Raw genomic sequence first — 288358 nt, forward strand, 5'->3', positions numbered from 1 at the left:
TCCAAACCTGTAAAAAAGTGTTAAATTTAAACAAATTCCTCCAAAATAAAATGCCAATTTTTGCACAAGAAAATAATCTCCTCGTTTTTCGTGGAAGTAATTTCCTCAAACAACGTTTAATACTTTCCATTTTAAGTGGAAAACCTGTAAAAATAATCGACATTCGTAGCAATGACAATGTCCCAGGATTACGTGAATTCGAAGTTGGCTTAATTCGTCTCCTGGACAAAATAACAAATGGTACAAAAATCGAATTGAATCCCTCCGGAACCTCGGTAGTATTTAGTCCAGGTTTATTACACGGAGGAACAATTCATCATGATTGTTGTCTCCAACGAGGAATTGGTTATTATTTGGATGTGCTAATTGCACTTGGTCCATTTTGTAAAAATCCACTTCATGCTACTTTACGGGGAGTAACAAATAGCAAAGAATCACCTTCAGTCGATAATGTTAAGACTTCAGCTTTGTCATTGTTGAAACGTTTCTTAATTGTCGATGAAGGTTTGGAATTGAAAGTTACCAAAAGGGGAGTCATGCCTGAGGGAGGTGGGGAAGTTATTTTCCGTTGTCCCGTGAGGAAGAATTTCCGTGCGATACAATGTGTAAAACAGGGAATGGTTAAACGCATTCGAGGAACTGTTTATGCTTGTAAAGTGTCTCCAGCTATGGCAAATCGGACAGTCGAATCGGCTAAAGGAGTCATGTTGAACTTCTTGACGGACGTTTATATTTACACTGATCAGAATAAGGGTAAACTATCAGGAAACAGTCCTGGTTTTGGTATCAATTTGGTAGCTGAGACAACTGAGGGCGTTATATTCTCTGCGGAGTGTGTGTCAAATGTTAAGGAGCAGGTAAGTTTTTTCCAAATTCTAGTAGAGTAACTAAAGCAAATCATTAGCTTTGATTTTGATGATTTTTTTTTCAAATTTTGTCACACAGGTAAATTTTCACAAAAACATGGCCTCCATTTTTTTTGTGTATTTTAATTAAAAATATTAAAAACCACAGTACACATAAAAAGGTAATATATTCCGAACTGACATTGGTCGCCAGATTGTCAAAACATGACACTTTGGCGACCAATGTCAGCTACCTAATTCTTAATTGCTTAAAATACCGACGAAAAACGCACAAAAACCGATAAACCACGCACACCACTAATTTTTAAACAATTATTTACCATTTCCCGCTATGAAACACGAAGAAAGTTTGTTATTTTTCAATTTATAATATTTTTAAATGACATTTTATAAATTAAAACAAAAACAAATTTCCTGTTTACTGCGATTGAAATATAAAAATTAAAGGCCGACCTGACAGATTGGTGCCCATTTTTGACAAACAAATTTTGACAACGTTCGGAATATATTACCTTATTATGTGTACTGTGATTAAAAACAGTTAGTTTTAAGGTAAATAATGTTTTTTTTTGGCTAAATATTGAACAAATTTTTGCTAAAGCCTATAATAGAGTAACTAAAGCAAATTATTAGGGAACCCGGCCAAACAGCTCTGATTTTGACGATTTTTTTTTTTTCAAACGTAGGTAATTAAAAATACTTTAAAGTCTATAGATTAAAAATTGCCGGTGTTGCCGTATTGTTTTTTTTAAATTAAAATTAAATTTTTTTTAACAAAACCATTTTTTTGCTTAAATTTCATAAAACAAATGATAGCAAAAGATTCTCTAGGTAATTTAAGGAAAATATATAGAAGGCTGTAAGGGACAGTCTTCCATCGTTTAAGCGATAAATGCAATTTTCTAACATTCTGACCTCAAACACAAAAAAAATATTTAGAAAACAACGGCAACACCTACAATATTTTAAAATACATTTTTAAAAAGCCAGAAGCTCATTCTTATCTCTTAAATTTAAATCCACTAAATTTAATAAAGACTTTTTGAAAAAATGGTCCTCAAACTCAGAATTAAAAAAAAAAATATTATTAGAAAAATTTAAAATGACTTTTTTCCAAACTTTTTCTAATAAAATATGAATTTATTTAAAAAAAATGTTTGGCCATAAATATTATTAGTTGAATTTCGAAGCAAAAAAGGTAAAATATATCACACTTTTGAAAAAAAAAAATGAAAAATTACTTCAATTTCAATGTTTTTTTTTTATTAAAACTTAATTTTTGCATTGAAATAATTAATTTTCTCAAAGACTGTGGTAAATAGGAACTTTAAATTTTTGCTATTAACTTTCAACAGTAAGGGTTATTAAATGAATTAAAAATAATTTTATGTTTAGATGTTGAACTTTAAAAAAAAAAAAAGTTACATTTTTTTTCAAAACTTTTATTAAAAAAAGTTCTTCGAAAATGAAATACTTTTTAATTTTTTTCATAAACCGTAATACATATTGACATTTCCTTTTATAATTTGAAATCAAAATAAATGCGGCCAAAAAAATTTGAAAATAAATGCATTTTATATTACGACCAAGTTTAAAAACGACATGTTAAAATTTTTTCAATAATTTTTTTTTTTCAAAAATCTGAGCTCAATTACCATTCTTTCAAAAGCCGTTCATTTAATTAACTTAATTTTAATTTTACATATATGACTAAGCTTCTAGCTTTTAAAAAATGTATATTTGAATATTGTAGGTGTTGCCGTTGTGTTCAAATATTTGTTTTTGTGTTTGAAGTCAATTAATAAGAAAATTGCATCTATCGCTTGAACTATGAAAGATTGTCCCTCACTCCCATATATTTTTTTTTCCGGCAATACCGGCAATTTTTAATCTATAGACTTTAAAGTATTTTTAATTACCGACGTTTGAAAAAAAAGATCATCAAAATCTAAGCTGTTCGGCCGGGTTCCCTAATATTGCCAATTTTTGAGCTTTAGTTACTCCACTACTAGTACGCAGCTGAAGCGAAAACAAAGGAGAATGGGCAAATCTGTATGGAACGTAGACGTTACGCGGACATAAATGAATTTGTTATTTTATGATGTAACTAAGTCCTACATATTTTGTGCAGAAGTTTTATCCTTCTGGCGTTATTCAGAAACGAATAAAATGCATTATTGCATCTAACATTTTATGCAGATTGTCGCGATGTTGTAACTTGAATATGTGTTTTAAGTGCAAAATATGATGCTCTGTCATTTTCCCTGAGCCTGAAGACCTTTATCTTCGAGTCAATTTTGAGAGTTTTGTTGTTCAATTTTTTGTTAGTTTGAATCGTTTGAAAACTCTTGAACTAAATCTCGAAGTTGTTTTATTAAAATCTTATATTATGAGTTCTATTGGTCATATATACAAGATTAATGTCTTAAGACTCAGGAAAAATAATAGAGCAACATATTTTATATTTAAAATAAAAATATAATTCAATTTGGCCTTCACACACTGAACGATGCATTAACAATACTAATATTGCAATATCTCACATTCTTAATGCATAGAGCCAAATCTACATAGCAAAGGTTTTTCCTAAGTTATCGTTCTTTCATTTGATACCAATTTCATTAATGGCCGCCGAACGTCCAAAATGCCTTTTCTCCTTTTCCATACAAAATTTCGTTAACGAAATCTTGAACGAAAATAAATGTGTTTTGTTCTGGCTTTTAAACTTATTTTCTGATGATTGAATTCTTTTATTTGTTTTTTTTTTTTTTTAATTATTTTTACTTATCTATAATACCCGATAGTATTTTTCGTTAACATGTTCGCTGTGGACTTTGGAGACTTTAAAATTTTTCGTTTCGCTTCAGCTGCGTACTAGGCTTAAAACATTCAAAAAGGATAAAAACGATAGTTTTGAAATGAAAAAAAAAAAAAATACATTGTAAATGCCAAAATTTTAAAGCAATTCGAGATTTGCTTATTACACTGGTCTACAAAATTTAATTTTTTTTTTGGTGCCGAGACTATGATATACTTTTCTATAAGTTTTTGATGTGCTGATTTCGAATCTGAAGTCAAAAATATCCTATCAGCTCCCGTTTTGGAAATATTACCGTTAGAACCCATAGAAAAGTATATCATAGTCTCGGCACCAAAAGCCTTGTAGACCTGTGTTATTTAACAACAACAAATAACCACACACTAAGAAATAACCTCAAAAACTGTTCAAAGTGGCATTTTCGATTTTCTAACCGGAATATCTCAAAAACCTAAATTAATATAATTTTTTGACATCAGATTTAGGGCCAGGCCAAAATCCTCCAGAAAAGTATTATTTCGTTTCTGTAACAAAAATAAAGTTTAATTTTGTTGAAAAGTATAATTTTAGCTGGTTGCGCTGAAATCTATTAGAACGCAAATCTACTGTTTTATGATCAGGTCCGAAATCTTCTGTTTTTCGCTTAAGTCCGAAAAATCCGCAATATTTTAGGACTGTTTCTGTTTCCTATAAAGGAAATATTTACCTAACTATTAACAATCGTTTTCAATACAAAACAAAAAAATTTTTGGCCATAAATTTGGGAAAATTTACCTGTGTAAAATTAAAAAACAATTTTTTGCTTAAATTTCATAAATTAAATGATAAGAAAGATTCTCTTAGTAGTTTTAGAAATAAAAAACACATAAGGAACAATCTTCCGTCGTTTAAATGATAAATACAATTTTCTCACAAACTGACATCAAACACAAAAAAAAAATTGTAAAAAAGTAAATTTGTGATATTTTTTTTAAATCCTGAAGATGGCACTTCTTGCCGAAATATATTGATCGCAATAAAAAACAATTGAGGTTTATTTCGGAGAATATTGGAGGCAATACAAAATTGCAACAATAACATTAACTCTTTTTCCGGCAAAACAAAAATCCCAAACAAAAACAAATTTTTTTGAACACAACGGCAACATCTTCAATATTTAAAAAACTCTTTTAAAAAGCCAGAAGCTCAATCCTATCTGTTAAATTCAAATCCACTATATTTAATGAAGAGTTTTTTAATTATGAAAAAAAAAAATGTTACTACAAAAATTTGGATTGTATTTTTTCAAACTCTTTCGTAATCAAATATAAATTTACTTTTATAAATTTTTGTGGCCATAAATATTACCAGTTGAATTTCAAAGAGGAAAATGTAATATAAATTTATAGTTTTGAAAAAAAAAAAAAATAATAATTCAAAATTACTTCAATTTCATTGGTTTTTTTTGATAAAAACTGAATTTTTGCATTGAAATAATTGATTTTCACTAAGACTTTGAAAATAAGACTTTCAACTTTCTTTTAACAATTAGGACTGTTGAATAAAAAAAAAAACTTTATATTTAAATGTTGAACCAAAAAAAAAAAAAATAAGTTAAATTTGTTTCCAAAAAAAAAGTTCTTCGAAAATGAAATACTTATTAATTTTTTTAAGAAACTGTAATACATATTAAAATTTCCTTTTATGATTTCAAATAATAAATAATATGGCCAAAACATTTTTAAAAATAATTCAATATTTTATTACAAAAAATTTTCAAAATCGACATGTTTTTTCAATAACTTTTTTTTTTCAAAATTCTTAGTTTAAGGACCAGTTTTTCAAAAACTCTTCATTCAATATACTTAATTCAAATTTAACAAATGGGAATAAGCTTCTAGCTTAAAAAATGTATATTTAAATATTGTAGGAGTTCCCGTTTTATAAAAATATTTTTTTTTGTGTTCGAAGTCAATTTTTGAGAAAATTGCATCTATAGCATTAAATATGAAAGATTGTCCTCACTCCAATATATTTTTTTTTGCATCAATTAAAAAAAATTCAACGGCAACAGCAGCAATTTTTAACCTTTAGAGGTTAAAGTATTTTTAATTACTGACGTATGAAAAAAAAGATCATCAAAATCGGAGCAGTTCGGCCGGGTTTCCTAATATTGTCATTTTTTGATCCTTACCTACTTACTCCACTTTTCCCTCAATTTTCCTTATTAACACTGGTTTTACTATTTTCAGGGAAATGAACCATCAGTTCCAGAAGATTTGGGTAAAGAAGCTGCACATAAACTTCTCGATGAGATTTATAGAGGCGGTTGTGTGGATTCATCATTCCAATGGATGGCTGCACTTTTTATGGCATTGGGACAGAAGAATGTTTCTAAATTTTTAACTGGTATATTATTTAGTTTATTAATAATAATTGAATGAGTATTAAGATTTTATATATTTTTAGGACCACTTTCACAATATACAGTGCACTTTTTACAACATCTGCGAGATTTCTTTGCAATCACATTTAAGTTGGAAAATCCTGAGGAAGAAGATGAAGATGAAAAACCAGCGGGAGCTCAACAAGTTTTGATGACGTGTGTAGGCATTGGTTATACAAATATTAGCAAACGTGTTATATAGACAAATAAATTTATATAATTTTTTAAGAACCTATATTCATGTGTTTTCGGGACTTCTTACATTTTTTTAGCAAACAGCTGTTGTATTGAAAACATTTTAATCGCACTTTTTGCCAAAAAGTAAATGACTCTGAATTCTGGTCTGATCCAGTTGCATTGTAATCAAATGGATTTTGATCTTGTCATACTTATATTGAGGTCGTATTTCACCGTCAATTTTATATCGAAGACTTATGTAAATGAAACAACTACAACTTATGTTACCCCAAAGTTGGAAAACCATTCGAGTACTAAATTGATTATAAGACTCAATTACAATAAGTGATGCTTAAGATGCATGAATGTTCCTACTTTATATTGGCAAACAAAATTCGTAAATTAAATTAACTTAAGATAATCAGAAACCACATAACGACGATAAAAGCAAATTATTGTTGTCCATTAAAATTTTAAGTTTGTCAATTTGCATTATTTGCAACGCAAAATGAATCCGTACGGATTGAAAACGGTTGTTCTGATTTCCATTCGACTTTTTTGTTGGAGAATATTGTTTTCCGGTAGTAAAAGCAAATTGCTACCCGGGTTGAAATTGGCAAAAATTTGTCGGATTGTAGATCTTTTTTTTTCGAACACCAAATATTCTCGAATACGGAAATCGGAGCAGATAAAATTCAAAAACGGGAGAAATTAGAATTTGAATAGAAGTCAGAACAGCCGTGTATGTGTCTACTCACAGTTTTAGAAGAATGTTATACCAAATTTAAAAAAAAGGTAGTAGTTTACTCGTGAGTAGAAATCTAGCACAACAACTACACATTCCCATTTCCAGCTTAAATGGAACAGGGTTCTCAAAATAACGTTCCCGAATTAAAAAGTATTGATACTTCTCACATTTTTCCGATCTTCTCATGATGCGAAAAAAATAATACAAATACCTACTTTTCTCGGTATCCGAAAATTTCAGTTCTCTCTCAAAACGAATTAAATTTTTTGAATGAATTTAATTTGATTAATTAATTAATTTAATTAATTTTTTATTTAATAGTTTTGAGTAGTTGAAATTTTAGAAAAAATTTTCAAAATTGTCGTTTTTTTAAACTAATTTTTTGAAACAAATAGTTATGAAATTTTCTAAAAAATTTATTAATCTACACTTACAGCCAAAATATCAAAAAAAATTAAATGTCCCGTTTTTGAAAAGTCGATTTTTCAAAAACAGTGCATTTCTGAAATTAGTTATTTTTTGTTATTTTTGCCGGAGAAAAAAATTACTGTACAACTTTACACATTTAAGGGCCATTTTTTTACTTGCGATATAGGTACTATATATCAAGTTATGCATTCGTACAAAAAAAAAAAGTTGAGATAACATTTTTCCATGACATTACGATGGTAGACAATGCCAAAAAAGTGGGTCCCGGAAGTCCGTCTGTCTGTCTGTCTGTCTGTCTGTCAGTCTGTCAGTCTGTCTGTCAGTCTGTCTGTCTGTCTGTATAAGGAGCTACAGCCTAAACGGATGGACCGATTAATATCAAACTTGGTATGTAGCGTTATTTGGCGACTCTCCAGAGGGGTTTTTGGAATTAATTTTTTTGGACCAAAAATAACGGTACTTGTCATATACCGATTTTAGTAAAATTGAAATTACTCAAAAACGGCTGTAACGATTTTGTTTAAAAAATTCAAATGTTAGTTTTAAGCTAAGGTCTATATTTCAATGAAAAAAATTTTTTTTGAGAATCATTATTAACGGTACCTGTCATAGAACCGTTTTTTTCAAATCCGATTATCTCCGAAACGGCTTATTCGATTTCAACGAAACTTTTTGTGAAGAAGCATTTATATAATTTAAATATAAATCAAAAATAAGATTTTGAAAAAAATAGTTTTTGGATTTTTAAAAAAATTTTGAAATTTTTTTTTTGAAAAATCAAATTTTCGAAAACGGGACATTGAATTTTTTTGAAATTTTGTTTTTAGATGTTGATTAGTGATTTCTAAAGAATGGCATACCAATTTTATTTTAAAACTTTTTTTCCAAAAAATTATTTATAAAAAATTAGTTTTTTAAAAAACGGCTCTAACGATTTTGAAAATTTTTTTTCTAAAAATGCATGTTAATATACCAATCAAAACTGCATATACTTGTTTTGGAGGGCAATTTAATTTCAGATTTTATTTTATTTTTTTTTAAACGAATTTTATTTTTTTTTTCCAAATTTCTATATAAAAAGTCTCAAAAGTTTAAGCAACTTTAACTCTAAGAGCAAGTTCGTGCGACCCAGTCGTGCATTTTATTTCACTGGAAGTTGAACTTCACATAAGGATTCTTAACTTCAACTTCCGAATTCCGTTTTATTCACTAAAAGTTGACGTTTTCAACTCTAGAGTTGATCAACTTGATTATTTTTAGATTGTGTTTTTGTGTTAATTTAGCCTACTCACAATAATTGGAAAACTCGCTATATTTAACCTCCTAAAAACCATATAAGGCCTCGATTTAAAGCTGCCAGACTTTTTAATTCGTTTTTAGAATGCATAAAACTGCATACTCACATTTTGGTAATACCTTTACTCCCAAAATTTGCTGTGGGTTCTTAGACTATCAGTATATTAAGGATTTTGTAAATGCTATAGAAGGTAAAAGTGTGAGCATCGACTTAAATCTTTAAAATCATAAATTAATTTTTCTGACTCTTGAATCATATTTTTAAGCTGTAAAAGTATGTACCTAGTTAGGATTAACTGATTTGTTTTCGAAAGTTACCTACATCTTTACTAGTGTAAAAGTTTCATTTTCGTCTAACTGCAGGTTAAACAAAAAACAAACAAAAAAAAGCAGCTAAAAAAACGCGTAACATATTCCTTCTTTCCAAGAAAACTTGAGTTAACTTTCTGTATTAAAATTGCACGAGGTTGAAAAAAATACAGAACATTAAAAGCCAAAAAAAAAACTACACAGGATTATGTTAACATTGCGTATCCGCTGTTCGACACCAACACCACCTAATAATTGGAGTCATCATTTTCCCATAAAATAAAATACCTTATCAGCGCCGTGCCAGCCGACAATGAACTTGAAATATTATCCACTGCAGACAAATGCATTTGTTTTGATTTGATGAATGAATTTTCAGCTGAAGAAGCTTTAATGCATTTTGTTTTCAATTCCTTTTTTTTAATTTTTTTTTCTCTACAAAAAACTGCAAATTTAGGTATAGGGATTGAGACGTTGTTGTTAAGGGAAAAACTCTATCTTTGAATTAAATTTTCCTCAGTATAAATTGATCATCCAGAAGTTCAAGATTATCAGTTCACTTTTTCACCTTCTTGGATAAGCTACCGGACTTTACGATGTTTCTAATTAAGATTGCTTTGCCAATCTTTCTTTTGGCCACTATTGGTAGTTTAAGTTTCGCTTTGGACAATAATATTCCAATGGAATCCAACCAACCCATGCCTGAGATGAATCAACCTGAAAACTCCGAAAACCAATCCACTTGGACTCAAGAAGCTGACCAAAGTTCTCCAAGTGTGGAAAGTGTATCGTTTGAAAGTTTGGAAAGCATGCCTGTGGAACAAGGATCATTTTTATTGAAAACTGTTGGTAAGTTTAAAAAAAAACATCAAATCTTGTTAAGAAACCGAAATAAAAAACAAGATGACTCTTTTTTCCAGCTCAACAAAGCTATATGCGTCAAAATACTGAAACTCTATTCACACCAAATATGGAACAAGTTAAAATGTACCTGATCACACCCAATGGCAACGTTTCTATCCCCCAAACAAACATTGGAGATTTCTTGAGCAACTATCCTCAATTAATCACTGGAGAGGTGACAATTTTCGTAACTGGTATCCCATCGACCCCAGAAGATCCAACTGATGCCATCTACGAAATAGTTGAAGCTTACAGAGCTCGTTACCAAGGAAACGAGAATCAAATCCAATATTCGGATTCATGGGATGCTCCAACCACTGGCAGTCTTATTGTAAGTTCAAAAACAGTCTCTTTTTTTTTAAGCCTTGACTTAAAAGGTCTTTATCTTTTTTTTTTTTTTTGTAGATTATTGATTTGGGAAATTCATTGACAAACTTCCTAAACTGGGCCACATTGGACATTGAAGAAGCTGGAAAAATGGTTGGCCAAGCTATTGTCAACATGACCGAAATTGTGCCCTACTACAACATTCACTTGATTGGTCATAGTGTTGGTGCTCATGTTGCTGGAGCTGCTGCTAGATATTTTGCCCAAGAGAAAAACATTCAACTTCGTCGTGTGACTGGATTGGATCCTTCGCAGATCTTCACCGGAGAACAACACATGGAATCGAAGCTGAATCGTGGAGTTGCTGATTTTGTTGATGTCATTCATACGACTTCTTATGGTGCCGGATCGGATAGCAATGGTGATGTGGATTTCTATCCCAGTGGACCAGGATCAATTCCACCAGGTTCAACTAATATTGTCGATGCTATGTTGAAAGCTATTAGATACTATGCTGAAACTGTGATGCCAGGTGGTGAGAGGAGTTTTATGGCTGTGGGATGTAATTCATTGAAGAACTACAATAAACATCGTTGTCATGGTATTCGAGTTCCAATGGGTTATACAACGCCATATGATGTTAAAGGTGATTTCGTTATGAAAGTTAAGTCCAAGTCTCCGTATGGGAAAAATGCTAAAACTTCAATGAAGAATTATAGAATGCGTGGTACAGCTATAGCTTTTTAATTGGAAGCAGCTGTGGTCTTCTTTACGCCCAGTGAATTTTTTTTTTAAGTTGATTTTTTAGTGTATTGATTTTGAATTTAAATAAATCAATTTTTTTATATTTGTTTGCAAATATTATGAGTTTTTCTTTTTCACTTGGTTTTCTTAAACTTCACACATTTTTTCAGAAAACCAATATTATCTCGATCAAAATTTTTCGAAGTGGAATATCGGAGTTAGAAGTGACGTTATATGAAGCTATCTGCGCTGAAATGAAGATTTCACTTGCCTTCTTCTCCACAAAACTGAAGTACGTAGCGTAGACGAAGACAATCTTAAAAAATCGATAAATCTTTTAAAAATTTTCGGCAAATGCGGTAGTTCAAAACAGTAGTTGGAATGGTTTCAAGCCACAAAAATATAAGATTGATAGAGCAGCTTGCACATTATAATCCTCTCTGAAGAACCATTTAAAGATCACTTAATGAACGTTCATTCCCAAAATTGAAAAATTCAGCAACATTTGGGGACTCAATGACTAATATTGAGGAGTACTCTTTTCCAAGGTACATAAATCCAAAAAAATGCCATATTATCATCGAAAAATACTTTAGTTAAATTCCATCTGTATCCGAGTTTTTTGTCAGTTAAGAAATTACGTTGAATTGAAATCTTTAGAGGCATTTTCTAGAAGATATTAAAAAACAAAAAAAAAAAAAAAAAAAAAAAGAGCAAATTTTTTTGTTGTCAACTTATTAAAGTGCACGTTTTTCAGGGCTCAGGTTAATTCAGTTATTTAATTTAAAAACTGACTCTAAGGTCTAAATTGTCTTCAAACTCATAATTTTGAAAAAAGAAAGTCTTAAAAAAAATATAACTTTAATTTTTTCTTGTGATATACAGACAAGAATGGTAATTTTGGGACACTTTTATATTTAAATAATTTTGATAATTTTTTTCTAAAGAATAGATCCATTTTTGTGTGTTAAATTTCATTTATGTATTATATATATTTTTTACCATTCATCAAATGGTTCTAAGTACCTCAGCTTTAGACATAAACGATATTTTTGTCATCTACTCTTGCTCATCCGATATCATTATTTAAAGCGTTTGAGAAACAATATTATGTAAGTTGGTAAAATTTCAAGATTAAAAAAATGTAAGCCATTATAATTTATAAATAAAACGGGTGGATAATTTTTTTTGAAAGTTTTATGCATACATACATACATAACATATGTTTTTTTTTTTTTAAACGGTTCATTCAAACGGTTTTTATATTATACAGTACAATACTCCGTTTAGAGGTCAATTTCGTATAAAATTAAATTTAAAATATGGTCCTACGATTTTTTACATAAAACGAAGTCTAAAAAAATTTTACTATAAGAACAAGTAAGTTCGACCCAATCGTGAATTTTATTTTGTTTTACTTTTATTCTTTCAAGAACAAGTTTAAAGAAATGCCGTATTTAATTTTCATGACTGTTTTGAATTCAAATGAATCGAAGTGATTTTTTTCCCGAAATAATTATAATGTTACGTATACACCCCAGTGACACTATTTAATAGTAGTTTGTATAAAGTAGTGCAATTTTTTTGATGGAATAGATTATAATTTGAATTTTTTAAGAAAGAAGAAAGAACTATTTAAAATTAAAATATTCGATTAATGGAGTAACTAAAACCTTAAAAAAGTTCCCTTTCAAAAATATATATGTAAGTTCTTATGGATTACAAATTTCTGGTTCTAAAAATTATTTTAAAAACTAACCAAACATATTTTATTTAGTATGTTATCACAAAATTTGAAAAAAAAACGTTATCTAGAAAAACTTTTATGGAATATGTAAATAAAAATCAAAATACATTTTTTGAGAAGATATGTTAAAAGTCGATTGTACCAGTATTTATTATTTAAGGAAGTTTTATTGTTTTCAATGTTTTCCTGAAAAAATTAAAACCAAGCTATAGCTTTTAGAGTTCAAGTTGCATCATTTTTTTAAAACTTTTAAATTGAAAAATTTGGTAAATGTAAATTAAAAAATGTAAAAATAAATAAATAAAAACAATCACAAAATATATGGAATGTCATTTTTAAGCTATTATAAATATATAAATCGAAAATTCAAAAAAAATTCAATGTCCTGTTAACGCAAAATTAATTTTTGAGAAAAAAAAATCAAATTGTTTTTAAATCGAAATTCTATGAAATTTTTTTTATTGATATTAACAGCCCCATTCTACTATTCGATTTACGTGAAAGTCTCAAATAAGAAGAATAGTTTTTCTTGAAAACTTCTCATAAAAACAAAAGCAACGTTTGGAAAACCAAATATAGAAATTTTTCAAAGCCATAATTTACGTAATTAATAAAGTGAACTTTTCAATGCACGTGAATCAAATAGCAGAATAAGGCTGTATGTTAAAGCTTAACAAAAGTTCTAGTACAATAGTACAAAAATGATTTTCGAAAAAAAATATTTTCTTGAAAAGATAGACCTTCTGTGTTAGAAACAACACTATGAAAATTTAGTTTTTCCAAAATAGCCTGGTAACGCTATTTATTCTTGGCCCCAAAAACTTAATTCCGTAACCCTCACTGTAGAGTTAGTTTTTGAACAAGTTTAATTTTTTTTCTAGAAAATTAAATTGGTTCAAAAAATCTCAAAAGTATTCATGACTTTTTTTTTCGGAAAAATAAAAATACACTATAATTTATTATTATTATTATTTGTATTTTCTTTTATAATTTATTTAAAATTCCTAAACAAATTTTATATGATTTAAATATTACATTGTCTTCATTTTTGTTTGTCTTAAATAATACACATTTTTTTTTTAAAAAGACACTACAATACATTTTAACTTAAATAATAAAATTAAATAATAACGGCAACGAAAAAGATATAATTATTTTTTGTTTTTCTTTTTTTTTTTAAATTAAACAATTGAAATTTTTATACAAAATCGGAAAGAAAACATTCCCAAGCTTAAAATCGAATACAAATACATTTATATTTTTTTTTTGTTTTTAAATCAGTCAACTAATTACACAACAATAATTTCGATTGATGGTCTTTTTAATTTTGGTAATTTTATGATGTCATCTCTCATCACAATTTCCAAAAAAATTTACAATCTCAAATTCTATATAAAATTGATCAATTTCAATTAAAAATTTTAATCTACTCGTTGCAACCAAGACCTGCAGACCAATTACACATTCCACCAACTGGGTCATAACTTAAACCTTTAGGACAGGTATATTCCCAGCCGACAACACCTCCGGTCTCGAATTTTGCACAGGAAATGAATTTCCTACATGATAACGGATGAGGGAAGTTACCTTGGTCCAAGCATTCGATAATTCCTTTGCCATGGAGGACAACTTTAACCTATACCAAATAGATAGATGTTAAATAACTTTTCAACCCTGCAAATGCAAACAGAGGCTATGTAGTAGCTTACCTGTGAGGCAGTAGGCTTATCTACAACTCTTTCATCATCATCATCGTAATAGTCATAATCACTGGAAGGCTTATAGGTTTGTCCTGAGGGAGTCTCAATGATTTTATTGAAGGGTGCAGGTGTCTTGTGTGGCCGTCTCCGGCTGATGAAAACTTCCACATTTTCCGGAATGGGAGTTGTTTTTTGTGGCCTACGTAATGATGGTCTTCCTGATATTGAAAATTATTTTTTTTTTTAAATCAGAAATTAAGAAAAAATTTAATAAAGCTTACTCGTTGATGCTGAATAGCCTATTCGTCTTGTAATTGGTTCTTCGTAGCTTGTGTAAATTGGAGTCGTACTTCTAAAAATACTTGTCGATATAGAGACCTTTCCAGAGGAATGTTCGTCATCAAGACTGTCACCAATTTGGTTGTGGAAAAACTTGGACTCTTGTATACTTGATTTGGCAATTTGGTCTAGATCTTCAGGAATTGAGGTGTCCAAATAAAGTGGAGATGTATTGAATTCTATTGGTGCTGGTGGAATGGTTGTTAAAGACCCCGAAGTTGTCGATGGAGGGAATCGCCTTTTAAAAAGTTGATTTTGACTTTTGGACACATCTGTGGATGATAAAATAAAAATCGAAATTAAAATTTAATCTTGCATTCATAAAAATAAAAAAAAGTAAAAGGTAATGCCTGTATTGACCATTGCTTGTTAAACACTTTTATAATTGTTTTATTTCTCGTGAGTCTCAGTTACTTGAAAAAAAACAACACGGTGATGTTTTAGGTTTTTTTTGTTGTTAGATTTAAGTTTGTAAAACATCTATTAACACTTCATGCATTTAAATTTTGTTGAGTAAGTGTTTTCTCCAAGTCTTGTTGGTTTTTTTTAAATATACAAATGCATTCAAGCTTCAAGGTAATCAAGTCTATGTACCATCTGCCGCGCGAGATCAACAGCGTAATTATAACTTCTTGTTTGCATCTATGACGCTAGTTGTATAGACTTTTTTACATACCCAAGCATAACAACTTTAGCTTTAGCTACTTGACTTGAAGTCGATTATGAAATCTTGATATACCCGAACGAGTTGTCGTTTTGGTCGTCGGCATCGGTCGTTCGTCAGTTATATACTTAATATCTAATGACAGCAAGAGTGCTTTTAGGATTGGACGCATGTTAATAAATTGAAAAATAAAATAAATTTGTATCTTGTTATAAGTTTTCTGGATAGATTTTTTTACAGATTCACAAAGGAGTGTTCATAAGCGTAGTTAAATTACTTTTTTTTGCAATAAATGGAGAAACTTTTTAAAAAGATAACGTATATGTAGGCATTCATGCAAAAATTTTAATAATGAAATACATAACTATGCAAGATGCGTTTAGGAAACTTGTTTGTGGTATAGTGTTGTTGTGGTTTTCATTCACACATATTACAAAATTTAAACATCATAGGTTATAGATGCCTGCACATTATGTTAATATACATTATATTGGAGAAAAAGCTTAGAAAACACTTGAGGCTTATGCAAATTTAAATTCACACCTTGAAGCAATATACAATGCTCTACTGCTTCGCATGGTTGTAGAACCAACTAGCAAAAAGTCTATATATCTTCATATCATTACATTTAGAAAAGTTTAAGGAAGATCTGTTTTTAAGGTGGTACAAGCTTGAAAGTTAAGGGTTTTGAGGTATTTCTTAGAGGGAAGATTCAGACTTTTGTACGACCAAAACTAACGGTGCCGGCCATTTCCTAACCAAAATAAAAAAAAAAATCTTTTCTAAAAAACAGGTTTTTGTTTTTTTGAAAAATCAATTTTTTTTTTTCAAAATGGATCGATGAATTTTCTTTAAATTTAATGATTGGATTAAAAATTAATTCATAGCAAATTTTTTTGAACATTTTTATACATATATCAAATAATTTTTTCACGTTTTTGAGCTGAAAACGCATTTTGAAGCTATTTTTTCTCCAAAACGTGGTCTCATATGCAACTAATTTACTTTTTTGATTATATATTTTTATTTAGTTTTGCTGAGCTGCAATATTTATATTTCTTATTGCAAATTTCTTTAAAGTTCAATTAAAAAACGCCATTTATTTAACAATTAAATGTTTGTTCCGTACCGCTTATGGAAAAACTTAATTTTTGTTTTTTATAAAAAAAAATAATCGCAACTGATGCTATTTTTCTTGACCTTGCAATGTTTGAACAGGTGTACCTTCTGCATATATCAATATAATTCATAAAAAATAAAAAGTTATAAGAAGCTCAACTCAAATATTACCACCTTAATTTTTCAAGAAAAAATATTAATTTTTAAGGTATCAAACAAAGAAAAATGTTGAAAAAGGATTTTTTATTTTTACTTTTTCAGAAATAATAATTTAATAATTTTTTTTTTTAAGTAAAATTTTGTTCTTCATTTTACTTTTTTTTTCCTAAAGTTCTCAAAAAGTAAGATTTTTTCTTGAAAAAAGTCAAGGTATTAATATTTGAATTGAGCTTCTTACTTCTCTTTATTTTGGTTAATGATATTGATAACTGCAAAAGTTACACCTGCTCAAACTCTGCAAGGCCAAGAAAAATAGCATCAGTTCTGATTATTATTTTTTTTTTCAAAGTTTTAGTTTTTCAAAATAGATAAGAAGTAACTTAGTTAGATTAAATCTCAATCCAAAATAGAATTGAAAAAAATAAAATTTTTAGTCTGACTAAGAAAAAACACAAAAGTTTATTAACGAAATAATAAAATTTATTTCATTCAATTTATCTTTACAAATGTGAAATTTATCCACCATCCACCAACGTTGAGCCGTTTATGATGTGGTGGTCCACTCAGCCTTAAGTCTCGCATCTACTGAAATTGTTGAGAATTTACAAATAAAAGAACAAAACGTCTTTTAAACTGTTAATTTAATGCACTTACAGATAGACAGAAAGAGACCCAATTTTTTTTCTATTACGATATTTCAAGTCTGATTGTTATATCAAGTTCGATTATTTTACAAACTTTTAAACTTGCCATATAGTACCTATCCCAAGTAAAAATATGAGTGAACACTGAACACATCAATCAAAAGTAATTAAAAAAGTCAATTGTTTTAATTGTTTGGACTGCAGTTGAACACAACGGACAATTATTGAAGTTTACACTTAATCGGTCGGTCACTGCGGTGTATGCGTATGCGTAAAATTTTATTTCCTTTAATGAAATTTAGTGATATGATAACTGATTATAATTAATTACAACATTTGAAGTTTTGTTGGGCATTTTCTGACCTTAAGTTACTATCTTGTTCTTTCAAACCAACATACGAATTTCCCGTTTTCATGAGATGATATTTGAAGTTCAGTTACTTTGTGAACTTTGGAAGAATTGTAAACTAGTAAAGTAAAATATATTTTTTTAAATACAAAAATTGTTATTATTGATAGCAGTTTTTAAATGCTATTGAATAGTGAATGCTTTTGCTTAAAAGATTTTTTATTATTCTTTATTTTACTATTTCTATATATTTTTTGTCATTTTATATAAACGACTAACGACTAAAAAATGTTAGATGTAAAATGGTATGACCGTTGAAGTGTCCTCACCGCAGCATAATTTTTGGCTAAACTGCTGCAAGACTCTTCATCTTTATGAAGGTGGGATTTATTATTGACAAAGGTATCATATTTTATACCTTTTATAACTGAACAAGGTACAATCTACAATAAGTTTTAAAATTAATGAGCTATACCAATGAATTACCACAATGATTAACAGTTAAATGATGTATCACATTAGTATTCTTACGCCACAAGATCCATTTAAATAGCCATAAACATCCAAGTTTAATGAAATGGCTATGTATGTATGAATCATTTACTAAAATAAAAACACCATTTTAATAGATTTGTATCATGAAATAGAGATGATACTTTGTTTCATGATAACTTATAATATTATTACCAATTTATGGACTATCACTTGATGAACATTTATAACATGCATCTTAGCTTACTAATCTTCGGATTTATTGTCATTAAAAACTCTTTATTAAATAACCCTAAATATATCCCATTCGTTAAAAAAAAATTAAGTGTCCACACTTACTTATTTAAAAACTGAAAAGAAAAGTTCGAACCTCAGCTCTTTTGTTTCGATAATTTGTATACACGAAAATCTCTTTTACCTACAATCTCTTTCAGATTTCATATAGTTTATTGGTAAACCATTTACGCCACATAAACGTGAAGTAATAATTTATTCAAAATCACTTATTGACAATCTTATGTTGATGCTCTCTACAGTCTACACCCATGTTTATTAAAATCGATGTTTATTTTGACTTCTTTTGAATATCAATATCAAACGATATCACACACATCAAAGCCTATCCCATAATTCATGTATAATACAACCTTTTTTTGTTTATCTCCCAAGCACACCTTATAAGTCTGTCAAAGATTTCAACTCAAAACTGTCAGTTATAAATTCCAAAGAAGACATAAAAAGAGATAATGAAAAAAAAGGACTTAAAAAAATACCTCATCATTACGTATTCAAATAGTGAAAAACTCACATCCAAATGTTTTTCTTTCTTTTAACATTATATCTACTATGTAATCTATAAGTTCATATTTTGGGAATACCCGGAAACCGTTATTTATTTCGAAACAAAAAAAAAAAAACAGATTCACCAAAAATTAATTTAATTTAGTTCTTGGTTAAATGAATTCACCACCGATTCATCTCATTAACTATCACCTCTATGGCTGAGCACTTGTATGATGTAATACAAGATCAACATAAAAGGGAAAGTGTTTACACACGCATCCGACAGCCAACTTCCAGTTGCCAATTTAAACTTGAAAAATAAATAAAAAAACAACTATACTCTTAACCCACATGCAATATATCATTAGGGGTACCTATATTCCGACTATATTTATACTTACTAAAAAGCCCTGACTAACTGACTTTCTGACTCATAAGGTAATGCAAATAATAAGAGATAACATGGAATGCAGTTTGTAGCCTTCTCTGCCGCCGACAAAGTCAACAAAACAACAACATAATATCGACCGTACATGGTCAAGCTACTATTTAACTTTGAATAGGGTGTTTCTTTTTAAGGTTTGCAACCGGAAGACTTTTGATATTTTTTAAACTAGTTTTGGAATTTTTACTACTCTGTTGCTTGTAACTTGTTGTGGAGGTCAACAACAGGTCACAAATCTTAAAAAAACATGTAATAAGGAAATATAAATGAATTTGAGTTCTCAAAAAAACACCCTTTATGATAACTCATGTACTTACCAACTTCATCAGATGTCTCCGCTGCCGTTGGCGTACTCCCACTACCACTTGAAGTCGTCGTCGTTGTTGTTCCTGTTGAATTTGTTAATCTATTGCCATTCAACGGTCTGGTGAATTTACGTCGTATCACACCTGATGATGGAGACTTTTGATTTGACAGTTTATTAACAGTTACGAACGTGATATCATTTGAAGACGTTGCCACCGAACCAGTGGTAGTGGTAGTGGTGCTATTCGATGTGATCTCAACCGGATTCGATGAAGATGACAGGGCTTTAGCTGTTGGCTTGAGCTTTGCCGATATTGTGGTTAGATAATTCGGCCTAGTGCGTCGGTTATTCTTGAACAGACTGGTCGTTGTTGGAGCAGCTGCTGTTGAAGCATCATCAGTAGTGATCGTCGAAGTACCATCATCGCCATTATTTAGTTCATTATTAGAATTGCTGGAAGCAGGTTGTGTTGTGGTGGTGAAAAGACGTCTACGTACAACGGATGGACGACGAGCGGGTACTTTTGTGCGGACCTTAAATTAAATTAAAAAAATATAAAAATAAATAATTTTTATTTGTGTTTCGTTTTATTTTGGAATTTATTTAATTAAATATTTTTTAATATTGCTTTGGTTTTTGTGGTTTTATTTTAATTTTATTTGAATTTTTTTTAACCAAATTAGTGTTTTGCTATTTTATCAAACTACAGAGGAATGCAAATACGAATCTACAATAAAATGCACAAAGCGGATATTGTGTTGAATAAATTTTATTAAAAAAAAAATTGTGAATAATTAAGGGAAAAAAAGGCAATTAATTTTATAATAAAATCTAGGTGGTTATTTTGTTTTTGTCAATTTCATAAATAAAATATATTTTTTTTTTCCTTTTCATATTTTATTCTTCCATGCGCTACATAACGAATATATTAAAGTTTTAATTAAATTAAAGAATATTTTATGAGTGGGATGATATTTTTTGATATAATGAATTCGTTTAACGTTGTGTTTGAATTCTGATGTATTTGTGGTTGGTTTTAAGTGGTATACAAATTCATATGTTAATTTAAACATTTGATTGCGTAATTCATAGCAGTTGTTGTTGAGGATATATAGATTAGTCATTTTTGAAATATTGTATTTATTTAGATTAATTTATTGCGGGTATCGACAAGATTATGCTAATTTAAATTAAAATTTATTGATTTAGAGATTTTTTTTTTCAACAATAATCTTGGATTGGATACATTTTAAATTCAATTTCCTGTCATATATAATGCAGTTGATTTTAATTTTGTGATTAATTTATTTGCTGTTATTTTGAATACATTTTGAAGATGCGTATAAATTTTAACTATCTTCTTGTTGTTTTTAAACAATTAACAAAACAAATTGCTGTTTATGAAGATTATTATTTAGAGACTTGCCCTTACATTAGAGCTTCGAAAATGATTTTTAAACGTATTTTGCCTGCACAAGCTTAGTGAAAAAATCTTTCTCAGCTAAGTGTTCTGTTGTACTTTATTTTGTTAGTAATGTTAATATGTATCTTCACTGATAAAATTTAACATTTTCAAACAAAAAGAGAATATTGAAAGTTATAGCGAAATGGTAACAGAGGAAAAATGTACAAAAGAAAATCTAACTGCAAAAAATATTGCAAAAGAAGCCATTATTCATTAAATACAATACGAACACTTAAGTCCACAAAGGATTCAAGGTCAAATGTTGAAAACAACGTTTGTTTCCGCACATAATTTTTAATCGACGAAACAAAGATATAACAAAAAAAGCACAAAATTGTTGAATAATTTTAGTGATTTTTTTTTTGCATTATTATTATTTTTTACTTTTTTATCTCTTGAGGCTACATTTCGAGGATGGTTGCCCGTTCATAAGTCAAATGAGAACAATATTTGTTATTTAAAGCCTTCATACAATATGCTTTTTTTGAAAAGGTACATTTTCAAAAATTGCCTTTACTTCGGATTCGCAATCGAAAAACCTTGGAGAGGTACATGCAGCGATGCCAATTGAGGCACAATTATGCGTTTTAGGCATAATTTTATTAGCTAAGGCATTGAGGCTTATTTTTTGACAAAAAGGCATAGTTTTTTTCTTTCCACTCTTGATTTATGTTTTAAAAGTTTCTTATAATTTTTTGAATATTTTAATAAAAAAAAAAAAAAATTAAAACTAATATATTATATATATACAGTCGTATTTATTAGATTTTTGTCTACTTATACACTGCATAACTTTTTTCAAATTGTTGGAAATATGCCTTATTTAATAAAAATAATAATCACATTATTCGCGATTAAGACAATCTAGTCTTGTCTATAAGTTTGACAGTTATAAGACAACAATAAACAAGGTTTTTGATCACATTTTCTAAATTTAAACAGTTGTATAAAGTTATACAACGTTTATAAATACGGGGGATAATCTTTTAAATAAATGTTGTTCGAAATTTTATTTACAGAATTTGTTTTAACCATTTAAATCTTGGTAGTGTTTAGTTTTTCAAAGTATTTTGTCCACACTCATCAATTTTACTAGAAAAGAATCTGCAAAAAGCGATTTTTTTGCTATAGAAAGGCTATTATTTCTTATTCTTGAACAAAAAAACTGTTCGCTAATTTCTTCCAATTATGTAAAACAATGTAATAGTTGCCTTGAAAAATTTCTTTCGAAGAAAATAAGTTGCCGTTTTGTGACAAATAAGTAGCCTAAATGTATAAATTAATTAAGTAAACATTTCGTTTTGTGTATTATCACTTTTATATACATATATAATTTTTCAAACATAAACTAAGAAATCTAAATTGAGGCATAACTTATTTGAAAAGGCAAAATTTTTTTTCAAGTGAGGCATAATTTTGACTGAATGGATTGGCAACGCTGGGTTTGGTCAAAGACGACCATTTTTTGTACCTTTTATGAAAAACACATCAAAACACGTTTTTTAAAAAATCTTTTATTAAAAGGATATTAGTTGTTTTACTGCACACTAAATAATACTAAAGAGATTGTTTAATTTCACATTACGACCAGTTAACGGAATAGATTCTAATATGAAAAATTTAAAAAAGTCTATTATGTCACACTTTCTGTTCTAATTGAACTTATGTTAAATACCTCTTAGAGCTGAACCTAAATCGAACTACGATCGAATTCCATCCATTTTAATTTAAGTAACAGACTACAGCAAATTTTGGAGGTGTGTGATAAGTGGAAGCATTTGTGGGTAGCGTTTGGAATCTATAGCGCAAATAACTCTGCAGTTTATCAATTAATTATGATACTCATAAAGTTTGGATTTATCCACCCGCAACATGGCAATCAAAGAAGAAGTTTTCGATCGTTAAAAGGAAACAAAAAAACAGCCTGAAAGTACACACCCTCAATTCACTTCAATTTTATAATAACATTTTCGAGGTATCTTAAATGCTAATTTCTGACCGACCAAGTGAAAACGAATATTTTTAAATTTAAGTATTGGACCTAACATTGTTAAAGATACGAAAAGAAATTTTCAGTATTGGAAGATATGTAAGGCTAAGCGCACACATGCGATTTTCAGTCGTTGCTACTAAAAAATCGCAGTCGCAACATAAAATTACCGTGCACACACTTGCGACTAAAAAATCGCGCGCCTATTTTTTATTACAAGAAAAAACATTATGTTTGGTCGAAAAAAAGTTGACCGTTTTTCGATAAAAAAAATGCATCATCTCAAGATCAAAAGATCCAAGAGATACTCAATGTTCAAATCTAATATCCAAATGACCGCAAAGAAAACAATCACGAAATCCGTTCGTAATGAAAAATTTCATACAAATGGTATCTACGATCGGATTTTATGATAAGGTGAATTCATGAAACGGTGTAAGCTCTGGTAAAAGTGGTAAAGTGATAAATGTGTCAAAATTTGCTAAGAGTTTGACCGCTTGTTTACCAGATTAGAAATAGAAATAGATTCTCTGCAATGTGTATGTTTGTATCTTATTTTATTCCCCACGAGTACCATTATTTCACCAAAGCATTGAATACTCATTCTATAGTACTGGGTACATTTCTGAGGGTCTTCTCTTAAATTCTTATGAATTTTATGGAATTGTCCTTTTAAATTTTCTATCGTTTATAAAAAATGAGCCACTATACAACACTTTCTAGTAATAATGAAGAAAAAATAACAAAAATAATAAAAAATATCCATTATTGTACTTAAAACAATTGTTCCAAGTGTCGCACGTGCGGGCAGGTGCATTATATTCTGTATAATATATTCTTATGTGCAGCAAAAAAAAAAAATCGCGAAAAATAGAACAGGATATATTTTTTTAAACTTTGCGATTTTAAAATCGCAAGTCTGTGCGCTCTCATTTAAAATAATGTGTTTCATTTCTTGCGTCTTAAAAATCGAGTGGTTCAAAATCGCATGTGTGCGCATGATTTGGCCTCTTTGCGACTGCTACTTTTTAGTCGTTTTCGGTTTAGACGCAAGTGTGTGCATAACTATGCTGGTCCATTTGTTTCATTTTAATTTGCGACAATCGCGTAGCCAAAAAAATGGGACAATTTTCAATTTTTTAATCGCCGCTATTTTTTAGAAGTATGTGTGTTTACCGGCATTGAAATGCGTGTGATCCATTTTTGCGACTGAATAATCGTGCGACTAAAATCGCATGTGTGCGCCTAGCCTAAAAGTATGTAGTATCTGAGTTCAATAAATTTGCTATTTTTTACAAAACCTGTTTATTTTGCCTATACAAAGTACTTCGAGTGAAATGATGAGACAGGAAGGAAATTTGAATGCAGTACAGTAAAAAAAAAAATTTTTTCGTTCCAATTTTAAAAATAGAAAATTCTTCAGTAGGTACCTAAACATAATTTTATTTAAGCACAAATTTTGAAAGAGAAAAAATTAAATTTTCATAACTTTAAGGGTTAATAATACTTTTTTTAGTTCTGAAAAATAATATAAACGAAAAAAAAAATAAACATCTTTGATAGCTTTCGAACTTTTATTTTTGTTATTTAAATAGGATATTAATTATAATGATTTCAGCAGACAACTACGCATGTAAAAGACAGTAAATTGAAAATTTAATTTATATTATGCCTCTTTGTAAATAATACAAATTTTGAACTAAAAAAAACTTCAGTTTTAGTCTGGTATTGCTCTATGCTCTGGTATTTGATCGAATATGGTTCTTTAATCAGGCACGGCTTGGAAAGTGTAAGCTATCAAATGTTTGCAGATAAGTATCAAATAAATATCAAATAAAAACCAATTTATTTAAAATGTGTATTATTCGCGGTAATTTTTGTATGTAAAAAACGATTATGCGTTGAAATTTTACTTTTCTTATTTTGCCAAACGTAATCACCGATTCACCAATTTGCATTTGCGATGTAGGCAAAGAGACATAAGGCAAACAAATCGAGATAACAATCAGACATGGCACTACGATGCTAGAGATTCCCAAACTCTGTCTGAGTCTATCTCGAGTGACAACACAAACCATTGAAGCGATTTGCTTCAAACTTGGAATTTGGTGATTTTCTAGAGGAGAAAAAACTTTCTATTCTTAAAAAATGACTCTAACGGTTTTGATTAAAATATTTGTTTATTCTGTCGCAGAAAAGGATTTTGAAAACTGTTTTAACATTTTTATATTAGACTATCAGATGAATAAAAACTGCCAAATGTCAATATAAAAAAAACTTTTATTCCTAGGAATAAGCTCTATCTGAGGTTTATCTGACTATTGAAAAATTGGCCCTTTATAGACTCCAATGATAAAAAACAATCAGAAAGACTCTTGTTATTAAAAAAAACTTAAACCCTGATTTTTCGAACTTGTAACTTTCATCATTCGGTCACCTTAAAATCAAAAAAGCTAAAGAATATAAAATTTTGAAAATTTAGGACACTTAAATCAACTTTTTTTTGAGCTAGCAAATTTGAAGCTAAGAAAAAAACATAACACCTAGAAAATTCTAACAAATTGTTTAAGGTCGTATTGATAGGAGACCAAGAACTTACATTAAAAGGAAATTTTTTTTTAAATCAACACCATGAAAAAAGGAAAAAATATTTAATGAATATATTATTATATGACAACATACTTCCTCAAATGTATAAATATATTATAAATTTTACATGGAACAATACGTTTTTGAACTGAAAAGATCACTCTTCCTGCTTGAATAAAACCACATCATTTTATGTTCAAATAAACACCCGCGTAGCATGATTCAATAAATACCCAAAAACAGATTCAATGAAAAAAAAACTTTCTTATTAACTCCGCGAATGCTTTGCATTCAATTAAAATAGCAGATAATCAAAACAAAATTGAAGCAAGAAATCAATTGAATGACATTGAATAGTGGAGTAATGTAATATACATATAAAAATAAAATAAGTTTAAAATGTTAGGAATTCAACCTTCAAATGTTAAATATCATTAATCTTCTTTTTTTATAGCTATCGAGTAAATAAATAATAATTTGTCTCTTTTAATTCACGATCAGATTGGCTAATATACTTCAATGCAGTTCAATGAATTTGTCAGTCAGTATTTTGCATGGGTACGTTAGTCAAAAATTTAATCATTTTATTCGATCGACTATTTTACACTCGATGCCAAATGCCAGTATCTTTGTATAGTGAATGCATATCTGAAAGGTAATCATTTGCTAGAGCACGATCAATTTCCAAGAATATGACGGTTGTTTTAAAATTAAATTAAAATTCTTTCGGCATATTTGAAAAACAACTGCAATTTTTTTTTGCAATTTTCTTTTTGCATCAAGCTTGAATATGAATTTGATTTTATTCTGCGCACGTTTATCACTTGATCATAAATGAAGCAGAAAAATGCAGCTTCATGACAAAAATCCCGTTGATATGACAAAATAAGATACATGTGACTTCTCATTCATATGATGCACATTCATATCCTCGCGATACAGATACAAGTAGTAAATATTTTAACAATTTCGCTATTTTATTATCTTGACTTAAAAAGGCAAAGTTCCAGAAGAAATTTTTCATCCAAATACTTTCACTCTCGTTTTATACTCGGTTTAAACAAAAAAAAAAAAACAGAAAGTTTTGTTTCCTTTTTTGATGATCTTCTTCTTCCTCAATCACTTAAAACAATTTATGATGCAAGTTTAACACTCTTTGGATTAACAAATTAAATCGGAAATGATATAATCACTCATGACCATCATGTTTACATTATTATTTTGTCAAACTAAAAATTGGTTGTCACCAAAAATAAGAAAGCTTACATAATTTTTACGAGCATTAACAAATCAAGGTTCAAATTTTTTTTTTGATAATTCGTTATTAAATTTCGTATTGTGTTGCTAATAAAATATGAGAAACTGATGTCTATCATATTTAATTGCTGAGACATCAAACCGGGAATCTCTTTTTTTTTACATAAGCTGTGTTTTGTTTTTTAAATTTTGTAATTTGACTACATTGACCATGAACTTTTATTAAACTGCAAGCCAAGCCTACTTCTCGGCTACCTAGATACTTTGGAACAAGAAATGATGACCATGTCGTTACACACATTTTGTTGTATGAGATAAGAATAAAAATTAATTTGGAGAATTAGTGGCGACACTGAAGGAAATTTGCGGTTGTTGTCTTATGAGTTAATGTTTACTTGCTGTATGAGTAACAATAGGGCAAGGCATGTATTTTTAAGAAACTGAAGCTTAAGATAAGAAACTTGTCATTTTGATTTTAGATAACAAAGAACAATGGCGGCAATTCTACCTTTAAATTAACCAATTTTCTTTAAAATTGTCCATTACGTAATGTTTTTTTTTTGTAATTTCGTTGATAGAATGTCGAATTTACAGACTTTAATAAAAAATTTATTTAAATATTGAACTTAATATATGTAATTATAATCAAAAATCAACTCTTGCATTCAAGTTTCATGGTTAAAAACTGTGGAACTACAGGCAAAAAGTATTATTGAAGTAGTCTTTTAACGAAATTTATTTGAGTAGAATTATCAAGGGGCACGGTAGTGCCCAGCCAAGTTCTCTAGCAACTTTGGCACTACACCCTTATTTACAGGAAACAACTCAGGCCATTTTCGACCCCCCTCTAATTTCCACACCAAAGATGCTAGAAATTTCAAACTCGCTACATTTGTTGAGTTGGTCAAAATCAAACTCCTCACAAAATTTCTGGTTCTTACGATGAGTAGTTTCTGAGATATAGAGCTTCAAAAATCGCAAAAACCGTAACTGACTGACTGACTCACTCACTCACTCACTCATTCACTCACTCACTGACAGATCATCAAAATTATGGAGAACTTCCCGCTATCGTAGAAACTTGAAATTTTACACGGTGATAGGACTTGTGGTGTATACAAAGGAAAAAATCGAAAATTTGAGATTTTCAATTCAGGGGGCGTGGCATCCGCCCATTTCCGCTGAATTTTCATCAAATATTATAGAACACTTCTGATTTTATCGTAGAATCTTGAAATTTGGTAGAATGGTAGAGCTAGTAGTTTACACAAAGAAAAAAATTTTAAATTTGAGAATTTTAGCTAGGGGGCGTGGCATCCGCCCATTTTCGCTGCATTTTCGTCAAATAATATAGAGCACTTCTGATTATCGTAGAATCTTGAAATTTGGTAGAATGGTAGAGCTAGTAGTTTATACAAAGCAACAAATTTAAAATTTTAGAATTTTAGGTAGGGGGCGTGGCAACCGCTCATTTCCGCTGAATTTTCATCAAATGTTATAAAGCACTTCTGATTATCATAGAATCTTGAAATTTGGTAGAATGGTAGTTTATACAAGGGAGAAAATTTAAAATCTGAGAATTTAAATCAGGGGGCGTGGCAAACCGCCCATTTTCACTGAATTCTCATCAAATGCAGAGATTTTCAATTCTACAGCCATGCCTTGCAAAAAGTAGTGAAATCACAACAAAAACATTACTGTTAAAAAGACAGCCAAGTTCTCCGATGTTGAAATTATGCTGGCACAAAAAGTACTGAGATGTAAAAGTGTACCAAGTTCTAAAGTTTGGGTTCAAATTCGTATCAATAAGATGTTGATTGTTTACTTGGCAATTTTTGAAATAACTTTAAAAATCGGTAATTAAAAGAAAATTGTCAAGAGAACAATCAACATCTTATTGATACGAATTTGAACCCAAACTTTAGAACTTGGTACACTTTTACATCTCAGTACTTTTTGTGCCAGCATAATTTCAACATCGGAGAACTTGGCTGTCTTTTTAACAGTAATGTTTTTGTTGTGATCTTGTTTTTACCAAATCCAGACCAAAGACAGATTTTTAACTTTGAGTGTGTCTCTTTATTTTTCTATTTTAGTAAGATATCACTGAAGCTTTTTGAAACGTTCCAAAAATCAGAAAATTGAAAAAAAAATTGTATCGTAGTTTATATTTTATCTTCGATAACATATTAATATTCTCAATTCTAAAAACAATTCCACACACCTTGAGCGCAAAAAATGCTCTTTTGAAAATATTCTTGAAAAAATTTAGTAGGTACAAGATTATAGAGAGGCACTTAAGTCGTTACAATGGCCCGTATGCATAAAAAATAGTAAATACTAGCAATATGAAATTAATAAGTATAAACTAGGTTTGATATGCACAAAATGTGGATAAAAAACGTTCATACTTTACAATATTTCATGTAAAAGCATTTACTATTTTTTATGCATATGATGACCCAATGTATCGATTTTCAACAAAATCTTGCTAATTACGCTATTGTTTTAATTAAAAATACACCGATTTCCAATAAAATCAAATGGAATCAAAAACGTCATTAAAATTGAGCGTACAAAATTTTGGCAAGCTAAAAATAGACCGACTTTAAAAAAGTCGTAAGCTGACTTTCAAAAATATCTTTGTCCACATTTTTTTTATTGACCGTAACAAAAATACTACGCTTTTTTTTTCAAACAAAAAATTACTACTAAAAGAGTCAGAAACGGCTGCAAAATTGATCTAGAAAAATCGTTAAAATAAAAAAAAAAGTTATAAGAATGTGCCGATTTTCAACAAAATTTGTGTACACCATTTTTTGTTTGTTTTTTATTTATGGTAACAACAAAATTGCGCAGTTTTTCAAAACAGCCAAAAGAGTCAAAAACGCCTAGAAAATTAACAGTTTAAGACCGCCCCCAAAATCGTAAGGAAATACGCCGTTTTATTTTCAAAAAAAGTACTGCAATCGCGTTACACAAATCCTAAAAAGGCGCATCACTTATTCCTAAAAATTGTTAATATGTAATTCCAATTTCATACATTTCCTGTAACACATACAGAAAAATATACCTACTTTTGAAAACGCTATGATTTGAATGATTGTTATTTAATTCATTCTATGAGACAAGTTTAAATGTGATATTTTTAATTTTTTGTTTTACTCTCTGTTTGAGACATGATATTTTAATAATTATAAACAAAAAAAAAATTTAAGGATACAGTCCAGTCTTTTTGTCAAACTGCAGCTTAATAAAACTACTGAAGACATTTTCTTCAAGTTTAGTTGTATATACAAAGTTAAAGCATATAACTTTTCTCAAAAACCGCTCTTACGATTTTGATTAAATTTTCTGTGTTATGTCGCAAAAACGGTTGTACTTTCAAAATCAAATTAATATTTATTGCGGACTTCACATAAATATAAAAAAAACGACTGTACCTAAGGATTTTCAATTTTTTTTTCTAAAAATTTCTTTTAACGATATTTTAGTTATTGTAAAAACAAATTTTATATTTTTTACTTTACCTACTTCAGAATTCTTTAAAAATCATTTATTATATTTAACTAACTTTTGCCGTAAGAGGAAGTATACGCGACCCAGTCTTTCATTTTATTTTTCTTTGGAGATGGAATAAAAAAAATTTAGGTAAGTACATTTAACAAAAAATTTAAAAATAAAAAGTTTTTAAATTAAAAGCAACTTTACCCAGTAGTGCATTTTTTTTATTTTCACGAGAAAGACAAAATTTTTTTCAGATAATATCTCTATCGAACTATACATTATGTATATATGCATTTGAATATGGGTAGTCCATTTTAGTTCTACGGAAGTTAATCCTTTAAACGAATTTGTTTATGAATTTGAAATAATTTTTTTTGTTTAAACCTTAACTTCCAAAATTTTAGCTTAGTAACAATACAAATTAAATGCTATTCTTTCTCTTCTTCTATTTATTACCATTTATTAAATCTGGCTATGTACTCCATGCAATATCTTCTTGTTTGGAAGCTTAGAATTAGAATAAATTATCATCATTTGACAGAAAATAATTAATTTATTTTTCTAAAAAAAACTAATTTCTTGAAAAGAAACTATAAAGTGAAGTAATAAAATCTAATCTTACACAAGAAAAAATATTTAAACCTGCATGAATAAATTCAATAAAATTTATACATTTCTTCATCAATTCATTATAATTGGTCATCATTTTATTTAAGTACGTTGCGTTGGTTACTGCAGTGACCATCTTAATGTCTGCCCATTAACAAACACACACTACAAATATACATGTATAAATCGTACATACAAAATATTTGTACAAGAAATTTAACACGTTTGTTGTGGTGTTGTGAATATAAATTTAATTCATACAAATATATCTTTAAGATTGATCGAAAACACTTATATAGAAGTTGTTCCAGAAGAAGTCTAGTCGTCCGGTAAGATTCAACCTACAACTTTTAAGCTGCATCACCATGGGGGCAACAAAAAAGTAATTGCATGCAATCAACGGAAAACAAATAAGTTTCTTAAACAACAAAATAAAAAAAACATGAAGAAGATACTCGTTTACCCTGTCTACATTGTACATATATTTAAATTGCAAACGACTATCATAAAAAAAAACAGTGAACGTGACTCTTGACATATCTTTATCCATTTCTACAAATATTTCTAAGATTATTCTACACTTGGTCATTAAATGTTTCTTATAATAAAGTTAAAAATAAGAAAATTACAAGTTTTCAAATTGAATTGGATACATCATTTTAATGAAACCAATAACTTTTTGGTTCGATAAAAATGAAATAATAAGGTTGGAACAAAAAAAAATAATCTCAAGATTCGTAAGCAAATCCGTTTAACGGATTAATTTTAAGTGAAACTTAAAAAAACATTCAAATTCAAAAAGCATTAAAATTGTATATGCATACATATGTAAAAAGTTTGATAGACGTAATCTTAAAAAAAAATGTCTTTTTGATGAAAGCGAAAAGAATTGTTAATATAAAAATTAATTCAAATTTAACTTAATGATAAACAGTATTGCATGTTAAATACTCTTCTTTTGTCTATATTTATACAGGAAATTAAATGGTTTAATCCATTTGGAGCTCACGTTATTTAAAAAAAAAAAAAAAATTAAACGTATGTTTTACTTTTTGTTAATTAATTTTTATAAAACTTTTTAAAAAATTTAGTGAAACATACTATAGAGTTTTAGATATTTTTTTTAAAACAAACTGTTTTTGTTTTTTTTTTTTTTTAAGGTTGAATAGTACCTAATACATATTTAAATTTTCAAAATAAATAAATTAAATAATGCTTGATTGGGTCGCAAGAACATGTTTACTTTTAAAGTTGAAGATTTTTCAAAATTTTAAAAATAATAATAAAAATTTGATTTGTAAAGAAACTTTATAATCAAAATATAAAAATAATTTACATTTTTTTCTTACAAAACATCTTGATTCAAATGAAGTTGGTATACACCTTATTTCTCGTATAGTAAAGAATTTAAAAAATATTTAAATCCTTAGAGGCGTTTTTTTTATATAAAAAAAATTCGAACATTTGCTATGCCTTTTAAAATGGAAATATAAATCAATACCTTAAAATAAATTTTCAAAAAATAGTAAGTTTTCAAAATTGTTTTTTCTAAAATAGATTTGGATTTTTTCAGATCTAAAAGTTAATGTTTTGAAAATTAAATACTTAATTTTAATACAAAGGTTACTTAAGCGTTTGGGAACCAAATTTTCCTTGAAATCGGTTAAGTAGTCTTCGAAAAAGTGTCAAAAAATAAGTCAATACATTTATTGTGAGTGATATTGTGAGTGTGAGGAAAAATGAACTTAGAACAAATCTGCCCTCCCCCATGCGAAAAAATAATTGTATAGACTCTTTTTATTCTTAGATTACATAACAATTCAAACATTTCCACTTTCGGTAATTTTTTTTATTTTTTTCCTTACGTATCAGCAAACTGAATATTTGAAAAATTAAGTTTATAGTATTTATTCTGTTTATCTACTTTCATCAACATCAAAAAGAAGCTAATAGGTTAGGCTCTTTTGAACATTACATGTCTAAGAATTCATAAGAAAACCTTGTACTTAATAGATCTAGCAAATTAGAATAGAAACAGACATTTATTTCTGCATTTACGAACCAACTTTTTCCATTTTAATTCCTTAAATTTTGTTTTTAGTATGAGTTACACATTTACTGTTTTTCTTGATTATTCTACTTTTTTTTATGACACTTTGATCAAAAATTACGTAAGTCTTTTGTTCAATTTTCATTTTTTATATTGAAATAATGTGTTCCATTGTTTTCAATGTGTAAAAAACGTCAAAGCTTAATAAATTAAAGGGCCTGGATGTTTTTCAGTTTTACTAATTTTTTGAATAAGTTCAAATTTTCAGGATGGTAAATATTTTATATGTGTGTTCACTATTAAGGTTATATTATTTACAATACTAAACACTTTTAACTTACAAATTTTGTGGCATCTTATTTTCTGAAATGGATTTCTGGAAAAAAATATGAAACTGGGTAGGAATGTACTGTGAAGATTCCCGAACCATTCCTTAAACAAAATTTATACAACAATGCTTGAATATCACAAACTAGTCTTTAAAAAATTCTAATAAGGATTCAAGGAAAACAAACTTTAAGCCCACGGTCTGTCAATGTGAAATAATTTTTTGTTAAGAGTAAAAATAAAATAAAAAAATAGTGTTGTGTTATAATAGTGTGTATAATTATTATTCAAATAAAAACTATTTTTTTTGTAGCTACAATAATTTTTGTACTTAAAACTAAGGAAAGAAATAAACAAAATTATAAAAATTAAATACAAATTGTATAAACAATTTTTGTTTCGTTTAAAAAATTTAAGTATTTAAAGAAAAAAACAAAATTTTAAATATACAAAATAATAAAAAAAAAATAATTCAAATTCAAACTGAACCAATAAATATTTTCTTTTTTAAATAATGATGTGATTTTTTTTTTTTTCAAAATGATGTTGTTTTTTGCTAGTATCTTAAGCTATGGCAGCTGATAGATTTTGTTCATAAAATATAAACAAGGAAAATGGGATATTATATGAAATTTATGTATAAAAAAAAATAAAAATCAAAATCAGAGTTTAAATTATATGCAAAGAATAGAAAATTAAAAAAAAAGCTATAGTGTGCGACTGACGGCGATGAATTCAAATTAGATATAATTATAGTGAATAAATGATTCAAAAAGCTCAATTTAGATAGTATAGATTTTTACTTGATACTTTTGTGAAAGTGATCTTTCTATATTGAATTGATTTTTATTAAGCAATTTCAGATACATTCCATTATTTCTGAGTGACCAATATAAAAAAAAAATATATTTTTTAAAAATAAAATTGCACATAAAAAGCAAAACCATATAGCATTTAGTCGCACATATAGAGTAGATAAGCAAAGATTAATATTTAATTTTATAGAGATTTTTGCAAGCTATTAAAGAAATTTGAAAAGAAAGGAAATGTTTAATGGAAAAAAAAGTTATTTCAGGGAAAAAAAACTGCTACAAAAGTTAATTATTTTAAGTTCTTTCTTTTTTTAATATTTTATAGCTGATTTGGAATATACGACTAGAATATAAATTATTATTTTAAAACTATATATTTTATATTTGTTCTCCTTTGAGAATATAAAATTTAAATCTATCTATGGTTTTTAAAACTAAAATTAAAGTTAACTATTTTCTTGGAGATAGTTTAACAAGATTAAATTGGGTAAGAGATTTTAAAAGCTTAAGCAAAATTGGTTCGTGAGCCTGGATCACTCTACGAGTATTATGTGATTTTGTCTGTGTTTGAATTTTAAAATTTAGAAAAAGCTTTAAGCTCTGATCATGAAAAATTATTTAAACTTTCAAAGCTACCAACTTTACACTTTCTTATCTAAAGTTTATTTTAGGCTCTGGAAGACTTATTTGGTGAAATTTTTTTATTTTAGATTTTAAAGTAGCTTTTGTATAAAGCTCAAAGCTTTTGAAGAACAGATAGATATAATAAAGAGAGGATTCAAATGTGAATATCAGATGAATCTTAATTCATAGAACAATAGTTCGAGCTTTTCCCCAACAAAGCTGCCAAAGGAAAGCTTTTTTTACGAAGTTCTTATTATTACATTTTAAGCCTCGAATCTTAAATTTAATTTGGGCTCAGGAAGGTTTCATTAAATGAAGATTTTAAATGTAAAGAGCTTTTATTAAGCTTAATGCTTTTTGAAAGAAAGCTTTTAGAGAAGAGACAAGGAAAAATATAGAAGAATTATTTAAAAGAGAAGATTAATAAGGGGAAATTTATGTCGGGAGCTTTTTTCAAACAAAGCTGCACAAAAAGAGATTTTTTTAACAATATCTCCAAGAAATATGTAAAACTAATAAAAATTTGCTTAAAAAATTTCAACAGACTTTTCTAAAAACTATTTAAAATAAAAAAAAAAAGAAAAAGAAAGTATTCTCAAACTTATTAACCTAAAAAAAAAAAAAGACTATTCCTAAAAGCTTAATGTTGTTGCAACATCATCTTCACCTAAACTACTAACTGTCGTCGTTGTTGTTGAAACAGTCTGATTTCTATGATGTTTTGACTTATTTCTTCGCCTAGAAGACTTTTTTCTCTTGACTACATGTGATTCTGAACTAAAACTTGTTTCGGTTTGAATTTTTGTTTCTATTGAATTATTATTATTATTTAAACTTCTACCAATACTACCACCACTTGCACTTGTCTGTAATAACTCAGTGTTAGCATTGTTTGATGGTGCTTCTACAACTAATTCTTGTCTATATGATGGCGCTGAATTTGAATCAGGCTTTATAACTTTACTCAAAATAACTTTATCTAAATTTGCAATCGATATTACCAGAGGTGATTCATTGGATTCCGGTCTTAAAAGTGGTACAATTGGACGGGAATACTCTCGATTGTTGTTATTCGATTGAATAGTTGTTGTTTCTAGAGGTTCATCGACAGTAGTTGATGATGGAGTCGTTGTTGTTGTTGTTGTGGTGGTTGTCGTTGAAGTTGTGGTCGTTGTTGTTGTTGCTGGGATAGTTGAAGATGAGGTTGGAACCGGTGTTGTCGTGGTCAATGTTGTAGTTGTTAAAGGAGTTGTTGAAACAAATACTGGCTTCTCATTTCTTGGAGTTGTTGGAATCTCTCCAAGAGAATAAGCATACACAAGACCGTTAATTTCATTATTTGGTTCGCTGATTTTCTTTGCTTTTCGAGTACTGTCAAAAAGTCCTTCTAAAGATATTGTTGAAGCTTCAAAAACATCCGAAATAACCTCTGGGACAGTAATAGCTTTGGATCTTCTTATATCAGCCGAAACAGATGAAGCAGTTTCAACAACTATATTCGAATAATCTGTATCAGGAATAGTATTTCTAACCGGTGCCGATGTAGAACCCGGTTCATAGTCAATACGTGTATTCTCAAGACTATCTGGCTCAACTTCTGGAATAGTATTTCTCACAAAAACTGAAGATTCAGTAGCTGTATACTCAGTTACAGTACTTTTACCATCAACTACAACATGACTTCCATCAACTAAATGAACATGTTTAACACGACTAATCTCACCAAGTGATTCCAATTTCGGCAACCCCTCTGATCTCAATTCCGTCGATTCTACAGCCTTGCCATCTTGATCTTTAGACTTCTTTCGTATTTTATCTTCTTTCGAATTAATTTCAACAACACGACTTATCAATACAAGTTTCTTCTTCGGACTATACGAAATAAGTTGACCCTCACTTACTGGCTTCTCAGTTGTACTATTTGTTGTAACCTGTGAATCATCCTGTGAATTTATTAAATTATTATCTTCATCTTCAATTAATGTAGTTGTGTCTAAGTAAGGTGTAATATCTGTGGTATCTAATATCGATTGTGATTTATTTTGAGCAAGTTTTGGTTTAATTAATGTGTGTTTCTTGCTATTAACTTCAAATATCTTTTTATTACGTGCATTTAGAGCATCGATATTTAAATCATCTAAAAGTGGATTACTTTGATTTTGTGGTGTTTGTTCTGTGGAACTAGCCAAGTATTTACGCTCGTAACTGCGTGTATTTGTTGAGACAAACACTGAAGGTGGGGTTATTGCTTGGTCTAGTGTGGGTAAATCAGAACCGATTAGATTTGGTGGAAGGGTTATTAGTGTTGGACGGTTAATAACACGTGTTTTATTAGTTGCTGGTTTGGCGAAACGACTTCCAGGACCTGGCCCGGCTGGTCTTCGTGGAGCATTGGGACTATTTACTGGTCGGTTGAAAGAAGGACGATTTGATGGACGATTCGATGGACGGTTTGATGGTCGATTTGATGGACGATTAATAACTGGTGGTGGTATTGGATTACCATCTTCATCTTCTTCATGTTCTGTTTCTGTATGTTCAGGTTTCTCTTCGAGGTCTTCTTCAATATTTTCATCTTCATCATATTCATCAGTTTCTTCTTCAGCAACAATGTCTTCATTTGCAATAGGAATTCCACTTAAAACACTATTTTGTTGAACAACTGGAATTGGTTCTTCTTCAACATCATTGTACTCAGGTTCTTCTTCGTCTTCATTGTATTCTTCATTATCTTCTTCTATAGGACTTGCTGTACTAGTTCGTGTGGGGAAATTAAACCTATTGCGATTTCCGAAGCTTGGTTTTGGTCGAGATGAAGTTCGTTGATTGAAACCTAAACCGTTATTTGAGTCGGATGATGGACGAATAGCCTTGAAGTTCCTATTAAACTTCCTAACATACGATTTCGGTGTCGAAACAATATTCGATTCAGTAGAAGTTATCGAATTTAGGGAAGGTTTGGTTGGTTTGTAAGGCCTTCGACTTATTAGGGGTCTTCTTGGGCTTTGTGTTGTGGTAGTGGTTGAAGTTGTTGTATCTTCAGGTGTTGTTTCATCGTCTGAAATAGTTGTATCTTCAAACACAGTCGTTTCAGTGTCAACTAATGTTGTATCTTCATTTGATTCTTCTTCTTCCACCGTAGTTGTAGAAGTTGTTGGTGAAGATGTTGTTAAAGTTGTTGGTGAAGATGTTGTTGAAGTAGTTGTGGTTGTCGTTGTTGTTTCTTTGTTTAGTCTTTGTATCAGCTCAGCGATATTAAGAGCTTTTTCGGTTCTAGTTTGTACAGTCGGGGTTTCATCTTCAGTTTTAGTTTGTTCGGTCGGGGTTTCATCTTCAGTTTTGTTAGCAACAGGTCTTAATTTTCGAATGACCTTTCTAAAACGTCTTGTTGCTGGTGTTGTTGGAATTTCTGTTGTTGATGTTGTTGTTGTTGGTGTACTAATTGTGGTTTCTAAATCAACACCTACACTAAGGTTATCTACAGACTCTGTGGTGGTGGTGGTATTAGTAGAGTTATCAACACTAAGACTATTATTATTAATATTATTAACATTTAATGGACGTTTATATTTCAATACTCTAAGACGACGTCTTTGAACGGCTTCAGTAGATGTTTCTACTGTTGATCCAGATTCGTTATCCAAGTTTAATGAAGATGAAGAAATATTGTCTTCATCATCACTTGTTGTTGTTGATGGTGTTGTAGTACTAGTTGTTGTTGTTGGTCGTCTTCTACGTCCATCTGTACGGTTGTACTGTACTTTCTGAAAACGTCGATTATTAAAATTAGGTGTATTCGAGCTAAGATTTGAATTAGTTTCTAAAATTGAGTCATCATCACTGTTTGAGTCTTGTTCCTGACCTAACTCTGTATCATCATTAACATTATCATCATCATTATCATCATAATTACTATCAACATTAACAGGGGTTAGTGACAGATTGTTATTAGTATTATGAGTGCTTTCTAAAATGGAATCTACATCTTCAGTGGGGTTAGTTATTGGTTGTTTAGTTACTTTAGTGGTAGGTTTAAATGATCTTCGATTGGCAAGAGTTTGTTTAAGACGATTGTTGATGACACCATTATCAGTGTCGGGCTTGGCTTGAGCGGTTTTGACTTTGTTACGAAGTTCAAGGAGGGAAGGTTTTTTCTGGGGGCCTTGAGTGGGTCTAAATCTTGTGCGAGATAGAAGTCCAACAATATTTTTAGGTGTTGGACTTTGTTCTTCTTCTTTGTCTTCATCGATTTCTTCTGGTTTATTAGTATCTTCATTTGATTGGTCTTCAGAATTTGTGTTATTTAAAGTTAACGAAGAAGAATCAATTATTTTTGTATCATTTTCTTCAGATGCATTGTCTTCAGTAGTTTCTTCAATCGATTTTTCTGAAGATTGATTATTATCTTCATTATCAGCAGAAGAAGGTGCAAATGATGTGATTTCATTAGACTCTAGGTCATTTTCTTCTTCGGTAGAGGTTTGATCTTCAGCTTGTTTGTTAACTAAGTTTTTGTTTTTCGAAGACAAAGGCTTAAGTCGACTGTTTAAAACTCCTCTATCAGTATCTGGTTGTAACTGTTGAGCTCTAATTTTTTTACGAAGTTCAGAGAGAGAAAGTTTTGAATCCTGTGTGGGTGTTGTTTCTTCAGATAATTCAAGAGATTTTGAATTTCTGGAAGGTTTTGTTTCATCTTCTTCAGTTGTACTAAGTGAAATAGTAGAATCTTCATCACTTTCAGGATCTTTGATATGTGGTTGCTTTAGACGTGAACTTAAAACTCCGTTGTCAGTATCTGGTTTTGACTGTTCAGTTTTGATTTTTTTCCGAAGATCAAGGAGAGAAGGTTTCTTATCTTGTGTTGTTTCTTCAAGAGGATTAGAATCTTCAACAAAGGTCCCATTAGGGTGCTTCAAACGTGAGCTTAGAACTCCGTTATCTATATCTGGCTTTGACTGTTGAGTTTTAATTTTATTACGGAGTTCGAAGAGCTTATTTTTTCTTTCAGCTGTTTCTTCAATTGAATCACCACTTCCAGAATCTTCATCAATCTCTTTATGCTTAAGCCGCATATTTAAAACTCCATCAGCTTCTGGTTTAAATTGATCAGTTTTGACCTTTTTCCGAAGATCGGACAAAGAAAACTTTGGCTTTGGAGCTTGTGTGGATGCAGATTGAGTTGTAGTTTCTTCGAAGGAATCAGATGTTTTTGTAACGTCTTCAGTAGTACTAGGTGAAATTGTTGAATCTTCACTCGAATTCTCATCTGTATCTTCAACAGTTGATGAAGAAGTTGGCTTTAGACGTGTACTTAAAACACCATCAGATTCTGGTGTAACTTGATCGGTTTTGACTTTTTTACGAAGATCAGAAAGCGATAGTTTTGGTTTTGGAGCTTGTGTAGATGTATCAAGAGAGCTAGAATTTTTGGTTTCAGTTGGTGTTGAAGAACTTGCATCTTCTTCAGTAGTACTTGGAGAAATCGTAGAATCTTCACCTAAATTCTCATCTTCCTCTGTGTCTTCAATGGTCGAAGAAGAAATATCTGTTGATTCCGTATCCGTATCCTCAGATATGACCTGTGGTTTATTTAGACGAGTGCTTAGAATTCCGTTGGATTCTGGCTTTAATTGATCAGTTTTAACTTTTTTACGAAGATCTGATAAAGAAGGTTTTGGCTTAGGAGCTTTTGTTGGTGCAGGCTGAGTTATACTTTTTTTTGCTTCTTCAAGATTAGTTTCAGTAGTTTGTTGGTTGTAAGAAGCAAGGATTTCATCTAAGATACTTGGAGGCTCAGTCTCTCCTTCAATTTCAGGAACAGGTTTAGGAGCTTGTGTAGGTGCAGACTGAGTAATGTTTTCTTTTGCATCGTCTTCATTAGAGTCAGTAGATTTTTTGTTGTAAGAAGCGAGGATTTCATCTATAAGACTTGGAGGCTCAGTTTCTCCTTCAATTTCAGGAAGAGATCTAGGAGCTTGTGTAGGCGCAGACTGAGTTTTACTTTCTTTTGCTTCTTCTTCATTAGAGTCAGTAGAATCAGTAGATTTTTTGTTGTAAGAAGCAAGGATTTCATCTATTAGGCTTATAGGTTCTTCAATTTCAGGAATAGGTAATGTTGTAGTAATTTCACTATCGACTATATCTTTTTGTTGTGGAGCATTGGTAAAATTGTGATTCGAAATAGGTAGGACTGTAGAATCTTCATCTGTGTCTTCATCATTTTCAATGTTTTCTTCGGTTGAAGAATTAATAGCATTTGATTGTGTAACATCTTCTTCCGTTGTTGATAAAACCAGCTCATCAATTTTATTGGTTGAAGTTTCTATCAAATCTTCGAATTCCGTTGAAAGAACTTGATCTTCAATATCAGCTGTCGAGTTATTTTGTATGGTACCGTTTAATAATGCTCGTGCTTGTTTTTGCTGTTGAGCATTAGTAAAACGAACAGCTGGGGGAGTAACCTCTTCTTCTACTACCTTATCTTCAATTGAATCTTCTTCCAGTTCTATATCAGTAGCAACAGTTGTAGTTCTTGAACGATTGAAACTTGTATAGCTTTTGCGTGTTGTTGAAGGGACTTGAGTTTCTTCATTGTCTTCAGCAATTGGTTTTCTATTTCTATTATTTCCAAAAGTTCGTCTTGTTGTTGATACTGTTTCTTCAGTTGTTGTTGACCTATTAATTTTTAAGTATGTATGACGAGTAGAGGGAGTTTCTTCATTTGAGTTAGAATCTTCATCATCGGTTGTGGAAGAGACTTTAGTTTCTTCATTGTCTTCAGCAATTGGCTTTCTATTTCTATTATTTCCAAAAGTTCGCCTTGTTGTTGGCACTGTTTCTTCAGTTGTTGTTGACCTATTAATTTTTAAGTATGTACGACGAGTAGAGGGAGTTTCTTCACTTGTGTCAGAATCTTCATCATCGGATTCAGCAGATTTTGTAGTTCCAAACCTATTAATATTAAGGTAAGACCGACGAGTTGTAGAACTTGGAAGATTCGAGATTTCAACCTCTTCTGATTCAGATATAATATCAGAAGCTTTAGTTGTAGAAGTTATTGTAGGTTTCGAACGATTGAGACCAGAGTACTTTCGTCTTACGGTACCAGTTGTGCTTACTTCCTCTGTATCTTCAGATTCTTCAGTTGTAGATTCCGAAGGGTTAGCTGTTGAAGATGTCAATCGGTTGATACTTGAGTACGGTTTTCTCGAAGTAGAAACATTTTCTTCTTTATCTTCATCTTCTAATTCAGCATCAATATCAGACTCTTCTGTTGTTGTCTTAGAACGATTTAAAGAAGAATATGGTCGTTTGGTTGTAGCAGTGTTTCTATCTGTGTTATCAAGTGATTCTTCTTCAGTTGATTCAGTAGGTTCAACTGTTGAAGTTCCAGCTCTTTTTATACTTAAATATGGTTTTCGAGAAGTAGATACGCTACTATCATTCTTTTCCGGATTATTTTCAGTTTCTTCGTCTTCTAAGTTCGGAATCGATTCTTCTGTGAGTGAAGCTTCTGTTGTTTTTTGACGATTTAGAAGAGAATATGTTCGAAGTGGTGTTGTAGCTTCTTCGATTGACTTCAAAGTTGAAGATCCTTCGATACCTGATTCTGGTCGAAGTGTTGTTACAAATTCTTCATCTTCATTTGAAGACTCATTAGATAAATCTTCACTTGCTTCAGTTGTCTGAGCGAATTTTGTGTCAGCACTTCCAAGTGAATCTTCACTATTTGACTCAATTTCCTGAGACAAAACTGTACTTTCTTCAGTAACTTCTGTAATGTCTTCAATTTCCTTCTTTTCTGATTTTTCTGTTGTAGCTAAAGGTGTTGCTGTTCTAAGACGACTTAAGTTATTATATGCTCGTCTAGTAGTTGGTGGTTTATTTGAAGATTGAAGATCTTCTTCCAGTTTACTGATTGCTTCTGTAGTTGTTGCAACTGTTGGTGTTCTATTTTTATACAAATTAAATCTTTTGTTAAAACCTATAGTCGATGTTTCAATTTCAGGCTTTGGTTTTGGTTCTTTTTTGGCCTGAACAATAGCATCTTTAAATGATTTAGGTGGAGTATTCCTGCTGAAACTACGACGTGTTGTACTGATTATGTTCTTTTCTTCTTCATCTTTTTCTTCATTCTTCGGTGTTTTTGTGGTAAAACGATTTGGTCTTGTTGGTCTTCCAAAACTTCTTCGTGTTGTAGTATCAGCTTTTTCATTAATATTGTCAGTATTTGCTTCCGTAGTTGAAGAAGTTCGTGATCTTGGTCGAAATGAAAATGATCGTTGTACAGGAAAATCATTTCGGGATGATTCAGGTGTAAGTGTTGAAGTATCTTCAGAATCATCATTTTCTTCAGTTACTTTTTCAGAACTTTCAGAAGTGTTTTCGTTATCTTCATCTTCTGTTGAAACTTCTAATTTGATTTCAGTTGAAGGCAACATTTCTGTGATTGCTTCTTCTTCTTCACCTTCTTCAACAGGTTCCTTGTTTGATTCGAAGTCCTTAAAAGTCTTAGCAGTTCGATGAGATTCATGGGCTTCTTCTAAAAGCTTTGGTATAACTGAAGCTGTATCTGTTTCTTCAGGTAAAATTGTACTAGAAATTTTTTCACTCTCATCATTTTTTGCTTCTTCCACAGCGTCACTTGTGTGATCTTCAGAAATCTTCAAAAGATTTGCTGATGTTGATGTAGAGTCTTCTTCTCTAGTTGAATCTTCCAATTCTAAATTCGCAGTTGAATCTTCTTCAGTAATCGAATCACTGTTATTATCTTCGTCAGGTATAGAACGTTTTGTAGTAGTTTTTCTATTTTTATTATCTTCAATAATTTCGAATTCTACATTGTCTTCAATAGTTTTTAAACGACCTATTAATTTTCTTTGTTTATCATTATATGAGATTGTAGAAGTAGATAAGACAGTTGATATATCTTCCAAATGTGAATCTTCCAATTTAATTTCTTCCAGTGATGTTTCTGTACTCATTGAATTAACTTCCATGGCCAATTTCAAATTCTCATCTTTTATTTCATCTTGTGTAATTTGTGAAATATCTCCAATAGATGAAGATCTGATAGCCCCCAGATCCTCCTTTGTCCTGGGGGCTAAATCAAAAAACTGATTGTTGATTTCTTGTGCCAACTTATTTTCGTTATCTTCAATTGCTTTTATTTCCTCTGGCGGACCTTCATTGATTTTTCCTAAATAAATTATTGGAGAATCTGCTAAGAATTTCAAGTGCTTCATACGATCATAAATTGGCATTGGTGAATTTTCAGCACTTGAACTATCTTCAGCGCTTGTATTTTCGGTTTTCTTCGGTTCAGATACTTCTGACTGAGCTTCAGTGGTCTTATCTTCAATTTCTGTGCTTTCAGTGATTGATAGTTCTTCTGTTGTCAATTCTAATACAGAACTTGTAGATGCTTCAATTTTTTCTGGGGTCTTTTCTGTTAATCCTGCATATGGAGTTACTCTTCCACCTTTGGCAGTTTTTCTCAAATCAAATGTTCTTCCACCTTCTGTTGTAACTTCTAAAGTCGGTGGAGTAATTGTTATATCAGCTGCTATTGGAAGCTTACGTCTTCTTACTGGAACAGTTGAATTATATTTCTTTCTCAATTCAGTACGTGGTCTTCCTCTCAAACTTTTCGAAGTTACTGATTCTTCATTTTCAGTTGTGATTGCTTCAGTTGTTGTCGTGGTTGGAAGTCTACTCCGTCCACGGAATGATGTTGCAGGAATACGGTTTCGAAGTGTCTGCTTCAGTGGATTATTAATTGAATTTGTAGTTGCTTCTTCATTAGAAGTGCTTGGGGTAGTACTTCTGACCCTCAGTTTTGGTTGGAATTTGGAACTAACTGACTTATTGTTAATAAATTCTTCTTCAAGTTCAACTGGAGTATCGTCAACTTTAACTTCCGGAATGGTTTTCACTTCTTCAATAGTACTTTCGTCAGAATCTTGAATCTTTTTTCGAATAATTCGCTTCTTCAATACAAAATTTCCTTTCAAATTTGGAATTTTTAAAGTATTATTTTTAATTACATCTTGAGATAAACCATCACCATCATGTTTGATAATTATCATTGCTTTAGGCTCAGCAGTCGCATCTTCAGTTGTTGTTCTAAAACTTGGCCGAGTTGATTTTTCGATAATATCTTCATTTTCTACAGAGCCTTGAGTAGTTGAACGTTGTACTGGACGACGACGTCTTACAACAATACGACGACCCTCCGTTGGTATTTTTGTTTCACCCTTATGCCTATTGAAGTCTATAGCTAAAAGTGAAGACAGATCACTTAACATTGCTCGAACACTACCACGATTGGTTATTTGAGTGCGACGAGTTGTTGTTGGAGGTTCTTCATAAGTGACTTCATCGTAGTATTCAAATTCTTCTTCAGGTTTTTGAACTTGGGTATTAGTTGTTTTGGTTTTTGAATCAAGACCTTCGAATTTAGTTTGAGATCCTAATCGTTGTCTTGGCTGGGATAACACTTGAGCAACTGGTTTATCATAGATTCTTCTAGCTGACTCGGACTGTCTTCCTCGGGCAATGAATAATTTTGAAGCTTGAGACGTATTTTCTAAAACTGCTTCGTTTGCTTCCAAAGTTTCTTCCGTATTGTCAATAGATACTTCGGTTTCTCGTGGATTTGAACCTAACCTAGGCTTATTTCTGTATCTTGAAGCTGAAGTCTCTAAAGGCTTCAAAGTAGTTGAAGCAATTTTATTCTTAAAGCCTTCAAATCTTGTTCTTGTGCGGTTTCTTGTAATTTCTGGTTTCTCTTCCTCAGATTTTTCTTTTGAAGATCCACGAGCTGAATAACGATTTCTGAATGCAAAAGAAGTTTTTGTTGTTGAAGCTTCAGTAGGTGATTCAGTAACTTCAGAATTCACTTTGTTGCTTCCAAATCGAGTTCTAGAACGGTTTTTAAAGCTTCTCTCAGTGGTTTCCGTAGCAGTTTCATCTTTATTTGATGAAATTGGCTGAGATTCAGTTGTTGTTGTTTGTGTTGCACTAACAGGTTCTTCTATTTTGGTTAAACTTAGATCTTCAATTCTTACTTCTTCAATTTGTACAGATTGTTGAGTAACTTCTTCAATATTTGCTTCAAGACCTTGATCAGTAATTGTTACATCTATGGGTTTTGCTGTTGTTGAAGACTCTGTTTCCAAATTACCGTCAATACTTGCTTCAAGATTTTGGTCAGCAACGTCAATATTTTCCGATTTGATATTCTTTCTTCGGAAGTTAGAGCTGTCTACCACTTTGTGACTGCCTTCTAAAGATGTTTTTGACACTTCTGAAGCTTCTGAAGTGCTAGAAATGATTTCTTCAATTATTCTATCGCTATCGATGACAGCTTCAAGAGCTTGATCAACAACTGCAACATCTTCAGGTTTGATTTCTGCAGTTTTGGAAGTAACTTTTTCTTCATTTTCTGGATCGATGTCTGCTTCAAGAGTTTGATCAAGAACTGAAATTTCTTCAGGCTTATTTTTAACAGTTGAAGAATCAATTTTTAATAAAGTTTCTGGATCAATGTCTGCTTCCAAAGTTTGATCCTGAATTGTAATATCTTCAGATTTGATTTCTGAAACTTGAGAATTAGTTTTCAATTCACTTTCTGCATCGATATCAGCTTCAAGAGTTTGATCAAGAACTACAACTTCCTTGGGCTTAATTTCAACAGTTGGGAAACTAGTTTTGTCTTCACTTTCTGGAACGATTTCTGCTTCAAGAGTTTGATCAGAAACCACGACTTCTTCTTGTTTTGGAGTCTCTTCAGTTTTGGAGTTTATTTTAACATCAGTTTCTGGATCGATAATAGCTTCAAGAGTTTGATCAAGAACTTGTACGTCTTCAACTTGGTTGTGCTCAACTGGTTTATCCTTATTTCCTCGGTTTTCTGAAACATTTTCGGAACTAATATCAATCATTCCTTGAAACATAACCTCATCATTTCTAGATTTTGAAGATTCAACCGACTTGGACTTCTCAACTAGATCTTTTGTTAAAGATTCTTTCACAAAATCATATCCCAATCTCGTTCTAGATCTTCCACTATTAGCTTTCACAGCTGCAGAACTTTCAATTTTGTTTGATTCGGATTCCTTGGCAACTCCTCTTGTGTGAACATTCGAATCATGCAACCCCAATGGATCATCATCATTACTTCCAGATTGATCGCTAGTTAAACCAAGTCTTTTTCTACTACGTTCACTCTGTTGTAGTGTCTTATCAACTGTCACTTTGACATAATATGTCATTCGAGAACTAGATTCAGGTGAAGCACTCAAAATTTCATAACTTAAATTTGTATTGGAATTATTCTGAGAATCTATATTTTTACCTCGTGGAATTTTCATAATATGTGTTATGACTTGATCAAGAGCCTTGTTCATTGAAGATTCGGTTTTGCTACCGGAATTTAGTTGCAACTCTTGATTGTTAAGTGGTTTTTTCAATTCTTCAGTATTGACTGTTTCAGAACTGTTTTTCTTGATATCTTCACTATGTAATTGATCTTCTTCTTTAACAGCTTGAACAGTATTATAAAGACTGTAACCTTGATTGGAATTTCCAGAAACTCTGTTGCTGTTAATTCTTGAACGAACTGTTGGAGAGTTTTCAGTATTTGTTCTTGAAGTTACTGATATTGAAGATTTTTCAATACCTTGATCAACTTTAACTGCTTCAATCTTTTCAGCAGCTTCGGAGGATGAAGTTTTATTATTTCTGACTGTCAGAGGTGAAAATTTCGCCCTCGAAGTTGGTTTTACAAATTCACTTGTTTGAGAACCTAATCTGTTGCGAATTCTTGTTTGATTGACTTTCTCTTCAGAACCACTATCACTAGAAATGGATTTCGGTAAGTTCGAAGCTTGGTTATCAGCTACATATTTTCCATCTTGAGTATTACCCTTCTGATTCCATCCTCTGTACTTACCATCATTCACTTGAGATTCACTCTGTTGACTACCTCTGTACTTGCCATCTTCAAGCCCTGATAGTTCACTATGCTGCTTAGTACCTCGATCAACAGACACACTTAAAGGTTTTTCTACATTCGACTCTGAATCATCATCATAAAGATAATATGATAACACATCTTCCCCACCCATGCCATAGCCCCTACGAAATACTCCATTTTCCCCCTGATTTTTCGTCTCTAAACTCTTTGCCCTCCACTTACCTCTTAAATCCGCTTGCCCCTTATCACCATTCCATTTACCTGTAAACGAATTAAGACCATTTAAACCATCACCATTATTATTACCATCACCACCATAACGTGTATCATCATTATATTTTAATGCCGAAATATGATTTTGCCCCCAAAGCTGATGCCAAGTCCCACCCGGCTTGTAGCTTCCGTCGTCGCCACTCGCACCTTGGCTACTAGCAGCACCTACTTGCCAATCATAATAACGTGCATTGGTTTCAATTTGTTCTTTGGGCACAATTTTCTTTGGACGGAATTTCGGATCACGTTGATCTTTCCATGAATAGGTTCGTGTCTGAGATAAAGAGTCTTCTTCATCATCATTACCATCACCCTTATTTGTAACCAAACTACCAACTACATTCGCTACATGATCTACAACAAATTTAGTGCCATCTTTAAGGGTTTGAGCTTGATTGATATTCTGCGATAAACGGCTACGACTACGTAGTAGGTAGGACTCTTGACTTGAACTCACCTTTTTTATGATTGCTGGTGTTGTTGATGTTTCAGATGGTGAAGAAGAAGCGGTTGAAGATGATAATGAAGATGCATTATCATCAAGTCCGCCATTATTTGATTTTGATGATGCAAGAGTTGGACGTGTACGACGACGTGGGAAACCAAAAGGTCTTGGACTAGATACAGTTCCCAGGAATTCGTTAGTAGAAGTATTGGTATCTTGAGTAGTTGTGTCAATAGTTGATGGAGTTGTTGTTGATTTTGTTCTTTGTTGTTGTCTTCGATTACCACCACCATTATACTTATTGTTAAATGTGCCCCTTATACTATTACTACTATTTAGACTAGATTGTGACTTAATACTAGAGGGCGTTGGTGTTGTGATTGTGGTTGTGGTAGGATTTGTTACCTCATTTCGGTCAGTATCGTCTATTGTTGTTGTTGCAGTTGCAGTCGTACTGATGGTTGTTGTCTCGGATTGAATTTGATTTATTTGTGTCGAGTCAAGTTCCTGTTGTGTATCTAGACCAGATTCTGTGACTTGGGAATTGGGAATTTTAGGTGCAATTGTAGCATCTTCTTCTTCATCTTGTGCAGATGCTGAAGAATAAGTTGATAGCGAGAAAGCTGGGAATATGGGACTTGTGGGTAATGATTGTGTGGATTGTTCAATGGATATGGGATTAGTAGTGGTTGTTGGTGTGTTGGTCGAAGTAGAAGTTGTGGAAATGATTATTGGTTCAGGTGTTGTGGTATCACTAAGTAAATTTTCTGATGGTGGTGTTGTTGTAATTGAAGATTGGTCTATTGTTGTTGTTGTACGACGACCTATACTTGTATATGAACGCGTTGTTGTTGTTATCGATTGTTGTTGTTGTGTTGGTGATTGTGTTGAAATTTCATTTGGTTCCAAATATTGTACCGTTACACTTAGTGGATCTTCACTTTCTGCTGAATCTTCATCAGAATGTTCCTTTGATGAGGATGGTGGTAGTGTAGTTAATGTACGTCTAGTTGGTCGAGTACGTTCCAAAAATTTGTACCTTTCAACAAAAATATGAAGATAAACTTTTTTACTCTTCAAATTGAAGATAGTGAAGAATTCTTACCTGCTTCCTGAAATAGTAGAACTCTCAATTTCAATGGGGGTACTCTCTGTTGTTGTACTTCGAACTCGATTACGATTCAATGGAACGTAAGCTTTCTTATCAGGAATAGCTTCTTCAATTACATCAACAGCTTCTTCATCGTTTTGAATTATTTCTGGTTTTAATGTTGTTCCTTTTGTTCGCCTAATACTTGTGTAAGCAGGTGTTGAAGCAGAGGTTGGTCGCCTACTGCTACTTACTGAAAGTGCTTCTACTTTATCGTCTTCATCATCACCACCATCTTCAGAATCTTGTTGAATATTCTTCACTTCATCATCTTCTTCTTCTTCAGCACTTGAAGATGAAGCAGGCCTATTTCTTTTAATAGTCACATATTTTTTCTTCTCCTTGAGGAATCCTTCGAATTCCGGAAGTTTTTCAATTCCAGCATTCTGAGGACCTGGTCGACTATTCCTTACAACTGAAGAGTATTTAGAGCTGTTGTTATCTTCTTCAACTTCAGTTTCTTCGTCTTCTTCAGCAACAGCTTTTGGCTTGGTAGTGCTTCTGAAGAGATTTGTTGATGTGAATTTATTTCTAAAGGCACTCAAATTCGTTGGTCTGCTAAGAACTTTTTCATAAAGTTTCTTGCTAATTGAAGATGGTGTGGTAGTAATTCCAGCTGAAGATGAATCATGTTTTTTCAACATAACAGTTCCATCATCTTGTTGTAATATGTGTTTTTCAAGTTCTTCAATACCACCGACTTTCTTAATGAGATCAATCAGTTCTTTGATGACACGAGGATCTTCTTCAGATTCAACTGCTGAATCTTTGGGCTCATCTTCATAATCTTCTTCTTCTTCGGGAGCCTCGGTAGTGGTTGTTGTTGTCGATGTGAAACGAGCAAATGAATTTCTCGATGTAGCGGCAGTAATTTTGTAGGAAGAAGTCGTTGTTCTAGGAGTTGTTGTTGTCGTGATAGGTCTTCAATACAAAATATATCAGACTGTTAGAAATTGATTGTTTGATGGATTGTTTCTAAAAAAAACTTACTTGGAAGTCGTTGTTGTTAAAGATTCTTTGTGATTCTTGTTGCAAGGAACATTTCTAGCAAAATCACATGAATCTGCTGAAGGATTGAAATAAAGTCCTGATGGGCAAGTAAATTGATGGGCAACAATTCCCAAGTTTGACGGTCCACTGTCTAAGCACCAGAAATACTTTTTACAGTCTCTTGGATGTTGGAAGAATCCTTCATCTTCACATTTGAAATCTTAAAAAAATAAACAGTTCTAAACCGAATTCTTTAATGGAAGATATTTGAAGCTTACCAGATCCTGGATCAGGTGTTGTTGGTGGAGCAGGAGTTGTTGTTCTTCCACCTACATACAACGACGATCCAGTTGTTGTAGTAGTTGTTGATGGCCTTTCAGTTTGAGGACGTGCACGAGTAGCTGGCTTCTTGCGAGATATTGACACAGCTTTTTCGACAACTTCTTCAACTTTGTTTCGATTTGATGAAGATCCATTGCGATTACGATTACGTAGAGGCTTCTTTTTGGTTGGTGTTGGCTTGGCAACTTCATTATCTCCCACACTAATTGAAGATTTAAACTCATAAATCAGAAAGCTCTTAAAAATATCAATGAAAAACTTACCCCAGACGATCCAAATAAGCTTCTTTAGCAGCTTCAATAAGTGGATAAGGTTTTCCAGTACACAATCCTCGGAAATCATCATTGTCAATAGCCCAAAACATAATACCACCCAAACCATTTTCAACAACATATTCAGCCTTCTTGCGAACAATAGCTTCATCATCATAACCAACCCATTGGTTGCCTTTGAAAGCATATGGACCCATAGCTTTGGGATTTGGTTGAACAACTGTCCAATCAGGATCTTCTTTGATATTTTGACAAATCTATGAGGAATAAGATTTTCAGTCAGGAACTTAAGGAAGGTTAAAGTTTCTTACCTCATAATAAGCCAAATAACCCTTTTCCCTTGTTGCATCACCTTGTTCACCAGGTCCATCAGCTGGAGCTCCAAGTTCAGTACTATCTTCATTGAATAAAGTATATGATCTACCATAAGTTGGAATACCTAGAACCAATTTGTCACGATCTGCACCAGCTTCCAAGTAGAATTTGATGGAATAGTCCTTAAATGGAGAAGGTTTTTTCAAGATTTTTCTAAGTTTTTTTTTGAATACTTTTGGACTTACAATGTTCAATTCACTGTCATAATTGTATTCATCTTCTTCTTCCAAGGAATACAAAGGTGCATGGTGATTTGCTGATGGTTCGGTAGAGCTATGGAAATCGTAGGTCAAAAGATTGAACCAATCAAGGTGTTTGTTAAGCTTTGGGATGTCGTAACCCTTTTCGATGTATTGAATACCAGCAGGAACAGCCATTGTTAAAAGAAGTCTGTCAGAAAAAAACGATAAAGTCTCCTCCAATTTAAAAAAAAAAGTACATTTCTTACCTTGGTCTTCCAGTTTTAGCTGATTCTCTATCAAACTCAGCTCTCAATTCTTGAACAAATTGTGCATAATTATCCTTATCCCTTGATTTACCACCTTCTCTATGGGCTGGGTATTCCCAATCCAAGTCCAAACCATCAAAGTGATTTTGTCTCAAGAATTTCAAAATATTCTTAATAAATTGTTGTCTACGTTCGGAACTTGCAACCAAGGGTGAAAAACGTGATGAAGCTTCATTCCAACCACCAATAGCAATCATTGTTTTGAGCTGTTTGTTGTAGGTTTTCAGTCCTGTGAACTTAGCATATCCACCTGAGGAAATAGAAATTAGGATTAGAAGAGTGTTTTTTTAATTTTGGATGTAAAACTATTTACCTTGTTCAATATCTTGATATTTATCAAATGGTTTCATTGTATTATCTTTTGTAAATCCACCAAAAGCATAAATCAAATGCGTACATAAATAAGGATTGATATTTTGTGGATTGAATTTTGCTGTTCCAGGTCGATATACACTCCAATTTGTGTAGTAGCATACTACTCTTTCTTCTGCGCGGATTTCTGTGGTGATACAAATTAGAATTTTAATAATGATGGACACAAATAAAAAACAAAGAAAGCATTGAAATGCACTAATCCAAGAAATGTTTTTGATCTTCTAGTTTGAAGATCATTTAAGAAAATGTTGCATTTTGATATTTCGTTCATCAAAAGTTAAAAACATTTTATTGTCAATTTAAAGGCACACTGAGGTAAAATCCGGCACCACAAGTACACTACATATATATAGTATTATTTCGGTATTGAACTTCTTTCTTTATTCATGGTTAGAGCTAATTTGCAATTGGTTAGCATCATTTATATTTTAAAGAAATAATTTTTTTTAAATGAATTTAAAAATAAATAATCATTTTTATCAAAAGACAAAACCGACTTCCATGGGTCAAAACAGGGTTTTATGATTTTTCTAATAGTTCCTATGGCTAAAACTCAACGAAATTGAAATGGGACCACAGCCACCAGCTTTCCAATACAAAAAGAAATTATAAGAATTGGTTCACTCAGTCCAAAGTTATGAGGTAACAAACACAAAAAAAAAAAACAATTGAGTCGGTAAAAAAAAGTTCGTTGCTCAGCTCTTTCGTTTATAAAATAGACGAATTATGCTATTATATAGGAATTCCATTTCTTTATATGTAGGTAGGTATATTTCTCCGGTGTCAAATGATGGGAAACAATAAAAAAGTTGATTTCTCATTTATATGTCTGAGGTGTGTGTGAGGATCAGCAGTCTTGACAAATGATTCATTTTTATTTAACTTGGCTCCTTACGTGTTTTGATGGTCTGTTGCTGAGTTTTTGCCTACATTCAAAAGCAGATATCTTCGGACCAAAAGTCTCGAAAAAAGTTTTGTTTTATAGATATGAACTCATAGTGAACAGAACAATGCGTATGCATTTAGGTACAAAAATTTCAAATCTATTTTTTTTTTTCAAATTTTCGAAAAAAATCAAGGTTAATCCCCTGCAGAAAAAAATTAATTTAAAAAAAAATTCCTCCAAATCCATCAAATGGCTCATCTAAAAAAAGGTCTCTTTAAGTTGTATTTATAATGAAATTCAAAAGTTCCTTTGAGGCCTGGTTGCTGAGTTATTTGCAATTAAAACTATTTGTTCTTACTTTCGGAAACATAATATCTACAACTGGTGAAAGTCTCGAAACAAGTTTTGGGTTAAAGGTATGAATCACAGTATAGAAGGACTATACTATTTCATAAAGAAATGAAATAGCTATAACAATAACAAATCTATTTTTATTATATTTTCAAAAAAAAAAAAAATCCAAGGATGCTTTGCCGAAAAAAGCATTTAAAAATATCCTCCGAATCCATCAAATGAGATTTCAAAGGAAAGTTTTCATTTAGCTTTCTAAATAAATGAAAACCAAAAGTTACTTTTGAGCACTCGTCGTCGTCAGAAGTATGCCCAGATTTTAGTTTTCTATTCTTTATTCTTTATTATGCCACTAATGCTTCTAAAAAAACTTAGCCAACAGACGTTGTCCCATATTCTTTTCTTTAAATTTAAACAATGTTTTCGACATAAGAAACATTTTTATCGGCGCGATATATTGAATGGAAAACTTTTCAGTTTTAAACCTTTAATTTTTTATTTTTGCGAAAATGCGAACTATTTAGCACAGGTTTCCGATGTTGAAAACTCGGTTTTACACTACTGGTATCTACACTAAAACATTCCAACAAATCAGTGCAGTGCAATTTTTTTTAAACTGATTAAAAGTTTTTTTTCTTTGTGACTGGTCTTAGTCCAAACGTATTTTATCTTAAATAACTTTTTTATTAGGTATCAACCATTACATATTTGGATAAGAAACATAGCGATTGGTTTTTGATAAGTAATGTTTTTTAAAACTGCTATCAATAATAAAATAATTTATTTTTTGAAATAAGATTTCGACAAATATATTGATTTTTCAATATGCATCTAATTTATTTTTTTTATTATATATAGCTTTAATTAAATTATTATTTATAGCTTTAAGTAAAAAAAATATTAATAAATTCATGAAATGAAACTGTTGAAATAAAAGGTGACAACTTTTTAAATCTGAAATGTAAAAAATATTAATTTAAATATATCTTACCATTTGCTAAAAGCACCGCACATAGCAGAAAGAATAGCTGCCAAACCGCTCCGCGCGGAAGCTGAAATTTAAAAAAAAAATCTAGTTAGTTTAGGTTATTTTTTAATATTGCAGTTTTATGTTAAATAAAAAACAATTCATATTCATTTTATTTTAATATTTGTATCGCTATGTATAATCTATGTATGTTCCCCAAATTAATTTATGTCAAATTATTTTTTCGGTTGAAGGACCTGAAAACAATTTAATCCATTACCTTGTGGTGCTCATGAACTTTAAATTGGAAATTATATTTTTTATCAAATAAGTCAAAAATATAAACAATCAATCAGCATTAATAATATTTTTTGCTGTGTCACTTAATTTGATTGGAATCTTCATAATCCAATTAAAGGAAATACTCTTATCAGTTCTAAAATAAATTGACACAATTGATTTAAGTTCATAAAATTACAACATAACACAAAATGAGTTAACTCCAATGAATGGGAAATGTGATTAAAGAATTTACGTTCTAAAAAAAAACAGGGTGTTCCTTCTGTCTATGGTGAGATTAACTCGTATGTCTGTAGGCATAAATTGTCTAACATTTTAGGCGAGTAACTATTGTAAAGTGGATAACATTTTCATTTAGAAATGTGTAAATAAAGTAAATAAACAAAATATAAATTAATCGATTTTAATCGTACGGAAGCCTGCAAAAAATACTTTATAATTTATAATATTTTTATTTCATTTATAAATAATTTCAAACACAAAACCATCAACACCCAGTTAAAATATTGATTTCATAATCAAATAAAATCGATGCATCTGAATGAGCACACACAAAATCAAATATCAAAGCATCACAGTAAGCTTACATAATTTTATTATTTTTATTATGATTGTTTTGTGGGCTTGGCTATTGGTTAGTTTTCACTTTCAGTGACCCGTTGTCGTTTGTATGAAGTAACAAAATGAATCATAAATTATAATTTCAAACAACCTTGTAGAGGTTGTCTTGTGTCTTGTCAATACCAGGAAGACATTGAGCCGGCAAGAATAGATTGAACTGGTTTTCTTTTAGTTTCTCTTTGATAACAAAAAAAAAAGAGGTCAATCTTTGATCGTGGTTTAGGATCACAAAGGTCTTATTAAGAAAAATAGGCTTTGTAAATTTGGATTTCAAAATAAAAAGAGAATTAAGAGATTAGGATCAATAGAAGCTGAAGTTTTGTAACAAACTTTTCTTATTCTCATACGAAATTGTTCACACAAAAAAAAAGTTTTAAGTTACTTGAAGATTATTTCCAAACGGAGAGAATTTTGTTTGCATAAAATACTGATTCAAATTTGGTATCTAGAGCTAGATTTGGGTTAAAAATATACTTTTTACTATCAAAAAGTGTTCTTTAATTTTTTTTAAATGGTGGTCAAACAGTTTGGTTTCTGCTAGGTTTTTGCACAAAGTGCACTGAAGTTAAAAATATAATAAATTAATCCAAAGCTGGATGTAAATTATTTCCCTGAATGCAAGATATAGATACTTGAAAGGCGTACTTTACTTCATAAATTTTAATTTAACCCTTTCGAATCCAAGCTATGAAAATCAATATTAAAAAATGTTTTTTCAGTATTATCGTATCAAAAACATCACAACTAAGAAATATGAATAGCAAAAAGTTATTTTCCAAAATAATAAATAGCAAAACTAATGTGTTACTCTCATGTTGCATGTAAGTAACATGCACTGCCTATGACCACCAAAAAAAGTCGGACAACTGAGAAAATAATTTTTTATGGAACAATAATATATGCTACTTCTTCTAAGCCCAAAAGCAAAACACTTTCTGAATTAACTTTTTTTATATCTTTTTTTCAAAATTATGACCATATATAAAAAAAAATTAATTTTTGCAAAAAAAAAGAAAAAATGTGAAATTCAGTTCCTTTTTCGATAAAAAAAATTAAAGGTATGAAATTTGACTTAATTTTTGTAATAATCCAGTAACTAGGCATCATTATCTTTCAATTGAGCCATCGAAACCTGAAAAAATATTTAATGGAATATTTTTTACGAATTTTTAAAAATATGTTACATGAGAGTAACGCTGGGTCCGAAAGGGTTAACAGTTTGATTTCATTCTGGGATATTGTACAAAGGCTAAGAGTGGGAATAATCATGTGGGAATAATATCAAAAACTATTATTATTAGATAAGTATTAGGGTGGGTCAAAAAAAATGAAATTATTTTTTTTGATTTGGTACTCCGATAAATCGATTGTTAGACACCTCTAGAATATAAACACCAAATATGAGCTCTTAATATTAATGGGAAGGTCCTCCGCTTCGCAATTTTCCATTTTTACTTCAAGCTTCTACTAAAAAAAAATCATTTTTTTTAAATCGAAAGTGAACGCTCTACAAAAAAGGCCTAATTTGAAAATAATAAATTTTTAGTGAACTGGAAAATTTTTAAAAGTAAAAATGTTTTTATAATTTATTTTAACTTTGACCTCGAATATCCTTAGAATGGTTAGATTAATTAAAAAACATAACAAGACCTTTTTTGTGGAGCAATCTGTTTCCTACATGAATATGTCTTGCGCGTTTGACTATTATAATTTTTCAATTTGCTACAAAATTAAGAACAACAAACGAATTCTTAAAGATTTTCTTGATTTTTGGACCTCAAATATCTATTAAACGGTTAGATAAACGAAAAAAGTGTTTTAGGCCTTTTTTGTAGAGCCTTCAATTTCCTACAAGAATATGTGAAGAAATTTGCTAAAAAGTCGATTTAAAAAAAATGATTTTTTTTAGTAGAAGCTTGATGTGAAAATGGCGAAGCGGAGGACCTTCCCATTAAGAGCTCATATTTGGGGTGTATATTCTAGAGGTGTCTAGCAATCGATTTTTCGGAGTACCAAATAAAAAAAAAAGAATTTAAATTTTTTTGACCCACCCTAATAAGTATGTATCACAGGATGTAATAAAACTATCAAGGGTTACCCTAGTAAGTATCACAGGTTGTCTTGGTAAGTATCACAGCTTGCCCTGGAAAGTACCATGGATTCTTAAGTTAAGTATCACAAGATGTCCTGGAAAATATCACAGGCTACTCTGGTAGGTATCACAGGTTTCCGCAGTAAACATCACGTTGCCTCGGTATGTATCACGGGTTGCCTTGATAAGTATCATGGATTGCTATCGTAAATATCACAGGATACCTTGAAAACTATCATTGGTTGCTCTGTTTGGCATCACAGGTTGTGATAAAAAATTGCCCTGGTAAGTATCACAGGTTTCCCTTGTTAAAATCATTTGTAAAAGTCATGGATTGCCAAGGAAGGTATCACAGAATGTCCTAGATACCATCAGGGGTTACTCTGGTATGTATTACAGGTTGCTCTGATATCATGGATTGCCAGGGTAGGTATCACAGAATACTCTGGAAAGTATAACGGGTTTCTCTGATAAATATCACAGTTAGAAAGTATAATTATATTTACTCTCAAATACCACAAGTTGCCCCAGTATCACAGGTTCCCCTGGTAAAGATCACTCGTTACCTCGGTAATTATCTTAATTTTTTAATGGAAATTAAAACGGTTAGTATCCTGAAGAAACTATCCCGGGTTATTCTGCTTGATAACACAGGCTACCCGGTAGGTATCACAATTTTCCTTGGCAACAACGATACTCAATAACACGGGTGGCCCTAGACTCCTTAAATATCATGGAAAATCTCAATAAATATCGATCGGGAGGTTATTTTAAAAAGTTAGTCCCATTAGTCAAATTGGCTTGTTTTTTTTTTCAAAACTGAATACTAGAAACTACTAGTTGCAATTTAATTACTTGCTCTAAATGCAAAAACTAAACCAAATAAAACACGAATAACCATAAAACCTCATAGATAAGCAAAGATTTAAATTGTAACTTGTATACTTCCCTATTAGGAAAACAATTTAGCCACCAACACCAGAGTTATTTCAATCAATCGATCGTAAACCATTTGGGCTATTGCAACAAAATATCAATTAACATTTAAGTATCCATTGCGTCAATGCAAGGAATAGCATCAACATCGCACACAGATACGGAAAACGGACCCAACTAAAAAAAAAAAAACACATGTAATACTGGAACCAAATTGCGGTTGGAATGTCACCAAACCAGTAAGTAACTTTGTAAAAAATACACAAAACCACATGCGTGAACTGCCTCATAAAATCGACCGACCAACCAACTGACTGACAAAAACTCAAGTCGACGATGTAACCAGTCGATGGAACCAAAGTCATTTCCCCGTATTCGGATTAAAAAGTATTATACCTTCAACTACGTCATCAAATTATGTCTCTCATTGATACAAATTTGCTCTGAAGGAAATATCATATTTTTTCCTAACCCAATAAAGGTAGCAGAAATAGGCCGATCTATCTCTCTCAAGTTGGTAGTTGATATCTGTTACACTTATTTTTTTTTTTTTTATGGTTCCACAACTATGGAGTTAAGTATGGCATAGAAGTAGGAGAAGAATCGGTCGTTGATCGTTTGCCAGCAATAGCAGCGTAACCCAGAGTTAGAGTTATCGAGACCTGGTGCATCTGTGCCAGAGTGAGTCTTATGCAATGTGGACACGCTGCATGCGGATGGTTGAAAATATGCGGATAAGATGCACCGTCACACACTTAGCCGCCAGAGTAAGTAAGTAACTTATGCATTTCTCAGATGATTGTAATGTGTGTATGGTGCAAGAAATTTTTTTTTTAAAATTAAATAACAAAACCACAATGAGGCTAAATATTTATTTAAGGCTTGAGTCTGTTTTTGTATACAAAGTCGTCTACCTACCATCTTATTCAATGAGCTAAAAGAGCTTGTTTACATTTTTTATATCTCAAACTACTCAGGTGTTGACATACTGGTAAACATGGTCAAAGTTTCGAGAACTGAAATGATTTACTAATAGCGGATCTGGCCAAATATCTTTATACTCGAACTAAAAATTTACCATTTAGATTTAGAAATAATTGGAACGCTACTCTGCGTCTGCATGCTCGAGTTGTTGGCCAATAACATATAATATAATTTATCAAAACAAAGTACAAGAGTGTATTTTTTATTTGGCATTCATGGCAATTGCATCGTAGTTTATCATTTGTGTGATGCAACTAAACCAACAGAAACAGACGCTGCTACCGGCCAATGCACAATCATGGCCGCATCTTAAGATGCAATAAATTTTAAAAAACTCGACTTGAAATGATCATGGTTGGCTGCGTAAATTTTAGATCCAAAGTTAGAAGAAACAAAAAAATATAAAGATTCAATCAGGAGCAAGAAATCGTTTTTTTTTTTGTTTTCTTAATTTTTTATGTGTGATTTGATGAGAATCTTAAAGCTAATGCTCAGTTTCACCAAAATCTTTTTTGTGTTTAAAAGAATTTTCTGAAAACTATTCAGAAGCTGAATTTCGAATTTGACGCAGTGGAAATACTTTTTGGTGTCAAAGAGCTATGCAATCCAAAAATTAAAAAAACCGAGTCTCCGAAAAGGTCCAGGACAAACGCTCTACCAATAGAAGGAACACTTGGTTATCAGCTAATGCAACCTAGGTGGCACGCCAGTGATGTTTTCTCGAGTGATATGTTTTGTTGTCAAAACCTTTCAGATTTTGGAATAAAAAGTTTAACATAAGCAAACAAACTTACGCTTAAAAGTCTAACCAATCAATCAATTGTGCAAATAAGAGCAGGACAAGGACAGAGAAGTTGGGTAACAGTTTTGTTTCAATACTGGTGTACAAAACTTCGACTCCAGGTCTTATGCCCAGTTTTACCAGTGCCATACTCCAATTTTGATCCCTCGATGAAGACAAGAGGAGTGTAAAATTACAAAAGCTCGGAATAGGGTCGCAGTTGACAATTAGAGTTCTTAACATACATATATGAAGGATGAAATGTTAAAACGTTTCTGTGACTTGATTATTCAGCAGTTGAATCATAAAGAAGGATTTTTCTGACCACCACCGTTTTATACGTCAACTTTCTATTGGAGTTTTCTTTTCTTACCTTAAAGTTTGTATGCAGATGTAGAAGACAATGTAGACATTCCTTACTAAAACTAAACAAAAATATTTTTTTTACTAGAAAACAGTTGTAAATTTGTCAATTAATAAACAGACTTCTTTTTTGGTTTAGTTGGTAGAAAATATCAGTTCTGTTTTATTTTGATTTGATGAATGGAGTACCTACAAAAAACTAAGTACGAGCTCTGAAAATATCGATTTTAGTCAAACAGGGTCTTTTCATTTGATCTAGATTCTAGTTAAACTCTCTTTTCTTTACCCAAAAAGTGCAATATTCATCGATTTACTCTTTATATCTAAAAACCTTTTGAATTCACTGGAATTATTTTTTGGATTTTTGACAAACATTTTTTGTGTCCTTGATTTTAAACTACCTTTACATTGCTCCAAATTTGGGTTAATGGTTTAAATGCAAGAATTCTTCGAAACTATATTTTAGCCAAGGGATTTGCAATATGCACACAAGGCCTCGAGGTTTATATAACGAAAGAGGCTATTGATAGCCCGATTTATTACGGAGCGTACGTGTTCTGGGAGGACTATCCAAATATTAAGAGTTCTAGGCAATAGGTTTTTGTACTCACCGCCCGCCGCGCCGCTGCCGTGTCGCTGAAAAATTATGTTTAATTATTATGTTCAAGAAATCAGCCAGAGGTTTCCTTCAAATGAATTTTTGTTAAATTGTCAGCAAAGAAGGGTTATAATTTATAATGTACCAGAACTGAATTTGGTGGCGAAATTATGAACTAACTAAACTGTAAAATATCGTCAACATTTTCAATTCAATTTTAATTTAATCATAGTTCTATCTTATCAGTCTTACTTAGGTTTTAAAACTGGTCTAGCGACTTTAAATTCTCACTACGGCACATCTTAAGAAAAATCCTGACCCACAAAATATTGATATATGATAATTCTTAATTAATTTCAAGTGTGTATAAAAGGATTAAGAAGACGAACTATAAAAAAAAAATAATTTTTTAAAAAAAAATTTCCTTAACATTAGTGTGAAGGAATAAAACAGATTACTTGCGCCAACTTCAGAGACAAAAGTTTGGTCAAAAAATACAAAAAATATTTCCTAAATAACAAAGCGTAATATATGTATCATCAAAAATATTTTCAAATATTTATCTAAAATTCCTTCGAATTTTAAATACTTTCTATTAATCAGTTCTATCATCTCAAAAAATATCCATGGCAAATATTTTTTCAGCAATAGGAAAATCAATGAAAAAAGCATTCATAGTTCACACGTCAATGTCTTTATATAAGCACGAACGGTCTTCAAAATTTTCACCTTTTATATGCAGTAGCTTTCAACTTTGATTTGAAAGCAGTTAGCACAGGTCTTTCGAAATTGCAAACTTAGTTTCTTGCTTCTGGTAACTATTTTAATAAAATAACAAAAAATAAGTTCGGCACATTTTTTCCGACCTAGGACGTTTTTAAATTACTGGCCTGCAAAGTCACAGAAGGAAAAATTGTAACAAAGCTTTTAACGTTTTTTTTTGAAAAAACTGTCGTCGGACTAGCCTTTTTCCGGACTTAATAAAAAAAAATTTGTTTAATGCCTATATTTAAATACATAAAACAAACTCTTACAAGATTAATATTAGTTAATCTTCTAATTTTATTATCTATTTAGTACAACTATTTCTTGTAAGTACCTACATCTTGATGTAACCAGGCATAAATACTATAGTCTAAATGTTTAGTCTGCGAAAATAGTTAAGTAGCAAGGTTATACCATTGTCAGTCCAGTTTTGCAGAATTATGTTAATGTAAAAAAAAAAACATTGCAAAAGATTATGTACCTGTACAATTGAAAATATATATAAATGATCTAATCATGTATATTGTGCTGGTGGCACAGTTGATGGATTGTGTATTGTTTTATTTTTTCGACAATGGAAAAAACATTATGCAGAAAGAATCAGAATATTCACAGCATCTCACGGTAATTATATAGTAGTTTCATTTGCTTAGAAGATTGGCTGGCAAATTGTTTTTAAAGTGAGAAGTCTTTGTTTTTTTTTTTTTTGTTAATTACTGAAAGAGATGTCTAGCACAAGGTATCATTAACATGACGGCCCAGAAGATATATTCTTCGGTAACGTCATTGGGTTCAATTTTTTTTTTCGGAAAAGTGAAAATTTTAAAATAATGTGCTTGGTAATGTAGTGTGGGAATCTGACCTTAATTTTGTGGAACTAATGCTTGATTCTGTTGTTTGTAGATTTTTTTTTTTTTAATTTTTATCTTGCACCAAAAATCTTAGCGAGGAAATTTTAACATTAGAACGTTTTCCCACGGACATTTGACCAAAAGCCTTTTGGTTGATTGTGTCTGGATATTTTAGATGTTGTGTATTAGTAAGTTATAGTTCGCTCACTTTAATATCCGAAGCAAAACTGAACGAAAATGATTTTTATTGGTAATTGATTGATTCGAATTTTACTTTTAATTGTAAGTAAGGTTTAATAGTTTGACTTTTTGAAATTTATGTTGTTTATTGATACTAATGGAATTTAAAAAGTAAAATGCAGTAAATCATTTAATGCTGAAAAAGAATAAACACTGCATGTTTCAATTTTTTTAATTTATTGTGTTAGTTAAAGTATACAAACGTCATTCATTCAATAGTCTTAGCACTTAAAACAAAAACGTAAATAAAAGGAAGAAAAAAAGTTGGAGGATGTCACCTCTTCCCTCCATATATGTACATAAATGTCTGCCAGTGTGTATTTATTGGTGAAGATGGCAGAAATATGATTAAAATTTGCATAAAAAATGTGCGTGGCGTCACATTGTTTATGGTTTTTTTTACTTGATTTGATGACAGCGCATTTTCAATTCAACCTGAACTTAAATATGTATAATGTGGGCGTCATTATTAGATAATGCTGTGTTTTTTTTTTAAGACCTTATGAATGAATCATTGTTTGGCAAACGTGTAGGTAAAATATAATTTCGCTAATGTTTTTAATATATTTTTCTTATTGAAAATGGGTGTGACATTCATATAATAAGCTTATGTTGGATTGATTTCAGTGCAAAAAAATAAATTTAAGCTGAAAATAAATTGACTTCAAGTGATTTAAATAAATAAAAAACCAATTAGACCACATATTTATATAAATCTCAAAGAACTGGAATAACTTTACACTGTAGAACTGGAAGGTTTAAAATAGTTGAAAAACATCATTTACTATAAAATATTTACAGAATAAGATATTGAAACAAAACAGCTTAACTAGATTGTTTTTGCCGTTAGGAATCTGTATCCTTGAAGACCTCTTACATTATAAATTTTGCATACGTGATCATTTATAAAGAACACTTCACGGTTGACATTTTTTAACTGGCTTCATTATTTAGTTAGAAAGAAAATATTTTGGTTTAAGCTTCTCAAAAAAAAAAAAAAAAGTACGTATACACCACAGTGACCGTTCATGTTGCAAGTTAAAAAATATATAAACAATTTTTTACCCCTGCTCAAATGAATCATTATTTTACATTTTTCAGGAGAAGAAATAAACGTTCTAGCAAAATTTGTAAAAAATATATTTTGTGGAGCATTTGCCTAGCTACAGAATACCTTATTAGACTAAGCACCACACACAAATGGAATTAAGGAGTCTGATGATCGGTTTGGCATCCATAAAACAGTACTGTAACTCTAACACTTGGTGGTAGCACCTTCAAGATGTTGTTGTTGTTCAAAGATTATAGAATACCGTTTTGTTTTTAATTTTTGGACTAATAGTTCAAAAGATAAAAAATAAAAACGCTTTTGGACTTGTCATACTTCAAAATAAACGGATGTGAAATTAGTTTTAAAATGGATATACAATTTTTTTAAGCCTCATTCTATCAAACAATTATATTTAAGATTGCTTATGAAACTGTACAGACGCTTTAAACTTGAGATTTTTGGTCAGTAGTCTATTATAGCATTTACACATAAGAAAACCTGTTATGTATTAAATGATCGTTCAATATTATTTAACTGATCGTTCATAGTTATTTTAACAGAACCCAAAAGAACAGTAGATTTTTATTTGCTATATAGGTACTATTGGACAAGTTTAGGATTCGTTAAAAAAATCGAACTCGTGATAACAATCAGACATGACATAACGATGATGGAAATGCCAAAAAAGTGATGGGTCCCACAATTCTGTCAGTCTCTATCTCGAAGTACAGCCTTAACCACAGAAGTGATTTGCTTCAAACTTCGTAGTTAAGTGTTTTAGCCGATTCCTTAGAAGGAAAATGGATTTTTTTTCGAAAAGGTTGTTTTTATCAAAAATGCCTCTTACGATTTTATTTAAAAAAATACGTGTAATATGGAAATACAGTCGTACTTTTGAAAAAAAAATATTTTATTCTATTTTCGTAATACAAATTAAATGTCATTCTTCAAAGGTCAACAATATTTAAAGGTATTCTTTTGTAACTTAAAACCAAACTACTCGCATAATTTTAACCTCTTGTAGCCCTATGTCACATATCTATTTTTTTTTCTTCTTTTGAACATAATTTTTAAAAATTGCTTTATTTTTGGATTTTAGGAAAGTGCCCTAAAATAAATATAAGATAGTTTGTTTGAATTTTTGCGCATTTATACTACACAAAAATATTAATTACACTGGTCGGCAACGAAAATAGAGCTTAACCCTTTCGGACCCAGCGTTACTCTCATGTAACATTTTTTTAAAAATTCGTAAGAAATATTAAATTAAACAATTTTTTAGGTTACGATGGCTTAATTGAAAGATAATAATGCCTAGTTACTGGATTATTACAAAAAGTTAGTCAAATATCATACCTTTATTTTTTTTTTATCGAGAAAGGGAAATTCACATTTTTTTTTTTTGCAAAAAAATTTTTTTTTTATATATGGTCATAATTTTGAAAAAAAGATATAAAAAATGTTAATGTTTTTTTGCTAAGAAGAAGTAGCATACATTATAGTTTCATAAAAAGTTATTTTCTCAGCTCTCCGACTTTTTTTGGTGGTCATAGGCAGTGCATGTTACTTACATGTAACATGAGAAAAACACATTAGTTTTGCTATTTATTATTTTGGATAATAACTTTTTGCTATTCATATTTCTTAGTTGTGATGTTTTTGACCCGATAATACCGAAAAAACATTTTTTAATATTGATTTTCATAGCTTGGGTTCGAAAGGGTTAAACTAAACCATACTTTTCTAAAGGATTTTTGTGTGCTGATTCCGAATCCGAATCAAAATTTCACTGGCACGTCACGTTTTCGAAATATTTGAATATTAACAGGTCAAAAACGCATTTTGTTGGTACTTTTGTCGTTGAATTTCATCACCGTTAAATTTTTTTTTGCAAAACTACTTATGCAATCTCCAAAAGTTATATTTTATCATCTTAAATATGATTATTTTTTTTTCAAAACTATTTTTTTCTAAAAGATATTTGGTATAGAAACTTATGATATCTCAAAATCTTGTTGGTTAAGTGAACTTCTGGTTTCTTGAAGCAGATTTGAAGTAAATTCCAGTTTTGGATTCCTGATTTGTATAAAAAAGGCAAAATATTACGGAAAATTATATATTTTAGATCAAAAGTAAAAAACATTTCATTCAAGATTAGTTTTTGGAACTTTATAGCGAAAATAGTGATGAGCAGAGCTCAAAAACTAGAAGTGATGGAATAAATTTGTCAACAGTTTTGAATTCAGCACACTCAAAGTTAATTAAAATCACCTTACAGAGTTCTTTGTCCCGACTTTTTTTTTGTTTTTTGCCGACCAGTGTTTTTTAAACTTATTTTTTTGCTCCGTAAGTTTCGAAATGACTAAGTAAATAATGAAGATATTGAATTTTTTTTGGAAGAATCGATTGATTTTTTAAAAGAACGCCTTTGGTTCAACAAAATTATAACATTCAAGTCAATGAAGCGGTTTGATCAAATCAAATCTTCAATAATATAATTGACTTCCTTATCCATAACCTAATAGTTTGTTTGAACACAAGAGCACCATCAACTACATGTGCTATTGAAATAATAAAAAAAATAATGATGAAATTATATACTTTTAAATTACTAAACTATCTACCATTCGAATCTCTATCAAACAGTAAAAATATCTACTTAAACCGCAATCGAAAAAAAAACACACAAAAAACCACTTCCCTTTTGAAAAAAAGCTAACATAACCTAATTATCATATAGTCATGTACAACGGCAAGTTAACGGCTAACTAAAAAAAAAAAATTAATGTGGGTCTTACTGTGCGATAACAAGATTCGAAGTACCTTTTCTATGTATGGCAATCAAAAAAATGTACGTGAAGACGAGTTTTTGAAAAAAAAAAAAAAAATATTTTATTATCTAACCACTGAGTGCGAGTCTTCATTTGGAAGATCCAAAAATAACAAAAAAAAAAAAAAAAAACAAAAACAAAAATACTTCTCATTTAATTATTCAACTTTATAAATTTATATGATAATGGTCTAGTTTAGCCAATTTTGGAAGAACCCAGTTATTGGAATTTTCGATTTACATAATTGAATCGAATTTTATTTAACAGAGGGCCGTTTAATTTTGTATATTCTGACCAAGTGATGACCTTCACACGAGTTTGTTGTAAATTGCCAATTTGTCATGGTCTTCCAGAATAATAATTTAAATAGAATTTATGGATCAAGTTAAAACCTTAAATGCAATTCTCCATTTTTTTGTTTTTTGAAAATATTCATTCCATAAATTTTGAATATTTTGCAACACATGAGTGAATATTTATGCGCAGTGAAAATATTAATTGAAAACATTTTATCCAACTAAAGTCAGGCATTCCAATGAACGAATACCTACCTGATGCCTATAAGCCTATCGGCTAAAGTTGCATAACTCTTTTCGTTTTTATTTTAATATTTTTTTTTGTTGTTGTTGCTGTTATTCATTTATTTTCACTGACCATCGATGCAATACCTGGGTTGGAAATAAGTGCCGATTATAAGGTCAGTTGAATTTCCTCTTTTGAGTCTGTGTGGGGTTTTTTTTTGTGGATTTTCTTTCGGTGTCTGGAAACAAGTTTTGGTTGACTAAATAAAAAAGTTGCATCCAAAATGAATCGATCTTTAAGTTGTAGATTGAAGATGATGAGCAGGTACGGAATGGTACATGGGCTTTTGATAATGTCCAGTTGTGCAGCTATAATTTAAGGTACGACCTTGACGAAGGATGCACAAGGTTTTAAAAACATGTCAAACTGGATAGTGGAATTTTTCCTGATGCACCTTTTGAAATAACCTTGCAAGTAGCGGTTCATTTAAAATAATAACCTTATGTGGAATATATCTGCTTTGTAGGAAATTAATTAAATTGGTGATGCAGCTGGGTTATTCGGCTCATTTAATTATATTGCAATCTGTAAGCTATTATTACTCCAATAAACTGTTTCGCAAAGTGAGTATTTTAACCGGCCGGCAGCGGTCATGCGAAGCATTTATGTTTATTAAATAAAAATTACAACTATTTTGTGCCAACACAAAACATTATTTTTCATGTAAATACCAATTAACACAGAGTAGTACTTGTTGCCTTATTTCTTCCGTTTCTTATATTTTTGCATTTTCAAAAACGTCTGCTGACGAAAGTTAAATATATTTTTCTCAATTTTTCCATAAATTTTAAGCTCTAAGTTAAAGAAAAAGTATATATGGGTATTGTTAGGGTATGTTCAAATTTTTTTTTTTTTTATGTTTAAAGGCTATTTTAGAAAAAAAAATACATATAATCAAATTTCAAAAATTGTTTATTTTAATTAAAAGAAAAACAACTCCAAAACAGTGATGTTCTTTATTCCATCAAAGTAGAAGTTTTTTACTTGCGATGTAGGTACTATAGGGCAAGTTTAGGATTCGCAAAAAAAATCGAACTCGAGAAAACAATTTTACATGACATTGCGATGATGGAGAATGCCAAAAAAGTGGGTCCGGCAATTGTCTGTCTGTCTGTGTGTACCTCGAGCTGCCACCTAAACTAATGGAGCGATTTCCTTCAAACTTGGTAGTTAACAGTTTTGGGTGATTCCCTAGAGGACAAATTGAAATTTTTTTTTTAGGACTAAAACTAACGGTACCTTTCATATAACGGAAATAGAAAAGTTATTTTTTCTCAAAAACGGCTCTAACGATTTTGACTAAAATTTTGTGTGTAGTGTAACACATAAAAGCTTCCTTTGGAAATAAAAAAAATATTTTTTGAACCGTTATTAACGGTACCTGCCATAGAATGGTTTTTTTTGATTTATGAATTTCTCGTAAGCGACAAAACATATTTCGACCAAAATTTTTGTACAGAAACGTTTAAACTATCGTTATTTAAAAAAATTTTAAATTTTTCAAAAAACACATTTTTGAATTTTTAAAAAACATTTCAAATTTTTTTTTTGAAAAATCAAATTTTTTGGAAACGGGTTGGTAAAAAATTTTGAAATTCCGTTTTTATGTGTAATTTATTTATTTCTTCAAAATGGCATACCAACTTTATTTTTGAAAAATGTTCGAAATTTTTTATATATAAAAAATTATTTTTTTAAGAAACGGCTCTAACGATTTTCGAAAAATTTTTTCTAAAAATTCCTTTTTATACAAGAAATAAAATGGCATACTTAGTTTTTTGTAAAAGATCATTTAAAACGGTATTTAATTACACTGTGATAGTTCAAAAAACCGACAGAGGGTCTCATGTCTACTAAAGATAATTCGAGTATGCTGAACACGATGGCGTACTCAGTTTTTCTGGATTAGGTCAAATAAGAAAGATTTTTGCGTTTGAAATTTGGTTTGCACATGCCAAAAATGATGGTATAAAAGACCATATATTTTACAATTCTTGATTTTGTATCGATGTAAAATGATGGAAAATCTATTTTTTGGAAGGATTATACGTAAAAGAAGTTATTTGAAAAAAAAATCTGTGGAATGACATTTTAAATCATTATTTTATGGCAAAAAGCGTCGACTTTTTTTTCCCTTTTATTAAATTTTTTAACTATAAAGGTACAAATTTATACGAAAATTCAAAAAAATTTTTGTACACACCTTTTATGTGTTAGTACTCTGGAATATTATACATATGTAGATGTAGATATTTAATTACAAAATCAGGCATGGTATCAATATTTTTATTTAATTTTTTTTTTTAAGTTCAAAAACTAATTTTTTTCTTAAGGTTCAATCCTTTGGGATTCACTCTTTCACAAAAAAATACTCTTGAATATCCAACTTTCATTATAAAAAAGAATAAGTTAAAAACTTTAACTATCTCACTGTTAAAAGTGCAACTTACTTTTAACATATACTGTAATGATTTGTTGAAAAATCACAAAAGTTGCCGTAACTTCTTCGGAGTTTCAAAAAAACTTGCTCATACTTTCAGACATGGCCGATCGTACCAAAAGCCCCTTTTTTCATATTGGAAGTTTTGCCAGCTTTATTTTTTGTCATACAACATAGTAAGAAAACGATTTTGCCCCCACTTCCCCTACATATGTATTGCATTAAAACATTTTGTAATTTTTTTATTTTATAAACTAAAAATTTGAGAAAAAAATATGGTTTTACTGCTACTTTTTTACTCTTAAGCTTAACCAATATTGTAGGTAGGTAGGTAGGTTCTACCTATTCGTATTTGTAAACAAAGCCATATACTATCTCGAAAGACAAGATCAAATCGTTGCCACCGAGTGCTGCATTTTAATTTAAGTAAAACGAAAAATACAAGAAAAATTGAAGAAAAATCGACGTTTTTTTTACCATAAAATAATGATTTCAAATGTCATTCGACAGATTTTTTTTTCGATAACTTCTTTTACGAATAATACTTCTCAAAAAATAGATTTTCCGTCATTTTACATCGATAAAAAATTAAAAATTGGAAAATATATGGTGTGTTTTATACCCTCATTTTTGGCATGTGAAAACAAAATTTCAAACGCAAAAATCTTTCTTATTTGACCTAATACAGAAAAACTGAGTACGCCATCGTGTTCAGCATACTCGAATTATCTTCAGTAGACATGAGAGCCCTCTGTCGGAAAAAAAAGTTCCATTTTCGAACACAGTGTTATTTATAAAAATAGATTTTATTTTTTTTCCACTTATGAAATTCCGTGATAATATCATATCACTTATTTTGTTCAATGAAAAGCTTTAACATTAGAGTAACTTTTACCATAAGAGCAAGTACGTGCGACCCCAGTCGTGCAATTTATTTTGTTTACAAGTGTATTTTATTCCTTCAAAGATTTTTGATTTTTGCAAAAAATAAAAATCGAAAAAAATTTACCTTATTTTTATTCCATCATCTTTAAATCCATATCTTGGGAGCGGGTCATAATTCTGCTTGTCAAAATTCTGTACGACAAAATTCTGTAGGGTCAAAATACTGTGAGACCATAATTCTGTACGTCATTATACTGTAAATACAAAATTCTGTACGTCAAAATACTGTATGGACAAAATACTGACTTGCAAAATTCTGTTTTGTAAAATTCTGTACGGCAAAATTCTTTATATCAAAATTCTGTAAAAATGCTGTAAAAAAATATCGTTTTGATAATGTACATTATCAAAACGATATTTTTTTACAGCATTTTTACAGAATTTTGATGTACAGAATTTTGATGTACAGAATTTTGATATACAGTATTTTGACCAAACAGAATTTTGCTACACAGAATTTTGACTTTCAGAATTTTGCTCGTACAGCATTTTGCACATACAGAATTTTGACATACAGTATTTTGGCATACAGTATTTTGAATACAGAATTTTGCAACATACAGAATTTCGACCCCAACCCCCATATCTTTTATATGACAACCTAATAACTTAAATAATAATAAATTTTATATCATCTGAAAGCTTATTATTTCACCTTTTATTTGACTTTTCGATCATGTTTCTACCATGCCTACAAAAAAAGTAAGAATTTTTTTAAAGTCAACCATCTCGAAATTTAAAACTGAGATTACGGTACTTCCTATACTGGTGGCTGGTCATCGGCAACAGATCTCAACAGGTGTTTTGAGGTATTTTTCTTAACTTGTAGAGCACGTACCGTTATGTGTGATATATCAAATATAAGGTTATGCTATCAGCATGCGTATTAAAGTTAAATCAAATTTGTATGTGTACTGTGATCTAAAGATATAACGTTTGCAGGAAAAGAGCATCTTTTAACCGTTTTCTCAGAATTTTGAATATGAAATTAATTAAAACTTTGTACAATTATAATTTATTTAATTACCTATCTACAGTACAAATTTCATTCATCTATCTATTAAAACAAAAAAGTTATAACAAGTTGAATGTTCGTGTCGCGTTTTCGTTTCATCTTGTTTCAAATTATCACTACGATACTAAAGAAGTTTTCACTTCAAAAATTAGAAAATCTTTATTTAAATGCAACGAAACTTAGAATAAATATAAGATAAGATAAGGGAAATTTAAAGGGGTTATTTATGGGTAAATTCTAAGAAGTAAGAACATTGTTTTACAGCAATGCTCTATCTGTAAAGTTGATACCACTTAGCGATAATTTAAGAAAACATTAGCTTTGGTGTATCTTTTACTCATGTTAATTATAATTTCTCTGTTAATAATATTGGTAGGAACTTGGTAAAGCTCCTAATTTTTAGAGGAAATATTATTCTTTGTAGTTGCGTTTAGAAAATATTGTTATCTTTTTTCGCCGGTCAGATATTCATTTTAAAAGGCTGTAAATTTTTTTTTTTTTATTTGACAACAATTTTCTTCGAGAAATGTGTGATTACATAGTGTTTTATTAATTTATTCTTATGAGGAAAATAATAATAAACAAAAGAGTGATCAACAAGTTTACCTAAAAACTCATCATTTTAAGATACTTGGGAAAATCTCTACCAGTTGAAATCTTAAAAAGATGTGTTTTTTTGTTTTAGTCTTAAAATGCTTAGAATAAAACATTCATTATTGTTTTCTTTAAGTTAATACAAATTTTAAATACAGTTTCAACAAATATTAAGGGCCCCCTCCTTGATTTTGTATGCAGGTTACAACCGGTTTTTTGGAATTTTCAATTTTAGTTGTGAATATTGATTGATGGAGATGTTTGCAAACCTGGTCTAATCCAGGGCTTGTTTCACCTTTCACTATTTGCAATGTAATCAGTAATCAAATTACCAATTACTGGTTACAAATTGCTGGCTGAGAATTATAAAATGTATTTCATACAAAATACAAAAAATGAGTTTTATACACCAAAATTTTTGTAATTTCAACGGCTTTCAGATATAATTAAAAAAAAATAGAAAAAAATTAATGGCGACGGTACATAGGTAAAAAAGAAATACAACTTTTATGATTTCACATAAATGTATTAATATAATAAGGTTCTATGTCATTCAAATTGTAACATAGAACCCTTTTACTGATTTTTTTCAAAGAAAAAATACATTGATTTAAGTTACATAGAACTTTTTTGCGCAAATTTTTCAAAAAGAAATCTTATGGAAATGATCTATTTTTTAACTAAAGTAAAAATAAAAGATCTTTTGATGTTTTTGCTGGTATTGAACAACAGGGGTGGAATCGGCTAACTTGATAGTCAATAGTTGACAGTCAAAAACGACGATTTTGCTCCATAATTCTTCGTTTTTGACTATCAACTATCGACTATTAAATTAGCGGATTTCATTCCAGGGCTTTTGCTAAACAGCAAAGAATTTTTGTATCTCGTTCTGTACTCTTTTAACCAAAATATGTACTATACATCCTTAACTTTTGCAATAATTCATTCGGGTTACCTAACCTAGATATTCTTACATCATAATTAAATTAGAGTAATTTTTTTTGTGTGCCAAGAATTGGAAGTGATTTTTTGAAACCTTTTTTTTTTCATAATCGAGGTTGGGAATTTCATAGTTCGTATTAATAAACCAAAAGTTAAAGAAACACTTAGATTTCTGAACTTAAAACAAAAGAAGTCAAATCAAAAGTACCAAAAATGTACCTTCGGACAAACCTAAATCCGATGGCAAGATATACTAGATCCAATCCTCTTAAATTGATAAGATTTCTAATAAAAATAAGTAAAATTTGCTTAAACTTTGTTAAAATCAAAGTGAACTTCATTTTAACAAGAATTTTCTTCTTAAGAAAATTTAAGTGCTAAGATTGAAATGATTTTTCATCAATTTTATGTGCATTCTTATTAAAATTAAAAGATTAAACAAAATTTAAAATTTTTTTTTGGCATACATTTTGCACCGTAGAAGATGATTGTTTTAAGACGACTATATTTTTGGAAAAAGCATGCAAAATCCGATTGATTTAATACAAATTCTAATTGTTTTTGGCATGTCTTTTTTCTGTGTACCTAATTCAACAAAAGCAGGAATTCAATTCTATTTTCTATAAATGCAATAACGTGATTTGTGGTATTTTTTTCTGTTATTTAAAATATAATTTGACTGTTTTGTGCAAAACTTGAATAAAATTAAATTAAATCAAAGTCTATTTCACGATGAAGTCACTTTATTTCATGTAAAATCCATTCATTACATGTAAGCTCTTTAAAACTAAAAGGTTCTATGTTGAACATAGAACTTTTTTCAAATTTGTTTACAAACTTTTTCATAAAAAGGTTCTATGTCATTTTTTTAAAATGCTCATAGAATCCTTTTTTGTGGTGAAATTAATGTTTTTTCATGGTTTTATGATTTTTTAGGGTCCTTTATAAGGTTGCATCAATACTTAACTGCTATGTAACTATTTTATTCAAAAACAAGCCTTAAAAAACTTTGAGATCGATTTTCTCAAAACTTAGGTGGGTTGACATACAACCCTATAATTATCAGCCAGCGAAATGTAATCAAAATTACTGATTACAAATGTAATCTGATTACTTGTAGTCGATTTCTAAATCGATTACTGAAAGTAATCGATTACTTCCAACACTGACTGTGGGTTATCATTTCTTGTGGACGATATCACGAGATGACCAGAGATTCAACACGAAACGTAGCTACAGTTAACAAATTGTTTGTATTGAAAATCAAAAACTCAAAGTTCCGTTTTATGAAACGAACTTTAAGATCTCTATTCATATTGATTTACTTATTGATGTCTACGGATTATTTTAACCATTCTGACAGTCAGACGGAATTAGCGCTGACATTGGTTATCAAGTCTCAAAACTTCTAAAATTACTAAATTGCTTATTGTTTAACAAGTACGTATAACAGTGTAGAACATCAATTAAAAAATTAGTTTTTCAATTGTAGTTACATATATGTCACCAATTTACATCATCACAATTACATTGAAACAAAATTAAAATTCCATGCTCTATTTGAATTTCAAATGCATCCACTACAACATGACAACAAAACTCTCAAACGAATAGTTATTTCAATTTGAACTATACACTCGTTTACTATGTATTTGCATATGTATACGAGTATATCAATAACATCGTTTTCAAAAACCCTTTTTGCCATAGTAAATTCCCATTTGTCTAACTATAAAATCCTATTGACATCTCACTTATAAACGTCATGTTCGTTAAATTTGTATTGCTAACACAAAACCCATAGTAAAAATACCACACAAAAACATTTTTCACTTACTGACTGACCTAGATCTCCACTTAAATCTCCACTATCAAACACAGTTTCCATGCAAAATACAATATAAAATGTTTTTTGTTTTTTTTTTTCTATTTCGTACAGACCGAAAATTTATGTGCGAATTTTCGTGTGTTTTTTTGTACCAAAAAAAATGCATTCTATATGATCAAAATAGGATTCCCAGTACTACATGTATGTACATACTTGTATAATCACATTGTTCTCTCTCTATGTGTTCTTGATGTACAAAATTATTTGTCAGTTTTGTTGGAATTATTTATTTGTCCTAAAAGTTTAATTCCCCCTCTCCCGTCCCGTCAATATCACAAAAGACAAAACGCATGAAATTGTTTGCCATGCAAATTTGGGTCAATACTCAATACGTACAATCGTTCCTAGTTCAACTATAACGAACGAAATACTGTTTGGCTTTTAATTTTTTTTTGTATTTTAGTTTTTGGTTAGAACGATGCTTAGTCAATCGTTATTGTATGGTATTTGCCCTAAGGGGAAAGTATTGGTTTTTAAGGGTAAATTGGATAGTTGAATAAAATGTGAGCCCACTCTTGTTCAACAGTGACAAGCTTTGTACAAAAAAGTTAGGAAAGGATCAAATTGACACAAACTCTGTTTTCGAGAGAGAAAAGTTGATAAAAAAGTTTGACAGCTGTCATCTGTCACACCTCTCTTTAAGTTTTGTTCGTATTTCTTATATTTTTCTTTAAGAGTTGAAGACTTTTTGTCCTTCTTGCAAGCTTAAATGTCTTTTCTTTAAAAGCAAGTTCGTGTAACTAAGAGGTATTTGATTTTATGATTTTTATATTTCTCTTTCTTTGAATACTTTCAATCCTCCTTGGTAACTTAAAGGTCTTCAACTTTCAAAGCAAGTTCGTGCGACTTGGGTGCATTCGATTTTTTGATTTGACATTAACTAACTCTGGTTTTGGAGAGAGAAAAGTTGATAAAAAAGTTTGACAGCTGTCATCTGTCAGATCTCTTTTATAAGTTTTGTTCGTATTTTTTCATATTTCTCTTTAAGACCTAAAGACTTTTATCTTTCTTGGTAACTTCAAGGTTTTTGATTTTACACTAACTCTGTTTTTGAAAGAGAAAAGTTGAGAAAAAAGTTTGACATCTGTCATCTGTCACCTGTCACACCTCTCTTTAAATTTAGTTCATATTTTTTTTTTTTTATTTTTCTCTTTAAGACCTGAAGACTCTTTATCCTTCTTGGTAACTTTAAGGTCTTCAACTTTTAAAGCAAGTTCGTGCAACTTAGTGGTATTTGATTTTTTGATTTTACTCTAACTCTGTTTTCGAGAGAGAAAAGTTGATATAAAAACTTGACATCTTTCAATTGTCACACCTCTCTTTAAGCTTTGTTCTTACGCAAGTGCGTAAGACTTGGGGGCATTTGATATTTTGATTTTACTCTAACTCTGGTTTTGAGAGAGAAAATTTGATAAAAAAGTTTGACAGCTGTCATCTGTCAGATCACTTTAATAAGTTTTGTTCGTATTTTTCTTTTTTGGGAATACTCTGAATCCTTCTTGCGATAACTTAAAGGTCTTCAACTTTGAAAACAAGTTTGTGCGACTTACTGGCACTTTTGTGTTTTTTTTTTTTTTTTTTTTTGTGTGTGAGAATTGCAAAACACAACTCACCGTGTAGATTCACACAAATTTATCGCAAATACTTGATCGTTAGTCGGCTTCTCTCTCTAAGTCCGTCCACAATGCTGACAGATAACATTGTTGAATTGTGGGTGCATTTTAGTGGCCAGTGCCAGTGGTGGTTCCCACACTAAAATTTAGCCTCATCTGGCCTGGCTTCCATATCGGCATCGCTCTCTGAAACGCAATCTCTATCTAACCGAATGATGCAGCATTAAGTGGTTTCTGGTCTGAATTTTATTTATTTTTTTTTTTTCCTTACGGGTGGGGGAGAGTGGGAATTTGTGTTTAGAGAAAATTCAAATAATTCGTGCTGTGGGTCAAAATGGTTGGAAAAACTGTCCCATTGTTGTCCCGCAGAGAGGTTCCAGGTGACTTTGTTTGCACTTCTATTTGGAGAGCACTGCTGTACAACATTTATATACCTTTGTCCTTTAAGCTATTTTAACGAAATTGAAAAGTTCGAATACTCTGTTGTAGTAGGTTTTATGACTTTGGTGAAATAGAGAATTAAGTTGAGGGCCTCAATATGGTGCAGTTTTCTGGTGTAGCAGTTGTTGCAATTGAGTAGGGGTGTGGTGTTATGTTTTGTTGCACACAAGAAGAACGTTAGGTTGTATATGGATGCTGAGCTCTGACTGAGTGGTACTTTAAATGAGTTCACATTGAAGTTGGAGCGTTTTCTATGAAACCACATAGCCAGAAGTGATTGTGGTCTGAACTTTGATTTTGATTTGAATCTTTTTGGGTGTCTTGCATGGTATGACAACGTGGTTTTTTCGGTTTTCACACAGAGCAGAGGAGGTGTGGTTATTCGTGAAAATGATGGTGAATAACATTTATGACTATAATGTTCCTTTGGATAGATTCGAGGAAGAATGGTAACTTGAGAGAAGGTTAACATTCGAGGTTCAAGAAATTTTTGGAACGGATACATATGTACATACTATGGGAAAATTTAGATTGAACACTTAAGGTTAATAAACAACTATAGGCCTGTAATTTTTTTTTTCATTTGTTCAACATGTTAATTATGAAATTAAATATATTCCCACACTAAACTTAAGTGATGTCATAAGAAAAAGACAAATAACATCAAAAAGCAAATCTTGAAAAGCTTTCCAACGTGTGGATGAAGATACCACACAGTAATTTTTGAAGGTCATTTAGCCTCCTCATCATATTACAGACAGTAGACAGTTTGTAGAAACCAATTACAAGCGATTACACTTCAATAAAATTTCTTTGTTATTTACTTTTTATCTTGATGATTGTATAGTTCGTAGCCTCAAATTAAGAAACATTATAATTATACTATACACAAGCTATTAAAGAGGTTTTAAGCATCTTCAGATCTTTTTAACGGATTACATGGCCATCACCGAGGCGTTAAAAAAAAAAACACTTTCGCATCGTTGGTGGTGTAGGTAACGGTCAAATAAGCCAGCTTAAGGTTAAAGTTGGCACACGTATCGTAATGGTTTTTGTTTTATTTTTTTTTTCTGTGTAGCTACTAATCTGTTTGTTTTTGTTGTTTTTTTAATCGGATTTATGAAATACGGTACTTACTCACAAATTAAGAGATTTCTAGATTTTGTATGAATCTTTTTTTAAGTGAAAATAACAGTTTGAGAGAAATTAATACATATGTTCAATTAAAATATTCCTGATCATGGTGGAATTTGTCCTAAAATTAATAATGACTAAATAAAGTCCGTTTGGGTAGGACTTGGATTGTTTTTTTGAGACCCCAAATGCGAAAGTTTGTTATTCTTTCTCAAGACATAAACAAAAAAAAATAAAACAAAACCTTTGAATTTTTCATTGAAACAAAAAAAAAATTCATGTAAAGAATTGCTCAGTTCAGGTTAACGGTAATCTGGAAAAATTATCCAGCTTTGACTTTTTTTAAAAGCTTACTTTAAATTGTTTTGCGATGATGGACAAGAATCTGGAGTTTTTCAACGACATTTTTTACGTGTAAGTTAAAACTGATAAGAAAATATTTGCTTTGGCACAAAGTTTGAAAAAAAAAAAAGTTTTAAAGTAGGTACACATTTGCCGAGTATTTCCGGTTAACAGATGAATTTGTTCAATATTTCAAGGAAATTTTTTCTAGCCACATTGGTAGGTTTATAATAAAGAATCTTTTCTTGCAACTTGAATACAAATTTGCCGTTTGTAAATAGTGATTTGCTATTGGCAAAAGTTAAAAACCTGCATAATTTGTTCACATTTTGTGTCCACTTTTTCGTGGAATTACCCTAAAGTGTTACTGAAGATTTTTTATAAAAATAATTGTAAGGGAAAAGTGAGAGGAAGAAATGAGGTGAAATAATGTAGTATCAAAAACAATGCATAGCAGATTTTGGATAAATAAACCAAACTTTTCAAAAGTTTTTTGGTATGCTGAGGTCAAAAATTATTTTCAACTCTCGTATATTTGAAACATTGCCGTTAGAAAATGAATCTGGCAGACGTTGTCCTTCCACCCCTGGTTTATGGAAAAATATTATTAAATTATTGGAGTTTTGGCTAAGAATATTAAAAAGTAAAAAAGAGTAAAGGGTTAAAAAATTCTGGTTTTAAAGATTCTGCTTTTTTTCTATTCTGTTTTTGGCTCATAATGTTTTTTACTTGCGATATAGGTACTATACAAGTATATCAAGCTATGCATTCGTACAAAAAAAAGTTGAGACAACATTTATCCATGACATTACGATGGTAGACAATGCCAACAAAGTGGCTCCCGGAAATCCGTCTGTCTGTCTGTCTGTCAGTCTGTCTGTATAAGGAGCTACAGCCTAAACGGATTTACCGATTAATATTAAACTTGGTATGTAGCGTTATTTGGGGTCCAGAGGGGTTTTTGTAATTAATTTTTTTGGATCAAAAATAATGGTACTTGTCATATACCGATTTTAGTAAAATTGAAATATCTCAAAAACGGCTCTAACGATTTTGTTTAAAAAATTCAAATGTTTGTTTTAAGTTAAGGTCTATCTTTCAATGAAACATTTTTTTTTGAAAATCATTACTAACGGTCCTTTTTGTGAAGATGCATTTATATAATTTAAATATAAACCAAAAATAAAACCTCCAAAAAAATAATTTTTGGATTTTTAAAAAAATTTGGAAAATTTTTTTTTGAAAAATCAAATTTTCGAAAACGGGACATTGAATTTTTTTGAAATTTTGTTTTTAGATGTTGATTAGTGATTTCTACAAAATGGCATATCAATTTTATTTTAAAACTTTTTTTCCAAAAATTATTTATAAAAAATTAGTTTTCTAAAAAACGGCTCTAACGATTTTGAAAATTTTTTTTCTAAAAATGCATGTTAATATATCAATTAAAACTACATACTTGTTTTGGAGGGCAATTCAATTTCAGATTTTATTTTATTTTTTTTTTTAACGAATTTTTTTTTTTCCAAATTTCTATATAAAAAGTCTTAAAAATTTAAGCAACTTTAACTCTAAGAGCAAGTTCGTGCGACCCAGTCGTGCATTTTATTTTTTTTCACAGCACAGGTACCTTTGTAAATAAATGAGAGGATGATTTTAAAAAATTCAGAAAAATTAAAAAAAAGGGTTTTCGAAATATTAAAAATCACGCCTTTTGAATTTTGTGAAACAGAATTTTTATGAAAATCGGAATTTTGAAAGGAAAATGTTAAATGCAGAATTTAATATTATCGACAAAACTACTCCACACTAAATGTATGAGAAAATGTATTCTCTTAAAATTTTCGCTCGTTAATTTTCCTTTGTTTTAATAGTTATTCTGCTATTAAAAAAGAAGAATAATCCTACAAATCAAAGATCTGCATATCGGTCCAGCCGTTTTTTAACACTAAAAATGCTCCTTATCCTCCTAAATATATCCTTCTTAGTAAATATCATTGGGCAGAAATAAATAAGTGACAAAAGTATTTAAAATCTCACTCGCTATAGTTGACAATTTCTATGTTTAAAGGAATTCATTACAGACTTCTTTTGAATGTGCCTGTGCACTATATGTAAAAAATAATTCATTATGTAAGTAGCATTTTTGTTTAAATACTTTTAACGTATGTGAATTATGCATATGCTGCTGTATGCTTCTTATTGTTCAAATCAACTCAAAGGAATTCTCTAGATTTTTTTTTAACAAAAATTCACTTTCACACTCTTTTGAATATATAACTTGAATACAAAATTTATTTTGACACGTGAGATTACCCCCTAGCATTTGAACTTGTCATTCACCTTGCAAACTTATTTTGAATATTTAATCTTTATCTCGTTCAATGAACTTCTTTCTTTTTTCTTTAAACAAAAAAAAAAAATTAACAAATCTTATATTTTACTCTCGCCATTTCGTTTAAAACTAGACATTAAAATTTTACCAATAAAGCCGGACCCAAAATTTCTTTGTCTATCAATGAAAGAAAGTAAAAACTAAAGCTTAACCACGAACGATAAACATCGAATATCCGGTAAATGCTCATGGACGCTGCTGGTAGCATTAAGATGCATTCAACTGTTTTGTTTCTCCCAACTTTATCTACCAACTTTACAACTTAAGCACGCAATACAACGACTATAATAAATTTTAAAAATTCACATCAAGTAATGTATCTTATGTTGTGTTATGCGAATAAAACTAGCCACGAGCCGTGTATGTCTATTGTGACTTCAACTTTGTTGTTTTGTTGTTCATTGATATAACTTTCCCGTTTTCTTTTGCCACAATTTCATTAGTTTTCAATCGGTTTGGCCATCAGTATAAACTGCTGGGATCTTCATGTAGTTTAACGGTAAAAGAAAATCTTTTTCATCTGACACATGTCGGATTTTTTGACTTAAACGGCAACACTTCAGGCTGTGGTGTGTCGGTGTGAGCTACTGGTATGATGACCCATAATTTTTGTATCTCTAACTTTCGCTTGAGGCTTAAAAGGCGCATGCCAAAGTGAGATTCATTCAATTAAAAACTGCATGATGTTGGTGGGTTATTAATTAACCGATCAATTTATAGAGACGCGTTGGTTGGAAGAAAATTCATTTGACAGTTGTATAACTCGTTTTTCCATCATGATAAAAGCGTGCGAAAATTTTAAACATAACACAAATATAATCGAATGATGTCTATAGTCTCTGTACATGCGATTAAAAATATTTGTAACTACTCAAAAATGTTGAAAAAGATATTAAAAGTTTTTCCTTCATAAAAATAATTATAATTTTAATAAAAAAAATTGACTGCGTTTTTGGTTAAATTTTTCAAGTTGTACGAATAGTTTTTTGCTTTACTGTATTTTAACAACACATTGTAAGAATTCTTGAATAAAATGTATCATCAACTATCATCTCTGTTCAATGATACGATGTATAACTTGAAAAAATGATTGCGTTTTTGGGTGGATTAACTAGTTGGTGGTTGAGTTTATAGTTTGAACTTGCTTTCGTGTATTGAATCCGTGTGCAATGATGCACTGGATTAAACATTGTATTGACAGTATAATAACTTTGTTGTATACAAGTTCATGTAGCCAAAAATATATAACTTTTACTTACGACTACAGTTTAATGAGCATCATAACTTGATTGGGTGTTGGTACTTACCTAAAAGAAAAAAAAAAAAAGAAAAAAATGTTGAATAAATAAATAATGCAATAAAAAGGTCTTAAACAATGTACCTATGAAAAAACATTTTTTATAATAAGATATTGATTTATTTTTAAAGACAAAAAAATTATTTTGTCTATTTCATCGATACTCTTATAAAGGAAGCTTTAGAAGAGATACATAAGGAAATAACGAAACAAGATTAAATCAGTCTAGAAAAAGATCAAAATACAAGGTTTGCTTGATTGATTTATCTATTAGTTAGATTGGAACCTTTGGTTTCATAAATCCTTTCAAAAAGCTAATGTTCTTAAAAAAGGCTCCAAAGTAGACAAATTATACTAATAAAGCACATTTTTAGTTGTTTTTACCTATGAAAATCGATAAATGTTAATTTTATTGTTCCTCAGAGTGACAGTAAAAACTTCGTTTTATTTTATTATTTTTATTAACTGCTGATGTAGTGTTTCTTTACTTCGAAACATTCATTAATACCTTTTTATTACTAAAATTCACATTTTTTAGTGAAGTTAAAAAAAAAATTAAAACAAAATGAAGTTCGAAGCTCAGCTCTTTTGTTTGAACCAGTCAAATTATGCTTGCTAAAAATTCTTATCTGTTTTCAAAATAATAGATATAAATATGAAATTATAGTTAAATGCAAATAATATTGTTTCCTTAATTTAAACAGAACATATTAGAAATTTTGTTTAGGTCATGTGATTGATTTTCGTTAGCAAATAACGTATTATTTAATATTCATATTAAGTTATACCGAATTTAATTCGACAGGACATTGAATTCCTCAGAGAAAAATTTCTCAGTTTTTTTCATGTATTGTCACAAACTACAAATAACTGGGACCCCTTATGAATTTTTTTTTTCCTTTCAAATTGTACTCATTACCATACACAGTCATTTATAATACCAACAGAAAAATTTGTCCCTTAACTAAACTGTGTCAATATCTCACAACAGACAATACCTTTGCAAAAAAAAAGTGGTTGTCTGTAAAGCTGGTTTACAGACGATGATTTTACGTGATAACGTCGTCAGAAAACAGGTTGTGTGCTTTTGTTTAAAATGAGTCATTTGAAGCGTTTACTTATTTCAAACAATCATAATTTACAAGAAAAAGCTAAAACAAAATACCATTTTTATTTTCTCATTATATTAATTTTTTTATTTTAAAAGCTTACAAAAAAAAATTATGCAATTTAAAAGCCAAGTATTTCTTCTTAAGAATAAAACCATTTTTAAATTTTAACAATGCGCAAGAAGTATAAAAATAATTTATTGAAAACAATCATTTTCATCAAAAAAAACATGAATTTTTATCTTCTCACGTAATTAATTCCATTTTTTCTCTAACAACATATACAAAATTTTATACCATCTGAAAGCTTAAAAGCTTATACATCTACAAAAAGAGCTAGAATTTTTTGAACTCGATCAAATTTCATTAAAAAAATGCAAAAAAAAAACATTTATTTTTATTTCCTCACGCTATGGAATCAATTTTTTTGTTTGACAACCTATAAAAAATTTTATGCAATGTGAAAACCTATTTATGACTTTCATATGACGTATCAATTAGAGCCTACTATTGCACGTGTATTAAGGTACACGTGCTACACGTGTATTTAAATAATTCGTGCCGAAGCACGTGTATTTGTAAATACACGTGTATTTATATTTACACGTGTATTTATATTTACACGTGTAAATAGCGTTCGAACAGGTAGATTTGGTGGCGATTTCCTAAAATATGTATTATATTGAATGAAAAGGATATTGTTCAGGTTTTTGCGGTTATTGGCTAGATTTACACATTGAAATTACACGGAAAATTTAATTGGAAATTCTTATTCAACCCTAGCCATATAAGTCTTGGAAAAAAATTTTGACCCGATTCCCATTATCGTATCGAACTGAACTTTGTACACATATGAAGTTTGGATTGCAACGCAATATTTTGGGGTCCGAACTCAGGGGAGGGGCATTGGGGGGTTGAAACACCCCAAATCTATTTTATCCCATTCTAAATATCGCAAAAGCTTTTGTAGGTAAATTGCAAGAGAGGGGCTTTGGGAGCTCATACCACCCAAGCAAATTATCATCTTCTTTCAAATATTATACGACTAAAAAGTAAAAAAATAAAGCAGATTAGATTAGATTACCAAGCAACAAAACATATAAAATAATTAAATTGACTCCATGGAGTCCCTTTAAATGCCGTCCAAGGGCTCCGGTTGTTCCACCGGGACAAGAAAAACGGTTGTTTTGTTGTGAACTACATAAGTCACAGTAGGCATTTGTCCCTTCTCGGTGGGCATATTGCCATACCCAACTCCTTGGCTTCATATTTTAGTTTTATTTTAAAATTTATTTTGATTGAATTTGTCGCTTTATTTATAAAACACCTTTTAAACTTTCACTATGAACTTAGTAAACCATATGATCTTCAAATAAACGGTGATTAACAAAAAAAAAAAAAACATGTAACAGTTGGTACACTTTCTTCTGAGAAAGACACAGTAGGCAATATGCAAATATATCTTGGAAAAATGTATTAGCTTTTTTTTAATGAAAAGGCACATCATTATTTTTAATTTTTGAATAAATTATTTATAAGGTCTTCAAAAAGTTCAAATACTATTTTTCCAATTCGAACTATTTATTTGCACAATAATCTTCAGTTGTTTAGTTTTAAAAACTTTTATTTTACCCCCAAAAAGCAAAAAAATCATTTTGTTTCGTATTTACACGTGTAAATATAAATACACGTGTATTTAATAAATACACGTGTAAATAAGATACACGTGTAAACGTTTTTTAGATACACGTGTACACGTGTATCGGGTACACGTGTAATTAAATACACGAACAAAATCGTAGGCTCTAGTATCAATTTCATTTCAAAGATGCCTACAAGAGAAGTTAGAATTTTTTAAAGTCAACCATGTCGAGTTTCCAGACTGAGATTACGGTACTTCCCACACTGGTGGCTTTTCGGGGGCAACAGATCTCCACTGGTGTTTTGAGGTTTTTCTCAAGTTTCTTGATCAACCTCTTGGTCAAAAGTTATAACCTGTTGAATTCTAAAATTTTATTTTACCGTTATCTCAAAATTGTGTTTACGAAAACTTGTGTTTTTAAAACTTCGCACACATATAGTCGTGGTCATAGTCTATCATTACTCCATATACTTTATTCCTGTATCTATTAAAGAAAAAAAGATAAAAAGAAAAAACGATGAAAATTGGTTAAAAACGGTCAAAAAGTGTGTTTTTTAAAAACTTGTTTCTTCCGTTATTCAGTCAAAACTCTTTAAACGATTAAAAGTATTTGCACATGTATGCACAAGGCAAAAACCTACATGTCCTATAAGTTTTTGAACGCTCCAAAAATCAAAAACTATCCAAAAATACCACTAAAAAACAAGGTGTTTTTCAAAAATTCATATTTCGAAACGCAGAGTGTTGGAAAAAAATCAGTATGAAACGCCTAATTTTTGTATTCCTCATCTTTCACCTGGCACCTTTAGAATTGACAAAAAAAAATTTCCCCTACCCCAAATCATCATTTTGTCATAGCCCCAACACGTGTACAACGTTCAAACAAAACGTTGTAGCTTAGTTTAAAATTTTTTTAGAATTTTTACTTAAATGCAGTTATTCTAAAATTAGTTTTATCTATCTATAGCAAAAAAATCAATTCTCTACAACTTCGCGTTTAGATTTTAGCCCAAACTTCATCTTTCCGTTTTACCCCTGTTTACCCTATTAAATGACGGAACTTTTAAAAATTCTTCATTTGGATTAAGCTTTAGGTTATTATCTTTTAAATAAGCTATAGAAGATTTTTATACCTCTAATGGTTTATTTTTAATTTTTAATTGAAATTTTTTGCCGCACTGCGAAAGTGCGAGAGTGGAACGGTAGAAAATGGCGTCACTTTTTTGTGGTGGCTGCCTTCGATTTATAAGACGTTATCACGTCAAAAATGTCTAGGTGGGTGATGTTGAATGTTGTGTTTAAATCCTTGACGGAAGAGTCCATTGAATTAAAACGTTTAAAAGAGTTTAAATTTAGATGTACATTTGTACATTTAAAAATCAATATTCCCAAAATAAGATAAGTTTTTTTGTTAGTCAGCGAAACCTTTTGCATTTTTGCTCAAAATATATTCTTTTTCTGGGAAACTGTTCTAAAATAAATGTAAATTGAGTTTCATTAACACTTTAAACCGGTAATTAATGTGTGGAAAAATAGCGTATGAGATAAAAATGATTTGATACATTAATTTTTTGCAACTATTAACTTATGTTAAAGTGAGAGAAATTACAAAAAAAAAGTTTAATGTTGGAATTTTTAAATATGTATTTTACAAGAACTGCATTTTATCGAAAACTGCAAAATTGTAGGAAGGCCAAGTTACCAAATTCTAAAAGCTCTTTAGCTGGTCTTTTAGCATTATTTCGCTTGGACCATTATCCATTCTATTTAAGACAACTCGTATATAGAAAAATTATCTATTAAAAAAAAAACGACTTTAACGATTTTCAATCTTTTTTTTCAAATATTTTTTGTTGTACAAGAAAAAATTACATACTTCGTTTGGCGATCAAAGCCATATTTTGAAAGGTGTTTTTAAAATTATAAAAAAATTAAAAAAAAAATTAATACTTATTTACGTGTTTTTTTAATAAAATGATATGAAAGTGAAAAAAAAAACAACTTTAGAAACGAACAAAATTACGTTGGATGCTAAATTGCACAGTAACGGTTGTCCGCAGAAGAAGAAGTTTTGTGACAGACTAAAACTGTAATAAATTCTTAATTGGTTTTAAAAAAAAATCTTACGAATCGGACGTACTCGTAGCTTGGCAAAGATAAAGTCAGTTAAAAAAATACCGTCAAACTCGAAAACGGGACGAAAACGACAAAATTACCTCTTACGTTTTTCGACTTAATATGACCTCAGGAATACATAGTATTCATTTGGGGCGGTGACTGTGGGACGTTCTGTATACAAAATATTATTTTTCTTAAACGGCTTCAACGGTTGAATTCTTTTGGTAATATAAATTCCTGTTTTTCTTCTATATTTTCTTTTTCGAAAAATGATATATTTTTCAAACTGCCAGATTAGATTTATTACCCATGAAGAAAGAAATCAACATTCTTTCTTATTTCTTATTCATTGCATGACTCAATGCAAATGTCTCACACATATTCCATCAAGCATCCGGCCCAACCTTGTTCACAGTCTCTTTTGTGTATTCTTGACCTTTCATTAAATAAAAAATTATATCCCACAATAAAACAATAACTTGGTATTCAATAAAAATCCATCCATGTGATAATCTATCTACCTCTAATTGTGCCCATATCTGTGGAATATTTTTTTTTTTTTTGTTCAACTTTCATTTCTTAATCAAACAATGATTGCGACAAAACACATAATTAATCGAGTTTATCTTTTCAATCATCATTGGTACATCATCATCAAAATCATTGAGATAAGTATCGAGCGACGAACTGTTGCAAGGATGCAAGATGCAACATAAACTTGATTTGCAATTTTTTTTTCTCTGTTTTTCATCTCATTGCTTCGATTTTTGTTGTTGTTTTTTTTTTTTTTCAATTTTAATGCAGATTCAGTTCAGAAATCGAAAGGAATATTGTATACGCAATGTTGCCTGACGAGTTTCGTTTTCTATGCCAGTTTTTAGTTACCTATACCACTTCCATTGCTATCATTGGCAATTGGTACCTATTGCAGCACCAGTTTATAGCAGAATCTATCTATAACCAAGAGTAGAAATCATGAACTACATTGCCATTTGCAACATCATTACCATATCCGATCTGATGGATCGAAACTGCATTATATTATTATGTCTGCCTTTAAAATCAGATGAAATCTTGTTCCTAATTGATTTGGCAATAAAAATAAACAAAAAATAAACCATCAACACTTACATGGTCATTAGGATAGATAAAAACTCACACAATTAACACATTGCTCCAAATTTTGTGAATTGGTCAAATAAATTATAATTGTACTTTAATTAATTTAAACGAATTTAAAAAGTAAATACATACATCATATGAAACCGATTTGATTGCATCTCATACCAATTTATTGATGCTGCATCAGTCCAGTTTGCCATCAACCGATTTGGTCGGTAATGAAATGATTTTTGTTGAGTTGAGTTGTGAAAAAACATCACACTCTGTCCAATTTTATGGTTTTCGATAAATAAATCATCTCTGGCTCAGAGGATTTTTTTTATTATTTTTTTTTTATTCTGTCGACCACAGCAAAACCAATTTTAAGCCGCCATTGTTAAATTCATTTAGCCGGTTAATTTGATTCGAACATCATCATCTTTATCATCACTACCATCATCGGCAACAGCACAAACTCATCCTCTATCCCACAGCATTCCGCACTTTCATCCCATCATGATGGCCGCGAGCCAGCCCACTTGGCGTCATCGACGCGCTCTTGCAAATTTAAACGCTTCGTTGGAAATATGGCCATAGTGCTTGAAGCATTACTACGTGCAACCCAGAGTCTCATTGCCGATAGTGGGATACAATTTCCGAGTAGAAAAAAATAATAATAAAGTAAAAACAAAAAAACAAAAAAAATAGGAAACTTGAACCATCAGCGGGATAGACGATATCCGCGAAAATTTCATAATTATCTTTTCTGCAGTAGGTACCTACAACTATTGAACTGAATTTGGTCGATGAAACCTATCAGCTAAAATAGCGTAATTTTTACTTCAAAAGATTAATCGAGGTTGAATCTTTATGTGTGGTGGACTGTGGAAGGATAATCAAGTATGAGGAAGTGATTTCTGAAGAAATTCATTAAACCATCAACATTCGATTGAATTTAATGGAAAAGCAACAAGCGATCCAAAAGGTGCAAAGAAACTATAAAAATTATTGATTTCGTTTTGAAAAAAATTCGAAAACTTGGAGTTGATAATTTAAAGTGAGTTCATAAATACTTTTCTTTAAATTGTATACGTTTTTGTTTCATATTTGTATAAAAACTTGTCCAAAAGGAATTTCGGGATTATTTGTATTATGTCAAATAAATGCAATTTTAGTTTTCTGAAATATGTAGCTATTGATGTTTTAACTTTTAAATGAAATTTTTTAAAAAGATTGAGGTGTGTTTCAATGCCAAAACTAAGTTGAATTTTTGATCCAGGAATAAAGAAACAAAACCAAATTAACTCATTTAGTTAAAAGTTTTGAATGATTCTCAGAAATTAATTTTTGTTTTTTCAGGACCAACGAGGTAACAGTATCTGTCTGTATTTTTGTTAAAATAGAAACTTGAAAATTTTATTTTTTTTTTTTTTTCAAAAACGGCTCTAATGATTTTGATTAAAACTTTTATGAATAATGTAACAAATATTTTTTGAACCGTTATTAATGGTAACCATTTTTACTTGCGATATAGGTACTATATATCAAGTTATGCATTTTTTTGGACCAAAAATAACGGTACTTGTCATATACCGATTTCAGTAAAATTGAAATATCTCAAAAACGGCTACAACGATTTTGTTTAAAAAATTCAAATGTTTTTGGAAAATCATTATTAACGGTACCTGCCATAGAACCGTTTTTTTTTTTCAAATCCGATTATCTCCGAAACTGCTTATTCGATTTCAACGAAACTTTTTTTGTGGAAGCATTTATAGAATTTAAATATAAACCAAAAAAAAATTTCTAAAAAAATAATTTTTGGATTTTAAAAAAAAATTTGAAAATTTTTTTTTGAAAAATCAAATTTTCGAAAACGGGACATTAAATTTTTTTGAAATTTTGTTTTTAGATGTTGATTAGTGATTTCTACAAAATGGCATACCAATTTTATTTTAAAACATTTTGTCCAAAAAATTAGTTTTTTAAAAAACGGCTCTAACGATTTTGAAAATTTTTTTTCTAAAAATGCATCTTAACATATCAATTAAAACTGCATACTTGTTTTGGAGGGCAATTTGATTTGAGATTTTATTTTATTTTTTTAAAAAACGAATTTTATTTTTTTTTCCAAATTTCTATATAAAAAGTCTTAAAAATTAAAGCAACTTTAACTCTAACAGCAAGTTCGTGCGACCCAGTCGTGCATTTTATTTTTTAATTTCTCGTAAACGATTAAGCCGATTTGAATAAAAACTTTTATACAGATGAGTTTGGGTAACCGTTATATTAAAACTTTGCAATAAAAAAAAAACACATTTTTGGTCAACATGTTTCCATTTTTTTAACAAGGGTTGATATTTATTAAAAAATAAAATCGTCTCGAACGAATTCTAAAAATAGAACACTTATTCCATACTTCGCTTTGTAGTCAAAATTATTCAAAATCGTGCGTATTTAAGTAATTATAAAAACAAATTTTATATTGGTTTAAGATTTTTTATGGAATTGATTTTTTAAATTCCTTATTTTTTTTTTTCATTTGATTTTAACATAAGAGCAAATACATTGCGCATTTTAATTAAAATCAATAAAAATTTTTTTATGTTAAAATTCATAAAAGAATATTTTTTATTTAAAATTTAATAAAATTAAAAAAAAAAAAACAATGTACAAAAACGTATATTAAATGATTGATTTAATCTCTAAAACCAAGAAAATGTATGTCATTTAATTTATGGTAGGTACCTATAAAACAAAAACTTAAAAAACAATTAAAACTTGTTGAATCCGTTTGGTATGCCAATAAAAAATATATATTAATCGTCATATAAAATAATTTTTAAGAAAAACTATATTTTTCGTTTTGGTCATATGCCAATAACAGTTAATTTTGGTCCAAAAAATAAAATCTGCTCTAGGGAATTATTCAAGCAAGTTTAATTCAAATCATTACTAAGTTCAATTAAAATAACTTCTTAACTTATAGATAAAGAATTTATCAAATGTTCATCAACCTTTTTTTAATACGCTTTTATTAGCTTCGCTTGTAACTAACTAACTAACAATGTAATAAAATCTTGTAACTAAATGTTGACCCACTTCCACTTATCGTATCGAACTAAAACTTTGTACATATATGTAGTTCGGATGACAACATAATAATTTGGTGGTCCGGAAGCTGAGGATGCGCATTGAGGGGTCTAAACACGCCCAATCAATTTTAGCTTACTTCCAATTATCTTATCGAAATGAAACTTTATACATATATGTAAGTAGCTGAGATGACTTTACAATATTTTGGTGGTCCGGACCCTGGGCAGGGGCATCAAAAAGCGTCGAGCGCTTTGTTCAAACTTTGTAAAAGTACGTACACACAATAAAGATGTGGTCTACGCTTTTTGATCTAACCATTTCCAATAAGTCAATTAAATTATTTTATAGTTTTTAGTGCGTGATAAAAGCGTATTTTTAGTTTTTTAAACTATATATTTTATTCATTACTTGTATTAAAAAAATTGAACGGACATTAACTAAACTTATACAAACATAAAAGGTTTTAAAAATTAAAGTAACTTCAAGAGCAAGTTCGTGCATCTTAGTCATACATTTTTTTTTCATATTCATGAATAATTATACATTTGCAAATTTTAAACAAACCCAATTGTGCAATTTTGTCTACTTTTTTTTCATTGACTGACAACTTCAAATAATCAAGTAAGTTATATTTATTTAAACAGTAAAAGTACCAAAGATTTTTAAGTAAATAACAATGTCAGAAAAATCGTAACACCATTAAATATAAAAGTCCAAATATGGAAGTTGGTTGCACATACAATGAAAAGGAGTGGACAGCCAAAATGTCATTTAAAATGTCAAATGCTGGAAATAAAAAGTGTCGATTACACCTAAATGTCTTTAAAAATGTCACTGTCAATAGTGTCAATAGCTTCACACTTTTCTTAAAAGATTTGATCCCGCAATTCTTATTTAATTGTTAGCACACAAAAATTCGCAGACAGACAACATCGTTTAAATAGAAGGGTGTCATTTGCTGTACCTTCTACACCTCTATAATTTTTTTTTATTACTTTTACTTGACTGTATGTTTATTTCAAATAAAATATCTTTTACTAGCGACTTAGAGCTACAAATTGGTTAACCGATGACTTTCAGTCTTAAGCACCACTGCATTAGTTTCTTTGAAGGACATTTAAACAAAACCGCCTATTCAGGTTTATAAAAGCTATTTTGCTGCAGAACTTAATTTGGAAGAATATAATAAACCTGTGCTGTTTGTACTACCAATTTTGTAAATTAACTATGGAATTTACAAAGGAATTTTAGTGCATTATAGCATATTGTATATTTGGTTTTTTTCTTTATTTCTAAACAAGAACAAATCGATTCCTAGTTAAAAGTTAAATTCATTAGATGTTAATATTAATATTTTAAAACAACAATGCTTATTCAACTATATCTTGTGTACACAATTAAAAAATATTTCCAGGTATGAATTTCCATTCAAGTGATATCCTTTTCACAAATTGCTTTGTATAAGTTTGACAATAAAACAATACAATATAATTGAATTATAGAAAAAACAACTCTTACTTTGATCAAATATAAATCCATTTCAATTGCCATCTCATCACAATCACATTTCACATCAGATAAATCTTTCAAAGTAGCTTATCAATAAATTCTCAAGTGAATCAGATACATATTTTATGAACAAAGCATAAACTCAACTCAATCACAAATAAGAAACTATAAGAGTGAGTACCTCTTTATTGTGATTGATTTTTATTGTGATGTACGCTCCTAAGGGAATGCAAATAATGCACCTTTATATTTCCAAAAACTTCTTAGAAGAGAATATATTAAATTGGAATTCCTTGAAATTCTTTTGTTCAGTGAAATAATTGAATTATTTTAGTTTAAATTGATAGGAATTTTTGTTTACATATTAATCCAGTCAAATAAGGATTTAACCTCGGAATGAATGTTAGTAGAAATTTTTTTTGCTCAATATCTTCCTTTTGCCATTCTATAACATAACTCAAAAGTCTAGAAAAATCTCATGTCCGCTTGTCGCGATTTCAAGGTCAAATCGCGAAATGGAGATTTTCAAAATTAGCAAAAATAGGCTATGGTATTATATACACATATGATACATGATTTCAAGGTATTTTTTAATGCTGATTCCAAAACATCTAAAATCAAGGCAATCTGACGTCTCTGAAAAAAGTTATACCTGTTTTTCATCTTTCAACCCATATTATTATAATAGTTGCTAACTTACTACCGAAAAACCTTTAAAAGTAATTGTAGCGGAATCATATTTTGCATGAGGGTTTTCATATCCATTATCATTAAGAATCAAAACAATGCAATGCAAAAAAACATTTATATCTATGACAAAATGGTATTTTTTGAGAAAAGGGGAAATTTTGGGATGTGCACTAAAAAACATCCTGGTACAATCTTGGAATTAGTGCTAATAGGCTAATTTTTTTGTTTCTATCTTTGTTTGGATATTCTATAACTTATGTCAAAAATCTAAAAAAATCTCATCACCGCAAGTTCTTATTTTCCAGGTTAAACTAAGTTAGGTGCAGATTTAAAAAAAATAATAAGAAAATTTTAGATTCTTATATGTATACCAACATAACCCATATCATTTCAAGGTATTTTTTAACGCTGATTCCAACAAAACCCACAAACAAATCAATATGACCATCCCTGAAAAGTAATGTACCTTATTCATGTTGATCTGACACAAATATCTGAAGAGTAGTTTTTCAATTTTTTAAAATCTGCACCTTATCTTCAAACCAAGAAAATTAGGACTTGCGGACATGAGATTTTTTTAGATTTTTGAGGGTAGTTAAAGAATATCCAAACAAAGATTAAAATGAAAAAATTAGCCTATTAGCACTTATTCCTAAGATGAACAAGAATCTTCTTTAGTGCATATCCTAAAATTTGCCCCTCCATCAAAAAATACCATTATTTCGTAGGTATATATATTTTTTGTAGTGGATTGTTTTGATTTTTAATAATGATGGATTCTAAAATCTTCATGCAAAATTTGGTTCATCTACCATAACTTTTAAGGGTTTTTCGGCAGTAAGTTTGCAACAGTTATAATAATATGAGTTGACAGATGAAAAACAGGTATAACTTTTTCCAGAGACGTCAGATTGTCTTAATTTTAGATTTTTTGGAATCAGCATTAAAAAATACCTTGAAATCATGTATCATATGTGTATATAATACCATAGCCTATTTTTGCTAATTTTGAAAATCTCCATTTCGCGATTTGACCTTGAAATCGCGACAAGCGGACATGAGATTTTTTTAGACTTTTGAGATATGTTATAGAATGGTAAAAGGAAGATATTGAGCAAAAAAAATTTCTACTAACATTCATTCCGAGATTTACCCCTTTTTTATCCTTATTTTACTGTATTATATATATTTTGAATTTATTAAAAGTTTATGATGTCGTTCTAACAGTTTATTATTAACTTATAAAAAGGATTTCTTATAGCGGTATTTTTATTAAAAGCATTTTGTCTGTGTCGTAAAAATAAAACAATAATAACACCCACATTTGTTGCTATGTTAAATATTTCAAATTGCAATTACCTTAATTTTAAGAGTATTAAAAAAATGGAGTGGTCTTCTTTATTTACGGTTAACCATATAATTTAGTTAACTGCATCGGAGAAGGTATTAAATTAACTTTAAAGGTGAACAACTAGGAAAAACTATATATAAATATTTCCATAATCCTTCTAAGATTTCCAGATTTTTTAATACTATCCCAAATCCAATCAATCAAATGCAAAATTTGAAATCGTTTGTCAAAATTTCATTGAAACATATAAATTCTTGAATCTGTAGGTATTATTTAAGAGACATTGGTTGTATTTACTAAATAAGCTAGCAATAAGGACATAGAACTTAAGCTTATAAGTTGAACTTAAGTTTAAGTTGCTTAATAGTGTCTTAGATCAATTTGAGTAGCTTTTATTTTTTTTTGAAAATAAAGTATTTTTCAATAAAATAACCTCCAAGACCAAAAAATAAAAAAAATCGAACTGGAGATAACAATGAGATAACAAGTGGGTCTCTCAATTCTGAATGTCTGTCTGGCAGACAAACATACAGATGTGTTTGCCTGTCTGTCTCTATATCAAGAAACAGAAAAAAATCGCTTCAGTGGCCTTAACTTGACTGTTAAGGGTTTTGGGTGAACCTAAGAGGGAAATTGAAATTTTCTTTGGATCAAAATTAATAGTAGGTATCTTCTTCTTCCTTTTTTCTCGGCGCTGTTATGATCTCGATGTCGAGGGGATCATAACCTTCCCACGTTACTGCTTCACACTAGTGATCCGCCTGTGGGGTTCGCCGGGTTGACCTCAGAAATCGGCGGCAAGCCTCCCGGTTTTGTATTGTTCCGTTTCTGAGGCCAACTGAATGCTGGTGTTTTTGCATTTGCTTGTACCAGGAGTTTTTAGGCCTACCTTTCTTATTATTTCGTGTTGGAACGTTGTATGATATTGCTTTTTTGACGGGGTTCTCAGGATCTCTCCTTTGAACATGGCAATACCAACTGAGTAGGTCGTGTTCAATTTTTTGGGAGATGGTGTTTTTAACATGAAGGCTTCCTCGGATCTTCGTACTTCTAATTCTATCAAGCTTTGTTACTCCTGCTGTCATACGAAGCATCTTCATCTCAGCTGCCGTTAACTTACTCTCATACTTTTTGTACATTGTCCAACATTGTGAACCGTATGTGAGTGCTGGACGCACAACTGCGGTGTAGAGCCTTCCTTTCAGCTTAGGGGGCATTTTTCGATCACAGAAGATAGCAGAATTTTCCCGCCACTTCATCCACCCTACGCTTACGCGATGATTGATATCGTCATCACAAGTACCTTCGTTATTTATCATAGACCCCAGATATTTAAACTTTTCACACTTGGGAAGCACTACACCATTCAAATAAATGTCAGGAATAGGCCTATGTGGATCAGAAAATGGGCAGCATAGGTATTCTGTCTTTTTCGCGCTTATGCGGTACCCACTACCTTCTAGAACATCCACCCATACATCAAGTGCTCGTTGCAGGGATATCGGGTCTTCACTTAAAAATTAATAGTAGGTATATATGCCACATAACTTAAATGAAAAAACTTTTTTTCTCAAAATGGCTCTAACGATTTGGAAAATAATTAAACGATTTCAAGGATTATGAAAGCTTTTTAGTTTAATTATTTTAACCCTTTCGAACCCAAGCTATGAAAATCAATACTAAAAAATGTTTTTTCGGTATTATCGGGTCAAAAACATCACAACTAAGAAATATGAATAGCAAAAAGTTATTTTCCAAAATAATAAATAGCAAAACTAATGTGTTATTCTCATGTTCAATGTAAGTAACATGTACTGCCTATGACCACCAAAAAAAGTCGGAGAACTGAGAAAATAACTTTTTATGAAACTATAATGTATGCTACTTCTTCTAAGCAAAAAAAGAAAACACTTTCTGCATTAATATTTTTTATATCTTTTTTTTTCAAAATTATGACCATATTCAAAAAAAAAATTTTTGCAAAAAAAAAATAAAATGTGAATTTCAGTCCCTTTTTCTATAGAAAAAAAATTAAAGGTATGATATTAAACTAACTTTTTGTAATAATCCAGTAACTAGGCATTATTATCTTTCAATTAAGCCATCAAAACCTAAAAAATTGTTTAATTTAATATTTTTTACGAATTTTTAAAAAAATGTTACATGAGAGTAACGCTGGGTCCGAAAGGGTTAAGAACTAAGAAAAATTTTCAAAAATATGATTTTTTCAATTTTTTTAAATATTTTTTTTTTTTTCAAACAATACCTATTTAAAAACGGATTAATGAAACATTTTTGAAAATTTTTATACCTACAATGTAATAAAAAAAAAACCTCCTCAATATTCTAGTTATATAAAAGAATTAATGGCATACTTCATTTTAATTTTAATTTAAAAAGGTGTTTTTGTACTTTGAAAAACAAAAATGAAAAAAAAAAAACCAAACACAATTAGTCTAAAATTATTATTTTATTATTTTAAAAAGCTTTACAATTTTAAGCAATTTTTTCCATAAAAGCAACCCAGTCGTTTATACTATTCTTATTTCATAAATTTTCTTCAAACTTTATTGTCATGATGAGTTTTGCGAAAATCCCTAGAGGAGTAGTTTTTTTAATCAATTTTTTGTGTCAAATAATTTTTTTCTTTTTATTGGCATATTATTTTTCTTTGAAAAATAATGAAACCACTCTAACGATTTTCAATTTTTTTTCTAAATATTTTTTTGTTGTTCGAGAAAAAATTAAATACCTACTTTATTTAAAAGATATTTTTGTTATTATACCTATTAATATTAATCAATTTATATAAATTTTTTATTTAAAGTTTTATTATTTATTTTTAAGTTAGTTCTCATAAAATTAAATTAAAAGTATTCTTTCCTAAATTTTTGCATTGAAAACTTAAATCATATAAGCAACTTTAACATAACAGCAAGTGACTGCGACCCGGTCTGTATTTTTTTTTTTATTCCGTATGTTTAAAAGTTTTGTACGCCATAAAAAAGCCACTGTGCGACTTTTTAGAGGTCCAAAATATTTATTTTTAAAACTCAATTATCATTCAAAGGTTAAGGTGTTAAGGTGTTAAGATGCTACAAGACAAATCCGTCGTTGTTATCTCTTTTGTCTCAATACTATTTTCCATATAAATGAATCATACGAATTAAACTCCAATTAGCAAATCAAAATAAATTGCACATTTGAACTTCCTAACAACCACGATTCCCTACCTAATCACACACTTTATAGTTTAAAAATAGCATCCACAACAGGTTGTTTTAATACCACTTTAATACTCTACCTCTTCTAGAGTGAATCTAATTTAAAATCGTGACCAGGAAAAGCATAAATAGCATCTTCACTGTTACCCCATGAACTTCATCATTGACATAGCTTTTGAATGTTGCTGTTTTTATTTTCTTCTTCTTTTCAGACAAAATCTTCATTACCAATGCAAGAGTATGTATGACTTCTTTCCAAATGACAGAGATGCACTTTGGTTGGTAAAGAAGAAGGTTAATCGTGACCAATTTTTGAAAAGAAAAAAAATCTTCAAAGGTTTTAGGTCGCACACCAAAATTGAGGTTTTTAAGCTTACAACGATCATAATAATAAATACCATCTTCTTCCATCATCGTTTGCACGTAGATAGATACAAGTACAGGGACTATCTTTGTACAATTATTGAAGACCTGTCTAGTCTGGTGGAAGAAGATTCAAAATATACTTTGGACAAGAAAAGCTAGCTATTTAGGTCTTCTTCATAAGCCTCTGTGTAATTCAAATTTAGTAATATTTTGTTTCTTGTTTTCATTTGTCTTCCTGGTATGGCACGTTTCAACTCTATGAGTCAAGGAGATGAAGAAGAGGTTTGTTATTTAAATTTTACTCAAAAAAATCTACTTGATGAGTAAAGATGTTTCAATCTTGATTTTGTTGAAAACTTAGACATTCATGGCACATATAATTTGATTACAAAACACACACACTCAAACAATGTAATGGGTTTTTGAAGTGAGCCATAAGAGTCTTTATGACTCATAATTGCAAAAGGTTACAAACCTTTTCATAGAAATTTAATAAAGCAACATTGTGCAGTTTTTTTTTTTTTTGATTATAAATACAAATTTATTTCTATTTTAATTGCAATATCATTGAAAGAGCTTTAGAGAAGCTTGTAAATTACTGCAAAAATGTAAAGAATGTTGTTATGACTGATTAATTGAAGTTGTAACATAAATTATTCCTCCCAGCTTCATGTTCATATGTGTGTGGTTTCCCTCAAAAGCCAATATATCTGTTACGAAATCATCCTCATCATCTTCACTCTCCAACAGAGCATGAGTGATGAATAATTAACATTTCCTTTTGACTCTTTGACATTTCAAGCTCTGGCATATTGATTTAAAAATGTATATAATTTTTATTTAAAAAAATTAAAAAAAAAAAAAAAACAATACCAGTTTAAATGTTAATATTAAAATCTTTGTCAGCGATATTGGAATATATGCTAATAATCTTGTTTTATTGTGGATTGATTTTTTTTGTGAAAATAAAAGTGGTACATATACATGGACTCAAGCTAAAGGCTACTTTTTTTTAGCGTTTTGCTTCGATGACTAAACTTAGTCGTGCCATTAAAAGTCTAAAGGAATGTTTGTTATTTTCAAGGTTATCAAGTTTTTTTGTATTTTCTTTGAAATAATGTATTTTTAGTGCTCCAAGTCGCATGTGAAGCACGTTGAATTCTTTTGCTTTAGATAAGTAAAATAATAAATAAATTAAACCATCCCAGAAGTCAATTGCAAACATTTTTATATTAATGTTCATATGTGATTCATTCTAGTCTTTTTAAATATGAGTGGTAACTGAATGGAATAATTTGATTTTTTTACACAAGAATTTATTATTTAGTTTAACCCACATAAAGTTAATACTTTTAACATAAATTAAAGTTAAACACGCATAGTTTTAAAATTGACTTAATAATAATTTAAGATATGGAATTAAATTATATTTTTTATATTAGTTGTTAAAGTTTTTAAAAAATAAGCTGTTTTCATTTAGGTTTGTATTTTTTTTTTTTACTTTTTTTCTTACAGTTGATAATCTTTGACTTTCATGAAGAGTTTATTAATTAGTATTCAAAACTTAAGTGCTAGTTTAATGTCAATTGAATTAAATGCATTTATTCATAGATTAATTTATGAGTATGTTGAGTTGTTCAATTATGTATGAGTAGGAGTATCTATACTTAATGTTTATTTTCTTGATAGTCTTTTGCGTTCTAAGGTTTAATTTCTTATTTAGTTCGAATTTTTATATAAAATCTTAGTGGATAGTTAAGATGTTTAAGAAACATAGTATGCAACAATTTGGATAGATTTTTGTAGTGAAAACTTTTTTAGTATCGTAGTGATTTGAAACGAGATGAAACGAAAAAACGACACGAAAAATCAATTGATCATAACTTTTTTGTTTTAATAGATAGATGAATTAAAGTTATACAGTAGATATGTAATTAAATAAATTATAATTGTGCAAAATTTCAATTAATTTTCAAAATTCTGAGAAAACGGTGAAAAGATGTTCTTTTTCTAAACACTTTATATCTTTTGATATAGAGCACATAACAAATTTATTTAACTTTAATACGCATGCTGATAATATTAGCTTTTATTTGATATATAACACATAACGATACATTTACTACAAGCTAAAGCTACACAATGTTAAATTAAAAAACTTGAGAAATACCTCAAAACACCTGTGGAGATCTGTTGCCGATGGCCAGCCACCACTGTAGGAACTACCGTCATCTCAGTTTGAAATTTCGATATGGTTGACTTTAAAAAATTCTTACTTTTTTTGTAGGCATGGTAGAAATATGATTGAAGCTTCATATAAAAGGTGAAATAATAAGCTTTCACATGATATAAAATTTGTTATAGGTTGTGTTATAAAATATATGGATTTTAAGGTGATTGAATAAAAAAAAGGTAGATTTTTTTTGATTTTTTTTTTTTTGCAAGAAAAATTATTTTTTAAGGTTTCACTTCTACCACGTGTGAATTGCACACATGATTTTTTTTTCAAAATTACAGCAAGGATCTTAAAACTACATAATATAACAATTTGAATGATTCATTGTTATATGTATGAACAAAGTACCTTGTCATATTATTAGGCCGAAGCAAGAAAATACTCCTTTTTTGGTTTATGCTACTTAATTCTTAAAGTTTATTCAAAACAGCATTCATTTTTTGTGCAAAAATAATATTTTTTGTACAAAAACCTTGTTATAGCCCTAATCTAGAAATACATATTAATATTTCGATAACGGCCCAAAGAATTTATTTGAAACTTTATTTTAAATGTCTATTTATATCTTCTTTTTAAATAAAATACCAATTTTATTTTAATTTTTTATTAAAAAAAAAACTCTTTTATAAAAAAAACAGCTCCAACAGTTTTTGAAATATTTTTTTTTTCCCAAAATTCTTTATTATGCAAGAAATTAAATTGCATACTTGTTTTTTTTTTTAATTTTAAAACAATTTTAAAATATTTTTGTTAAATATTTCATTAAATTAAATTAAACATATTCATTAATGAGATTTTACATGAAAAGCTTTAATATTCTAAGCAACTTTTTTTTCAAAAGATCAAGTGCATTTCATTAATTACGACTTTAAACATTAATGGAGACGGATTAGATAAAAGGATTTATTTGGATCTTAAGGTTATGGCTTATGATGTATTGCTCTAAAGCGTACATTTTTTAAGAACTTTAACAAAATTCCTGCGGAAAATTAAAAAAAAAATGTAAATAAAATAAATTTTGGCATAAAAAAAACACTAAAATTTGAATATACATAATCATTTTTATCAAAAAACAAAACCGACTTCCATGTCTAAAACTGGGTTTTTAGGTTTTTTCTAATAGTTCCTATGGCCAGAACTGAACTAAATTGCAGCCACCAGCTATCCAATACAAAAAGAATTATCAAAATTGGTTCACTCAGTCCAAAGTTATGAGGTAACAAAAAACAAACAAAAAAAAAAAAAAAATACAGACGAATTGAATACCTCCTCCTTTTTGGAAGTCGGTAAAAAGCTTTGCAAACTTAAACTTTTTTTCTCTTTTTTGTTAGTTTTTAAAAAATAATTGGGGACAATTTTCACTAATGGAATTGTAAAAATAGTTACTTTTGAAAATTTGGTGTTTTATATATAAATGTTTTTAAGAAAGAAAAATTGTTTGTATAAAAGTGATAGTTAAGCTGTAATATAAAAGAAATCAAGGCTTTTGAATAAAGTTGAGAGCAAAGGTTATGGTTCTTTAAGTACGAGAGAAAAAATATTTTTGTGTCTGTTTACGCACAAAGAATATTTTCTTTCAAATTTGTATTTTAATTGCTTTACTCATTCAATCTTTTAAATTAGGCCTTTGATTGCAAATTTTAAGCAAAACGCAATTTAAATCCATAATTTTTTTTTTTAATACCGAAAATAATAAAAAACAACAAACTTGGACCATGTCCTTAAAACAATAAGAGGTTTCGAAATTGTTTAGTTTTATTAACTCCAATTTGTGGTGTGTATGTTACACAAATCCATCACATTTGAACTTCTTATCCTGAGAACGTCGTTTTTTTAAGGCGTGATACTCTTTTTTGTGGTCAATTATATTTAACTCAATATCTTACTAAGAACGAAAACATTTACGAAAATATGCTGATGGTTATTCATTGTTCAATAATAAATCGACAGAAACCGTTTGGAAGCAAAATTCCTTTGGTAGCCTTCCACTCTCATAAATATATTTCATCTTTCATTTCATTTTCAAATATTAAAATAAAAGAAGATGTCTCCTAAAAAACGTAGGTATTACATCCAAAAAGTGTTTAATTTCCTTTTCGTCACCAGTCGATGATGGCCAAAATGTTCATTTGAAATTCACAACCATGTTAACTGTCCGGAAATTGACATCTTATGAAATTTCCTTGATTATATTCTTTTTTTTTTTTTTTGCTCTCCAAAAATATTCACCACCAAACACCTCCTTCTAAGGGCTTCCAAGTATACGAAATTCCTCCTTTGTGACACTGCATTCCCATTTACAATTCGAAAAATTCCATACAGCATCCCTATCTGAAGAATATCTAAATACTTGATGTTCAAACTCCAATAATTCATCGTTGTGGTACCTGAATACGGAATTCCATCTGCACACACCAGTTTTTCTTTTATTTAGAAATTTGTTCACGTTTTCATTTTGGAATCGGCATATATACTACTCCAATTCTCTTTCTCTGTTTCGTATACGTTCTCCATCTGTTTCGTCTCCCGGACCTTCAAAGGTGAATAGCCTTTTTCTGAAAGCCTTGTAAGTCAAATTGTAGTGCGTTCGTGAGTATTCCCTTTGTTTATATTGAGTTTATATTTTTGAAAAATCTTTTTTGTTTTTTTTTTTTTTTTTCAAATATTAACTTTGAATTCAAAAAGTGTAATGTTTGCAAATTGAATTGTCACACATTGGAGACAACGAATGATTTCGTACGTCTTTTTGTTTACTATATTAGTACGTGATTTAATGACTTTCCATTGCAGATTCATAAGACATTATTTAACCAAACACAAAGAAAGTTTAATGTAAATATTGATTGAAATTCAGGCTTCACAATTATTATTATTATTATATTTTAGTTGCTTTCAATTTATTCAAGTGTAATTTTCTGATGACATGCAAGTATTAAATGCAAGAGATGTGGTATTTCTTCTTTGTGGAGTTAATTAAAAGGCTTTAAAAGGAGATAGATGGAAATGAAAATGAAATTTAAGTGAAAGATACCACGGAACCAGAACCATTGATGTTGAAAGTAAAATCTGGTGTAGTATGTTACTAGAAATTTTTTAACGGAAGTCTGGTGGAACGTTTAGAGAAGCTTTTTGTATTGTTTACGAAGTTATTAGAAAAGAGTATTACCTATATTAGGGTGGGTCAAAAAATATCATTTTTTTTTACTTTTTGAAATTTTCTACTTCACTGAAAAGTCATTATTATCAAATTAGTAACTTGTATTCTTGTAGGAGCTTAAACGTTCTACAAAAAATTCCTGAGCATAAAATTGATTGCTTTAACCTTTTTAAAGATATTCGTATCCAAATCCAATTTTCATAAGAAAACTATTGAAATCATTGGGCATTTAGGATTCGGATACGAAAATCTTCTAAACGGTTAAAGCAATCAATTTGATGCGAAGGACTTTTTTGTAGAACGTTTAAGCTCCTACAAGAATACATGTTGCTAATTTGATAACAATGACTTTTCAGTTAAATAGAAAATTTTGAAAAGTAAAAAAATTATGTTCTATTTTTTTTTTTTTAACTTTGACCTCGAATATCTTTTAAATACTCTTAAATTACTAAAAAAAATGTATAAGACTATTTTTGTGGGGGAGCGGGTCAAAATTCTGACTTCAAAATTCTGATTTATAAAATTCTGCTTTTTTCAAGAAAATTCTGTTTTTTAAAATTCTGCTTTTCAAAATTTTGCCAGCATTTTTTTTAACAAAAAAAATTCTGCTAATTCTGCCTTTTTTTCATAGCATATGCGTTTACTATACCAAAATACACCTCATTAATGTTTTAGGTTAGGTTGTTATTTTCTTAACTGCTTACTGTTTAACCATGACAAATAATTTATAAACTGCTTAGAGAAGGTACTGGCCTTATTATAACTCACATCTATACGAAAACACCGTTGAAAACTAATTATAGAAACGATTTTGTGTGATAAAATATATTCCTTTTCTTATTTAGGTCCAATTTATTCACACTCCATTAAATTTAAAGTCGCCATTAAAAAAGGGAAATTTTAAAATTTGTATGCGATTTGACAGTTTTATAATTTTTAATGGAGCCTTTAAAAATAATGGAGAGTGAATAAATTGAGCCTTAATGTTTTGAATATCAACTTTTATTTGACTAATTAAATAATGTTCAATTATTATTTTTCGAAGTTTATCATAAAAAAAACCTTTTCTTAATATTTTTTAATTAATTGATTAATCAAAAAAATATGAATATTACAAAAAAATGCGAAAACAATGTAAGTAAGTAATCTCAAATAGGCATTCTGCCAAAAATTAAAAAAGGGTTTGGAAATTTTTATTAAAATAAATTTAATAAATTTACAAAAGCGCGCGTTTTGTATTCAATTTCAAAAAGTAGAATTTTGAAAGCAAAATTTTGAAAAGCAGAATTTTGACAAAAGAATTTTGACAAAAGAATTTTGACAAAAGAATTTTGACCCCGGCAGAATTTTGACCCCGGTAGAACTTTGACCCCAACCCTTTTTGTGGAGCAATCCGTTTGATTATTTTAATCAAAAAACGGATTTTTAAAGATTTTCCCAAACCTTGGACCTCAAATATATTTTAAACGGTTATATAAACGAAAAAAGTTTCTAAGGCCTTTTTGGTAGAGAATTTAATTTTCTACAAGAATATTTAAATAAATTTGCTCATCAGAAGTCGATATATGTATAAAAAAAATAATTTTTTTTGTAAAAGATTGATGTGATGTATGAAATATTGTTCGCGAGTTGAAAAATCTAGTTTTTGAGTTTAAATTTCAATTGTTTTCAATACACGTTCCCTTTGAACAAAAGAGCATAAAATAGTTGTTTTATGATTTTATTAATTTAGCATACGTAACTATATATTGTAAGATGAATTCATTGATGTCGATCCTTTAGGTTCCTTCAATGTTCCCAATCCAGTGACAATGTAAACTTGGCCCTACGAAATTTGTATGAAGCTTTTATCGTGCTATCTTTAAACTGTAATAATTTTAATTCAACTTGAACAGTAACTTAATTTTAGTAAACTTTGATCTCATTAATTCTAAAATTGCTTTAAAAATAATGTACCTATTATTTTTTTTTCTATTTATGTTAGTTTCTCTTTAAGAAAGAATTTTGTTGTGAAGTATATCCCATAGTAATATATCCGAATTTAGCGAAACCTCGATTTTAACAAAAAAAATAGCACATATGTACATACATCTCACTTCCAAATTAAAAAAATTCTAGCATTTTATAGGTGAACTGCTTCTAAACCAATTCTAAGTTTAGAAGTTAGATGTATGTTATTTTACCATTGATGTTTTTGTTAAAATCGAGTTTCGCTAAACTCGGGTTATTACTAAAAGAAAAAACATTCTTCTATGTTTTTTCGCATTGAATTTGACATCTTTTTGTCGTATGTCGTAAACAAGTGTCGAATTAAACTTTGCTTATTTTTGTCGTATGTGTCATCAATTTGTCGTATGTGTTTGGCTAACAAATAGTTTCTGTGAAAACGTTACATACGACATCGGCATATTAGAGAAAATTGACTATTATTTGTTTCAGCATTGGAATATTGAAATAATTCTAACAAATTTCAATAGACAAATATTTTTTTTATACGTCATGATATTTTTAAAAAAATTGACCGTACAGTTTTCGAGAAAAAAAGTCTGAACTTTAATTGCGTTTTCCCAAAAGTAGCCGAATGTAACATACGACATTATTTTATTGAGGCGACGATATGTATTTGCATTAACCAGGCCAAAACTAATGGGGCGACACTCCTTTAAGGAAACACCTTTAATCTCATAAGAAAATGTTGTATTTTTTCAGTTTTTAAATTTTAAATTTTTTCATGAATGCCCGAGTGTAAAAAAAAATCAAGGTGCCCGAAGTACGCTCATTGGTGAAGTTTCTTGGCTCTGCAAAGCTGAAAGTCAGAAGTTCAATTCTGTTTAGGAGTTCTTTCGTTTGAGCCCAAAGAGACACAAGAAGAATTGTCATGGTGGTGAGTTAAAGTGTAATAAAGCAACTAAACTAAAAAAACAAGCGGATTCCGTATTAAATTAAGCGGATGTCTGTATGAAAGATATTAAAGATGATTTATTGACCAATTTAGAGTTTATAATCGAAAGAAGTGGAGAAGATTAAAAGGAATACAAGATTTTAATCTTCTCCACTTCTTTCGATTATAGGATGTCTGTATGCTTTTTTGTCAAGATGAATCCCATCTTAATTAAGAGGAAAAATCTTCTTAATTTCTTGTAAGTGCAAATTAAAAAAAAAAACCTAGGTAATTTAGGAGGAAAATCATCTTCTTTTTATGTGGAAACAATGAATTAAAAAAAAAAACTGGCAGCCACTGGGCATCGATCATACAACTGTTTGTCACTAGTCGGTTTTTTAAGATGAAAATTCATATTATAATGATTCCACTTATTTTACGCGGAAATCGTTTTGTTTTAAGAGGGTGGAATTTGAAGTGAACATCACCTTATTTTGAGGTGGCTTTTTCTAAAAAAGTTAGCAATACAAATTTTATCAAACTTGTTGGAGGCGTAAATGATCGTTTACCTTAGTAAAAAAAAAAAAAACTAACAAACAAAATGTTCAATTTTGAACACTAATTGCTAACACACTTTTTTGCATTTACTTATATCGTTTCTTTATTAATATCGTTATTGTAAAATTTATTTCTATTGTGCGTTGGATATGAATACTTTCTTATCGCAAGTCAAAATGCGTATATAAAATAAGCCAATGGAAAAAAATTAATTTCTTAATAGTTTAGTTTTTTAAAAATTTGTAATATTGCTACATAATTGCAGTCGATAATTTCGAATAATTACAATTGTTAACGCTGCAAAATGAAAACTATTCCACACAAATACTTTACTTCCTTTGCTATGCAATTAAAAATAAATAAAAAAAACAAACACTTAATTTAAAGCACGCGACTTGTTAGCAGTATCCTCATATTAACCTAAAAAAAAAGTGGTGTAATGTACATAGTTTATCATATTACTGTCACTTTCAAAAAAGAAATATCAATTAAATTCCATTTAAATTTAATTAAACTGTCATGGTGATCGTTACCATTATTATTTTTTTGCAGTAAATTTTATTTTTTATTTTTTGCAACACTGAAAAAGTTTTACATAAAAGTGTTATATTAAGACCGCATAACTCGGGTGAAGGAAGTTTTTTGTTAAATATAGATAAAAATTTATAAGTTCTTATTCAAATGTATTTTTAATAAACTCTTTTAATCTTAGCAAAACTTTAAAATTTCTAAAAGATAGCACGTTTTTGTGCAGCCCCACATAAAGTAGTGAAAAACACGCCTAACCCAATATTAATTTCCAGTATTGTTGAAATAACAACAAGTTCAACTCCCAGACATACCATTTAAATAAAATGCAAAAATAAATGTCCATGACAATAAAATCAGATTGTAAGTCTTTTAAGGTTTTATCAACCAAAATCTTCAAAAAGACAAGAAAAGTAAAAAAGCCGGTTGTATCTTTCTTGAGGCTATAATATTCCAAACGACCTTGTACTTGATTGGTAATTAACGGCTCAAATAAAAAAAAAAATCCACATTTGATTCAAAATATTTTTATTTTCAGGTTTTTTTTTTTTTTAATTTGAAAATGTTAATTCAATACGTCTGTACTTACTTTTTTTAGAACAAGGTTTTTTCTTGCATTAATCGCAGGATATTTATTAATTTGAAAAATATTTGTGTTTTTATTCTAACCTAATGTGGAATTTTGTTTCAAATATTTTAATTAAAAATAAAGCATTAAAGAGAGTTAATCACACAAACTATTTAATCTGGATCAATGAAAACCAAAAAAAAAAAAAACTATCGTTTATTAAGTCCCTTTTGCTTTGGCATCATATTCACTATTTTTGATGTGGTTTAATTTAGTTTTTTAGTAAAAAATTCATTAAATATGCACAACGTATGGATCTTTTTCAATAAATATGTAAAATTGCTTCCCTAAACGTGACTGTATTCATAGTTCACTGGGGTGTATGAGTGATATTTGAAAGTTATAATTTGAAGCAATAAATTGCAAAAAAAAAAAGCAAATATCCATTAATTGCAATAGAAACATTGAATTTTCAAATATTTTTTTATAACACACATGATTTTGTTCTAGGTAATCCTCTTAAAGCTATAGAGGCACAATTAACATAATTCGCATAAAATAATATGTATTTTGAAGGTACACACATTTATTATTCAAAGAGAAATTTTATTTTCCGATACATTTTTGTGAATAAATTATTCACAATTGAAATTATTATATCAATGTTGCAAAATAAATTTAACATTTTTATTTATTTTTTCGTATTGATTTGTTCCAACGACAAATAAAAACAAAACGATGCATTTCTCACTTTCGTTTAATTTTTCTTACGACTCAGTCGGAGGTATAGTGTCAATAGCAGCTTTCATTTTTCATAGCTAGACATGGTTGTTAATTTTTGCAAAGATGCTATCCGTATATATTTATGCAAGTATTATACATTTAAAGCAAACATGGTGATGTTTTAATAGATCTATGAATGCACGTTTGAATAGATACTGGTTATACAATTTGAAACTTTTTTAAAGATAAGATGTTTATTGGTTGATCTACATAAATGTTGTTTTAATTTTTAAAGGATGCAAATGTGGTTATAATTTGTGGTCAAATACATTCATATTTGTTTCAAGCTATTGAACTTTGGAGAGCGTTTGGTATGTTAATATGTAGTTGATGAATAAAAGAACAGAATTTGACATTTACCCTTTATAATAATTTTTTTTTTTTTTTTTGAAAAGATTGAGAAAACTAATTTCATATGTGTCTTATTCTTAAATGACTTTTGAGATTGACTTCTGAACTGAGCATTGTATTTTTAATACCTACCAATAAAAGCAAAAAAAAGTCTAACGCTTCTTTTTTAAGACAACAGGCCTCGTTTGCAAATTAAAATTTATTCCGAATTCAAGTCATCCATAGATGACATTTATCCAATTTATTAAATTGAATGGAAAGTTATTGAATTGATGGTCTTTAATTTGAAGTATTCAAAGTACATAAGTGCATATTTTGTAAATTTTATATAGATCACTGGGGCGTATGAGTGTTTTTTTTTTTTAAATTTATTTCGGTGATGTTTTTTATTTAGTTAAGCTTCTGTAAAAGTGTAGGGAACAATTTTACCATCCTATAGATTTGAATTATATATAACTTATAAAAATATTTAACGAAACGTTAATAGAAAAGGTCTAAAAGAATACTGTAATGTTTCTTATTGCGATATTTCGACATCAAACACTTAAAACTTTTGTTACAAAGTATTTTTCTTTCAGAGGAAAATAAATACATTCCTGCATAAAATGAGCGGAACACGGACAAAAATTAACATTTTTAGTGTTTATATCAATTTAACTAAAGTTTTTGGATGAGAACTTAAAATTGATTATTTTCTACATTTTTTTAAGAAAAATTTTATTTTGCAAACTGTTTCCCTTCAGGAGAAAGAAACGAAATTTTGCATTGAATTCAGGTTTTTATTTAAATAATATATTTTACGATATGATTATATTTTTCCATTGCTCCACTATCCCATAGTGATTGGAGACAGATTTTTTTTTTATTTAATCTTCACTTGTGATAATACCTTTTGGTTTTCAGAAGAAAAAACATGCTAGTTAGTATAGTCGTGGAAGACAGTGCGGGAACAAGAGCTATTTTGCATGAAAACAAAATGTGAGGAATATTATTATCTAAGGTAAAAGTGTTCTTTTTAAGGGAAAAGCTAAAATATGAGATAAGCACTTTCAAAAGTATATAGCGTATAAGGGACTTATAGTAGTTATTTAAATTTTTCTTAGATTCACCAACAAAAAAAAAATTAATAGGTATTGTATGCCATATACCTGGAATCCTCTTAAATTAAAATTCAGTGCAAGAAAATTGCATTTCCTCTTTACTGAAAAAAACACCCTTTGACCAATGATATTTTACTAAAATCTTTTATTAGTAGAGTAACTAAAGCAAATTATTAGGGAACCCGGCCGAACAGCTCTGATTTTGACGATTTTTTTTTCAAACGTAGGTAATTAAAAATACTTTAAAGTCTATAGATTAAAAATTGCCGGTGTTGCCGTATTATTTTTTTAAATTAAAATTAAATTCTTTTTTAACAAAACCATTTTTTTTGCTTAAATTTCATAAAACAAATGATAGCAAAAAATTCTCTAGATAATTTAAGGAAAATATATAAAAGGCAGTAAGGGACAATCTTCCATCGTTCAAGCGATAAATGCAATTTTCTAACATTCTGACCTCAATCACAAAAAAAATATTTTGAAAACAACGGCAACATCTACAATATTTTAAGATACATTTTTAAAAAGCCAGAAGCTCATTCTTATCTCTTGAATTTAAATCCACTAAATTTGATCAAGACTTTTTGAAAAAATGGTCCTCAAACTCAGAATTAAAAAAAAAATGTTATAGAAAAATTTAAAATGACTTTTTTCCAAACTTTTTCTAATAAAATATGAATTTATTTTAAAAAAATTTTTGGCCATATTATCAGTTGAATTTCGAAGCAAAAAAGGTAAATATATCACACTTTTGAAAAAAAAAAATGAAAAATTACTTCAATTTCAATGGTTTTGTTTTATTAAAACTGAATTTTTGCATTGAAATAATTAATTTTCTCAAAGACTGTGGTAAATAGGAACTTTAAATTTTTGCTATTTAACTTTCAACAGTAAGGGTTATTAAATGAATAAAAAATAATTTTATGCTTAGATGTTGAACTTAAAAAGAAAAAATAAGTTACATTTTTTTTCAAAACTTTTATTAAAAAAAGTTCTTCGAAAAGAAAATACTTTTTAATTTTTTTCATAAATCGTAATACATATTGACATTTCCTTTTATAATTTAAAGTCATAATAAATGCGTCCAAAAAAATTTGAAAATAAATGCATTTTATATTACGACCAAGTTTAAAAAACGACATGTTAAAATTTTTTCAATAATTTTTTTGTTTCAAAAATCTGAGTTCAATTACCATTCTTTCAAAAGCCGTTCATTCAATTAACTTAATTTTAATTTTACATATATTACTAAGCTTCTAGCTTTTAAAAAATGTATATTTGAATATTGTAGGTGTTGCCGTTGTGTTCAAATATTTTTTTTTGTGTTTGAAGTCAATTAATAAGAAAATTGCATCTATTGCTTGAACTATGGAAGATTGTCCCTCACTCCCATATATTTTTTTTCCTTGAATTTCCTAGACAATCTTTTGGCATCAGTTAATTTATGAAATTTAAGAAAAATTTTTGAAAAAAATTTGTTTTTGTTCACAAAAATCTTCAATTAAATTTAAAAAATCAAAACGGCAACACCGGCAATTTTTAATCTATAGACTTTAAAGTATTTCTAATTACCGACGTTTGAAAAAAAAGATCATCAAAATCTAAGCTGTTCGGCCGGGTTCCCTAATATTGCCAATTTTTGAGCTTTAGTTACTCCACTATATAACTTTGCTTTGATATTAAATTGAAGATTTTTATGTGTGCAAGGATTAATCAAAATCGTTAGACTCATGTTTAAAAAATTGCAATTCTTCAAAAAAAAAATTGTGGGATGGGTATTGGGTATACCATCTATTCAAGAGAAAAAAAAAAAACAAACATTTTTTAGAATTCCATAAAAACCATTTATATAAAACATATTTATAAGACGGACGCTATGACAAAAAACACTTTTTTGGATTTGCCCTTAAGTAGCAAGTAAAAAAGAAATGGCTAGAATTGTTTTGCTTCCTTGATTAAGACAAGTACAAATTTTGATTTTGCACTTGAGTATGTTTTAAAATCGTTGACAATCAGCGTGGAGAACATTTTTTCTCTTAACTCAATATTAAGTGATAATTTTTTTTCCATTTGACTGAGCGATTACTGGATATTCACGCAATCAGATAACCCTACCGAGTGATCCCGTGAAGCTTAGTAGAGATCTCAATAAACAACTTTTTTTTAGTCTTTGACAATTTTGTGTCACATTTTTGTTACAATAAAAATTTTTTGTAGAAAAATGTTAAATAGAGAAATTTATTTAAATCACTATACTAGTTTGAAAAAAAGGCCAATAAAAAGTTGTAAGTTTAGCAATATAAGAGTTTTTCACCAATTTTTTTATGGAAAGAAAACTTTAATTTTGACTTATTTTATTGGACTTAATAAATTTACACATAAAAGTAGAGACTTTAACTTTGGGGAAGGGTTTATAGCTGATTTGCTTAAAATGTTGTTATTATCTTAAGATTTACATGGGGCGTGCTTAAATGAATGATTTTTTTAATTACAACTTGGATGAAGAAGCGTAATTACTTCTACCCATATTCATTGGAATCCGATGATGTACTAATAAAAAATATAGCTAAATTTATTGTTTTTAAATTTTGTTGTGCTTTCAAAGAAACTTGTTAAAACTTTTGTCATTTAAACACCCTTCTTCCACCAGAAGTTGTCTGGCAATTAATAAACAGTAAGTCCCATGCGAAGCCGGCAGTTTCACTAGTAATTGCAAAAAAAAATTAATAACAAGAAGGCATACTAGTATGAATTTTGGAATTGTTTTAAACATTCAAATGTAATTCTGTGAGTTTCAAATATTACATGTAAAATTTTTAAAGACCATTTATGACCTAACCTAACCTTCAATTAATTTATCAACGATCAACACTGGTCTTACGGTCAGTTTTTGTATAGACAAAATGTTACGTATACGCCATACGTCAAGTGATGGAAAAGGGTGGATTTTTGTTTGTTTTTAAAGAAAAATGACAGAGAATGCATAACTTACAAATTGAGGTAACATTTTACGCCAAAATACTTTGAAGGCTGTTTTCCTAAAAACTTAATTTTTCCTATTAGTTGATTATCTTATTTGTCTTCTCCAACCAATGATTTTTTTTTCTTCAAAAAGCCGAAAAACTAATAAAAATCAAATTAAAAAAAAAAATAATTGCATTCAAGTATGTTATAAATGTATCTCAGAGAATCCAAAAATTAGTTTATTTTGTGTGAAAAACAAAAACTTGTTTCCCAGTTTGAAAAAAACTGGGCACGATTGAAAAGAAGATTAAATCTTTGTTAAGATGTTATCAAAAATAGCTAAAATGAAAAAAAAAAGAAATATTCATTAGCTTTGATTGTTTAACTTACAAATAAAAATATCATAATAACAAACAAAGTAAACGACCTCTTCTTCTATTGCTATTGTATTATTTTTTATTTACAATTTTTCAATGTTAAATTGAAATAATAGCAAATCTTATGATGAATAAACCTAAGAAATCCTTCGATTTGATTTAAAATACTGGGCCACAAACCTCAATCATTCTGTCACTTTTAGCTTAATGCCCCAATAAGATATTAATAGCAAAAATAAATTCAAAACATTGTAAGATATATTTTCTTTTTTTTGTTAATGCATTTATAATTTTACGCATAAAACTGGTTTAAGAAAAAAAAAAAAAATAAAACCCCCAACACGAAAAATAAAATATATCTCTGTACATTTTTTTATAATAAATACAAGAAGAAAAAAAAAACTAAAACAACTTGTATCGCCCAATGCAAACACACAAAACATAAATGGAAAATGAAAGTAGTTTTGCACTCTCGAACCAAGCAATTTTTTAAACAACCTCTAGTATGGCATTATAAATATTTTATACTTTTGCAGCATCAAACAGCAGCGAGGAGCTCTTCAATTTCAAAGAGGTTAGCAAGAGGTATCCATCAAGAGTATACAAAAGCGCGCAAAAAAAATCTGCCTTCAATAATATATACTCCACTCCATCAGCCACAAAAATAGATGAAACAATAACAGCATCAATCCTCAAGTGCCTTAATGCGCCCCCCTCGTTCAACTAAAAGCTTTGGATACCACCAGAGAGGAGGCAAACGAACTCTCCTCTACCTACAACGACGACGACAACCACAACGAACGACTCTACAACTTCAACGAGATGATGATTGCATTGTATAACCTACCTTCTGGGTTAGTAGCACTTAAAGATACAAAAACGGATTTGTATCTGGATTTATATTTTTTTGCTATTCGCATTTTTTTTTTCTCGGAAGCAATCATACTCTGCATCAGCGAAATGGGTTCACATACGAGCAGAGTCAACTAACTTATACTACCTATATCCAAAACTTACCGGAAGCATTATTGCAGCAATGTCGATAGTCCTTTTTGCAAAGATGATGAATCTTCAGAAACAAACTTTGCAGAGTTTCTCGTTCGATTGTAAAATATCTCAGATATTTTTTTTGTTAATTCCAAAAAAATTGATGAATTGTTGATAAATCTCTTAGATAAGATATTGTATCTTAAAAATTCGATTAAAAGAATTTTTTCAAGCACACGCGAAGTTTTTTTTTTTTTTTTTGAAAAATTTTGTATCTTAATTTTTCACTTTTACTTTTCAAACTCAAAGATATAAAAAATTTAAAAATAAATTAAAAAAAAAAAAACTTTATTACACTATCACGTGAAGTACCATGAAATTCCGTTTCGATGTTAAGTTATTTATGTCGTGCTGGCAAGTCAAGTAAGTAATGTCTTCAGATACTTTTTTTTTTGTATTTAATTTAATCCACGTATCTTTTGTATGAGACAAACTACTTCTATGCCTTTTAAATAATATCTTTTTTTTTGTATATTTTTATTCACCCGAGTGAACCAACAATTCCATTCAAGAGACACCGATGCACTGATTTTGTTTGCCACCTTTAACCATCTACCACAGGTGCTGCCGCTACTGCTGCTAACTACTTTTGCTATAAGAGCCACGGATACGGATGGCTGTTGCCATCTGAATTGAGTGGAAAAAAGATACAAAACCACATGTAAGAATCCATAGTTACCAAACCACATTCGATGAGAGTTGGGAAAAATACAAGAGATATCGAATTCCACTCAAAACAAGAAAAATGTTATTAACAGAGAGTTAACAGAGTGTTAACAGAATGATTTTAAAGAGTGATTTTGAGGATTTTGAGAGAGTTTTGGCGGATTGTTGTGGGTGGTTTTGGGAATTTTGTATTGTTTTTGTTGTTGTTTATCAACCGGTAAACTGTTGAATGCGTTATGCGTCTGAATTTATAGAAAAAGAAGAAAAAAACAACAACAAATTGTTTTTTTTTTTTCTTTTACTTTTTTGTTGTACTTCACTTTTTATATGTCTCTCTCGGTTAGTGGATGAAAATGAGAATCACTTTTCGGTGCATTGAAGCAAAATACTTTAATGAGATGAAACTACACTCATGGCTTTTTGATGACTAGTTGATTCGATTTGGGAATTGGGAGTAAAGCAAGCAATCACCACCGCAGAGAAAAAGGAAGTGATGTTTAAGGCTGAATGGAATGTGTGTGTGTTTAGACTTTAGTGAGGTGAATGAAGATGGTAGGTTGATTTTTAGGTATAAAGGAAACCTTTAAGTTGCATTTTATATATGTTGAAGGAAGATATGGTAGATGAAAAATTTTTTTCGCGCCAAATTTTCTTTTAATAGATATGGAAGTCATGCGCAATTTGAGGGTTGATAGTTTCATATCTTCAAAGAAAAATATTGTTTTTAAGCGTTTTTAGGACGTGTGGTATTTAAATGTGCACTTACATTAGGATGATGTTTAAGTACGATGTAATATTGAATCAAATGAATCGTTATATTTATTGATTGAAAAACTGTAATTAAACGGATTATTTCTTGAAATATTAAAATTAGTGGCAGTTAATAATAAAATACGATTTAACTGCAGTTTATTTGAATATTAACTTAATGTTGTTTTTAGCATGGTGTTATTCCACATCCATAAATAATATTATTTTACAATTTTTGTGCCTTATGTTATTCCAAATTATATATAACATGTTTATAGAATCAACTTTTATATCAATCTAATGCTTATTTTTATTAAAAAAAAAAATAACTTAATTAAAATATAACCTTTGAACTTAACTCTTTTTTACATTTCACGCCTTTTAATTTAAATATTTTTCAAAATTATTCTACTTTACGGTTTTAATCTTTTTACTTTCGTTATAAGAACTATTAAGTTATGCATACAAAGAAAAATAAAAGTTGAGATACAAATCAAACAGTCTTAACAGTCAGTTCAATGTATGAAGAGTTTTTAAATTTGCTTATTTTTTTTGAAATGACAAACAAACAGCGTTTTTGAAGATCGAACAAAATATTTGAAAATTTTAAGGACACAAATTACGAAATAAAGGTACAACCAGCTTTGGAAAGAGTTTATTTTCTCAAAAAAAAACGGCTCCGTTAAAAACTCAAGTGTTATATTTAAAAAACTTGTAACAGTGACATTTATTTTTGTGGAAAAAAAAAATCGAAAATCATTAATTACGGCACCGCGCAAAGAACTGGTTTTTTTTTTTGTTTTTGACTGTCTTTCAAACAAAATTAAATTGAAAAAAAAATGTTTTATTATTATTATTTTATTTAATTCTTGATTTGAGGTGTTGATAAAAAAAATGTTTACAATATACATACTTTAAAAAAAAAAAATAGGAAAAGGCTCGATATGTTTGTAATGTTAAAAATATGAAAAATTAAAAAAGTATAATTTTATAAGAACTTCTTGCATGCATATCATAAAATTTTTTTCAAATTCACGAAGTCGTTTATTAAATAAAACTTGGTATAAAAATGATTAATATTTCCAAACATGTTTCAAAAAAAAATTGTGAGCTATTTGTTTAAGTGCAATATTTTTCATCCGAAAGCTTTCGAAAAGAAACATTTTTCATCCGTAAATATGCGGCTACATTGAATATTCCTTGTCAGAAAATTAAAAAAGGAAATATTCTTCGTTAGAAATAACACTGGTCGGCAAAAAAACTAAAAAAAAGTCGGGAGCAAGAACTTTATAAGGTGATTTTGATTGACTTTAGTGTGCTGAATTCAAAACTGTTAACAGATTTTTTCTATCACGTCTAGTTTTTGAGCTATACTCATCACTATTTTCGCTATAAAGCTTCAAAAACTACTTTTTAATTGAGTTTTTTTTTTATGTTTAGTCAAAAATATATATTTTCCGTGATATGTTGCTCTTTATAAGTCCAAATCAGAAGACGCAAGATGGAATTTGATTCAAAAAACCATTCATTACTTTGAAAAAAATAATCAAGATTTTGAGATATCTATCATAAATTCTTTTTTCAATATCTTTGAGAAAAAAAATATAAATACCTCTGGGACGTGTTAATATGGCGTTTTGAGATTGCATAAGTAGTTTTACAAAAAAAAAATTAACGGTGATGTAATTCGATGTCAAATGTACCCAAAAATACGCGTTTTTGACCTATTAATATTCAATTATTTCAAAAACGTGACGTGCCAGTGAAATTTTGACTTCAGATTCGGACTCAGCACACAAAATTCCTTTTGAAATAGAGGGTTTGGTTCTTGCTCTATATCCGTTGCTGACCAGTGTAATTTTTCGAATCGTTTTCTAAAAGCGTAACTCACCATAATCTTTTTTTTATCTCCCCTTAGATTACACTAATTTTTTTTTCACTTTCTTAATTGGAAAGTGTCAGGAAAATATGTTTAGGTATGTTTTTTAGGCAGATAGCTATGCACTAAAAGTGCTTTTTTATGTTTTTCTTAATTGGAAGGTGTCAGAAAAAAATGTTTAGGTATGTTTTTTAGGCAGATATGTAAGTATTATTTCAAAAAAAATAAATTTACAATCGGCGAGTCTACAGTGAATCTCAGTACGCGCCTTGTGAAAAAAAAGTATCTCAGCGGCCCGCAGCATATCCCAACAAACATTATCCCTTCTATAAAGCTTTACAGGAGCTAAATTACCACCTGTAACGCTTTATAGAAGCAAATTTGTTAGTCGGGATCTTTAGCAGTTTAAAATGTTTTCAGTTAAAATTTAGAACAATTGCTTATTCCGCAGAAATACGTATGAGAGTTTGAAAATATTAAAATTTGGGTATTTGGCATGCATTTGAAGTCAAGGTCGAGTTTTTACTAAAAAAAAAAAAATTGCAACTTTTAATTGCTTAGAAATTATGTTGTAGCTAATTTTTCCTACATTTTAAGTGAAAATAATATATTTCAAACTACATATTGTATTCGAGTAGTGCTGTGTGCAGTTTTTTATAAGTTGCTTACAAAAATTAGCTTATACGCCCAAGTAACAATTTTACTTGCATAAGGTCCATTTTGTTCGATTCGACAAGCTATAGTTTGTATACGTTTAGTTTAAGGCTTACTTATGCAAGTCATCCATTTTGGAAAGAAAGGAGGTCTCCTTAAGGCTATCTAGAAGTGTTAAGAAGAAGCCTTGTAAATATCAGTTAAAGAAGACCTTTATAAGACCTGTTTGAACCGTTTAAAGAAGCCTTGTATTTTCAAGTGACAGAAGGCCTCTATAAGACCTGTTCCAAGAGGTTCTTGTAAGTATGCAATGTTTTCACCTATAAGTATGCATCAGAAAAAAACATTGCATTTCAATGTGAGGTTTCAATTAGCTCCCAATTATCCACTCATCTATAATATTCGAGTATGGTCTACTTACTGGTAAGGTGCTGGCTTGGTATGCAGAGGTAAGTGGGATCGATTCCTGGCCGGGCCATGTGATGAAAAAAAATGTGTTCTTTTTCAATTAAAATAATATTCTCATCACAAATCACAAAACAAAATAGGAAAAAATTTAAATAAATAAAATATTATGTAGAAAATGCAAAACAGAAAAAATCAAAATAAAATAAAAAAAATGAAATACAATTCAATTAATTCTTTTTTTTTATGCATAAATTCAACATTTTCTACAACACCTACAACAACTTCTATAAGGCCTTATTATAACATGCTACGCAAGTAACCCGGTTTGTGCATTAGATAAACCCTCTGCAGGAAGACCTTCGTAAGGCCATTTTAAGCTGTTTGTCACAAGCTATTAGTTTGTGGATTACCTGTGAAGGAAAGTCCTATGCAATTTCGGTAAAATGCGCCAAAATGATTTGCATAAGACCTGTCCTTCTTGTTATGAAAGCCAAAAAATAGCTTGCATTGACCCTTATGAAAGCTAAATTGTTACTTGGGCGGTCACTGTGGCGTATGCGTATTTTGATTTGTTTTTTATTTATTGAAGCTGTCAATAGAAAATGCTTATTTCTTGAACAAATAGTGGTAATCTACCCAAAGTTCCGAATCAGAGCCGTGACCTTTATTTTTAAAACTAAGCCAATTAAAAACCATTAAAATTCCTACAAAAAAGCTTCCGTCTTTGTATTCAGGGAGTAGCACCTTTGGAGAAAAAATATAAAATTTCTGTTAGTATAGTGCAGTTAGTAATGATCCGTATAAAATATTTAACATTTTCGTGCATAGTCTTAATCGAACTCAATTTAACGCCATATTGAACAATTTTCTGCAACCGAAATTTTATATTGCATATGATTCAATAACAAATAAAAGGTGAATAAGTACGGTTGCACCAACAACAAAGGTAGGGAAACTAACACTGAACATACAACATTCCATTTTATTTGCAACTACGTACACACAGGTGGCTCTCTCCAAAGTCCAAACTCTATGACTCAAGAAAGGGCTTCACAACTCAGATCATTGACTCTGCATATAATTTCGGTTGGTCTTGATGGTATCCGCTATAGCGTGCATACAAGTCGCCACCTCGTCACCACTATACCGCCACTGCAATAAAAACTGCATTGAATAATAAAAGTAATTGTTTCCCAAATTTGGCATAACTGACAGTGGCGTAACAATTTATTGGGTATATTGGAGAATTTGATAAATTTTATTTTAAAAATAAGCATTAGCATAAACGATTTTATAAGCTTGCTTAAAGCTAAAAATTTGATAACTTTTTAAACAATCAACAGTTCTGACTTAAAAACAAGAATTTATTACGTAATTACTGATGAGCTTAACAAAAACAAAAAAAACTTGCTAATTATTTAAGTTAAGTCTAATGACATGTTATTCTTTTGTTTCTTATGCTCAATATCAGCTACCCAAATGTAAATGAAGTTATTTTAAATAAATTAACAACACTATAACTCTCTTCAAAAGACCATAAAAAGTTGAATGGCTGTTGTTATATGTTTGACAGGATTATCTTCTGTGATTTTGAAAAATTTTGTATTTACAATTTGTATACAAATGATGAATAGATGCAATGATCATAAAAGTTGATGGGACTTGCGTGACAAAAAGAAAAGCTAAAGTTTCACTTTGCATGATGGCTAAAAATTGTTTTAGCTTCTGCTTTTGTTAGTAGACTGATTTGTGGATTGTAGTTTGACTGACACTTTAATGTATTCGGACCATTTTGAATATAATTTTTTCTTTCTTTCAAAATTAAACATGGATGACAATGACAATCAATCTATGATTGTGTGCCTTTCAACAAGACATAAAGTTGATGCATTTTATGGAAGCAAGATTGTCAAGATTAATGAGTTAACGACAATTTTATCATGATAACACGCGAAGACTCTCAACTGCGCAAATGTAGGAATCACAACTAACAGTTTTAATTCTATAAAACCTTACAGAAGCAGCAGTTGTGTCTGTAAAGCTTTAAAGAAGCAAAATTGTTTTTTCAGGATAGGGAATAGGTTCCTATTTTATCTCTTCATTAGCACTTCCCAACTATTAATTTTGCTTCTATTAAGCCTTATAGAAGCAAAGCTTTAAAGAAGCAAAATTGTTTTTTCAGGAGAGGAAGTAGGTTCCTATTTTATCTCTTCATTAGCACTTCCCAACTATTAATTTTGCTTCTATTAAGCCTTACAGAAGCAACAAAAGTGTCTGTAAAGCTTTAAAGAAGCAAAATTGTTTTTTTCAGGATAGGGAATAGGTTCCTATTTTATCTCTTCATTAGCACTTCCCAACTATTAATTTTGCTTCTATTAAGCCTTACAGAAGCAACAGAAGTGTCTGTAAAGCTTTAAAGAAGCAAAATTGTTTTTTCAGGAGAGGAAGTAGGTTCCTATTTTATCTCTTCATTAGCACTTCCCAACTATTAATTTTGCTTCTATTAAGCCTTACAGAAGCAAACAACTTCAGGCCAGGGCCCCCAAAAGCGTTTACTTCAGGGTGTCAAAACAAAAAATAAATTTAAAAAAAATGTTTTTTGAATTAAATTATATTTGATGATGGACTACTAAATATTACTTAAGAGCCCCAAAAAATATGACTTCGGGGCCCTAAAAATATTATTTGAAGGGTCCCAAAAAATAATTTTTCAGGAACCCCGTTAGTTGAGAGGCAATCAAATATTAATTTGGGGCCCCAAAATCTATTACTAAGGAGCCCAAAAATATTCATCAAAATTTCTGATGGCATGACAAATATTATTTGAGGATCCTCAAAAGCTATTACTTCAGTGGTTCAAAACAATCAGGGCCCAAAACAAAACATTACGTTATTGGTGGCATTCCGAATATTACTTCAGAACAGAGGCCCCAACACCTATTAATTCTTGGCTCCAAAAAAATTATATTACTTAATTTTGAGGCCCAAAAAATAATTTTTCAGGGGCCCCAAAAGAAATAAACTATGTTCGATGATGGAAAATCAAAGGAGTACATTTTACTTCAGAACAGAGGCCCCAAGAACTATCAATTTTAAGCTAAAAAAAATTTATTTTAGGAACCTCTAAATATTTAATTTTTGGGGGCCCCAAAATTAATTTGAAGTAAGTATAGCAAAGTGCATATTAAAACATTAAAATAAACCTTAAAATAAATAATCCATACAAAAAAATTTATGGTGAATACGTACTTTTTTTTGTATCTTAGGGGCACCCGAATATCAAAGGGGCCCCAAAATGTAGTATTGCCCCGGGGCCACGGCGACTCAACGTACGCCACTGCTAATATAGCTTCTTTAAAGCTTTATAGTAGCAAAATTGTTATTAGCTTTGAATACATTGTCTGCTAGGCACTTCTTCTACTAGTTTGCATGAATTAAAAATTACGAACTTGACTACCCAACTAAATTTTTTGGTAAATGAAATGGAAAATTTTAGACAAGTTTTGTTTTAGTTCCTACTTCTCAAAAAATGATTGATAAGACAAACTGCATGCCGCCGCCAGTCGGAAATATGTAGAACCATTTCGTTGTGTCATCAAACAAACAACTTCAACCTGTTGTCGCGAAAGTGAAACCGGAGGAGAGTGTCTTTAATCTTCACTGGCAATAAACAAAACAACAGCGATACCAATTAACTTGTCTCTTCCGAAAATGCCCGGATCAACAAACAAAAATAGTTCAAATAGTGTGATACCACAATTTAATCATAATTAAACCTGTTTATTGGTGACTCGATGATGTTATTTCATCGCTCAACAGATAAAGATACCAACATACAAACATACATATGCAGATATTACTTAACACCAAAAACTGGCCAGCTAGGTCTTTAGGTCCAAACTCACACTTGGATCTACAGGGTGTCCCAAAAGTAATGGATCAAACGAAGTATGCTGATACGGGATCTTAAGGGCTCTCAGAATTTGGTAACTTGTTCATCCCAATTCCTTACGGTTTTCGATTTAATGCAATTCTTTTGAAATTTTGAAAAATCCCTACTTTGCAACAGTATTTTGCTTCTTTGCGCCCATTATTGATTTTTGTTTTTTACAATTCTTTTACTTAAACATTGCCAAATAATTAGGGACAATTAACAAATTAAAATATTTTTTATTTCATATGCCATTTCGCTGCAAATTAACTAACAGTTTCAAGTTTTATGAAAAATCAATTTCTAACTTTTATTTGAGAGCAACACCACAAAAAAAATTTGTATTGTGTGGGAATGGTTTATTATTTTAAAAAGTTGCCCTGTTATTGTAGTTTTCAAAAAAGTATAAAAGTTTCCAAAGTTGCAGTTAGATCGCAAAATATTACAATTTTAATTCAACAAAACAGGGTTTTTCAGAGCAAAAATACAAACAAAAATAGAGGCTTTTGTTCAAAGAAAAATAAACAAATAACAGTTCGAGAAAATGTGTTTATTTTTGGTTGTTTTTTGTTCTGAAAAACCCTGTTTTGTTGAATTAAAATTGTAATATTTTGCGATCTAATTGCAACTTTGGAAACTTTTATACTTTTTTTAAAACTACAATAACAGGGCAACTTTTTAAAATAATAAACCATTATCACACCGTACAAATTTCTTTTGCGGTGTTGCTCTCAAATAAAAGTTAGAAATTTTCTTTTTATAAAACTTGAAACTGTTAGCTAATTTGCAGCGAAATGGCGTATGAAATAAAAAATGTTTTGATTAATTAATTGTTCCTAAATATTTGGCAATGTTTTAGTAAAAGAATTTTAAAAAACAAAAATCAATAATGGGGGCAGGAAGCAAAATACTGTTGCAAAGTAGGGATTTTTCGAAATCTCACAAGAACTGCATTAAATCGAAAACCGTAAGGATTTGGGATGAACAAGTTACCAAATTCTGAGAGCCCTTAACATCCCGTACCAGCATACTTTGTTTGATCCATTACTTTTGGGACACCCTGTATATAAACTACTGGTCGTCACCGCCTGCGTCGCGTCGTCGCAATGTCCGCGAAAGATATCAATTCAATATTATTAATTTCATTGGAGCGTGTTTATATTTGTTTCATCGATTTATGTATGTTTGTTTTTTTTTTTTCTTCTCCTTTCGTCTTCATTTTTTTAGGAAAAGATACGATATGACGACGATCGACGTAGAGACTTTTTTTGAATTTGAGAGTGAAAGTAGTCGGCGTGTGATGTGCGTATTGAATAAGAGAGTGGCGCAACTCTATAAACTACTACTTGATGTGCAGAAGACGCAAATAAGTTTTGGTCTGCATCTTTGCATACATTGTTATCTATGAGGAACTAACTTAACTGTACTGTAACCTAGTGTGTCAGTAGGGAAGTGCATTCATCACTTTGAAAATGGATGACTTTTGAAAAGAAATTTAATCTTGACTTGATGTAAGAAAGTGATCTATAGTTGCATTATTTCTTATGGATGAAAAGGTATGTAGGTAAATTGAGTTATTGAATGTGTTGTAATAGTTAGGTACTGGTAATTTATTGGAATTCCAAATTGACAGTTGGAGTAGTCTGATTTTTTTTGTAATTTCTCTTTAACAAGAGGATGTTATCATCATTCCTATAAATCATTTCTTGAAACGGTTTTTCTTAAGATCCAATGGGTGATAGGAAAATTTGTTTCAAAACCTGGTGACTTAAAAATGAGTGACATTATTGATAGTGTAACAAAAAGAATAAAAGACGTGTTTTGTAATTCAAAACAATTAATTTTCACAAAAATTCTAAACTAAAAAACCGGACACAACTACCATTGAAAATATGGTTGTAAATTCTATGTTTGGAATGAAGATGAGTAAGGGAAATGAAATGTTTTAAATGTGTACCCACTGGGACTTCGAAATCTTGATCTAAACTTGAAAATAGTTAAGCCATTTTAGCGAGCAAATATTGCCTTCATATAAACAAAAGAGCTGAGCAACAAACTTTATCTTATTTTTAAACGCGTTTGGACGCGTTTTTGATGTGTTTTTAACGCATTTTGAACGCGTTTTGGACGCGTATTTGAAGCGTTTTGGACGCCTCTCGGATGCGTTTTAGAAGCGTTTTTTTTTCGCGTTTTGGACGCGTTTTGAATGCGTTTTGGACGCGTATTGGAAGCGTTTTGGAAACGTTTTGGACGCGTCTTGGATGCGTTTTAGACGCGTTTTGAACGCGTTTTGGACGGGTTTTGATCGCGTATTGGACGGGTTTTGGAAACGTTTTGGACGCGTCTCGGATGCGTTTTAGACGCGTTTTGAAGGCGTTTTGGACGGGTTTTAGACGCGTTTTGAACGCGTTTTGGACGCGTCTCGGATGAGTTTAAGACACGTTTTGGTCGCTTCTCGGACGCATTTTGGAAGCGTTTTGGAGGTGTTTTGGATGCGTTTTAGACGCGTTTTGAACGCGTTTTGGACGCGTCTCGGATGCGTTTGAGACGCGTTTTGGTACACAACTTAAAATAATTTAGTAAAGTGCCAAAGTCATCTAAGTAAGTTACTACCTAAGTCAAAAAGCAGACTGATTTTTAACTTTAGTAATTTACTAAAATTTCTTTACCATTTTATCAATCGTTTATAATTTTCCTCCTATTTTTTTTTTATGTTCTTAGTAGTTGTTGCCGAGCTAACAATGTTGGTGGTATAAAGGTTTACAAAAGCACAGAAGAACAGTTACATCTGTAAAGCTTTTTGGAAGCAAAATTGCTAGTCGGGTGTTGATTAATAATTACTTAAAAAATATGGCATACAACATTTTTTAAATTCTTATTATTAACAAAAAAAAAAAAAAAACTCGTAAAAATTTTAATGCATTTTTCTAAAAATTAATCTTAATTTAATAGACAATTAAAAACCTAACTATACCATTAATTTGTTACGGAAACTTCAAGTCGCCTTCAATGATGCTGTTAGATATGTCTATGGGCTTCGAAGACATGACCATGTTTCTGACTTTGCTAAGAAACTCTTAGGTTGCACTTGACAGCAATACCTGATACCTCGATGCATAAAACTGCTTATTTTTACATAAACTTATTCAACTTAGGATGCCATCTTATTTATATAACAGACTTTCATTCAATCATTCGTGCTGTCAGACTCTGGAATTCTCTCCCATCAATAATCAAATTAATTGTAAACGTTAAAAAGTTTAAAACTGCAATTTTTCTTCATTTCTCAGCCCTAATCCCACTATGATCCTATTCCAATTCCCATTCCCAACTCCCACAAAGATTTGCACATCATAATTTACCTTTTTTTTCAATTTTTGTTTTCTTAATCAATGTTAACTTTACACTACTAAGCCTAGATTTTTCAATCGTCAGTTAGACTATATATCAGCAGAATAAATGTCAATACAAAAAAAAACTTTTATTCCTAGGAATAAGCTCTAACTGAGGTTTATCTGACTATTGAAAAATTGGCCCTTAATGTTGTTTTCCAAAATTCAAGGAGTGACACTCCTAGCTATATAATCACTCCAAAAGGAGTGATTTAAAATTCCAAAATTGAAAAAGGAGTGCATTTTTGGAGTGAATTCTTCACTCCCAAAATTTTGAAGGAGTGACGGAGTGTTTACCAATACTTCTGCATTTGACTTCATGGACTGCTTGTCAAATTGTTGGGTTTTTGTTTTAATTTTTTTTGTGAAGGAAATTATATTTATTTACAAAAAAAAATTCAATAAAGTAGGTGTGTTTTTTTGTTTATCTATATAGATTTTGTGCAAGAAAACGACATCGAGATTTTTGAAATCAAAACAATTTACGTGTTAAAAACAACAAAAACTTTATCTGTATAGATTTTTGAAAAATCCAGATAATTATCCAGATTTTACTTTCTCTCGATAAAAACAGTAGTGCCAAGGTAGTTTAATTGTTGTGTTCATAGAGAAATATCTGAAAATATTAACAAAAAAAAAAAAAAGCGGAGAAAGCGAGGTTTGAAAAAAACTCTCATAGAAAAAAATAATCAAAAATTTGTTTGACATGGTTGCATTGAAATGTTAATATCTCGAGACATACGCAATGCACTTTTCAGATAAAAGTCTTAAATGGGTCCTGATAAGATTGTTGAACAGATATGTATATAAAATTACCAAAGTTTTTTCGAAAAATTAGAAATAAAAATAAAAAAGTTTTCCCATTTGATTTTTAAAAATCGAAAAAAAAATTCAATATGGCTACCTTCAAACGCTTATAACACCAGAACGACGCAACTAATGTTAATGGTCATGGTCTTAAAATGTAGCTAAGAATATACAGATAATTTTTGGTTTTTTGTGAAAAAAAAATTTTTTTATGAAAATTTTTGTTTGCATCCAACATGGATGTAATGGCCTTCCCACTTCGGAGTTAAAATAATGTCGTTTTCTATTGACTTTTGAGATTTGTGTGTAAAATTCTCAGATTTTCCACTGCAAATAGAATATGAAATCTAGTTTTGTAATTGTGTGCGAAATCTGTGCGTATAAAAAAAATAAAACAACAACAAATGTTCAGACAAATGCCAAACAGAGGAGTGTGTGTGAAAGTGCGTGTGTTTGTATGCGTGAATCTTGATAAAAATCCAGAATCAGATTCTTGAATCTCAGATTCATTTTTTTGTCATTTTTTTGAATCTCAAGACGCAAATAGATCATGAAATCTGAGATTTGTCCACTATTTCCCCTCTTCACCCCCTCTTTCAGCTGTCAAATTCACAAATCTCATTCGGAGATTCGTCAATAGAAAACGACATAAAAAAAAAAACAAAAGCAACATTTTTGACAGACAGCTGCCAAAGTATATGCACAGTGGTGCCAAATGTTTGCATGAATTTCAAAAATCTCGATGTCGTTTTTTTGCACAAAATCTATATAGATAAACAAAAAAACACAGCTAGTATTGTAAAAAATCACTAAAAGTGAATTTAAAAGATTGTGTTATTATTTTATTCATTATTTCGTATTACAAACACATGCAAAGCAAACGTCAAATCACTCCACTTGTCAAATTCTTCGTGAACAAATTCCAAAATTGCACGAAAAAGGAGTGATTCACTCCCATAATTTTGGAAAACGACATAAGTGTTATAAAAGATGTAATCTTACTGTACAAATCGTTATTGTCAATAATCTTTAACTTTGACAATTAAAAATCTAATCGAAAATTGTCTCAAAACATTTGTCGAAATCCTTGTAAAAATATAAAACAGCCCAACTTTAATCAGAACTTAAAAAAAAAAACCTAAAAGCTGTCCAGTAAATTTTATCGCACCCCCACTGTATTTGCATTGTTTTTCAAATCGAGTCTCGACCAAACCAGACACCAAATGCACTTTTCCGTCGGTAAAGTAACTTTCAAATAACGGTTCAAGTTGTAACCTTGCTCGTCGTCCATCTCCATCGCACTCGCACTCGTGATTTTTAACAAAAAAAAAAAATATTTATTTATAAACAATTCAAGTAAATAAATAATCTCACTTATTTATTATTAATAACTTTATAACCAATTAATGCATTTTGCTTGGTATTACAACACAATTCTTATTGACCCATTTCTTTTTTCTTGGAAATTCACCTCCTCCATAGTTACAAACAAAAAAAAACTACTTGTTACCCAAACAACAACTCCTGCGAGAAAACTTTCGTTTTTTCTTTTGTTTATTTATGTAGAATGCCACGCTTTATTCATTCTTTTTTTTAGTTTTCCATAGAAACTCAATAAAAAAAACATTCATTTTGTTTTTTTTTTTTAATTGAATTACAAAAATACAAATTATTGAGACTTTCATTTTAATAAATTCCAAAAACAAGCAAAAAAATGTATAAAAATTCAACAGAAATTATTCGCAAACCTTTGGGTGCTTCGAATAAAAAACCCATTGTCATAAAAGCTAGCAAATATCGCAAAATGATTGCCACAATAACTGGCCAAGACTTGAATAAAATAGAATCCGAAGAAGAACAACGTTACAAGAATAATCTGAAAAAGGGTTCTGACGAGTTGGTTGCAAAATGGGGAAGAAGTTTCAAGCAAACTCAAGAACAGAAACTCGTTGACAGGGAAAAGAAATTCGCCGAAAAGGCTCAAAAAGGTTAGATTTTGGGACTTGTTTTATTCAATTCTAACCTCACTTTTTTGCTTCAATTTAACCTCACTTTTTTATTCAATTCTCCTAACCTCTCCTTTTTTTAATAAATTCAATAGAAAAAGAAGATTATCAAAAAATCAAAGAAAAAGATGAAAATATTCGTCGTGAAAAGATTGCTCGAGCTGAAGAACTCGTCCAAAAGCTAAAACCTGGACCTAAAGAGTTACAAAGTGCAGCAATGCAAAGTGAAACATTAAAAGCTCGTGCATTTCAAAGAAATATAAATAAAGAGTTTGAAGAAACTCTTAAAAAACAATCGGCTGAAAAAGCACTTCAAATGGAACGCCAAGCTATGCCATGGATTGAAGAAGAACAAAGACGGATATCGAATAGTATCCAACGAAATAATCAAAACAAAGCTGATTTGTTGAAGACGATTAACGAGAAAGCTCGTCAAAAAGCTGAAACTACAGCGCAAGCTATTTCAGCTGAAAAAGTGGCCAATAGTTTATGTGATAAAGAGATTAAGGCTCAAATTGATAGAGAACAGGAATTGTTGAAACGAAAGCGTGAAGCACTGCGGAAGAATGCATTGGAAGCAATGATTATGGTTGAACAGAGGAGAGCTCGTAAGTTTTATTTAAAAAAATTATATTTATATTTTATTTGTATCAAAGTAGAAAATGAATGTCGTCGTCAATTTGGTCTAAGAAGTCGATACAAAATTAAGGGTTGCGAGTGAGGATTTTTGTCATTTTTATGTTAAAAAAGTAAAGTAAAAAACAAAGAATTTGCTTAAATTTAAGCTTAACAATACCATTTTATGCTATCCTTAGAAATCTACTTTCGGAAAATTTCGACTTGAGGCAACTATAAATTCCCCCCCTAAGCTTTCCTTGTGTGCTATTTTTTTTATTATTTCATGATTCCTTCACAGGAGTTGTAGATGCAACCGCTCCTATTATCACCTAATCTAATCTGCGCCACAAAAGCCAAATTCTATTTTGTCTGCTTTTAAGGGTCAAAATCATGGAGGTGGGAAATTTCGATGACCGAATTCTTAAAAAATCAACTTTGTTTTATGATAAAAATTTCATGCTCAAATGTTCGCTTTAGCCATAATTTGTCGGTTCATGAACGGGCAGAGATGATTAAAATATTCATACATTATTTCTTGGGACATTTTTCTTGGGACAACTTTTATTAATGTATAAAAAAAACAAAAAAACTTAATTTTTTTTGTAAGAGATGTACCAATTTATAAAAAGTATTGTTTATATGTAGTATTTAGAAAAGAAATACTTAAAAATAATTGACTTTAATGTGTTTTTAAGTCATTTGAATATCAGTTTTTGAGTTATGGACATGTCCAAGAACGCTGTTTTTGGGTATATAAAATGGAATAACAAAGAAATTTAAAATTTTCTACAGTCTCCGTCTTGCTCTCGATGAGTAAACATCATTTAGCAAATTTGACAGCGACTTAGGATCTCGATAAATAGCGTTATATCCGTCCTTTTCTCTCCCGAGTGGTTCATTACTAACCGGTTGTACTTTCTTTATTTTTCGCTAATAAAGCAAATCTTCATCGTTTGCACGTGGTAAATAAGTTTTTTTTCCCTTTATCTTTCCCCAAAATGGGGTCAAAAGCTAAAGGGAATCGATATGAAGGGCTGTCTCCTGACGCCTTACTATCGAACCCTCCAAAAAAACAAAAAACTATAACACACGAAATATTCCCAACTCTCCCAAATAAAACTTTTTCCAAAAATCCCAAATTCGTGGTTATCTCACAAAAGAGCGATGAGAATCCCATCTCATCTGTCAGTATTTTTGTGTTAAAAAAAGTTATCGATGGTATTAGCACCGAATACGAAAATATTACACAACTACGAGATGGTAGTATTCTTATTTTAGCAAACAGTGATAAGGTTGCCGAAAAGTTCTTCAAACTAAAAAAAAATTGCAGACACGTGTCCAGTGCAGGTTAAATATCACGACCGTCTCAACTCCTCAAAAGGCGTAGTATATGCTCCCTGGATCAAAACCCTTCCAGAATCCGATATAGTTGAGGGAATGAGCGAACAAAACGTTACTGAGGCCTATAAATTTAACAAATTTATTGATGGCAAATTCGTCCCATCTGGTCTTATCTTGCTTACATTCAACCTATATCAAGCTCCTTCTACGGTTGAAATAGGATGGAACAAAGTCAAAGTAAATGAATATATTCCCAATCCTATGAGGTGCCGGAATTGCCAGCTGTTGGGCCATACAAAGAAGCGTTGTGAGAAACCTCAAATGTGCGAAAAGTGTAATTTACCACCACACATACCAGAAATCTGCACACGTACCATGTGCGCTAACTGCCTAGAGCCACACCCTTCTTCCTCATTAGACTGTCCAAAATACAAACAAAACAAAGACATTCTCACAATAAAAACAAGAAACAAGTGCACAATGGCCGAAGCCAAGCGCGCTTACAACCAAATAAACCCAACAAACACACCCCCCAGCTCTAATGCCTACTCCTCCAAAGCTCGTGAAGCTATCTCAAAGACCCCAAATACCCAGACTCAATCAAAAAAACCAATAGTTCCTATCCGCACTCAATTTCAATCATCCGCAGCCCCTTCCGGCACATCTTCAATTCCAAAAAATATCCAAACTCCATCCAACAATGAACAAATTTCTACATCTCAACCATCCAAAACACCTCAATTCAACAATTCTAAACCAAACAACAATATTTCATTAACAACAACAGCAACAGCAACAATATTAAGCTCTCAAACCCCTCCAAAATCTCCTTTCTCCTCGATTACAAATAATTTAATTGAAAACAATTCTTATTATATGCAAACATCTGATGATGAGCAAACATAATTCCAACAATAACAACCCAAAGCTCAGGCCACGATCCTCTTCGATCGCCGGGCGTGCTTGCCTATCTGATAACGGATCAGCAAGCGCGTCTGGCGATCGGGGGGGGTCGTGGCCTCCATCCGATCAACAAAATAAAGCAACAACAAATATACTCTCTCTACAAACAAATGATCCATCAAAAAATACCACCAATGATCCGGGCACAGGAAATCACACTCTTTTTGCTTCGTGCAAAAAGAAGCAGTGGGAGCCCTGCCAAATAAAAAACATGACTCTCAACATTCTGCAATGGAATTTAAAAGGTTTTTTCAATAACCTTGACGAGTTAAATGTTTTATTAAAAGAATACAACCCAGGTCTAGTAGCACTGCAAGAAACACACTTACCCTTCCGGTCATCGGTTAACGTACCAAAGAGCTACAATGGGTATTTTACAAATTCAGAAAGTAACACTACTGGTAAACAGGGAATAGGTATTCTTATAAAAAAAAATATCCCACACAAAATTCTTTCCATTAATTCAAACTTGCAAGTTATCTGTATTGAGTTCCAACTCCATATAAAAATTACCTATATAAACATTTACATTCCTCCCCAGCAAAATATACATGCAACCGATCTTAGCAATATTATTTCACAAATAGACCCTCCAATCATAATCGGTGGCGACGTCAACGCATGGAGTAGGTTATGGGGATCTTCTACCACCAATAAAAGAGGCCGTATTATTGAGGATTTCTTGTTAAACTCCAACCTAATAATTTTAAACGATGGTTCGCCCACCCACCTTTCAACCCATAACACCTTTACGCACATAGATATAACCTGCTGCTCTTCAGAACTATTTCCAGGAATATCCTGGAAAACTACAGCTGATCTAAATAATAGTGACCACTTCCCCATTATAACTACCCTGTCTCTTGGGAAAACATTAGAAAAATACCCTCCAAATCTCAAATTCAAAACCGATTTAGCTGATTGGTCCAAATATCAAAACACAATCCAAAATTATTTAGCAGACAAACCAACTAGCCTCAATATTAACAAAGAAGCAGCTATACTTCAAAAAGCGGTAAGGTCAGCGGCAAATTCATATATTCCTCAATCCAATCCTTCATGTAATCCGAGAGTTAAAAGAGTAGTTCCCTGGTGGAATTCGGAGTTAACAAAACTTCGCAAAATTAAAATGTCTGCACTTAAAACATTCCAGAAAAGACCTACACAAACTCATTTAATTTTGTACAAAAAGTCTAACGCAATATTTAGAAAAGCACTTAAAGACAGCAAAGCTAAAAGCATCGGTGAGTTTACTGCACAGATTTGCCCTAGCTCGACTCCAAAGAAAATGTGGCAAAATATTCGCCGCCTTACAGGTAACTCTTCACCATCTAAAATTACTAGTATAAAATGTCAAGATGTAATAATTACAGACACAGCCAATATGGCAGATTGTTTTGCCCAAACATGGTCTGCATATTCAAATGACACAAACTTTGACTCACAATTCAGGTGCAAAAAAACCGAAACTTCCAGCTACATTCCAGGGGAATTTACCACCAATCATTTCGCCCAAACAATTGAAAAACAAATTAGTCGAGTCAAATTAGGCATAAAATTTGTAAAATCTCGGAATCCAGGGAAAGTCGATGCATCTGAAAAACGAGTATAGGACTGCTTTATAAAAGGGTCAAATAAGAAAGTTAAAAAAAAAAATTTCACCGCTCTCGATTACAACAGTTTTTATGGACCGTTAACTGTCATTCCGTATGCAAGCGTTAATCGGAATTGCTGTCTCATTTTAGATTTTGATCAAACTTTGTAGGGATGTTCTCTAGGACTGTAAGGAAGCAAATCCATGATGATTTAATTTTAAGTTTCGTGGTTTCCCCGCTACCCGCATTCGAACTTTTTCAGAAGGTCATTTTTATGTTATTATAACTTTGCGTCTACTAAAGATATCTTTTTGTTTGAAACGCCATTTTAAAGCTTAAGAATAGTAATTTTTGAATATATATTAAAAAATTACGTAATAATTATCCCTGAATTAAAAATAATTTTTGAAAAACTGGTAATTTTGCTGATTTCTCATGGTTTTTGACTGGCTCCAGAACCTTGGCTATTATATGTAGGAAGCTTATACTTACCAAATATTAAATATAGATATTTTTCAACAAATTACATCTAAAATGAACTCGATGGCTGTACTCCTTATGCAAAAATTTTAAGTTCAAAGTTTTGAGTTTTTTGAAAAAATATTTTTTTTATACTATGATTTTTTACGATTTGACTAAAGATAGAAACATGAAACTAACAGTGTGTTAAGTTGAAACTTTTAACTTTAAGTCCTCTAAATAAAATTGTGTTATTTTCATATCTTCTTAGTGTACCGCTTGTTTGAAAACTCGCAAAAATGCTAAAAAGCCAAAATAACCCTTACTTAAGGCTATGATTGCACTATGTTTGACATAAGATAGAAGCATGAAATTAATAGCATATTTAGTTCGTACTCTTAACTTAACACACTGTAAGTTTCACATTTCTTCGTTTAGTCAAATCGTAGAAAATGACAGTATAAAAATTAGCTTTTTTAAAATACTCAATACTTTGAACTTAAAATTTTTGCATAAGGAGTACAGCCATCGAGTTCATTTTAGATGTAATTTGTTGAAAAATATCTATATTTAATATTTGGTAAGTATAAGATTCCTACATATAATAGCCAAGGTTCTGGAGCCAGTCAAAAACCATGAGAAATCAGCAAAATTACCAGTTTTTCAAAAATTATTTTTAATTCAGGGATAATTATTACGTAATTTTTTAATATATATTCAAAAATTACTATTCTTAAGCTTTAAAATGGCGTTTCAAACAAAAAGATATCTTTAGTAGACGCAAAGTTATAATAACATAAAAATGACCTTCTGAAAAAGTTCGAATGCGGGTAGCGGGGAAACCACGAAACTTAAAATTAAATCATCATGGATTTGCTTCCTTACAGTCCTAGAGAACATCCCTACAAAGTTTGATCAAAATCTAAAATGAGACAGCAATTCCGATTAACGCTTGCATACGGAATGACAGTTAACGGTCCATAAAAACTGTTGTAATCGAGAGCGGTGAAATTTTTTTTTTTAACTTTCTTATTTGACCCTTTTATAATGCAGTCCTATACTCGTTTTTCAGATGCATCGACTTTCCCTGGATTCCGAGGTATAAAGCTAATTTGACTCCACTAAATAACGCTTCTTGAATTCGAAGCTTCTCTCAGTAAAACTAAGGGTAAAACTCCGGGAAGAGATAGGATATCCTATCCAATGATTAAAAATCTCCCCGTTGCAGCCAAGCTAAGGCTCATCCAGCTTTATAACCACATTATCGATACTTCCACGATACCCCAAAACTGGAAAAATGGTATTTTGCTTCCTATTCCAAAACCAAACAAGGACACTTCTCTTATAGAAAGCTATCGCCCAATATCGTTAATATCATGCTTATCTAAAGTCTTAGAAAAAATCATCGCGAAACGTCTTCTTTGGTTTACAGAGGCAAAGAAATGCATATCTTCTAAACAGGTAGCTTTCAAACCCAACAAAGGTTGCATAGATGCCCATCTCCATTTAGACCACTACATTTCCAAAGCTATCTCGTCAAAAAACCACGTATCCGTGATGGCCTTGGATTTCGAAAGAGCCTTTGAGAGAATCGGTAAACATGTTATTCTTACAAAATTAAAAAAATGGGATGTTGGTTTAAAAATTTTCAAGTATGTCGAATCATTTCTCTCAAACCGCAAATTTTCTTCAAGAATTAACAATTGTCTCTCCAAACTATATACACTAGAAAATGGTATACCGCAGGGATCTCCCCTCTCGGTAATGCTTTTCACCATAGCTTTTGACGACATTAGCTCCATACTCAATGGTCATAAACTGCTAGACCACTGTCTCTACGCCGACGATGTGTATATTCTGAGCAAAATTTCCGACTTAACAAAATGCAAAGATCTTTTTCTAAATGCCATGCAAGATATCCTTGCATGGTGTTTAGAATCTGGAGCAAAATTGTCACTTACAAAATGTAAGACATTGCATATTTGCCGCAAACTTAATTGTCCTAATCTAACTTTATATGTAAATAATACACCTATCCCTAATGTAAATAACTTAAGTATTTTAGGATTAATTTTTAGTAATAAGTATTATTGGAAGGAACACTGTCTAGAATTAAGAAAATCCCTAGCTGCGAGATGTAATATAATAAAATACTTAGGTAGTAACAAATGTAATATCCATGTAAATACAATGTCACATATAACAAAAATGTTAATTTTAAGTAAAATTGATTTTGGTATCTATATATACGGCAAGTGTGCGAAATCAACCCTCAACATTATTAAACCTCCTTACCACCAAGCAGCAAGAAAATGCCTCAATGCTTTTCCAACAACACCAATACGGAATCTACTAACTGAAGCTGGACTTCCATCCGTAGAACAACGTATAGAAGAAATGACTCTGAAATTAACACCGAAATTAGTTTTCTCCAGGAATTCAGTGATTGACGACGACATAGTGAACGCACTGAACCAAAAGTCTATGAAGAGAATCCCATCAACTCTAAATCTAGCCTTAGTCAAAGCTAACCAGTTTCAACTTCCGACAAAACTAGGGTACAACTTCAAACCGTCATTTCCTTCTTGGCAAATCAATCCCGAATTACTAATCATGGACCTAGCTCAATATAATAAAAATGACACCAGTCACACCATTTACCGAGCTCTTTTTTCGAGCATCGCATCGGAACTTCGTACCAAAGGATGGAATTTCCTTTTCACCGATGGTTCTAAGACCCCAGACAACACATCATACGCAGTAACACAAGAGAATGGTCAAATAATGAGCATTGGCATTTTGCCGGGTTTCACATCCATTTTCACAGCTGAAGCTTTTGGTATTCTACAAGCAATCAACACAGCAGCTAAACAACGTAGTAGAACTATAATCTGCTCTGACAGTATGTCTGTGTTAAAAGCTACTATAAACCCAAACAACAATGTAGAACTAGTAACCGAAATAAGAAATCAGCTTTTCAAACTGCAAAATAAAATCAAACTGATGTGGGTACCCGGCCATACTGGCATATGCGGTAACGAAGAAGCAGATCGAGCTGCCAGTTCCACAAAAGAGGCACCCGTTTACTCCTTCAACATTTTTACAAAAAAAGACATGAACAAATTCATACAAAATTCTCTAAGAAAGAAGCAGCTAAATGATTGGAGCCAATACCATCACCACTATAAGGAAATTAACCGCTACAAAACATATCCTCAATACCCGGATCTACCAAAATATAAAATCAGAAATTATATTCGACTTAGGCTTGGACACACAGCCGTCACTCACGAATACCTCCTCACCAAACAAAACCCGCCCATATGCACCACTTGCAACGAAACTTTAAATTTAGAACATTTATTAAAAAATTGCATAACATCTAAAAAGTTTTTAAAAAATAATAATGTATATGATCTACTTACAACTCCAAATCATACAAATATTGAAATTATAAACAATCTCATATCAAACCTAAAAATTAAAATTTAAATTTATTGTAAAATACCCAGAGCTAATAGTCCTCGCAGCTAGGCTCTTTAAAAATTTATATTAGCTAGTTACTTTTAAGTGCTCGTTAATAAATAATAAATAAAAAAAAATAAAATTTTCTAACCGAAACAAATATATTCGTATATGCGTGCCTACTATTTTAATTGGTAAATGAGAAAAAAAACTTTAAATAAATGTTATTTTGATTTAAAAAAATGCCTGGACATCAAATTTTCCACCTCCATGATTTTGACCCTTAAACATTTTAGTTTAATTGGGGATTAATGTTCTGTATTTATAAAGCTTTTCCAAAATCGATTTGCTTTTAAAAAAGAGTCGGTACCTACATCAAGGTGGGTCGTTTTTGGTTTTTTTTTCGAATTTCAAATCGTAATAGCGCAAAAAGTTGTGAATGGTGAAGACAAAGAAGGGGTTAAAATATAATCAAAATCAGTTAATATCTTCTACCCGCGCATCGGTTCTAAAGGTTGAAAAAAATGTTAAAAAATGGTATTTTTACAACAAAAAAATTAACCACCCTAACATATTTTTTTTTATAAAATAGCTTAGGACAACTCTTATATGAGCTAAATATTTAGTAGAAAAAAAATTGTCCAAATTGGGTAAAAACTTCCGTTCGCACAGCGTTTTGAAATTTGTCGAAATATGGCAAAATTCCTATTTTTACGATTTTTTTTTTTTGAAATTGTTATAGACTACTTGGTAAATTATTATTTTTTTCCAAATTTGAAGTAAAAATGAAATTGACACAATCAGTGAATGCAATGAACTCGTTAAAGATTTAAAACTGTGTCGGCCAAGGAGAATTTGACTATTTATCATTCTCCTCGCCTAGAAATTTTACTAAATGAATGTCAAATAGACGTTCGCTTTTGGATTTACATATGTAGAACTGTTCATATTCAATGAAAAAAAAAATTAAAAAAAACTAAAACAAATACCACTAAGTCCCATAGTAGTAAAACACAATTTAGACCTTTTTTATGATATTTCTTGTTCAAGTTTGCACTTTTTTTTATTTCTTCTCTATTTATTTTGATAAAAATATAATTGGCAATAATATAACACCAATAAAATCAATTTTTTATTTTGCTCTTGGATTGCTTTGAACTCAATTTTTTTTTTTAAAGGGATTCGACTATGTTCTTGTAATATATGTATATTTCTTTTTGAAACAAAATTATATACATACATATCTATCTACTCAGCATCTTAGATTTCTTCCATGCAGAGAAATTCTGATCCATCCGTAAACGGAAATTGCCTCGAACCAAATCCTTTTATTGGAGTTTAAAGAGTAAAAAAATTTTGGTTATACCTCCACTCCCAAAATTTTGCGGAAATTTGTCCGATTTCATATGAATCGGAGAGTTTTAACCTATCGAAAGTACACCTCGAAGCAAAATTCGTATAAAATTTGAGAATTTTCCGCTCCGAAAAAAAAATCATTTCACCCGAAAAGAAATGATTTTAGCTTTAATAATGCGTTTAAACCTTGTGGTCATAACCCGCATTGTTTTTTCTATATTTTCCCTGTACCTACTTCGATTTGGATTTTTTTTTTTTTTTTTTCAAATGAATTCAGCATGTCTAACGGTTTTTGGCCACAAAAAAATGTGAAAATTTCGACTTCCTGAGGTAGCATCTTCTGCTGATATAAAACCTATGTAGAAACTTGAACCTTATCCTTCCGTTCATTTTTGGCTTTTTGTGATCAAGGATCAATTTTCATATATTGAAAAAGGTCAAACATTTTAAATTGTTGTCCCCATTTTTATACCTTTTTCGCTTAAATCGTGGAATAGGCCATTTTTGTGTTAGATTACACAAAATCATTACTGAAGCAAGACATGGTTCACGAAAACCATTTTAACGATAGTTATGTATTGTATCGCACTTTTTTTTTTGTTCAAAACTAATTCAAGATTTATAATATTCTCATCTGTAAACAAAATGTTTGTATCCTATTTCTCGTGTGCGAGTGCTATTATTTGCTTCTTTCCAGTTTTATTTGTTTGAGGCTAGCAGTGATAAGATAACCTGCTATCAAATCTTGTGAAACAGTCTTAAAATGAGTCTGATGGATGTACCCATATTTTTGGACTTAGTTACTTCATAAAACGTTATTTTTCTTGCTTGTTCAACTTTAACAGTTTAAAATGGTGAGAAGTTTTTGCAACTAGTTTTTTTTTCAATACACAATTTCTGCAGCCTTTCAAAACGAAAGCCATTTTATTTTATGTACTTGCTATCAACTTGACTTAAACTGCCCATAATCTGGGACAAAATTTTCGATTTTGATTTTTTTGAATATTTGGAGTTAGGACATTATGTCTGATTTATTCTCATTTATTTTTTTAGTGTAGGTCTTTAAATATGTAAGTCAGAAAATTCCAAATGTTTTATGTATATGCAAATTGCAGTAGTGGATTTAGTGTTTGCCTCTATAATTCAGAAGTGTGAAAAATGTAGTTAGGTCCTTTACGAGATTATGGGCAGTACAGGTAAAAGATTTGCTCAGCGACACGGGGATGAGAATTTTGTAAATTAAAAGTAAAGGATAAAAAAATCACTTTCCTTTATCTTCTCCATTTTTACTTGCGATATAGGTACTATAGGGCAAGTTTAGAATTCGTAAAAAAAATAGAACTCGAGATAACAATTTTACGTGACATTACGATGATGGAGAATGCCAAAAAAGTGGGTCCGGCAATTCTGTCTGTCTGTCTTTATCTGGAGCTGCAGCCTAAACGAGTGAAGTGATTTTCTTCAAACTTGGTATTTAGCAGTGATTGGGTGATTCCCTAGAGGGGAAACTGGAATTTTATTTTTATGACCAAAACTACGGGATATAACGGCAATAGAAAAGTTAATTTTTTTCAAAAACGGCTCTAACGATATTGATTAAAATACAAATACAAGACTAATCCGCTTTCAACGAAAATTTTTATACAAGAGCGTTTAAGTAAAGGTAATATTAAAATTTAAGAACATTTTCAAAAAACACACTTTTGGATTTTTAAAAAGTTTTTAAAAATTTTTTTTCGAAAAATCAATTTTTTGAAAACGGTTTGAAGAAAAATTTTAAATTTCGTTTTTATGTGTAAATTAGTTATTTCTTCAAAATGGCATACCAACTTTTTTTTTGAAAAATGTTAGAAAATTTTTATTTATAAAAAATTATTTTTTAAAAAACGGCTCCAACGATTTTCTAAAAATACCTTTTTATACAAGAAATAAAATGGCATATTTTGTTTTTTTGTAAAAGATCATTTAAAACGGTGTTTAATAAATTATAAAAACAGATTTAATTTTTTTATACTACTTTTGAAATTTCTTCAAAATATGTATCAAATTTTAAATTTCTTGAATAACAACAAAAAGCTTTAACATTAGAGTTACTTTAAGCATAAGAGCAAGTACGTGCGACCCCAGTCGTGCAATTTATTTATTTAACTATTGATTGTTACCATATTGGGAATTCTTTCAATTTTGCATATAAATTCGCTGTAATATGAATATGAAAATTTTATAAAATTCATTGATCCGATAGTAAAATCTACAAAATTGGGCACCTACTATCACTTTAGAATTCCACTTCCCTAATTTCTTTGTATATGTATAATTTTGATAAATATCAAAGGACGGTTTTAACTGCCATTTCACTTTTTGGAAAAACCGCCAACTTTTCAAGACTATTGGTGAATTTTTACTTTTTTAAAGTTTCGAGTCCAGTATTTTTCATACTTGTTACAATTTAATTTTAATGAGTATTTTACTAAAATTCTTTGATTTGTTATTTAGGTGAACAATATCAAGACAAACTTCAGGGACAGTTTATTTCCATCTATAATGAGGGCAAAAAGAAAATGGAAGAAATCAAAAAAGACCATGAGGTGCATTCTCGCCAAGACCATGGTCAACGTAATACATTAAATGCCCAAAAATTGATTGCCCTCCAACCAGATACTGTCAAAGAAGAAGAAAATCGTCTTCGCAAAGATATTAGCACAATTCAATTGCAATTCACGGCTCAAGAAAAAGAAAAAATCCAACGTAGTCGTCAGCAGAAATATGCTCGCATTCAAGAGTATTTTAAAGAATTGAATGCTCAAAAGGAACGCGACCAGCGTAAAATTGAAGAAAATCGTTTCGCTTTGGCCAATCGTCTGAAGAACGATGAAGTAAATGCCGCTTTTCTAGAAAAACAAAAACAAGATAAAATCCAAAATGCTCAAGCAATGCGTAAAGCTTTAGCTGAACAAGTTGAAGAACGCAAAATTATTGAAGCCGAAGAAAAAGAAAACGACAAACAATTGGCTAGGGTTAGGTTTGAAAAGGAAGATAAATTCTTCTTTGATTATGCTAATAAATTAGTTGCTGATGCTGTGAAGAAAGATAGACCTTTGTATCCGTTTGTCAAGGCCATCAATCAGTATAAGAAGGACAATGAAATCGATGTAGATCGCAAGTTGCCGCGTCATTTGGAATCACATTTACGTATTGGTGTTAAAACTCCTGAAAACGAGATGGCAGGTTCATCAGGTAAAGTTGCACCATCAATTATGCGAAAATATGGAATAGATGAGCTTAAATCACTTAATGGTTATTCAGCTCGCAATGATTGAACTTAGAATATTCTTTAATTTATTTATTTGAACTTTTATATTTTTTGACTTGAAATGAACCACTAATAAAATCAAAATGAATTTGATATTAAATTTTAATTTAACTTTGTATTCTTGTGTTGATTCATATTATTGATAAAACGTTCATAGTGAACTAAAGCAAATCATTGGGTTATTTAAAATACTAAAAATTGCCGCTATTTCCGTATTGTTTTTTTAGACTTCGATTCGTAAAAAAGTGCGCAAAACGGCGCAATTTCTGTGGAAAACAGAATTTATAGTGCCAAACTATTAATTACCAAATAAGAAAACGCAATAAACGTATACTATCTAAAATTTGCTAAAAATGGACAAAAAAGCGAAAAAATGCACTTAAAAAACAGGCACATTTTGAAAAATCCACTTAAAATCCCAGATTGACCCATAAAAGACTGGAGTTGAAATTGCCATTCTTTCACCAAAAACTTTAAGATCTTTACCGGGAGATAACATCGTATTTACCTCATAGAAACAAATTTAAAAAAAAATTAATTCTCAAAGGAAATCTGTTTTGTTTGAGAATTATTATTTTTTTTAAATACGGTGTTATCTCCCGATAAAGATCTTAAAATGTTTCTAGTAAAAGCGGAACAAAATAAATAAAAAAAGGTTGAAGATTTTGGTGTATAATAGACTTTGGACATCCTCAATTGTTTTAGAGCAAAGTCAAATTCTTTTTAAGTGAGAAGTATATTTAATTCTTGAAAGTTGGCCATACGAAAATTGAAATTGTTATCAGTATCAGTAGAGCTACTAAATGTTTCATAAGAAAAAGACACGCGGCTGTTCTGATTTCCGTTCGAATTCTGTTTTCTCCCCTTTCCAAATTTTAGCTGTTACGAATTCCGTATTCGAACACATGTTGCGAATTCTTAGATGTTAACGAACGGACCTACAATCCAAAATTTGTTTGCCGTTTTCAATCCGTTTAGAAATTTGCTACCGGCAAACAATATTCCCCAACAAAAAAAGTGGAATGTCAATCAGTGAACAACCGTTTTCAATCCGTACGGATTCAATTTTCGTTTCCGTTTTCAAATTCAAATTAGGTACGTTCAACTCGCACTCCTCAATCCTACATTCATGGATTGCTTCCAACGTTGCTGCATGCTTTTATCACAAAGTGCATCATTTTGTTTCCTAAGCCACTGCACTGTATAAAACAGAAAATATTGAACAAAACTTAAAGCTACTTGCTAGATAACTGGCTGGTGAGTCGTAGGCAAAAATAGACTTTATTAATAACTGTATACGAGGGCGGTTTTAAAAGTTCTCGGCCTAACATAGATGGCGTTGTTTAAACAAATTAATTTTAATTACCCAAATAGCCTAATATATATTATGATTATATGTTAAGTTTCATTAAAATTGGTCACGAATTTTTATCAGTGCAATTTTTTGTTTGAACTTATCTTTTGCTAATAACGAAAATTGAAAAAAAATTAAATTACAGACGTTATTAAAATTTTGCCAAATCAAATTAAAGAAGACTTCTATTAGACATTGGGGGAATATGCACCTTCATATTCCACGGTCAAAAAGTTGGCAGCCTTATTTAAACATGTCAGACAGAGCGTCGAAGATGATCCCAGAAGCGGAAGCCAACAACATCCACCTCTACAGAAAACGTCGATAAAGTCCATAAAATGGAGATCTCTTCAGAGCGGGTTTACCACATTTTGACCGAACGAATGGGGTCGAAAAAACGTTCCGCAAGGTGGCTGCCGCGTTTGCTTAAAAAAGGACAAGTATTCAATCGAGTTGAAATCTCTAGAAAGAATCTAAACTCCATGAACTTCGATTTGGAGTACTGAACCACCCCCTTATTCAGCTGATTTGGCACCAGCAGACAACTACCTCTTTCCAAACTAAAAAAAAAAATTTCTGGACGCTAATTCTTCACCAAAGAGGAGGTGATTGCTGAGTCGGAGCTGTTTTTTCAAGAGTTGGAGGAATCGGCCTATTAAAAGGGAATAGAAGCACCAGAAAACACATGAAATGAGTGTATTGGCATAAGAAGAGAATTTGCAGAAAGGGATTAAAAAAAAGTTTAAAAATTTATTGCGTTTTATTGGTCAGGCTGTTTTCTATAAATTAGAACAAACAAACCCTATTAATTTTACTCACCTATCTAAACTTCTTGTAAATAAAGAAGAACCATAAAATGTGTCATGTAGATAGAAAAGATCCAATTTGTTCTACATAAATAAATTTTAAATACAAAAATCTTTATGTGTTCCAATAATCTCAAAAATATTTGTATCTCAATTTAAAATTTTCAACTTTGTTCTTATATCTAAAAAAAAAAGGCAAATACTGGTATTGTAATCTTCAATTTCATTTCTACATTCCGTAACGGTTTATCTAACAATTTTTTGAGATCTGGAATTAAAAGAAAACTTAACAAATGCAATTTTCGAAATCATTGAAGTGGGGTACAAACCTGCTTTTTATGTTTAATAACTTTGCTTGGATGAATTTTCGATCCCTAGAAATTATTTCCATGCGATCTTTTGTACTTGTCTCGAAGAACACCGAATGCAATGTTCTACATGCGGAAGTCAACTAAAAAAAAACAAAAATTTGAACCAAACAAAATTATTTAAAAAACAAATTAATACCTGTTTAAGCAACCTAGCTTTCAATTTCAAACTACTCTCCGAATCATCGCAGCCGCTTGTTTCAAGATGCAAATTAATAACAAAAATTAATGTATCCTTGATTGTTTGCACAATTCGCTGTATATAATCTGTCCTAAATAGCCGACGTGTAAGATAACCTCTAGCATGTGCATTGATTACAGTTGCAGCAATATGAATTCGTTTCCTTTGGTTCTCCTCTCTTACAAGCTACATGTTTTATTTTTTTTTTTCAGGAATTCAATATTTATTTAAGAAATTTAGTAAAATTTAAAAAACTACGAGTTAGAAGTTAGTAAGTAAGTCTTTTATTTGTTTTGTTAGTTTAAACCATTATAAATAGGTTAGTTTTTTTGGTTTTTCGATTGAAGATATAGTTTATAAATTATTATGTATTCGATAAATATAGAGATAGAGAGAAAAAACATAGCGCATAGCGAGAATACTTTATTTTTTTTTTTGAGAAATATACTCATTTCTTTTTTAAAGCTACCAATACAAATAATTATTATTTTGGACTAGATAATATAACAAGGCACATGCTTTGATAAATTTTTTTTCTGATATATAAGAGAATAATAATAATTTATAAGTCAGACTAGATTTTTTTTCTATATTAAATACATTTTTTTTTTTGTTTAATACAGTGTGAGGTAAGAACTATAGAAGCTTTATGTAACAGTTATTGTGGCTTGAGTTGAATACATGAAAACCTGATGAAATAAAAAATTTACATTTATCTATTGTTATGAAAATTGAGATGAAACAGCAGAATATGGTTCTCTTTCGACCAAAGAAATCAAATGTCCTAATTCGAGTTAACTCTTCAACAAAATGAAAAACTTATTTATTTTTACTTAAAAAATAAGCTACGGTTTTAGTGGGTTCAATTTAAGGCCCGCGAACAAGGATATTGATGAAATTATAGCCATTTCATAAGCAATTAAATTTTGGATTGTAAGCAGCTCAAGGCATATTTCATTCAATTAAATCCTTTTAAAACAGTTTTGTTTTGTTTGCTTGAAAATTATATTGGTGTCATACACTTAGATGAAAGTGCAAAAATAAATGTACTTGATAAAGAGTTTCTTTTATATTCAATTTGATCTGGTTTTGAATAAGCTTAGGCTATATAAGTTCACTTGTTTCGTTTAGACATTTCGTGAACAACATTCTCTAATTACAGTATTATTAAAGCATTTTTAATAATAATGCAGCAAAGTTCTAATGCATTCCATTTTATGCGGTTGACTGTGAACAGGTTTAAATTTGTCTCCAACCGTTGCAGCAAGTGATTGCATGCATTTTAAGTTTATCATTGTAATTCTACAATAACCCATTCAAAACTAGTATTTTTTTTTTTTTTTTGTAAATTAAAGTAATGTTTTTTGTTCAATTGACTTCTAAGAGCTGTTTTGAAAAATAAATATTCTAAACGAAGAAGATAACACTGCTGTTTATCGTTATTTGTATACGATTTATTACTTCTGGGGATTGCTGGTTTTTTTTAACCATCTCTGTGAAAGTTTATTTTCCCTTGTTTAGATGAGAGAGATATTTGTTCGAATATTGTGAGTAAGTAATTTAAGAGATTGATGCTGCTGATCTCGAACTCAAAATCATGTCGGAATTAAAAAGTGCCATTTTATATTTTATAAAACATTTTTAAATGTAGTGCTTAATTCTTCATTTTTTTATCACCCCCAATTTTGATCTGATTTTTCAAATTTTTTTTTAATAAGCTAACACTAATGACCGGAACAAGACCAAGGCAAATGCAGAGTTATAGAATAACACATTCGTTTTTTTTTTTTGTAAAAACCTCCAAAAATATGTTAGGGTATGTCTGAAAGCCGCATATCAATCTTATTCTGAGTTTCACGTGGACAAACTTCGACCCTCGAAGACTACATTTAAACGAGTTCAGCTAGCTTTATATGAAAAAAGTTTTACCAGAATTTTGAAATGAAAAATGAATTTAATTTACATTGAACAACTTTGCACTCAAAGGAGTGGAATAGCGAAATAATTTTTGTTTTTCTCTTTTGAAATCTTTATCACGTAGAACTCACAAAAAAACTGAGTGGTTATACATTTTTTTTTTTGGTGAAATGCAAAACAGTTAATAGTTCTTTTTTTCACTTAAATTGTTGAAAAACCAGTATCAGTCTCATTGTGAATTTCACGAGTACAATTTTTCACCCGAAATCATTTTATTCGGCAGTTATGTCAAAAGCTACTGCGAATTTCATCCGAATGGAATGGAACTAACTTTGTCATCAAAATTTAAGAAAAATACAGCTGGCGATTATCTCAAATTTTACCCGAAGGATTTTGCCGTATCAGTTGTACTTATCCGCAGTATTCTAAACTTAAATAAATTAATGAGTGCTTTTTCTATTAGACAAGTTTTCTATAAAAAATGATAAATTATTAAAATCTGTAGTTAAAATGCAAAGTACCTAATTTCTTGAAGAACTCAAAACATTTAGTCGAAATCTTTGGATCAATTGGAGTGTAAAGGAAATCAGTTTAGTTTCTAATACGTGGATCATAATATTTTATCTTTAACTCAAATGTTTAGTTTAGCCACATATTTTTTAATAAAATAATTTAAAGTTTTAACAAAAAAGAAAACAAACAAGTTAATTCAAGGAATTCATATAGTTCATACCTACACCCTGTAAAATATTAGCATCAGATTCTGAAGACAAAACAAAATTAATTTTCGTTCACTCAAAACTCACACGACGGCCAGTACTCTGCGGTGATGGTGATGGATCTCTAACTATTGCCGCAGATGCATCTTTAATATTCTCTAAAAATAACCGTCGTCGTGGAGTAACACGTGCCGAACATGAAGAAGACTCTTGTTCAGGTGATACTGATGTTGGTGAACTATGGGCGGAATCAATAACAATTGTTGGTGATGGTGGTGATCCAGTCGTCGTCGTTGTCGTCCCTCCTGCATGTATCTGAACTTTCGCAACTCTTGCTGATAGTTGTTCCAACAATAATTTCTGTTGTGTTTCAAATTCTTTTTGTAGACGTTTCTGTTCGATTTGTTGTTGACGTACCAATTCTATAAATCTTGCTCGATGTTGTTCTTCAATATCTTTCAATAGATCCAAATTCGATGTAGATTGTGGTGGAGTCATTGTTGATATAGTTGATATATCAGAACTATTTGAATTAGGTTTCTTTGGTGTTGTAATTGGTTTAACAATTTTATGTTTCCTTCCCAACTTCGTTTTCGAAGATGGCTTCATTTCATATGGACTACGTTTGGCTCTAAAAATGATGGTATTATTTGTGAAATGATTAAGACTCGGCGAAGAAGGAGATTTAGCTTTCGGTTTGGTGGCTTCAACTTTCTGAACACGTTTGGCTTTCGATTCAACTGTGTCCTGAGTGGCAGTGGATTTTTTTAGTTTTTGATTCTTAATGTGTTCCAAGAGCGCACTACTCGGACCATCTAAAGTGAATGAATTCGAACGAATTAGATTCGATTCAATGTCTGCTTTGAGAGTTGGACTCCCGCAGAGACGTTTGGATGTTGTAGTCGAGCAAATGGGATTATTTTGGACACTTGGTGTTGGTGGATTAACGCAAATCGAAGGAATTGGGATAAAGGCGGCATATGGTTGGGGTTTAATGGGATTCTGGGGAGATGTGGATTCGTCTTTGGTTGGTGACAACGACTTAGGCACGTCAGGGGAGATCTTATTTTCATTTTGGTCAAGTTTTGGGGGTCTTTCGAGAACCATCGACTGAAAGTCGGCATCATCTTCGAATCCTTCGAGTGTCAGTATGATGGAATTTGCACGATTGTCATAAACAAGAGTGTCAGTTTTACGGAGCTTGTCCAAACGTTCTCGTTTGGATGTGGAAGCAGTTGATGTACTAGCTTCATTGGAATTGTTTTGTTTTTGTTGTTTTCTTGGTGTTTGGCTTGGTTGAGGGATATGACTATGACCATGACGAAGAAGATTACATGAAGATGATTGGTCTAAGCCAGTTGTTGTTGTTGTTATAGTTGATTGTTTGTTAACAACAAAATTGTGTTGTTTTTTTCTAGCATTTTCCAATTGAATTGCTAATTCTTTGAAGGCTAACATTTGCCGGCGTTTTTCTGGTGTCATCTAATTATTATTATATTTTTAAATAAAACAAATATATGTTTGTGGAATACTTACTAAAGGCGGTAAAATTGGTATTCCATCAATTTTATAAATTGATATATATTTTGAACGATTTGTAGCCATTTTTAGAGGTATATTTTAATAAAGTGATGGTATTTTTGGTATTTTTACTACTGGCTGTTATGTAGTTTTGTTTTTCGAAAGCAAATTCACACTAATTGGATTAGAAAAAAAATGAAAATAAATTCTTGTAACGATTTTTGTTTTCACTTTTAGCCATTGCTATGGTAACTTCAAAAAATAAAATAAATAATAAGCAAACCAACAACAACAAAAATAATATACAAAGTTGTCAAATTTGATTTAAGCGAGTCTCGTAGGTTCGATTTTGAGGCGAAATGAAGAATAAATGAGCGCGTTCAACCTTCATGGATTAAAAAATTATCGTTTTCTTTTAAGCCCTGTTCCATTGGAGGTGGTAGTTTACTCGTGAGTAATAATCTACTACAACAACTACACTTTCGTATCTCCTTGAGTAGAAGATCGTGTGTTATTTGTAGTACTAGATCTACTCATGAGTAAACTACCACCTCCAATGGAACAGGGCCTTTATGGACCATATTCACTAAACACATGTTTAAGGATCAGAGGACCTGTTTCAAAACTTACATCAGCGATCTCAAAAATCACTAGTTGAGTCCGATTCAACGTCACGAAAAAGCTGAAATCCTTGGGCTCCATTAGGATTAGCCCTGTTCCATTGGAGGTGGTAGTTTACTACTAGTAGATGTTTTGGTTAATCTAGTACTCTATCATCTACTCATGATCTTCTTCCCGAGTAGATACGATTTGTATTGAATTCATTGAGAGTGCCATCCATTGAAAATCGCTAGTAAACTACTAGTAGTACTTTGCCACCTCCCAAAGGAATGGGGCTATTAGCTGAGTTCCTTTGGAAATATTTATCTACTGCTTAGTACTAACAGCTGCTTTGAACTACTTTTTTAATACAGCAAAAGTAGTTCAAAGTAGTTTTAAGTACTAAGCAGTAGAAAAAAGTTGCCAAAGGAACGCAGCTATTATCTACCACAAAGTACTTTTTAGTACTTTAAATGCATTCAAAGACATTTTTTCTATAGAAGAAAAAGAGTTGAATGCAACCAGAAATATTTTGCAGTAGATACTGGAGCCAAAAGGCAAACAGCTGATCGATGAAAACGTTACAAACGAATAGCAGTGTTGACGGTTTTTTCACTTTAAATTCATTTATTTCTTGCTTTAAAAATTAATTTCTGTTGATTTTTCTTAATTTTGAATTTGTTGACTTTGACAGAATAATCGATGATATTTTTTCGTTAGCATTTTCGCTGTCGACTTTGGAGACTTGAAAATTTTTCGTTTCGCATCAGCAGCGTACTAGGCTTTTAATCTGAAATTATATTTAACAGTTCATTAGTTTTTAGAGTATCCATTAATAATAATTTTAAAAGTATATATTTTTGTTTACCTCACCCAGGAATTGAACACTACTCTACCCACTCGGTCATCTTAGAATATTCATTAACAAAATCAAAAACCTTATGCCCACTCTTCAAGAGTCGATTTTAGCCGAACGATATGTCGTTCGACTAGGACTAGTTTTGCAAATGCAAAACTTTGTAATTTCTGTGAAGCTTCTATAAGTTTATTAACCGAAGCTTTTCCGAAAAACAAGCTTTCCTCGGTTAAGGTTCTTTAACAGTGTTTAAACAACTTATTAGACGTTTTTAAAGCAAGTTCGAACTTCTACAAGCAATTAAATTCTGAAGCAAGGTGTATACAAAAGCTCTATGAAATGTAATACCTGGGAGATTTCAGTTTACAGAAGATGGGGTCAATTTCCCGATCTGTGAAACCGTCGCCGTTTTTTATTATCCTCTTGCTTTTCATCAGGATCACGAATTGTGATCCCGTGCATTTTTCTTGATTCCAAGAGCAGTGTTGACGGTTTTTTCATTTTTAATACATTTATTTCTTGTGTTAAAAATTATTATTTTATGTTTTTCTTGATTTTAAAATAATTTAAATTTTTTTATTTTTGTATATATTTTCGTTAGCATTGTTCGTTTCGCTTCAGCTGCGTACTAGGCTTTAGTGCTATTTGTATGTAAAAAAAGTATACAATTTTTTTTTTTGCACCAAAAAATTAGCTTTCTGTATCATTTTTGTAATTTTTTCATTTCGGGAAATCATCAGAAAATAAGTTTGAAAATTTTCACTTTTGTACTTTTTCACATTTTAGGTCGATGTAGTTAGGCTTATCTCTGGATACATCCATTCAACGAAAGAGAGCGAACAAAAATTTCTGAATTCGCTTTCAACTTTGGTTTCTGCCATTCGATTCTCGATATCAAAATGTCATTCAAATTTGACACATTCAAAATTGCGGGTTCTAAACAAATATAAATATTTTCCGTTTCCCGCCTTGTTTATAATCACGTTTATTAATTTATTTATTTAAAAACATATCGAAATAATCAATGGCAAATTACGAAAATAAAAGATTATTATCCTGCCTCGAAAACTCACCCACCAAAATGCAACAATTGTCTAAAAAACAACGAACAGAAACTGATGGTACAAATGACAACAACAATCCCTCCGAAACCATAACCGAAAACTACGATTTCCTTCTCGATGATGATGATGACTTCGACATTCCTGACGATTATAAACAAGAACAACCCAAACTAAATCTAAACAATTGGTGCCGATGTATAGTAAAAGATATTGAAAGAGAGAAAAAGACATATCAATTAATTTTAAGGCTTCACGGAGAAGACAATCCATCGATAGAAACTGAACTTCGTCTCCAAGGACCATGGTGTAGAACTAGAGTCAAAACGAAAGATCTTGTCTCTGTTCAAGCTATTTGGGATGATACCCATCAATGCTTCAAAGTTGACAAAGACAATGGATTCATTATAACCAATCCGGATTTCCTTATTTCTGGAACTTCCGTTGTCGGAGCTTTGTTCTGCCAACGGAAAGGTGTTCTTCAAGATCGCTTTCGTGGTTTAGAAGGAAATAATAAAATTGTAAGTATTGTCATTAAGGGTGTAAGCAAGGGGGCAGGGGTAGTGAAGAGGTCACTATAAAATTCCTATAATAGAACAATTTTCTTGTTTTCTAACTTTCTCCTAAACCATTTACCAAAGTGATTTCAACGAAAATTTTCATTAAAAAAAGTTTTAGTAACCAATTTAAAAACTATGAAAAAGTTTTTAAATTTAAATTTTGAATTTTTTTTAATTATGTACTATCTATGTACATATTTTTCAAAAATCAATTGTATTTTTAGACCAGGGTCGATAATTTTTGAAACCAAAAAAAATCATAGTAGAATGAAACCCATTGGAAAAGGGGGTGAATATGATGAAAATTAAAGGAAAAATAAATTACGGGCAAGCCGAGTTCGGGAAGTGGTTGGGTTGAGTTTTTAATGGTAAAAAATGGTATATCTCGATTTCCGGCAAAACTACAAATTCTATAGAAAAAAGTTGTATGGCAAAGTTGTAAATAATAAAAACATCTACAACTTTTGTATCAACAATTTTTTCACATAACCTCAAAATTTATGTGAAAAATTCAAAAAACCGAGTTTTTGGTTTTTTATTTTTATCTTTTTCAAAAACAAAAATTTTTCTACGAAATTTGGTGAAAACTTACCTAATTATGTCCCAAATACACTGTAATTTATTTGATTTAAAATATTAATTTGTTTACCTTATTTTGACTTAATACCAAAAAAAACACCCTAATTTTCAATCGAAAATTCACGTGTCAAAATATCAGCTTTTTTCAAAAAGTCGGTGGGCGTTTCGTTCGTTAAAATGTCTATTTTCTGATGGTGTAAAAAAACATTTACATTAGTATACTATAGAACATATTCTCGTAAAATTAAAAAAATGAAAAAAGCTTGAATTCGAAAAAAATTTTTTATCATTGTTTACAATTTTGGCCTATTTATTCAAATTTACACTTTAATTATTCAAAAAACGTAAGATTTATCAATGTTACATGAAATCTTACGTTTTTTGATGTATCTGCTACGTAGCAACCTATTTCTACTTCGTTTAACAAATTTTTTCTAACGAACAAAATTTCATTTAAGATGTGTCATCTTGTTTCATTTTTTGTTAAGAATGCATTGTTAGTGCTCTTTAGGCACTGCAAGAATTTCACATCATATACATCCAAATCAAAGACCCATCCAAGATATCAATTTTATTTTATGTCACCGCCCAGATCCACATAATGGCTGTGGGTCCGGTCATGCATTTTGCATAAAATAAATCAGACATCGGCTTTTAAAAAACAATCTTAGGTTATTATATGGCAGATGGCACATCTTTGCTCATGGAACTAAGACCAAGTCAATGAAAATAATTTTGTAATAAAAAACACTTTATAATTTGAAATTAAAAATCATTATAGCAATCACGGGGATGGCTTTTTGAGAAAAAAAATCATATTTGTTATTTACGAGTGATGCGCTTTCAAGCCATGCAGGTCTCATTTAAATCGGTGCTGGTTTTTTTTTTTTTTTAATATATTTATTTTTGGGCATTCTCCTTTGTTTTATATGTATATTTTTTTTTCATTATCTGCTACATATTTTCCAAATCTACTTCGTTTTTTTGGGCAGTATGTTTCACTTTTCGGGCTTAGCATTCTCATCCCTGGTACAAACTAAATTTTTAAACATTTGTATGCGCAAAAAAATATATTTTTTTTTAAACGACTCCAACAATTTTCACGACTGGGTCGCACGTACTAACTCTTGGAATTCAAAATTTAAATTTAAAGTATATGAAAATAAAAAAAAAAATAAAAAAAAGCATAAAACATAAAATTCATTCTTCAAATGAAAAAAAAAAAAAAACTCTGAATAAAATCGAGCTCCAAAAAAAGTATGCAAATGCATTTTTAGAAAAAAAAATTTCAAAATCGTTGGAGTCGTTTAAAAAAAAAAAAACAAAATAATTTTTTATAAAAAATTTGTTTTTGAAAATAAGTTTTAAAATAAAGTTGCCATTTAGTAGAAACTATTAATCAACATCTAAGACCAAAACTTAAAAAAAATTCAATCTCTCGTTTCCGAAAATTCGATTTTTCCAAAAAATTTGTAATGTTTGTTTTTTAAATCCAGAAATTATTTTTTCAAAATTTTATTTTTGAATTATATAAAAATTATAAAAGTGCTTTTGTTTAAAACATTTCGTTGAAATTAGGCAAATCGTTTGGGAGAAAATCTGATTTGAAAAAAAAACCGTTCTATTTGAGGTGCCGTTAATAAGGATTTTTGAAAAAAAAAAAAAACTTTTTTTCATACAACGATAGACCTTGTCTTAGAATTCATACCTAATTTTTTTTTTATCAAAATAGTAGTAGCCATTTAGAAAATTAAACTTTTCCAAAATTGGTATCTGACAGGTACCGTTATTTTTGGCCCAAAAAGTTAATCACAAATTTGAAGTCGATCGGCCCATTGCGTTTAGGCTGTATAGCTCCTTATACAGACCGACAGACTGACGGACTTTCGAGACCTACTTTTTTCGTATTCTCTATCATCGTTTATCACGGAAAATTGATATCTCAACTTTATTTTTTTTACGAATGCATAACTTGATATATAGAACCTATATCGCAAGTAAAAATACTCAGTTTGGAAATTAAAACCGTTTAAAAAGGTGTTATCGTGATCAAGGGGCACGGTAGTGCCCAGCCAAGTTCTCTAGCAACTTTGGTACTACACCCTTATTTACAGGATACAACTCAGGCCATTTTCGACCCCCTTCTAACTTCCATATCAAAGATGATGGTAAAAACCAAACTCCTCACAAAATTTCAGCTACTTACGCTATCGTAGAAACTTTTAATTTGGCATGTTGATGTGCCTTGTGGTGTATACAAAGGAAAAAATCGAAAATTTGAGATTTTCAATTCAGGAGGCGTAGTAACCACCCATTTTTGCTGAATTTACATCAAATATTTTAGAGCACTTCTAATTATCGTATAATCTTAAAACTTGGTAGAATGGTAGAACTGGTAGTTTATACAAAGAAAAAAATTTTAAATTTGAGACTTTGAGGTCGTGGCAACCGCTTATTTCCGCTGAATTTTCATTAAATATTATAGAGCATTTCTAACTATCGTGGAGCCCTAAAAAATGGTAGAATGGTAGACCTGGTAGTTTATACAAAAGACAACATTTAAAATATGAGAATTTTAGACAAGGGGCGTGGTAACCGATCATTTTCTCTCAGTGTTCATCAATTATAGAGATTTTAAATTTTACAGCAATACCTTGCAAAAAGTAGTGAAATCACAACAAAAAAAATTCTGTTAAAAAAGAGCTAAGTTCTCCTATGTTGAATTGATTCTGGCACAAAAAGGACTGAAATGCAAAAGTTTACCAAGTTCTAAAGCTTGGCTGTACATAAATGTTGATTGTTTAGTTGGCAATTTCTCAAATAGCTTTAAAAATCGGTAATTTAAAGAAAAATTGTCAAGAGAACAATCAACATTTTATTGATACAAATTTAAAACCAAGCTTTAAAACTTGGTACACTTTTACATTTAAGTACTTTTTGTGCCAGCATAACTTCAACATAAGAGAACTTGGCTTTTTTTAACAATAATGTTTTTGTTGTGATATTAAAAATACTTAAGACTTTTTTGTTTTTTTTTTTATAAATATAATGGTACAATTAAATTACATTATTATTTTATTAATGCTATATAAAACTTTAATACTCTTAAAAATTTTAACCACAAGAGCAGGTATGTAGGGCAACCCAGTTGTGTATTTTTATCAAAATGCAATGCAATTAGGATACTGATTTGTGGTACTATATTTGAACTCTACTTATCCGATATCCTACCAAAAACAGACGATACTGCCTACTTATTAGATTTACTGCGAAACCCAGAAAAATGTATAGGTACTAAAATTCAGCTAAGTTTGTTCTCAAATGAGTTTGCCCCTCCCTGATTAAAATCTTGCGTACGCCCTTGATTGTCATTCCCAAAATATAATATTAATAGCATGGTTGTTTTATAGATGTTCATTGGCTCCCTGGTCCATGAAATTCTTCAAACCGTCCTGGCAAAATCCTTGCAAACTCGCAAAGACATTGAAAATGTTGCCAAGGAAATTCTGGAATCCAAACAAACCATGTACACTTTGTATGACTGCAAGATGAATCGCCAGGAGGCATTCATAGAAGTCCAGAAATTCACCGAGAACATTTTCAATTTTGTTCAACAATATGTCACCGGAAAACAACCGGAAATGGTAAGTTAGAAACTTGTTGTCAACTGAATTGATTTGTAGTTTGATGTCCATTAGCTTCCAGCAGGTATGTTCAAGGAAAAAATCGACCAAATAAAAGATATCGAAGAGAATCTATGGATTCCCCAGTTGGGATTGAAAGGAAAAGTCGATGTTTCTGTAAAGATTCATCGGAGTTCCTCCAGAAATGTCCTTCCACTTGAATTAAAAACTGGCAGGGCATCATTCTCCCTCGAACATAAGGGTCAATTGATTCTTTATCAAATGATGCTTACTGCTGCTGGACAGGAAACGGACTCCGGGCTCCTTCTTTACCTGCGGGAAGGAATCATGAAAGAAATTCATGGAACTCGTAATGAAAAGAGAGATCTCATAGTTCTACGTAATGAACTTAGTTATTTTCTAACCCGTTACTTTGATGCTTCGAAAGATAAAATCCAAGAGTACCTAGCTCTGCCTGAGAAGAAATTCGAACCATTTGAATTACCAGAGCCGGTATCGCATCCAACTGCTTGTTCCAATTGTGCCTATGCTACTATCTGTAGTTCATTTGGAAAAGTTGATCCTAGTTTTGATCTTTCTGAGACACATCCACTTAGGAATGTATCGGAAGCAACCACATACCATCTCACAGATGATGATTTGAGTTACTTCACAAAGTGGTGTGGTCTTTTGTCTTTGGAAGAACAAGAAGCAAAGAAGTCCAATTATCTGAGAAGCATTTGGAAAGATTCACCAAAAACAAGAGAGAAGAATGGGAGAGCTGTAACTGAATTATCTTTAAAAAGTGTGGAAGCACTGCATGAAGGAAGGTATCAACATTGTTTTCATTTGAAAGACAACCACGATATTGACATCACAACTGTGGAGGTAAGTTTATTCCTTACTTTAATAACGTTTAATTATTCAATAATTATAATATAAAAGTGACACCGATAAAAATTTTATTTTTTGGACACAATGCGACACAACGCGACACAACGCGACACAATGCGACACAACGCGACACAATGCGACACAACGCGACACAATGCGACAAAACGCGACACAATGCGACACAATGCGACACAATGCGACACAATGCGACACAACGCGACACAACGCGACACAATGCGACACAATGCGACACAATGCGACACAATGCGACACAACGCGACACAATGCGACACAATGCGACACAATGCGACACAACGCGACACAATGCGACACAATGCGACACAACGCGACACAATGCGACACAACGCGACACAACGCGACACAATGCGACACAACACGACACAATGCGACACAATGCGACACAACGCGACACAATGCGACACAATGCTACACAACGCGACAAAACGCGACACAATGCGACACAATGCTACACAACGCGACACAACGCGACACAATGCGACACAACACGACACAATGCGACACAATGCGACACAACGCGACACAACGCGACACAATGCGACACAACGCGACACAATGCGACACAACGCGACACAATGCGACACAATGCGACACAACGCGACACAATGCGACACAATGCGACACAACGCGACACAACGCGACACAATGCGACACAATGTGACACAACGCGACACAACGCGACACAATGCCACACAACGCGACACAATGCGACACAATGCGACACAATGCGACACAACGCGACACAACGCGACACAATGCGACACAACGCGACACAATGCGACACAATGCGACACAACGCGACACAATGCGACACAACGCGACACAATGCGACACAATGCGACACAACGTGACACAATGCGACACAATGCGACACAACGCGACACAACGTGACAATATGCGACACAATGCGACACAATGCGACACAACGCGACACAATGCGACACAATGCGACACAACGCGACACAATGCGACACAATGCGACACAATGCGACACAATGCGACACAATGCGACACAATGCGACACAACGCGACACAACGCGACACAATGCGACACAATGCGACACAATGCGACACAATGCGACACAACGCGACACAATGCGACACAACGCGACACAATGCGACACAATGCGACACAATGCGACACAACGTGACACAACGCGACACAACGCGACACAATGCGACACAACGCGACACAATGCGACACAACGTGACACAATGCGACACAATGCGACACAATGCGACACAATGCGACACAATGCGACACAATGCGACACAATGCGACACAATGCGACACAACGCGACACAATGCGACACAATGCGACACAATGCGACACAATGCGACACAACGCGACACAACGCGACACAACACGACACAATGCGACACAATGCGACACAATGCGACACAATGCGACACAACGCGACACAATGCGACACAACGCGACACAATGCGACACAACGCGACACAATGCGACACAACGCGACACAATGCGACACAATGCGACACAACGCGACACAACGCGACACAATGCGACACAACACGACACAATGCGACACAATGCGACACAACGCGACACAACGCGACACAATGCGACACAATGCGACACAACGCGACACAACGCGACACAATGCGACACAACACGACACAATGCGACACAATGCGACACAATGCGACACAACGCGACACAATGCGACACAATGCGACACAATGCGACACAACGCGACACAACGCGACACAATGCGACACAACGCGACACAATGCGACACAATGCGACACAACGCGACACAATGCGACACAACGCGACACAATGCGACACAACGCGACACAATGCGACACAACGCGACACAATGCGACACAACGCGACACAATGCGACACAATGCGACACAACGTGACACAATGCGACACAATGCGACACAATGCGACACAACGCGACACAATGCGACACAATGCGACACAACGCGACACAACGCGACACAATGCGACACAACGCGACACAACGCGACACAATGCGACACAACGCAACACAATGCGACACAATGCGACACAATGCGACACAACGCGACACAACGCGACACAATGCGACACAATGCGACACAACGCGACACAATGCGACACAATGCGACACAATGCGACACAATGCGACACAATGCGACACAACGCGACACAATGCGACACAATGCGACACAATGCGACACAACGCGACACAATGCGACACAACACGACACAATGCGACACAATGCGACACAATGCGACACAACGCGACACAATGCGACACAACGCGACACAATGCGACACAACGCGACACAATGCGACACAATGCGACACAACGCGACACAATGCGACACAATGCGACACAACGCGACACAACGCGACACAATGCGACACAACACGACACAATGCGACACAATGCGACACAACGCGACACAACGCGATACAATGCGACACAATGCGACACAACGCGACACAACGCGACACAACACGACACAATGCGACACAATGCGACACAATGCGACACAATGCGACACAATGCGACACAACGCGACACAATGCGACACAACGCGACACAATGCGACACAATGCGACACAATGCGACACAACGCGACACAACGCGACACAATGCGACACAACGCGACACAATGCGACACAATGCGACACAACGCGACACAACGTGACACAATGCGACACAATGCGAAACAACGCGACACAACGCGACACAATGCGACACAACGCGACACAACGCGACACAACGCGACACAATGCGACACAACACGACACAATGCGACACAATGCGACACAACGCGACACAACGCGACACAATGCGACACAATGCGACACAACGCGACACAACGCGACACAATGCGACACAATGCGACACAACACGACACAATGCGACACAATGCGACACAACGCGACACAATGCGACACAACGCGACACAATGTGACACAATGCGACACAATGCGACACAACGCGACACAACGCGACACAATGCGACACAACGCGACACAATGCGACACAATGCGACACAACGCGACACAACGCGACACAATGCGACACAACGCGACACAATGCGACACAACGCGACATAATGCGACACAACGCGACACAATGCGACACAATGCGACACAACGCGACACAACGCGACACAATGCGACACAACGCGACACAACGCGACACAACGCGACACAATGCGACACAACACGACACAATGCGACACAATGCGACACAACGCAACACAACGCGACACAATGCGACACAATGCGACACAACGCGACACAACGCGACACAACGCGACACAATGCGACACAACGCGACACAATGCGACACAATGCGACACAATGCGACACAACGCGACACAACGCGACACAATGCGACACAACGCGACACAATGCGACACAACGCGACACAATGCGACACAACGCGACACAATGCGACACAACACGACACAATGCGACACAACGCGACACAACGCGACACAATGCGACACAATGCGACACAACGCGACACAACGCGACACAACACGACACAATGCGACACAATGCGACACAATGCGACACAACGCGACACAATGCGACACAACGCGACACAATGCGACACAACGCGACACAATGCGACACAACGTGACACAATGCGACACAATGCGACACAATGCGACACAACGCGACACAATGCGACACAATGCAACACAACGCGACAAAACAAAAAAGTCCTTTTCAGAGATTATTTTCGCTATCGAACTCCTTAAGCAACTATTTTGCTTGTGTCACTTCAATATAATTACTTTTATTCAATACTTTAACCTCTTGCCCTACATTATAAAGAAATTTCCATTTCTAGATATCCCTTGGCGAGTATGTGATTGTTAGCTCAACGAAGCGTGTATCCATAGCTTCAGGATTTGTTTATGATATCTCCCAACGGACAATAACCATCAATTTAGAAAGAAATCTAGAAAACAACTACAAAAACCAGACATTCATTGTAGACAAGCATGAATCCCAGTCAGAACAAATCTTCAATTACACAAATTTAGGAGTTCTCCTGGACAATTCTGACAATAGTAATCAGTTACGTTCCATAATAATTCAACGGGCACAACCAACTTTTACAAAACAAATCTCAGGAAATGTTTTATCCGAAACCGGATTAAAACTTCTAGGATCCTTGAATAGCATTCAAAGGAAAGCTGCAATGGCAGCTCTAACTACAGATAGTTTTATGCTCATTAAAGGTCTACCAGGAACTGGTAAGACACAAACTCTTGTTGGAATTGTTCGTCTTTTAAATCTCATTGGGAAGACTATGATCATTACAAGTCATACCCATTCTGCAGTGGATAATTTACTCCTACGTTTGAAAGAATTCAAGGACTTGAAGATAATCCGACTTGGATCAGATTCAAGAGTACATCCGGATTTGAGAGAATACTCTGAAAGAGTTCACACTGCAGAGTGTCGTAATGAAGATGACCTGGCCAAGGTTTATTCTTCATTTAACATTGCAGCTGTAACGTGTCTTGGAGCTGGACACACAATCTTCACCCATCGCAAATTCGACTATTGTATTGTAGATGAGGCCACTCAGGTACTCCAGGCTACTGTTCTTCGTCCTTTGTTTTTCGCTTCGAAGTTTATTTTGGTGGGAGATCCTGATCAATTGCCACCACTTATTCGATCGAAGGAGGCTCGTGCATTGGGAGCTGATGAAAGTTTATTTAAAAGACTCGATTCCACGGAAGCTACCTCAGTTCTATCGTTGCAGTATCGCATGAATAAAACAATCACTCGATTAGCCAATGAGTTGACTTATAACGGCGAGTTGAAATGTAACGATGCAAAAGTCTCCAATGGAGTTATGAAATTGGAGAAACCTATAACTGGATCAAAATGGAAACAAAGAGCACTTCAGGGACATATTGATCAATCAGTTGTGTTCATTGACACCTTAGATTGCCTCGAGAGGACTAATCGATTTGCTAATTTGCGGAGAAATTCTGATGAGGAAAACCTGACTGATGAAGATCGCACAAACAATGCACAGATATTCAAATACACAAACTATTGCGATGCAGGTGTTATATTTGAACTTGTCAAAGAGGTTCTTCAAACTGGTTTCGATGGAAGTCGGATAGGGATTATAGCTCCCTATCGAGCACAGGTGGATCTTTTGAAAAGAATTGCTGGCAAATATAGTGAGACTTTTAATGACCTTGGTTTTGCTAATGTAGAAGTAAACACTGTTGATCAGTATCAGGGACGAGATAAAGACGTTATATTGTATTCATGTACTCGAACTGGATCGTCGGCATGTAAAACCCTAGAGAAAAGTAAAGGGGTGGAGATTCTTGAAGATAAACGTCGTCTAACTGTGGCTATTACTAGGTCAAAACATAAACTTATTATTGTTGGTGATTCTGCTTGTCTAAAGCAGTACACTCCATTCAATGAGTTGTTGGGGAAGATTCCTAGTTCGTGTAAGTTGGTATTGGAAGATGGAAGAAATGGATTTAGTTGGGAAAGCGTTTTAGCTGGGATTAAACAAGTGATGTGATTACTGCCGAAATAGGGTTTTAAGTTTATTTATATGGAATTTTTTTTGCAAAATTGTTTAGTTTTAAGGACTTTTATGTCTTCAGTTTTTTAAGGAAGAATGTCTATTGTGTTTTGTTTTTTACAACTTGTTCTTTATTAAAAAAGTGTTCAATAACTCGAAATTTAAGAAAAGAAACGTTAAGAATTATTTATTACTTTACAGACATATAAACTTGGTGATCAAAATTGGAATTGTCCATATGATGAATATTTGAAAGTTGAAACCTGATTTTTTTAAGGATGTTGTAGTAAACGTTAAATATTTTTCCCAGGAACTATTTCCAGATGGCGGATTTATCTCCAAGATTTTCAGCCCTGTCGACTTAATTAATTAAAAAAATGGTTTACTCAGTCCTCAGGATTTACTAGTTGTATTTTATCGGAATTTTTGTATACTAGAAAATGTTACACATACGCCATAGTGGTCGATTAAATTTAAACTTTAAAACTTGAAGTAACTCAACAGTCCTACAGTACCTTGCCATATTATTAGGCCCAAGCGAAAAATATACAATTTTTCATGTGGCTGAATTTATAAACTTTTTGTCGAAATATCTTGTTTTTTTTTCTCAGATACTTACACTTATTATGTAGATACGGATTAACTCAAAAAAAGTTGGAAACATACTGTGCTCGTCGAAAGAAAAAACTACCCCAAATCTAAGAACATTACGTAACAACCAGACGATCAGAGCTTCTATATTTATGCAAGATGGGGCTTTTGTCATGAAGTTAAGAATGTCACGTTATTCCTCGATACAAAAATTTAAGTATTTGATCCGTCTGAAAATTTTCCGGTCATGTATTCCATAGAAAACTTCTTTTAGAGCTTATTCCCTTTTGCACGTTATTTTATATCAAAATTTATGAATTCTTTAACTTTTTTTAAGTCAATCCGTATCTACATGATAAGTGTAAGTGAATGAGACAAAAAAAAATTTAAGATATTTCGACAAAAACTTTAAAAATTCAGGAACATTAACACATTTTCTTCGCATGGGCCTAATAATATGGCAAGGAACTGTATTCTGATTATCTGTACAAATTGAAAGTCCAAATTAAGATGCGTTTTAAATGGGTCAAAATTTATTTTGCCCACTCAGTTTTTCTTTAAAATTTCTCTTATCTTCATGCGATATTTTTACCTGAAATATACACTCCTATTATGATTGTCAACTAGGTATCAATTGATAGTTGATAAAAACTGAAATTTGGTGTTTTAAAAATCTAGTTTGGGGGAAAAATGGTCATTTTTGTAATGGAATTTTTCAATTACATTTCAAATAATAACGGTTGGCATCATTCTTTGTTTTCCAATTTTTTGCAAATTAGATAATAAGAGAACGAAATTTTTTTTATCAAGTATCAATTGATAGTTAACAATCGTAATAGGGGTGATAGCCTATAGAAAATCACCAAAAAAAAACAATTTTGTTTTCTTCCTTTAATTTTTTTGATTAGGGTACTTAGGATCGCATCTGTGGTTTACTTACCCCCGACAATGTAGCTTACTAGTATGTAAATTTTTTTCCATTGATTAAAATCGAATACATCCTTTAAGCTTGGAGACAAAAATCATTAGTCATCTGAAAGCAATGTCGGCTCTGAAAACTCTGAACTTATTTTGTCTGGCTCAATAGTTTTTCCCTTTATCCTTTTTTAAACCCCTTATTCATATTCTGTTCTAGCACATGAGTAGCACTAGCATTCAGTATGGAGATTTTTGCCGGTACGGGCCCTTCCTATTCTTTGCCCAAATTTGACCACACTTTTTCTGTTTTGTTTAAGGTTCTGTATTCCACTTCGATGAGTGACTTTTCACTTGTATTATTACAAGGACACTTCGAAAAAGCTGGAAACCCATTTTCTTTCTACTTATTACAGCTTTAGATTCAAATTTATCATTCTGCCTCCTAATTTCTTGCCTTGTTGGTTGCGTCCTTTTGAAACACTCAACAGGACATTTCCTATGCAAGTTCGCTGTAAGAGGTCTCACAACTCACATACTTTGCTGTATTTTTATTATTTTGAACATTTGATGTTTCTATTCAAAAGTCTTTGTATTTTCGGTTTCTCTTCTGTCTATAAAAAATTCTTTCAGCAGCAGTCTGTTGGGTTGGTGGACTATAGCCATTACTAATTTCACTTTGCAATCTTTTACCCAAGACTTCATGAAACGATATGTAACAAATTATAATCAATCTGGGTCTCTTTTCCATTACTGCTCTAAGCGACGAGTTTTTGGATTTGTTTAATGAACATGGTATTTCATACGATGAGACCGGAGGTTTTGCACACAATCACCAGAAACGTTGCCGTATGCGGCATGTCCCTCCAAATCTCCGTCAACTACCAAAAACTCTTTCTTTGGGATAGCCTTAAGTAGGTTGTGAAAATCTAGCCAAAATGATTTTTGAAACTGACAACATTGCAGAACTTTCCTTTAACCATCAATTTAAGGGACATCAAATGGTCACTGGATTTTGAAATGGTCAAAACGCTGTCTAGTAGCTCTTTCGAAAAAAATGATATCAATCCCACTTTTACACTTTTCCGTTCCATAGTACAAGATCTTATAGTCTTGTGTATTAGTTTACCTAAGAAACGCCGATAAATAATTTAATTATTTTCCAGAAGTTAAAAAAAAGAATTCATAGTATTTTTTTTTTTAATAAATCTACCCATTGGAATATACAAGTTCCAATTTTTGTTTTTATTTAAATTTTCATAAGCAAACGTACATAATAATTTTTTCTTTTTTTTTCAAACTAATTTCTAACCTAATTTGTTTCGCTTACTATCAAAGAATTGCTCTTCATTGTCATTTCTCTTTGTAGCCTTTTTAGCCATATTAAGAAACTGATCCAAACCAAAGGGATCATCTTCTTTCTCAAACTGAACTGGAGCACGTCTCACATTCTTTTCTGTTGATCTCTCCACACCTGAGAATTCTTTATCGGGAACAAATTTATTAGTGGCAATTAGTTTATTATATTCCATTCCATATGTATCCGAATCCATGTCTTTCTTGGGTCTATGTAAATGTGATGCCAGCGATGTTGAATCACGCCATGGTTTATCATAAACATTGTAAGCTTCATCATCAGCAAATCCAGAATCCATTCCTTTAGTTTTATTAAACAATCTCTGATCGAATTGTGCTTCGTTATTCGATGCAACTTTGGCTGATTTGCCAAGAGCAATCAATTCGGTTATATCACGCTCTCGTTCACGTTGGAGTCGCAATCGCTTATCTGGACCAGCACGACCCAGATTCTTTTCTCTTGTACGATCTCTATGTCTTTCCCCTCGCAATTCATCACGTTGCTTCATTTCGTAGTTGTCTTCTTCAGGCAAACGGAGACCAGCTCTCTCCTCACGAGCTCTCTGCGCCATTACACGCAACATATCCTCCTTCTTATCCTTCTCCTTCTGAGCCAATCTCTTCTCAAGCTGTGCCCGAGCTTCCACAGCTTCTCGAGCCTTCCTATCGGCTATATACAACGCTTCAGCCATTTTTGCAAACTTCTCATTGATATGAAGCTGCTGTAACCCCCGACCATCGGCTGCTAACCTCTTGTCCAAAGGAATAGTATAACCCTTGGCGTTCTTCCAATTCGAAATGCAAGGTGGAACTTTCCACTCTTTTTGTTCCTTCATACTGACTTTGCGAGATGGTGAATGCAGCACTGGCGCGGGCGGAGATGGCGGTCCGCGAGGTATCTTTTTGCTTACTTTGAATTTGGGAGGTTCCATTGGATCCACTTGGGCCTCTACCATTTTGATAACTCGTTGTTTGGCACCCGAATTGAACTCATGTCCCTGCTGGACCGAGGTAAACCTTAGCCATTGGGCATTGTTGGCTTTGCCCACTTGTCTACATGGCATCGCTGCGTTAATCTTTTGACTAGTTAACTTTTCTAATGCACGTCGAGTGGCTTCTGTTGTTTCTTCCTGGGTTTCGGCATTTGGCTTTTGCAAGTCTTTACCTTCGCTCAAGACATCAGGTAGAAGTTGTGAAATATTTGAATAGACAATTTTATTGGGTGCATGATCATGCTTGGCGATAACATCGTAGTCTGTTTTGCCATTCTCATCTAATTGAAATCCCAAGGTGTTGTCTTTTTTCTGTAATTGATTATTGAGTCCCAAATCTGAAAGAAAAAGTTAACAAATCTTATTAATATTATTATTTTTTTCCATATAATTAAAATTACAGGCAAATATGTGGAAAGATAAGGGCAAAGCAAAAACTAAGGCTTCCAACCCTAACTTCCTTTAGTGCAGACGCTAGAGGTAGTTGAGTATGCAAAATACTCTTATTTGTATAGGGAATTTGCTATATGTCTTAAAACACATAGCAATAAGGAACAAAGACGTTCATGGGTTTTTATTGCAGAAATAGTTCCAATGTGTTATAAAAGAAGATAAAACCGCGGAATGCCATTAAATGAGGGGTTGAAAATTTGTAGAGAATTAATTTTTTTTATCGGAATAATGTTTTTTAAAAATTTAAAACAAAGAAAATTCATACCAAAACAGTCGAAGCAAACATAACATAACAAACAAACATATTCTAATTTTTGAGTTGTTTTGCTTTTTTGCCTATAACTTTATTTTTAGCTTCGATAGACATATTCATTGCTCTAAAAAAAAAGGAAATTTCCTTCAAAATGATGGGCTTAATAAATTTTTCTATTGAAAATTAACCGAATTATGGCCATTTAAACCTAAGAATTGATATCGTTTTTTTGTAGAGGAGTTTAATACAATTATTATTTACTATAAAAAGGAGGTCTATCTCGCTCCGTAAGAGCGGGAGGGGCAATTTGCTAAAAAAAAATGACTTAAAATAAAAAAAAAATTATTTAAACACAACGGCAACACTTACAGTTATAAATTGTACCTACTTTTTTCAAAAGCCAAAATTGTACACTTAATTTTAATTTTTAAGTCAAGTTATTTTCATCAATCGTTTTTGAAATAAACGATTTCAAAGTAAAAATTTGGGGAAAAAGAGTTTAAAAAACACACTGAATACTATTTTATAGAGGTAGCGGCCATCAAACCTAACGGCAAGATGTGTTTTGTCATTAATTGGGGTCTCAGGTATAAGAATCCGGTCATAGTTGCCGGTCCTCATATTGATCAATCTAACTCCAGATCTCTTTGTGCTCGTCACGTAACCCTATTTTCAATTGACTTCGAAAAAGATTTCGTTAGGATCGACATTCACCTGATCCTAAACAAACTGCGGAACTGGAATATTAGTCCAAAGTTTTTCAATTACATACATATATCAAATCCTTTTTGCCCAACAGAAAAATTTCCACCAAGTTCAATAATGTCTATTCCTCTTCCCTCCCACTTAATAACGGTTTACGCCAAGGATCTCTTCTATCTGTGATCTTGTTCATAGTAGATTTCGATGAAATAAGTGAAATTACAGTAGCGAGCAAAAAAAATGCAAACGAAAGAGGTTTAAAGAGTTTTGAACAAGAACTAAGTTACCAAATTTGGCATATTGAAACTGTTTTATTTTCATTAAACAGAGTCAATTGTGGAATATTTTACTCCAAAACTATTATTTGGTCAAAAGTCTACCTAAATATGCGTTTTAGACGAGCAAAAAAATGGAAATGTTTTTATTGTTTGCATTTTTTTTTTGCTCGCTACTATAGATGTATAAACCCTTAAATCACTGCATTTACGCAGATGATATTATTAAGTCAAATTTTCTCAAGCGGGCCACCTAAAACCGACTTCTCGAATTTTATACTTTTTTTGCATATACATATTGGAAGATTTATATGTTAAAAATAATATACCAAAGTATTTTTGAAAAATTTCAATTTTGTTAAAAGTTATAAACGAATGAAATTTTGTATGTCTTTTTGTTAAAATGAAAACATAGAAATTAATGAAATTTGGTACCAATTGTTCATTTTTGAGAAAAAAAAATTTTAAAAATACCACCTCAAAAATTAAAACGTGTTTTTTAGACTTTCATCCATTGATTCGGCAAATTTTCACCAATTTAAGATTTCTTGGCTGTTTTAGAAAGAACACATTTAGACCTTTCCAAAAATGTATAAAACATATAAACATTTTTGTTTGGTTGCACCAAAAAAATAAACTCAAAAATAATACTTATTTCCAAACCAAACGAGGTATTTTTTTTAGTTTTGCTTCGTTTGGTTAAACCAAACCAATGTTTTTTACATTATTTTTACAAATATAATCAACGAAATTTTAAACTGGTGCACAACTTAAGGCGCTAAACTTTTACTCAATAAATGTAAGACACGAGGTGCGTTCTTTTTCTAACAATAGTCAACTATCGTTGTTATGTCAAAAAATATTGTTGATGTGTCATTGTTAGAAATTGTTGGGTTTTTTACAAATCATTTAGGAACGATTTATTGTTAGATATTGTTAAACTGTCAAACACCAAAAAAAATTGTTTTGAAAATATTTTTATTTGCATAATTATAACAAAAATAATGTTTTTTTAGTCAAAATAAACTCTCTTGAATCATAAAATTGCAAAACTCTGTTTTTATTTTCATTTTATTCCGCTTATTTCCAAAAGAAAAAAATCCTTAAGTTGGTTTTGTAAACAAAACATCCACTTTGACACATCAACAATCTCATGAGTGTTCAACTCATATCATGGAGGTGAGTTGGAAATAGTTACGATTTGTAACTATTTGACACTTCAAAACGAGTTTAGGAACGATGTTCATCTGTCAAATAGTTACAAATCGTAACTATTTTGTAGTTTAGGAACGACAAAAGTTAACGATAGTTAACAATAGTTAACAATTGTTAGAAAAAGAACGCACCTACGGCATGTTTGTCGAAAGATCTCTTGTAAATTTGAACTTAATTTAAATAACGTTGACATTGACAATGTAACGAATTTAAAAATTCTAGGATTTATTATTTAACAGTAAATATAACTGGAAACCACAGTTAAAAAAGAGTATATCGAATAGAACAAAAATAATAAACTATATCAGTAAAAAAAAAACTAAATGCACACATTAACACCCTTTGTAACATTACTCGTTCATTAGTGCTAAGTAAAATAGATTACGGCCTATTTTTATATGCTAAATGTCCAAAAACGACCATCAATATCTTGAAACTAGTGTATCATCAAGCAGCCAGAAGAAGCATTAATGCATACCGTACAACTCGCATTCAAAACATCTTGGCTGAAGCTGAACTTGCTTTCCCTTGAACAAAGACAAGAGGAAGTAGTCATTAAACAAAGTTGACATTCTGCAATAATTCAATCATAATACAATGACATCGCCTCTACAATTCGTCGGCGTTAAGCAAAATTGTTCTAAGTACATAGGATTTCTTAAGGACTCAGAACAATTTTGCTTTACGCCGACGAATTGATTACAAGAAAACAAAACGAATACCGTCTACTATCGCCAACGCAGTCAGTATATTTAGAAAAAATTGCATTCCTAGTGTTCTTAAAACAAACTATTGAAGCTTTTCCCCTGGAACATAAATCAAGATTTAGTTATACTAGATTTATCCAGTATAACAGCGCAGTTTTTCGTAAAACCTTTCTTGTAATTACATCAGAACTTAAGTTTTTGGGACGGAGTACGATTTTTAACGATGGTTCAAAGTCAAAATAGGCTACAACCTTTACAGTCACTTTCATCAATACTACTTTGCTAATAAACGGACTTCTGCAAGGTTTAGCTTCAATTTTCATTATCATTAAACAAATAAGAGAGTAGTTCAAGAAAATGATAATTCGATCTTACCAAGTGGATATTGGGCAACATGAATTTCTGGATAAGCACCACCATCATTGTAGTCTGCTTCGGTTCTGGGTATCCAATTTTGTCGTTCAGTGTAGCGTGGTGGTACTGACATTTTGTTCGTCGTCATGTATAATTTTTCACTTTCGTCTCTGGAAGACATTATTTGTTTATTAACAACGTCCCACATCTTTTATTTCTATAAATTTATTTAATTTAATTTATTTAGAATTTATATTTAATGAGTATTTTATACCTAAACTAACATGCAGCTAGTAAATTGTAAATCGAAAATTGGAAAACTTCTTTGCACTGGATTAAAAAAGAAAAGACATCAATTTTTGATAACCCTTCAAGCAAGAAAACGGAGTCCAGAAAAGACAGTCCGACCTCCGACCGAGAAAAGCGGGGTTGCACTCACACACTTGCAACTTTTTGTGTATGAACACAAAGTCGAACGAGAATCGTGGTGGAAAGTGAGAAATGGAAAAAAAAAGTGAAACACCCTTCAAGCAAGAAAACGGAGTCCAGAAAAGACAGTCCGACCTCCGACCGAGAAAAGCGGGGTTGCACTCACACACTTGCAACTTTTTGTGTATGAACACAAAGTCGAACGAGAATCGTGGTGGAAAGTGAGAAATGGAAAAAAAAAGTGAAACAGACATAGCCAACAAGAGCAAAAGCGTCATTTTGTTATGTTTCGTTGAAGTGTATAGTCGCGTCGCGTCGTGTCTCGTTGTTATTATAATATTAGTATAATTATAAACAATATCAAATTATAAACAATATGGAAACAAAAAAAGGTATGTTGTATATATCGCTCAAAGTGTTTGGGTTAAAATGTTGTTTCTTCTTGTTATGTAGATGTAATCTCTAATGATGAAGAAAAAGGCAGAAGGTGAAACATGCGATTGGGCATCTAAAAAAACACCAACAACAGCAGCAACAACAAATAAAATAAAATGAAAAAAATGTATTGTATTTTATATTGTGAAAATTTCGTTTGCCAAAATTAAATAAAAAATAAAACAGTTTCAGTGAAAAAAAAAATAAATCTTGTTCTTTTTTTTGGTCGCGAATGCGATACTTCATCCCTTTTTTATTCCTCTTTCTGGTAGGTTTTCGCTGCTCCGACTCAGGTCCGCCTTCGGCTCCATTTTCTCGGAATGGAGATATTCACCACATCAATACATATGCAATCGACTTCGCGGTGATTATAATTTCCATACTAATTTGAACCGCCTTCGGACCAGTTTCTGATCCGAAGTCGGACTCAGCTCCGCCTCAGGCGGAGCGGATTCGGACCGAGGTCGGACCTGTTTGCTTGAAGGGCAGACATAGCCAACAAGAGCAAAAGCGTCATTTTGTTATGTTTCGTTGAAGTGTATAGTCGCGTCGCGTCGTGTCTCGTGTCGTTGTTATTATAATATTAGTATAATTATAAACAATATCAAATTATAAACAATATGGAAACAAAAAAAGGTATGTTGTATATATCGCTCAAAGTGTTTGGGTTAAAATGTTTTTCTTCTTGTTATGTAGATGTAATCTCTAATGATGAAGAAAAATCTAGAAGGTGAAACATGCGATTGGGTATCTAAAAAAACACCAAACACCAACAACAGCAGCAGCATCAAATGAAAAAAAATGTATTGTATTTTATATTGTATTTATTGTAAAAATTTCGTTTGCCTAAATAAAATAAAAAATAAAACAGTTTCAGTGAAAAAAAAAATAAATCTTGTTCTTTTTTTGGTCGCAAATGCGAAATGTCATCCCTTTCTTATTCCTCTTTCTGGTAGGTTTTCGCTGCTCCGGCACAGGTCCGCCTTCGGCTCCGTTTTCTCGGAATGGAGATTTTCACCACACCAATACATATGCAATCGACTTCGCGGTGATTATAATTTCCATACTAATTTGAGCCGCCTTCGGACCAGTTTCTGATCCGAAGTCGGACTCAGCTCCGCCTCAGGCGGAGCGGATTCGGACCGAGGTCGGACCTGTTTGCTTGAAGGGAAAATGAAAGCTGCTGTCAAATTTATGGGCGCGTTCAATAGACATAAGTTAAAAAATTGAATACTGAAATATCTGGGTTTTTCACTGAACAAAGCATTGTTTGATATAATAGGTGTGTTTTTTATTACCACCGGTCTTAACTGCACAAAAAAAAAACGCAGTCGGGGCTAAGCAATTTACATGTTAAATGCAACAACACTTTAGCCCCTTGGGCTTAGTTATTTAGCCCGGAGAATTTTCTGGGCTTAACTTTTTCAACAGATTTAAGTCTGTGCTACCAAATTAACTTGTTCGTAAATTGTATAGAATTTGTTTAAAAACATCAAAATTGATGTTTGGAATGACAATTATTATTTTAAATATTTATTTAATAGTTAAGGCTTGGCCACACCGGAGGGTATGCGGTAGCGGTACGGGTAGAGGTAACGGTACTTGTATGAAAAAAATTCCAAACTGACACATCAACGGTCAGGTGTGGAATTTTGTTAGTACAAATATCGTTACCGCTATATCGCGGTATGGGTAGAGGTAACGGTACTTGTATGAAAAAAATTCCAAACTGACATATCAACGTTCAGATATCAAATATCGTTACCGCTACCCGTACCGCTACCGCATACCCTCCGGTGTGGACAAGCCTTTAAGGCTTGGCTATCCTAATTTTTGTCAATGCAGCTGTATTTATAATCGTGTAATTTGTTTTGGAAATTGCTGATGCTTTTCGTTTTTCAAGAGTAGTATGCATGTTTTGGTTTTCGATTTTCAATACGCAGCTCTAGAGAAAAATTGGAGAGTTTTCACTTATTTCTCACTTATGGGGACTTTTCACGAATCGATTTTTGCCGTGCGGCGAAACTTTACGACTCGTATGAACGTAAGTCGCAGGCCTAGTATGAAGCTGAAGCGAAACAAAATTTTCCATACAAAATTTCGTTAACGAAATCTTGAACGAAATTAAATTTGTTTTGATTTTTCTTGAATTTTTTTATTTGTATTTTTACTAGAGGTATATTCACGATCCGGTGTAAAATTGCTAAATTTTATTTTTCTACTACTACAACTTCAACAGACAAATTTTGCACCATTGTATTTTATTTTTGCAATAGGGTTAGGGTATAGTAAAAGTGTAACAAAATTGTAGTCTGTATTTGGCTGTTTAAGTTTAAGAAAATGTTACACTTTTGCACTCTTGCAGCGATACAAGAAACGAGAAAAAACCTTACATGTACACGAAACCTCAGAATCATGCATATCACAACGATTTATAAATTACGCTCATATCATGTTCAAAAAACGAGATTCTTCGAGAAGATTACTGTGTGGGAATGGATTTTTCTGCCTCCATTGGATTTTTTCAAGACATGTTCATGAACTGGGCATCGTTCATGCCCATTCATTCATTTAAAAAAAAATGATCTCGTAAATTGGGTGAATTATGATTCATAGCAGAAATATCAGAAACGGCAGAATATCCCGACAGACAATTTTTCTTCTATAAAGCTTTACAGATGCAATTTTTGCTTCTGTAAAGCATTATAGAAGCAAAATTGTGAGTAGGGATGCTATACTGCCCATAATCTCGTAAAGGCCCTAACTACAAAATTTTCGATTTTGATTTTTTTGCATATTTGGAGTTAGGGCATTGTCTCTGATTTATTCTCATTTATTTTTTTAGCCTAGGTCTTCAAATATGTCAGAAAATTCAAAATGTACTTTTGATTTTTTTCATTTTTATATGCAAATTGCGATATTAGATTTAGTGTTTTGCTCTATAACTCAGAAGGAAGAAAAGTGTAGTTAGGGCCTTTACGAGATTATGGGCAGTATAGGCCCCATTGTTTTTTTTTTTCATTAATTGATTTTTTCAAGTGAGCGAGTGTATCTGCTACGTTGTCTTTTTCACACAACTGTCTAAATTTTTTGTATTAAATAACGTGAACAAAGATAAAAATACAATTGAAACTCGATTATCCGGGATTCGATTAACCGGGACGCTCTATTATCCGTGATGAAAATATTTGAAATTTGTTCTCGAAAATAAAGACAACACATTGATTTAAACTCTGTTATCCGTAATAAACTCTACTATCCGTATTCTATGAACACCACCTAACAAATTCCTTAGCTTCAAATCAGTATAATGCAAAAAGAAGTTACTGGATGTGTGGCATTTTGTTTTTTACGAGTATCTTATTTTTTTTTTCTTTTCTTTTTTTTAATACCTAAGTTTTTTAATAAATACTTAAATATATATAATTTTTTGTTTGATACTATGTTTCCATCTACGCTAAATCCGAGATTTAGCTAAGTAGATTTAGAATAAATCTCGAGATTTATTTTAAATCTACATCGCTAAATCTCAGATTTGGGCTCAGTTACCCTAAATCAAAGATTTTCACCTATTTTTAATCCGAGATTTAGAATAAAACTCGAGATTTCTTTTAAATCTACTTAGCTAAATCTCGGGTTTAGGGAAGGTGGAAACGTAGTATGAGAAAAGAAAGTTCTATTATTCGGGATTTTCGATTATCCGTAATGGGATCGGTCCCGACCATCCCGGTTAATCGAGTTTCAATACTAGCCCTTCAAGCAAGAAAACTGAGTTCAACAAAGAAACTCCGACCTCAGACCGCGAAAATCGGGCTTGCACTCACACACTTGCAACTTTTTGTGTATGAACACAAAAGTCAAACAAGAATCGTGGTGAAAAAGTGCGAAAAGGAAAATTGACCAAGGAAAGACAAAAAGGGAACAGAAAAACAAAGCGTCAACTTCATTTTATTTTTTTTCTTGCAGTGTTTGTGGCGTGTCGTGTCTCGCCTTGTTTAATATTAAATTATATATATTAAATATATAATATGGGATCATTTTAAGCCAAAAAAAGAATTCATCCATAAAATATGGGTGAGTGTGCTCGCGCAGTGATTTTTTAAATAATAAACTAATCATTTTATGTTTTTCTTAGGAAAACTTCTTCGGCAACCTGACGCCACACCAGCACCCACATACATTCAACATCCACAATTTGTCGAAATACATCGAGTTCTCCTGCCGCTGGCCTTCACCAGAAAATAATAATAAAAATTGTGTTTGTGAAAATAAAATAAAGAAAAAAAAAATAAAACAGTTTAAGTGAAAAAAAAAATCTAGTTCTTTTTTTGGTCGCAAATGCGAAACGTCATCCCTTTTTTATTCCTCTTTCTGGTAGGTTTTCGCTGCTCCGACTCAGGTCCGCCTTCGGCTCCGTTTTCTCGGAATGGAGATTTTCACCACACCAATACATATGCAATCGACATCGCGGTGATTATAATTTCCATACTAATTTGAGCCGCCTTCGGACCGGATTCGGACCGAGGTCGGACCTGTTTGCTTGAAGGGAGGTGTGTTTTTTATTACCACCGGGCTTAACTGGTAAAAAAACGCAGTCGGGGCTAAGCAATTTACATGTTAAATGCAACAACACTTTAGTTTCTCTGGGCTTAACTTTTTGAACAGTTTTAAATCTGTGCTACCAAATTAACTTGTTCGTAAATTGGTTAGAATTTGTTTAAAAACGCCAAAACTCATGTTTGGAGTGACAATTATTATTTTATATATTTATTTAATAGTTAGTTAACATTTTTTTCTCAAAAACACACAAGAAAACCCAAAAGCGAAAAATATGACAACTTTATATTTTTTTGTGTCAGCTGATTTCGGAACATTTAATATGCAGTGCTGCCAAATTTCTCGGTAAGCCCCGAGGCGTTTGTTTTTATATCCAGTTAAGACCGGTGGTAATAAAAAACACACCTACTGTTATATAAAAAAAAATTAAAATAATAAAAAAAAATCATATTTTGTCTACTGTTTTGTGTAAACCAATCAAGTCACACCACCAAACTTGCCCAAAATCTCGTTTGTTGTTGTTGTATTTTCTCTTGTTTATAAACAAACCAATTCGCTTATGTCAACAATAACAACAACAAAACACACACATTCACAGTTATTTCTCGCCGGTTCGCCGCAATTTGTAAACAAATTTGGCGCCACCATTTGAGAAAATTTGACATTCCATCAGCTGTTAGAGTATTTTTTGACATGCGCTATTATTTGCCCAATTAAAATTATTTTTGATAGAAAAAGTTTTTCCATATTCCTCCTCCTGTGCAAAGAATTGAAACACAAAAATCCAATCAGCCAGACATCAAAGCGCCGCGAATAAACTTGCAACTGTATAAATAGTTGATTGCGTCGTGGACGTGGTTCTTGCTTCAAGGAGAAAACTCTTGTTATATAACACACAATTTTTTGATTGCATTACAAATAAAAGACAAAAATCAAAATCAAATTAAATTCTCTGATTCTTGAGAGCAATTTCGCGAGTGGAAAAATAAAAGTGAAAATTAATTTTTCAATAATATTTTAAATAGTTTTTTTCTTATTGGTAAATTCAATAACAAATTTACCTTTTCACAGAAAAAATACAAATAAAGAAATAAGAACAAAAGCAGTCGACACACCCGACAAAATAAAATTGAATTTGCAAGAAAAGAAAGCAAAAAAGTGCTAAAACGCAATTTATGATTTTTTTTTTGTTGTTATTGTATTCCTTTGGCAAAATCCTTGCTTAATTCAAAAATATAAAAAAATTCACACACGAATTTAAAATCAATGTTCAGGAAAAGATAATAGGAATTAAAGAAAAAAAAAAAAATTGCAAACATGTCCTACACTGAACTAGAAAGTGGCTATCAGGATTTACGGCAGGCAAATCGTCCTGGATTCTTTGTCGGACATGATGGAAATGTAATTTGTAATTTTTCATATTTTATTTAATTTCTTTTTTGGATTTTCATTATAAATTAATAGATTTTTCTTTTTTTTTTTCAATTAGTCTAGGAAACCATCAAAAAGTTTAAAAGAGTATAAACTTTTTTTTTTTTTTTGAAAGAAAATATCTATTTTTGGGATACCTACACAAGAAAATAATATCGATTCATTTTCTAAATTCGTCCTTTGTTTGTGCAGCTTGCGCTTCTCTGTACCTTGTCTCTGTTCCTTCTCTTGTCTACAAGTTGTTAGTTGTTGTTTGTTCAAGATTGTATACATTGTCTGTGTACTGGAACTTTTTAATCGATTTAAGTGATGTTCCTCTCCTTTTGAGTTTGAAGTTCAGAAATTATGAAATTTTGGGAATTTAGCTAGTTTCTGGTGCTAAGAACAAATTTATGTCTTCTTTTTGGTTCTCTTACTCACAGTTTTGTGATAATTTGATTTCATTTAAGCGAAATTGGTTCAGAGGTTAAATGGTGTCTATTGAATTAATTTCTGTTTGGTTTATAAATTGTCTTGCAGTGGTTTTTCTATTCTTTAATTTGATTGATGGGTCAATAAATTAAGTGTTGTGTGGGTTTTATGATACGTTTTATCTTATTTTTTTTTATTTAGTTTTTTTTTTTTTTTTTTTTGAAGAGCTTAATTATTGACGCCAATGATAGATAGTAATTGAATATTTCTATGTTTCTCACTGTATGTGTTACAGACAAAATGATGTCACTTAATTGAATAACTCAACTTACCCTAATCTGTTATCCTAATTAGTTAAAAACCTTGGAAAAACCGGTTTATTTTACTCAATTACATGTTTGTTGACGTATTTATATCTATAGAGTTTACTTGTAGACCAGTGCCAATAATTTTTGAAAATAAAAAAATTATTAGCAGCATATGGGTGGTGGGAAAATTTAGGATAAATGGTATAAGAAAGGGAAAAATAAATTGGGTGAAAGGGGGTGGGTAGGCGAAAAAGTTTTTTACGATTTCTGTCAAAATTAGACGTCCTATCGAAAAAAGTCAAATGCAAAAGTTGTAGGTAGTAAAAATGTCTACAACTTTTACTCAACCAATTTTTTTCTATAACCTCAAAAATATATATTTTCTATAACCTCAAAAATATTTTTTACAAAAATAGTTGGATTTTAACAAAACTTGGTTAAAAATTACTTTGTTATGTTTTCTATCTATTGAAAATGTTTTTTGAGCAAAAAGTTAATTTTTGGATTTGTGACGAATTTAATTTGAAAAAATAGCCTATTTTTCAATCAAAAAAGTTACCGAAAAAATTTTTGATTTTTGAAAAGTTTGGAGTGCAATTATTTAGCTTAAAACCGTTTTTTAAAGATTGTGTGGAAAAACTATACTTTTGTTTTAGAAAATATTGAGAAAAATTGAAAAAAATAAAAAAACGATTTTTAAAATTGATTTTTCCGTAAATGACAGTAATATTGGCGAGAAATAATTTTCAATAGAAACCAAATTATACTTTTCTAATGGTCATTGACCTTTTTAATTTGAATCAAATACTAGAATAGCTCTAACGTGCAAAGTTTTTGAGATATTGAATTTTGAACGTCAACAAAACTATTTTTCTGATTTTTGGCATGGTAATATGTCAAAAACGTGATGTGATAGAATTTTTTTGACTTCAGATTCGAGCTCAACGCACAAAAAACCACTAGAAAAATATACTTTGATTTCTATAAAAAAAAAAAACTTTTTGACTAGTGAAATCAAACAAGGCATTCGATTTTTTCTGCCCTGTTCGATTTCACTAGTCAAAAAGTTTTTTTTTATAGAAATCAAAGTATATTTTTCTAATGGTTTTTTGTGCACTGAGCTCGAATCTGAAGTCAGAAAAATTCTATCACATCACCCCCCTTCCCCCAATTTTTTTGTGGGCAATTTATTTTTCCCCTTTCTTATACCATTTATCCTAAATTTTCCCACCACCCTTATGCTGCTAACAACTTTTGCCTTCTGAAAACCGGATTGGCACTGGTCTATTGATACCTACTAGTAAATTGTGAGAATCGATTTTTCGAAATTGTTTTTTTTTTTTTTTTATAACATTGGGCACGTTCAGGAAATATTAAGGACTAGATATTTAGGCAACGTCATTTTCTGAACGGAAATTTGAGTAAATTGCCTAAATTAGTTTGGATATGAGGCTATTGTCAAATTTCGAAATTAACTCAAGTATTTTACCGATCGCATGGGGAAGACACCAAATTTCACTTAACTTTAATGAATAAATAATATTAATTATAACCGATAATGCACTTTTTACTCGTTTTTCACACAAATAAATTCAAATTTGCTCAATTAATTCTTTAATTAAAAACAATCTGCTGTCATGTTGACAAGAAAAACTTTCCTAAATTTTTAGGGAAAATTTTCTTGCCTAACTTTTTAGTTAGCTTTCCAATAAAATTACCTAAATTGGAAAGATTTTTTTTGACAGCTGACCAATCAGAGACCGAGAAATTACCTAAATATTTAGTGCCTAACGTTTTTGAACCTGCCCATTATTTAAATATCTAGTCCCTAACGTTTCTGAACCTGCCCATTTACATTAAAAATCTCTATCATCCATTAACGTGGATATAATAACGATTAAGTATCTAAAAAACTAATAAAGTTGGGTAATTAAGTAGAACAAAGTGTTTTTAAGTGCAGCTAGAAAAAAATCTCCTGAGATTGATAGATAGTATGTTGTTGAATAAAGATGTAAAAAAATTAAAACAAAAATAATTTTTTTTATAGGTACTCATTTATTCATCTCTTATACATTTGGGTGCAAAAAATTCGGCTAATTCGGAGACACCGATGAACATTAGTTTTTGAATTTTAAAGAAAAAGAAAAGTTAACCCTTTCGAACCCAAGCTATGAAAATCAATATTAAAAAATGTTTTTTCGGTATTATCGGGTCAAAAACATCTTACTTACTTACTTAGGGTGACCAGCGCCGTAAGGCGGCTACAATCCGCTGTGGATTTGAGCCTCAACCAACAAGCTTCGCCAGCCAGCTCTATCCTTAGCTCGCTGCTTCCAGTTGCGCACGCCAAGTTGATTGAGGTCCCCTTCCACTTGGTTGCGCCACCTCAGACGAGGTCTTCCTCTACTGCGCCGTCCCTCTGGGTTGGAGTCGAAAACTTTCCGGGCCGGAGCATTGTTGTCCATGCGCTCCACGTGACCAGCCATCTCAGGCGCTGCACCTTCACTCTCTTGGCTAGGTTAGCGTCCTTATACAACCCGTGAAGCTCGTTGTTGTATCTTCTTCTACAATCACCATCAATACACACGGGACCAAAAATCGCACGAATAACTTTTCTCTCGAAACAATCCAAGATGTTTTCATCCGCCTTCGTTAAAGTCCATGCTTCTGCACAATATAGCAGGACTGGGATAATAAGGGTCTTGTATAGAGACACCTTAGTTGCTCGAGAGAGGGCTTTGCTGGTCAATTGCCTTCTCAAACCAAAGTAGCAGCGGTTGGCAAGAGTAATTCTCCGTTTGATTTCAGCGCTGATGTTGTTGTCCGTGTTTGTCAAAAACATCACAACTAAGAAATATGAATAGCAAAAAGTTATTTTCCAAAATAATAAATAGCAAAACTAATTTGTTTTTCTCATGTTACATGTAAGTAACATGCACTGCCTATGACCACCAAAAAAAGTCGGAGAACTGAGAAAATAACTTTTTATGAAACTATAATGTATGCTACTTCTTCTAAGCAAAAAAACAAAACACTTTCTGCATTAACATTTTTTATATCTTTTTTTCAAAATTATGACCATAAATAAAAAAATTTTTTTTTGCAAAAAAAAAAAATGTGAATTTCAGTCCCTTCTCGTTAAAAAAAAATTAAAGGTATGATATTTGACTAACTTTTTGTAATAATCCAGTAACTAGGCATTATTATCTTTCAATTAAGCCATCGTAACCTAAAAAATTGTTTAATTTAATATTTTTTACGAATTTTAATAAAAATGTTACATAAGAGTAACGCTGGATTCCGAAAGGGTTAAACTGGAAAAACATTCCACATTGTTTGTGAATTTCGGACAAAGTTCTTAACAGTCATTCCGAAATTGAACTCTTGAGTAAACTGACTGGTAGTAGTGGAGGAATGCATGCATGAGGATAGTTCCACCCAACGACATCTAATCAAACACTGTTCTTGAAGATCCAGATCCGAAGAAGTAGTGTGAATATGTAAAGCTGAGGGTGTTCTTTCCAAAACAATTTAATGAGTCAGATGTTGTAGAAAAGAGGTGGTTAACCTATTTTCAAAATGATATAACATTTGCAAAAAAAAAAAATGAGCTTAAGCTCTTCTCTCACTATTTAGTACCTACATTTTCTTGACATCCTGTCTCATTTGTTTGAGATAGATCTGATCTTTTTACAAATGACCTTTTATCTCAAGTTGTAAAATCATCTCGGTCTAATGGTCTAATTTCCATTTTTTTTGCGAAACGACTTTTCTTTCCTCCACAAAAATTTACATTTCGCACTTTGAAGAGACGAGTATGAGTTTCAGTAGCTGTTCTGAAGCAATATCTTAGCACATTGTTTGTGTTAAGCTGTCATCTCCAACGATATCTCTCTTGGCTTGGCCTTCTGTGGTTTACTGCACCACCTTACAATTTTGTGAATTACAAATATTTTTATTACAAATTTGTTAAAAAAATCAAGTTTTGTCTTTTATAAAATTTTGTAGATTACAAAATTGTAGTTGTATTTCACAAATTACAAATTTATTAAAAAATATTATTTTTAGTTGTACGAAAATAAGTTTGTAATTGTAAATTACAATCACAAAATTCGTGAAAAAACTACTTAATTGTAATTTTCTCTTGCACAATATGAAATAGGACCATAAATTAATGTCAGTTTGTGAAAAAAATGGTGTGTAGAAGAAGCCAAACATTTTTTGTTCTTTATTATGCATACATGTTCCGATATGCTGGTACTCAGCAACATTCAACAAAACTGTGATTAACATTTGTGACTAACAAATTCCCAGCATAAATTGTAAGTTTTACTTACAATTATTTGTAGTAGGTACGTGCAAAGAAAATACAAAATTTGAAATAACTGTGAATTACAAGTAGGTACAAATTTGTGGTTGTAATTTGTAAACTGGTGCAATAGGCCACTAGTGTGAGATTGAAAATGGAAAAAATTGTAAATATTATTTTGTGTGGTCTATAAAGGATAAATGAACTAATTAATATTATTTACCTAGTTGTTGGTCTCTACAAAAACTTTGACCAAAGCCATTGAAAGGGGTGGGACAGTTAACATGTTGTCTGTTTCATTGGAGAGAAACATGATTGATAACTCTTAAAATGTATATTTTAAAAATATTTACTAAAACACAGTATATTGTACCTATATATGAATAGTTTTGTATCAATTTACAGTCATAAGAGTTCAATCTTACTAAAAGAACAAATACCATTTTTATACTTGAGCAGATCGTGACTTTTTTTCTTGATATTTTAACGGAAAACCCATACTTGAAAGGCTTGCAGAGCTTCCACCTGAAGATTTTGTATTAGTTGCTGACAAGAAAGAACTACAATTATTTTTACTGACTTCAAAAATTTTAGAAATCTGTAAGTTCACTCGGATTTTTATTTTTTCTTCGAAACTATGACACTAATAACGTTCCACTTTTTCGTAAATTGTTTCATAAATGGCCTTTTCCTCTGGATAGAATAGATATTAAACTCTTCAAGTAGAGGACCCTGTTAGTTCACATAACTTTTATTTTTTTATATCCTTTGATATCTTTAACGAAATTTCCAAGCTGAACAAAAAGAATTGACTTATGCTACTTGTAGCAATTGCAAAAAACAAAAAAAAAAAAAAACAAAAAAAAAATGAATAAGAGTTTGGGCGAGTTCATAAAAGTCTGCAGCAGTTGCAAAAAAAGAATTGATAATGTTATAATAACGAGTGAATTTTGACTAATTTAATACTCGTGCTTAGAAGCAAAAACAAATAGTTCTAAAAAGTTGGATACATTTTTCAACATACAGTCCTTGAATGAAGAAATAAAAGTTCTATTTTGCAGAAATGCTGCGGTCCTGTATTTATGAAGTCGCCCTTTATTTTACTTCAAATTTTCTTTTTGAGAAAAGAGAATTGGTAAAATTGGTCCCTACTAATGCTACTTATAAAGTAATTTTTACTATGGGGCCAAGAAAGAAAAAAATACCATTGGGGTGAAAAGTTATAGCCAAAAAGAATATATGCATATATATTTGACGTCGCTTCTGAATTTTCATGAATCTTTCTGTCCTCACGTGCATTATGAACATACATTATATCCTCTTATGTGCTCATTTTTAAATGCCTCTATTTATCCATTAAAGACCATTACAATTCCGATGATTATAAATAAGCTCCAAAATAAGTTTATTTTCTCAGTACTGGTTTTCTCATATTCTATTTTTAGCTGCAGCTTTTTACTCCCATTGTATTTTTTTTTGGTCCCTTGTAAAAATTTCTCAATATAAAGTAGAATTAGACTCTTCAACATTCGGACCAAGTTTGATACATTTTTGTCCTTTCTTCTTTGATTATACAAACATTTAAAATAAAGCTAAAAATTTTATACAATTTTTTTTTCATGAAAATCCCATCAAATGAATCAAAATTAACAAAGTCCGAGTATTTTTCTGGCATATTGCAAAAATCTCATAGCATCTTAACTTCATCATTTCCTTTCTTTCTGATTTGCTCTAAAATAAATTCTTTTGTGCAAGTTGAAAGTTCTTCAAATTCTTTCCTTGTTGTTTTTTCTTTTCTTCGGAACACTAAGGAACAGGAAATGAATTCTTTAGATTTCATGACTATCCAATCTTATATGTATACGACTGACAAAATGCCATAACACTTACCATACTTTTGAAATTTACTGTCATAATCTTTCAAAAAATTAAAATTGTTTGCAAATTCGTGTAAATGAATCGCTAAAAATGTTTATTTCATAGAACTGATCATTATGGTGTCGATCTTTATAACTTCCTTGTCTATATTTAGATAAAATTAGAATAAGAATTTTATCATATTTATACATTTTTAGCACACAAGTTCAAGATTTTTCGTTTCTTCTTTAAATTGATATTTTCGAAAACCACATTGCTAAAAATATTATTTATGAATTTTAATATATACATTCATTGCACTCATTGTCGTCAAGACACACAGAAAATAACAAAATAAAATTAAAATTTAGTAGATTTTCTGTCAGCACATACTATATTTTCACAGCGGTAGCTTGCAATTTTTAATTCTCAAGCAAATGCAACTTAAATATCATTCATAATAAAAATATTCACCCATTTTTGAACTTTCATTTTTAAATGACAGTCTCAAATATGTAGGTTTATTTAGTAAATTTATAGCAATCATGTTAGGATTAATAAAGATCAGTGTATTTTAATAATTTCTCACTTCTTTGTTAGTGGTTAGTTGCTTTGGGTAAAATTTGGCATTGCTTTGAGAGTAAAGTGAAGAAATAAATAGCTAAACTTTTTCAAAAAAAATTGTTTATTTTATTGTTTTCTTTTTTTGTGAAGACTTAGCAAGGTTTTAGAGTGGGACACATAGGAGAAAAATTGCTAAAAGTTAATTTGCATGGGGTTTCTCTTGAGAAATAAATTGCAATTTTTTGTTTTTTAAGAAAAATTAGAAAACTAAGTAGAAAATTTTACTACATTTTTAAATTATTTCGGGTTTATAAATTGAAGGCAAGGAATTGAGTGGTGTTAAGTGCATTTTAGTTTTGTAAAGGCTTTTGTCTGAGAAGTTTCTGCGTGGCTTTGATGAAGATGGTACAGAATTGAAAAGGGACGAAAAGAATCAAGGCGAATAACAATTATAATTGAAAAAAAAAAACAAAATATGAGCATAAGAGGTAAAGAGAACAGATTTGTTCAAAGAATCGTTACGACACAAAGGCCCAAAAAGCACTTCGTTTAATTTACCATTTTTTTTTTTAAACAAAAGTGAAGTAAGGACAGCAATTATTGTTTATTTAATGACAACACTTGAAGATAGGCGTTTAAGAAATTTGAATCTTTTTCATTGTTCACCAAATCTTTATAAATCGGCAAACGTTAATTTTGCTCTGTCTTTCATTATTCTCTCAAAAGAATAGGAAATTTTCATAAATTTTAGGTTTAAATGAATTAATTAGTATTGAATATTTTAGACGAAATCTATACAAAATAAACCAATGATTTCGTAAAACAAGAACGATACAAAAAATTAAAAAAAAAAAAATATTCATTTAAACGAAAATAAACAAAACACACCCAAAAACGATTTAAAAAAAAAAGCACTAAAATGGGCAATAGCTTCGATAAATTTACATCATCATCAGCTGCTGCACCAACAGAACCATCGCCTAATCGGCATCATAATGAACGTCTTGGGTTTAAGCCGTTGCCTCATGTGTATTCAACTCCTAATTTATCCGGTTGGTATAATTAAAAAAAACAGTTTGAAGTTAAAAATGCTTAAAAATCGCCCCCATCCACAATAATTATCATGTTTACAATTACAAAAAATTAATACAAAAAAGAAAGAACAAATTGGCCTAACTAATAATTGCGCAATTGCAAATAGAAGATAGTTTTTTTTTTTTTTCTTATTAATCATCTACCTACCGTTATCGGCCTGGTTTTTGTTAAAAATGTTTTTCTCTTTCTCTTCTAGAACCGAATCCTCCACTACAAATGGATATGAGATCTTCATCTTTCTCCTACGGGGTGAACTATATACCTAAAAACCTATAATAATATTTGTTTTTTTTTTTTTTGTAATTTTTTTTTCTAATGCTGTTACTTGCGTTTTTTTTTGTTTCTAATGTTTGTTTTTTTTTTTTTTTTTCTTAATACAGTAGTTAACGGTTATGTGCGTCTTGCTTAAATTGCGTTTGAAACCTAATCAAAAATATTTTTAGAGCTAGCCATGTATTACTAATTTCTGTACGCAAATATTAATTATAATTTTGAGAGTCAATTTTTAACGAAAGGAGGAGAAAAATGTTGAACATGAACATAATTTCATCTGGATTCGGTGATAAATGCTCATTTTATTTGCTTGATAAATTCAAAACGAATTGTTGATAAAAAAAAGCGATAAACTGTAAAAATGACAGTCCAATTTTTATCAAATTGATGGAGAATATTTATTGCATACAAAAACTTTTAGAAAACAAAAAAAAAAAAAAAAGATGTAAAACTCTTTTTGGTTTTGAGCTCCAATCAAACTCTCGTTTGTTTTCCTTGGGACAACAAATATATTTATTTTATACAAAAACATTATTCAGAAAAAAAACTGTTTTAAACTTAATAAAAACAAACGAACAGTGGAAACTTTTCCAAGGTAGGACACGTTCTAGTGATCTACAAATCTCAAACATTCTGCTTCAAACAATCCATCAAACTAACCATTTTAATTTAAACTTTGCGCTTTTGCTCGATTTTGTTTTTTTTTTTTGTGAACAAAATATTTTATTCTGCTCAAAATTTTTGTTAAATTTTGAATAAATTAAAATGTCGAAAACTAATCAAAATTAAATCCTCATAAAAATAGCAAAAACAAAAAGTTACGCATACGCCACAGTGCATCACTTCGGTACTGCTTTACATAATATGTCATATCTTCAACAATTACACTGTCCAACACACAAAAATTTTCCAGACCGGTGTTCATCATTTCTTACTAAATTTAGGGTGCTGATTCCTAGCACCTCTAGTTTTTAAATTATTCATACATCAAAAGACATAGAAATTCACAATTTTTTTTTATTTAAAAAAAAAAAATTGTTTGTATTTTTATTTTACTTTTGAACATTCGAAATAAATTTTAACAGCAAAACTTTAAAAACGCTTGTAATAATAAAATCTATAAAAATAGTGTGAAATTACCTCCAAAATGTGAAAAATAAAATATGTAAAAAATAGAGCTCCAATGTGATTTTTAGGCTTAGTGAACCCAAATGCATTAGGTTCGAAACAAAAATGTATGGAATATGTTAACAAAAAGTTAAAATAAGCATAACTTTGAAATTAGCACGAATTTACCCTCAAAATGTGCAAAACTAAAATATTTCAAAATATAGACCTCCTAGAAATAAATGAATGTGATTTTTAGGTTTACTGACCCCAAAAACATTAAGTTTAATATACCTTAATTTGTCTGTAAAATTTTAATAAACGCTCAAAATAAGAAAAACTTAGAAAATAGTATGAATAATCCTTCAAATATGAAAAAAATAAAAAAAATACTTCAAAAGCTGCTAGAAAAAAACCAGTATGATTTTTGAGCTTACTGAACCCAAATCTATACAATTTTAAAAAGTTGAAAATTGTTGGCTAGTATTATTTTTCAATGTTTATGACCTATCTTACAAACAAGAAGTGTAGTTATGCCTCGCCACACAACAAGAATTCTGGACTTGTGGACATATTTCGTCAACATGTTGCAACTTGCTACTGAGATATTACGTCAGCCTAGCACTACATTGCAGGCACTCTCGTAAAGCTTATTTTCAACACCTGTTGTGAGAACATTTTTCACAGCCCTCTAATGGTTTTCGGTGGAGTTGATTTCTGAGTTGCTGATAATTGTTTTGGTTTGGTGAGAAAGATAGTTGTTGGCAGGTGGCGGAGTCGTTTAGTTTATCGGAGTCAAACTTGGGGATGCAGTAGCGGGTGGTTGCACGCAATCTTGATAGATCACAAATCTTTGCATTGTCATTGCAACTGCCAAATACATACTTTTTCATAGGACTTGGCTGAATTTTTCCGCTCGGTTTGTTTTTGTAGGCGGCACTTACCTGACTGTAAAACACCTTCTTCTCTTCGTCACTTACCCTGTTGAGGCGCAATACTTTATGATGGTGACGTGTCCAACTCCAGCTTTCAAAACGCTTCATAGTGTATTTCCAGAGTCGAGCAATACAAGGTTACGAGTTTGCAAATTTGTATTTCCCGATCTCAACAATCGCACTTCTATAAAGGCTAAGATTTCCACCTTGTACCGCTTGAACTGTCTCTCTATAGTTGAAGGAATCTGGGACTATGAGATCCTTCATTTCCAGTATCGAGAAGCGTTCTCACATTCCAGAAACCAATCTTGAACGTGTGATAAATCCTTATCCGAGGCTTAGTTTCGGTTTCGTAAAGGGGGTTTTCTTCAATTACGAAAAATGCCAAAACTACCCTTAATTAAACAACTACCCAATCAAGCGCGACCCTCACGTATTTATATTTTGTTTCAGTTTTATTAGTTCATCTTTAATGTACCTATCTTATCAGTTTATTTTGGGTTTCTGGGAAAAAACTCAGATTTTTTAATATATGGTTATTACAGTCTTAAATTTTTTTTTCAATACTGCGATTTTCTTATGAACGCACATAACCATTGATTACTGTATAGTAATTTTTTTTCTATACTTAACCAAATTGCTTGCTTTAACTAAATGTTTGCCTTGAATAATGACTATAATGGGGGAGTCTTGAGCGCATCGAACGTAAAAGAAACTGCGATAATGGGCCCCCCTTTTGCAATTTGTTTACAGAAAAATCTAATTAAAATTGATAACAGACGATATTTGCTAAGATGTGGTTTTATCTGGCTTCTATTTGTTGTAAATGTTATAGGTATGCCAATTTTCACATTTTTTTTTTGCGATCTATAACCAATTTGAAGAAGTTTTCAATTTGTATTTTAATTGTGAATAAAAGTTAGTTGAAGTTAGATCTTTATCGGTGTAAAATTAACTCGATTACGAATGTTTTCGTTAGTGAGAATGTCTTTTTGGTCATTTTGTGAAGATGTGAGTTCAGGAACAGTTATTCTTTGGTCAAAATTTGTACTTTTTGAAATTTAGTGTTATTAATTTGTCACAGTGTTTTGTTTATTTTATATAAAACTACCTACTTAAAAATCTTAAAACATTTCAATATTAAAGAAATTGGAAAAAAAAACTGACTTTAATTTATTTACATTTTATTTAATGCTATCTAACTCTAAATATACTGGCTCAAAGCACTGCCTGATGCTTGAACCTGCGAGAATCAATTGCAAACAGAAAAATCCAGTTGCTATTTAACTCACTATAAAAATATTAATGCTAGTGGTTTTTTTTATCGACTTTGCTACCAACACCAGTCATTTCACATTCTTAATTATATGGTGACCAATTCTGTTGTGTCACTTGAAAAACTTCTAGATACTCAATTAAAAAAAAAAAAAACAAAATATTCTCTCAGTAAATATAGTTAAACAAGTACAAACTTACTTAAATCATTTGTTTGTCAACCAATCAAAAGCGATTACAAATTATGTATTTTGTTTATCAGAAAAAAAAAAAATAAACTAACCAGACTAATGAATTAAAAAGACAAATCTCAGATAACAATTGTTGCGATAAATCTTAAGTGTTCTGCTTTTACTGTCAATTAATAAAAGTCATGGCCGTAGGCCGAAAATTATTTTTAATTAATGGTTTATAGATCAATATTTTTTTTATTATTTTGTCAAAATATTAACGCAAAAAATAATTGAAAACGCTCTAAAAATTGAAATTCGTAAGTTTGAAACAAATGATGATTTGGCATCCTAGTCTAGCTAAATACATTGGCTTGATGAATTGCTTATCCCTAAAAACTCGCATAACTTATCATTATTCCAAAGCTACTTTAAAACAGAATATCCAGACAAGAATATCGACAGATGGTTTGTAAATTCATATCAGAATTCAGCACTGAACACTTAACTTTTTCCTTGAACCATCATTTAAAAAATTTGTGTTGCAATCTTTGGTTATTAAACCATCTTCCTGTTGTGTCCTAAAATCTTGAAGTCCTTAAAAACACTTGAAATAAAAGTGCAGTTAGTGGACGTCGAGAACATTTGTAAATGAGGAAAGTTGTTTCCAAAAGTCTGTTTCTACACAAAAATCCAAAAGAAGAGAAGTGGCTAAGATTCACAGCCTTATTGTAATTTACAACTATCAATCGATAGTTGATAAATACGGAAATTTGGGATTTTTAAACCGAATTTATAGGAAAACTTTACTTTTTTTCCCGTCTACCACGGCGCTACAATTGTGTTTTCAGTTTGAGATATATCGCGTGTGTATAGAAGGTACAGAATGGGACCTAAAATACTACCTTGTGGTACCCCAGCCACTATTTCCCTAAAGTCTGAGTAATCATTTCCGTGCCTAGCGCAGAAAATTCTGTTCTCTAGATATTCTCTAAGAATGGTAAAGAGTCCTTCAGGTAGAATTTGAGAGCCTCGTGCCATACTTTATCAAAAGCTTGAGACACATCTAAAAAGACCGCTGAACAAATTTTCTATTCTTCAAGAGCTTTCTCAATGACATCGGTGATTCTATGCACTTGATCAATCGTCGAGTGCTTGCTTCTAAAACCGAATTGGTGTTCAGGTATAAGACCTTTTTCTTCTATTATTGGCTGAAGACGCTGCAAAAATATTCTCTCAAAAACCTTCGATACTAAAGGAAGCAGTATCGAATATAGGAAAACTGGTCAACTTTTTAAAGAAATTTTTTTTAATTAGATTTCATTTAATAACGGTTAGGGCCGTTCTCTGTTTTCAAAACTTTTCTTAATTAAGTAATAAGATATCGAAATTTAATTTTTATCAACTATCGATTGAAAGTTGCAAATCGCTGTTACAAATAAGGCTGTCAATTTTTCAAAAATTGCTCAAATCTGAACTGTAGTTGTTGCTTGTTGTCAGGATAAAAGGGCATGAACTGTAAGACTACATTAAAATCTATTAAAATAAAAAAAAATCATTCAACCGAAGCTTTTGGGGGAATTATCGTAACGTTTCAGATCTAAAAACATTGGGATCAGGGTTGTAAAAAATCAATTTTCTTAAATGTATTTCCCTTCCATTACAAATAAAAAAAAAAAAATAAAATGCACGAACAAATGCGTCTTTTTTCAATTGATATTCTTACAATCCTAGTTTCGACCAACATAATTTTTTTTACCGGGCTACCGTGAGTTCATAGTTTCCTGGAAATGTTTTCCTTGTTTCAAACATGAGAACGAAAATGATCATGAAAAGTTTCAAATATTTTTGACCAAGAAAATTGTTGATATAAGGACTTGCTTGAAGATCGAACACACCCAAGGTAAAAAAAACGAAGCTATACGATGCGGTCAGAATAATAAAATGGGTCAAGTCCACTTCTCTATTAGTTGGATGTTTTAAGATCTTACAAAAATATATTAAATAAAATGAAAGAAATACAGTCTGAAAACATAGAGCTTCTGTGAAACAACTTTTTTATACCTTAGTTTCTGAGAAAGACCTTCTCAAAGTTCTGTATAATGCTTAATTTTCAAATGGACATGATCCATATGAGGGAGATTGAACCTCTAAAAGAAATACAACTTCCTTGTTTTGTTGAGGGTGAGATTCAGTCACCAAGAAGGTTTTTATGTTATGTTTATGTTATAAAGGTTACTGGTCTGATAGGAAGCTTTGTCAACATATTTCTAAGCTCCTTTTTGGAGAAAAATCATGTTTAGTTCGTTCCTGTTGAGAAAATTATTGTAATTATTCTTACTTAATGGTCAATAACATCTTGTAGGAACAAAGTAAAGTGTCTTTTTCATCTCCGTATAAAAGAAAGCCCTAACAAGGTTTTTTTTTTGCCTGATTTATTTGGCGTTATTTTGGATGTTCGCAAACACTTTTTTTTTATTTTAGCTTTTAATCGAGAACAAAAACCAAAATTCTGCTTAAATAATACACCTAAACTTGTAAACATTACCTAATTTTTTGTATTTTATTTATTTTTAAAGGAATGCAATAGTTTGAAAGAAATTGATTTTTTCGAAAAAAAAAAAATCGGTAGAAAATGGCCACAAAAACGTAAAATTTTATTATGTCGAGAATAGCTTCTCCAAACGTTTCACCCTGATTCACTAAAAAAATGTTTCTGTAACTTAAAACAAAACTTAAAAATTGGATAATTTTTTGTCAAAAAGGATTGTCGGTCCACATAACTTCTTAACCATGAAATGTTAACGCAAAGACCTTGAAAGTACCCCTTTAGCTCCAGCTCTGAAGCAGTCTCTCTTATTGATCCAATTGACGTTTTTTTACAACTCTACTATTCTTTGTACTACCACATACTTGTGTATCATCACAATTCAATAATAAATTATTATTATGCAATAAGCAATTTACTTATTAACACTTCGATCAATTTTATACCCTCAACCCCTACCAGATTAAAGAATATAGAACGAACGACAACCATCTGCCATCCATTTCGTCTGACGCTTTGCTGTCTACAATTGAGAGAAATAAAGAGAAAGAGAGAGGGTATTGATTATGATAATACGTCACAGATACGCTTTCTGAAGCACTCTGATGAGATCACAACAAAAAAGAGGCCTTCATATCACAATTCACGCTTATTACGACCAATTAAACATACGGGAAATCAGTATCAACGGTGTTTTGGAGACGGAAACATCGCCTCGCTAACGGAAAATTTCTTTTCAGCTTTTGTTTTGTTGTTATAGCTGGCGCGAATAGTGTTCAACTGATCTGTCGCTGTCATTTGTTTGTTGATTCTAACGATTTATAGCTTGTGTTTTTCACCTCATTAACAACGGTCGCGCGCTCAGTCAAGTTGTAAAAACTTGCCTATCAAAATAAACAAACAAAACGTTGACAGATTCCACTTGTCTGTCTATCGTTTCTACAACAATGGAATGGTCTTGGCTTAAAGACTGGTGGCGTCTAAAGAATTTAAATCGCAGACGACGTCGTCGAGTTCATGACAGTAGTTTTGATCCTAGCGATGTTGATTCTGTCAAATCAGACATTGCCCATGAGCATGATGACGAAGAACTAGGAGAGACCGATGACATCTGTTATTGTGATGATTGTTTAAATGTACGGAAATTGTCTCTTTAAAAAAGTTATCGTGGATGAAATATTGATTGGGAAATATTTGAACAACTGTTTTTGTCTGTTTTGTTTGAAATATTCAGGGCATTGGTCTATGAATTTTCAATGTCACCAGAAAAAAAAAATGAACGTGTGATTTTGTTTTTATTTCTTTGATCAATGATAAGCTACCTAACTTCCACTTTAGTCGCTTATAGAACCTATTTTAATAGCTACTCAAGCTTGTGGATTAAATAAAAGTGTGTTTTATAATTTCTTTTATCTATCAAAAATAGTTTGTTATCAGATTTGCTCTTTATCACTTAAATAAGTTCAAGTACGTTCTATTTTGTATTTTAATACCTCGAGTCGTGCAAAAAAAAAAAAATAATGGAATTCTCACAAAGATACAATTAAGATAAATTATTATCTTTTTTTGTTTTATTTTTTGGTTAAACTTGATAATGGGGGCTTTTTTGTGTTTTAAAAATATTTTCTGAAAATATTTAAGTTTAATTATTCTTGATGCATATAAATTGTATTTGTGCTATATTTATGATTATAATAATGGAGATATTTTTTGCACAAATGAATGATGATGATGATGTATTGGAGTGGCCTATTTTTAAATATAGATTTAAATTTTATTTTATTAAAATAGCTTTTACCTTCTTAGTCATAGACATTATAATGACATGGATTTCAGGTTATTGCTTTTTTGGTTTAAACATTTTTAAAAGGTTGCTTTAAGAATTTAAAGTTGTTTTGTTATGAATTTGTTTGTTTACGTTTTGACAAGATATTTGAGAGAAAAAAAGTGAAATCACAAAAAAAAAAACAAAAAAAAAAAAACACGTAACAGGTGACGCGTTTTAAAAGATAAGCTAAGCAGTGAAATATTTTTTCTGTTTGTAGTTTTTTGTATAAGATTTTGAATGTTGGTTTATGGAAAAAGTATTTTTAATTATCGTATCGTGTATCGCCTCAATTCTATGTATTTGTTTTTGTTTTAAAATTCCAACAAAATTTTTGAACCACAAATAATTTTGCTTCTTATTGTTTAAAACGATAGATAGAAAAATAAAAAATTGTGACTTCCTCAGAACTTATAGCAATGAAATAACAATTTAGAAAAAAAAAAAATAGTATGCATACGCCATAGTGTACGTGAGTACTTCTTATGATTTCAATTAGAAAAATCTATTTTTTCGTAGACAATGTTTCAGCTGCTTTATAGAACAAACATCAATTATGAATACGTCCCATTTTGTTTAAAATCTGACACCTTAAATAGTTTCTTTTTGACACACTCCATTAATTTAGCCATTTTAAAAATATTTGCGACCCAATGCGAAAAATCGAAATTATCATTTAAAAAAAATTAACAAAAATAATAAACATAATTTTAATAAACGAATGAAGTAAAAGAATGTATGATGAAGAGGACCTACCCATTAAAATTTTGAGCTTTTGATTAGTACGTTTTAGAGGTGCTTATAATAACATAATCGATTTTTGACCCATAGCACAAAATATCGTGAAGAGCAAAATTTGTCTAATATTTTGCTTTTTTTGAAAAATTTTTTTAAACTAAAAGTGTTGCAATAATTTTTTCTATTTTAAACAGCTTACCATTATCTTTGCATTAAAGAAATAAGTCGATTTATAAATGATGATGATGATTAAGATCGTTTTTTTTCAAGTGTCTTGTCTTGAAACTAAATTAATTAACAGTAATGTCACTTTAATGTTAACGATTGATCATGCTCATCAACTAATGTGTATCAATGTTTGTGTAAACATATATTTATGTATATAATAATATATTATCAAAATATTGATTGTAAACATCAATAATTTTCCATAATTGATAGTGTTTTTCATCCGTTAGTTAAATTTATCACGGGATCCCATCATTAAATTACCCATAATATATCATTACAGTCATTACAGAACTTTGATTATTCTGATAGTGATAGTCCACAACATTTTGATTATTATTGTTTTTTTTTTTTTTCAAGTATGTAATTTATCAAATCATAGTATAGTTTAAATTGATACACTGAGGGAAAAGCCACCATAAAACAACGTAAAATCAATGAAAACCACATTGATTTAACTATTATTCAAAGATTGAAGATGAACATTTTAAAATCAACGTGGAAAAAAAAAGTTAATTTTTGATGGTTTCGTATCTTAAAGTCACATAATTCAAAGTAGTTCAACTTTGAAACAACGACGTTTTAACTTCAATTTATTTTTTCCCTCAGTGTACATATACGAAAACATACACATACTCGTATACAAATGCATGGTAAAATAATAGATATTAATCACAAAATAAACTTAAAATCATAGGAAAAATCAAAAAGGCTTATAAATTTATTTATATTATACAGGGTGTCCCAAAAGTAATGGATCAAACGAAATATGCTGATAGGTCAACTTTAGGACTCTCAGAATTTGGTAACTTGTTCATCCCAAATCCTTACGGTTTTCGATTTAATGCAGTTTTTGTGAAATTTCGAAAAATCCCGACTTTGCAACAGTATTTTGCTTCCTCCGCTCATAATTGATTTTTGTTTTTTACAATTTTTTCACTAAAACATTGCCTAATAATAAGAGATAGTTAATTTATCAAAATATTTTTTATTTCATATGCCATTTTTCTGCAAATTAATTAACAGTTTCATGTTTTATAAAAACTCAATTTCTTTCTTTTATTTCAGAACAACACCCTGAAAATAATTTGTATGATTTGGCACTGGTTTATTATTTTGAAAACTTGCTGTGTTATTGCAGTTTTCAAAAATGTATAAAAGTTTCCAAAGTTGAAGATAGAACTGAAGATATTACAATTTAAAAGCAACAAAACAGGGCTTTTCAGAGCAAAATAACAAAGAAAAATAAACACATTTTCTCGACTGTTGTTTGTTTATTTCTTTTTGAACAAAAGCCTCGATTTTTGTTTGTTATTTTGCTCTGAAATCGTCTGTTTTTTTGCATTCAAATTAAAATATCTTTCGTTCTAATTTCAACTTTGAAAATTTTTATACATTTTTGAAAACTGCAATAACACAGCAAGTTCTCAAAATAATAAACCAGTGCCACACCATACAAATTATTTTCAGGGTGTTGCTCTGAAATAAAAGAAAGAAATTGAGTTTTTATAAAACATGAAACTGTTAATTAATTTGCAGAAAAATGGCATATGAAATAAAAAATATTTTGATAAATTAACTATTTCTTATTATTAGGCAATGTTTTAGTGAAAAAATTGTAAAAAACAAAAATCAATTATGAGCGGAGGAAGCAAAATACTGTTGCAAAGTCGGGATTTTTCGAAATTTCACAAAAACTGCATTAAATCGAAAACCGTAAGGATTTGGGATGAACAAGTTACCAAATTCTGAGAGTCCTAAAGTTGACCTATCAGCATATTTCGTTTGATCCATTACTTTTGGGACACCCTGTATACTACAATTCTGCTGAATTTTGACTGCTCTGCTGTTTTTTTTTTGTTTTGGTCGATGAGTTGAAGAATTTTGTCTGCTATAAAAAAATAAGGGTCAATCGCATTTTTAATATAAATAACTTTTGGGAATAGCTCGATGTTTTTTGAAATATCTGCGAAAGTACTAATTATTTAGAAAAGAAAATCAAAATGAACGCTGTGGTCTTTTGTACTTATTGAGTTAAATAGCGAATTTGTATTAAAGTGCAGCCCGTTTTAAATTTTAAAAGAAGATTTTATTTTCTTTATTTTAAAATCTTTGATTTTTTAATTCGATTATTATTAGTGTTTCTAAATTTGAATATACACGTACCTAATTTGAATAGAACAAAAAAAAACTATCAACCAATATCTTAAAAACTTGCGTATGGTAAGAAAGTGCTTAGCTTTACCTTTGATTTGATTCCAATAAAATATCTTAAACTTGTCCAGCAACACACAAAAAAACAGGACTTTAATAACAAACTCATGTTTACCGTTTCTCACCTTCAAACGGACTGGATGAGAAAATGTATTTTGAAAGTTGACCGCTACTAAGCGAAAAAAAACTTTTTTAACTCTATAAGATGCACAATGCACTTTACCATGCAGATGGAAAGACACAGCGCTAGATCATTTTTTATTTTCAAAACAAAATTTTTGGTCTGCAAAAAAAGTATTTATGATTGGAAATATCTCTATTTAAATAAACATAATTGAAGATACAGCAATTTTAACCCTAAAAACAAGTTCCAATTTCTATCGTTGTTTACCAAGTTTGAAGCAAATCTCTCCACCGGTTTAGACTGTAGCTCAAGAAATCTGGATCTGGACTTATTCTATAAAATACTGAGATCACCAGATTTGTCTTATTTATAAATTTATTCTTAGTCACGTTTAAAGTCATCGTTTTTCCAAAACTTACCGAAACTTCAAATTTCTATACATTGTTGTTATGTTTAGGTTTTTTTTTATTGATTTGGGTGAATTTAAACATAGTTTTTTGTGAAAGTTGCGAAAATATAGGAACTGTGTGAAAAAAGTATCAAAAATATCTTTGAATAAAATGATAAATTCAGCAAATAGCTTATTTAAGAACTCTACTTAAGTTTTCTATTAAGATTCAGTTTCGTCAATAACTTATGTTGGGCAGAGCAAGTGTAAGTGTTCAAAATTTCTGTTAACATTTTCAAAACCATTGCATCTCCTATGTACTCAAACATCATGAACCATTTAAGTACAAATTAATGAAAAAATATGTTTAATTTAATAAAAATTTCGTGTGATTTTATTAATTATGTATGTATAAAAATTCTTTATACCAAACAAACATAAGACTACTTGCTGAGTAGGTGACAACAACAACCTGTTGCCAACTTTTATCTAATACCAAATTATCATGAACATGTAATGATGTACACCAGGCATGTCAAACTCAATGGTTACGAAGGGCCAAAACAGCTAGATCAAAATTTTTATGGGCCGCGGAAAAAATGAAAACTAAAATTTTTATAACACAAATTTATTAAAAAAACAGGAAGAATGATAACATTAATGTATTCCATTTACCATGTTTTTTCTAAGACAAAGGTTAGTTAGGCTGGAGCTTAATGGTAACTCATTACTCTTAATGACTTATGTAACAAAAAAATCAAGATATCTTGTCTTTCAAAGACATAAATCTGCAAGCCTTTTTTCATATTGCTGGTGGGAACACAAAATCTAAAATAAAAACTTAAAATCAAAAAAATGTGGACTGGGCCGCAGAGTTATGCCATGCGTTATGGGCCGCATGCGGCCCGCGGGCCGCAAGTTTGACATGCCTGATGTACACTGTTTATATTATCACGATTTTCGTGATTAACATTCTTTACGTGATTTTTTTGTCGTTTGGAAATTTGATTAAAATCTTTATAACAATGAAATGAAAAGCATGTATTTTTTGGGGGGTTTCAACCTCAATATGGTTTTTCTATAATTTAAAATAATATGCTGCTTAGTGCGTGCTTTTAATAAAAAAAATTAACATTTTATGTGTTTCCAATTTCATTTTCAATTTCTAATAAATTTTCCATTTTTCTATTTTTCAGGGCGACATTGACATGTGCGGTGAGAGCAACGATGGCATGGATTCTGATTGCAGCATATCATCATGCTCTGGCAAACAAGTTGTTGTCGGTGTATGTGCTATGTCAAAGAAAACCCAATCAAAGCCCATGAAAGAAATCTTAACGCGACTCCAAGAGTTTGAGTATATAAAGATGGTTGTTTTTGAAGAAGATGTGATACTAAAGGAACCAGTTGATCAATGGCAAATTGTCGATTGTCTAATATCATTCCACTCGAAAGGATTCCCATTGGAAAAAGCTATCCAATATGCCCAGTTGCGAAGACCATTCGTCATAAATAATCTGCATATGCAGTATGATATACAGGTGGTAGTCTTTAATATATTCGAAACACTTCTAGACACTGTAGGTTTTATTTTCTTTCGAATCAAATCTAGGATCGCCGAAGGGTGTATGCGATATTGGAAAGCGAAGGAATTGAAATACCAAGATATGCTGTTTTAGATAGAGATTCACCAGATCCTAAACGTAAGTTCCTTCATAAAATGTTTCAATTATTTTCTTTTGTTTAACGAATTTTTTCACATCTCTTTATAGAACACGAATTGATTGAGTCTGAGGATCATGTAGAAGTGAATGGAGTGACATTTAACAAACCATTTGTGGAAAAGCCTGTTTCTGCAGAAGATCACAATATTTACATCTACTATCCAACATCAGCTGGAGGCGGTAGTCAAAGACTCTTCCGCAAAGTAAAATCATCAATACACTTTCGAAAACAACAAACTAACAAATTTTCTTTTGTTTTTCAGATTGGAAGTCGAAGTAGTGTTTATTCTCCAGAATCTCGAGTAAGAAAAACTGGTTCGTTTATATATGAGGACTTCATGCCAACCGATGGTAAGTTGTTTTGTTTTCAAATTTCCTACTTTGTTGACTCTTCTCTTTTCACGTTTTTATTTGCAACTGTATAAATCTGTCCCCCTCATACTGTTGTTTTGTTAAGTTTTTTTTTTTGCATTCGAAAGCAAAAAACAATGTCCCACTAAAAAGAGAAAATTTATTTTTTTAAAAATAACAATACAAAACAGGTAGACCATTTCAGACATAAGAGATGCTTTCATATATTTATTTATTATTTGCTGCTTTTGTAAGTATATATACATCTACATATCTATCATATCATGGATTTGTAATGTTTCGTTTTTTTTTGTGAACTTGAATGTCCTTTGTTTGTGATGTTCGTTCTAATAAATACAATGCATGAAAGCTTTTTTAAAATACGTAAATTGATTTACGAAATACCGATTATAATAAGATATTCTATAGTAAATAAGCAACTTAATGTAGGTATGTGTTACATAGAGGAACATGGTTCTATCACTATAGCTTTAGAGTATTTTAGCAATTACATTGAAGTCACACAAAAATTAAAGTTAATTTCAAAATAGTCTTCACTTAAGCACGACTTTGAGAAGCTCCTTTTTTTGAAACTAAAAAAATGTTTGAAAAAAAAAACATTCAACTTAGAGAGAAGTAGACATGACCCACTATTATTATGAACACCTCATATATAAAAGAACTTTCTTGTAACTAAAAAGCACCAACTAAATTTGGAAAAGTTCCAATTGTTGTAAATGCTGTTTAAGTATTGACCTTTGCAAAACTGTAATTTTTTGATTTGTTGTTGTACAACTCTATTAGAAATTTTTCATTTAAGATGCAAAATTTGCATTTCACCAAATAATATGAGCAACACTTTTGAAGAATTTGATAAATTCCCAAAACCACTTGTTTTAAGCAGGGGTTTTTAGAAATTTCCCAGAAATAGCATATTATAGAAAACCTCAAAGTTTTGGTATGAAAAAATTACCAAATTCTTAGAGCGCTTAAGTTGGTTTTTGGGAAACATTTTATTTGTAAGTTTAAGCGAATTTTATCAAAATTTAAGTATTTAGAACGTGTGAAGATGTGAGTTATTTGCTTACAACTCTCCCTTCCAACCTTATTCCCCTTCGAAAATTTGTTGGTTTACAATTGGTAAAAAAATCAATTTATTTTGTATTCACATCTGTAAAAAAAAACTGATTTTGGATCTTTTAAACTTCAATTAACTGTGCATATCATCTTTTTTATAGATACATTTCAGATCAAACAGTAAAATGTAATTTTTTTGCAATGAAAAAACCCATTTGTATTAAAGGTTCTTTTATGTGTACATATTTAAAAGTTTGGCTGCAAACTGCATTGCAACAGTTCAGAATGTGTTTTATGTTTTTTTTCTTGACAGGTAGTTTGGAAACTTCAAACACATTCATTGAAAATATTTAATGAAATTGGAAACAAAATTTTTGCATTTTTTGCATACACCATATTTTTTGTTCGAAATTGACAGGAAAAGAATTGATAAAAAAAATGGGTATGAACTTAGTTAAAAAAAAAAAACAATTAATGTGAATTTATGTTAATTTAGCCTATGTACTGACATTAATTAGAAAACTTGTGTTTTTAAAACCCCCGAATACAATATAAAGCCGCGATTTAAAGCTGCCAGACTTGAATTCGTTATAAGAACGCATAAGGCAATACCACTGCATACTCAGATTTTGGTTATACCTCCACTCCCAAAATTTGCTGTTGGTGTTCTAAATGTTTAGAGAGACTCATTTATAATTTTTTTCAGAATACTTACTATACTTGTCCTCAAAGTCGGAGATAGTTTATTGTTGTTGACAGACAGACTCTACGATAAACCTAAAACTTTGCAGTAATTGTTTCTTTTATCCGAAAAAAATGGTGCTACTCAATGGCAATAAAGAAAATAAAAAAACCCTGCCTATTTAGTGATCATATTAACTTTATTGAAAAACTAATTTAATTATTCGTTCAACGTTTAATTGTTATCTTGAGTTCGATGTAAAAACATCGTAAATACGAATCCTTAACTTATAGGTAGGTATTAGCTGACTTTTCAGCAACGTTTGTAGGTCTGGCTCGCAGTAGATTTAAAAACAGTTTTGCCCATTATCCTTTATTAATAATATTTTTGTTATTTTAAGTGAATAATTTTTGTTTGTAATAATTTAGTTTAAATTACAAAAAAATGTCTAGCTATTAGATACTGAAAAGGCTATCTTTAATTTTAAATTTTTTGTTTTAGTTTTTGTAGATTTCTCGTCCAAACAAATTATTTTCAGTAATTGTTTTACTTTCTTTAACTTGTCTTTTACTTTTATTTTTAAACATTTAATTAATTTATTTCCAGATCTATATAAGAATATCTTTCTTAATGTTATGAAGATATTATGTGGTTTTAATATTTTGTTCAATGTTTTTTTTTCGAAAATGAGAAACATTAATTGAAATATAAATATTTTAATAAAATAAATTTTTATTAAATTCGGTGTTACATTAAATTAAATATATCTTTATCCTTGAAATATAGCCAATAGAAGAGTAAGAAATATTAAATCAAAAAATTAGTGAACAGATTCGTTCTAGAGTATAAAGTACACAAAATCATCTTTAATGTGAAAAAAATAAAAAAAATGTTCCATTTAATCAAGCATGTCTCTTGTCTTGTAAGTTTATATTGAATGTGTTTTACAAGTATATGAATTTAACTTTTTTTTTTATTTTAGTTCTATTACAACGAAAAAAAAGAAAAACAAAATATTTTCATTCTTTGCACTTGCTTTCAGATAACAAAAATTGGCTATGAATAAAAAAAAAATCATATAAAAAATGTGTTCTTGTAGCATTGAGCCATTAAAAAAGAAAAAAAAAATAAACAACCAAATAAGTTACTTGTTTTTGATCATTTACAACTCACTCATTGCAAAAACAAAAAAAAAAAATATTATATCAAACTGCCTTCAAACCCTATATTAAGAGAGAAGTGTTTTGGTAAAAAAAATCCCCCCAAATCTGACCAATTTGTTTATTATAGATCAAGATTCAAACATTACTTTTAAAACTCAGTGTATTTTTCAGGTACGGACGTTAAAGTCTATACCGTTGGCCCAGATTATGCACATGCCGAGGCTAGAAAGAGTCCAGCTCTAGATGGTAAAGTTGAACGTGATAGTGAGGGTAAAGAAATTCGGTACCCGGTGATTTTGAACAACGCAGAAAAATTGATATCCCGTAAAGTGTGCTTAGCTTTTAAACAAACTGTTTGTGGATTTGATTTGTTGAGGTAAGTGACTTATATACATATTTAAAATTATTGCTAACTAATTGAAATAAAATGTTTCTTGTAGGTATTGTCACACACATTTGTATCGATAGTTGTTCATAAAATACATACAAAAAAGTTGAAAAAATTAAAATTTGGAACACTCGCCTAATTTGAAAACTCAGTGTGATTTGCATAAGATGTAAACAAAAATTCACTTAAATCAGATGCCTCTCTACATCTCCTAGTATTTAAGACAATCGAAAAATACCAAAACTCCTTTTTTTTATCAGAGTCACCCGTGACCGTGAGGGTACTTCACGCTTCAAAAATATTTTTAATTATGCTATAGTCGTATGTGGCGGTGCCTTACTACTGATCGAGTTAAATACCACCCTACAAAATTACTCCACATTCCAAATGTGCCTTATTTCAATGAGAAAACCTTAAATAATGCCCCAAATGGCTTATTTCAAATGCATTTTGAAGTTCATCACAAAGTTCTATTGGAAAAAATTTATTTTGAGTTAAATTCATTTGAATGTTCCTCTTTTAGGGAAGGGACATTTGATGGCTTGTCTAATGTCTATGATGACTTATCCTATGATTAGCTTTGCAGTGATTATTTGAATTGAATTCACAAAAAAAAAATTTTAATGAAAGGTACAACATTTTGCTTTTTATCTGTCCCAAACTATTCTGATTCTGATGACTGCTGTTTAATGACATTTTCTGGAATAGTTTCGAACATAGTTTTCAAGTTTGAAAAAATACCTAATACCTAGAATGTACCAACATTAATGTACGTATCAGTCAAAAACGGTTTACGCTGGAAAGAAACAATTTTAAACCATTACCATATGACAATGTATACTTTGGTTTAGTAAAGGTTGTTTTGACATTAAAAAGTCTCATAATTGTGTACTACGACAGTAAACATTACCATTCAGAGCTAATTCTTAGCCTGGGTCTAGTTATTTATTGATTAAAAAAAATCATTCCTTGATTTATTGCAAACTTAAACCTGAAATGAAATTGATAACAGGATAGTTCCAGCGACTAAATTATGTATAACCTTTTATATCACAGTCTTTTATTCTCAATCATTCGGCCATAACGAGGTATCCGTCGGAACGGAAAATTCTCTGATTTCGTACGAATCGTGCTGTGCGACTCGTATGAAATCTGAAAAATTTCCGCTCCGACGGATACCCCGATAGGGCCGATGAACTGAAGGAGTTTTTACTCATAATCTACACGAGCTCATGCATAATTATTACTCACAGTCCGAAGCTCTTTCTGAAACCTTAAAAAAAAATTAAACACAGAGACGGTTTTAGGAAAAAAGTCATTTTCGAGATATGGTAATAGTTTTCCGAAATGGCGAGGAGGCCGACGTAGCTCCACTCATGACTCGAAATAGTGTAGATTTTCAGCCTTCAATTCTTCTATTTTTTTTCCTTAACAGTCTAACTGAATCAAAGTACACATTTTAGACTTGGATATGAACCAACACATTAAATAAAACATTAAAACTTAAAATCTTTTTTTCTATATTTTAAACAATACTCCTTATTAATTTTTTTTCAAGGGCCAACGGCAAGTCATACGTATGTGATGTAAACGGTTTCAGTTTCGTTAAGAATTCCAATAAATATTATGATGATTGTGCCAAAATACTTGGAAATATGATATTACGCGAGCTGACACCAACTCTACACATACCATGGTCTGTACCATTTCAATTAGACGACCCACCAATTGTGCCAACTACATTTGGTAAAATGATGGAACTTAGATGTGTTGTGGCTGTGATAAGACATGGAGATCGTACTCCGAAACAAAAAATGAAAGTTGAAGTTAGACATCCAAAGTAAATGCAATCAATCAAAATTTCCTTATTTTGCCTTCTAAACCAAAATTTGTATTTTTCTAAGGTTCTTTGAAATTTTTGAAAAATACGACGGTTACAAACATGGTCATGTTAAACTGAAAAGACCCAAACAATTACAAGAAATTCTCGATATAGCCAGATCTTTATTGGCTGAGATACAAACAAAAGCCGGTGAATCGGAAATTGAAGAAAAACAGGGTAAATTGGAACAACTTAAAAGTGTTCTTGAAATGTAAGTATTCAAGTCATTCAAAAAAATGCCTTCATTTTTTAAATGATTCCTTCTCTTTTTCAGGTATGGTCACTTTTCTGGTATAAATCGAAAAGTTCAAATGAAATATCAACCAAAAGGTCGTCCACGAGGATCCAGCTCCGATGAGGGTAATTCCTTAAAATCTAGTATGTAGTCGGTTTTTTAGATAAAGTTATTTGTTTAAGTATTTACAAATTTACTAATGTTTGTGATTGTGTCTGAGTAGGTGCTCCAAAAGAGCCATCTTTAGTCCTAATCCTCAAATGGGGAGGAGAATTAACGCCTGCTGGACGAATTCAAGCAGAAGAACTTGGTAGAATATTCCGTTGCATGTATCCAGGCGGACAAGGTAGACACGATTATTCGGGAACTCAAGGACTTGGTCTATTAAGGTGAGTTTCTCTTAAATCGTTCCTATTTTTCTGATAAGTTTAATAAATTTTCTATCATTCCAGGCTACACTCGACATTTCGTCATGATTTAAAAATCTATGCTTCCGACGAAGGACGAGTACAAATGACTGCAGCTGCCTTTGCCAAGGGTCTTCTTGCTCTTGAAGGTGAATTAACACCAATTTTGGTGCAGATGGTTAAAAGTGCCAATACAAATGGACTTCTAGACAACGATTGTGATTCTAGCAAATATCAAAATATGTAAAGTCAACTCTGTTTTAAAATGGCCATGTATTGAATCTTTTATTTTTAGGGCCAAAAACCGTCTACACGAGCTGATGCAAATCGACCGTGACTTCACAAAAGAAGACCGTGAAGCAATCAATCCTGGAAATAGCATCAGCATCAATCAGGCAATGGATTTTGTAAAGAATCCAGTCAAATGCTGTGCACATGTTCATTCTTTAATCCAAGAACTGATGTCAATAATCAGTGTGAAGAAAGATGATCCAAAGACAAAAGATGCAATCTTGTATCATGGCGAGACGTGGGATCTAATGGGTCGTCGTTGGGAGAAAATCGAAAAAGACTTCTCAACGAAGAGTAAACAATTTGATATCTCGAAAATTCCTGATATCTATGATTGCATCAAATATGACCTTCAACATAATCAGCATACCCTCCAGTATGATCAGGCAGAGGAATTGTATATATATGCCAAGTATTTGGCTGATATTGTCATACCCCAGGAATATGGTTTGACGATTCAAGAGAAATTGACAATTGGTCAAGGTATTTGCACACCTTTGCTGAAGAAAATCAAGGCTGATTTACAGCGAAACATCGAAGAAGTTGGCGAGGAGAGTGTAAATCGTCTAAATCCTCGTTATAGTCATGGAGTTTCCAGTCCTGGAAGGCATGTACGGACACGACTTTACTTTACCAGTGAGAGTCATGTACATTCACTGCTAACCGTATTGCGATATGGTGGACTTTTGAATGTTCTCACTGATGAACAATGGCGTCGTGCCATGGATTACATTTCCATGGTTTCCGAACTGAATTACATGTCTCAAATTGTGATTATGCTATATGAAGATCCAACAAAGGATCCTTGCTCGGAGGAAAGATTTCATGTTGAATTGCATTTCAGTCCTGGTGTTAATTGTTGTGTACAGAAGAATCTTCCTCCAGGGCCAGGTTTTCGGCCACATAGTCGGAATGATTCAGCTCATTCGAAAAATATTGTAAGTAAAGTGATAACGGTTTTCCCCCTAAGCATGCTTGTATCTATTTAATATCCTCAAAAGACTCCGACTGTTGGTATTCGTATTTCCCAGAGTCCCGATGATACCAATCCAACCAGAATCGATGAGGAGAATGATTTGAATTTGGAAGAAACCTCTCCGGTGCATTCGAAACCACATTCAGAAGTGAGTTTTATAGTTTAAAATTGTTATTCCCAAATCTTATTTCTCTTTTTTGGGAAATTTTAAGGAAAATTCACCAGAAGAACAAAGTGAATTAGCAGCATTGCCAAAAACTGAAATTCGCTCAAAACATTTAAAATCTAAGCCAATACCAATTGGTTCACATCATACGGTTAGTGGACATGAAGCACAAGATTTGGCTAAACGACTGAATGAAGAACTTGCCTCACAACAAGCCAAACAATCAGGTTCGTTAGAAGTTAATAGGGCGATTAGCCCAGATGGTGAACCACGTTCGAGGTCATTTGAACAACGCCATCATCAAAAGACAAAAGGTAATTTTTGTTGTAGACGTTTTTTTTTATTGGTTTTGTATTATTTTGGTTGTATTTGCCTGTAATAATACGAATTTTTTTTATTGCGTTTGGGTCGGTTGGGTGATTTTAATGAGAAAGAAAAAATTAACGCTTGCTAATTACTTACAAGAAAATTTATTTGACGCGCGAATAAAAGATTAATATTTACTGTGTGTTGGGGATTAAGTCGTTGATGACGGGTGTATTACTTTTTTTTTGTCAAAAGGATTTATCAACACCAATTATTGAATTTATATTTTTCGAAATTAATTTTTTTTTTTTTTTTTAAATATTTGAAATGTTGCATGAAAAGATGTTTGTATTTTTTTCGTTTTATTTTTCTGTGGTGTCGTTTTGTTTATTTTTATTTTTAAATTTAAAATTAAATGCATAATATTATTGTGGTTTATGCCTGAAAGAAATATGAGTTCACAACACAATGAGGAGTTTTGGTTTTGGTTTTCTTTTTTTTTTTTTTTTGTTGTTCACAATTAAATGAGTGGTGCACAAGGGAACGTTGCCCTGCATTGGTTATTTTGGAAAAAAGAATTTTTCAATGACAGATCATCTAAATGTTGTGGTTGAACCCTATTAAACTCTTGCAACATTTTTTTTAGTCAATTATAAAATGAAGAATAAGACCTCGAGTTATCATTATAATGGAACCTTTCAGTTAGCCACGATTCCACGGGGCGGCATGTGCACTGAGAAAATTGAGAATCTTTTCACATTATATTTAAGTATAGGAAACTGCGCAAAGTTTTACGTTTCATTCAAACGAATATTCGTTAAAAGCGTGAAAAAAAACAATTTTTAAGCATTGGCAGGCACTCCAATAATCTTGTAGAGTTTCTTTAATAAAATGCAAATATAGATTTGGTTTAGAATCTAGGTATTTAATCAAAAACAGAAGCATTATTAAGTATCTCTTCTAAAGATCGCATATTGAGGCTGAGGGAAGCATAATGCATAATTAGAGAGAGTAAACTTTAAAAATTAACTCAAATGTATAAAATCTAACGAAATCAACTTAATTTTTGTATTCAAACTAAACCAGTGGATTGAATTACATGAAATTTTATAACATGAGAAAGAAAAAAATAAATTTCCGTCATTTTTTCACCCGAAACATTTTTGTTCGACCAGAATTTTAAAACTTTTTGCAAGTTTCACTTAATTTGTTAACTTCCAAAAGTGAAAAAAAAAGAGATTTGAATTGTTTCTCAATTTCGAACGTGAACTATGTACTTTCCGTGATGTGAATAATTCCAATTTCGAATGTGAACTATGTTTCCGTCGGGAATTTAAAATACGAGATAAGTGAAATTCAAGTGTGGATTCTTGTTTTTTGCGTACAGTGAAGTGGATATGCTTTTGCTGCCCTGTTTTACCCCCTCCTTGAGCACACTATGGGATTTGGGTTGGTTGGGAAGTTTCTTTCAATCCAAATGATTTTATAAATGCAAAGAAACTGCATATTACCAACTTCGTACACTCTACAAATCCTTTAAAACATTTACAATATTATTGTAAATTATTATTTTTTTTTACAACTTAACATAAAATGTAGACTGGTCTCCCATATTTCTAAAAAAATGTGCGTTTTTGTCCTTTTGAATGGGATGTGAGTCCATAATGCTATTAGACTAAATCCCTGTTGTTTTTAACCTTGTTAAGGTAGACAACAAGATTTAAAGTAGGTAGATTGTTTTTAATAGAAATTGCGATTTAAAAAAAAAAAACACTTTCAAAATTTTATTAGCTAATCAATTTAAGAAACTGACTGAAATTTCAAACTTATATTAGATCTTTTGGAAAATCCATCAATTGATAGAGGTTCCGCTTTTTTTTTTAAAAGGGGATCTTTTTTATTGCCACGTGGTTTTACAAAGGCAGTTGAAATATTCTAAGCACTTTCCACTTTTCCTCTATTCCACTATTTTTATACAAAAATTGACCATTTTAAGGAAAAAACATTTTTTCTCTTTCTGGATGATTTTGATATTCTAAATTAGAATCCGAATCCAGAAATCTATTACGTCACGTTTTTATGATATAATAACTTTAAAATGCGTTTTTGTCTTGAGAACTTTACGTGATGTATTTTTTTACTTTGTGTTCTACGGAGTTATTCAGTTGGGCTTTCAGTACCCCCGCCGTCAGTCAGTTTCAAACATTACCCGATCTGTGCATTTCTTTTAGCTGCGAAAAAAACTCTAATATAGGTTTTCAGATTAACTAAGAAAAAAAGAAAACAGAAACTATCCTCATTTAAAATTTTCGGAATTGTGAACTCATTTTTTTCTTTCAATTAAACACCACAATAATTTATATTTGCTGCTAATTAACTTTAATAAAAAAAAATTAAAAAAAAAAGCTTTAAAAATTTATTGGTGCAGGTAAAACAAAAATAACCAAGTATCAAAAATATTAACTAGATCTCCAAACTCGGTTTCCCCCTCTCCCATGAAAAATCTATTGTTAAGACTATAGTTTTCTTAGAAATATTATTAAGTTTCAATTTAATTTCAATTTTAACATAATATTTTTACAAAAAAAAAATCAAATCAATCTATTTAAAAAAAAAAATCAACTAAAACAAAAATCTTATATCCGTATGTATACATGTGCGCATCTGGCCGGGAATTCCGTGTATTTGGCTGAAAGTAAAACTATTTATCTCTGTCGTCGTCACCTTTTTTTGCAAGTCTCTGTAATTTTTTCATACATAAAATATTAAATAAAAAAAAAAAACTAACTGCTGGCAATATTGCAGAAGATTTTCATTCACTGTACGTCGAGTTAGTTTTTGAAAACCTTTTGAGAGAGAGATATAATTTCGTCAATATTGAAAGCAGATAGTTTAATTTAAACTCAGTCCTTTTTTTTTATCTCCATCTTTTTTGAATTGAATTTATGCGAATGAAAAATTTTATTTTGATTTTGCAAATTTTCATTTTAAATTTTCATAATTTTTTGTCTCATTTCCGGTCCTATTTGTTTCAAAATACACATTATTATTTTTTCTACTATATTACGTCATTTTGGTTTGCTTAACTTTACTGTCATTGAAATTATTGTTAAGTTTTTTTGTTTCCTCTCTGCACGTGTAAGGACCTTTTACTCTCTCAAATGATTAGTTTTTTTCTTCCTTAATATGTATTCTTTTTCAAAGTTTTTTTTTTTTTTTTCAATTTCAATATCCATGTTGTATATGATAAATTCACGTTCTGATTCGCTTCTAGTCTTATAGGGATACAATTTTAAACATAAATATTTATATTTAATTAAAAAGGTGAAGGTCATATAAATAAAATAAAAAACAATCTAACATTTTTCGTTTAAAGTTTATTTTATAAAAACATTTTTTAAAACGAATACCAATCATACCATTTCAACTCATAGTGAACTCAAGTATTTCTACTCTTTCTCAAAGTTTTAAAGCTTTTCTTTAACTCTGTAATTTAAAGTCGCAGATTATGATTAAAAGAATCACACGAAATATTATTATCTTTTAGTTCTAATAGTACCTATTGTGTATCACGAAAATTCTCAGTGCTCTTTCAGTACGTTGACTTGAACTTTATTAAGAAAGATCATAAATATCTATCTATATATGTATAAGTTCTAATTTGCCGCAGTGATAATGTTTCCATATTGAATATGTTTGTTTGGACTTTGAGAATGTTAAAACCACATGATACTAAAAAATTCATCCTTGAGATGTATTCGAGTCTAGACTGTTAATTATTTACTTCTATTGTATTCTGAAAGTTACAGAATTTTTATTTAAAACATTTTTAAGTCCAATCTTGGTAAAAAATAATATTCAATTTATTTTATTAGTAAAGTAACTAAAGCTCAAAGATTGGCAATATTAGGGAACCCGGCCGAACAGCTTAAAATTTGATGATCTTGTTTTTTCAAACGTCGGTAATTAAAAAGACTTTAAAGTCTATAGATTAAAAATTGCCGGTGTTGCCGTTTTGATTTTTTAAATTTAATTGAAGATTTTTGTGAACAAAATTTTTTTTTTTTTCAAAAATTTTTCTTAAATTTCATAAATAAATTGATGCCAAAAGATTTTCTACGAAATTCAAGGAAAAAAAAATATATAGGAGTGAGGGACAATCTTCCATCGTTCAAGCGATAGATGCAATTTTGTTATTAATTGACTTAAAACACAAAAAAAAATTTTTTTAACACAACGGCAACACCTACAATATTTAAACATACATTTTTAAAAAAACTAGAAGCTTAGTCACATTTGTAAAATTAAAATTAAGTTAATATAATGAAGGGCTTTTGAAAGAATGGTAATTGAACTCAGATTTTGAAAAAAAAAAAAAAAAAATTATTGACAAAATTTTAACATGTCGTTTATAAAACTTTTTCGTAATATAAAATGCATTTATTTTTCAAATTTTTTAGGCCACATTTATTATGATTTGAAATTATAAAAGGAAATGTCAATATGGATTACAGTTTATGAAAAAAATTAAAAAGTATTTCATTTTCGAAGAACTTTTTTTAATAGAAATAGAAAGAAAAATGTAACTTATTTTTTTTTTTTAAAGTTCAACATTTAAATATAAAGTTATTTTTTATTTATTCAATAGCCCTTATTGTTGAAAGTTAAATAACAAAAGTTTAAAGTTCTTATTTGCCAAAATCTTTGAGAAAATCAATTATTTCAATGCAAAAATTCAGTTTTTATCAAAAGAACCCATTGAAATTGAAGTAATTTTTAATTTTTTTTAAAGTGTGAAATAATGTACCTTTTCTGCTTCGGAATTAAATTGATAATATTTAAGGCCAAATATTTTTTTTAAATAAATTCATATTTTATTAGAAAAAGTTTGGAAAAAAGTCATTTAAAATTTTTTTGATAACAAATTCTTATTAAATTCTGAGTTTGAGGACCATTTTTTCAAAAACTCTTAATCAAATTTAGTGGATTTAAATTTTAAAGATAAGAATGAGCTTCTGGTTTATTAAAAAGGTATTTTAAAATATTGTAGGTGTTGCCGTTGTTCTTAAAATATTTTTTTTTTTTGTGTTTGAAGTCAGATTGTGAGAAAATTGCATTTATATCTCTTAAACGATGGAAGATTGTCCCTTACTCCCTCATATTTTTTTTCCTTAAATTACCTAGAGAATCATTTGCTATCATTTGTTTTATGAAATTTAAGCTTAAAAAATGGTTTTGTTCCAAAAAAAAATTTGTTTTAATTTTAAAAAACAGTACGGCAACATTGGCAATTTTTAATCTATAGACTTTAAAGTCTTTTTAATTACCTACGTTTGAAAAAAAAAAATCGTCAAAATCAGAACTGTTACTCCACTTATGTCTTATATCCAAAATACTTATAACTGCAGTTTACTTTGTGGTTGAGATAATAAGTCAAATCAACTTGTATGTAGGTATTTAAACAGCTTATTATATTACACTGGCCAACAATTTTCAACTTTTTAAATATTTCCAGAAAGATTTATATCAAATCGTATGGATTTGGGTTCAGTAAGCTGCAAATCATATTCGTTTTCTAGCAGCTCTAAGTTTTGAGTTTTTCTTATTTTGAGCGTTTTATTAAAATTTTCCAGAAAAATCTAGGCATATTAAACTTAATGCATTTGGGGTCAGTATGCCTAAAAATTACATTCGTTTCTTTCTAAGAGCTCTGTTTTTTTAAAAATATTTTAGTTTTTCACATTTTGGGGGAAATTTTGTACTAATTTTAAAGTTATGCTTATTAACTGTTTGTTAAAATGTTCCAGACATTTTTTTTAAACCTTTTTTTATAGGAGCTCTAAATTTTTAGATATTTTTATTTTTCACGTTGCATAAAATTTTTTTAGTTTTTCTTAATTATGCGTTTTCAAAGTTTCTTTATAAAAATTCATTTCGAATGTAATGTATTTCGGTTCAGTTAGTAAAATAACAATACAAAAAAAAAAATTAAATAAAAAAAATTTTACAAAACAAAAAATTTTTATGAATAATTAAAAAACTAGAGCTGCTAGAAAAAAACTAATGTAGTTTTCGCACCCTCCATTAAGTAAGAAATGATAAACAAAGGTCTGGAAAATTTTTGTGTGTTGAGCGGTGTTATCTTTCATAGTACTGCGACTACCTCATTGTATCAGATCTAGTGCATTTATACAAATAAAATGATATTGCCTTCTACACTTTTTGATCCTAATTTTTACCTCCAATAGAAGCACTTTCGGTCGTAATTAATTAAATGACAAAAACTACAATTTTCTGGATTAATTTTTCCGAAAAAACTTCGAGGGAACAAGAAATTTCATTTTAATGCATTGATTTTCTCTTTTGCAACAATAATTCATTTGAAGTTCCTTTCAATGAGTTTTTGTCGTCACATTTCAAAGATAAGGTCAGGCATAATTGTACAATTATAAGTTTTAACAATGAAAGTTTTGGACAGCTTGTTTTTTTTTTTATCCGAACTGTGAAACATCTTAACATCGTTTTGGAGAAAGTAAGATTATTGGTCTGATATTTCAAAAGCATTTGAAGAATGGTTGGCATCAAGCTCTCTTATAAATTTAAAATTGCTTCTTCTTCTTCTTCTTATCCACTAAACTGCTTTGCAGCTTTTAATATTCGATTGTAGATTCACACCCATGTTAACAGAAATTTCATCGGCTCAATATTTTAAGCTGATTAAGTTTTCTTTTTTTATTGATAGAATCCAATACAGATAACTCTCTTAAATCTAGATCTTTTAAAATGATAGTACAGGTAAAATAGGCATTTAAAAGAAAAAAAAATTGTTACACTCATGAAAATTGGCAAAAAGTTTGCTTTTGGGATAAGAACCAAGTATACAAAAAAAGTCTATAAAAAAAGTTGGGTGGAAGGGTGTTTTTTTCGCGGACAAGAGGGAGTGAAGGTCAAAAATATACTGAAAAAAATTGTTTGTCGAATATCATCATATAACACATGTTTTCAAGGTATTTTTTGATGCTGATTCTAATGACATAAAAATAAAGTCAATACGATTGCTCTAAAAAAAGTTATAGCCGATTGAAAACAAGGGTGCTTTTTTTTTTTTTACTTCATCAGGTAAAATATAACCGAAACCCATGGGAAAAACATGCTACACTGATGAATTTCGGGACAAAAGTTTTAGATTAAAGTGCCTATAAAAAATATCATGGTTAAAAGGGTGTTTTTTGAGTGAAAACAAAAATGATGGGTAACCCTAATGAAATTAGGTAAAAACATTGATTTTGGGATAGAAAGCAAGAATAAAGAGTTTTTATAAAAAAAATTTTGGTGAAAGGGTGTTTTTTTTCGATGAGACAATAAAATATGCATTTGTTCCCAAAAAGCCAGTTTTTTTTTTAGAGCACTCGTATTAACTTTATTTTTATGTCATTAGAATCAGCATCAAAAAATACCTTGAAAACATGTGTCATATGATGATAGACTTTTTTTGTACTTGGTTCTTATCCCAAAAGCAAACTTTTTGCCAAGTTTCATGAGTGTAACAATTTTTTTTTTATTTCTTGATTTTATGTACTATTTTACCTGTACTAAGTTGATACACAAAGTAGTTTTTGTGGTTTGAACATACTTTATTCTGATTCCAAACAAACTTCTTCAATAATAGTTGTTGTTTATTTACTACCAATATTTTTTGGTATACCTACTCGTTCAAAATCCTAAAATTGAGAAATAAAAAACGCCTTCCGTCTCTAAATATGTGGTAACGGTGTTAAACTCCCTGAATAAGTGTAATAATTCGTATACAAAGTTCGCAAACAACATATTTTTGATAAATGCATTCAATACAAAAAACTTCTTGCATTAGAAATGAAAGCATTAAGCATGATATACTGTGAATGTGTGCCTCCTAACATCACCAATTTCGTTTTTATTATCACTCAAATTTTTGCTTATTTTCTGTTGTTTTCCACTAAAATTTCGTGCATTTCTAACAAAACAAAACAAAAACAAAAAAAAAATCAAAGAAATAATAAATTTTAATTAAAACAAAACTATTTTCTTTTATTTCAACTTCTTGAAAAAAAAAACATAAATTTCATTTGACGTCGATCATATTGGATACAACATGCTTAACCGCTATTTTAATTTCTCTCTATCAAATCAAAATAAAATAAAAAAAAATATCCTTTTGTATTATATTTTTTTCTATACCTACTTCGTTTCTAACAAAACTTTTTTTAACTGTTGTTTTTCCTTCCGCTTCCAACTTGTTGTGTTATTGTCTATTTATTATTATTTGTTATATTAACCAGAAGAAAAAAACTCTCCAGAAAAAGTTGAAATTTCAAAATTTAATGAAATAATTAACGTTCGTCATAGTAACAAAACCCCAATACAAATACGAGTTTCCGATTCCGTAGCATTCTTTAAAATCGATTCATCTACCAACGAATTACCTTTATCCGACATAGATTTCTCTCAGAACCCTTGCACTCCAGACACACTCATGTCGCCACCGAAGCATCCCTTGGCCATTGACGATGTTGATGAGACGTCAGGTCTTCATTTCCACCGCAAACGACATTCACCTAAAATATCCCCACTGGCCACTAATGAACGTCCCCTATCCTATACCTGCCTAACCTCACTTTCTTGCGCTGATAACATCAATAATCTTACTGAAAATGGCAGCTTTCGTTCCAGAAGTAATGTTGCTTCGATGCATTCATTGGGAACTTTCCATTGTGCTTTGTCATCACCCCCTTCTGATCCCGCTGAATTTGTTCAGCTTTCTTGTTCTGCACCTGCAGCTATCCTGACCCATGACATTGAGTGTCAGATCGCTGATGAATTACTAACACCTGATATCCCAATAGTGCATGCAAAAAACTTTGATTCGATTTCGCCTTTAAAAAAGTTTGAAGCAGATGCAGCGCCCTCTAACCCTTTAACAAAACCACCTCTAAGTGGTGGTGGTAGTAAAAAGCTAACTAGACATTTGTCACATGACGACTGCCCATTGTTGAATGGTAAATCTGTTTTGGTGCCTCTGCTGCTAGAACCCGACCCCAATTCATCTGACTTAACCCCTGCAATTGTTAGCTTGAGTGATTTCAATAATCTCACCACGACGACGCCAGAACTGTCATCATGTGATTGCATTAATACAGCTAACAATACTAATATTTGTTGTTGTTTATGTAATCCGCCATTATCGTCATCTGTGTCCATGTGTAATATGTCATATAATGTGTTTGCTTCAAATTTATTAACCAAAAACGATAATAAAAATACTCACCATGAATCCATTAATGCCACCACCTCCACCATTTCCATACCCACCACACCCACTACTACAAAAACGATCAATAAAAATGACATTATAACAAAATTGACAAATACACCAACTGCCAAATTACTTACCATGACAACAACAACAAATTATGACAAACTTACCACAATTCACCACAACCACCACAAACATCAACAACAATTGTTATTGGCTAATAATAAAACTAAACCACATCATACAAACATAAAACTCACTACTACCACAGACAATGCGACATCGACTTCAAGCTCATCGTCGGCATCGTCTCGACGCCAAAGGCACAGTATTGCCGGCCAGATGACATACATGAAAATGCTGGGATTTGGAGGCTTTGGCAAAAAGATGGCCACCAGCACAAACAGTTTATTTAGCACAGCGGTAATTAGCGGAAGTTCATCGGCGCCTAATTTGCGTGATATGATACCGAGTACAGCGACGCCATCAGGTAAATATTTGAACTATTTTAAAGTATTTTTTAGTTTTAAGGAATGAATTTAGACATAGATTTAAGATTTAAGTTAGTTTTTAAATTTTATTACGAAAAGAGGAGTTCAAAAGAAAGAGTATGCAATTTTTTTTATTCTGTGTAAAAGTATAAGCTACTTTGATTCATCGGTAGTAATATGATAAAATGTAAATGGGATAGAAAAATAATTGATTCCTACAGGGTCACCATAACAAATAAATATTTGGTTTCATATTTCGACATGTTGCAACAAATTACTGAAGGAAATTTTCTTGTTTTAAACTTTTGAGAGCTTTGTTTTTTTATTTATTTCAATCAAGATTGAGTTATCCACACCAGAAGTTAGCATATTCTAATGTGAATAACTCAATCTTTATTTAAGAACACATTCAAAAGAACAAACTGCACCAGAATGTTGTTAATTAGAATAAGATGGATCGAAAAATTCTGTGAGTTAATGCTTTTGCATTCAACTATTCCTTATTCTAAAATTCTGTAAATTTAGAATTCTTCATTTAAAAATTCTTCAAATCCACAAATTTGTAAATGTGTTAGAAATCAAAGTTTGAACAATTTTTCTGGACCTAAAAATTCTTTATTAAAACATTTTTAAATAAAAATAAAAATGTTTTTGATAGAGAAAAAAAAAATAATCACTTTTTCGTTTATCATTTCGGAATTTCGGGAAACAGTATTCTAGATTTGCAAAATTTGAAAATCAAGAAATTTTTAATAAAAAATTTATAAAATCGAATTTTTGGCAATTACGGAATTTATGATCTCAATTGTATCTTACAGACAATTTTCAACTCTTGTAAAAGAGCAAAATTTTAAGAAGTATGCGAAGTAAAGTCGCCCTAATCGCTCCTGTCACCCTTTTCGCACTCTTTCCCCTGTCGTATTTATCGCGTCTAGTCATCGCGTCAAGTTGCGTATTTTATTCGGTTGTATGTAATTATGTGCCCTTAATTTATTATGAAAGTGGACTAAGTCACTCCTAAAAATGGCATCAAATCTAGCCTAAAAATAATTTTTATTTAAGGGATAAAGTTTATTTGAAAGCGAAATTGCAGTTAACAAACTTCTTTTATGCTCCTCTAATGATTTCATAAAAGAAATATTATTAAATCGTTATAAGAAAATTATTATGTAAGTTTTTCTTTAAACAATGCAAAAAGTGACTTAGTCCACTTTCATAATCATGGGCACATATCGCTGGCTGAGAATTATAGGGTTGTATGTCAACTCACCTTAGTTTTGAGAAAATCGATCTCAAAGTTTTTTAAGGCTGGTTTTTGGATAAAATAGTTACATAGCAGTAAAGTATTGATGCAATCTTATAAAGGACCCTAAAAAAATCATAAAACCATGAAAAAAACATTAATTTCACCACAAGAAAGGATTCTATGAGCATTTTAAAAAGATGACATAGAACCTTTTTATGAAAATGTTTGTAAAAAAATTTGAAAAAGGTTCTATGTTCAACATAGAACCTTATAGTAATAAAGAGCTTACATGATTGTAATAAATGGATTTTATATAAAAAAAAATGACTTCATCGTGAAATAGGCTTTGATTTAATTTAATTTTATTCAAGTTTTGCACAAAACAGTCAAATTCTATTTTAAATAACAGAAAAAAATACCACAAATCCCAATTCCTGCTTTTGTTGAATTAAGGTATACAGAAAAAAGACATGCTTAAAACAATTAGAATTTGTATTAAATCAATCGGATTTTTGCATGCTTTTTTGCCAAAAAGACAGTCGTCTTAAAACAATCATCTTCTACGGTGCAAAATGTATGCCAATAAAAAATTGAAAGTTTGTTTAATCTTTTAATTTTAATTAGAATGCACATAAAATTAATGCAAAATCATTTCAATCTTATAGCAGGTATCTACACTTAAATTTTCTTAAGAAGAAAATTCTTGTTAAAATGAAGTTCACTTTGATTTTAACAAAGTTTAAACAAATTTTACTTATTTTTTATTAGAAATCTTATTAATTAAAGAGGATTGAATTTTAGAGGAGTATCACCTTGATTCTAAGTGCCTTATTTGTCTCCACGTATAACGTAAATTTGCTTCAAGTTAAAAAAAAAAAAGTTTTTTTCGATGAAACTATTAATAGAAATAAACTAATATAGTTGTAAAGATGAATAACGAAGAGTTCACTTCGGTTAGTAGAGTAAAATCTTGACCTTTCAAAAAAAATACTCAATTTTTCAACTAAATACAACTAAAAATTAATTAATTTTTTGTTTGATATTTTTGTTTTTTTGGGTGATCAGGTGAAAGCTGAATCTCGTTTGCAGTTTAGGTTTGTCCGAAGGTAAATTTTTGGTACTTTTTGAGTTTTGACTTCTTTTGTTTTAAGTTAAGGAATCTAAGTGGTTCTTTAACTTTTGGTTTTTCAATGTCTCTAAAATCCGTTTTCTTCCATAAATAAAGCAAAATTTCTTTCAAATTCAGAATGTATGAATTAAGAAATTATGATCTGGAACAAAATTTCTTTTATTTTGATGAGATTTAATGGATTTTAAAGCCATTCAAATATTTTATCGCCAGTGATAAAAGTTACAGAACATGGGCACTGGAGTGAAATCCGCTAACTTGATAGTCGATAGTTGATAGTCAAAAATGACGAATTATGGAGCAAAATCGTCGTTTTTGACTGTCAACTATCGACTATCAAGTTAGCCGATTCCACCCCTGTTGTTCAATACCAGCAAAAACATCAAAAGATCTTTTAATTTTACTTTAGTAAAAAAAGAAGATCATTTCCATAAGATTTCATTTTAAAAAATTTGCGCAAAAAAGTTCTATGAAACTTAAATCAATGTATTTTTTTTGTTAAAAAAAAAAAAAAAAAAATCAGTGAAAGGGTTCTATGTTGCAATTTGAATAACATAGAACCTTATTATATTAATACATTTATGTGAAATCATGAAAGTTGTATGTCTTTTTAACCTGTATCGTCCCAATTAATTTTTTTCTAATTTTTATTTAAATTTTATCTGAAAGCCGTTGAAATTACGAAAATTTTGGTTTATAAAACTCATTTTTTGTATTTTGTATGAAATGCACCCTTATAATTCTCAGCCAGCGATATATTAGAGTAGGCCGAAAAACACTTTTTTTCGAATTTCAAATCGCAATAGCGCGGAAAAGTTGCGAATGGTGATGACTAACAAGGGTTTAAAAAATAATCAAAATCAGTTCATATCTTCCGGTCGCGCATCGGCTCTGAAGTATGAAAAAAAATTAAAAACATTTTTTTTGAACATAATAGCTTTAGAAAACGTTCATATGAGCTAAATATTAAGTACAAACAAAATTGGCTCAAATTGGTTAAGGACATCGGTGGCGCATGTGTTTCAAAATTTGTCAAAAATGGCAAAAATCATATGTTTACGATATTTTTTTCTTTTTTAGGAACTATTTGTAAAATTATTATTTTTACCAAATAGGAATTAAAAATAAAGTTGACACAATAAGTGAAAGCCATGAAGTCGCTGAAGATATAAAAATATTTCGATCAAGAACGCTTTGGCTATTTATTATTCTCTTTGCCGCACAGTGGTGCCTTTGGTGCTTTTTGGCTTTAAAAATCATTTTCACGGCGATTTTTTGATGAAAAGTCATGAAATTTAGAACACTAAAGTATATAAATATAAGATATACGAAAAAGCTACCAACTTTTTTTTACTCAAAATGGTGGTCCCAAAATGGTGGTCAGAATAAGCGTTTATAGAATCTTCTTTAGCGAAACTGTTTATAAGCTAAAAATTTAGCGGAATTGATGAAAAACTGTTCATATTCAATGAAAAAAATTCAAACATTGTTGAAACAAAGTTCAAAAAGTGTCAAAGTAGTAAACCGCACTTTTGACCTTTTTTTTTTGTTAAGGCTCATTTCTCTAAAGCGAATTGCTTCGAAATATTTGAGCTTGAACCTGGAAAACGACTGAAAATAAGTAAGGCGAAATGCATTATTATCTTTAAGTGTTTGTACCACAGGGATGATATTTACCTTTAATTTAACAAAAGTATGTTCTTTTACTTGACTACAGTGGTGTAATTGGGCCAAAATATTATTTAGTGTCTAAATAGTTGAATTTAATTTTTCTTAAAGAAAAAGTACAAATTAGTAGAAAAACTATATTGAGTTATAAAATTAACATTATTTACATTTACAAGTTTGATACTCAAATTTGAATTGAATTGTTTGCAAATCACGGTAACATTGTGGTTTATCTTTTGGTAACGCAGTGGTATTTAAAGTTTTAAAGCTGATTTTTGGTAACACAATGAAATAAACTATTAATTGAAATTAATTTTTCTGTGATTTAACTTCATGGGAGACTTACGTTGTTCCTATATAGTTTCAAATAGGAATATCAGAGAGCTTAATTATATGATTTTATAAATAAAAATGAAATTTGCAGTAAAGTAACGCAGTTGTTTGGTTTTGATTTTGATCACTTTGTTTTTAAACTGTCATAAATATAGAAATATCATTCAAAATATCAGTGCAATTGTTATTTTATAAAATATTAAATTATAACCATTCTATGTTAACTTAAATATATGAAAATATATTGATACAAATTTCCATATTTTTTACAAAATTTACTGCCCTAATTAGGCATCAAAAAGTATTTTCGCCCAATTAAAAGAAGGGTTATGTACCTACATTAGGGTGGACCAAAAAAATCACTTTTTCATTATTTTGATTTTCTCTACCGATAACTTGTCTTCTTTACACAAAATAATGCTATCCTATTTTTTTCAGAATTTTTCGATGATGTTTAGGGGTTGCGCGCACCTCTTTATTAAAAAAAAAAAGCTCTTTTAGGTTTTAATTTTTTTTAAAGCTTAAATAATTTTTTAGTCGAAAAGCTGTTTGAGTAAAAAGTATTGAGTATAAATAGATCTACTTCCCTCAACTTTTCTTTAAAAAAAAAAATATTTTTGACTGATTCCCAGGCGTTAGAAGTCGAAATTAGTGATAAATGCTGGGAAAAAAAGCCTTAAAACTATGTTTTACTGTTTTTTATAACGGTTAAAATTTTTTTTATCGTATTCCTCATCAAATTTACTATAAAACCGTGCTTTTATATTGCTCAATTTTTCTTAAATTGATAAAAGAAAAATGATTTTTAAAAAAGATCGTACCAAAACGAGTGAAGGAGAAATGGGGGAAGGTACTATATCTTGGGCGCCGAGATTTGATAACGTTATTTTGTAGAAGAGTTAAATACGATCATTTTTTACTATGGGAGATATGGTCTATCTGCCTCCTTTTAGGCGGGAATGGCAATTGTCTAAAAAATGACTTTAAATAATAAAAAAAAATATTAAAAAACAATGGCAACACTTACAGTTATAAATGATACCTTTTTCAAAACCTAGAACTGTACACTTTATTCTAATTTTGAAGTTAAGTTATTTCAATCAATTGTTTTTGAAATAATCGATTTAAAAGTAAAAAATTGTAAAAAAAAAGTTTAAAAAACACATTAAATACTATTTTTGTGAAGATTGTGGATTACAATACAAAAAATGGCTGATAAAATAAAGTGTCACAATTGATTCCTTATCAAATACTGAAGTCCATATGTTTAAATACCTTCTAGTTTTTGAGAAAATTGAAAAATAAAAAAACTTCTTTTTATCTTCTTCTATAATGCTTTACAGAAGCAACAATTGCATCTGTAAAGCTTTATAGAACCAAAATTGTTTGTCAGGATTTCAAAAAAAAAAATTTAAGTTAATTACTTCTAACCTCTAGAGGGCGCCATATTAGTACCTACATAAATGTCAAATGATGATTTTATTAGTTTAGAAGTTAAAAACACCTCAAAAAATAAATACATTCGAAAAGTGATAGAATAATTTTTTGTAGGATAACCAAAATTTATACAAAAACTAATATTTCAAAATCCAAAGAATAAAAAAACTTGCATACTATTTCTCTTTCTACATCGCAAAAACATTTTACTCTTCGATTTTTTTTTGCGTAGAAGTTTTTTTTGTTGTTAAGATCTACTCTTAAGTGAAAAATATACTTAAAACAATCTAATCAGCAGTTCTTGAAGGCTTTGGTGGTGTTCCACCGATTCGTCCATTGGAAACACTGCACAATGCACTTTCTCTCAAGCAATTGGATGTCTTTTTGGAGAAGATGACTGTTGCACCATTATTCAAGACCCCTGCATCGTCACCACCGAAAAATCCATCTACACCAATACCGACTCCATCTCAAGCGACTTCATCGTCTATTCATCTTCCAATCGATGCAGAAAAATCAGTTACAACTCCAACAAATCTATGCAACGAGCCATTGGGTGGAAATGATTTAACAACAACAACAACAGCAACAAATAAAACAACAGGGTGTCCTTTAAATGATCCTTCACCTTGTGACAGTAGCAGTAAGTTAGATGAGGATAATATTGTTTTGTAGTGTTTATTTTTTTAAATCTTAAATAGCTTTTCAATTTTAATATTTGTAAAAGGTTTTTTTTTTGTAAAAGAATGTTTTGTGTTTAATTTTTGTTCTGACAATTTTTTTTACTGCTGCAACAAAAAATTATATAAAAAAATAGAATTTAATTTGCCTCATGTTTTTTTTTTATAAGAAATTTTATTAATTTCTTTTCTTTGTAAAATTTGTTAAAATTTATAATAAAAACAACACTCCTGTTGCTTAAGTTTTATTCAGAAAAAAAAACAGCATGTTTTTGTTTGCAATCCAGAAAAAAATAGTTTTTCAATTTAAGTTCTTTCGTCGTAAATTCTCTTTCAAAAATTATACACTCCGCATCACTTGATGAGATATTAGTTTTTTTTTAGTCCTTTTTTTTCAGGATATCCTTTTTTTTTGAAAGAATTGTTGTTTATTTTAGAAAAGTAGTATAAAACAGGTAAAATAGGCATTTAAAAAAAAATTTGTTACACTCATGAAACTTGGCAAAAAGTTTGCTTTTGGGATAAGAACCAAGGATAAAAAAAAATCTATAAGAAAAAATTGGGCGGAAGGGTTCAAAAAATTTCTAAAAATATTTTTGGTGAAAGGGTGTTTTTTTTTATGCGTTGAGTTATGTGTGAGAAAGGTATCGTAACAGCAGACATACGTTTTATTATTTATTATTTTATTTAATTTTTTTATAAGAGTTAAGAATCTAAAAAGTCTACAAAATTATCTTTTTTTTTTTTAAGAAATGATGAAATTCAGAATTAGTACCACAAAAACTGGGACAAAAATGTTACATCAACGAAAATTGGTACATATGTTTCATTTATAACAGAAACCAAGAATCTAAGCAGTTTATAGAAATATTTTATGTGAAAGGGTGTTTTTTTTTTTGGGAAATAAAGAAAATACTTGATAAGTCCGATAAGAGTTACCCTTACGAAATTTTTAAAAAATGTTGTCTTTCCTATGGGAATTACGCATAAATTAAGTCTATACATTTTTTTCATGCGAAAGGGTGTTTTTTTTTAGATGTAGAGAAAATATAGGTAACGAAGAAAAAATAACCACGGGCATACATTTTCTAAGTGTCTGAATTTAAACAAATTCCCTTAGAATATTATAATTCACAGTATATTCATGCTGTGAGTTTTATATAGTGTCGGTAAACATCGACCAAAATAAGGCGTCTTAGTAAGGGTACGACAGATCTAACTGATGAGCCCACTGTCGTACCTGGGCGAAACGCTTTATAAATTTTTGGAGTTGAGGTCACTTGAACTTATATTGAATTGTATTGAAAATATGGGTATATTGGAAAAAGTGGTACCCTATTAAAATTCAGCATTTATGTTACTTTTTAAATTAGAAACAAGAATCTTAAGTGTCTATAAGAATATCATGGTTAAAAGGGTGTTTTTTTTTGAGTAAAAAAAAAAATTCACCCTAATAAAATTTGGTAAAACTTTGAATTTGGGATAAAAAGCAAGAATAAAAAGTTTTAATAAAAAAAATTTACATAGGGTGTTTTTTTCGAAGAAACAGTAAAATCTGTAATTGGTCCCAAAAAGCCAATGATTTATTTTGTTTTTGGTTTCGATGATAAATCGAATGTTTATAACTTAAGTTCTTAGACGTTTTAAACGAATCATTTTCTTTTTTGGACTTATTACAGATTTTACTGTCTCTTCGATAAAAACACCCTTTCACCTATTTTTTTTTTATAAAAACTCTTTATTCTTGATTTTTATCCCAAATTCAACGTTTTTAACTAATTTCATTAAGGTGGCCCATCATTTTTGTTTTCATTCAAAAAAACACCCTTCCGCACAGTTTTTTCTTATAAATTTTTTTTTGATCCTTGGTTCTTATCACAAAAACTAACTTTTTGCCAAGTTTCATGAGATTTTTTTTCCCAACTCGAAAGTTTTAGTTTAGTGTCTAATCAAATGATGCAGAGTATATTTTCGTACTTCAAGACTTTTAATTCTATCTTTGAATCTTCACTTTTCTTACTCTTTATCCTGTCAAATTTTCAAACAAGATTTTGTTGCATTTAATCTTTTTTTACTTTCGACTCATAATATTCTACTCATCTTGGGCGGTACACTATTCTTCTTATATGATGCACCAAAGCAACAACAACACAACAAGGATTTAAGTCCTTTCAGTTGAAAATGCTTATCCTTATGTCTTCTTTTAAATTTTATGTAGTGTTTGTATACTGTCATTCACCCACTATACCTCCCATCTTTCTGTCCTTGTCGTTATTATTTTTTTTTTGTTCTATCATCTTTATGATGCACATTTTCAAAATGAATGTAAAGGGGGCTTGAGAAAATGACTGACAGGAAAAGTAAACAGGATACACGATGACAACCTAAATGATGATGAGTATTTAGAATGAAAGTTCGCAAATGGAACACCTGATGATGGTTCCTCTTCCTTTAGAGGGTCTTAATGGTGATTTACGTTTTTTATATACAACAGACAACCCAACCTACGTATACGGACAACTCATACCAGGATGGTTTGTCGGAGAAAGGGGATGGGCTGATTTGTAGTTACTTTGCCCTTGTGTTGTATGTGTCTCTCTATGCACACATTTTTGATGATGGAAGAAAAGCAAATAACAATTATTATTATCCTGAATGAGTTTGAAATATGAATAGAAAGTTATGAGAGAGTAGTTGAAGGAGTGGTCGGTCTCGGTGTATACAACGAGTATTTGCTGAATACTTGTAGAATATTTTTTGTGTGACAAACGGTAATTAATAAAGGTGGGCTGGCTGGCTCATGGATATGATGGCGGATTGTCGCATATCATCGGATGTAATAGTGTTTGCGCTGATAGTAAATAAAATTTACTGCTATAGGTAAAATGTTTGCTTAGGCGTTTGACGTAGTTGGAGTAGAAAACGTTGTTTACGTAGGTTGAAGATGATTATTTTTGAGTAATGGATTCTAATTGTATAATAATGATAATTAAAACAAAATAGATTAAATTTGAATTGATTAGATATTGGTTTTCCTAATTAATGGTAATGCAATAAGTAGTATTTTCTTTTTTAGAGAGTTACCTTAGTGAAGTTTTGTTTCGCAGACAATTTTAATGAAAAGTGTGGATCTTAAAAATTTTGCGAGAGAATTTACTTCAAACTTAAAACTTAGCAGCATAATACGAAAAATAATTTTTTAAAAATTAAGGGTCTTGAACCCAAAAAATCAACACTAACTTGTCATCTAAACTTCTGCATACATGTATGTGGTATTTTGAATGATTGCTGCGACATCAACGTAATGTCCTCAATTCAAAAATCTAACAAACCCCAAAGAAAAATAGTTTCTTTGACTTCTGAAGGTTCTAAAAGTTGATCTTTTATGGTCCTAAAATTATTAAAAAAAAAAAATTATATCAAAAACGTTAAAGGTTTTTGTTCAAATTGACAAAAACAAAAAGAAACAACAAAGTACATTTATGTACATTATTATGTTTTAGGACCCTGAAGGTCAGTGAACATTTTTAATGCAATCTTATTTCTTCTACTGTAGACTGAAAGAACAAAGGGTAAACTAGAAGAATTTATAAAAGTCCAAAAATATTATAAAGTCTCTTGGACCCCAAAAATAAAATTGTCATAGTTTGATTTTATGAACTTCACTAACAATTTATTTGTCAGTTATTTAAACGGTTAAATATAAGCTTGAGATATAGATAAATACCAAGGGCGCTGGGAAATTAGACCCCAACACACTTTGAAGGCTTAATTAAAAAAAATTTAAAATACATACGTTTTTTTTTATTTTGGAAAAAAAAACCTCTAAAAATTCAAACGGGAAAAGAATGTACCTACATAGTTTTTTATATTAAGAACTTTATTTCTTGAAAACTGTAAAACAAAATTCAGAAAAAAACCCTATATTAAAAAAATTACATAAAAATAAAACATACAAACAAATAAACGAACAACTTCAAAAAAATTTAATTAAAAAAAAAAAAAATGAATTTCCAAAATTTAGTTTTTGAATATTTTATCATCACGATTTTGAGTTGAAACGGTTTGATAAAAAAACTTTTTTTTTTTTTAAGTAGGTACGATCTTATACCTACTCATATTTGTCGAGATTTGGTATAAGAATTTTAATTAAAATCGTTCCAGACATTTTTTAGAAAAATAAGTAAAAAAGTCTATTTGTATTTCCGGAAAAAAACATTTTCCAATCCAAACTATAAAAAAGTCTATTTCAGTTAAAGAGAATCACAAAACCCTTGCTTATCAACTTTGCTGCAGATCCTTGAAAAATGTAAAATGCATTACCTTACCTTACCAACTTTGAAAAAGAACGTTGGTCAAAATACTTTTTCCACTCAAAAATTCGCACTGCTAATACAAAAACAGCAGCATCAAACCATAATACCATCCATATGACTGACTTTGACCATCATCAGATTAATCATAACAAAACTATTAAATGACCCTTTACTTGGATCATTTATCGTTACAAATTATTCTCATCAGATCGAGAAATTTTCATTTTGTCAAAATAATTATTCCGACTGTTTATTTCTTCGCATTCCCTATAATCTAAATTATTTAAATTATTCTATACTTATTTTGCAAAAACACTCTCAAAAAATATCGAATTTTTTCGAATTTTGTTTTTTAAATTTTTTAAATTTTTTTAAAATAACAAGAATTCTTGGCATTTAAAAAAAATTAATTTGTAGCAGCCCAATCAATTTATTTGAAATGAGAAACTAGGAAAACCTTCAGAAATTTGAAAAGTATTGGAACCAGGGCTGCCGTTGCGAATTTGCGTTGAGGAGTGTTTTAAATGTTTCGAGGAAAGGAGTATGCGAAGTAAAACATTTTTTTAAATGGAAATCCACTTTAAATTAAAATGTTTTCACATTAATTATCCTGTTTTGCCGTATAAAAATAAAATGATTTTCTTATGAATTTTTGAAAACTTTAAATAGATTTAATTTAATTTTTAAAAAATTAGTACAAACTCAACATTATGATCCTGTAAGTGGGTCACGGAAATAGGAATAATTTTCATTTATTGGAAAACTTAAATCTTTTTGATATAATTTTTCAATAAAATTTTAATTAATAACCATTCTCGTTTTTAAAAATTTGTATTAAATAAAAAGATATAGAAATTTAATTTGTATCAACAATCAATTGATATTTGTTAATCGGAATTAGGGTGAATATGTTAAAAATAAAAAAAAAAACAATACTATAAAATATAAATAATTCAAAAGTTGAAATAAATAATAAATTCATTAATGTGAAAAATAAAATACTTTAAAAAAGATAATAGTTATGATATTCTTTAAAAAAAAAATTTTCAAAAGTTCTTTTGAAGGTTGTCATTTATTTTGGAATTTACATAATATGAAAACAAAAAGTAAAAACTTATTTTGTATTATATTTTATAGCGTCTTCATTTAGCTTGCTACAAGTTTATACATTTGAAATTTAAAGTTTGACAGATACTGTTACCAGATACCGACCACATCGACATAGGTCAGTATAAAAGAAATGGATGTATTTATAGCATTTTTAATGAAAATGTGCAGAATAATTTAGACCACATAGGAACCTAATGGAAACATAGAATTAGATACAAAAATTTTAACTTAAATAATATTAATCCAATAAACATTGAAATATTTTAGAGGGGAGTAAAATTGAAGAGTGGGGAGTATAGGAGTACGGTGTACGCATGTACAAATACTCCCTTAGTAGCGATTTCGACAGCCCTGATTGGAACGACGATAGCGTAAAATTATGATGGAGATATCACATTTTGGTTCTATAGTCCAGTCTCCACTAAAGAATATGCCACGCAATTTCGATTCCCCACTCGAAAAATAAGTCGCTGTAACCTGATACCCAAAATTGTCCAATTCAAGTAAATAAGCTAGTGATAGGATAGAGAACAACCTCTATATTGCATTTTCAAAAATATCAAAAAGTTTAAAGTGTCGAATATTTGATTTTTTTCGGATTTAGCTTTTGAAATAAGAAAAAAAAAATGATTTTTGAATTGTATGTCCTCAACGGAAATATGCTTACAAAATATGTATTTAGGTATGAAATTACTCAAAAACATTGATATCTCATATTAAAAACTGTTTATATGTTTTGCTCCATAGTAGGTACTCACCATTTTCAAAATATTTTTGATCAAAGGAATTTACCAAATGCCATAAATATTTTTAACATAAATATTTTGTCCGTGTTGAATGGACTAATAGCCTATACGTGATAACCTCACGCTAAGTTGGTTCGTTTCTTAGTTAAAAATGTTGTTTGATTTGATAAAATGTAATTGTTTGAGCTGCATGGATATTACATAAATTAGTTGTTTTGTTGAAAACTAGCTATGAAGATTGTTTCATCAGATGTTTAAACTGGAGACCTAGATACATTCTTATATATATGTATTTATTCTATATCACATAAAGGAAAATGTTAATCAATATACTTTTTGTTTTGTTTTTTGTTTAAATATTTTTGTTTAAACTTTTTCAGATATTTAGCAGCTGTTCTGTTAGACACCTTGAATTACCTGTTAATCAATGATGTTAGGTTGAACTTCAGTAAACATTATATCTATTTATAGCCAAACAAACGACAATCACAAAAATCCGCACCCCTTTTTGTCATTTGCTATTTATATTTTCATTGCAGGAACTTCCAATTTAATGCCTGGATCTTTGTAGACTGAACGATTTGAGCCAAAAAAAAAAAATAATAATTTAGCAATCGTAGTGCATTTATTTTTTTTTCTATTTGTTTGACAAAAAATCTTTTGCCTCCTCAGTTACCGGCTTCACATTTGTTATAAGCTCCATTGTTCGTTTGTATTTTCTAAAATCTTCTTCTTGAATTCAGCACACTTATTCACTTATTCGTGTTTTGCTTTTGGTTTTTTTCTTTATATATATTTTCTCCTTGTAACAAAAAAATAAAAAAAAAAAAAAAACAAAAATATTAGAATGGAGTACACAATCAAGTATAGCTAGCAGCACGGAACCATCATCACCGGCTATCTCTGATAGTTGTTATTCTCATGGAACTCCTAGTGGAGAAATGTCAATGAGTTTGACTAGTACTGATGGGTAAATGAATTTAAGCTTTTGATGTTTTTAATTGTATCCTTGAAAGCCTTTTTTTTTGATATCATATTGCAGTTTGAATGTCTTGCCAACAGCTGAAGAATTGGCGAAATTCTTTCCCCAACTCGATGACGATCTTAACTCAGTTTACGTTCAGCTGAATAGCGACAATCTGGATCCAGACGTATTTAATCCCCCAACTGAGGGAGAGAAAAGTTGCTGTCTTACTCCTGTAAGCATGTGCATGGACCTTAGCACTGCGGCTACAAAAGGTTCAATAACACTTTCCATCGAAGTAAGTTACTCAAGATACCAAAAGTAGTGATGGGAACTATCGAATAATTTGAACTTGTGATAGTTAGTAACTGAATGATTTGAACTATCGATTACACTGGTTAACAAAATTAAACTTTTTTTTTGTTGCTGAAACAAAAATATACTTTTCTGAAGGTTTTCGGTGTGCTGAATTCGAATCCGAAGTCAAAAAAAGTTAATCAGCTCCCGTTTTTGATATATTACCGTTAGAAAATGCTGCACTTCGGACGTTATTCTTTTATATATTTAAAATTGTTTGAGCATATTTAGTAACGGTTTTTATAAGAACTATTTACCACCTTTTTAAATCTGTTTAAATCTTTCCGATATCTTTTTTACTGCCCGAGATATCCTCAGTTGTTTGGTATTTTTATAAATTTTATAACGTCATTATCTTCTTTATGATATATGAAGCCAATCCCACTGACTTCAGTTTAAGATATCTCGGGCAATACAAAAGATATTGAAAAGATTTAAACAGGTATCGAAAGATGGAAAACAGTTCTTATAGAAACCGTTACTATATATGCTCAAACAATTTTCCTTATACAAAACAATAATATCCGAAGAACTCAAAAAAACGTTTTTTTGCATTTTCTAACGGTAATATCTCAAAAACGGGAGCTGATTAGTTGTTTTTGACTTCGGATTCGAGTTCAGCACACCAAAAACCTTCAGAAAAGTATATTTTTGATTCGGCAACAAAACCCTTGTAAATTAGTGTTATAGTTCATTCATTCGAATAAAAACTATAGAATAAACTATCGAATTAAAACTATCTATAAAAAACTATTCGAATGAAAAAACTATCGAATAAGAATACTGTTTAAAAGAAAATAATATCAAATAAAAAACTATTTGAATGTGAAAACTATCGAATAAAAAACTATTCAAATGATAAAACTATCGAATAAAAAAACTATTCAAATGAAAAAACTATTCGAATGAAACAAACTATTCGAATGAAAAAACTATTCGCATGAAAAAACTATCGAATAAAAAAAACTATTCGAATAAAAAAACTATGGAATAAAAAAAATTTTGAATGAAAAAACTCTCGAAAAAACTGTTCGAATGATGAAACTATCGAATAAAAAACTATTCAAATGAAAAAAAAAACTATCAAATGAATAAACTATTGCATAAAAAAAACTATTCGAATGAGAAAACTATCGAATAAAAAAAATATTCGAATTGAAAAACTATCGAATGATAAAACTATTCGAATGAAAAAACTATTCGAATAAAAAAACTATTCAAATAAAAAAACTATCGAATGAAAAAACTATTCCAATGAAAAAACTATCAAATAAAAAACTATTCAATTGAAAAAACTATCGAATGAAAAAACTATTCGAATAAAAAAAAAAAATATTCGAATGAAAAAACTGTCATATAAAAAAACTATTCGAATGATAAAACTATCGAATAAAAAACTATTCAAATGAAAAAACTATAGAATGAAAAAACTATTCGAATGAAAAAACTATCGAATAAAAAAACTATTCAAATGAAAAAACTATCGAATTAAAAAAAAATATTCGAATAATAAAACTATTCGAATGATAAAACTATCGAATAAAAAACTATTCAAATGAAAAAACTATCAAATGAAAAAAATATTCGAATGGAAAAACTATCGAATAAAAAACTATTCGAATGAAAAAACTATCGAATAAAAAAACTATTCAAATGAAAAAAACTATCGAATGAAAAAACTATTCGAATGAAAAAACTATCGAATAAAAAAACTATTCAAATGAAAAAACTATCGAATTAAAAAAAAATATTCGAATAAAAAAACTATTCGAATGATAAAACTATCGAATAAAAAACTATTCAAATGAAAAAACTATCAAATGAAAAAAATATTCGAATGGAAAAACTATCGAATAAAAAACTATTCGAATGAAAAAACTATCGAATAAAAAAATATTCAAATGAAAAAACTCTCGAAAAAAAACTAACTAAATGAATGAATAATTTCAAACTATTGAATAAATAAATATTTTACAACTATCGATAGTTTGATAGTTTTTATTCGATAGTTCCCATCACTATCCAAAAGTTTATCGTAATTTAATTTGTTTCCCATTTTTTTTTTGTATTTTTTAAGAATGAAGACGAAGATGAAGCTACACTCTCAGCAGCAACAACTCCATCTCTTCCACCTGACGAATTCAGTCCGCATACAATAGAGTCCGAAATCTACCGCGAAACTGAACGTTTCGAATTGAGACCTCCAGCTCGAAAGCCAACCGATCCAATTTCTCCGAAAATTCAAAAACAAATAAGTCTCTTCGAAAGAGAACCTTCTCCTTCATCGCCTCGATCTCCGCCACAGGTTATTCGTCGCAAGAAATTCGATAATGTTACAGCTCAGTTTTTGACTCAATCGGCTTCGAATTCGAATTTCAAAAACTTCGAAAGTAATACTTTGCAGAAAAAATCAAAACCTGATATCGGCGGTGATGGTGATGATGATGAAGAATCCAAGACAAGATCTTGTTCGAATTTAAAAACTGAGTCCATATCGAGTCTTTCGCAGGCGGCACAAAAAAATCCTGGAGCGGTAATAGTGAAGGAAATATTCATAGAACCACCTCGAAGGATATCGAGAAGTTTCCATGGAAAAACACAAAGTATGGATGCTGGATTTTTGTTTTCAGATTTTCTAAATGTTCCATCGACAAAGTTGACAAGGCAGGGAAGTGTTGGCAATGAAGGTGCTAATGCTAATCAAAGTTTTAGTGCAAATACTTCACCTTCGGCTAGGGCGAGATTTACAACATCAAAAGTTGATGATAATAAGTATCGTAAAGATAAATATTGATTATAAGGTGTTTTTTTCCTTCCTTTTCCATACAAAAAAAAAAAAACTGTTTCCGTCTGTGTGTTTAGTTACTATAAAAAATAGAGTTAATATTGAAATAAATTATATTGCACTATGTGTTCTTATGAATTTAAACAAAAACATGAAAATATTTGAGAAATATTCTTTTCTGTGATTAGTTTATTTATTATATTTTTTTAGATTTAGAACAAAAAATAAAAGTATGTGTGTTTTTAGAAAGATAAATAAATAAATATAAAGAAAGTCTTTATGGCTGTGCTCTCAATTTCTGATTTGAAAAAAAAAAAAAAATTGTTTGTTTATTTAGAAGCTCAAATGAAATAAATTCAGATTTCGGGATACCATCTTTATAGTATCAGAAATAAGGAAGCAAAAGTAATTAAAAAAAAATCAAATTGCTGTGTAAAAGATTATATCCAATCCAAATTGATCAAGGTGAAATCAGAGTCAGAACTCAAATTAGCCTTAATAAGCTATTAGAGTAGCAAAACCCTACAATAAACTTGAGTGTCGGAAGAAAAGTACAAATTAAACTTGCACTAAGAATTAAAATTGGCTTATGACAGGAGCCATTATTTTTGCTCCGAAAAACTTATTACGAAAATCCATCTTTAGAGTCTTTAAATAAACGCTCTTAAAAAAACGGCAGCTATGGAATGTCTAAATTTACAAACAGGGATGGAAAATTACATTTTTTAATTGTACTGAAAATTTAATTTGGATTGTACTGAAATGGATATAATTGTATTGAAATAGATTTTGCACACGAGAAATTAATATAAAATTTAATCAAAATGTTTTATTTGCAAAAACTCTACAAGGGACGGATTGGCAAAAAAAAACAGCAATAACAGTTAGAAATAAAGTGAGGTACCATACGACTGACTAACAAGCAGAAAATTTTAACGACCCACAGTGGTCTAAAACCTGGCCAAAAATATTTAGGCACATTTCCCACATAAAATAGGTACCAAATGACCAAAAAGTTATTCGGAAGGAAAAATTTTCATTTTCTTGTTACAGTAAAAGCCACTTAAGTGCTAACCCTCTTACTCCTGGATTAGCCGGAAGAAAAAAAATATACCTAAAAAATCAGAAAATGCACGTACAATTCTGTGCTATATCCTATATTAAAGTTAGTAATCTATTCTTTATTTAATTTTTTGACTTAAGTTGTTTCACCAAATAGTTTTTGAGAAATTAAGTTTTAAAGATGAAATTTTGAAAAAAAAAAAATGTTTACGTTTTTTAATTGATTTTGTATAAAATTTTGCAATATTATGGACATAATTATACCATTAGTTAATGACCTAGTAGTTTTTAGTCAAATACTAAAGACTTCATTCTAATAAATATAAAAGTTCCTCAGAATAACAAAAAAAACTGAATCATACTTTTTTGCCGGGAAACCCAGTTTTGTTTTTTTTAATTTGCATTAACCTTTTGTAACCCAAGGTCGTAAATTTAAAAATTAATAAGTCAATCGATTGGCCTTTATCTTTAATAAAACACGTATTTTTTAAAAATTCAATAAAGTCATTATTTACTTAGTTATTTCGATATTTTGGGAGTAAAAAAAAAGTTTAAATAATTTATTTTTATATAAAAATGCAAAAATTCAAGCAAAAAACTATCTAATATTAATTTTTAGGCACTTTCCTAAAATCCAAAAATAAAACCCCGTGGGGTTTACTAACAAAAACTATTTTTTTTCTGAATTTCGTAGTTTTTACACAAATTTGCTTATTTTCAAAAAAGCCCAACTTTCAACATTAACTGTCAATTAAAAACTATTGGTGCTATTTATTAGAAATTTGAAGTACTATTTCGATAAAGCAATACTTAAAGATTATAATATTAGAAGCTTCAAAAGAAAAAAAAAAAAAAAATAGTTTGTAGAGCTTTTATGCAATCTTTTTCGGTTTGTTACAGAAATGTCACATGGGGCTACAAGGGGTTAAATTGTTTTATACCTCAAGAATATTGTGTTCAAATTGTGGGTCTCTTGGAGCCAAATTGACCAAGTTATGAGTATTTTAATACTTCCCTTAGGAACATTTTAGTCTTTTAGTCCAGAGTTCAAAACTTTAAATCGTTATCCCCACAACTAATGTTTTTAACGCCGGTGCTCCTCATAACTTCAAAACTACTGCACCGATTCTTTTGAAATTTGGAACACTATTTTTTTTACATATTTTTAGAGGTATCCCTGGAGAAATTTTCTCAATAAAATAACATTTATAAAAATCTATAAGTAAGGGTCGCTTTTGAGGAGTTTTTTTCAAGGGGTCTTTATTTTCGGGGTGCAAACTTGGGCAAACTTCTGAAATGCAAGTTTGTTCTACATATCCAGCAGTTCTATAATATATAGTTTATGCAATTTTGTGACTTGTTCCGCTATTTTAAAAACACTAATGTTAAAAAAAAAACAACGAAAAAAGTGCAAATTTTTGAGGTGGAGCTTTTCATGGGAAAGGGATGCAACAATCAACAAAATTCGCATTTTCAGCCAGAAATAGACAAGAGTTTCACTCAAGTTCTTTCTGTTATTATTCATATATTTTTAAAACTCTTATAGTTTGATTTCCTTTAAGTATGAACTTTAAGTTCTGGGGGGGCACGTGCCCCCGTGCCCCCCCCCTGGATCCGCCTATGCTAACATGCCTTTTCCATATAAAAGTTTGCAGGTCTTCGGACTTAATGCTCTACTTTGAAAATTGTTTTCATTTTCTTTTCTGAATTTATAACAGAATGAATTCAGTGTTTTGCATTTCGACTTTATTAGTCTCTAATTTGAACAGCATTTTCTATATTTGCTGATGAATGTCAAAAAAAAAAAATGTTTACAATCAGTTTTATGTTACTCAAATTGTAACATTTATTTTGGATAAAAAAATCTGAAACTAAATTAAAACTTAAACAAAAAGATCTTTCGTTTTAAATACTTTCGATTTCCTCTTTTTTTTAATGTTAGATTGCAAAAGAATTTTTAAGACACAGATTAAAAAATTGTATAGAATTTAGACAAATTGTATTTTTGTACTCGAGCAAACCCATTTGTATCGAATTTGATACAATTGTATTGACTTTTTCATACCAGCCAATTAAAAAAATCTAGCTTCGTCACTTATAATTTTTTTTATAATTTTTTTTGTTTTGGAGAGAAGAGGTTTACACCATTTCAACAATCTGGTAAAACATTTGGGTTGGCTAAACTATTTAGACTTTATATTGTGAACGATTTCGAAAATTCAATTTTTTTTGTTTTCATTTACCAAACTTCGGTATCAATTTAAAGTTGGTATATGTTTTAAAAAATATATTTTCAAACCAAGGTATTTATTGAAATAGATTGAAAATTGCCTAAGACAATTTTTATAAATGATTTTAACTCAATACAGAAATTAGTATTTCCATTCTACTGGGTGGGACAAAGTTACTTTAGTTTTTTTTCCTGATTTGTGTACTATTCACTTAGTAAGACATTTAATAGCTTCAACACCTAATTCATTAAGTGACGGCGACCGCGCAGCCGGATTCACAGCACCACCACCGGGAAAATTGCGACACCCCCTTCCCACGTGTTTTGCTTCCATATCTTTAATTTAATATCTTTGATTTTAAATTACAAAGGTCTTTTTCCAATTTTTGTTCTGGCATTTTTTCATGCTTTTTTGAAGGTAGGCTGGGTTAAGACAAGAAAAAAATTGTTTAGGAGGGAGGGACAATTTTCGAAAAACTTGACTTAGCCGGAAAAAAAAATTATTAAAAATCAACGGTTATATTTAAAATGACACGTGTTATACATTTTTATTTACTGTTTTTTTTAAATAAAGCTTTTAAATAAGAAATATTTATTTTCAAACTAAAAAAATTGAATTTTCGCTTCGCTTTCCATTCACCAATGAAAACAAGAAAGTGTGGTCGATTTGTTTTTGGTCTTTGCGCTTATGTTATTTATTTCGTCATTTCTAAAAAACTCACCACTACACTCTAGAAAGTTTTATAGACTCTTTAATGTGTATACCCTACCCATATTATATGATTTTTTTTTAATTTTTAATTTTTATAAAAAAATTATGTCCAGCTGTGTTTGATATAAAACCCGCATACCAAATTTTATAAGTGTAGGTGTATCATGTTGTTCCAGTGGCGTATCCAGAAAAAAATTTGGAGGGGGCTAGAAAATGTTTCAAACATTTTTTAGAGGGGTACGAAAAATTTTTCTCTCTAATTAATTCACCTTTGATCAAGAGTGAAGCGCTGTGCTGCGGTACTGAAAGTGGTATAGTAGCATTTAACTGCTCTCGACGTCGACAGCTTCGTACTTCTGTCTCCTGTTTTCAAAGTTCTTGTGTTACAAACACCATTTTCGATATAAACGCCCATGCTCCGCAATTCGACCGAAAGTGAATTGAAATCACTTTTAAATTTCACGTGAAATAAAATATCATATTCTTCATTTGGATCAATTTCAAAAACTTCGAAATTGCTTCGAACTGTCGTAGCTGAAGGATCATACTTTTTAATTTTGTTTCTGAAGTTAAATTATTACTGCTGGATGCAATTTTATCGGCAATTTTAATGGAAAAAAAAGAAGAATTCAAAAGAAAAAATAAGGAGACACAAATATAAGTTATGATAACATTTTGTCCAAAAATTATAGATTCATTGAAAAAGGCGCCAAATTTACAAACCGAAATAATGTGAATTGAATTCGATCAGAAAATCTAAATGAGTGAAAAATGCAGAAAGTGAAAGTCTTGAAACTAATTTTCCATTAAATTATTTTGGATGTTTAATTCGAAATATATATTTTTTCGTAATATGTTGCTTTTTTAATCCGAATCCGAAGTCCAAACTGGCATTTGCTGAAAGAAACCATTAGTTACATATCGCTGGCTGAGTTTTATACACCAAAATTTTCGTAATTTCAACGGCTTTCAGATAAAATTTAAATAAAAATTAGAAAAAAATTAATGGGGACGATACAGGTTAAAAAGACATACAACTTTCATGATTTCACATAAATGTATTAATATAATAAGGTTCTATGTTATGCAACATAGAACCCTTTTACTGATTTTTTTTTTTTTTTCAAACAAAAAAAAATACATTGATTTAAGTTACATAGAACTTTTTTGCGCAAATTTTTTAAAATGAAATCTTATGAAAATGAAATCTTTTTTTACTAAAGTAAAATTAAAAGATCTTTTGATGTTTTTGCTGGTATTGAACAACAGGGGTGGAATCGGCTAACTTAATAGTCGATAGTTGACAGTCAAAAACGACGATTTTGCTCCATAATTCGTCGTTTTTGACTATCAAATATCGACTATCAAGTTAGCGGATTTCACTCCAGGGCTTTTGCTAAACAGCAAAGAATTTTTGTATCTCGTTCTGTACCTACTCTTTAAACCAAAATATGTAGGTACTATCCAACTTTAACTTTTGCAATAATTCATTCGGGTTACCTAACCCAGATATTCTTACATCATAATTAAATTAGATTAATGTTTTTTGTGTTCCAAGAATTGGAAGTGATTTTTTGAAACCTTTTTTTTTTCATAATCGAGTTTGGGAATTTCATAGTTCGTATTAATAAACCAAAAGTTAAAGAACCACCTAGATTCCTTAACTTAAAATAAAAGAAGTCAAAACTCAAAAAGTACCAAAAAGGTACCTTCGGACAAACCTAAACTGCAAACGAGATTCAGCTTTCACCTGAGTACCCAAAAAACAAAAATATTAAACAAAAAATTAATTAATTTTTAGTTGTATTTAGTTGAAAAATTGAGTATTTTTTTTGAAAGGTCAAGATTTTACTCTACTCACCAAAGTGAACTCTTCGTTATTCATCTTTACAATTATATTAGTTTATTTCTATTAATAGTTTCATCGAAAAAAACTTTTTTTTTAACTTGAAGCAAATTTACGTTATACGTGGAGACAAATAAGGCACTTAGAATCAAGGTGATACTCCTCTAAAATTCAATACTCTTAAATTAATAAGATTTCTAATAAAAAATAAGTACAATTTGTTTAAACTTTGTTAAAATCAAAGTGAACTTCATTTTAACAAGAATTTTCTTCTTAAGAAAATTTAAGTGTAGATACCTGCTATAAGATTGAAATGATTTTTCATTCATTTTATGTGCATTCTAATTAAAATTAAAAGATTAAACAAACTTTCAATTTTTTATTGGCATACATTTTGCACCGTAGAAGATGATTGTTTTAAGACGACTGTCTTTTTGGCAAAAAAGCATGCAAGAATCCGATTGATTTAATACAAATTCTAATTGTTTTAAGCATGTCTTTTTTCTGTATACCTAATTCAACAAAAGCAGGAATTGGGATTTTTGGTATTTTTTTCTGTTATTTAAAATAGAATTTGACTGTTTTGTGCAAAACTTGAATAAAATTTAATTAAATCAAAGCCTATTTCACGATGAAGTCACTTTTTTTCATATAAAATTCATTTATTACATGTAAGCTCTTTATAACTATAAGGTTCTATGTTGAACATAGAACCTTTTTCAAATTTTTTTAACAAACATTTTCATAAAAAGGTTCTATGTCATCTTTTTAAAATGCTCATAGAATCCTTTTTTGTGGTGAAATTAATGTTTTTTCATGGTTTTATGATTTTTTTAGGGTCCTTTATAAGATTGCATCAATACTTTACTGCTATGTAACTATTTTATCCAAAAAACAGCCTTAAAAAACTTTGAGATCGATTTCCTCAAAACTAAGGTGAGTTGACATACAACCCTATAATTCTCAGCCAGCGATATGTTGACCACTAAGATTTTGAGATATCAAATATTTTTATTTTTCAATAGCTTTGAGAAGTATATAATTTTTGAAAAAAGTGTTTATTGAGATTGCATAAGAACTTTTGCAAAATTAAACGGTGATGTTATTCGACGTACGTATTATACTAAAAAGTGATCTGAAGAATTTCGAATTGGACTTAAATCCGAAAAAACCACCCAACCCCCAGCTACAGCTAAGGCCCTTACTCAAACAAACACAAATAGCTGTTTCAGAATTTGGAGGGGGCTCGAGCATCTGAGCTGCCTCTAAATCTATAAGATTTACGAACAAGTTTCAGTCAAGCATATACATTACAATGAAATTAGGTAAAAAATAACATGATCTGGAAGGTTTGGGGGGGGGGGGGGCTTGAGCCCCCTGAGCCCCCCCCCTCAATACGCCACTGTGTTGTTCACGTTCACATATAGTTTTCGGTAATATTATACCAGTTGTAGTCAATAAACAAGGATCCTCGTGTTAAAACTGTTTTGGTTTTGATGTCATTAGATTCAGCATTAAAAAATACCTTAAAAACATGTGTCTCTCTACAACGCAAATCCTTGCTGCCATCGCTAAATGAACGAAAAATTTAGGCTCACATTTGCAATTTGCAAACTAAATTAGTTCTACTGCAAAATGGGTATCCTTATTAACTGAACAGGAGAATCTGTGATAGAACTAAATTCCCCTGACGATTGCCAGCGCAAACGGGATATGTTTATAGAGTATAAAATCACTAAATGTCTGAACTAGATTAAGAAAAATGGCACATTTATTTGAAAAAAAAAAATGAATATTTACTGGAGCTTCGATTAGATTGAGTTGGTAAATTTCCAAATAAAGGAAACAATACAGTTGCGTAAATTTCATGACCCAAACATATCGCAATACAGACATTTAAGGTATTGCAAAAATGATAAACCATGTTTCTTCACAAACGACAAACAATTGGTTTTGGTTTTTGAATCATCTAAATTTACTTTGGGTACCTATGTATTTCTATCCGCATGCTCCCTTACCCAATTTAAATCCCAAAAGAAGTCTATTGTTCGATTCCATAAAATCCCTACAAAATACACAGGTACACAGGCAAAAGTAGTTCAGAGAAAATGTGTATAAAAGCAAAGACTCAACCGAATGCACTTGCAAATAATTGCAGGACTTTTGGTTTAAACATGGGGCGCACTGGCACTCTACAATTCGCACAATTTGATACTATTGCAAGTGCAAGTCTGTGTAGCAAAAAGCAATACGATAAGCCTATGGGGTTGAATTGAAAGTTTGCTGCAGGAAATGAATTTGGTAAACAACAGAAATTTATCTTGATTAGAAGCAAAAATATGGAGCACCAGCACAATATTCGAGTCGGTTGCTATTTGAGAGCTAGTACAACACAGAATGGCGTATTTAATCTTTGCCATAATTCTACAGCTTTACGGAAGAACAATAAATGTAATTTGCGCCAGGGTTTTGCAATATATGAGAGGGGGAAATTGTCCTTATAACTTTTAATTGCTGGGGAAAAGTATAGTTGTTTGCTGCATGGTTTTGGTATGGAATATGCTTGTTGACTTTGTGATGCTAACATATTGCCAAAGGAAATTTATAGTTGTTAAGACGAGAGTTGATACAAGTGGCTTGTATAATGGATCAAAAATGTTGAATAATGTTAATTTTCGTCTTTTGAAACGAAATGTAAAAGAAGACCATTTTGCATTTGGCAGAGCTACTTAGTTAAGAATTTATTTTTTAATTTCGATAAATGGGCTTAATTAGGATAAAATGAGAATACTTTGCTAATGGAGAAATAAAAATGGTACCTTGTAAAATAATACTAAGGTTGTTCCATTTTTACATTAAACTTTAAATACAATAAACATTTTGTATTTTGAAATTTTTTTGAAAGTGAATTACATGGCAGAAATTTTCAACATTTTCAGAAATAAAATTATTGAATTCATTAAATAGTGGAGTAACTAAAGCTAAAAAATTGGCAATATTAGGGAACCTGACAGAACAGCTTAGATTTTGATGATCTTTTTTTTTAAACGTCCGTAATTAAAAACACTTTAAAGTCTATAGATTAAAAATTGATGGTGTTGCCGTTTTGATTTTTTAAATTTAATTGAAGATTTTTGTGAACAAACAAAATTTTTTTTCAAAAATTTTTCTTAAATTTTTCTTAAAAATTTCATAAATTAATTGATGCCAAAAGATTGTCTAGGAAATTCAAGAAAAAAAATATATGGGAGTTAGGGACAATCTTCCATCGTTAGATGCAATTTTCTTATTAATTGACTTCAAACACAACAAAAAAAAAATATTTGAACACAACGGCAACACCTACAATATTTAAATATACATTTTTAAAAAGCTAGAAGCTTAGTCACATTTGTAAAATTAAAAATAAGTAAATTGAATGAAGGGCTTTTGAAAGAATGGTAATTGAACTTAGATTTTTGAAAATGAAAAAAAAAATTATTGACAAAATTTTAACATGTCGTTTTTAAAACTTTTTCGTAATAAAAAATGCATTTATTTTTCAAATTTTTTAGGCCACATTTATTATAATTTGAAATTATAAAAGGAAATGTCAATATGGATTACAGTTTATGAAAAAAATTAAAAAGTAATTAATTTTCGAAGAACTTTTTTTAATAGAAGTTTTGAAAAAAAATACAACTTATTTTTTTTTTAATTCAACATTTATATATAAAGTTATTTTTTATTTATTCAATAGCTCTTATTGTTGAAAGTTAAAAAGCAAAAGTTTAAAAGTTCTTATTTGCCAAAATCTTTGAGAAAATCAATTATTTCAATGCAAAAATTCAGTTTTATCAAAAAAAAAACCCATTGAAATTGAAGTAATTTTTAATTTTTTTTTCAAAAGTGTGATATATATTACTTTTTCTGCTTCGGATTTCAACTGATAATATTTATGGCCAAAAACTTTTTAAAAATAAATTCATATTTTATTAGAAAAAGTTTGAAAAAAGTCATTTTAAATTTTTTTAATAACATTTTTTTTTAATTCTGAGTTTGAGGACCATTTTTTGAAATTAAATTAAATTAGTGGATTTAAATTTAAGAGATAAGAATGAGCTTCTGGCTTTTTAAAAATGTATTTTAAAATATTGTGGGTGTTGCCGTTGTTTTCAAAATATTTTTTTTGTGTTTGAAGTCAGATTGTGAGAAAATTGCATATATTTTTTTTCCTTAAATTACCTAGAAAATCTTTTGCCATCATTTGTTTTATGAAATTTAAACACACAAAAAATGGTTTTGTTCAAAACAAATTTAATTTTAATTTTCAAAAACGATACGGAAACATAGGCAATTTTTAATCTATAGACTTTAAAGTATTTTTAATTACCTACGTTTGAAATAAAAAATCGTCAAAATCAGAGCTGTTCGGCCGGATTTCCTATAATAATTTGCTTTAGTTACTCTACTAAAAATAGATTTATGTTTTATTGCTTTATAGCAGAAACGCTCAAACTATCGAGCTAAAAAAATGACTGTAAGTTTGTTTGAAAACCATACAAATATTCTTTTGTGCAATGTACATTCTATTACGATGGGCGTTGTATTGTAACGTACAGTGTCCATCTCATGAATCCCTTTAGTATTATTGCTGGAGGTCTTCGCGGCAAATAAATGCGTATTATTTAGCTTCTTTAAGTTCAGAGAAACAATATTATGAAGTAAACAAAAGAGTTGAGCAGAAAACTTGATTAAAAATTGAAAACATTTAAATAGGTTATTAAAATTTTTGTGGGGAACAATTAAAGAATATAAATTTTTTTATTTAACAAGATATCTACCTATATCAAGAATAAAGATTAATACTTCTCTGTAAGAGGAAATGATTACGTTTCATGACTTGAAAATAAATTAGTTTATTTAGCGAAATTCACGGAAACTAATTCCTTAAGTTTCAGTATTAATTTTTTTTTTAAGGGGAGGAGTAAAAATATCTTTTAAAGGCATAGTTTTCTTACTGAACATATTCCATTAAAAGTATATGTTTAAGAGCAATAAATAGTTACAAGCAATTTTACATAAAATTGCATTTCATTCTCATATGTAATTAAATAAAATTTCATACTTTTGAGGTATATAATATAAAAGTATGAAATGCTGTTATTTCTTAAAGACGGCGGCGCGGGCGAGTGGAACTTGATTTCTTACCGATTTATTTTGTAAAGTTGAGTTTAAATAATAAACTTAAATAAAAATTAAATACACTATTTACACATACAAATCAATGTTACGGGTGAGTCCCTTTTTTTAATTAGGGGAATAAGGTTTAAAAACGGATACACTAATTTCTCGTTCCATAGTGATACTTGTAGTGAAAAGTGTTGAGACAAATATTTAGTACCAACGAAATAAAAATTTAATTTAGTTTATTTTCATAAAAAAAATAAGTTTTATTTCATAAAAAAGGCTACTGAAAGTAATTAAAAAAAAAAAATAAACAAACTGAGTGAATTAAAAAAAAAATAATTTTTAAATAAAAAATTGATTTAAATAAATTAAATTTTTTTCTGAGCTTTATCTATTTGTTCTTTTCTTAATCACAATAGCTCAGAAAAAGTTTTTAATTCATTTAAATCAATTTTTTATTTAAAAATTATTTTTTTTTTAATTCACTCAGTTTGTTTATTTTTTTTTAATTACTTTCAGTAGCCTTTTTTATGAAATAAAACTTATTTTTTTTATGAAAATAAACTGGGCTTTAATAAAAAGGACAAAAAATTAATACTCATTAACGTGTTTTTTTTACTTAAATGATATGAAAGTGTAAAAAACAACTTAAAAAACGAAGAAAATTGTGTTTGATGCAAAATTGTGGAAAAACGGTTGTCCGCAGAAAAAAAAGTTTTGAGACAAACTTAAACTGTAATAAATTCTTGATTGGTTGTAAAAAAAAATCTTTCAAATCAAACTTAGTTTGACAAAGATAAGGCCAGTTAAAGGACAAGAGAGCAAAAATCATAAAAACCGTGGTAACTCGAAAACGGGACGAAAACGAGAAAATTACCTCTTAAGTTTTTCGACTTCAAATGACCTCAGGAATCCATGGTTTTCATTTGGGGCGGTGACTGTGGGACACCCTGTATAGTCCTAATATAATATACATATAAGTTCTTAGGCAAAAAATTTCTTATTTTGATTTCCCATTTTGTAAGGATTTATACAATATTCATGGATCTGAGTCTCGAATTATGTTATGGAAGTATTTTTAGTTGATTAAGGTGTTACATGGAGAAAAAAAGAAAAGTAACTTAAAATAAGATGATATGCCTGCTTTAACCTAACTCTCCTAAAACATTACGATGCACAGTGTGGCCAATCACGAATCTAGCTGGACAAAATTAATAACTCGCGTTAAAGCGACTTTTTTTCAAACAGTTTTAAACAAATGAATGTGAATAGATAAAATTCTATAAAAAAAAGAAAGATTTTTTAAAAAGAAATCTATAATTTCTGCAAAAAGTGGGTCAAAATAGTGATGAAGAAAATGCATTTTTATAGTATTTGAACTTATGTTTCCATAAACATATTCTATGATTGGATATACTTAATTATTTTAAAAAACGCTTGAAAAATCTCAATAAATAAAAACTCTATTGTTATTCACGAAAAAAGAGAGGCAGAATAATTAGTTTTTGTTAAGAAATAGAACTTTTACACACGTTTTTGGCAGGTGACATACATGATTTATTTTCTCAATATCATGCTTTAAATTAAAATTTTAGCAATGATTTTAATTAAATATATTTCATAATCATAAAAAATGGCATCACCTTTAAAAATATCTGCAGATAGGTAATTTAAAAAAGTAACTCCTTTTTGTGCGATGCAAAGTTGAAACATAAGGGCCTATTAAAAACAGCTGTGTTTATATTACCTTCGATGTTTTTCAAGCTAATAATTCTCTAAATTTCTTCGTGACCCTATTTCTGGCCTTTTACACTTGCTTGCTTTTTGCATTGAACTTGTTTAAGATGTTCCGACAGAAAAGCATCATTCATCAATGATAATGCCTCATTAGTTGAAAATTCCAGTGGTTTAGTGGTTCCAGAGGATCAGAACTTAGTCTTTTATACATTTTGATCCTTCACTCAAAGAAAATTTCGATAAATCCCTTACGGTTTTATTGGAATATGCTTTTCAAACTTTGCGGAGAGCGATTCTACTGATTTTAACTATTTCCTAATGGATAGGTGCACTTAGGAGACTTTAAACCTTCCGTTTGTTATATTTTTCCCGTTTTTTAATTTTTTAAAATTCTTTTCTACTTTTGTTTCACTATCTACTGCTTCTGTTTATTTAGTTATTTGGTCAAGTAAAATGAAATTCATGTTTAAAGAGAGGTCCAATGTGTCTTCCACCTTTTTTGTCTTTTTTTCGCTTAACTTGAAGCACAAAACTTTTATATATGTTTTTAATTTTTGTTTACCTTCAAAAAAGTTCCAAAGATGATACCTGCTCATTAAAAGATCAAAAAAACTGTCTTTTCGATGCTATTTGGCAGTTTTGACACATTTTTCGAAAATTTGTTTTTTTGAAAATTTTAACTTCATTTTGAAAAGTGAAAAAAGTTGTGTGGCGGTCGAGAAAACGCGAGATATGTAACTAGCTAATCTTAATGACAACACTCCACAAAACATTAATTAATTAATTTCAGACCGGAAAAATGCGGAAAAATTAACTTTACCTCTATTTGAAAAACAAAGATATTTTTTTTGCACTTTCTAGCCTTCTTAAACAATTTATTTTTTTTAAATTGTTGCAATGGTAATTAATAAATACAAATTATAATACTTTACTTCCAAATGTAGATTAACAATTAAAAAAAACAATTAAACAATAAAAGTATCACAGCGTTTTAAATCGTCAACCAAACTCAAGCGAAAAATAGAATACTTTGTATTATCTCCATCCAACTGTTGACAAGAACCAACTTTCAAGCTTAGCTAACGCTAATCCGAGATGAAAACAAAAAAACAAAACATGAATTATAGTTACACATTGTATTGAGAAGCTCAACTCATGATTTAAAATCATGTGGCTAAACTTTTTTTCTTTCTATTTTGTCCAGTCAGATTGGCGAATTACCACACTGTGCGATGTCCGCTTTAAGTCATTTTCATTATCGTCAGACTTCAGCTGCACTTGCACTTAATCATACTTATTTCCAATAGTTGTAGAATTGAACTCTAGCGGCTGCCATTTTTTTTTAATAATAATGTTTCCACATAAAAATAAGATGATTTTCCGCCCAAATTAAGTGGATTTCTTTTGAATTTGCACATTCAAGAAATTAAGAAGATTTGAACATTCATTGAAAACAAATTATCGGCAAAATTAAAAAAAAAAAAAACAATTTTTGCCTTAGTATTTTTTAGTCCAAGACTTTTACAATTGACATAAATTGTTATAAGACTTGAACTTGAATTGTTATTATTCTGTAGGTCTTTAAGTAGCTTTATTTCTATCTCCTTCTTTTATCATGACTTCCTTATGACAAAATCTTAATCATCCTTTTGTTACATAAATAGCTCTATTGTTTTAATATCTTATTAAAAAGGGCAAAACAAAAAAAAAACATTTGTCTAACTAATCGTCACTTAATATTGTTTGTCTACCACAACAAAAGGGCTACATGAGATTTTTTTTTTCTAAAATCGCATCATCACATGCATCCTCGCCTTGTTTGCGAATGAAAATGAATAAATACGCTAAGGAGCTTATTCATGACAACGATGATGGTGCCGGTTAGTCTTTTGAATCCTTTCGCTCTTTTTTTTTTAATGCGCTTAGTAATTCGGTTACATTATTCCCTCGACATCCAAACAGGGTTAAAAAAAAAAATACCCTTACAATCCTAATCCAGCTCGAGAAAGAAGAGAGAATAAAAAACGAAAAAAACACAATAAAAAAAAAACAACGAACTAAAAGAAAGAGAAATGAAAACTTCCATCAAACAGCTGGGCCTAAATACCATGTAAGCCGTCCCAATGAGTTAGACGAAAATCTCTAAAAACTGATGGCAGCTTCGGCAGCAATTTTCACAAAATCACCTCCTTTATCAACATCCTACACAAAAACACAACACTGACCCGACTCTCCCTCTCGCCCCCCTTAAAAAAAAGAAATGCAGTGTGAATGTCCTCTTTATCACTTAGAGAAGCACAGCAGAAGCAGTATAACAGCAGCAGTAGCACCATCACACATATATAGAAAAATGTAGAAATGTCGAGATGTCCTGAGAAGAGGACTCTTCAACTCCACAGCAACTGAGAATGCAGCAGCTCTGCATTCATCCTTTTATGCTGCACTAAGCAAACCCTATTGGCATCCCTCTAACATGTAACCAAGTGTGCATGCATAATTAACGTGCGACATGCCCCAGAGTCTGCTGCCAGCCAACCAGCCATGAGCTGAGCATATAAAGTGTATGAGGGTAGAGTCCCCCCCCTTCCCCAAATCCTTTTCCATCCTTCCGCCTCAGGTACTTACTATCTATATCTACATTCAAGTGCGGCATGTGCAAGGATGCTGCTGCTTATTTTCGTTCCATTGAGCTTGAGGCCTACTTTGGGTATATTTCTAGCTAACATTTTCATTCATTTATCCTGCTGTGCGCTTAGCTCTGTGATTCATGATGATGCTCTTCTGGCCCCTTTTATGTGTAAGTGTGGTGGCGGCTAAAGAAGATATATATTTTAGTTTTCCGACAAAATGTGTAATGTATGTGTGCGCTATCATGTTGTGTTTAACAAATGCACCTTTAGTTTTAAACGAAAATGTTGAATAAGGCTCAACAGGGATGTTATACACATTTTTTTTTTATTATAAAATTTTACCGAGGACTAAAAACCTAAATACAAAAATTCAAGAAACTATTAAAACAACACTCAAAATTTTTAAAATGTTAATATATGTAATTTTTGACTAAAAGAAATATAACAATAAAAAAGCAGAGTTGTTATCATCCTACTGCCATTTTTTTTAGTTTTGATTTCCTTATACGAAAATTCCAAGAATCTTATACAATTTAAAGTGCTTTTTAAGGCTTAACAACTATGTATAGTCATTTAAAAATGCTTTTTTAAAATAAAATAAATTCACAAACATAAAAACTCATATAACATCACCGGTTTTTTTGCAAATAATACTATTGGAAGAAAAGTGCTAAAGGGAAAGTGGAAGACTTTTTAAGATAGGAAGGACACATGACGATGTAAAAGGCTATTAGCCTCAGTGTACGATGTTGACCTCATTCTCTTTTTGAGATTTAATGGATCTTCTATGTTGTTATACTGGTACATAGGTATATTATGGTACTTTTTGAAGTAAGTAGTTGTGGACTTGTGAATGTTCTTTGGTGTGGTCAACTCTTTAAAAACAGAATGAAAAGGATTTTGGTTTTTGGTGTTTAGTAAAGCTTGATTTGTAATATTGTCTTTTCATAACAAAAGAGCTCTAAGTAATCCTTGTTGGCTTTTTTTTTCAAGTTAAAAGATGATTAAATGTACGAAAATAGATGCTTGTATAAAAAACAAAATCTTGAGAAAAAAGAGAAATAGAAAAAAATTATAAAATTGCTCAGAAGAAGTATTTTTTTTTTCAATCATTCTTTGATGAATGATGACAGTTACAAGTTTCACCAAATAAGATTTGCCTAGTTTTTTTTTTCTATCACATTAAGATATAAGAGCACATCAAAAAGAAAAGAGAAGAACTAAACTTGAAATATAGAAAAATGTACTGGTTACTTGGTAACAACTCTGATTTATCAACCCAAAACAAAATAATGCTGTATAATCAAGTACTAAAGCCTGTTTGGACCTATGGTATCCAATTATGGGGCTGTACAAAGAAAACAAATACCGAAATCATCCAAAAATTCCAAAACAAAGTCCTTCGTGGAATAGTTAATGCACCTTGGTACATAAGAAATAGCGATCTACATCGTGACCTACAAATAGAAACGGTTACAGAAGTTGTTACAAAATACGCTGTATCGCATAATCAGAGACTGCAAAGTCATACCAATTCTGAAATGGTGTCCGTCTTGAATACAAGAAACCATGTTCGGAGATTAAGAAGAACCAAGCCTCATGAGCTTATGGTCTAAAAAAACATGGGAAAGTATTAAAAGTTTAAACTTCCCCCAAAGTGATTTTACAAAGTTAAGAAAGAAAAATCTGATGTCGATCTCTCAAGATTGGTCCTGATAAAGAGGTGGTTTTAGTGGTTAAGAGTCCCACACTACTTGGTGTCGAATACTGCCAAGTGTCTTTTGAAGATTTCCTCCCGTCAAAAAAAAAAAAAAAAAAAAAAAAAAAAAAATTAAGATATAAAAACCTTGAAGCTTCAAACTTGGTATTTACAGTTATTTTTTTAAAGACTATAAATTGTATTTGGAATAAAATTTTTGGAACCAAAATAAAGATACCTGTCAATTATCAATTTTGAAAAAGTTTATTTTTTTTTGCGAAAACGGCTCCTCCGATTTTTATTAGGTTTATATTTTGATATTATGTTTCGTATCGAAAATTTGTATTTACGCTCAACACTACGGGATAACCTCAATAGTATTTCCTGCACAGGAAAAAAATTGCACAGAATTTAGTTAAAAAAAAAAAAAAAAAATGATAGACTGGGTCGCACGTACTTGCTCTTATGTTAAAAGTTGCTTAGAATGTGTAAGTTTTTTATAGCATTCAGAAAATAAAAATTTTCATTTATTTTATTTATTAATTTTATATGAAATGTAAAAATGTTTTTAAAATAACAAGAAAACACCAACAAAATGGTTTACATCTCGAAACTGAGTATGTCATTTTATTTCTTGTATAACAAAGAACTTTTTGAATGTTTTTCGAAAATTAGGTTTTTTTTTTAAATAAAAAAATCTGAAGAAATCATTATTCGACACATAAAAACAAAATTAAAAAAAAATTATCGACCGGTTTTCAAAAAAAAAAAATTGATTTTTCAAACAAAATTGTTTTTAATATATTTAAAAACCCTAAACAGAAGGTTTTGAAAATTTTAAGAAATTTTAATATTATGACTACTCAAACTGTTTCTGTGTAAAAGTTTTAGTTGAAATCTGTAAATGGGTTATGAGAAAATCAGAAATCGAGAAAACTTTTCTATTTAAAAAGTAAGACTTTATTTGCCTCATTACACGTTTTTTTGAATCAAAATCGTTAAAGCCGTTTTTGATAAAAATAACCTTTTCCATTTTAGTCATGTGGCAAGTACCTACCGTTAATTTTGGTCCTAAAAAAAATTTTCAAATTTCCCTCTAGGGAATCACCAAAAAGTATTAATTGCCAAGTTTGAAGAAAATCGCTTTAGTAGTTTGGGCTGCAGATCAACAGAAAAACAGAATTGCGAGACCCACTTTTTTAGAGTTCTCCATCATCGTAATGTCATGTCTCATTGTTATTCCATTTAAGCGATTAAATAATTCCGCGACTAAAATCGCAAAATCGATGCATACTTGCATGCGTTTAGATATTTTTAAAAACTCCAGAAGCTGTTTCAAATAAACTACCGCACCGCGGGAGCTATGCACGACTGGGTCGCACGAACTTACTCTTAGAGTTAGAGTTGCTTAAATTTTTAAGACTTTTTATACAGAAATTTTGAAAAAAAAATAAAATTCTTTTTTTTTTTTAAATAAAATAAAATCTGAAATTGAATTGCGCTCCAATAGAAGTATGCAGTTTTGATTGATATATTAAGATGCATTTTTAGAAAAAAAATTTTCAAAATCGTTAGAGCCGTTTTTTAAAAAACTAATTTTTTATAAATAATTTTTTGGAAAAAAAGTTTTAAAATAAAATTATGCCATTCTGTAGAAATCACTTATCAACATCTAAAAACAAAATTTCAAAAAATTCAATGTCCCGTTTTCGAAAATTTGATTTTTCAAAAAAAAATTTTCAAATTTTTTTTTAAAATCCAAAAATTATTTTTTTTTAAGTTTTATTTTTGGTTTATATTCAGATTATATAAATGCTTCTTCACAAAAAGTTTCGTTGAAATCGAATAAGCAGTTTCGGAGATAATCGGATTTGAAAAAAAACGGTTCTATGGCAGGTACCGTTAAAAATTTTTTCATTCGAAGATACACCTTAGCTTAAAACTAACATTTGAATTTTTTAAACAAAATCCTAAGAGCCGTTTTCGAGATATTCTAATTTTACTAAAATCGGTATATGACAAGTAACGTTATTTTTGGTCCAAAAAAATTAATTCCAAAAATCCCTCTGGAGAGTCGCCAAATAACGCTACATACCAAGTTTGACATTAGTCAGTCCATCCGTTTAGGCTGTAGCTCCTTATACAGACAGACAGACAGACTGACAGACAGACAGACGGACTTCCGGGACCCACTTTTTTGGCGTTGTCTACCATCGTAATGTCATTTAAAAATGTTATCTCAACTTTTTTTTTTTGTACGAATGCATAACTTGATATACGGAACCTTGAATAACCCTGCTACCAAATGCATTCAAAAATTTTAACTCACCTGCACCAGTTTTAAAGCAAATATTACTTTTTTGCCCAACTAAGAACTTAAAATTTTTACATGACTCTAATTCAATGAACCGTAGTGTAAAAAAAATGCACTACGATGTTTCGGCAAGTTACCTTAAAAGTAGGTATGTTCAATTCTCTTTTCAAAATGGTATAACATTGTTGAGAATATTCCATAAATAACCGAGATAAAATTTATTTTCTTAAGAAATCCGACTTTTTTATTAAGTAATTTTTCCATATTATCTAAGTTTTTGTTTTCTGAAAGGTTCTGAAAGGGCACAAAACTTAAATATGGCTGGGATTTTTTTAAATTATTTTTCTGATAACTGTCACCACCTACCCTATCTACCGTTTTCGTTTCGACGTTAACTTTTGGGACACCCTGTATAGTACCTATATCGCAAGTAAAAATAGTTAATATAAGGATAACAATTTTATATATTTAAAATTTTGTAAACCCTTTCTTGCGCTCTATTATTTGAATTAGTAACGAGGTTGGGTGCTTTGAGTTAAAAAAAAATATTTGGATTTTAGTTTTTGTTTCCGAATTTTCTAAAAAATGATTTATTTCAATATCTGATATCCTGTTTTCCCAAAGGCAAAGGAGATAATTTCTTTTCAAATTTGAAATGTGAAAATATATTGCAGATAGGTCACTTCCTTTTGTTCACATCGTTTACCAACTTATTTCATGCGGTTTAGCTACTACTTCAACAGCAGAAATGAGAAATATTCCCACGGATTCAGCGCAGAATAAATACCTAATTTTTAATCCATCTATTCATAGATTCCTATAAGTAAAAATTTCTCTCTAAAATTCTCCAAAAAGAATTTTTCAAAAAACTGGTCAATATTTTACATTACAAGACATTGCATTCAAATCAACCAAATAATATTCCACATATTGTTCACTGTGGTGTATACGTAACCTTTTTTCCTCTCCTACATGTGCATTTTCAAATATTCCTCTATGATATGCGTTGTTTGGATAAAAATTAAATTCATCACAAATATATTTTTAGAGACAACGTAAGGGCTACAAAAAAAATTGAAAAAAAATCCCAAAAAAACCTCATATCCTTTTGTTGGCCACAGAGAGCATCCTTTTCCGGTTAACTGAATCGGAAATAATATTATATTACGCCAAAATCAACAAACGAACAAAAAATAAAAAAAAAAATATGAAAACAACTCAGAAATTCAACCTCAAACGCATCTGTGTCCTTCGCTGGTAATTTATTTAAAATTTAAAATAAATTTCAAGCTCATGCGACGACGACAACGACGCCGACGACTCCTCTCGGCTATCCTTGATGATCATCTAGCAAATGTCCTTGATGGCCAAAATTAGCAATTTACATTAGCTTAATATTGCAAAAATGCTTCATTCTGATAATTTTATTTTCATAGCACATTTAAGAAATTAAGTCGTCAGGATCAAATGACGTGAAATCTTGAAACACGGGAAGAGATGTGTGGGTGGAGGGAGTAAGACTGTAATGGGAGAATACTACAGAAAAAAATAAAGAACTGAAAGGAACTAGGTATAAGGAAAAAGACGCAATTGCAGTGAAACTTTGCACATTATACGGAAAGTTATTGTCGCGAGCGGTTTCGGAAATGGCGTGCACACCATAAAGCAAATTCCAACCATGCTCACGACCGACAACGACGACGAACGAAACGACTTAAAGGACGACGACTCGACTATATACCCTAACTAAGTCAACCAACAACACAAACGATGAAATTATTTCAACTGAAAGAAATATTTCAGCAGACATCTTCATGTTGTTTTCTCAGCAGCTATAGGTATACGTTTTGCACATCATGTGAAAGAGCTAGCGGGGGCGGGCGTAAGCGAAGCGATGATGGAAAGGACATTTGCCTTGGCAATTGTATATATAGAGGAAAACGGAAAAGGATTCCTCTACTATATCCTTTTTCTATTCAAGAGCGAATAAAAAGTGTAATTTATTGGAACCTCATTGTTGATGTTTTTTCCTTGTGCCTTAAAATAAATATCATCAGTGGATTCTTTTCACAGTTCGTTTATTCTTGTGAAGAAGAATAGAATGCTGAGTTGTTTTGGTTGATTTAAAGCAAATCGAATTGAAAATTTGTAAAAAATAAAAAAAAAATATAAGAAAAAAAAGGACAAAAAGGGTTGTTTTTTTTCAGTTGAGACACAAGAGAGAAGATGTTTTTGGGAAGAAGAGCCTTTAGGAAATATATGTTTGTTGTTTGTACGTAGTATATTTGTTGTGTAGGTAAGAGGACACATTTGTTGACAGTAATTCTTTGTGCAAATATGTTGAACAAAACTAAAAGAGGTTTAAGGTGTTTTATTATTTTTTTGTTGATTCTTTTTTAGTTTAAAATTTTTAAGGTTTTTTTTTCGGTATTTTATTTGAATAAAAAAACATCATGAAATACTGTAAAAATATGGGGCAATTTGTTTGAAAAAAAAAATGAAGTTATTTTAAAGAATATTTTCACTTGCTGTTTAAAAATATAATTACAAGTAAAATAAAAAAATTTGTATTTTACTTGTAATTAGTCTTTTGTCGAAGGTCTATAACTGCAAGAAAACCTTCATAACTTGGTTTTGAAATTTTTTTGAATTTTTTCAGTACTTTTTTAACTATACCTACAATAAATTTGTCAATCATTTAAAAAAATTCAACTCTTTACGACTTACCGTTTAAAAAATAGCCTCTTTTTTTAATGTAGTGTTACCCCTATTTAGGTACCCTGTAAAATCTTAAATTTTTGTTTGCCTTAAACGTTCTCCTCTTATGGCTCTTTGATTACAAAAAAAAACAATTAAGAAAATAAGTCAGCCGGTGTGGCCGGTTAGCGAACGTACACAAAACCAAACTTTAATATATATAATAGATATAGCCTTTACTTTGTTTTAGCTAGGCTTCTTATATATATTGTTAATGGCAACCCTTACTGTACTCATATATACTTCTGTCAATTTTTTCCATCGTGATAATTATGAAAGAAATCTGGATACCACATTTCAATTTTGTATCTCGTGGAGTATTTTTAAGATAAAATATATTTAAAAAATTAATTTATTATCATATAATAATATTTATTTATAATTTTTTAAAATTTAATTTACAAAATATTATATAGACTCTGGCAGCTCTATTATTTAACTTGAGCTTCTGCAAGCTTAACTTCTTCATATACATATAATATATAATAAGACCTATAAATGTATCAAATGTTAGTCTTTTATCTCATTCGACTTGTTTGCTTTTAAATTTATAAACGTACGGATAACACCACAACAAGAAAGTGGAGTGTACATTTGACTGAACATACTCTTCTTTATCAAAAAAAAAAAATATTTATTTTATAAGAAATTTCTTACAAATTATATAATTTTTTTTTTAACTATAAAAACTAAAACAATGTTGTTTTGAATTTAAAACGAAGAATGCCATAAAATATCTTGAATCCAAAGAACTTTCAGAATTTGTTTTTTTTTTTTTTTTTAAATTGGTAGGGTATAGAAAAAAAAAAACAAATATTAATTGAAACAAAAAACACAGTTTAAAAAAAATTCATTGATCCATTTTCAAAAAAAGGGGGACGGATTGGCAAAAAAACCAGCAATAACAGTTAGAAATAAAGTGAAGTATCATACGACTGACTGATAAGCAGCGAATTTTAACGACGCACAGTGCGGTATTTTAGTCTAAAACCTGGCCAAAAATATTTGGGCACATTTTCCACATCAAATAGGTACCAAATGACAAAAAAATATTAAAAATCATAAAATGCACGTATAACCCTGTGCTATAACTTTTCTTAAAGTAAGTTATTTACTTTATTTTTTGAGTCAAGTTGTTTCATTAAATGGTTTTTGAGAAATTAAGTTTTAAAGATGAAATGTAGAAAAAAAAAATGTTTTCGTTCTTTAATTGATTTTGTATAAAATTTTGCAATATTATGGACATATTTATACCATTTTTTAATGACCTCGTAGTTTTTAGTCAAATACTAAAGACTTCATTCTAATAAAAAATATTAAAGTTCCTAAGATTAAAAAAAAAAACTGAAACATAGGTAGGTACATACTTTTTTTTTTGGGAAACCCAGTTTTGTTGTTTTTATTTGCAATACATTTTTTTTATATCTCAAGAATATTGTGTTCAAATTGTAGGTCTATTGTAGCAAAATTGACAAAGTTATGAGTATTTTAATACTTCGCTTACGAACGTTTTAGTCCAGGCTTCAAAACTTTAAATCGTTCTCCCCACAACTAATGTTTTCAAGCCGGTGCCCTTTATAACTTCAAAACTACTGCACCGATTCTTTTGAAATTTGGAACACTATTTCTTTACATATTTTTAAAGGTATAACTGAAGAAATTTTCTCAATAACATAATATTTATAAAAGTCTATAAGTAAGGGTCGCTTTTTTTCAAAGGGTCTTTATTTTCAGGGGTGCAAACTCGGGCAAACTCTATATATCCAGCAGTTCAATAATATATATTTTATGCAATGTTGCGGCGGGTTACGCTATTTTAAAAACACTAACGTAAGAAAAAAATAACGAAAAAAGTGCAATTTTTTTAAGTGTGTATTTCAACCCCTCCGTATGAAAAAATACAGTTGCATATACAATTAAATTTTTTTTTAGAATACAATTCATACCTTAATTGTCGATGTCCATATCAAAATTTTTCACCAAAATCACTTTGTTAAAAAAAAACACTTAGAAAATTAACTTTTTTTTTTTAAATCGAAAAAAAAATTCGTGTTTACCCAACAAATAGTGGTTTATTTATTTGTGAGGTGGATCAACAAACAATAAAATTCGCATTTTCAGCCAGAAATAGACAAGAGTTTCACGCAAGTTCTTTCTGTTATTATTCATATATTTTAACAACTCTTATAATTTGATTAGCTTTAAGTATGAACCAGTTCTGGGTCCGCCGGTGGTCCTACTTCTGAAATACAAAAAAAAAACTTATTTTTTGAGTCGATATAAACGGTACCTGCTATAGAACCATTTTCTTGATTTTTCGAAAACAATTCAGATGATTTCAACGAATTGTACGAATAGACCAGGGTCGATAATTTTTGAAACAAAAAAAAATCATAGTAGAATGAAACCCATTGGAAAAGGAGGTGAATATGATGAAAATTAAAGGAAAAATTAATTACGGGCGAACCGAGTTCGGGAAGTGGGTGGGTTTAAGTTTTTTATTTTTATCCTTTTCAAAAACAAAAATTTTTCTACGAAATTTGGTGAAAACTTACCTTATTATGTCCCAAATACACTGTAATTTATTTGATTTAAAATATTAATTTGTTTACCTTATTTTGAATTAATACCAAAAAAACACCCTAATTTTCAATCGTAAATTCACGTGTCAAAATATCAGCTTTTTTCAAAAAGTCGGTTAGCATTTCGTTCGTTAAAATGTCTATTTTCTGATGGTGTAAAAAAAAAATGTACATTAATATAGGTACTATAGAACATGTTCTCGTAAAATACAAAACAGGAAAAAAGCTTGCAATCGAAAAAAATTTTTTATCATTGTTTACAATTTTGGCCTATTTATTCAAATTTACACTTTAATTACTCAAAAATCGTAAGATTTATCAATGTTATTATGAAATCTTACGTTTTTTGATTAATTAAAGTGTAAATTTGAATAAATAGGCCAAAATTGTAAGCAATGATAAAAATTTTTTTTCGATTGCAAGCTTTTTTCCTGTTTTGTATTTTACGAGAACATGTTCTATAGTATACTCATGTACATTTTTTTTACACCATCAGAAAATAGACATTTTAACGAACGAAATGCTAACCGACTTTTTGAAAAAAGCTGATATTTTGACACGTGAATTTACGATTGAAAATTAGGGTGTTTTTTGGTATTAAGTCAAAATAAGGTAAACAAATTAATATTTGAAATCAAAAAAAATTACAGTGTATTTGGGACATAATAAGGTATGTTTTTTTCGTAGAAAAATTTTTGTTTTTGAAAAAGATAAAAATAAAAAACTAAAAACTCGGTTTTTTGAATTTTTCACATAAATTTTGAGGTTATGTGAAAAAATTGTTGATACAAAAGTTGTAGATCTTTTTATTACCTACAACTTTGCTATACAATTTTTTTCTATAGGATTTGTAGTTTTGCCGGAAATCGAGATATACCATTATTTACCATTAAAAACTCAACCCACCCACTTCCCGAACTTGGTTCGCCCGTAATTTATTTTTCCTTTCATTTTAATCATATTCACCTCCTTTTCCAATGGGTTTCATCCTACTATGATTTTGTTGTACTTTTTAATGTTTTTGAAGGCATCGGCACTGGTCAAGAACACATTTTTACGTCTTAAAAATGGTACAATGAGACCAGATGTTAGCCCAGATGTTATTCCTGCCGAAACGCATTTTGGAGAAAAGGTCACAAATATTTTTTTAAATCGAAAACGTTTTGTTAAACTTAATTTAAAAAATAAAAATCATTTTCAAATATATCAGTTTTGGATTTAAAAAATTAAAATTTGTTATTTTTTTTTGAAAATTAATTTTTTCCAATGTAATTAGAATTTTTACTTGCTCTATTGGTTTCGTGTTGAAAAAAAATTTGAGGTTTTAATCAAAACCAACTTAACGCATGATGGAGAATTCGGAAAAAGTGGGTCTCACAATTCCGTCCGTCCGTCTGTGCGTTTATCTGTACACATTTCCACTGCCTAAACGGGTGGTTACATTTTCTTTAAATTTGGTACAGTTGGTTTTTATAGAATTTCGAAAATTGTTTTTTTTTTTTTTTATATCTCGTTTAGAACGTATACCTCCCATACAAAAAAATACGATATTGCGAATTTCTCAAAAACGGCTCTAACGATTTTGATTAAAGTTTGTATACGTAATATTTAAAGCAATGGCAATAAAACGGCATTTTTAGTTTTTCTCAAAAAAGTCAAAAAATACAATACAATTTTTTTAATTGAAACCAAATATCTCAAAAACGGCTCTAACGATTTTGATTAAATTTGGCAGACGTAATATTCAAAGCTATTGCAATAAAACTGCATTTTTATTTTTTCCAAAAAAGTAAAATAAAAAATATTTTTTTTATTTAACAACATTTTGCTCTTATAAAATTAATAATAAAACAAATTTAAAATTATTTTTTCTATAAGACGCTTTTACAAGCTTTTAGGCCTTTTTTTTATCAAAAGAGCAGGTATAGGCGACCAGTCGTGATAGTTCCTCAAAAATTTGTTTATTTCGATAGAATTTTTCCATTCAGATTCTAATTTAGCACACCAGAAACCTTTGGAAGAATCATTTTGATCGTTGAGACTTTTTAATTCTATAACCGAGAAATTGGGTTTTTAAGTTAAAAAAATGTTGGTTTACAAAAATACCGATTGAAAAAAAAACCGGAAAAATATTTATTATTATTGATTTTAATTATTAAAATATTATATATTTTCTAATATTCTTTGAATTTCTTAGAATTTTTCATATTTGGTTTAACATTTGCTTCAATATTATAGTTGAAATAGAAAATAGCTATGTTACGCAATATTATCTGTATTTTCTATTAAGCTTTACACAGATACAATTACTCATCAAGACAAAAATGTTTATTTACGAAAATATAAAAGAAAATATTTACCTTGTGTGCAATATAAGAAAATTTTTATTTTTAAAAAGTTGTTATCTTTTCAACTTAAGAATTTAATTTTTCCAACAGAATATAATATACCCTAAAGGTAAGTAGAACCATTGTATATTCTGTATGAAGCCCTCTGGCATTTTGACCACGAAAAAATTATCTAAACCAAAGAAAAACATATTTTTCAATAATATGGCTGATGTCCTTTTGTATTATTTCAAACAAACAAAAACATTCAAAAGTTGAAAAAAAAACATAAAATTTAAAAAGTCGGATATCCGATTCGAGTATTTTTTGTTTTCGAGTCGTGGGTCGCAGCCAACACAAAAAAGTGATGTTCGTTCGTCAGGGACAAATAAATTAATCTTCCTTCCATTGTCATCAACTTATCGGAGAAAACTTCTTCCGCAGCATTTCCCAATTTCAAAAAAGAAAAAGCTCAAAGAAAATAAAGAAAGAAAAATGTGAAAAATTGGAAGAGATAGAAAAAAACTGAGAAAAAACATCATAAAATCACCTCTATTCATCAAAAGCAAAATGAATTTTAGATTCGCTTCCTTTTATTTTTTTTTTTTTTTTTGTTGGCCATCAGACAAGACAAGTTGGCTGAGATGTGGTCAATAATAATATCTAATAAAAAACGTGCCCCGAGCATCCTTCGAATCATCACAGTGATGTTCACCTCAGACATGGCAATCTATTAATCTTTCTTCACGCTCGGTCTCGGCAACAAATATTCATTTGAAATGTAGGTTCTTTTGAAGATTTAGTAGAAAATAATTCTATGAAACAGTGTGTACCAGAGAGAAAAATTCAAAAAATTGTTAATTTCAGAAAACTCAGTTGAGGAACATTTCTGAGGAAACCTTTTAAAAGATTTACAATTTCATCTCAGAATGATTTTTGCAAGTTCTGGAATAGAAAGGCCTTCTTCAGAAATTTGAATTTTAAAAAATTACTTTGCTAGAACAACCATTGTAGGCAAAATTAAGTTCTGGAAAGTTTTTGAATGCAAAAATAATCATCCGACAAATCACTAGGATGCATTTATTTTTTTTTCGTAAAGCTCTAGTTTCGTCGTCTTGCAATTTTATGATTCAGCAATAAAGAAAATATTTTCCAACCATTTAAATTAAAGTCAAAATATTTAGAATTTAAGTTTGAAAATTATTTGAAAAAAAGTTTAGTTGAATATAATTCAATATAATAATAATAAAGTTTAGTTGATTAGATTATTTTCAGAAATTTTATAATGTTTAAGTTTGTAAACACACATACAATATAAAAAAAAATGTTACGTATACACCACAGTGAACCTCACAAATGATTTAACCCTTTCGGACCCAGCGTTACCCTCATGTAACATATATTTAAAAATTCATAAAAAATTTTCCATTGAATATTTTTTTAGGTTTCAATGGCTTAATTGAAAGATATGTAATAATGCCTAGTTACTCGATTATTACAAAAATTTAGTCAAATATCATACTTTTAATTTTTTTTATTGAAAAAGGGACTGAAATTCACATTTTTTGTTTTTTTTTTTTGCAAAAATTTGATTTTAATAGGGGAAGTGGGGGCAAGACCGCCTATGGTGGCAAGACGGTTTTTGTACTATGTTGTATAAAAAAATATAAAATGGGTAGGTCTTTTAATATAAAATAAATGGCTTCTGGTAAGATCGATTATGTCTGTAAGTATGAGCAAGTTTGGTTGAAATCCCGAAAAGTTATAGTAAATTTTGTGATTTTTCATCAAATCGTCATGTTTTGTGTGTTTTTGTAATAAAAGTTGGGAACCGATGAAAATATAGCATACGTTTTGTGATTATTGCAAAAAGATTCCAAATTTTAAGATAGAAACGGTTTTATTATCAACAGAAGTTGCCCCCATGTGGGGCAAGACGGTTTTTTGTTCTATGTTTTTTTCAAAACATATTATCTTTTGTTCAATATTTTTAAATTTTTGAATGATGAGATTTCCTCCACTTCCAATATATGGCCATAATTTAGAAAAAAAGATTTTTTTTAACATTATTTTTAGCCACAGTTAATGCACTGTCATCTTTAAATACAACGAAATATTTGTCATTGTTTCTCTAATTTTGATTACCAGTGTATTTTTCAAATATTTCGGTAGAACGTTATATTTCCCATGCAAAAGTTTGTCTGTCTTCTGTGTGTTATTCTTTCAGGTTGTCTGTCAATTTGTATAAGAAGCTACAACCCAAATAGACCAGTGCCGATGCCTTCAAAAACATTAAAAAGTACAAAATAAATTGCACGACTGGGGTCGCACGTACTTGCTCTTATGCTTAAAGTAACAATAATGTTAAAGCTTTTTATTCAAGAAATTTCAAATTTCATAAGTAGTATAAAAAAATTAAATCTGTTTTTATAATTAATTAAACTCCGTTTTAAATTATCTTAAAAAAAAAAAAATATGCCATTTTATTTCTTGTATAAAAAGGTATTTTTAGAAAAAAATTTTCGAAAATTGTAGGAGCCGTTTTTTAAAAAAATAATTTTTTATATATAAAATTTTTTTAACATTTAAAAAAAAAAAGTTGGTATGCCATTTTGAAGAAATAATTAATTTACACATAAAAACTAAATTTTAAAATTTTTCATTGATCCGTTTTCAAAAAATTGATTTTTCAAAAAAAAATTTTGAAATATTTTTTAAAAAACCAAAAATGCGTTTTTTGAAAATTTTCTAAAATTTTATTATTATCTTTACTTACACACTTTTGTATAAAAATTTTCATTTAAATCGGGTTAATTTTGTACGAGATATTCAGAAACGAAAAAAACCGTTCAATGACAGGTACCGTTAATAACTGTACAAAAAATATTTTTTTTATTTCAAAAGTTGGCTCTTATGTGTTGTACTACACACAAAAATTTTAATCAAAATCGTTAGAGCCGTTTTTGAAAAAAATTAACTTTTCTATTTCCGTTATATGACAGGTACCGTTAGTTTTGGTCATAAAACAAAATTTCAATTTCCCCTCTAGGGAATCACCAAAAACTGCTAACTACCAAGTTTGAAGAAAATCACTTCACTCGTTTAGGCTGCAGCTCCAGATAGAGAAAGACACACAGACAGACAGACAGACAGACAGAATTGCCAGACCCACTTTTTTGGCATTCTCCATCATCGTAATGTCATGTAAAATTGTTATCTCGAGTTCGATTTTTTTTACAAATCCTAAACTTGCCCTATAGTGCTATAGTACCTATATCGCAAGTAAAAATCATAGTAGGATGAAACCCATTGGAAAAGGAGGGGAATATGATAAGAATGAAAGGAAAAATAAATTACGGGCGAGCCGAGTTCGGGAAGTGGGTGGGTTGAGTTTTTAATGGTAAAAAATGGTATATCTCGATTTCCGGCAAAACTACAAATCCTATAGAAAAAAGTTGTATAGCAAAGTTGTAGGTAATAAAAAGATCTGTAACTTTTATATCAACAATTTTTTCACATAACCTCAAAATTTATGTGAAAAATTAAAAAAACCGAGTTTTTGGTTTTTTATTTTTATCTTTTTCAAAAACAAAAATTTTTCTACGAAATTTGGTGAAAACTTACCTTATAATGTCTCAAATACACTGTAATTTATTTGATTTAAAATATTAATTTGTTCACCTTATTTTGACTTAATACCAAAAAAAACACCCTAATTTTCAATCGAAAATTCACGTGTCAAAATATCAGCTTTTTTCAAAAAGTCGGTGAGCATTTCGTTCTTTAAAATGTCTATTTTCTGATGGTGTAAAAAAAATTTTACATTAGTATACTATAGAACATGTTCTAGTAAAATTCAAAAAATGAAAAAAGCTTGAATTCGAAAAAAAATTTGTATCATTGTTTACAATTTTGGCCTATTTATTCAAATTTACACTTTAATTACTCAAAAAACGTAAGATTAATCAATGTTACATGAAATCTTACGTTTTTTGAGTAATTAAAGTGTAAATTTGAATAAAATGGCCAAAATTGTAAACAATGATAAAAAATTTTTTTCGAATTCAAGCTTTTTTCATTTTTTGAATTTTACTAAAACATGTTCTAAAGTATACTAATGTAAAATTTTTTTTACACCATCAGAAAATAGACATTTTAACGAACGAAATGGCCACCGACTTTTTGAAAAAAGCTGATATTTTGACACGTGAATTTTCGATTGAAAATTAGGTTGTTTTTTTGGTATTAAGTCAAAATAAGGTGAACAAATTAATATTTTAAATCAAATAAATTACTGTGTATTTGGAACATAATAAGGTAAGTTTTCACCAAATTTCGTAGAAAAATTTTTGTTTTTGAAAAAGATAAAAATAAAAAACCAAAAACTCGGTTTTTTGAATTTTTCACATAAATTTTGAAGTTATGTGAAAAAAATGTTGATACAAAAGTCGTAGATCTTTGTATTACCTACAACTTTGCCATACAACTCTTTTTTATAGGATTTGTAGTTTTGCCGGAAATCGAGATATACCATTTTTTACCATTAAAAACTCAACCCACCCACTTCCCGAACTCGGCTCGCCCGTAATTTATTTTTCCTTTAATTTTCATCATATTCACCTCCCTTTCCAATAGGTTTCATTCTACTATGATTTTTTTTGGTTTCAAAAATTATCGACCCTGGTCTAAAACGGATGGGCCGATTCATTACAAACATAGTATGTAGCAGTAAAGACACTGTAAAGAGAGTTTTTTGGAATTAATTTTTTGATCAAAAATAACGGTACGTGTCATATACCTACCAATTCTGGAATTATTTATTTTTTTCAAAAACGACTTCAACGATTTTGTTAATTAAATCAAGTAATAGTTTTTGGATAAGGTTTATCTTTTAATGGACAAAGTTATTAGAACCGTTTTTAAAATTTAAAAATTATAAAGGTTTGACGATAACAAGTTTCGAATTCTTTTGATCCTTTTCGTGTTTTTGTCTACAACTTGGTCATTTGTTACTCCAAACAAATCCCAAATACTTCGTATGCTTAGAAAAACAATGACAAAAAACTTTAAAAAATCATCGAAATCTTATCCATTAATATTTTTACTTGCGATATAGGTACTATAGGGCAAGTTTAGGATTCGTAAAAAAAATCGAACTCGAGATAACAATTTTACATGACATTACGATGATGGAGAATGCCAAAAAAGTGGGTCCGGCAATTCTGTCTGTCTGTCTGTCTGTCTGTCTGTCTGTCTGTCTGTCTGTCTGTCTGTCTGTCCGTCTGTCTCTATCTGGAGCTGCAGCCTAAACGAGTGAAGTGATTTTCTTCAAACTTGGTAGTTAGCAGTTTTTGGTGATTCCCTAGAGGGTAAATTGAAATTTTTTTTTATGACCAAAACTAACGGTACCTGCCATATAACGGAAATAGAAAAGTTAATTTTTTTCAAAAACGGCTCTAACGATTTTGATTAAAATTTTTGTGTGTAATACTACACATAAGGGCCAACTTTTTAAATAAAAAAAATATTTTTTGTACCGTTATTAACGGTACCTGTCATAGAACGGTTTTTTTCGTTTCTGAATATCTCGTACAAAATTAACCCGATTTAAATGAAAATTTTTATACAAAAGTGTGTAAGTAAAGATAATATTAAAATTTTAGAAAATTTTCAAAAAACGCATTTTTGGTTTTTTAAAAAATATTTCAAAATTTTTTTTTGAAAAATCAATTTTTTGAAAACGGATCAATGAAAAATTTTAAAATTTAGTTTTTATGTGTAAATTAATTATTTCTTCAAAATGGCATACCAACTTTTTTTTTGAAAAATGTTAAAAAAATTTTATATATAAAAAATTATTTTTTTAAAAAACGGCTCCTACAATTTTCAAAATTTTTTTTCTAAAAATACCTTTTTATACGAGAAATAAAATGGCATATTTGTTTTTTTTTTTTTAAGATAATTTAAAACGGAGTTTTATTAATTATAAAAACAGATTTAATTTTTTTATACTACTTATGAAATTTCTTCAAAATATCGAATTTTAAATTTCTTGAATAAAAAGCTTTAACATTATAGTTACTTTAAGCATAAGAGCAAGTACGTGCGACCCCAGTCGTGCAATTTATTTTTTATTATTTTCGAGTTTTCTACTACATAAAAAAGGTACAATTTCTCGATCCAAAAGGATTTTTTTCCAATATCGTAGAAACATTTTTATGAAGCTCTTTCTTTGGCATGATGCAACGAAGGTTAATAATAGAGAATTAGAGACATACATTTGTACCCGTTTTGATCTAGCAAAAAGCACTTGAAAAATAATATTAGATAGGATATTCAACTAAAATTATTTTTAAGTCGAAAATCTTATGCAAAAAAATAATAATAATTAAATTTATTTATAGCTCAGGCAAATTAATAAATCAAATCGCATTTTTCGCGGTACAAATTTTTTTTCATGGAATGTGTTGGGGTGTATGGCCTTATCATAAAAGTAAATTTGTTGGGATGATGGCGATATGGGACGTTCGTCGGGAGTAGCCGCCATATTGGAAAAGAGGTTGGTACCGTTTTTATTTAGTATCTCCATTTTTACTCATTTAAACCAAAATTGACCAAAGACAGACTTATATACAATACAATTATCTCAAAAAAAAAAAAAAACGTTATACATACAAACTAATTCTTTGAATTAATTGAATTCAATTTTATGTTTGGTCAAAGTCCGGGTTTGTCTCGGAAGGTGAATGCAAAATGACATTTTTTCAAATGGGTTGGGTTCGATATCCCTTTTTATATTCCCATTTTTTAAAATCCCGCTTTTAAAATCCCGTTTTTCACTATCCCGCTTTTTATAATCCCGCTTTTTAAAATCCCGATTTTTATAATCCCGTTTTTTACTATCCCGACTTTGCAAGCAAAACTAGTTGTTTTATTTTAGAAAAGAAAGAAAAATAGTTTTGCTTGCAAAATCGGGGGGTTGGGTTCGATATCCCGCTTTTTATATTCCCATTTTTTAAAATCCCGCTTTTAAAATCCCGTTTTTCATTATCCCGCTTTTTATAATCCCGCTTTTTAAAATCCCGATTTTAATAATCCCGTTTTTTATCATCCCGACTTTGCAAGCAAAACTAGTTGTTTTATTTTAGAAAATCGCGCGATTTTTTAAAATAAAACAACTAGTTTTGCTTGCAAAATCGGGATACTAAAACAAATTGTTCTAAACGCATTTAATTAAAACCTTTAACAAAAAATATAATATATAAAAAGAATAAGAAAAAGTAAGGAAGTGATACTAAAAAGAAATCAATTAACAAACTAATATTTACTTTAAAGTTTCAGAAGAACAATCAAATCGTGATAATCAAATAGATTAATAATAACATAAAATGATCACAACATCTTAAATTAAGTACACACTACATAATCAAAAGAAATTTCATTTAAATATAATTCAACTTATATTTGGATGCATTTCAACAATTTTGATATTAAAATAAATGAAATTTCTTTTATTTGTGAACTCAATTTAAGGCTTTAATCATTTTATGTTTTTATAAAAGAAATACCGTTTTCATAATGTGTTGCACGTACATATTGTGTGGGCTTTACCTACTACGCAAAAAATCAGTTTTACTAATTTTTTGTCTATTTCTTATGATTTTTTTATTTGTGAATTAAGCATGTATTTTGTAAAAAAAATCGGGATTTTCGGGATTTGACGGGATTTTAAAATGCGGGATTTCAGAAAACGGTATTTAAAAAAGCGGTATTTTAGTAAACGGGATTTTAAAACTTTTTTTTCGGGATTTTCGAAAAACGGGATTTTAAAAAGCGGGATTTCGATACGCTCCCTTTTCAAATATCTGACGAACTTTTGATTTGTTTGGGTAATTTTTCAGGAATGAATTATTATAAAACATTTAATTATCTGTAAAATGAGCCCTTAATTGTTATTGTAACCATAACATTGTAGAAGCAATCTTCCGCGAAAAGGTTTTAATAATTTGCCTGGGCATATATCAACAACTTTTGACTACTTTTTTTGAGCTTCACTTTCATTTCACTCTCTTTAAAAATTCTCCCAGTGTATTTTAAAAACTTTTTAAAATAACCAATTTGCAGAAATTTGCCTATTCCACGGTTGTTCGTATATACTTCTTTGAAGTTAAGTTTTAAATTGGAATGATAAGCCTTCCCTTTCGATAGGCACTTAAATGAAAAACAATAAAAATAAACTAATTAAAAATCTCTGCAACTAAATCGACTGATGATATATCTGTCGATTGTGAGATGGATACAAACTATCTTCACGTATTTTCAGAGAAAGGCTTAGGAGAAGTCCATTTATGATCTGGTTATATCGACAAAAAACATCTCTAAGATACAAACGACGAAATGGTGAAGTGACATAAAATTGCCGGTATCCTTTCTTGTTGAACATATTTTTATTTCTTTTTACCTTTAGGCGATTATAAAAAATTATTATTGAGCAACTTGGACATAAATTGCCTCATCGCCCATCGCTTCTGGCAGGTAACAAAAAAGTCCATTTCACCTTTGGCTCCCTCATCTATATACTTTCTTCCTTCCCGTGCGTCCGCATCTAACAGATGAACCATTATATAGTGCGACGAAGACATCATCCGTTAGAATGGGCTTTGGCGCTGTGGTTAAAGGCATGGGATTGTAGAGGATTTAAAATTATGATGGCTATGCTCTCTTTTATGATATTTTTTTTCGGATGCTTTTTGTGGGGGCCAAATGAATTTCACGAACAAAAAAAAAATATGGAAACGAAACAAAAAAAATCAGCTTTGCACGTTTCGGTAATAAAAGTAATGAAAAAATCATAAAGAATCTTTGCTGCCACTTTAAGGCTTCCCCCCACACAAAAAGCATCTGGGAAGTGGAACTGAATCTTCTTCTAGGTGAATCGTGTTTAATGGACTTCCCAGAGACCCAAAATTGATAATAATTCTCTTTTTTAGTTGTTTTTGTCTGTGTTTTAGTTGGTTTTTATATCTTTTATTTTTTGTTGTTGTTGTTGTTGTGTTTTTATTAAGTTGCTTAACTTCAAATGTGATTTGCTACTATTTTCTCATTTGTGTGCTTTTTTTTTTCATTTCGCATTTTTAGAAGAATAGATAGACTCAAGGTGTGTAAGTAGAAAATACTGTTGGATTGGGACGTGTCAAGATTGTTTTTTTTGTATTTTTTTTTTTGTTCAAATCGGAATTAAATGGAAGAAGATTACCTTTTTTCTTGCCCAGGATTTTAGGAGATTTATTTAATGATTCTAGATAAGGTACTTTTTTTTTGATGATGATTTAGTTGCCTTAAGAATATTATGAAGTTTAGATTTTCATACAAAAGGTTTCTTTGATATTTAAAAGCTTTAAAAGGATATAACAATAACATTAAATAAGAAGATTTTTGTAAACACTTTTGTATAGCGACTCGACAATTTGACCTTTTGTATTTTTATATTTTTATATTTTCTTGATCTTAATAACCGTTACTTAGGGACTGTGCTTTATTTATTTTATTCAAACAAACAAAGTTATTAAATGAAATTCTAGATTATTAAAGTAAGTAGGTACCTTAAAAAAATCAACCTACTGTGCGTTAGTTTTGGGGGAATCATGTGGAATAATGTCCGAGTTAAATAGCGCTCGTGTAAAGGTTTTATCAGGTGACCGTTTTTTTTTCTAACTTTAGTATGACTCGTAAGCTGAAATCGACCAACATTTTTGTTCAATTTTAACTTGCGATATATGTACTAGGGACAAGTTTAGGATTCGGAAAAAAAAACAATTAAAAATTTAAAAAAATAAACAATAAACCAGAGATTTGAAAGGTTCCTTAATAACTCTTATTTGTCGCCATTTTCAATAAAGGTCATAAAATAACCTTTATTTAAAAAAAAACGAAAAATTTCGGTCAAGGTCTGAGAGAAACCTTTATTTTGTATTTTTTTATGTTTCGGTCAACCAGTGAGATTTATCGCTGAGAGAAAAAAAAAATAAATCTCATCTGCAAATGTATCAATTCCTAGAGACATGGGAGTGGTGCCATATGAAAGCTTATATTCTCAGCTACCTGATAGTGGTATAATCGGGTTTTTGGATTTTTTTTTTCAAAATTCCGAGAAAATCGCGTTGGGGTAAAATTTTGTTTTGAAAAATCCCCGAATTTTTGAACTAAACCGTTTGAGAGCAATTTTTTGGAGTGATGCCAAATGATAGCTTGTGCCATGGGCCTACGCTTTGCACATTGTCAGTTTTTTTAAAAAATCATCTTCCATGTAAAACCGCCACATCATGCCTATTTTTTCAGAATCGGGCTTAACTATTTTTTGACCTTCAAGTTCTCCCGGTTTGAGAACGCGTGTGGTACCCAAATGTAGGTTAGAGTCCCCGTTACCTTTTGGCATCAAAATTTCGAGAGAATTATATGAAGATAAAACGCTTCTGGAAGCTGAACGCTTTGACCTAGATATTAGAACATCGGTCTCCTGAAATATTCGAAATTGCATTGGTTGTGCTTGTTGTCCCAGCGACTCAAATCAAAGTGCAAAACACATTTTTGTCTTTAGATTTTACTTTAAACGAAAAGAGATATAATCTTGGGTCTAAAGAACTTTGGGAGTCTATTTAGTTCATACATTATTTAATACATAAACTTAGAAAAAACATCCTTTTCATATTTATTTTTGCAATATAAAGACATTCTTGACATATTCGACATTTTCCTTTGAATTTACCATTTTTGTTTTATTTTCAGCGAAAACGGTTAAAGGTTGACCTTTTCCATTTATTTTTTTGTAAAAATCTCAACCATTGAGAGATATTTAAAAAAAAAAATAAAAAATAAATCTCAACCGATTACCTTTATTTTTTTGATTTTTAAAAATAAATCTAAAACCTTAACCGAAACTATTTAAAGTAATGTGGTAACTCTTAGAGAGAAACCGATTGCAAATAAAGGTTGATTGTTGTTTCTGGTCTCTACAATAAACACATTTAAAAATTTTTCATAAATATTGTTTTTTTTTTTTTTTTTTAAATCAATTCTCCAAAAACGGGTTGATGAATTTCATCGAAATATGGTTTTTATGTGTTGAATAACATTTTTTTTTTAAATTGCATACTAATTTTTAAATGACTATATGGCTCTAATTTTCCATTTTTTTTTTCTAAAAAATTCTTTTTTTTACTCAAGAAATCAAATGGAGTAGTATTAGGGGGTCACAGGATTCACAAAACTTACTTCCCAAAATAAATTATTAAAAGAAAACCATACAAAAATGTATTTAAAGGTATATATAACTACAACGGGTACTTTTTGCTAAAAATGAAAAAGTGAACATTAAGTGACATTTGTTCTCACGCCAAACCAAAAAAAAAGTGCTTTCAAAAACATTATTTTTTTACTTTTGTAAATTTCCCACTTGTTGCAAAAAAAAGCCATCGTTTTTTTACCTCAACGTGAATTTTTTTCACATTTTCATATTTCTTTGATATAAATCAAAAAAGCCTTAAGATCAGATCTTTTTTAAGACTTTAAAAATTAGTAATACAATAGGTATAATTAACAAAAATATCAAACTTAACTTCAAAACAAGAGACAAAATTAACAATCTTATTACTAAATTGTCAATATTTTTTTTTTTTTGTTTTGATGTTTAATGTCAAATTGTAGAACGATCTTAATTTTAGCTACCATTAAAAATTCTATCCAATTTTTTTAGATCAAGTATATTTATTAAATCGTTAGAGTAGCATTAAGAAATAAAAAAACACGATTCAAAATATAGTCGGTATGCCATTATGAAGTAATTGATTTCATCAACAACCAATATTTGAAAAAAAAAAACACTTAAGACCTATATGTATTTCAAAAGAAAAAAAAATTTTGTTTTAATCTTAAAAATTCACTTTTCAATATTTAATTTTTGATTAAAACAATAAAAGTTATTCTTAACAAAAAATCTATTGAAATTGAGGTTGTCATTTCTACACTGAGGGAAAAAAATGTTAAAATCAACGGAAACCACGTTGATTAAACTGTTTTTTCGGAAAGATTTTGCGTTGAAGACGATATATAAGTTATATAATATAAGTTCTTTTAAATATTGAATCGACTTTGATGGTACTATCCACATTTTTACATTGCGTTTTTTTCCCCCCAGTGTATCGGAGGTACCATTAAATAAATATGATTTTCGAAAAAATAGTTTTCTACCAAAAGATAAATCATGCTCAAAAACTAGCATTTGAATATTTTTATCAAAATCGTAAGGACCGATTTTTATAAAATTATATTTTAGCAAAATTCTTACATGGAAGGTACCGTAATTTATGGTTCTAAAGGTCTTTATGTATAAGGCAACAACTGCATAAAAATAATTCAGAAATGATTTTTTTATACCACCGTGTTTTGAATAGAATTAATGTATGTGTACTCCATAAGTTCGCAGATTCAGTGCATCAGAACTAAATATTTACTGTATTAAATGCCTGGTGCGCTTCACTTAAAAAAATTGATGTTTGGATACATCAATGTTTTCATCAATGTTTACCAAGTAATTCGCTCTTTATCAACGGCCGGCGCACTATGGGACCAAACGATGTAAATCATCTCAAAATTCCATAACTTTTTTGTTTCTCAATATTTTTTTTTGAAATTTGGCACGAATATACGACAATGTATATGCTTCAACATGTTATAAAAATCAGAGCTAAAAAAATTAGGAATGTATTTATTATAAAACAGAAATTATGAAAAAGTGCTCAAATTCATCAATTAATGGCTAAATTCATATACAAAATTATATTTAAGTCTTTGTATTTTATTTTTAAATATAAGTGAAGTTATCCTGGATATAATAAATTGATAAGACAGCAAAAATTAAAAGATTATAAATTAAAAAAAAGCATACGAACGAAAGAGAATATAAAACTCATTGTATATAGGTAGAATTTATTTTATAAGTAAGAAAAGAAAGAAAAATGTTAAAGAGGTAAGTATTCACAAACGTAGAAACTAAATTAACCACTTTCTTAATTAACTCAAAATAAGTGTGTATTTAAAAAAAAAATCAAACAACAAAATGGGTTTAAAGAGGAAAAAAGTATCAAAACGAAATAGAATATGAAAATAATTTATGTTTTATAGAGAAGACTTTTTCAAAATAAAACAAATGCTTGAGATAAGAATTAAGATAGCGTAAACAAATACAAGTTTGAAAAAATGGGTTGAAATTAAATTAAATCAAATCTGCAGATTTTGATTTTCGGCACTTGATGGGATGGATTTTGATGGGCTTGAAATCCGTTCCGAATGTCAAGCTTGTTGGGAATTCTCTATACACATACATAAGGTGTCCCAAAAGTAATAAATTTAAACAACATATCCCAAGTTCTTACCATTTTCGATTAAATGCACATCTTGTGAAATTTCGAAAAATTCCTACTTTAAAACAGTATTTTGCTTCCCCTGTTCATAATTGATTTTTGTTTTTACAAATCGTTCACTAAAACATTGGTAAATAAGAAACAATAAATTATTTAATCCAAACACTTTTTATTTCGTTCGCCATATCGCTACTAATTAGTTAGCAGTTTTGAGTCTTAATGAAACTCAATTTCTTACTTTTATTGAAAATATAAATTGTAAATTTTGAAACTGGTTTATAATTTTTAAAACCTACCTAGTTATCACGGTTTAAAAAAAAAGTATTAAAGTTTCGGAAATTGAAGTTATAACGAAAGATACTATAATTTGAATTCAACGAAACAAGGTTTTTCAGAGTAAGAAAAAACAATAAAAAACATATGTTTTTGTTTAAACTAATTTGTGGCGAAATGGCAAGCGAAATATTTTTTTTTTTGTTTGTTAATTGTTCTTTATTATCAATTATTGTTTTAGGGACACATTTGTAAAAAAACAAAAATAAATTATGAACAGGGGAAGCAAAATACTGTTTTAAAGTAGGAATTTTTCGAAATTTCACAAGAAGTGCATTTAATCGAAAACCGTAAATATTTGGGATAAACAAGTTACAAAATTTTAAGAGCCCTTTAAAAAGCCTATGAGAATATTTCATTCGAATCATTAATTTTGAGATACCCTGTAGATGACAGTAAAAAAAAGATTTGCAAAAATTTTTATTTTATACATTTTTGATAGTAAATCAAAATGGCGCAAATATGCGCAAAATTTTATTTTTATTCCTTAATTTTGAGTAATATGAGATTCTAAATTCATTCATAACTCGACATCGGCAGTCGTCGACAAAGTAGAAATCTACAATTGAAAATTAAAGTTGGCCAAATTACTTCCCATTAATTGTAATTTTTTACAAGCAATTAATTTAAAGTACATTCAAAAACAAATGACGGATTTATAAAGTAGAGATTCTAACCTTTTTATTGATATACAACACTTATAGGGTTTCTTCACAAACTTCTGAGAAAACTAAGTTTAAACTGTTATATAAAATATAACGAAAAACAATAAAAAATAAAATGTAAGGTTCGAGACTCATTTTAAGTACTTTTATCCCAAATATATTAAAAACAATGTATGCTATCATAATTGCGCACATTTCTATTATGTTAAACAATCATTACTTTTTTGAAATGATCACATTTGTTAAAACCAATTTTGAGATGGTTTTGGTCGTTTGGTCCCATTGTGCGGCGTACCGACTGATTGGAAATCAAATGCAAAGTATCTTGGGGTTCATTTAGATAAAAAATTAACGTTTGGTCTTTTTGGTCTTTGGTTTGAGATTTTTTGCATAGAGAATATGCACCAAACATGTTGAATTCAACTTAGGATTTTTCAGAGAGGAAAAGAGATATTAAAAAGATTTAAACGGGTTTTAAAAGAAGAAATTTAGTTCTTTAATAAGTAACTGCTACAAATGTAATTATAAAAAATTATCACGCAAAAGGACATAACCTCAAAAACTGTTGAAAAAGTGTATTTTTGATTTTCTTACGGTAATATCTCAAAAACTTGATGTGATGTGGAATTTTTTTGACTTTGGATTCGAGTTCAGCATACGAAAAATCATTAAAAAAGTATACCTTGACTTCTAAAAAAAAACTTTTTGATTAGTGAAATCGAATAGGGCAGAAAAAATGAACGGACTTAGATTCGAATATCTGAAGATCTAAAAATGACATCAATTTGATTGAAACGCAGTTAAAAAGTTAAAAAGAGTCATATTTCTTCTAAAAATAGAGCCATTATTTGAGTTTCAACCATTATTATTAACAGAGTTATTAACAAAAACGTGAGTGAAAGTACGTAAAAGTACGTTTTTTCATAACTAATTAAGCTCGCAAAAAACGAATAGCTCCATAGAAGATTTGAAAAAAGCTTTTTCTTACTATTTAGACCCCAAGGAACATTTCTGCATCAAAAAATTTGGAGTGCAAGACACTTCGACTTGTGTCGCGTTCAAACGACCCGTGGCAGCGGTGGGGGTTCTTTTGACTTTTAAATGTTTTGGTTCAAAAATATTTTCATGGAATTATAAATAAGGCAAATATAGCGATAGTTACCTATATGATTTTTTAACTTCTATAAATTTTCGTTAAAAATGTGTAAGAATATTGTTTCATATCCTCATTTTATCCACAACTAAAAACATTTTCAAATGTTCTCATGAATCATTCCAACATGTTGCCTGTCGCTATGTCGCAGGATAATATTGTATGTATGTAAATCGATATTGTGATTTCCATTCTTGGAAATAATGTTTCAAAATTAGTTTTAGCAAACCCATTTATGAACAATGAGACTTTTACTTAAAAAAAGGATCAAAAACAAAAACCAAACCCAATTATCAGCCTCAAAATTCATTAATCGTCCAAACGAGCAGAAATTGTACCCTTCCATCGATAAATATGCAAAGCAAAGTCCCATTCAACCACTTTTGCAAGTTTTAACAATATCCTTTAAAACTTCAACTGAAAATTAGTGTGATTCAAAGAGAAGCCTAAACTTAACAACCATTACATAATTTTGCTAAACGACCACAACTACTGGCACGACCATGATATTGACGAGATTGATTTGATCTGCAGCAGCACAACGCACAAGGCAAATTAATTCCAGTACAAAAACTCCTTATTTCCCTAGTTTTGGCAAAAAAAAACAACAAAACCACAATTTTGTGTGTTGCGGCAAAAGCAAGCAAATATACAAATATACAAATCATGGCAATCATTTGTAATGAAACAAACAAAACTCCCTAAGGACAAAAAGTTTCATATCACCAAAATTCCCAGAACTGCAAATGTAGAAATGCATAATGTAGAGATATATGCCAATAAAGATCATGCTGCGAGAACTGACACACAGATAGACAAAGTCTATTCCCTTTTTGAGGAACAGCAGCCGGCGAATCGAGCATATAACAGAGTTCCACAAAGCAGCGAGTTTTCTCCTCTAAAATTCACTTCCATTTAATGTCAGAAACTAGTCTCTTGTTATTGGCTTTGGACATAAATATTTCTCTCTCTCATCTCTCTCTGCTTTTATATGGAGGATGTGGATGCACATATTGCACATTGATGCACAGTCACAGTCAATAGGGAATAAACTGCGTTCTTTGGCAAACCATGCATAAATGTAATTTTGCAATGCAAGAAGTTTACATCATCAAACGTGTCCTTAGTCCTTATTATACAACTGTGGCGTAGGTATATATGTGAAATACCACCACTAGAATTCTCTTATGAAACATCATCGCAAAAGGTGAACCATATTCATATATACTCCGAGTTAGAAAGTTTACAAATTACGAGTTCATTTTTAAAGTAGTTTTTTTTTTTTTTTTAATTTATCGAAAACGACAAGAAATTTTTGGATCCAGTTTTCAGTTTTCGTTTAAAAACAAATAAGAAAATTAAATTATGTAATTTAAATTAGCACTTAATTACATACAATTTTTAAAGAAATAAGTTGGAAATTTATTTTTTCATTTTTTTTTTCAAAATTTTGATTTTGAAAACTAATTTTTCAAAAACTAGTCAATTAAACAGCTATATTTAAAAACATATTAAAATATATAGTTTTTGGCTTTGCAAAAACGTACAGTACGCTACTTTTGGTGTTACCGTTGATTTTAAATAATTTTTTTTCCAAATTAAGTCATTTTTTTTAGAATAAAACCCTCCTGGCTAAACGGAGGGGAATACACACCATCGTCCTATACAATTTTTTTCTTGCCTTGACTCAACCTATACGCTCTAGCTTTTTGATACGTTCCTCCCGTATATCGTTCATCTCAATGGTTGCCAACCCAAAAACATAGATTCATAGCTTTGGTGTTCATAACTCTGGTTTTTCATAACTTCGGTTTTTCGTAACTTCGGTCTTTCATAACTCTGGTTTGTCATAACTTCGGTTTTTCGTAACTTTGGTTTTGAGTAATTTTGACGCGCGTATTTTTGTCGCGCATAACTATGGTATTCATAACTCCGTTACCATTTCCCGAAATGTACCTGGTAGGTACTTCTTTTTCGTTCAATGCAACGATAAAATACGGTATAAATCTTGATGATTTGAAAAACTGTCTCTTGTTGTGTATATTGTCCCAACGTAAAACAACCGAAACCAAAAGTAGGAGCAATTTGATTAGCGAGACATTCATTTAAATTAAAAAAAAATCAAAGCTGAATTATTAAATTTTTAATTGAACTGACTGCGAAATTGTTAAATATTAGTTTTTTGGAAAGACTTTGGGCCTTCTTTTACCCGTGGAACATAAATTAAATGAATTTTACTGTTTTTGATTTAATTTAATTCATTATATTTTGATTTAGAATATTTTTAAAAAGAAGAAATTTATTTTTATTTTTGAAACACACTCAATTAATTTAAAAAAAAATTAATTTAAAAAAAGAAAAAGTTTGTTGCTGAGCTCTTTTGTTTAAGTCATAAATGCAAACATAAGGCAAAGGTTAAATGCAAATATTAATATTTTCATTCATTTTAAGAATTGCCGGAATACCTATATGGTAAATGGAAATTTGTTAATTTTTTCAGTCAAAAAATATATTTATTCGACGGAATTTTCAAAAGTGATAATGGCCAAAAAAACTTAACATAATCAAATGTAAGCACGACAAAAAAAAAAATATTTGCAATTTTGAAGGCGAAAAAAAAAAGAAATGAAACTAAACAAAAACTTCTGGAACATCAACTTTATCATGAGTCCTTAAGATCTACCAAGTTTCAAGAAAATCGATTGCTTCTTCAACATGATAAACTGGAAATATTATGTCTTCTCCGTTACTTTGGAATGGCCGTTTAACTTAACATGTTAATTAGTTTAGTAAGTAGGTCATTAATTTTTCCTGGAGTTTTAAGAAATTTAAACCTTCGCAATTTGGTCTCCAATTTGTAATACCTATGGAATTTGTTTAGTTATCAATAGTAATTTTTCCAGATGATGATAGACTTTTAAAGGTGCGTTCAGGTGAAATCAGTTTTAAGTCTCTTAAACTTTTGGTTTTTTTTTTTTTTTTTGTGAAATATGCCCAAAAAATATGCATTTATTTTGAAAATATGTTCAATAAACCAAAATACCTATGCATTTATAACAAAATATGCCACTTTAAAGAAAATCTCTTGATTCGAAAAACTATGTGATTCATTTGCTTCCAAGGCCAAAAAAAAAAAACAATTGCATAGTAATCCAGGATGATAACAATCCGGCAGAAATTGGCGACGCGTCGTGTGAGTAGAAAACCTCCAAATTGAATTTATTTTTCTGGACATACTGTTTCTTCCATAATGGGAAGTGTTCAATAAATTTTATAATCTGTCAGTATGTCAGTAAGCGCAGGGCCGTCTTTAACTAGCCTGGGGCCCTTAGGCACACAAGAATTTGGGGTCCTTTTGGAAAGTAAACTAAGTTGGCTGGTTAGAAAAGGGTGCCAACTGCCAATATATATTTTTGAGTGTAGCTCTTAGCAAAAATCTATTTTTGTATTAAAATAGATTACGCCACTATTTTTCTCATAGGTCATAGCCTAAAATAAGCTTTCATTGGAAAAAAAGATATTTTTGGGAAATTGAATTTGGGTTTGTTCGTTTGGATTTAAAATTTTGTCCGCCACATATAATTTGTTTTCATTTTGAAAACAAATATTTTCCGTATAGGTGTAGAAAAAACTTTTTTTGATTGTTTGGTTGCCATATAAAAACTAAAATTGTTTCTTTGTGGTGTAGTCTCCATGTTGTGTGTATGAATGTATAGTACACCGAAAAAAAACCAATATCAATTTAACATTTTTTAAATATCAAATTAACATTTTTTAAATATCAGCCAAATGCTCTATAAATGTGTTTTATGATATTTAAAATGTTAAAACAACATTTTTATTATCAGGATGAATTTAAATGTCACATTTTGGAATTTTTTTTTTGATATTTTATTATCATTTTTTCATATCAATTTCTCATTCCAAATTATTGAAAAGTATTAAATAAAAAATTTTTAATGTGTACTAAGTACACTGTACTTATTTAAAGGCGCTTTGTGTTTTTTCGAAGTAAAATGTATGATTTACTGAGAAAATTTGATCGGCACTAAGATTTTACTTCACATAGTTTGGGAGAAAATAACAAAACAATTATATCACCTATAATAGAAAAAATAATATCACCATTATTTTGTAAAGAATATTCCCTTTCAGTAATGTTTTGAAAAAAGAAAGAAAATTCTTAAAATAATAATGTCAAAGTGAAATCCCACTTGAAATTAAAAAATGTCAAAATGATATGATAAAATATCAAAATTGATATTTTAATTGTTGGACGACTTTTGTCACTGAAAAATGTTAATTTGATAGCTGTTATTATCAAATTTTTTTTTCGGTGTATAAATGTAAATAAAAATAAAGAATATATTACAAATTTTTTATAGTTACGGGCCATACTTTTTGTGTTTTTATATTGTTTTTCCTTCAAATTTAAATATACAAATTTTATATGACATAAACGTAGCTTTTGACAGTTTAATTTTTCAAAAAATAAAAAATCCCTGGGATATTTTAAATGGAGTTTTAAATTTAAAGTTTCCATTAAAAGTAAGGACTTTAACTAAAGTAGAGTGAATTAAATGAATTTTTAATGATAGAAACTTAAAGACGTCCATAGATTAACGCAGCTGTTAACTAAAACGACAAATTTCAAAATTTAATGGAGGCTCAATAAATTGGCCCTTGTTTCTATTAGCTGTTGTAAAAAAGCGTGTATTTCAAAATTTTGCCAGAGAAGACTAAGTGATATCAATTTTTTTTTAAAGAAAAACAGATTCTTTCAAGTTGAAACAGCAGTGGTTTCTTATTCTGCTGTAGGATAAAAATACGTATATATGTAATTTGTAGTAATTTGCTTTCAAAATCGTCAAAAAATAACGTTTTAATAAGCAAAGTCATTATTATTATTTAAAGCTATCAGATGGTTGATATAGGTACTTTAACACTAGAATTAGGTGCGTCCACGTACCGAACCCAGGGTATCCGGATACCTTTGTGTTGTTGTAATCTCATATAAAATCCCAGCTGATAGTAAACATTCTGGATTCTCGTGTATCTTATGGGAGATTTGAAGAACAGCTGATTCGTGTTCACGAACGTATCGGATACTTAAGTATCTTGGATAGGGTATCTATGCCCATTAGGGTGGGTCAAAAAAATCGAAATTCTTTTTTTTTGATTTGTTACTCCGAAAAATCGATTGCTAGACACCTCTAGAATATACACACCAAATATCAGCTCTTTATATTAATGGGAAGATCCTCCGCTTCGAAATTTTCCATTTTTACGTCAAGCTTCTACTAAAAAAAAATAATTTTTTTAAAAATCGACTTTTTAACAATCAATTTGATTTCAAGGAATTTTTTGTAGAACGTTTAAGCCCCTACAAGAATATATCTTGCTAATTTGAAAATAATGAATTTTCAGTAGTGAATTAGAAAATTTTGAGAAGTAAAAATTGTTTTTATAATTTTTTTTAACTTTCACCTGAAATATCTTTAGAATGGTTAGATTAATGAAAAAAATTAATAAGACTTTTTGTGGAACAATCTATTTCCTACAAGAATATGTCTTGAGTGTTTGATTATTAAAATTTTTCAATTTGTTACAAAATTAAGAACAAAAAACGAATTTTTAAAGATTTTCTCGATTTTTTTACCTCAAATATCTATCAAACGGTTAGATAAACAAAAAAAGTGTACAAGGCCTCTTTTGCAGAGCGTTCAATTTCCTACAAGAATATGTAAATAAATTTGCTAAAAAGTCGATTTTTAAAAAAATGATTTTTTTTTAGTAGAACGTAAAAATGGAAAATTGCGAAGCGGAGGATCTTCCCATTAATATAAAGAGCTGATATTTGGTGTGTATATTCTAGAGGTGTCTAGCAATCGATTTTTCGGAGTACCAAATCAAAAAACAGAATTTTGATTTTTTTTTTACCCACCCTAATGCCCATTAAGAATTTTTTGGCTTTGGCGAAAAGTAGCACATAAAAACAAAGTTTCATAAATAAAATTATCCAATTTTATTTATGAAACTTTATCTCTCAAACTATTGGTTATGAGTTATCTGCCAAACGAATGGTTTCGCCCTCCAGCTGGTTCTATTCGATTCGTTTTACTAAAATTGGATATCGAAAATGGAATGTGTTTTTCATGATATGGATGACATATAAGCAGAACGATGTGCTTTCATTCGGATGCAATGGTTGCATGTATTCATAGGATTGTGTTGCACACAAAATGCACTGAAACATACATGAAGCAAGTTTAATTGAAGATTCCACTTAAATACCGCTCTGACATTGATTGGAATAAAACACTAACAGATGCAGTTCCACATTACATATATGAAGGTATTTGATGAGATTGCATTCAAAAAGGACGATTTCCTTTTCTTCCTTCGACGAATCTTTCAATGATGATGATTATAATGATGATGATGATGATAGATGTTGCTGGTGGTTGATGATGATGAATTCTTTTGATTCTTTTTTTTAGTTTCTTTTTGTAGAAGAAGGTAAGATTTTTGGAAAAAAAAAGAGTTAAAGAGGTAATTGTGTGATGGAAAACGGATGAAAAGTCAAAGAGAAAATAACTTTACATTTGTAAAAAAAATTACTGAATCGTCAGTTGTGAGAACGGAATAAGTCCACTTATTTTCGAAATTGACTTTTTGATGCAATTTTGATCTTTAGGCGTAGACAAATCTTTCAAGTTGAAAAAAAAAAAAAACTTATGTTGGGTGTCGAAGTTACAGGGGTTGAAAAAATTTATAAGTTTGAAAAACAGAATAATTCCAGGATTACAGGCTATTCATTATGTCTTAACTAAGATGTTCACGGGTTTTAATTGCAAAGAAAGTTGAATGGGTTATAAGAGAAGATAATACAGCGGAGTGCTATTAAATTAGAGGGTGGAAATTGAAGATAGCGGTGCAAAAGCCCCCTTTTTGTTTTTTTTTTTTTTTTTTTCAATAATAAACAAAGCATAATTTTTATAACTTGTTGTAGAGAATCAAATTTTATATAGGAAAAATGTTTTTAAAAAATTGAAAACAAAAATTCGATACCAAAACAGGCCAAAAAAACAAGAAAAGCAATTTTTTTGATTTTTTTTTTACTTTTTTAACGGAATTTTTTTTTTCGGGCTGAGATATCATACATATGTATTGACCATTCGAACCTATCTTTATTTTCCCATTTTTTGTTTTACTCAAGTAAAAAATAGACCATAACAAAAATTTTTGTTTTACTATGTATAACACTTTTTTACTTTGATTACTCAAACTCTATCAATAGTTAATCGATTGCTATCATTAAAACTTTTGTTTTAAATAAATTATATGTTTATTTCATTCAAAATTTGGCGAGAATATTTTTAAGAAAGTTGGCCACCTAGGTTTTTATAGATTTATTTTATACCACAGGTGTTTAAAATTTTTCATAAAATACTTTTTTTACATTTTGCATCGAAAAACAGATTTCAAATTTTTTTTTTAAGGAAAATGTGCACTAGCTATGAAATTTTTAAAGTGCTTATGTACTCATCCAATTATTGTAGAAAATTATAAAAAAAAATAAATAAATGAAATTCATTCATTCGTGGTTGGAGTGAATGAAAACATAAGATGATAAAATTTAAAATACACTGAACGAAAAAAAGCCAATATTTTATGAACTGGTTGCGATAGAACTTTTTTCTATCTGTTTTTAGAACAGTCATAAGTGTAGCTATCAGCCGTTTTAGGGTTGTCCATTCTCTATCGGACACCCTGTATATATTCAGACCTATTCTAAACAAAAATTCCCAGAGAAATGATTTGGGGAGAAGGGTGAAAATTTCCATTTTTTTTTTTGCTTTCCCCATATTCTGAACAATTGAAGAACGAAATTCAAGCTAAAAAAAACAATGAAATTTCAAGAACTTTTCAGTTTTGAGTTTTTTTTTTCAGAATAGGCCTGATTATGACGATTACAACTCAACTTCAACTTTTTGAATCGTTATACCTAAGAAACGGTGGGTCTTAGGAAAAAAAGTGTCATGACACTTTTTATAGATAATAATCTGGTCTACAATTTTTGCATTAAAAATTTTTTGATAAGACTTACCGTTTTGCTATCTTAATCAACATTCATAAATAGATTCAATTGTTTATTACTGCAGCCAGGACGTTCATCCTCCATCCATTGTTACACTAAAATTTCACAATCTTTCAATAACAAAGACTCATGTATTTCTAAACTAACAAAAGACATTGTCCACTGTTGAAGACAAGTCAACGTCAATAACTTTCCTTATTTCTTAGTTCCTGTCATCCCTTGTATGACCTTAGACCCCAAATGCGTCAATTTACACATCTACATTACTATGCTGCCTTTTAAAGCCACACCGCACCGCCTTCCTCTCTCTTTTGTTTGATATAAAAAAACGAAAACCTTCAACAAACATTTGTTTAGTATATTAACCAAATTAATTTTCATCAAATATTGCTACAATGTCCTTTGTGTTGTCGGCGTCCGTTGTCGACGGCCCTCGATTGCCGCATACGTTATACAACGACCCGGTCGTGTCGTATGTTTGTGCGCCATTATCGGATGATGATGATTCAATCGAGTGTTTGTGTTCCTCGAGGCTCTATTTATACTTCAAGTTCAATATACATACATTCCACACACACACAATTCTACCCGCCGCCATAAGGATCCTTATCCGTCTTCAAAACCTCCCTTGTCGTACTTTTATCCTCTTATCTGACAGTTCATCTTAAAATAGAAAACAATGCATGTTAGTGTTCTGTTATGGTTGGGCGGTTTCAATGGCGGCGCCCTTACGTTAGCTATTATGGTCTGCTTTGGGGCGCGCCTACTTTAGCCTAAGTTGTATAGAAATGCGTGGTAAAATGACATTTTCAATTTACGTTAAGAGCTGCCAGAGTAGCTTAGGTGTACCTACTCGCTCTACCCTCAGGATGAAGCGGTGCGTAAAGGGAGAAAATATTCCTGGAGCTTTGGTATGCTCCAGTCATTTCAATGCCATCAGCGACAGCATCATCATCAGCCTCCAAATAAATATATTCCATCAATGTATCTTCTCTGAATTCGCTCTAAAAAAAAAAAACGGAAACAAAAGAAACATCCGGTTATGGGTGTCAAGGGGCAGGGGGGGCAAAGTATGTTAGTGTTGTTTGTGCTAGCAAAATGTATAAATTGTGTAAATATTTGCAATTTTAAGGATGGACAGGGCGCAAACCCATACCGACGACATACTTATACAAAATAACGGGACACGAGTAGCAAACAATCCGGCTTATTTATTTGGTTGGAGGCGGAGTGCATAAGGTAAGAGGATTGGGTATAGGATTTTTTTTTTGTAAAATGTAAAAGGCTACTTCAATGGAAAAAAACATCACAAAACGTGTGAAGGGTATGAAGGTATGCAATATTGTTGATATAAATTAATGGATGTGTTTGGTATATTTGTAATTGAGTCGCAAAAAGGGTAACCCGTAACCCCCAATGCTGACCCTTTTTATGAGTTCAAGAATAAATTTCATTATAAAAAGTGATTGAGTTTGTTTGATATGAGTTGTGTATGTATTTGTTTTTTTTTTGTTATTATTATTCAAAACTGTTTTATGTAATAAAGACCTTTTGTATGGACAGTATGTATGCATTAATGTAAATTTACAAAAGAATCAATTATAAAAGCTATCAATCAAGACTGGGAAGGTTACACATCATGTAATGTAATGGATATTGCTATATATTAAAGTCAAATTACTTTATTAGTTTGAATAAAATTAAATGTGTATACCTACGTGTAAGAGTAAGTAGGATAAACAATATAAACATATTTTTGTTTTTTGGGATAGTGGTATAAAAAAGGGCACCTTAAAATAGGATGATGCTCACCTCAAATCCCACCATCTTAAAATAATACGGCACGTGTGGTCCGCTTAAAATAAACGGAATCCACTTGAATTCTCAAACTTGAGCTTTAGTTGCAGTTTATAATAGGTAATTACTTATTTCCAACAGTGAGATAGGCTGATGATAAGGCACTCGCCTAGTGACCGAACAATTAAAGGTCCGACCCCCAGTGGCAGCCATTTTTTTTTTTATTAAAATGTTTTCACATAAAAATAAGACGATTTTCCGCTTAAATTATGTGGATTTCTTTTAAATATGCACATTCAAGAAATTATGAAGATTTTTCCGCTTAATTTAAGACGGAAGTCATCTTGGCAAAAACCCATACAGAAATCCGCTTAATTTAATTTGGAATCCTTTCATTTTTAGGTGGTCTATTTTTTCCGTGTACCTATGGCCAATTTTTGCAAAATTCCAAAAGTTAAAAAAAAAATTGGTCTTACTAGCGGGAAATATTGTTTACTCTAATTTTATTTATTGTAGCCTGAATATCCGACAAAAATTCCTTTGGAAGACTGCAATATTAACTAACCTTTTCATTTTATTGCCAAACACACGACGCGATGAGTATATATGCTATAAAATGCTCACTTATC

General features: G+C 30.3%; 8 protein-coding genes and 1 long non-coding RNA gene across 33 annotated transcripts in view; 5 read left to right on the plus strand and 4 right to left on the minus strand.

The window, feature by feature from the left end:
• The window catches only part of LOC129911227 (probable RNA 3'-terminal phosphate cyclase-like protein), a 6399-nt gene extending 55 nt beyond the window's left edge, over positions 1 to 6344 (plus strand). The window contains exons 1-3 of the mRNA XM_055988953.1: positions 1 to 857; positions 5916 to 6072; positions 6133 to 6344. The exon at positions 1 to 857 is cut by the window's left edge and continues 55 nt beyond it. Of these exons, the coding sequence (XP_055844928.1) occupies positions 51 to 857; positions 5916 to 6072; positions 6133 to 6311 (1143 nt within the window). The 5' untranslated portion in view covers positions 1 to 50 and the 3' untranslated portion in view covers positions 6312 to 6344. The remainder of the gene's footprint in view (positions 858 to 5915; positions 6073 to 6132) is intronic.
• A 3265-nt stretch (positions 6345 to 9609) lies between these two features.
• Positions 9610 to 11157, plus strand: LOC129911226 (vitellogenin-1-like). The gene is made up of 3 exons (XM_055988952.1): positions 9610 to 9917; positions 9989 to 10302; positions 10377 to 11157. Exons 1-3 carry the CDS (start codon positions 9665 to 9667, stop codon positions 11043 to 11045), a joined length of 1236 nt encoding a protein of 411 aa, XP_055844927.1. The 5' UTR covers positions 9610 to 9664; the 3' UTR covers positions 11046 to 11157.
• A 2707-nt stretch (positions 11158 to 13864) lies between these two features.
• Positions 13865 to 115956, minus strand: LOC129909582 (serine-rich adhesin for platelets). The gene is made up of 15 exons (XM_055986656.1): positions 115701 to 115956; positions 54958 to 55018; positions 52668 to 52853; positions 52295 to 52604; positions 52032 to 52236; positions 51783 to 51968; positions 51463 to 51728; positions 51136 to 51401; positions 50858 to 51077; positions 49823 to 50788; positions 35656 to 49756; positions 19801 to 20323; positions 14771 to 15100; positions 14499 to 14707; positions 13865 to 14425 (listed from the first exon to the last, which is right to left on the minus strand). The coding sequence occupies exons 1-15, from the start codon at positions 115707 to 115709 to the stop codon at positions 14216 to 14218; spliced, it is 18048 nt and encodes a 6015-aa protein (XP_055842631.1). The 5' UTR covers positions 115710 to 115956; the 3' UTR covers positions 13865 to 14215.
• Positions 115957 to 129835: 13879 nt separating this feature from the next.
• LOC129910253 (calponin homology domain-containing protein DDB_G0272472-like) lies at positions 129836 to 143439 on the plus strand. Its single transcript, XM_055987553.1, has 3 exons — positions 129836 to 130205; positions 130319 to 130831; positions 142517 to 143439. Exons 1-3 carry the CDS (start codon positions 129932 to 129934, stop codon positions 143338 to 143340), a joined length of 1611 nt encoding a protein of 536 aa, XP_055843528.1. The 5' UTR covers positions 129836 to 129931; the 3' UTR covers positions 143341 to 143439.
• Positions 143440 to 145541: 2102 nt separating this feature from the next.
• On the minus strand, positions 145542 to 150467 carry LOC129910908 (rho GTPase-activating protein gacF). Its single transcript, XM_055988504.1, has 5 exons — positions 150215 to 150467; positions 148766 to 150160; positions 146001 to 146228; positions 145823 to 145944; positions 145542 to 145761 (listed from the first exon to the last, which is right to left on the minus strand). Exons 1-5 carry the CDS (start codon positions 150281 to 150283, stop codon positions 145740 to 145742), a joined length of 1836 nt encoding a protein of 611 aa, XP_055844479.1. The 5' UTR covers positions 150284 to 150467; the 3' UTR covers positions 145542 to 145739.
• Positions 150468 to 152594: 2127 nt separating this feature from the next.
• LOC129911086 (DNA replication ATP-dependent helicase/nuclease DNA2) lies at positions 152595 to 164074 on the plus strand. Its single transcript, XM_055988750.1, has 4 exons — positions 152595 to 153237; positions 157266 to 157499; positions 157554 to 158366; positions 162246 to 164074. The coding sequence occupies exons 1-4, from the start codon at positions 152680 to 152682 to the stop codon at positions 163956 to 163958; spliced, it is 3318 nt and encodes a 1105-aa protein (XP_055844725.1). The 5' UTR covers positions 152595 to 152679; the 3' UTR covers positions 163959 to 164074.
• Positions 164075 to 166666: 2592 nt separating this feature from the next.
• On the minus strand, positions 166667 to 172140 carry LOC129910738 (puff-specific protein Bx42). 2 transcript variants are annotated; one of them, XM_055988232.1, is made up of 3 exons: positions 172049 to 172140; positions 171796 to 171944; positions 166667 to 168153 (listed from the first exon to the last, which is right to left on the minus strand). In XM_055988232.1, exons 2-3 carry the CDS (start codon positions 171920 to 171922, stop codon positions 166775 to 166777), a joined length of 1506 nt encoding a protein of 501 aa, XP_055844207.1. In that variant the 5' UTR covers positions 171923 to 171944; positions 172049 to 172140; the 3' UTR covers positions 166667 to 166774. The 2 variants fall into 2 exon arrangements, with proteins under 2 accessions (XP_055844207.1, XP_055844206.1); XM_055988231.1 differs by having other exon boundaries at positions 171796 to 171991; positions 172049 to 172138.
• Positions 172141 to 177874: 5734 nt separating this feature from the next.
• LOC129912729 (inositol hexakisphosphate and diphosphoinositol-pentakisphosphate kinase) lies at positions 177875 to 235334 on the plus strand. 22 transcript variants are annotated; one of them, XM_055991102.1, is made up of 20 exons: positions 177875 to 178596; positions 186861 to 187127; positions 187367 to 187419; positions 200192 to 200536; positions 200608 to 200698; positions 200768 to 201070; positions 204164 to 204368; positions 205939 to 206220; positions 206285 to 206473; positions 206537 to 206640; positions 206721 to 206886; positions 206950 to 207147; positions 207200 to 208133; positions 208197 to 208319; positions 208384 to 208651; positions 216962 to 218425; positions 224535 to 224882; positions 231938 to 232061; positions 232134 to 232353; positions 234490 to 235334. In XM_055991102.1, the coding sequence occupies exons 2-20, from the start codon at positions 186995 to 186997 to the stop codon at positions 235204 to 235206; spliced, it is 6267 nt and encodes a 2088-aa protein (XP_055847077.1). In that variant the 5' UTR covers positions 177875 to 178596; positions 186861 to 186994; the 3' UTR covers positions 235207 to 235334. The 22 variants fall into 22 exon arrangements, with proteins under 22 accessions (XP_055847077.1, XP_055847087.1, XP_055847086.1 ...); XM_055991112.1 differs by lacking the exon at positions 186861 to 187127 and having other exon boundaries at positions 234490 to 235333; XM_055991109.1 differs by lacking the exons at positions 177875 to 178596; positions 186861 to 187127; positions 187367 to 187419 and adding an exon at positions 193812 to 194614 and having other exon boundaries at positions 200768 to 200922; positions 200983 to 201070; positions 204152 to 204368; positions 206537 to 206622.
• Positions 185350 to 186157, minus strand: LOC129912731 (uncharacterized). Of its 3 annotated transcripts, none has more exons than XR_008771896.1 (3): positions 186101 to 186157; positions 185545 to 185676; positions 185350 to 185460 (listed from the first exon to the last, which is right to left on the minus strand). It is a non-coding gene; the product is annotated as an uncharacterized LOC129912731 (long non-coding RNA). The 3 variants fall into 3 exon arrangements; XR_008771895.1 differs by having other exon boundaries at positions 185905 to 186147; XR_008771894.1 differs by having other exon boundaries at positions 185545 to 185788; positions 185905 to 186147.
• Positions 235335 to 288358: the final 53024 nt, after the last annotated feature.

Source organism: Episyrphus balteatus, chromosome 2, assembly GCF_945859705.1.
Source record: "Episyrphus balteatus chromosome 2, idEpiBalt1.1, whole genome shotgun sequence".
Classification (NCBI taxonomy): Eukaryota; Metazoa; Arthropoda; class Insecta; order Diptera; family Syrphidae; genus Episyrphus; species Episyrphus balteatus.

Bases quoted from the DNA above. Each gene is read 5' to 3' on its own strand.
- LOC129911226 (XM_055988952.1), top strand. From the start codon at position 9,665: ATGTTTCTAATTAAGATTGCTTTGCCAATCTTTCTTTTGGCCACTATT. The intron at 9,918-9,988 runs GTAAGTTTAAAA...TCTTTTTTCCAG, and splicing joins ATTTTTATTGAAAACTGTTG to CTCAACAAAGCTATATGCGT. The intron at 10,303-10,376 runs GTAAGTTCAAAA...TTTTTTTTGTAG, and splicing joins CAACCACTGGCAGTCTTATT to ATTATTGATTTGGGAAATTC.
- LOC129909582 (XM_055986656.1), bottom strand. The intron at 52,854-54,957 runs GTAAGATATATT...GTATCACCACAG, and splicing joins TGCGGTGCTTTTAGCAAATG to AAATCCGCGCAGAAGAAAGA. The intron at 49,757-49,822 runs GTAAGAATTCTT...TTTTGTTGAAAG, and splicing joins TCTACTATTTCAGGAAGCAG to GTACAAATTTTTGGAACGTA.
- LOC129910253 (XM_055987553.1), top strand. From the start codon at position 129,932: ATGTATAAAAATTCAACAGAAATTATTCGCAAACCTTTGGGTGCTTCG. The intron at 130,206-130,318 runs GTTAGATTTTGG...TAAATTCAATAG, and splicing joins CGCCGAAAAGGCTCAAAAAG to AAAAAGAAGATTATCAAAAA. The intron at 130,832-142,516 runs GTAAGTTTTATT...TTTGTTATTTAG, and splicing joins GGTTGAACAGAGGAGAGCTC to GTGAACAATATCAAGACAAA.
- LOC129910908 (XM_055988504.1), bottom strand. From the start codon at position 150,283: ATGGCTACAAATCGTTCAAAATATATATCAATTTATAAAATTGATGGA. The intron at 150,161-150,214 runs GTAAGTATTCCA...AATAATAATTAG, and splicing joins TACCAATTTTACCGCCTTTA to ATGACACCAGAAAAACGCCG. The intron at 146,229-148,765 runs GTGAGTTTTGAG...TAAAACATGTAG, and splicing joins CGCAGAGTACTGGCCGTCGT to CTTGTAAGAGAGGAGAACCA.
- LOC129911086 (XM_055988750.1), top strand. From the start codon at position 152,680: ATGGCAAATTACGAAAATAAAAGATTATTATCCTGCCTCGAAAACTCA. The intron at 153,238-157,265 runs GTAAGTATTGTC...GTTGTTTTATAG, and splicing joins TAGAAGGAAATAATAAAATT to ATGTTCATTGGCTCCCTGGT. The intron at 158,367-162,245 runs GTAAGTTTATTC...TTCCATTTCTAG, and splicing joins TTGACATCACAACTGTGGAG to ATATCCCTTGGCGAGTATGT.
- LOC129910738 (XM_055988231.1), bottom strand. From the start codon at position 171,982: ATGTGGGACGTTGTTAATAAACAAATAATGTCTTCCAGAGACGAAAGT. The intron at 168,154-171,795 runs GTAAGATCGAAT...TTTTTCTTTCAG, and splicing joins TGTTGCCCAATATCCACTTG to ATTTGGGACTCAATAATCAA.
- LOC129912729 (XM_055991100.1), top strand. From the start codon at position 194,426: ATGGAATGGTCTTGGCTTAAAGACTGGTGGCGTCTAAAGAATTTAAAT. The intron at 206,641-206,720 runs GTATGTAGTCGG...GTGTCTGAGTAG, and splicing joins GGGTAATTCCTTAAAATCTA to GTGCTCCAAAAGAGCCATCT. The intron at 232,354-234,489 runs GTAAGTTACTCA...GTATTTTTTAAG, and splicing joins CAATAACACTTTCCATCGAA to AATGAAGACGAAGATGAAGC.